A 231173-nucleotide genomic window follows, 5' to 3' on the forward strand; every position below is an offset into this window, starting at 1 on the left:
CTGGGTGCAGCGTGGCGAGTAGGAGTCTAGGAGCCCCGCCTGGGCTCCCTCCCACCTCAGGCTCCAAGCCCGGTCTCCAGAGGACTTAGGGCTGAGCACAGGCTTGCCCCCCATCTGCTCCTCTGCCTCCCATCTTTCCTATTTGAGGGGAGACAGAGCTGCCCAAATCCTGCAGGAGTCCCCCTACCCTCTCCGCTGAGACCTAGCCTACCTCGGTCTCTCCTCCAGAAATCTGCCCCCATGCCCTTATCTCCCCTGGTCCCACCCAACACCCACATCCAGACGACTCCCTCTTGGCCAGGACTTCCTCTCTCAGGACCCAAGATGAGGAGCTGCCCTCTGAGGCTCTGCCTCCGTCCTCCTGCAGGAGGCTGGGGCAAGGCCAGCTGTTTTCCATGGATAGCCAGCTGTTTTGCCCATCAGGAAGCAGTGCTGGCTCCTCTGCTAAAACCGTTGCTGTGGCTGGGCTGCAGCGTGGCAGCCGGGCTGAGCCAGGGCCTGGGAGCTGTTAACTCCTCTGGGCCCAGGCAGCCCCCTCCCTGCACCCCTGCCGCCCATCCCTTCTGCCTCCCCCTGAGCCCCGCAGGGGTGCCTCCTCACAAGACTTCTAGAGACCCCAAGAAGACCAAGCATTGCTATTCCCACCCACATGGACAACTGCTACCTCTCTCCCCTCCCCACAACAGAGCCTTGTCCTCAGGTGACCCCAGGTGAGAGGAAGGGTCAAAGGGATAACCGTTACCACATTTGGAACAATAACAACAGCTGTCACCAAATGACTGCTGTGTGCCAGGCACCCTGCCGAGGTGTATGATGTGACTTAATTTTCACAACCCTGGGAAGTAGGGAATATTTTCTTTTCTTTTCTTCTCACCCAAGGACATTTTTTCATTGTTTTTAGAGAGAGAGAGAGGGAGGGGAAGGGGAAGGGAGACAGAGACAGAGAGAGAAACATCCATTGATTGCTTTCTTGTACGCACCCTGACCAGGGATCCAACCCACACCCTGGGTGTGTGTGCTGACTGGGAATTGAACCCGCGAACTTTTAGTCTATGGGACGACGCTCCAACCAACGGAGCCACACTGGCCAGGGCAGTAGGAGGTATTTTCATTTCACAGATAAGGATACTGAGGTGTGGGAATCTAAGTCAGTTAGCCAAGCTCACAAAGAGTTGGGGTTTGAAACTGGACTTCCTGCCTCTCTCTGGCCGGCCCTGGTGGCTCCAGAATCACTGTTGGTGTTGCTATTTAACTTTCCTTGAGCTCCTCACCCCAGGCTTTCTTTCCCTGGTCTGGGCCTCAGTAGCACCATCCAGGGAATGGGAAACTGAGGGGTGCAATTGTCTCCGCCACCAGCTCCTGCAGGCCGAGTTGGGAGCTGTGCCAGGCTCGAGTTCCACACCTTCCAAGTATTTATTAGCAGATTATTCCTCTTGGTGGCGGCAGTCAGCCTGGGCTCAGATCCCGGCTCTGCTGCTTCCTGGCAGCCTGACTTTGGGCACAGACTTTACGTTGCAGAGTCTTGGTGTCCAAAGCTGGAAAACAGATATAAGAATGTACCTGCTGCGTCCTCAGTTTTGTTGGGAAAAGGACGAGATAACGCAGGTAAAGTGGTTAGCACAGTATCCAATGCGGAGAAAGCAGGAGGGAATGTGACCCCTTCCTATTATGATCATTCACCACAACCTGGAAGGATCGGCATGGCCCACCACGCTGCACCCTGGCGCCCAGCACGGAGCTGGCACATAGGAGGGCTCGGTAGTTACTTTGTGAATGTATGAATCCTGATACAGTGGTACCTGCATGGGGACAGCAGGCTGCTCAAGAGCACAGTTACCAGGTGGAGCTATGGGGACCCCAAGGCACCCCGTTGTTAACTCCTGCATCCCTACAGCCTTCCTTCCTGAGGCTGGACCCTGGTCTGGTGGAAGGAGAGGAGGGACAAGGGAGTGGGGACAATCCCAGGGCTGAGACAGCCCAGAAGGTGACTGGGCCATGGCTGGGTGGTGTCCCAGGGTCTGGGAACGACCCCTCAGGATGCAGTGACCCGTGCTCTCCCCCTTTGTCCCCTCCCCCTGCCCACCATGGGTCAGCTCCCGGGTCCCAGCCTAGACATCTGGAACTGGGGCAGACAAAGGGCTGCAAGGAGGGACAATAACCTTCTGTCCATTTTCAGATGCCGGGCCGGGCCTGGCCAGGGCTGGGGGCCGGAGCCCCGGCGAGGCGGTGCCAGGCCCCCCGTGGGCAGCGGACAATGTTGGCAGTGATGGAGAGGAGGCATTTCAAAGCGTTTTGTTCCCACTGACCCCCTCCCCACCACATCTCGACCCAGCTCGGGCGAGGCCCCAGCCCCACCCCCAGCCACCCAGGCCCCTGCTCCAGGCGGCTTGGGGACTGGCCACATTCTTGACCTCAGGGGAAAAGTTTAGACTCTTCGCGCCCTGGGCAACAATAACAGTGTCACAGAACTGATTTAGGAGCAGCACTTACCATCACAAAGCGGCAGACAAAGAGCCAGGGCTGAGAGTGTGCAGGGGCTCCAGCCTGCGGCTCCGAGCTCTGCTCACTTCTCTCCCGGGCTCTGCCTGGGGGACTGGGTGCCAGGCCCTGACCTTGGGCATGCCGGAGGAGGACTGGAGGTGGGGAAGGGGTGAGGGAGAAGAGAGAGATCCCAATGGGAATGGGGGGGTGGGGCCAAGGGGCTGAGAACCGCTTCCTGCTCCACCACCAATTTGCCATGTGACCCTAACAAGACCCCCCACTCTGGGCCTCAGTGTCCCCATCTGTAATAAGGAGGCTAAACTGTAAGGCCAGAGACCGCAGGCTCAGACCTTGCAGGCAGAAGTGTGTCCACCACGATGATGACAGTGATAAGGATTTGCTGTTGTGATCTGAACACGTGGGGGCCAGGCTCTGTAACCACTAACCCTGTTCTGGCCTTCAACCATTTTTAACTATGATGGAGAGCCCTCGAGGCCCCTTCTCCCTCTCCCTCTCCCAAAGGAAGAGAGGAACGAAGGACTGATTATCAGTGCAAATGACAGCTGCAGAAGCAGCGCCAGAGCCCGCTTCGCACTCCAGGGAGGACGCTGCTCCTCATGGTTTCCAGCGCTCTGTACACTCAGAGAAACTTCTCCGGGAACAAGCTGTCCAGGAACGATCCCTGGAAGTATGGGCTTTTCAACCTTTTACCGTTCACTCCGCATCGACCTCACAAAGCAGGCGTATCATTAACCCCCGTTTACAGCTGATGCCTGAAGCTCAGAGAGGTGGGGTCACTTGTCCAGGCCACACAGCAGGGAGGTGGTGGGGCCAAGACAGAGCAAGGCTGGCTCACCTCGGATAGACTGCACTGCCCTGGGAAGGAGAGAGAGGCCGGAGGCAGCTGGACTCGGGTGAGTTCTGGGTGGGAGGGCCTCTTCTCCCAGCCAGAAGGCTATGAATAAATAAATGTCTGATTACCCCCAGGGGGAATTCCACCCTTGGAGCAGGTGCCTTTAGAAACGAGATTGATTCTTGCCTGTGAGCAGAGGTTGGCCGGGGCAGACACCCAGATGCTGGGGATGGGACACAATGACCCCTAGCGGGGACCTCTCAGGAATCAGAGGCAGGAAAAGGAATAGCTAAGGACTCAAGGCTCGGGAGGCAGGCTATGGGTTTGAAAGCCAGCTAGATTTTCCCTGGTCGCGCATCTATGGACAGGTTACCTCAACGTTCTCTGCCCGAGTTTTCCAATCTGTACACCTGAACCCACCTTATAGGAGTGCGGGGACCGTTCGGTGAGGTGCAGGGAAGGCCCTGGAAGAGCCTCTGACTCAGTGAGTGCTGCCTGTCTTTATTCAGCAAGGTCCTCCCAGCCAGGTCCCTTGGCCAGGACACCTCAAGGTGCGCACTGCGGGGACACTGTGGCATACAGTCAGCTGTGGACCTTTGCTTTCCAGGGAGTGGCTGGGCTTTGATTACAGCATGAGGGGCCACGGTTAGACACTAAGAGCACAGAGGGAACTGTTCTTTGGGATCTGTAAGGCAAAGGCCAACCACGGCTTCCCAGACACAGTGAAAGGAACTGGTGGCTCCTCTGGTGCCTGAGCAGGGCAGCCAGCCCTGGATGTGGTGCCTGGAGAGAGGACAGAAGGAGAGGGGACCCTGGGAGGGGCTGTCCAGAGTCTGCCCCCAGCCCTTCAATTCCGAGGGCCCAAACTGTGTGTGGAGGGGAAGGACAGGTGGCCAAGCGAGGCGTCGGTGGCACAAACAGTGATGCCCACTCGCTGTGCCACCCAGGGTGAGCTGCTGACCCTCCCGCACTCGTTCCAAAAGTCTATCAGAACCCGAGTGCTTAAGGAGGGCCGCCACAGGCAGAGCCAGGGTTCCCCTGGTCTCATCCAAATGCTGGCTGGAACCCAGAGGTCCTGCTCCCCACACTCCAGCCCCTTCTGCCTCCCCTCATCTGGCTTTGCCTCCAGTTTCTCAAACCATCCCTTTGACTTCCTCAACCAAACCGCCAGTATCACATTCATCCCAGACAGAGGGCAAGACAGTCCAGTGGAAAATGTCACAGATTCTCAGGGACTCGCAGCAGCTGTGGGGGCGCTGGGAGTGCCAGTGAAGAAGCTCCCTCCCTGCCTGCCTGTGGGGACAGAGTAGCACTCACCTGGGCAGAGCACTTTTGGGTCCCCCTCGGCCCAGCCCGGGAAGGTGGATGGCACTGCTGGGCCCGTCTGTGGTGCAAGCTGACTTCCCCACCCAGTTCCTGCTGCTAAGAAGGGCTCGTCAGGCAGGCCCGCAGGTGCCAGCCAGCCCTTCCTGGGCACAGACTTTCCTGGCATCTGCTGGGCAAGAAGGCTAGGGGTGGGGCAGGGGGGACAGGAAATGATTCCTGGGAAAGGGTGAGGGTATTTCTTACAGAATTTGTCCCCATCCCTTAAACCCATTCCCCTTCTGGACACTGTGGGGCAAAAGCCCAGGAAGCCATGGGCCCTCAGGGGCCAGAAGAGAGTTGATAGAGGGAGGCTGAGGTGAGCCCAGGCCCCTGCCCCATCCTGTCCCCGCCACCCCCACCCCCACCCCCGCCCCAACAGGCCAGCGTGGCCCAGGCCGCTGTGTTTGCTTTTCCCGGCTCTATACACTGACTCCATTCAGAGCGGCCTTTCTCCACCCCCAGCCAGCGCAGGGGAGCCAGGGCACCAGGGAGAGAGATCCCCACTCATCCCGCCCTCCTTCACAGCCCCTCCCGCCACCTTCACTTTGGGGACAGCTAGCGTTATGGGCTTCCTGGGTTTGTTTTTTGGGGGGTGGGGAACCACAGGAGGAGGAGGACTGGGGCAGAGGGGGCCCACCCCAGAAGAGAAGAGGGAAAGAGAGACACCGAAGGGAGGGAAAGAGGAGCACCCAGTGAGGTGGGGAAATTGAGGAGAACAGGGAGTAGAAGGGATGGTGAAGAGCAGGGCTCTAATTGGAGGGTCCAGGCAGAGGTGGGCTGGGGAGATGGGGCACAGAGCAGGGAGCCACAGGGCAGAGGCTGGCACCAGAGGCAGGGAGGCACCCTTTTGGGCCAACCCAGAGCCCCTCCTACCACCACCTGGCTCTGTGCCATCGAAGCAGGCAGGGCCTGAGGTGGACCCTGAGGTTGCGGCTCCTGGCTCCCACCTGAAGACCAGCCTCCTCCTCACCCCTGGGACAGGGGCCAGGACAGGCCATGACCTGGTCTGGGGTCGAGGGAGGAAGAGGGTGAAAAGTCCCCTGAGTCAGAAGGCTGTGGGGGAGGCGCCATGGGGGATGCACCTCGGGGCCCCTGCTCTTTGCTCTCTCTGACTGTCACTTGGTACATAAAGGGGTAGAAAGGTCAGATGCGGTCTTTCAGGCCCGTGGGAAAAACTCTGCCCATTTCCCTAATCCATATTTATTGGTGTGAGACACAGGGGTGGGAGGGAGCCCCGCCCCCACCCATCGTCCCAGCCAGGCCAGGTTAGCAGTAAGAACAGGCTCCATGTCACCCAAACCCTACTCTTTGTCTCCAGATTGGCTCCAGAGTCCTCTCCCTCCCCTCCTCCCCTGGCTCCCCCCACCCCGCTTTGGTGTTGCCAAGCAACTGTGGAAGGGTAGCTGAAATATTTTCTTTATTACAAGCAAAAGCAAGACAGCATCATGGCCCCTGGAGGGAAGCGGGGTGGGGGCTGGGGGAGAGGGCATCTTGTGCTCTAGGGGAACCTGGATACTTCAGTGTGCCTCCGCACGGGCAGCGGGGAGGCAGGGCCTCGGGGCCCAAAGGAAGGTGGAGGTGGAACACAGAGGGGACTGGGTGGGCACACAGACACTGGCCTGGTCTCCATAACGCTAAAAGGGGGAGCAGCACCAGGAGAGCCAGGCCTCGGCCCCTCATCTGTCACCCAGCAGCATGCATTCCGGGCCCAGTCACTTCCTTTCTCTCGGCCTAAGCTTCCTCCTTCATAAAATGGGGATAATGGCATGTATTATCTCATTTAATGCTCACATGACCCCCCACGAGACATTTACTGTTCCTTCTTACTGGTTGGAAAGCGGAGTCTGAGAGACGTGAAGGGATGTGCCTAGCAGGTTAGAGGCAGAGGTGAGGCTCCTGAGCCCAAACTTTCTTTAGTAACAGCTGTATTGAGAAGTACTTCACATTCCATGCAGTTTGCCCCGTTAACTCGGACAATTTAATGGGTTTTCATGTGCTCACAGAGTCGTACAACCATCACCACAATCAATTTTTGAACATTCCCGTCACCCCTCAAAGAAACTCTACTCATCAGCCTTCACTCATTCTCCCCAACTTCCCTGCCTCCGGCCCTGGCCAACCACTCATCTGCTTTCTGTCTCTATAGATTTTCCTATTCTGGATTTTCTTTTCTTTTTTTTTTTTTTTAAGAGAGAAGGGGAGGGGAGGGAAGGGAAGGGGAGGGAAGAGAAGGGGAGGGAAGGGCAGGGAAGGGGAGGGAGAGATGCGTTAGAGATATATCGATCCATTGCCTCTCACATACCCCCAACTGGAGACCTGACCCACAACCCAGGCACGTGCCCTGACTGGGAATTGAACTTGTGACAGTTCGGTTTGTGGGCTGGCATTCAATCCACTGAGCGACACCAACCAGGGCTCTATTCTGGATATTTTTATACGTGGACTCAGACGATACGTCTGAGTCCCAACCCTTAACTTCCAATGGCTTCAACCTCCCTTGGGTAATAGAGTGCGGTATCAGCTGGTGGCACGGTTAGGGACGCGGGTTTTGCTGTCTAAAACCTGGCTCTGTCACTCAGTAGCTCTGTACCTGGGGGAAGCTGCTTCCTTTCTCTGAGCCTCAGGTCCCCAGTGTACAAAATCAGGAGGGTAATGACATTTCTCACAAAGCGGTACTGATCCACCAAAGTGCCAGCCCAGGGCCCAGTACTTAACATACGGCATTGACAACTGGGTTTCAGTGATCCACGCACCTGCCTTTTTATCCGGTCACCCAGACACTTGGTAAGTCAGCACTGCCCTGGCTGGTGTGGCTCAATGGATTGAGCGCCGACCTGTGAACCAAAGGGTCACAGGTCCAATTCCCAATCAGGGCACATGCCTGGGTTACAGGTCAGGTCCCCAGAAGGGGGTGTGTGAGAGGCAACCACACAGTGATGTTTCTCTCCCTTTCTGTCTCTCTCCCCCTCTCTTTAAAAATAAGTAAATAAAAAGAAGTCAGAACCTTCTAAGGATCAGGCATGTTCTAGGTGCTGCAGATATAGCAATGAACAGAACAGGATCCCTGCCCACATAGGGCTGGCATTCTGGAGGAGAGGCAAGTGAGGCAGCCAGGCAATCAGAGGCTTCCAGTGAGGAATGCGTACAGTGAAGACGACAGCGCGGCATCATGGGATAAAGTTGCCCAGTGGGTGGAGGTGGCTGCTTCGGTTCGAAAGGCTGACTGCCCTGCCCTCTCCTATCTCAGGGAGAGGGACATCTGTTATAAACGCAAACATGTTGTGCAGGGCAGAGGGCTCTTAGGGTCTTTTCCGAGTGAAGGCAGTGGCTTGGCTTTGTCATCATCTGACACTGGGGACATGTCAGATTGTCAATCCATTTATTTAAAAAAAATTTTTTTTTATTTATTTAGTTTTAGAGAAGGGGGAGGGAGGAAGAGAAGGGGAAAAACATCAATGTGAGAGAAAAACATCAATCGGTTACCTCTTACACATGCCCGACCAGGGACCGAACCTGCAACTAACAGGAAAATGAACACCCAACCCGCTGAGCTACACTGGTCAGGGGTCGGTCCGCTTCTGAAGGCAGACCACTCGCTGGTCACCGTGTAGGAGCACTGGCTACTCCTGGAGAACTCTCATAGTACAAGTGGGGCAACTGCAGCCCAGAGCAGGCACAGCCTGACTGCGGGCACACTGAGTAGTGGAAGAGGGTAGGGCTCTTTCCTCTAACACAAGCTGCGAGGCCAGGCTTCGGGGAGGGGGGGAATGTGGATGGATGGGAACATTTTGGGACAGGGTTGGAAATGTCTGGCACATAGGTGCAGCCTGCCTGACCTGTCACCACGGCTGCTCCCTAGGCACCTGTCTGCCGCGCTCTGGGCCTTGGGCCTGCCTCTGAAGCACAGAACTGAAACCACAGCATGAAGGAAGCCCCCTTCAAGGACCCCCCCCCCCCCCCCCACCACACAGCAAGGCCTCCAGTTCCACACCTAGAACCTCACTGGGCTGGCTGAGTGCCTGCACCCAGTCAATTCTTTATTCATTCATCTTTCGCTCAAGTGTCTCAACATCTGTCTTTTCATTCAATTATCTGTCTGTCCGTCTACCCATTCATTTAGTTGTTACACCAATAAGGCATTCATTCATTCATTCATTCAACAGACGTTTACCGAGCAGTCCTTTGTGCTGGGCGTGGGCATATTTGGTCAAAGGCCAGTTCTGGGAGGAAGGACATGCTTACCTGGCTGTGTGGACAACCCTGCTACCTTCTTCTCTCTGAGAGTCAGTGTCGGAGAGGGGGAGCGGAGAGAGCAGAGGCTAGGAGCGGTTGAACGCACGCCCAAACCCACACATGCGTCCTCTGTGTGTGCGTGTGCGCAGATTATGGTACAGCTTTACTGCTGGCAAATGCAGCGTGTGTTTGGGCCCTCTAGCACCACGGCTACCTCTCCGGAGGCAGGACCGGCCCAATGGGCCCACTTCACGGAGGTGGCGACTACCAGTCAGGCTATTGGCATTCACTGATCCTGGAAGCCCAAGGCAATGCTGCCTCTTCCAGAAGTGTACCCACAGCCTCCCTGTCGGAATGCATGGCTGGTCTCCTGTAATCCCAGAGAACGATGCTCACACGCCAGTGGCAGCGTTGGCCTGTGGCTCTGCTTCTGTCGTTGGGACTGGCTGGGAATCTGCGTGTCTGCCTGTCCACGGGGTGGGTTCTTCTAGGGAGGCAATATCAGGCTCTGTTTGTCTTTATCTTGCCCTCCTCTTAGCCTCAGGTGCTCACTGAAGGTCAGTCATTGCCAAGTGACCTGGCTGAGGCCAGAGGCACGGTCAAGAACACAGTCTGGAACCCTGCTCTGCCGGCACCTACGCCCAGGCCACCATCAGTTCTCACCTGCAAACCAGCAGCGGCTGAAGTGCTCTCCTCTGGTCCCCCTGGCCCCGATTCCCCTCCCCCATCTCCCTCTCCTCGTTCTCTGCACACCAGCCCTAGCTAATCTTTGAAAATGTAAATCTGAACTTGACAGACCTTTTAGGATCCCTGCTGCGGTTAGGATAAAATCACAAAGCCTCCTGGTGTCCTACAGAGTGGAGCAGGGTCACCCCAGGTTTATCTCAAACTTCCTCTTTCTTTCTGTGCCCCAGCCATGCCAGATTTTTCTTTCCCAGCACTCGCCATGTTCCTCTGCTTGCTAGCTTTGCAGCATGCTGCGGTTTCCTTTGCCCGGGACAGGGTCAGCACCCACACCCCACCCACCTCCACCTACCTCCCCACTGCCCAGGGCGGCTCCCCCCGCACCTTGCCCCCCCCCCCCCCGCCCGCCCTGCGCTTCACCTGCTCCCCTGTGCATCTCCACTGGGGACTTGTGCCCACTGCTCAGTCCCCCACTGGCGCACAGTAGGCACTCTACACACATCTGCTCAGTGAGAAGCAGCAGTTTCCCTGAGGGTGAGTGAGGCAAATCGGCCCTTTCCTGCCAGGGACTGCGGGGCTTTAAAGAGCCCAGACACTCCGCTGAGGCTGCGAGCGAGCCCCCTCCCGGAACGTAGCTGCCTGGCGAGCCCAAGAACTCTGCCGTCCCTCAGAGACCACCCTGGCCACTCCCTCGAGGCCCTGTTCCCGCCAGGCCAGGGTGGGGCCAGGACTCGATTCTAATTTATAAGGAGACACTGGGTGTTCTCCTGGGTTTGGAGATTCCCCCTCCCTTTTTTTCTGTTTTTTTTTCTGGGCGGGGGAGGGGGTGAGTCTGGAGTTTTCAGTGCGCACTCATATCAGTCCCCTTCTCATCTGTGGAGTAAAGGCTGGGAAACTAGTGTGCAGCGGGCTCCACCGCCTTGGGCTCCAGCTGCTGCTCCACCCCCTGCCAGTTGGGGACGAAGCACTAACCTGCCACCGATCTCAGTTTCTTCCTCTGCAAAGTCGGACTGGTAACAGTACCTACTCCCCAGAGCTGCTGGGAGCAGTGAGCAAGCTACCACTCACTACCTTTAGAGCGCACAGCGCTCGGCACACGAGGCGCCTGTGGACATTGTCACTGTCACCCGGTGGAGAGTTCCCAGGAGCGAGGACCCAGTTAGTCGGCAGGGCTCCCTCTCTATAAAAACGTCACTCCAGGAATTACTCCCCAGAAGCCACGTTTCTTGAACTTTTGTAAGGAATCCCTAGAAGTTTATGTGGAGTTGTCGGTGGACATTTGAGGGTTGACCAGAGGGAGCCACACTAGGCCCTGGAGGCGCGAAGGTCAGTGGCGCCCACTTCCTGCCCCAGTGAGAGCAGACCCACCAATACGATAATTCCATAGGGGCACGAGGCAAGGTGGCCCCCAGCCGTGAGGAGGGGATGAGGGGAGGACACCTGGGGTCGATGGAGGGCAGGAGGTATGGGAAGAATGGCCACAGACTCCCCTTGGGGTGTGAGGTTCAGTGGGGAGGCTGGGCTGAGGTCTGCGGGAAGAAACTGGGCATGGATTGCCCCAGTAGACTGAGAACCTCCTCCTGGCAGAGGTGGGGGTGGGGAGCACCTCTGAGGGAGACAGAGCCCCTGCCCCCTGGACTGGTGGGCTGTCCAGTGGTAGAGACAAGACAGCATCACTAGATTCCATGCCCCTCTACCACCCTGCTCCCCACCCCCGACCCCCTGCCAGAGCTGAGGTATCTAGGAGCCTGCAGGAGGTGTCCTGGGAATCAAGTCCTTATCCTTGGTCCCTGCAGCCTGCAGATTCTTGGGGAGGGGCTGGGGATGTGGTCACTGGAGATGACATCTTCAGACTGGGGGTCAGGACTGCATCCCCTCCCTTAAGCTTCAGCAGAGCCTCTTAACGGGGTGACCCTCTGACCTCCAAACTGTTCCCCCACACCCCCTAGCTAGAAGCCCCCCGGGGCAGGAGCTTAAGGAAGGAGGGCTCCAGAGGCCTCAGCTTAAACGCAGAGAGGAAGCCAGGAGTCCCCGGGGCAGGCGAGGGAAGCTCAGCCAAGGCCAGGAGCCTAAGTCAGGTCCACAGGAGTGCAGGGCCGAGACGCGGGTGCCTGGCCCAGGAGAAGGGAGGGGGCTATGGGCAAAGGGGTCGGCGGAGGGAGCAGGCGGGACACTGGGAGTCTAGGATGCAGGGTGGGGCTAGGAGGGCGAGGGGTCCGGCCAGTGCAGGGGGGGCGCCCCCGGGGAGGGGCACGCTATGTCTTTAAGAGCAGCCTGAGCGCAGGTTGCAGCTGCCTGGCCAGCCCGAGAGACAGCGGAGATTCATTACCCGCCGACACAATGACCATTGATGGCCCCGTGGCGTTATTCAAATCCAGTACCAATTGCAGCCGAGCCCCTTTCTCCGCGCCAGGCCCGTATTGTTGGAGCGGCCCACTAAAAGCCCGCCCCGGCCCCGAGCCGCCAGAGGCGCCCGCTGGGGTTCAGCCCTGCGCCTCGCCAGCCCGCCGGCTCCTAGCCCGGCTCACCGGGCACGGCAGGTGACCCGGCGGTGCATTCCAGCGCTCCCTGCCGCGCCCCGGCCACCGCCACCACTACTACAGGCACCCGGGCCAAGATTCAGCCACAGGGAAGCGGAGAGCACCGGAGCCGGTGCGTGCGCGGGGACAGCGGGGGCGGGGACCCACGAGTCCAGCAGTCCGGACCCGGGCTCAGAAACACCACCTGGCCTCGGGCCCCTGCTTTCTGAATTCCTGGCGAGCCTGGGAAGCCCAGGCTGGGGGTGGGGAGAGGGGAGTCGGGGTTCCCCGGGCATGACTGAGGAGATTCCCCCAACCTCGGGCCACGCAGAGCGCCAACGCGGGCTACTTTAGGGACCCCGGGCCGCGACTGAAGGAGATACACGCCAGGGGCGATGGGGATTCCCTAAGCAGGGTCGGGATCGGCGTGTTTGCCCCTCCACCTTACCGAGGGATGGGCCGCAACCGCTGAGCCAGGCAGTCGGACGCGCAGCTCCGGAGGTCTCCTGGTCCCCTGCTTTTAAGGAGTGAAGGCGAACCCCGCAGGAGACTGGGGCCCTGAACTCAGGGGCTTCGCCACTGATTGTCCAAACGCAATTCTTGTACGAGTCTGCGGCCAACCGAGAATTGTGGCTGGACATCTGTGGCTGAGCTCCGGGTGCAACAGGGGTGGGAGCCACAGGGACCCAGCTCACGAAGGCGAGACCCCTCGCCCGGAGCAGCAGCTGGCCAGCCCCAGCGCCAGGATCGCGGCGGCCCGGCCCGCAAACGAGAGACGCCGGTCCGCGCCGCCAGCGTCGCCATCCTCATCCTTGTCGTCGTCCTTCTTCTCTGCGGGTGACCAGTCCTGGCCGAGGGTGACCTCCAGTCAATCGCGTCGTTTCCCTTTTTTCAAATTTCGGCTGAAACGAAGCTGGCATGCAGCAGCAGGGCCCGAAAGTGGTCCCAGGAGCCCGCCCTCGGGCCAGCCGCAGGAAGTCGGGAGAGAAAGAAGATGCCGGCAGAAAGCGCTAACTCATTTTGAATTGGTTCTCACCTACCCCCCCCAAAAGGGTTATCACCAATAACCCCGAAAGATAAAGCCTAAACCGACCCCTAAATTCCCAATAAACCGACCCCTTCGGCCAGGCCCTCTAGAGGGACTGACGGGCAGAGCCTCCTGCAGCCGCTGCCGGAGTTGGAGCAGCGTGGGGAATGATGCGATCCAGCCGGGCAACTGCCTTGGCTTTGGAGACCGAACTTGGATAAACGAATCCTTTTCATTAAAGACAAATCTCCGGAGATGGTGGGACTTATTCATTTATTTCCTCACAAGCTGGGGTCAGGAGTTGCCTGGGGAGAAGGGGCAGTTGGGCATTGCTGGCACTGAGGTCAGGTCACCTGTCCCTGACCCCTCTCAGACTCCGGGCTGAAAATGACCCAAAATGCTGTGGACCGTGGCTTGGCACTGTCGCCAGCATCCCTTGCTGCCTTGGAGAATGTGGTTTTCCCAGCGCGTCCTTCTGCCCTACTGCTCAGTGTTCACTGGGGTGCAGTGGAGGGAGGGGTATCCCATCTCTAACCCCTGGCCCCAGTGCAGGTGAGAAAGAAATCCGCTGGCCCAGATCCCAGGACTTGGAATCCCGGGAGGGACAATGAGCCACTTCAGTGGGATTGGAGGCAGGGAGAGACGTCCAGGTTACAGGGAGGAGAGGACAGGCTGCAGGGGGGCTGTTTCAAGCCCTTTGCTCTGTTCCCTAACTTGGAAACCCTGACCTTGGCACCTCGTGTGGGCTGGTCCAACAGCCTCTCTAGACAGCGTTCTGGGCCCCAACAGTGGCCTTAATTTGCACCCAGACCGCCTCCTACCAATAACCCCAGCACAGCTGCCTCCCCCCACACAGGTAACCAGAGGGCCTCCACCCGCAGAGTGCTGGAGAGGAGCTTACCAGCCAGGGTGTGGTTGGTCCCTTAGGCCTGGAGAATGCTGGGTGCGCACAACCCCCACACCTCCAGCACAGTGCTGGGGCAACCAGACCAGCACCTCGTTCCCACACAGTGAGAGAAATCCCATCTCAAATGGCTGATATTTAGTGACAAGCAATGTTTTGGGCAAGATAATGTTAATGCCCTATTTTTTTTTTTTTTTTTTGAGGTCTCCCTCCAGCAAAGAAAGCTTTTCTCCAGGTCATGGGAAGGAGGGGCTCGGCAGTCTTATCTATGTCACTCCCGTTGTGGGTTCTGGGGCTGCTGGCCGCAGCCGGTGGGACAAAGCCTGGCCTCAGACAGACATGTGAGAAGTGTGTGTCCTGGGACCCAGACTGGGCTGGGCCACCCCCTTCTCCAGACAGCCCTGTCAGGTCGCCCCCTCGCAGTCAAGCAAGGGTTTCGACCCCTGCCCTTTTCTGGGTGAAGGGCAGCTCTGAAATCCCTGGGTGGAGGCGAAGAAAGTGGACCAGAGACCATGGCTGAGGGGATGTGGGGTGCCTCTGGTTTCTAGGGATAAAGCTCCAGGCAAGGCTAGTAAACAACCTCGTCTTTTATTTGCCCAAGGCCAGCTGTTGCAGACCCTGAGGCCCCAAGACTTCCAGAAGGGATGGAGGAGGAGGGGTGAGCCGCCCCGCCCACCCAGGTGCTGCTTGCCCCAATCCTGCTTCCTGCAGGAGGTAGGAAGGGAGAGAGGGCCTAATTTGTAACATCAGTATCACCCCCATTTTCAGACATTGTAATTTATCAGTTGTTGCCGAGGAGGAAACTGAGGCACACTGACCCTTCCAGGCCTCTGACAGTCCAAGGTTAAGCCCACTCCTTCCTCTCCATTATGGGCTGCAGGCAGCCTTTTGCTGGGAGAAGGTCTCAGGAGCCCATCTGGTGGCCTGTGTGTGGGGGGGGGGAGTGGAGGAAGGCCAGCCAGGGTCAAGGGCTGGGGATGGGGGGAGCAGGAGGAGGGGTGTGATTGGAAGAGCAGCTGCTGGGTGGTGGGCAGGGGGTCAGCACTGAATAGGGGACCCCAGCTGGGGCTCCATAATGACATCAGTGGGGGACAGGCAGAGCCCTCTACTGTCCAGATGGGGAAACTGAGGCAGGGACACCTCCAGTGTTTGAGAAGGGAGGGGGCATCCCATCAGCTGTTGAGGACCATTCATCTTTCCCACGAAGACACTATGACCTGGAGCTGGAGCACCTTGTCAGCGGTCACTCAGGGTTTAGACTGAGACATACGAATGGAAGGCAGCTAGGTCACCTGGCCCTGCGCCCCCACACCTCTCAACAAACCAGAGGGGCACCCTCCCCCACCTCAGCTGCTGGGAGAGGGAGGGCTGGGCTCGGGCACTTGCCTGCCCCTGCTCACGTGCCTGCGAAAGGCTCGGTTTCGCACCTGGCCTCTTTTCCCTGCCTGAGGGGGCTCAGGGGACAGAGCAGGGGAGAAAGCAGCCGAGGGGGACAGGGGGAGGTCTGGTTGCTCTCCCCACCCCAAGGGGGGCCCAGGTGCAGAAAGGGGAGCTCAGCCACCGTGCAGCGTGGACACGAAGAGGACGCTGTCCCGGTCCTGAAGCTGGTAGTCCAGCTCGCCCTGGTCCAGGAGAGAGATGAGGGGGGCCGTCAGGGCCATTTTTCCAGTTTCACCCCAAGTGTCAGGGGCAGGGGTGCGCCTGGCTGCTTTGGGAGAGAAAGACTCTACCAGAGAACCAGGTACCCTGTACTTTAACTTGCAGATGTCCAGGATGGAGGACAGCTCACCCCTTCCCCCAGCTACCCCTTTTCTTCCTGGGATGGGAGGCTGAACAGCCTCAGCACGGAGGCTAGGGTGGGACAGAGGGTTCTGCGCCCTGTCCAGGCCTCATGGAAAGCCTTTCTGACTAGAGCAGCAAGGGGAGGGTTGGGGAAGGGTGTCCCCGAGGTACTGACCAGCAGTTCCCAGTCGGCATCATTAATCAGCACCAGAATTCCTGGCCGCCTGTGGGAAAGACGGTGGTGAGTAGCAGGAAGTGAAGGGCAGGGGGCAGTTAGTTGCAAGGGTGGCGAGGCTTAGACCTTTGGGCTGCAGGAGAATGTGATGGGAGCCTTCCCTCCTGATGTTCCAGTAACAGATGTCCCAGGAAGTGGAGGTGACAGTCTAAATCTAAAGGAAACCTGGTGTGGCAGTCATGGCCGTGGGGCCAGGTGCAAATTCCAGCACCCCTACCCTCCGGACCTCAGGCAGGTCATTTTGTTTCTCTGAGTGTTGGCGACCCAGGTGGACACAGGCAAATGACAGGGCCTCCCCACAAGGCCTGCTCGAGGGTGAGCTGGGATGGTGGGCGAGGGGCTTGCTTGCCTGAGTCGTCGGGGGCACCTGCAGGTAGCAGCATGTCTTCCCAAGGGTCCACCTCGGCATTGCCACACCAGGGGTGGCCGACAGGGGCTCTGAGCAGCTGAAAGCCCAAGAGCAGCCCTGCCTGGTGTGAGGCAGGTGAGGCTGACTTTCAGACTGGTTCCTCAGCCTGGCTCCTGCTGCCAGTGGCCCACAGCTTTGCTGTCCTCGGGGGGTGGCCTCCATGACTGCTGGACCATGACCTGAGCCCCGGGGCTGGATGGCAGCCTTAGCCCCCAGGATCTCCTGGTGACCTCTGCTTCAGGGAAGATGGACAGGTCCCACAAGTGCCCTGCCCACCGCCTGTAGGCACTCGTCTGGCCTTGTTGTAGTAAAGGGACTTCTTGCACATGGAGCCTGACTCCTTGCTGAGGGGGCTGAGCTGGGCCAGGGCAGGTGAAGAAGCTGTGGGCGAGGGTAGGGGTGTCTCCAGTGAACACAAACATGTGTGTATGCGTGTGTGTGCACAGTGATTCCCTGGAATCCTAGACCTCTGCTGTCCCCAACCCCTGGGTCCTGGACAGGTACTGGTCAGAGGCCAGTTAGGAACCAGGCTGCACAACAGGAGGTGAGCGGCAAGCTGGCTAGATGGCCTGAGCTCTCCTTCCTGTCCCTCCGCACCCACCCTGACCATGGAAAAACTGCCTCACGAAACCAGTCCCTGGTGCCAAAAAGGATGGGGACCGCTGCTATATGGTATCTATTAGCCATGTTTCAATTTAAATTACCATGAAGTGAGACTGAGTATTTGGTTCCTCATTCACACTAGCCGCATTCCCAGGGCTCAGTAGCCTCACGTACCCAGCGTCCAATTACCATATTGGACAGCACAGATATAGAACACTTCCATTATTGCAGAAAGTCCCAGATTGTCAAGGAATGAAGGGGACCTTGGGTAGCATCTTGTCCTCAGTACTTTTGAACAGAGAAGAGTAGCTGAGGCCCAGAGAAGTAAAGTAACTTGCCTAAGGTTCCACAGCAAGTTGTGGCAAGCAGAAGGAGGAATCCGAGTTTCTTGAGAAATGTACCAGTTCCCTGACCTGGGTGTTTAAAAAATTCCCAACCACCAAGCATGGCAACAAGAAAACCAAAAGCTCTTTCCTTGGAGCCTGGGGGACGGCAAGGGGACAAGAAGACCCGGAGAAGGCTTTGGCCCAACATGGAGACAGGCTCAGCGCCTCCCTGCTGCCCACCCTCCTCGGGGAAGAGAAGAGGGGACTCACACGCTGTCTCCCTGGATAAACAGTTCTGGCCGCTCTTTGAGCAAATTCTTCTTGATCCAGACAAGGAGGTTCCGGATGTCCCCTGGAGAGGAGGGCACAGAACACACTGCTGTGAACCCCGGTTACTTCCGACCCCCCGAGCCCTGCCTGTACCACAAGGAAGAGCATATGGGGCTCAGGGGCCTCCTTTAGACCGAGCTGCCATGGCCCCTGGTCTTGCGGACTCCCAAGGTGAGGAAGTAGGTTAGCAGGGGCCAGTGGTTTGCCAGAAAGGTCCTCAGAGAAAGTGTCACCTAGACTACTGAAGGCTTGGAAAGGCAATGGGGACTCAAGGCAGATAGCAGGAGGCACTGTCACATCTGGAGGGGCTGGACGACAGCCCCCACCCCCAAGTCCTGGAAGACGGTCTGAAACTGCCGCAGATAGGCTTCTGAGAGGCTCCTGAAGGTAGAGTTCACCTTCACCTCTCTGGCCAGGCCCAGAGCGGATTCTGCTCGGCTCTGGGGGGGGGGGGGGGCAGGGGGGCGGGTCTGCATACATTTCCCTTTGTGAGGGAAGAAAAACAATTGCTGAGCTGATAACATCAGTTAATTTCCTCCAGCAGAGGGAAAGCGGGGTCCTTCACCAGCCAGAGAGCTGACCAGTCACTGCCCCAGGCCTCCCTTCACAGAGTCCTCCCCCACCCTGGGGCTGTGGGGAACCACCCTGAGGAGGCAAGAGGTTCAGGGTCAAAAGGGCCTCTCTCGCTCCCCTGCACTGATATCTGCCACTTTGTGGTTGTGGGACCGCCACCAAGCTCTTTGCACATCATGTGGAGGCTCAGGGCCACCTGTCCCCAGGGTCACCTCTCTTTTCCTAGGAGCAGGGTCCCAGGGCACAGCACACTGAAACCCGGCTCGGGAAACTCCTCGAAAGCTACGGCTCTCAGCTACTGCTCTTCGAACTGACCGTCTCCTCTGGCTGTGGGAGTCCCTTCTTTCCCTCCGGTGATGGGAGGACTGAAGGCCCTGGGGAGACAGCTAGTCTCTGAGAAGCCAGCGGGGGACTAGCCACGCCCACCCCCAGTGAATGTCTCAGGCTGAGCTGGAAAAGGGCCCTCCATGCCTTGGTTTCTCCACCCAGAGTCAGAGTCCTGGCATGTGGCGGAGAGAAGGGCTGCCTGGGTGGAGGAGAGAGCATCCGTCCTTCTCGGTCCGGGCCCCCCAGCGGTGTGTCGCACACACAGGGCCAGCCTTGGACAGGGCTGTAAGCTGCCCTCCGTGGCCTGGGCACCAACACCGCAAGGCAGGTCAGCTGCACCCTGGACAGAACTGCTCCCTCTGCTCCAGGCCAACTTCCCCAAGTGGCCAGCAGAGCACAGGGCTATGGGCAAAGTGTCTGTGGACTGAGACGTCACCTTTCAATTTTAATTCCTACTTTTACACAGAGCAGGTCGGGGTCTTCACGGTCCCTGCAGCGCAGGGCACGGGAGTGTTGCCTCCAATGGGCTACAGTCTGTGTGGACTCTGGGCCGTGGTCCTCTCGAGGCCTGGGTTTCAGAGGTTTCCCTGTGGCCTCCATCGCGGCACTGTCTGGTGGGCTGCCAGCCCATACATCTTGGGGCCGCTCGATAGAGCTGCCGGAGTCTGGCACATCCATCAGCCTGCCCGGGCGGGCCAGGCTCTGCCTGTGTGTGCAGAGGCGCTAAGAGGGACTGGGCAGTGCCTGGCCTGAGGGCCACCAACTGCACCTGCACAGCCCTGGCCATCCCGTACAGAACCAGACCCAGCTGTTAGAAGAAGGGCTTCTCTTCCACTCTGGACAGGCTGGGGGTGGGGTGGCTGGTGGTCATACTGGGGTCACCCAAGCAATGGCAGCATCACAGAGCCCCGGAGGGGCGGGCTGGGGGTGAGTCTGCTGCCGGTGCTGGCGCTGGCTCATTTATCACGATGCTGCTCTTTGCTGAGGTCATTCCCTCCCTCCTCTGCACCCCCCGGGCCTGCCCACATTCTTGATAACCTGTTACCATGGTGAGGCCACCACATCACCATCCTCATTGTTCCCCCATGCCTGGATTTGGGGGTGGGAGAGAGGGTACTCACGGCAGGCTGCGAGGGCTCCTAGGCCTGGCCTGAAACACCCCCCAGGGACATCTTGCTGGGCTTGCTGAGGCCCAGACAATATGCAAATGGCCTCCAAGCCAGATGGTCGGCTTCCAAAGGCACCCAGGGGAGGAGGAAGGGTTAAGCAGAGTCAGGGGCTGGTGGCTTGAGGGCGGCTCTGGGGAGTCTCACTTTCCCTTCGCCCCAGTGTCCCCCTGCCTTCCCACTGCCTCAGAGGGTGGCTTTCCTCCTGGGACCCCACACAATCATTTGTAAGATAAATATTTACTGAGCAACTACTATATGCCAGGTGCCAGGGAAATGGCAGTGAACAAGAGAGACACAGAACCCACCCTCACGGAGCTGACATTACATATTTTATTAGGTGTGACAGACGTTATTTCCTTTGCGTAGGGTTGGAAAAAGCTTTTCTGACGATATTAACGTTGAAGCTGAGGCCTGAAGGATGCGCAGGGCAGGCCGGGGGAAGGCAGAAGGAAGAACATATGGGAAGACCTGAGGCAGAAGGAATTGGCAGGTTCAAGGTAACAGAACAGGGAAGGCCAGAGGACTGGCTTGAGCAGCAGCCAGCACCCAGATCCCACAGGGCAAGTGTGGGCCTTGAGCAGGGGCCTGCTCTGGGAGAGACGCCCCACCCCCACCCCCCACCCCGTGAACCCCAGGGGCATCGTTCGCCCACACTGCCAGGGCCGCGCTCCATGTCCCTCTGCCTTGATGCGTGTGCCAAGAGCAGCGCAAACACACAGCGTCACCAGCACTGGATTGCGCTCAGAGGACCCGCACTGGCCACGGTGCACGGCAGAGAGGCCCAGGGGCAGCACCTCAGCTCCCCCGCTTTCCAGTGACAGGACCTTGGGTAAGGCATTCCGCGAGCCCCAGCCTCCTCCTTTGCAAAATGGAAGTGGTAAGAATGTCTCGTGGGGCGGCTGTGAGGATGGAATACGATGATTCATGTAAAGCTCCTGGTGCTGTGCCTGGCGTATCAATGCTGTAATTCTATGATTCAGAAGAAGAACCTGCACCTTCTGCCCTCTCTCGATGCCCTGAGCTTCCACACTCTGCCTGGGGGCTGGCGCCCTGGGAGTGTGCTCAGACTGCTTTGGAGAGTGAGGTAGTCAGCCAACCATTAATCAGACAGTGCTGGGACTGGCTGGGGTTGTTTGTGGGATTCACTACCTTTCCATCAGAAGCTGCAGGGGGATTGGGAGAGTGGTGAGGGGGCCCCAGACACTGGGGCTTCCCTCCACTTTATTTATTTATTGGATTTGTATGTTTATTTTTAAAAATTTATTTTATTAAAGATTTTATTTATTTGTCTTCACAGAGGGGAAGGGAGGGAGAAAGAGAGGGAAACATCAATGTGTGGTTGCCTCTCACACACCCCCTTCTGGGGATCTGGCCTGCAACCCAGGCATGTGCCCAGACTGGGAATTGAACAGGTGACCCTTTAGTTTGTAGGCTAGCCGCTCAATCCACTGAGCCACACCTGCCAGAGCTGTGTAAGAGTTTATTTGAGCTGAACTGATGATATATGTCAGAGCGCAAAATCTCAAACCTTCCTCTTCTCTCCATTTTAAATGTTTAGAACTTTAAGATGTGGCCAGGACAACCCAGCTGCAAGGAATCACATTCTGAGGCTGTGGCTGCTACAGGCCAGAGTGCCCCTGGGCACGCAGCCCCAAAGGAGGGAGAGGAGTGCCCTAACACAAGGTGTCCAGGGCAGGAAGCTGTGTGACCTGCCCCGCCCATCTGGGGAAAAGCAAGTGATGGGCGCTGCTTGCCACCCTGGGCAGAGTGGTTAAGGGCTTGGTGTCTGGAGGCGGGAACTGGTGCTAGATGGCCTTGGGCAGGAAGTCACTTTACCTCCCTAAGTCTCAGGGTCACCCTCTGACAAATGGGGTAAAAGTCCAACCACCCAAGAGCTGCCGTGAGGATTCGGGCATGAAGCCAGCAGCGGGCCCACCCCGCACAGCACTATTTGGGACAAAAAACGACCAGTGACTTAGGGCTCCTTATCCTCTGGGCTGCCAGAGCCTAAAGCTGCGCGCAACTGGGCACCCCGCACGCCCCTTAGAGAGAACCTGAAAGGCTCACGGGACTCTGTCACCCCAGCGGGCTTGTCCTGGTCTGAGAACACTGGCCACCCACTGTGGCAGGGCCCCCGACAGTGTCAGTCTTGGTTTCTCAGCTCAAGGAACAATCTCAAGGTCTTATCTGATATCGAATCCTTGCTGTGACAGACCCTTGTCCAGCCTCTCTTTGAACGCTTCAGGGAGAGCTTTTCTCTCAGCCAGAAATCTATCTTCCTGCCATTCCCACCGAGCCTGGTTATTCCACGGGGACCAGGCCAACAAATGTGTCCCCTCTTCCTGCGCCTGCCCTGCAGATTTGGGAGAGGCAGATCCCAGGTCCCCTGAGTCTTCTCTTCCATAGGTTAGACCACTCCAGTCCCCACCAAGTCTACTGGGCTCTAAGACAGGGCTCTTCTGGGAGCCCACCCCAGGCCTTAGTTGAAAGGGAGAAGAAAGAGCTGGGATAGGGGGAGTAAAAGAGAAGAGAGGGTAGAGGGAACATCAGAGAGTCCATTTACAAGTGAATGGGGGTAAGAATGGAGCAGTTTGTGGGCTAAACTGGCCTCAGAAGGAGGTTTACAGATGTGCGAAGGGACGCTCCTCATTGTTTAATTAAGCAGAAAGTGGATCTTTTCAAAAGCAATTTTGCACAGGGACTGGGAGGGATGGGGGGATTGGAGGGCCATGGGGAGGGGATCAGCAAACAGGCCCCAGAGCAAAGAAAGGAACAGCTGGCCCCGGAGAGGCTGTGAAATGCATGCTAAGCAGTTTAAAGCTCGGGAGCTCCCTCCAGCTCCTGCCCTCCCTTGTCGGCCACCCTTTGACACAATGGCAGGGCGGAGGAAGAGGGGCAGGGAGAGGGGAGGCAGACACGGCTCCTCCTGGGGGCCAGGGCAGGTAATGCCCATGCTGGGGCAGCCTGTCCCCTGAAGTTCTGGGTTTGTTCCAGGCCGCTGACCAGGTCTGGGCTGGACCCCTGGAAATGAAGGGATCCTTGAAGCACAAGCATAAACGCCAGCCGCCTGGCGGCCACAATGCTCAAAGCGGGTGGGTGCCTACCAGCCCCGGTCAGCACAATCAAGGACCGGGCCTGCTCCATGGAGACGGCTATGAAGGTGTCCCCTACAGACACGACTGCTGCCTAGGTCAGCATGCCCTGCTTCCTGGAACTGTATGCTTGACTTGACAGGAACATTTCGGAACTACAGATGTGAAACAGATAACCAGCTCAACGAGATGAAATCTAGCCCAACCCTCCCATTTTACAGATGGGAAAATGGAGGCCCGCAAAAAGAAGTGACTTGCTATCGGGCATGGCCAGGACTCCTCTCTTGTGATCTCACCCCCACCCCCACCCCCGCCTTGGCCTTGCCCGTCCTCTTTTCCCAAATTGGCTGGGTTAGGAGCCCTCCCCTGGCCCAAGACCCAGAACCCCGGAGTTCCCTTGTTTGTCGGACTTGTCACAATCCATAATCTTATGGCTGCTGTTTTCTCTGCTGGAGCCTCCAGGACCTACTTGGCCACGGGCAGCCCCTGGGCTGGGAAGGCTGCCAGACAACCGATCTGGGCACGGGCTTGGGGGAAGAGTAAGACTCTCCTAGTGGCAACTGCTGGGCTCCCGTGTGCCAGGGTAAAGCCTGGCAGCTGCCAGCCAGCCATGCGGCTGTGATGTGACCCAAGCCTCTGGCCACAGCAGGACAAAAACAGGGACCAGAGGTAGTCACAGCCAAGGGCCCAAAGACAGAGCAAAAAGGCCCGTTCAGCTCCCCTCCTCCTTCCCTTTCTTGCATCCTGGAGAGGAAAGGTAGGCCCCCGGCCACCCTGTAAGCAGCGGATGGAGGCTGAGGGACCACAAACCTGGTTAGCCCACCCCCGCTACCTGAGTCACTCAGGGCAGGTCACTCCCTTCTCTCTCTCTCTCTCAGGTGTGGTTTCCTTGATGATGGATATATGTACTGTGGTCATTATGAAAATAGAAGTAAGTGGCTGTTGAAAGCATGACTATAAATGAACAAAAGTGTAAAAACCAGGAAGTACACTGCAAGTGTGAGATGGCACGTGGCCCTGGGAGCCTCTTGGGATAAATGGTGATGGGTTAGCAGTACCATGCAAGGACTGTGGAGTCCCTAGAGTCTGGTTCTGAACCTCAGTTCCACCATTTAAATAAGCACGTGGCTCGGAGGAAGGTCCTCGACGCCTGTGTTTGGATTTCCACTTTTCAAAATGCAATGACAGCTACTGCCTAGGAATTTGTGACAATTATTTGCGCACCCAACTGGGGCTTTGCCTACCATGCCGAACTCAGCCGCTGCCCCTGATGACACTGGACTTCTTCCAGTCCCTGGGCCACGAGGGCCAGCTCCTTTGCCTGGAGCAGGCCTCAGGCACCTCTGTTGTCTCCCCCGTTTTACTGCGCTGGCTCCTTTTCATCCTTCAAACTTAATTCCAGGTCACCTCTTTAAAGAGGCCTTCCCTGACTCCGGCGTCTAGTTCCAAGCACCCTTTGCTCTCCTGCCGGTGACACCACTTGCAGTTACGCTCCTCCTCACCGCCTGGCTCCACTTCCATTACACCATGAGCCCCATGAGGGCAAGAACAGCGTCTGCTTCACTCAGCACCAAACACCCAGCAACTGGCACAGTGCCTGGCACAAAGGAGGCACTCAAAGATGTTCCAACTGCAAGAAAGAATGAAGTACTGACTTCCATACCTGGCACTTGGTAAGCATTTAGCCAAAGAATGAATGAAAAGGGCTGCAATTATTAAACCCGAGGATGTTCGTGCTACACAAATACAGGGGGAAATAAATCATAATTGTGATATTTTAATCACTTCCCAGGCAGGTCTTCAAGGCTGAAACTTTTTTTTAAAGATTTTATTTATTTTTAGACAGAGGGAAAGGAAGAGAGAAAGAGAGGGAGATAAACATCAATGTGTGGTTGCCTTTCATGTGCCCCGCACTGGGGATCCAGCCCACAACCCAGGCATGTGCCCTGACTGGGAATTGAACTGGCGACCCTTGCAGCTCACAGGCTGGCGCTCAATCCACTGAGCCACACCAGCCAGGGCTTTTTCTTTTAATCCTCACTCAAGGACATTTTGTTTCATTGCTTTTAGAGAGGGAGGGAGGGAGGGAGAGAAACATCGATGTGAGACATCACTGGGTTGCCTCCCATCTGCACCTGGACCAGGCGTGGCACACAGCTCTGTCCAGACCAGAGCATCAAACCCTCAACCTTTTGGCTACAAGAGAACACTCCAACCAACTGAACGACACTGGTCAGGGCAAGGCTGAATCTCTGAGACTCCTTCTGAGGGCCCCTGCTCCCTCCCAAGGCTGCACAGCCATCTGTCGAACTGAGAAACAGTCACCTCTGTCACCCCCGCTCTTCCCCCACCAAGGACACACAATCCCATGGTCCTGACATTTAAACATTTAACCTCCACCTCATGCCCACCACCAGCCGATGGGGAGCAGTGCCCTGTGTGCCCCTGAATGTGGCACACAGACCTACCCTGTGCCGCTGCTCTCTGACTGGAGGGAGGGGGAGACAGCCCTGGCAGCCAGTGAGTTGGGGCAGTAATCGTGTGATTCCTGGCAGATGCTCATCTAGTTGCAGAAGAATCCTGTCTAACCTCACCATTTCTACGGCCCGCCCCCAGGAACCTCACTCCCCCGCCACCTCATGACCGACCGACTGCTCTCCAGAGCGCCTCGGCCCGAGGTGAGCCAGGCTCTCAGGCCCGAGCGTCCGGAGCACTCGTCTCTGACCAGCGTCCGCTGCGAGGCATGCGGTGTGCCCCACAGCTGCGATGCCAGCCCGCTTCCACACTGTACGGGTGTTTGCCCAGCTGGACCTTTGCAAACCCCTGCTTTGAAGGCAGGGACTGGCTCTCATTCATGGCTGTCTCCCCAGTGCCTGGTACAAGGTCTGCCACCCAGGAAGGGCTCAGTATAAGTTTGTTAAACAAAGATGAGCAAGTATTTGAATGGACAAATAAAAAAAGTCCACTGTCTCCCTTAGTCAACCTCCCTCCTCCAACCTCCTTTTTGGCTGGAAGTGTTCTTCTCATCTAAATACTCTTACCATAATGTGAGTCCATTCCCATTGTCCCATTCTCGGAGAAGGTTACCCCCTTCACGAGAACATCTGTCTGCCGCGATCTTAATAACAGACATGCTCTTTGTAGCAACCCCGAGAGAGGGATCCCCACGCCCGCTTCACAGATGAGAACGCTAACACTAAGAGGTGAGGTTACTGGCCTAAGGTTGTAAGAGGATTCACATTTAAGTCTGTCTGTATACAGAGCCCACATTCATAAAGACTGAAGTTCACTACCACCCTCCTGCCGAGCTAGATGGTCCCAGAGTGGATTGGGGAAGGGTACTATGGTGATTTCTCTTCCTCTCGCCTGCCCTCCTGCCACGGAAATCCCAACCATTCCCACTTGAATGGGGCTGAGCGGCCCTGCAGACTCCTGGTCAGTGTACCCCAGGAGGGAGTCAGACGGCCTATACTCACAGGGCTTCTCCTGTCCAGGCAAGGTGATCTGATGTTTCTTTACACCGTCGAACAGGAGCTCCGCGCCACCTCTGCAAAGGAGGGCCAGAGAAAGACAGCCGGGTAAGCTTCTGCAAATACCTAGCTGAGACTGAAAACCAAGATTTAGGAACACCTCGGGTACCAGCGACTGATTCTCAAATGTGACTTCCTGATGTAGTAAAGTAGGATATAAATCATTTTTCCCAATAACCAAGTATCCAAATTCACAGCCTTTTGTTTTTACTCCCTTGCTTTCTCAAGAGGCAGCTAAGCATACAGGTTCAGGTATGGTGCTGTCAACCTCAAGATAGAGACCAGCCTCCACCTCTGCCTGACCCCTGGACCTTAGGCATGTGGCTCCATGGTCTTGAATGTCTTTCCATGACCAAAATGTCGAGAAGCCACCATGAAGCATGCTGGGGAGCCTGTGTGTTGAGGGGTTTCCTCTGGCCAGGTGAGGGTTTGAAATGTCCCTGCTTGTGCCAACCACTACTGGTCTGCTGGGCACACCACAGTGCGGGAGGGTGAGAGACTCCACCTGCTTAGCAATTTACAAGACAATTCTTCATCTCATTTCATCCTCAGGATGTCCCGGGGAAGGTGGAAGGGAAGCAGACATTATTAACTAGGCTTTGAATTCTGACTGGTTTCCGCTCAGCCCCAGGAGCCTTGGCAGAAAAGAAACCAAGACTCCTCAAGGTCAGAAAGCCGCTTGAGGGTATAGTGTGGTTCCCTTGTGTGTGCCAGCACCTGGACAAGGGGAGGCTGGTTCAGCGGAGATGCTCGGAGCCAAGGCCAGAGGCCAGGGCTTATGATGTGGACACCAGGACTATTCAGTGCCCTGCACTGCTTCTCCCTCTTGGTCTCCTGACTCCATCCCAGACCTCACGTGGATCTTAACTGAGAAGGCCTTAACAGACTTTGGATGGGTGTGAGGCCTCCCATTCTACCACCCTTTCCCAACGTCAGAGAACAGAGATGTCCTGAGACAGTCCACTGGGAGGCACAGGCAAGGCAAGCATTGTCATGGGGGAAACATGGGGCGACTGTCATCCAAACAAGGTCATGCTTTGTTGATGCAGAAATGTGGAGGGGGAGAGGAGGCCCATCTGTGGCTGTGTGCAGGGCCATTTCAGCTGTGAGCCTGCACAGAGCCTCCATTTATCCCCTTCCAAGAGCCTCCTTCTCTCCTGGGTGGGGGTTGGCACATGCAGCAGCTGGGGTGGGGGAGGGCCACAGGCAAGGGGCTCAAGAGTTGGGGTTCAGGGAAAAGGGGTGGGAGCTGGAGGCATGGGGACCCAGGCCAAACCTGGTGGTACCAGGCTCGGAGGCTGAGGCTATTTTTCCCTTTACAATCTGATGAAGGACCAGGGGATGACATGCCTCAGAGAGTGACCTGTCACCACTGGGTTCGCTAGCCCCCCAGGAGAGGGGTTTCTGCTGTCAGCACACCTGGAGAGGAGTAAGGTGTACACCCAGCCTCTGGAGTGATGCAGGAAGGCAGGTACGGGGCTTGTTTTGACCCCAGAAGAGAACCAAAGCTAAACCCTTTTATGCCTCACAGGGTTTGCTCTTCAGAGTCAACTCAAGAATTCCATCTTAAGACTCCTCATCTTCCCTCCACTCCCCAGTTCTTGGTGGGAGTGTTTCTTGGTACCAGTGAATGATATAGACATTCCCAAAATGGCCTTCACTTACAGTTTATCATGTTCTTACCTTATATTTTTCAATTTTTGTTTATTTCCTCTCTACCTGTTGGAATGTAAGCTCTGCCTGAAACAGGACCCAGCACACAGCAGGCACTCAATTTGCCACGAGTGAAAATGCCCCTTTCTCCCACTTCTTCTCTAACTTCAGTGGCACTCCCTCCTCTTGCCAACACCTCCCAGACTCAGGAAGGAAGAAAAGGGAAAAGGAGGAGGGAACCTCACATCTGCACCGTAGGCACAAAACACATCTGGACCACACACTTTGAATCCCGTGTGACCTGAGGAAATGTTCTGCCGAGGACAGTTCAGGAGGCAAGATGGAGGAGGGCAGAACTGGTCACCGGTACGAGTAAGAAAGGTATGAGTGGTCTTCTGAAGAACCTGCCCAAGCGGGTGGGGCTGGGAGGACATCTGCTCCGGGGAAAGAGGCCAGGTCCTCACCCAGACCCTTGAAGGGCCAGGGGACCAAAGGCAGAAAATAACGGGCAAAGCAGCTTCTTTGCAAACCTGTTCAGGTCCAGAGTGAAGGGTGAAGGGAGTCTGCTAAGAGACGTAGGGAGTGGAAGAAAGGCCAGGGGCAAAAACGTGTGTCGAGTCAAGGACAAAGACAGAAGGAGTGTGGGTTCACCATGTGTCTTGGGCATCCTTGCTTCCTGAGAAGCTGTGACTCCCATGAGACGCCGCGGCAGGGGTGGAGGCGGGTAAATGGGCGGAGGGAGGCTGTCCGGCCCTGGAGCTCACTGTTGCTCTGAGGAGTAAGGGAGGCTGAGGCTCAAGATGGTCAGGGTCAAAAAGGGGTACTTAAGCTGGCCTGTAGCTCTGGAGTACGAGGACCCTCTCCTCCTCATATTAATTCCTTACAGCTGCCTCCGGAGAGGAGGCATTTCTGATGAACAAAATACCACGTCTGACGCGGTGAGATTGAAAAGTTGGCTGTTGATAAACCTTAACACTGGCAGTCTGCAGCTTTTCCCTTTTCAGCTCTGCTGAGGCCTGTCAAAGCACTGGGGGTCCTCCTAGAACCTCCCAGCTACGAGGGCCATGGCTGGGCCAAGGGTCAGTGAAGCAAAGTAGTCAGGAGGCCAAACCAGTATGGTTCTAATTAAAATCAATTAAAATGCACTTAATATTCATGAGACTATCCCACTTCTAAGGGACAGAAACGCTGAACACTGGGGAACATGGACAGAGTTCTATTTATCTTTGTATCCTCAGTGCCTGGCTCACTGCCTGGCACATGGTAGGCACTTAATAAATGGCTGGTGAATAAACTACCCAATGAAGGGAAAGCATGAAAGAAACTGGGGGCATCCCATGGAAGAAAAGGCATTTAGGGACAGAGGTTTTAGAGTTCCCATTCCAGGCTTTTCCTTTCACATAAGCCTTGGCTTGTTTATCCTCATGCACACAGACCCAGCTTACATCTCACTCTGGAAATTACACCACCCATCTCTTAGGGTCTTAGTTTCTTTTCCTTCTAAACTCTGCGGTTTCTCTTGGCTCCAAAATCATATGTAGAAGAAGAAAATAGCGGCTGGAGGAGACATTCTCCCTGCTCTGTGTTTCTTCAGTTATTGGTGTGTGCGCCCCATTTCCTGCACTTTGCACCTGTGCGCACTGTACTGTCAGGGGTGGTCTCCTTCACTGTGCTATCTTACCCCCGCATCTCCACGGCTGCGGAGGGCATTCAGCAAATTTACTCATGTCCTAAAAAGGGCTCCGATCTGTTTAACACCCCCGAATCCTGAGAAAGGGAAGAAAGGAGTCTCGTCTTGGCCACACATCCCACGAGAAACAAAGCTTCAAGAACCCTGTAGGTAGACTTGCTGCCAAAAGGAAGGAATGAAGGAGTTGAAGGGTGGTCCTTCTCGGTTCTAGGAGCTCAGGTGCCAGACTCACCAGCCTGGTCCAAAACGGGATGGGCAAAGAAGGTAGAGAGGCCGCCTGCTAATAATCGCGCCTTTTGAGTCCGGCAGGGCGCAGGGCACCGAGGAGTGCCCAGCCCGCACTTCCACACCCGGGCGTGCGCCTCTATTCCCGGACATACGGCCTCGTCGCCAAAGGAGACCGAGCATCTCAGGCCCTCCGAGGCGATGGCGTAGCTCAAAGAAGGAGCCGGAAACCTCGGATATTCGGACGTCACAGACCCCAAGGCACAGGGAGAGGAGTTCCGGGGCCCAAGACTTCAATTCATTCCCACGGCGCCCGCAACTCTCTGACTCACCCGAACTCCACTTCCACTGATAAGGGCGCTGCCATGTTGAGGAAGCCGAGCTCGCAGGAAGCACCCCTCAACTTCCGGCGCGTCACCCACTTCCGGTCGCCGCGAGCGGAAGAGGCGGAGCCGTCCTCAGCTATTGGAGACAGTCTTGTAGTGGGTATCGGAAAAGGTTCACGGGCGCTGTGTGGGGGGGGGGGCGTGCTTTGGGGGACATTTGGACTTGGTCCCCCCTCTGTCTTTTAGAGACGGGGCTCAGACCACCAGAACGAGCAGTAACCTGTTCGAGCCCCAGCTAGGCGGAGGAGAGTCCGCGGCATGTTTGGCAGTGAGTGCGAGCCACTTGACTGTTTATCTTGGATTAGTTACAAACTTTTCATCGGCACACCGCTTGGGCGAGACCGTGCACCCCTCTGAATAAATGACCCCTAAATCTTTATTTCGAACTCAGAAATCTCTCTCCTGAGCTATTGACTCGCTATCCACCCACTCCCTTCGCCGTCGACTTAGATTTAACTCATTCCACAGATATTTATTGCACGTCCTCCGTGGGCCAGGCATCTTGGTGGGTGCCGTGGGCGCAGTGGTGAACGGAGTGGACAAGGTTCCTGCCTTAGCGCACTCACAGTCCAGTGGGGGAAACTAACTCTGATCAAATAAACATACCAGCCTTACTATTAAATGTAAAATCTCAAGCGGAAAGAAGGGACCCAGAGTTATGGGAACTTAAAAAGAAAGCAGACTGGACTGGACTTGAGCTCTGAAGCCTGAGTAGAATTAACTAGGCTGATGTCAAGGAAGAGAAACTTCTGGGAGAATTCCAGTGTGGAGAACAGAAGGTGCAAAGGCTGTGGGTGGGAAAATATGCTGGATCACCGAGACAGGAAGGTGCAAATTGGGGTACAGAGGACCTGGTAAGAGATGAGGCTGGAAAGGTGGGCAGGGACCAAATCATGCCTTGTGAGCCAGGTAAGAATTTCAGTCTTGGCCCCGGTTGGTGTGACTCTGGATTGAGCACCTGTCCGTGAACCGAAGGGTAGTGGGTTGGATTCCAGGTCAGGGCAGATGCCTGGGTTGCAGGCTGGGTCCCCAGTAGGGGGTGTGCAAGAGGCAACCACACATTGATATTTCTCTCCCTCTCTCCCTCCCTTCCTCTCTCTCTCAAAATAAATAAATAAATCTTAAAAAATTTAAATGTTAAAAAAATAATAATTTCAGTCTTGGCCCTTACTGGATAGCTCAGTTGGTTAGAGGATCCTACCGATATGCCAAGGTTGTAGGTTTGATTCCTGGTCAGGGTACATACAAAAATCAACCAATGAATGCATAAATAAATGGAACGACAAATTGATGTCTGTCTCTCAAGTCAATAATAATAATAAAAAAAAATCCTTTCTGGCCACAGTGTAGAGAATGGTTTGGAGGGGAACAAGGAAGAAGACAGGGAGACCACCGGAGCCTGTTACAAAAGCCCAGGGCACAAAAGGAGTGGAGTGGATGACCCAGGGTATCTGAACCCCAACATTTTTAAAACTGAACTCCGTGTTGGTAGAGTATGGTGGTGTAGCCCGGTGGTAAGGGCAGAATGATGTAATGGTTAAAAAGTGGGAGCTCAGCTGCCAGCTTCATAATCAGTCCCCACCACTGCCTAGCTATGTCTTTGGGCAAGTCCCGTAACATCTCTGTGCCTCAGTTTCCTTATCTGTAAATAGCCCCTACTTCAGAGGGCTGTCACGAGGTCTAAATGATCTTGTGGCACAGTACCTCTCTCCCTCAAGTGTACCACTGCCACCCACTGAAACACCCGAGCAAGAAGCCTTGGACGTTGTTCTTAATCTTTTCCTACATCCAAACAGTCACTGAAGTTGGATTCGTCTCCCTTCTAAGCTGATATTGCCACCCCACGTTTTTCCACTGCTGCCCATCACCTCTCACCTGCACCTGCTTTTTCCCTGAAGGCCTGTCTCCTACCTCCTGCTCTGTGGCCTGGGCTTCATTACATGTTCAACTGCATTGACAGCCCTGAGCACGCTCTAGGCACCAGGCACTGTTCCAGTGCACTGGCAAAAGGAGAACAAATAAGACACAGCCCTGCTCCTCAAACAGTGCAAAGGAATCCTGTGGTAAAGGGAGAGGCCCCACATTCACCATGCTGGGTAGGTCACTGCCCCAAGAACGTTTGGGACCAAACGATCTCTTAAGGTCCTTTCAGTAAAACTAGTCTAAGATTCTGCCACTGGACCCAACTCCCCCACAGCAGCAGCCTTGCCTGATTTGTCTGTGATTCCCTAGCTCATACTGTACATTGTAGGGGTTTGGTCAGTGCTTGCTTGCTAATGAATGAATGAATGAACACACATCACTCCACTGCTCGAAATCATTTGATGGTGTCTTTTTGTTAACGAGACAAGGGCCTTCCTAGAGCCCTTCAGAGCCCTTAGAGCCTCTGCTCCCAGCCCCCCTTTGTGTTGAATATCCTCTGGCCCTGGGAACTGCTGCCTCCCAGCGCTGGAACCGGAGAGCTGGGGAGCATTTGCAGAGCTTCATCCGTTTGGCAAACGTTCACTGAGCACCTATTCAGTGCCAGGCCCAGAGCTGGTGCTGGGAACACAACGATGAACAAAATGCATGGGGTCTCCGCTCTCCGGGGGCTGATGTTATAGGACAGGGGTCCCAACCCTCGGGCTGTGGACCTGTACCAGTCCGCGGCCTGTAAGGAACCCGGCTGCACAGCAGGAGGTGAGCAGCAGGCTAGTGAAGTTTCCGCTCACGTTACCACCCCAGCTCCATCTTCTGTCCCCCGTCCCCCCTCCCCCCATCCCCTTCTTGGAGAAATTGTCTTCCATAAAGCTGGTCCCTGGTGCCAAACAGGTTGGAGACCGCTGTTCTAGGAGACACAGATGGAAAAATGTAAAAAAAACGGACCACACAGTGTAATCAGTATTATGAAGGGGAACATGGCAGGGGGGGGGACGGTGGGCAGCTCAGGGGTAGCCTGTGGAAGCCGGAGGAGGCCCCTAAGCCAGCCCTGGAAGTCGCCTCTAAACCCAAACCCAAAGGAATTGTGGGAGGTGGAGGTGGGAAGGGAGAGGGCACAGGGGAAGGCCAGAGGCATTCCCTCTCCCAAATAAGTGGGAATCCTTCCCAATCCCCACAGGCAGGGGTTCTCCGGTATCTCCCTGCATAGCCCCAGAGACTGAGCTACCTTCTGGGTAAACCAGCCCACCCTGTGAGTGCCTGGGTCTCATCTGCTCCTGAGCCTACCGCACTCAACCTTTTAATTAGTAACAATAACAGTGTATCATTCTATTCCTTCAAGGACTACATATTGAACGCCCACTTCGCACCTGCCAGGTGCTTTACATGCATTACCTGATTGACTCTTCACAGGGGTTATTATCCCCATTTTTCAAATGAGAAAACTGAGGCTCTGAACCAGTAGCTCACCGGTAGGACCCCTTAATGTCAGGCCTGACGCCCGGCTGCGTTGCCTTCAGGATCTCTGCCTCCTGTTGCCCCCGCTCACTCTAGTGCCTTCCGCTGGGATCCACGCAGAAGAGGGGCTTGGGCCCCACTACCCTGTCCCCTCCAGCAGGCTGGCCAGCCCGGGCGTCGGCCACCATCCCCTCAGAAGCTGCTAGGGAGACAATGGTGGGGTCGGCGGGGGGAGGGAGGGCGCGGGTGCCCCCCTGCCCGCTGCCCTTTGTCTTCCCGCCTGCTCCCCTCGTGCGCCCCGGGAGGCTGGGAGGCGCCTCTCACAGGCTTCCTCCTCCCTTTCTTGTGCTAATTGGGTGTCAAGCTGAGATCAGTGAGAAAGAAATCCTCCCCGGCTCGGGTTAAACTGCCGCCAAAGACCAGGGCTGAGCCCAGAATATCATTAGGAGGGGAGGAAGCAGGGCCCCCTCCTCGGCGGGGAGGGGCCAGCCGCTCATTCAGGCCCCTTTGAAAGTCATTGGGTTGCCCCCCTCCCTTGCCGCCGTCGCTTCAATGGGCCTCTCGGAGGTATTTAACCTTCTTCCCAGGAATTGAAAGCGATACGCCAAGCACTAGCCTGGGCGGCCACTTGCCTGTCCCGAGGGCGGTAGGACCTCCCGGGACGCTCGGGGCAGGCCTCTTGCAGCCTCCGTGGCGCAGGTTGCGGATGGGAATACTGAGGCTCCGGGAGAGACTTTGCGTCTCCGAGCCTCGGATTCCTTATCTGTAGAATGGAGGTCAAAATAGTAGCTGCGTTGTGTCACGGGCTTAACGAAACAATGCACATAAAACACTCCACACAGCGCCTGGCACGCAGGAAGGGCCCCCCCGCCCCCCCACGGTGGCCGTTACAAGTCTAAGGAAGCGGCTGGGCTTCACTCAAGGGTCTCCTAGCAGGACTCCCAAGTCTCTGGAGGTGTGCAAGTGCCCACACGGCTCTCGCCTTTCACATCTAGTTCAACTCTCCACCCCACCCCCTCACCCCCAGCGGCCTCACTGCACTTCTGTAATCTGCCCCGCTGGCGGTTCACCTCCAGGCCTTTACACTTTGCTGCTCCTTCGGACTGGGACACACTTCCCCTCCGATTATCAGAGCTCTTCTTTGAAAAGTCTCTCTGACCAGGAAACACGACCCCTTCAACCCCATTCTTACACCTCGTGCACTGGCTAGGACGCCAGGTGCAGTGCAGCTGCGAAAACAACCTTTGCTTCTTTACTGCTAGGCCCCTCGCCCAGCCCCCAGGACATAGATCTAGGGCCTGAGTCTCTAGCTTGCTCCCCACGGACCCCCTCACCTCCTACCCCACCCCGCTGCACAAATGCCTTTAGTCTGCTCCACAGATGAAATTACTAGGTGCTCTGTAAATAGTGAAGCACTATATAAATGTCAGGAAGTGCCCAATGAACAGTACCCATTGTTAACTTCACAAGCACGTTTTGAGCACCTACTGCGTGCATGGAGACAACTCACACAGCCATGGCTCGGATGAGGCCCAGAGGCCCACCAGTCCCACCCCTTCACTGAGGGCCTGATGGGGACGTGGGGAACTTAGGCCTCGTCTGGGGTCTCCCTTTTAAACTAGCATATACTGAGCAGATATCAACACCAGACCCTGGGCGAAGAGATTTCCTGGGTCTTATTGCACACCCGCAAGATTGCAACGTAGAACGTCCTGCAGGAGAGGAAACTGAGGCTGAACCTAATGGGCTTGAACGCACGCATGTCAGATTCCTGAGCTGGAGCTTCCACCACTCCATACTGCTTTTGATGACTGTGTTTAACCTGGAGAGCACACACTGCTGAGAGTTAAAGATACAAGACTGTGCTGTCAGCCAAACCCAGCCCCTCGGAAGCCCTCAAAAGCCCAAGGTAAGGTCCTCGGGTCTGAGCCGGTGGGATTATGCAAGCTCCGCCCGCCCCCTGCTGGCCACTTTGAGGCACTGCAGCCATGCCTACCACCCCTCCCCCAAACCCACTTAGCATCTTTGCGGGAGGGGCCGACTACCACCCCTCCCACACATACCCCCAGGAGAAGGCCCACACTCCTCTCCCAAAGGTCATTTCCCCAGGAGGCAACCCAGGTTTCTTATGCTGGCCACCCTCCACCTGAATTGTTGGCTGCTGGCCCAGGGTGGGGCCCACAGGCATGTGTGGAATGAAAGGTCTTCCGGCTTTCCTACAGTCCTCTGCCCCAGAAGGTGGGTGGGACAGCGGGAAGGGCTGAGGGCTGGGGTTTGCATTCCAGCTCCCACTACTGCTGTGTGACCTCAGCCAAGTGACACAGACAATGGTGAGAGTTAGTGAAGACAAAAACCAGGGGCACAGCGCCTAATGCCTTTGGTTGAGGCTGACCCCTTTCCCATCAGGCCAGCAGCTCCAGCCTGGGTGTGACCCCAGCATGGGGCGAAGGGCACTGCTAGCTCCACAGCCCCAGCCAGATGGTTCCAGGGCGCTTTCCTGAGCTCTGCCAGGGCTGCTGGGGCAGCCCTGCTCTGCCTCCTCACAGCCTGCCACCCCCTGGGGAAATGCGCCCCAGGCAACGAGAAGAGCCAGGGTCTGGAAGGGGGACCCTGCCCTGGGGCCAGGGTTCTCTCTCCAAGGCTCTGAGCAGGCCTTTCCTCATAAAGGCTACCTTCAGCTCTCTGAATCCTCCTGATGATTCCCATTTCACTAAGACTAAGTCACTTGCCCAAGACCACAAGCTCATAAGTGACACATCTACTTTGGACTTTCGAGCTAAACACCTTGAGAGACGGGGGGCGGGGGGGACGGACTGAAACGTGGGGTGTGGCTTCTTACCGCCCTAAGTCACATGTGTGAACAGATGGGTGAGTGAGTAAAGGGACCAGAGGGTCAGGAGGTAGGTGGGGCCTGAGGTTGGGCGAGCTCAGGTGGCAGGCACACAGGCTGGGGGGGGTCAAGGCAGTTTATTGACCTCTGAGTGCCCCCCACCTGTCCTCCTCTCAAAGCCAGGTCAGGACTGAGATGGAGAAGGTGACACAGACAGACCCATAAAGACAGAAAGGCCCTGCCTGAGGGACAGACAGGCAGCCCTGTGGGGAGATGATAGGAGAGAGGGAGGCCGCCCCGTCTGGGCAGCCTGCTATAGGTGGAGGCCTTTTCTCCATCCTCCTGGAGGCCGGGCAGAGCTGCGCCCCGCTAGAGCAGCTCTGGAGCCAGGAACCTCTTCGACTAGCTGGCGGATGGCCACCCCTGCTCCTGCCCACTGTGCTGGCTGCCTGAGTCTGGGGGCGTCTGCCCCAGCCCTGTCTACAAACTCCCTGCTCTAGGGAGTGCTTGGTGACCCTCCACCTCCCCCCGACCTAACCCAAGACATCATCCTGAGGGACCCAGTCAGTCTCAGCCGGGGGACCTGCCTGACATTGAAGACAAACGTGGACACGAGGCTTTCACAGAAAGCCGCTGGGGGAGGGGGGCAGTGGCAGTGAGTCACTTGGCAGTTTGAAGAGGGAGGGGAGTCAGCGCCTCGCTGTTGAGGTGCCGGGCCCTGCTTGCTTTGGTCTGGCATTGCCCAGGACCCCTCCAGGGTGGGAGCTGGGGCTCTGAATCCAGCATCCGCTGGCCCTGAGAGGGATCAGGGCGAATCACAGCTTCTCCTCGCCAGCCTGGATCCGGGTGTAGGCCTCTTGGTCCAGCGGGACGTAGCGGCCCTTCCGGGCGTCCATGTAGAACAGCGGGTCTTTCACGAACGCAGGGTCAAAGCCCTCCTTCCGCAGCTCTGTCTTCTGTAACTTGAATGTCCCTGAGGGAGCAGAAGATGGGGAAGGAGAGTCAGAGGGTGCAGGGCAGGGGCTGAGCTCCGGGAACCCACCCAGCAGAGCTGAAGATGGGCAGTGGAGGGCCTGGGAGACCAGGAAAGGGCTCATGTGGGAGGGCAGATCCCTTTGCAGTTTGCAAAGGCTCCATCCATTTCATTATTAACCGCTTCTCAGAGTAGCCCTGGTGCGAGGTGGGGGCGGTCTGCATTACCCACCCCCCCTTTACAAATGGGGGAACTGAGACCCGAAGAAGGGCAGCTATTTGCCCGAGGCTACACAGACAGCAGAGTGAGGAGCAGAACGTGGGGCTCTGGGAAGGCTCCTTGTGAGCGAGCCCCTCCCAGGGGCAGGTGTGGTGGTGTTCAAGCTGCTCATCAACCCCAAAGGGTTCGGCGTGTTCTATGGACACTGAGGCTCACATGTTTTCAGATTTAACATCTCTGAAAACATCTCTAATTAGCAGTGGTTTTTCTCTTCATTGTATCAAGGCAGGGCTGACACAATGACCACGTGGGCTGAGAAGTGGGGCGAGCCAGGGTAGGGCAGCAAGGACCGAGGAGAGCGGGGTGGGTGGTCTGGGCATGAGCTTCCTGCCCACCGGACAGCTCCCGAGCATCATCAATGGACCAAGAGACAGAAGAATGGTGCCACCCTGCCGAATGAGGGCAGACCCACCACTCACGTGCCCCCTGGAAGACCGCCAGCCACGCACTCACTTCCCCACTCCCCGTCCCAGGCTGCCTGCAGCCCTCTCCCACTCTGCGCCCGCAGCAGCCAGAGGGCTTTGCTGAACACAGCTCTGACCGGGCTGCTGCTCCATGCAAAAGCCTCTGCGGCTCCCTGCTTTCCTCAGCCCAGCGCAGCCCAGAAGGCTCCGGGCGCCTGGCGCCTGCAGCGCGCCCCCCATCTCATGCTGCTGCCCAGCCCTCTCCCTGGCGCCAATGCCGGGGGTGGGGGGGGTGGGGTGGGGTGGGGTGGGGGGGCTCCTCTCTCTCCTCTGGTGTCCCAGGGCCTTCCTGTCTCAGGACTTCACACTTGCTCTTCCCATCAAGACCGCCCCGTCACTCAGGCTGCAGCTGAAATGTCCCCTCCTCAGGGAAGCTTCGGAAACCCTCTTCGCTCACTTTTCTGTCCGTTTGATCTCAGAACTCAGTACCTGTACCCCCAAGGCCTAACGCAGAGCCCGGCACATAGTAGGTACTCAATTAGTGTTTGTTCCATCAACAAACCGATGAACCTTCTGTCTCTGAAAGCTTAACCTGCTCACTTGTACACAGGGAGGTCAGCTTGCCCACTACCTGGCTAGGCTATGGGTGAAGGTCAAGTGACAGCCACCCAGGTCTCTCCAGAAGAAACCCGGAAGGGGCCAAGGCACCTGCAAGCTGGAGCCAGGGAGGGGACAGACCTGTTTTGTGAAGCTCAGGCAGGAAGCGCAGGAAGATGGGGCGGGCATACAGGGGCAGCTCCTTCTCCAGGAGCTGGGCAAAGCGCTCCAGGTCACAGTTGCCAGAAGGGTTGGCCACAGCAGCCATCCCAGCTCGGCCCTCGGTTCCTGGGGGCAGATGAGTGGACAGTGAGCAGCCCGCGGTGCCCCCTGGTGGCACCTCCCACCCCCCCACACAAAGGTACCTGGCACCTCCACGCCGTACACCGCCACGTCGGCCATGTCCAGCAGGCGGCTAAGCGTGCCCTCCACCTCCGTGGTGGACACGTTCTCGCCCTTCCAGCGGAACGTGTCCCCCGTGCGGTCTCGGAAATACAGGTAGCCCAGCTCATCCATCACCAGCACGTCACCTAGGAAGGGGTTAGGGGAGGTAGAGCTTAAGCCAGCCTAGCTCAGGGCCAGCGTGGGGCCAAGCAGTCCTTGCTGGACCCCTAGGATCTGCTTAACTCTAGGGGAAGGGACTGGGGGAATCCTGGAGAGGTGATCTCTGAAGGTGGGGGAAGGCCCCTTCGTGCCTCTTTACCACCCTCTCTCTATGGGGCTGGGAAGGGCTGGGGAGAGGTGCCCACCCACCGGTGAGGTAGGCCTGGTCCCCCTTGCTGAAGACATCCTTGGCAATCTTCTTATTGTTGGCGCCCTGGTTGAGGTAGCCATCGAAGCGCCGCAGGGGGTCCTGCTGGATGATGCGGCCCACCAGCTGGCCCGGCTCACCTGGGGGCAGGGAAGGCGGCGCCAGATTTGCCCTGGGTGGTCTCTCCCACTGGTTCCCCGGCGCCCAAATGTAGCCTGCAGTGTGACCGGTCTGACTTCTGGTCACTCTGCTTCTCACAGAAAGGCTCGTTTCACCTCCTGGCCCAGAGCACCCCCCAGGGCAGGCAGCTCCTCTTGGCAGGTCTGACACATGTAGGCACTTGGTGACGTCTGGTCAACCGAGCGGATGAAAAGAGGAACAAGTAGATGGAAGGGGGGCCGGGCCCTACAGGGACGGTCTGGCCAGAGCCAGTGCTCCCCGGGCGTCTGGCTCAGCACCAAGACCTTCCTGTTTCGCCCCACACGACCCTCAGGGCCCTGCCACGAGGCCGTGCTGCCACCAGCCCTGCTGCAGACGCGGGGACTCAGGCACAGGGCTAACGGGCTGAGCCAGGGTCACTCCAAGAGGCCTGGACCCAGGGCCTTCGGCACAGGAGTAAATGAACAGACTGAAGGCTGGCTGGCTGGGACGGTGAGAGAATGGATGGATGACCGGATGGCTGCAGGAACGAGTGACCTGTAGCCCTAAGAGAACAACTGGCTGATGGCCACTGGTCGAAACGGGGTTACCACCCACCCAGCCCTGTCCTCTCTCTCTCCTGGGCCAACCTGCCGACCCCCCCACTCCCAATTCCCACCCCAGGGCCGACCTGGCTGGCAGGGAAGGCAGACGCCGTCGGGCCCCCGGATCAGCTCCATGGTGTCCTCGTTGACACGCACCAGCCGGATCGGGTACACAAAGGACAGGATGCGGCTGTTGAAGCCACAGGCTCCTACCTGTAAAGGCCAAGACTTGGGCCTGGGCTCTCCACTGAGGCTCCAGAACTGGACGGCATGTGCAGGGGCACACTGCAGCACCCACATCCCCTCGCTGGAGCTCTGCCTGCCCCCCTGCTACCAGTGCCACCCGCGCCCCGCCCACATCGCACCTGGCTGTCGAAGTTGCCCAGGCTGCAGTTGCACTCAGTGGCCCCGTAGAACTCAGCCACCTGGGGGATGTTGAAGCGACCAGAAAACTCGGTCCAGATGGACTGCCGGAGGCCGTTGCCCAGCGCCATGCGCACGCGGTGCCGGCGTTCCGCCTCCCGCGGTGGCTGGTTCAGGAGGTAGCGGCACAGCTCACCGATGTACTGTACGATCTGGGGGCGGGCCTGGTGTGAGTGTGGGTCCCCGAGGCCGCTCTCACTGCCCCCCACCCGCCCAGGGGCGATCCTTTTCCTCGCTGGGCCTCCATCTCCCCAGCTGAACAATAAACAACTGTCTGCCTCAGCTGTAAACAGATGTCCCCCGCCCCCGGCCGTCCCTCTCACTCACAGTGCAGTTGTACTTGATACAGTCATCCCAGAAGCGGGAGGCTGAGAACTTCTTCCGGATGACAACCGTCAGGCCATGGAGCAGGCACTGCCCGATTCCCACGATGTTTCCTGAAGGCAGAGTGGGCCCTGGAGGTCACGGACCTGGTACACCCTCCCCTCTGGTCCCCCTCTTTCCTGTCCTCTCTCTCCAACACTAATGACCCTGCCTCTCCCCAAGTGAGACGCTGTCCACGGCTCCCCAGTGCCCACGGGATGAAGTGCACATGCCCCCAGAGCCTGCCGTGCTGGCCCCACATGACTGCTCTGATACCCATAATGCTGCTATTCAGCTGGGGGACCAAGCTAGCCTGCATGGCTTCTGCACCTCACATCTGCCTGTCTTGGGGGCACCTCTTCCAGGAAGCCTTCCCAGCCATCCCTAGGCTCTTCCCTTGAGTGGAGCTCCTGTTCCCTGGCCCTCCCACACTCACCACGCTATTTCTTGCACCATGTGAGGTAGGTTCCCATCACTTATCCTGCCCCAAACTCACACCCAACTCTAAGCACCTTGAGGGTAGGGACTATGTTAATTCATTCTGTCTTCCCTTAAGGCCCTAAGACCAAGCAGCAAGACTGTGCACATCTGTGGAAACGAGCTGTGAACACTCAGACCAGCCACGCATGCCACCACACTGGTGTGCCTATGCTCATTCGCAGCCCCAGTCAATGGCCACGGCTGGATCTGAACCCCGATTTGACTCCAAAGCTCATGTGTTTCTACTGCAACACACTGCCCACCAAGAACAGTGGGGGCTCCTGAGACCCCAGGGGGTCTGGAGACAGAGGGGCGGCCCAGGTTACCTGCGGAGTGGTAGAGCGGGAGGCAGTCATAAACAATGTCGTCGGGCCCCATGCGAAATCCGTAGTACACCAGGGCGGCCATGCGGTAATACCTGGGAGGGGAGAGGGCTCAGTGGGCCCCTGGGAGGCAGGAGGGGAGGCTCCTGGGCCCTGCCGCAGCCCCACCGCTCTCCCCCAGACACCTGCCCCTTACCTGCTGTGCACCACGATGGCGGCTTTGGGCAGCCCTGTGGTGCCCGATGTGTAGATGTAGAAGAGCTTATCTGAAAAAACAGACACACAGGTGGCTGTGAGAGGCGGCAGCACAGGGCTGGGCACGGGGTTGGACAGATGCTGGTGTGGGCGTCATTCAGCGCCCACTGACGTCCCGCCTCCTCCAGAATCCCGCCTCCTCCAGAAAGCCCCCTCCGATGAGTCCGGACACCGTTGTCTGCTCTCATGTCTGCACCCGTTCCATCAACAAGCGTGTTCTGGGCCCCCACTCTGTGCCAAGCCCAGGGAGATGTCAGTGATCAGTTACTGAGCCCTTCCTATCACACCCTAGTTCCCATGCATCGTTTTCAATCCTCAAAAATCACTTTCCGTCACCATCCCCCATTTCATGGTGGTAGGAGCCAGGGCTCAGACGGCAGCGCAGGTGTCTGGGGTCAGACGATGGAAGCGGCAGAACTGGGATGTGAACTCAGTCCAGGCTCTGGGACACCAGGAGATACAGTGAGCTCTGGGCTCCACACGCAGAGGCAGGCAGGCAAGAGGGCCCGAGGGGCTGCCTGGAGGTGGGGAGGGGACGGCAGGCAGCCCAGTGCAGGGAGAGGTCACAGCCCAATAGGGGCCAGCAGTGAACAGGGGCTGGGTGAATATTGAAGGGTCCTGCCCCTGGCCCAAACCCGCCCCAACTTCAAAACCAGCAGGTCCCTGGGCTGCACATGGCCCTGCACATGTTGGGCCTCCACAAAGGCTCGTTCGGCGTCAGAACTGGATTTTGTGAACTCCAATGCACCCGGCACCGTGCCTGGCACGTTCACACACATCAGCTCGTTTAACCTGCACGGTGGCCCCAGGGCTACTGTCCCCATTTTCCCAGATGGAAAAGGGAGGTGACGTGACTCATTCCAGGTCACTCAGCAGGTGTGCAGAGGAACCCAGGCGTCTGGCCCCGGGAACAGTGATCTCTCCTTGACCACCTCAGATCCCCTCTGTGGGGGTGGGGAGCTCACCTGTGAAGCCCTTGTCAGGGCGACTGGGCAGGTTCTTGGGGGATTCCTCTAGCAAGGGGTCCAGGTGCTCCGTGTTGGCAGGCACCGAGCTGGGCTCCCACGGTCCAGAGCAGAAGAGGCTGAGTGCAGGATCCAGGCTGGCATGGATCTCACAGACAGCTGCAGGGGAGACAGGGTGGATCAGCAGGCAGGCCAGGAGACCCAGTGTTCCCAGGAGCGCTGCTCACGTCAGGGCCGGCCATGCTGTCAGGGAGGCTGGCTGGGTAGGGGGCCTCTACATTATAAGGAACAACAGCTCCCATTAGCCGCTGGCCGACTACACGGTGGACTCTTTATGTGCATCCTCCTGCCCACACAGCCTAGGACATAGGCACCAATGTCTGCCCATTTCACAGATAAGGAAATCGAGGCTCTGAAATGAGAGGGACTTGTTCACAGCCAGGCGGTGCTGAAGCTGGGAACCGAAGCCTGCTCTATCTCACACCAAGATCTGCAGTCTCACCCACTGGCTTAGCCTAGTCTGTGGGGGTCTGGTTGGAAGGGAGGAGTGGGGCTCAGAGGCTAGCTGCTCCCCAGGCTCTTCAGACAGGGGAAACCTTCTCAGGCTCCCCCATGCACTATACACGTCCCGATGGTCCCCCGCCCTGGGCACGGGCCAGTCCCGGCCCACCTGGCTCCTTTTCCTCGGGCTTCCTTTTGATTTGCCCAAACACCTCCCTTCTCCCTGCTGAATCCTTCCTCCTCCCTTTTCAGCCTCTTAATAACCTTCCCCATCCATTACCCCACACCCCACAGTAGTGTGGGAGGAAAGAACAGGGGCACTGAGGCCAAACCCAGGGCAACTCTGGGTTCCGCCACTTACAGACGTGTGACTGTGGGTGAGCTGCTCACATCCCTATGAACCTCAGGGTCCTCATCTGTAAAGCTGGTGACAGTCCCCCCACACCAGGCTTTGTGAAGATGAGAGCTGCTCTCGCAGAGCACCGTGCTCAGCACTTGGCCAGCGCCCAGTGTGGCCGCACGTGGAACAAGCTCTGCAGGACAGCAGAGAGTGGGTTCTTGTTCCCACTTTACAGACGAAGACATGAGGCCTAATTAGTCACAATAACGGTCACCACTAAATCGGGGCTCACCTAGCACCAGCTGCTTCGTTAGTGCCTCAGGTGAAGGATCATCCTGAAAACGGCAGGATGGGGCAGGGGGAGGGGGGCACCACAGTGAGGAAACTGGGGCACAGAGAACTCCAGTCCCTTACCTCGGATCACCAGCTCACCAGAAGTGGCAGAGCCCAGGCCGTGTGACTCCAGGGCTCCTGCCCTTAACCCCTGAGCTACACAGTCTCCTCCAAGGCTGGAGGGGGGCTGTGGTCTGTGCAAAGTCCCAAGGGACTCCCTGCCGGTCCCCTACCCCTTGGGGGCTAACCTGGGGCCATCTCGCTGCCAAAGATGAGGGCCCGGGCCCGGGAGGTGGTCAGGCAGTGGCGCAGGGCATCCCGCCGGAGGTTGGTGTTGATCAGTGCCGCCTCCACACCGACCTTGGCCATGCCCAGCCACAGGCCCACCACCTCGTTGCGGTTCTCCATGAAGAGGGCTGCCACATCGCCAGAGGCCAGGCCCCGGGCCTGCAGGAAGTTGGCCACACTGTTCGAGTAGTTGTCCAGCTGGCGGAAGGTCCAGTGGGTGTCTGTGCCCTCAAAGATCAGGGCGGTCTTGTCGGGGTGGCGCTGCACCGTCGAGGCAAACAAAACGGGCACCGTCCGCCGCTGTCGCAGGTAGCGCCGGACCTTCGCCTTCACCGTCAGGAGCACCAGGCCACCGCTGTGCAGGAGCCAGAGAGGGAGTTGTGACTGCTAGGGTTGGGAGTGGGATCCCGATGTCCTGGCCCGGGGCGCTGCCCCACGGGCCTGAGGTTCCTGGCCCCAGTCACCTGTAACACTCTCCTTGTCCAGCACCCGCTTGCTGATGTCACACAGGGGCCAGGCAGGCAATTATTCCCTCCCCTGTACAGAGGGGGAAACTGAGGCTCTGCTGGCAGATGGCTTGTCCTGGCTTCATGGGGGGAATGTGGTCGAACTAAGATTTGAAGCCCAGTCCTCTGTGGCACCAGACTTCATTCCTACTACCATCTGTGTCTGTGCTGAGTCAGCTGCTCTGTCAGAGCCTTCTGGGACCCCACAGCCCAAGTCAAGGTCCAAACTCCTCTTCCAGGGCCTCCCACCCCACCACATTCCATCTCCCCCCGCATCACCATGGTAAGTAAAGGGTAAGTTTGCGAACTCTCCAGCCTCCATCTCTGTGAGCCCAGCAGGGGCAGCAGGGGGAGGGCTCCATCCTATTTACCACCTTCTCCCCTGCCCCGCTCAGCGCCGGGCAGAGATGTTCAGCAAGTGTTCGTGGAATCACTGGCCACAGCCCCCTTTCCTGCCCTTCCCCTGCCACCTCTGATCCTGAACTCCCTCAGCTTCCCAGCCTCTAGGCCTTTGCTGATGCTACACTCTCTGGCTGGAATCCCTTGCTCCCACCACCTTTCGGTGTCTCTCAAGAACAACTACCTCGCCTCCAGGAGGCCTCCTCTGGTCCCCTATGGCCCTGGCCCATCATCATTCCTCCCTGTCCACGCTCCCACATCTTGGCTGCTACCACCCTTCTTGCAGTGGCCACTCGATACTTCCTTCTGCAATCAAATCAGTCTGACAAATGACGAACTTCCTGTTCCTGGTGCGGGTCACTGTTTTGGGTGCTGGAACACTTCTGTGAGCAAGACTGCCAGTCTCTACCCACATGGCACTGTCGTTTAGGGATTCGCTGTGTCCCCTAATTATCTCTCTGGCCGGTCTAAGCTTGTCCCGGGTCTGGGTCTGTCTTGCTCCCCTATGGGCCCCAGAGCCTGGCGCCTGGCACAGAGAGGGTGGCAGCAAGTGTTTCTGTACAGGATATGGACCAGAAACTCCTGCGGGGCACACCTGACATACTCTGGGGAAAAGATTCTCCCAGACATCTGATGCGGAGCCCTGCTCTTGAACTCAGGCCAACCCAAGGGCAGGACCTCTCTCACAGGTTCCTGTCACCCTCTCACAAGCTACAGCATGTCCTCGGGACCCTTTCAGATGTCTCCTCAACACAGCTGGTGTTCCCTGTTTGGTCCCAGGCCCCCAAGTCTGCCCCAGGCTAAGAAGCATCAGGTTAGGGAGATTCCCCAAGAGGGGACTGTGACCTTGGAGACGGGATCCAGGTACTGGTGCCAGGGGAAGGGTGTGGAGCAGAGGCTGCCCCTTTGGGGCCCAGGTACCCTGGGCTGGTAGAGGCCATGGGTCTGGTCTAGGGAAATTTGGGGGGCCAGGAGCCCAGAGAGGAGTGGGAGACTCCAGGAGGGGCTACACCAGGTACTCACAAGACATCGCGCCTGATGGTCTTGATGAAGATCCGGATAAAGCGCCAGCCCCCAGACCCCAGGTAGAGAAGCAGCAGAGAAAATCCCACTTGGGTCCACGGCAGTTTCAGCACCAGCTTGGAGAACAGCAACACTCCCAGGAGAGACGCCCCGAGCAGCATTGTGACCTGTGGAAACAGGGTAGTCAGTGGACTCAAATGTCTACATTTCCCACGTCCTGGCCCAGGCAACCAGGCCACTAGGGTCCCAAGGGGTCCACGTGAAGTGAGACGTAGGAATACTGAGTGCGCTGGAGACAGGGTCCCTTTCCAGGGCCGTCTGGAAGGGGCAGGCTAGAGGCATGGGACTTGAGGTGAGGAGTTCCAGCGATGACAGGCAGGAGGCTGGGTTCTAGCCCGCTTGTCCCATCTCTGCCCATGACTCTCCAAGGGACCTTGGGCAAGGCCCTTTCTCACTTCAGGACTTAATCTCCCCCTCTGTGCAATGGGCGTAGTGAGATTTGCTCTCATAAGCCCTCCAGCCAAAATAGGACATCCTGTTCCCCTGACATCCAGGGTCCCTAACCAAGGGCTTGAACAGAGGTACTAACTCAAGCGCCTCTGGCGCGACTCTGTACCCAAAGACCTAGGGAGGTTCTATGGATGACCAGGCCAAGCCCCAATACTCAGAGGGTCAGCTTCCTGGGAAGGGGGCCTGCCTGCTCAGTCCCTGCCCAGAGGCTCGGGCGGCGCCTTGCCTCTGCTGGTCCATAGAGGGCGACAGAGCAAAGGAGGTAGAGGCCGGAGGTACCTGAGAGGTGACCGCCCAGAGAGGAAAGGTGATTGAGAGGAAAACGGCCTTGAAGGCACCCCTACAAACACCCTCAGCAAGCCACTCAGATGAATATTTGGGGATTGGGCTCGAGGGAGGAGAAAACCTAGCTAGGCTGAGATTAGGACACTTGGGTTCTATTCCTGGCGTTTTAAGGATCTGCTCAAGAGGGCAGCAGATGGGACTGAGCTTTACTTCGGGTCCTCCTGTACCTGCGGAGGGGGTGAAGGTCAAGGCTGTAATGCAGCCTAAGAGCCACCAAGCCAGAATGAAGACATGGCCTGGACCACAGGGAGCCCTTACAAACCATCTCCCTTTCCTTCAAGTGAAAAGGAAAAGCTGGGAAGAGAATGAACCAGCGACCACAACTCCAAAGCCATGATCTCCCAGGTTCTCAGACCGCAGGCCTCCCAGAGCCCGCCAGGGATGGCGTGTGGAGAGAAGGGAATACCTAGTTCCTGCGGGCTCCTGTCCCAGGTCACTGCGGAGAGCCCTGGCCCCTAAGTAGTCAGGGTAGCAAAGCGCGTCTGACAAGGAGACAGAGCAGTAGGGCGCGCCTCCCACTCCAGGCCGGCACCGTCACCTCCCGGCGATGGGGCCGGGCACATTCTCCCGCTCCGGGACCCACTTCCCTGGCTTATGCTCACCCGGAGTCGGCCCCGCCGTGCGGCGCCCCGTCAAGATGCGGCCCGGCAGCGGCAGCGGAGTGGGGAGCGCGGGGGGCATCAGCCGCCCCTGGGCGCGCAGAGCCGGGTCTCAGCAGCCCTTCGCTAGCTCTGCGCCCTGCATGGTCCGGCCAGCCCCGCCCGCCGCCCGGCACCGCCCGCCCGGCCGTGGCGCTCCTCCCCCGTCCGCCTCCAGCAGCCCAAACCGGCTGCGCCGGCCGGCAACACCGCCTTCCGCGCCTTCCCCAGGGCAAGCGAGCCGCAGAGCCGGCGGCACAGCGAAGCCCTGGCTCACCAGACGCCGCCTGGCCCAGTCCGCCCTGCGCGCGCGACGGCCGCAGGCGACGCCCGGCTTGGCATTCTGGGAGTTGTAGTCCGTGCCGCAGAGACCCCACACCCCCTTTCTTCCCCAGGATCAGTAAGAGGCAGGTGTACGCTGCCTAGGTTCTGAACTCCCAAACCCCGGGCAGCCGGGCGTGGGTAAGAGCACCCCCTCCCCGCTACGTTGGCGGACCCCGTGTTTAGACCCGAGTAGGGTTCGGCAAAGACCCAGCGCCACACCTACAAGAGAGCTAAAAAGTTGGTTTCGGAGCGAGAGTTTAGCAAGGATTAACTCCAGTCACCGGCTCTGTTGCACAATGGCTAGCGCCCTGGACCTCTACTGGAATTTGGGATGGTCACTTAAAGTTTGTGAGATCGAGTCCCACCGGAGTCCAGCTCCTCCCTCCATTCCATTCAGGTGTTTCATGACCACAGGACCTGTAGAAGATTCAGAAAGACTGCAGCCCTGAGTGCCTCTCACCTCTGTTTCTGGGACAACAATAACCTTGGTGTCTGGATGACTGAGTAGGAACACTTCCCTGTCCATGGTATCTCGTAAGCAACCAGGCCCACCTGGTGGTACAAAGGGCACAGGTCTGGAGACCTGCAGCTACTGCAACTTTGGCCTCTGATCACTCTGAACCCAATGGCCCATCAACCTCCAAATCAAAGACCATATTTGCCTTGCACTTGCTGAGATCTGGGCTATCGGCCAACTTGCCAACCCTGGGTGTCTCTGGGCCTCTGGAGGCTTGGTTTCTTCATAATGAAAACGTTGGGCATCCACAGCTGCCATTGTCTTTGAACAGATCCCCTAATCCCTTAGTCCAATAGAAGTCTTTGAAAGGTGTCTATTCACAGGGATTAAAGATTAAAATTTGGTCTGGTAAGTACTAGTATTTGGACCTATTTCTTCCAGAGTGTAGGGAGCATCTTTTGGGGGACCTAGGTAAGTTAAAGCACCACCTCCCATAGGGTATGGGTGTTACAATCAGGAGGCGGTGTTGCACAGGGGTTATGGGTGTGGGTGTGCAACAGACTTGAGCCAACTTCTCAGTTGAAAATTCAAAGTCCCCATTTGTTCTCACTGTAAAAATGAAGACGTACTAACAGTGACAACCTCACAGGGCTTGTGTGCAGTGTCATGGGGAGCACCTGAATTAGCACTTGACGTCACTTGTTATTGTAGCTTACAGGCTCGCTGGTCACAAACCACCTACAAAATCTGGACATGAAGACTGTGTCTGATCTGTAGGGCTCAGCAAAGAACAGAAACTTGATAAATGTTTGTTGAATGAATGACAGTGGATCGGAAGCACTGACCTTATCCACACCAGGATTCAGGAGTATAAATATGATTATTTCCGCATCAACTGCTGAGGTCACATGCAGAGAAGGCAAGTGAGAATTTGGAGGTCGGTTGGTGACCAGTCTTGTACCCTGCCCGCCCGTTCTCCCTCATTCAGGTTGGTCGCATCAGTGAAGCCGGAGCAGTAAACCCAACAGACACTGGGCCAGGCCTGAGCGTGGGGGCAAGAGGACCCAGAGGAAACAAGGCAGTGTGCCTTTATGTTGCTTACAGTCTACTTGGACACACACAGAGAGGGCTGGCGGAGATTAGATCCCTGGGTTGTCCCTCGCCAAGTGCCGTCTTTGCCGGTAGTCAGACACATCTGGGCCGCTCTGCCAGCCCCGCCTGTAAGGCATGGGGCAGATCACCTCTCCCCGTGGAGCCCGGGTGCCCTCGTTTGTAGAGTGGAAATTCCTACCTCCTGGGGCTGGGTGTTGAGTCAGTGAGGACATGCATGTCATGCTGTCCACACGGGGCTGGCGCTGGCAAGGCTTCAGATGCCATAAAGTCGCTCAGCTCCAAGAGGGCGGGGACCAGCTGTCTGGATCACTGAGAAGCCCCAGCAATCAGCAAACAGAAGATATTTGTGAAATGATGGAAGACTAGGGGGCTTGTGCATCTGAATCCACGGGCAGGGGAAGGCCATGTGGTGGGGTGTGGTGGGAAAGGACTTTGTGTGCCAGGCCGAGTTGACCCTGGTGCAGTGAAGAGGCACTGGAGGTTCTCAGGAAGGGCAGGGGCTGGGTGCTGGCACTTGTGGAACGGGCTGTGCTTAGGCTGACCTCACAGTGGGCTCCTTTCCACTGACATGACCCCCATCTGCCCTGCATGAGGGAACTAACATCAGCCTTAAACCTCCAGACTTCTGAGACTGACATTTGGACTCACCTGAATTGAACCTCCAGAGGACTGAAGTGGTTTGGCCCCTGGCACACAGTAGGTGCTTACCCCATAGCTATTCAGTGGTGTTTGGCTTTAGTGATCTCTGAGCTGTATAAGTCCTCCCACTCTGGGCGTGTGCAAAATACATACCTCTGGCTTACTGTGTACATGGTGACTTCAGAGGCCTCAAGGGGCCTTCATGGCAAATGACAGCTCCCATTTCCTCAGTGCTTACTGCGTGCTAAAGCAGTACTCAGGCACATGGCCCTGTTGCGAGACAGGCACACTTCCTGTTTCACAGAGCAGAAAACAGAGGCTCCAGGGGGTGCAGTGGCTACCGCCAGGGTGCAGCGCTGGTCAGTGGTGAGCAGGTCTGCCTGCCTGTAGCGCCTGTGCCCCCAAACACTGCTCTGGGATCAGCTACAGTCCTGCCACCAGAGTTTTTCTCCAGCTGGTGACAAAATGGTCACCCTCTGCTCTGAACCCATGACTCCACCCCAGCTAATCCTATACTTTTTTTATCAGGCAGAACAGGAGCTTCCCCTTGGCTATTGGGAGAGGGCTCAAAACCTGTGCAACCCTAGGACACTCCCTGAACCTGAGACTCTGAAGCGAGGCTGCATTGCTGTGAGGACTGAGTAAGACCTCGTGTGCGGAATGCCTGGCACAGAGCTCACCATGCACCCCTTCTGCGACAAAGCAGTGAGCCCCGCTGTGTGTGTGCAAGCCTGTTCCCAGCAGCGAAGGGAAAGAACAAAGTCCCTGTCTCGTGGAGCAGACACAATCCTGTAAATAAACAGTTTCAGAGTGGTCAGCAAGAAAACAGGGTGATGTGATGGAGGGAGGGGGGCTGCTCAGAGGGCGTGGTCAGGGATGGCCCCTCTTAAGGTGACATCTGAGCACAGATGTGGACGACAAGCTCTGTAATGACCAGAGGACAAAGGCAGGAAAAAGGTCCACATGGTTTATTTAGATGAGTGTAAGTTTCCAGGCAGTTGACAGGGCCTCGAGGGCTGTGTAGGAACTCAGTAAGTGGCACCTACTGCCAGCATAGTTTTTCTCCAGCTGGTGACAAAATGGTCACCCTATGCTCTGAACACAGGACTCCACCCCAGCTAATCCTGACAGCCAGCGCCCACCTCCTGAGTGCTGCAAGGGCCCAGGGTTACATGGGCACCACGTGGCTGGAGCAGGTGGGCTACTGGGCTGGGCAAAGGCTATCTGAGTCTGACCTTTCTTCTGGAGAAAGGGGACAGGGGTCTCTGAGACCCTGGGAAGCCATGGAAACAACTGGCAGCTCTGGAAAGGTGGCCACACTGCGAAGATCGATGAGGTATAAGGAGCACACACCACCCCCTCCTCTTCTGCAGAAATTCAGTGCTCAGGAAAAGGCTGCCCTTTTGGAAAAGGCCTCGGTTCCAAGGTCAGTCTCCACCCGCCCTCCCCCCCCCCCCCCAGGGAGCTGCCCTGGACATGGGGTATGCATGAGGAAGGCTGAGGCCCTGGTCCAGGCCTAGCTCTGCTCCTATTGTCTCATTAGTGACATGCAATAGCACCACCTCCCTCGATTGCTGGTGTCAATGGGATGATGTACTGAAGTGCTTGACACTGCCTAGCACAAAGTACAGCTCTAAATACCCTGTAGCTGTTATTACCCATAGGGAAACTGAGGCACCGGAAAAGCAAGCAGGAGGCCTTGCAACCTGTGTTCCAGTTACTCCAGGGAACTCCTTGCCCATCTCTGGGCATTTGTTGCTTTATCCACCCAAACTACAGGCTCTGCCATTCTGGCCGTGTATCCTGTACTAAGTTTATAGACAGGGCCACCCACTCTTCTACAATCCTTCACCGTCTGTCCCCACTCCTTGTCTCTGGTCCAAGGAAAATGCCTGGCAGCTGCCTCTTCCACCTGTGAACACAGAAACGCAATCGCTCCTGCCTCTTGGGTAAGCCCTTCTACTAAGCATCACCCCATGAAACCGCCACAATGACCATTGGAGGCGGATGCTGTTTTCCTTCCCCTCTTGCTGATGAAATGGGCTGAGAGGGGAGGGGACTTGCCCTAGGTCCTTCTGCTGGAAAGCCATAGAGTTGGGAGCATGAATCTGTTTGCCCAACTTCAGACCAGACATGGGGTGAGCAACTAAAGGTCAGGCTGGTGAGGGTGTCTCCTCTTGGGGCTGGCAGGCCCAAGGCTGCCTGTCAGCCGGCACTGGGCAGAGGCAGGGGAAGCAGGCTCGTGGCCCAATGGGAGCCTTCATTCGGACAGTGGAGACTTCTCCTCCCCTGCCCCACCTGTTCTCGGCCTCTGGAATTAGGTATAGTCCTCCCCTGGGAGGACACCCAGCCATGCTGGCTGGCAGGGGGTCTAGGACCCGGCTGTGGACCAGACATCCCTGAATGAGACAGGAGGGCTGGTTCCTGTGCACGTGTGGTTCTCTTCGGGGGGCTCCAGGTGCCCTGGCGCCGCCCCCCCCCCCCACACTGCCTGCTCCCTCCTGGGCTGGCCCCCAAAGCCACTCGGCAGTGGTTATGACAAATTCTGGTAAATGATGTCCAAGGGTTGGTGTTCAAAGACAAGGACCAAAGGTGTGGCAAGGAGCCCTCTGCCTCCAGGGGAAGTGGGTGGGGAGCCAGGCCGGGCCCTCCTGGCTCAGCAGCTCAGGGCCTAAGCCAGGCCCTTGATGCGCCCGGGGGGCCCTGTGATGCCCAGCTCCTCCCGCAGGGCCGTCAGGGGCTGCTCCCAGCGCCGCTCATAGTACAGGTTGAGGATACACGGGGCTCGGCGCCCATTCTGAACTGCCCACGGGATCAGCTCCGAGACCAGCACTTGCAGGTGCCTGCGGGCAGCAGAGGGAGGACAGAGAAGATGCTGAGGGCCGGGCACACTGCGTGCCCTGCAGTGATGCACATTTCTCTGGGAATCTTCACACAGACCCAGGAGGAAGGTAGTTATTGTCACTGATTTTTTAGTGAGGAAGCAGAAGCTCAGTGTGGTCAGAATCCTGCACCCAAAGACACTCGTCCATCTGCTGCCAGAAATTAGTGCTAGATCGCCCCCCAGCCGCAACTGCATCATTCTGGCCTGGCACTGAGGCCCGGCCCAAGAGACCCCAGGGTCCCAGGAAATGTCCAGGCTGCCTCTGCTGCCCAGGAAACCCCATGCCAGGTCACTTTCACCTCTCTGCCCCATTCTTTCCACCCGGCTTGCTGGGGGACCATGGAGGCTGCTGAGGAAGGCTGCATGCTCCTCTGTCTCCTGGAGCCCTGGCCCCTGAGGTCTCCCTCGATCCCTGGGTCCCCTGCCACTGGAGAACTTACTGGGCACGGAGGCGGACTGGTCCGAAGAGCGCACCCAGGATGCACATGGGCAGGCCGGTCTGGACAGCCTCAAACCACTTTACTGTGATCTCCCCTGGGGGCAGGGCAGGGGATGGGAGGGGGTGAGCAGGGGCCAGGAAGCGAAGCCAGAGGCACTAGTCTCGCCAAGCAAGGAGGTGCCTGCTTCCCTCTAAGGGGCCTCTTCTCCCCGGGGGTGGGGGTGGGGGGGGGGCGTGGTGGCCCAGCCACACCCAGTCTGCTCTGCACTGTGCCCTGGGGTGCTCAGCTTGGAGTGGGGGAGACGGTCCAAGAATCAGAGGGAGTAAGGGCTTAATAGGAAGCTTGGGGTCAGAATGCAGAGAGCTGTACAGCTAGGATAGGTCCTACAGGCCTTAGGGAGTTTCTGAGGGTGTCGGAAGAGGGAGCCCTGATGCTCGGGTGTGCGAGAGGTGGGGGGATGACACAGAAGCTGGCCATCACGTTCGGGTAAAGCGGAAAATGAGGCACTGAGCTGGGTTAACTGGCCAGGGACAGAGGCAGGTGCGCCCCACCCTGGCCCTGCTCACAGACCCTGGGGGACAAGCTTGTTGACGTGCCTTCTCCCCAACCCACCCCCACCCTCCAGGCAGCTGGCAAGGTGGCACTCACCCAGAATGTTGGTGGGCATCCCCAGCAGGGTGTGGAGCATGTCGTGTACCTCCCGGTACCGCTGGTTCACGTAGGCCAGCTCCTCATCATCCACGAATCGAGTGGGCGCTCGGGTATCTGGGGAGACCCTCTGACAACCATGAGCCTCCCTTAGACCCCTCCCCACAGTTCCCAAGGCCCAACTGTCAACCACCCCCACCAAGGTGAACCCCCCAAACTCCCCAGGGACTTTGCTTCTGCCTGCACCTGCCGACGGGAGTCCTCGGGCAGGGGATGCGGTGGCACTGACGACCCCTCCACCTGTGCCAACTCACACAGTGTCTGTGCCTGTTGGACTCCACGGGAAAGGAGCCTCCGAAAGGAGGGGGAAGCAGTTGTTTCGTGGGCACAGAGCTTCAGTTTTACAAGATGGAAAAGCTCTGGATGTTGGCCTCACAACAGTGAGAGGGTACTCAATACTTAGCTGTCCATTTAGAAGTGGATGAGAAATTTTATGGGGTTTTTTGTTTTGTTGTAACACAATTAGAAACTGAGTAAAAAGATCCATAGCACAAGCTAAGGACCCTAGGGTGCCTTGGGAAGGTCCCAGGGTGCTCTCTCCCACCACCCTCATCTTCACCTTGAGAATTCCTGCTCATCCTTCATGAGATGGCTTAAGCACACCCTCACGGGAGACCGTTCCTGCTTTCAGACTGATCAGGCCCACGTTACGGCCCCTGCCGTGGCCCTCAACATGCTCGTGTGGCGACGTTTGATGCACGTGCTAGTTGATGTCCCTCTCCCAGACCTGGGCTGTCCAGTGCAGCGCCACTTGCCACATGTGGTCACTGGGCCTTGAAATGTGACACGTTCCAACTGAAATGTGCCGTACATGAAAAATACTGGATTTCAAGGACTCAGCATGAGAAAAATGTCAACTCTCAATAATTGAGAGTACTGACTACATGTTGTAACGATATTTTAGATACATTGGGTTAAACATTATTAAACTGAATTCCACTTGTTTCTTCTTGCTTCATTAAAGTAGCTAGGAGCAGAGTTTAAACGTCCTGCGTGGCTTGCATTCATTTTCCAGGAACAGGGCTGCAGCAGCCTGTCAGCCACACGGGATGGGGCGGGCTGTTTTGCTCGCTGCTTTATCCTCAGGGTCTGCATGACGAAACATCTCTTGAATGTGTGGGTAAAAGGCCAGTCCCAGGCACTTTTCTGACCCCAGGCAGGAATGTTAACTGCCATTTTACCCACCCCCTGCCTCTCTGTCCTCAGCAGCCCGCAGCGGACAGAGTGGGAACAGCCCGGTGTTCCTGTTCCTGAAGCACGGCCTCCGCCTGTCCAGAGGCTGAGAGCTGTGATGTCTTCACTGCTTCGGGGCTGCTGGCTCAGTGTCAAGGTCTGTCTGTGGCCTCACTGGGTCCTGGGTCCTAATGGGGTGTGCATCGTTGTACTTGCTGTGTGAAGCTATGTGAGCATAGTAATAGCAGCTGCACTTACAGAGTCCCTACTATGTGCCTGCACGGTAAGATGCCCTTTACACAAATTATACTTCACCCTCCTGATCATCTAGGGGGCAGGTACTGGTATGAGCCTCAGATACATATAAATGAGGCTCAGAGAGATAAAGTAACTTGGCCAGAATCACATAGCTAATCCAATGGCTGAGCTAGAGTTTGAAACAGTTTGCAGGATTCCAAAGCCAGCAGCTTTAACATCCATTATTGATAAGGCACATCAGTGCCCTGGAAGATAAACATCAGGTCCCTTCTCCTCAGAAACAGAGCCTGAGCCTCACAGAGGCCAGATGACTCGCCCAGGGCCATCTCGCTGAGAAGCAGCAGGATTCGAAGTGAAGCTACTTTCACTCTCTCTTTTTCCTTATTCACCTCAAGCTACGCTTAACACCAAAGCTCATTCCTGTAATCTTTTTTTTTTTTTTAATTTTATTTATTTCTTTTTAGAGAGAGAGGAAGGGAGGGAGAAAGAGATGGAGAGGAACATCAGTGTATAGTTGCCTCTCGCGCACCCCCTACTGGGGACCTGGCCCGCAACCCAGGAATGTGCCCTGATTGGGAATCGAACTGGCAACCTTTCTGTGAGCAGGCCGGCACTCATCCACTGAGCCACACCAGCAGGGGTATCATGCCTCTCATCTTGAGGCCACGAGGATGAACATATTCCCTACCAATGCCCACCTTAGGGAGGGTGGCCTCATGTTGAACCTTGATCTACATCTCTGCCAGCACAAAGGTGCCCCGCCCCGTGGGTTTGTGTCCTCTGGCAGCGTCACCTCCTCTGGGGCTGCTGCCACAGCGAGGGCTGTGACTGGCAGAGTGCCCAGGGAGGCCCTGGCAGTGCCATCCCCTCCACAGGAACAGCACAAAAGGCTCTAGGTGAACTTCAGAGGAAGGTTGTCCCTCCTGAGGTGACACCTGGGGCAGGTCACCCTGGTGGGTTTCCCGCTGATGAAATAATCTGCATGCTGGGAATTCTGAGGAAGACGCAGGAAATGGGGCCAGGGCAGGTTATTTTTTCAGGGAGAGTAACCTTCCAGGGCAGTGGTTCTTAGCTGGGGACATTTGTGGGTGTTAGAACTGGGGGGAGGGGGTGCTACTGTTATCTGGTGGGTAGAGGCCTGGGATGCTGCTAAACATCTGACCAGGCACAGGACAGCCCCCCACAGGAAAGAATTACACGGCCCAAAAAGTCAACAGTGCCAAGGATGAGAAACCCAGGGTCAAAGGGACCTTCCTCACTCCTTCCCCTCCTCCAGCCTGCTGGGCAGGCCCCACTTCAGGGTCCTTTGCTAGGACGTGTGTGTGTCGGCAGGTGGGGAAGGGCACAATGAAGGTATCTGGCTGTATTCTAAGGTCCTTTTATGAATCAGGTGTTACTCTCCTGCTTGAAATCCTCAGCGGCTTTCTACTGTTCCTATTGCAAAATATAGACTCCCTCCCATGGTTGGCCGGGCCCACTGGCCGCCTCCCGGACTCTCTCCTCTGCTGCCACATCGGTCGGTTTCTCTCTCCTTAGACACTCAGGGCCTTGAACTCTGGCCAGTCGCTCTGCACGGCCCGTCCCTCCCATCTCCCCTCAGGGCTGGCTCTTCCTCCCCCCTCTACGTCTCCTCGGAGGGGCCGCCATGGCCTCCACCTTATCAAAAGTGGCACCCACCGCCATCACCCTTGTCTTCCCTCATGGGGACGCCTGTCCTCGCAGCACGGTCTTCTAGAACGGGAGCTCACGAGACAGGCCCTCTGCTGGTTTTGTTCACCGCGTCCTAACTGCTGTGAACAGTGTCTGGCAAGTTCTAATTGCTCAATAAATATCTGAGTTTTTATATGGCAGTTTCTTCCTTTTACAGCATCAGCTACCTGCCCAACCGTAATATTAGCTTCCTCAGGGCAGGGACCTTGTCTGCCTAGTTCACCATTGTGTCCCCAGGACCTGGAACAATGGACAGCATGCCAGATGCTAAACAAATGAACGAGTTCCTCAGTAATTGGGACCCTCCTCTCCCCTTGGAGCTGGACAGTGCCACAATTTGTCCCACTCTAGGGCAAGCATGGTCTCTGGCACAGGGGACACGGTGCGGCAGTTAACAGCATGACCCGGGTTTGCACACTGCTGCCATTAATGGGCTGTGTGAAGTCGGCGAGGCGCTTACTCCTCTGGGCCTCACCTCCACCTATTAAAGGGGATAATAGTAAGACACTCTGACAGGCTTATTGGGAAGATTCAGCAAGACCGTGTATGAGCCTGGCATCTGGGATGCAGCAAGAAGTTAGTAAGTGCAGGCCAGAATGATCACCTAAGTGATGTTATCATCCCATCTACCTACCCTACAGAAAATGACAAAGCCTTGGCACAAGAGACTAAAAAAACACTCCTGCCCACGGTGGCAGCTCAGGGCTCTGCCTTCCTGGGGACGTCACTCCCATGCCACTCATCTGCCCTTCCAATGATGGCCACACGAACAGAACCTAGGAACTCACATTCACATCCAGGAAACGAAGATACTCGCGGCCGAGGGAGCCCTCGGGCAGGCTCTGCAGCTTGCCCAGGTCAAGGGTGGACAGAGAGATCCGGGGACGCTCCCTGCAAGGCACAAGGCAGGACTTAGGTACTGGGAGGGTCCAGCAAAGGTAGGTAAAAGGTTCAGTTAGAACAAGGTTGTAACAGGTGAAGGGGCAGAGCAGCAACTGGGTCACGGGTCCTGATGGAGCATCTTCTAGGTGGTGGGGACTGAGGAGTCCACCACAAGCTAAGGTCGTGGTTCCTGCCCACCAGGGCACGGTCTGGGCGGGCAGGCCTCAGGTGTGATCAGGGTACTCACAAAGGGCACTGCAGAAAGGGGTGGGGGTGCAGCCAGCACAGTATGGGTGCTCAGGGAAGGTACAGAGCCCTGTGGCTGGAACTGGGCTGAGGCCACCACACAGCACTACCTACAGGTCATCGTAGTGTCTACATGAATGGCATCCCTGGAGCTGGGCAGTGCCCAGTCCGTGCAGCTGCCCCTGGAGGAATGGGACTGACACAACGTGACTCCAGAGAGAGCAGGATTCCCACAGAATGCTCCCACCCCCGAGCCAGAGCTGGGACCTACTGCAGGATCTGGGCGCCCTCTGAGTCCCTCTTCATCCGGTCCCTGAGGACCTTCAGGGCGCGGCGCCCTGTGGTCTCCCCTAGAACTGCGACCATGTCTGAAAGGAAAGAAATTGGGACAAATGTAGGCTGGGCTCTTTGGCCAGTTACTTGCCCTGGTCTGAGTCTTAACTTCCAAATGAGAAGACAGGGATAAGATCTACCTCTAGTTGTGAGGATTCGTGTTAAACACTTAGCAAATCATTCTGCACGCAGTTTGGGCTCAGTATAGCTATAGTTACAACGTCAAAGTCATTAATCTACTGGGATGAGGTGGCTCTGGTGAGCACAGTGTCTCGAGAGGTTTCAGATCACCTTCCCGTCCATTATCACAGCACCATGTGATGGCCCGATTGACAGGTATGACCTCTGTTATCAGAGTTCTGGGTTGGAGCCCAGGTGCGGTCACTGTCTAGGTGACCTTGTGCACACTGCCTCACGTTTCCAACCTTCAGTGTCTTAGTTTGCGAGGTGCAGATAACACCTTTCTAACAGTTAATGTGAGAAGTCAAAAACATCACGCATATAGAACACGTAGCACAGTGAGCAGCCAGAACGTGCTCAGTGAGCAGCCAGCGTTATTGTTTGTATCAGTAGGAGTAATGGTGTTCCTCAAACTTAAGAAGCCTGGGAGGGATGAGAAAGGCATCATAGACCCTTAGGATGTTCTGGTCCTACACCCGCCAAACAGTTATTGAGCATTTATTACCGGCAAGGCACTATCCAAAGTTCTGCCGGCACAGAGGATCAGCACCGTCATCATGGTCCCTGACTTTATAAAGTTTAATTTCTAGCAGGATGTTACCATTCGATGCGTGCTTATAAATCATCTATTTAGTCCAGAGGTTCTCATGGTGGCTGGATGACAGAATACCCTGGGAAGTGGTTTCAAAAGGCAGAAGCTCAGATTCCAGGCCCCTTCCACCCGCCCCTCTCCACACCTGACAGATAAAGGCCGAGTTTAGGGTGGGACCCGGGCATCTGCATTCCTATGAATGTCCCGGGTGATTATGAGGTACAGCCAGGTTTGGGTACGCTGACCTAGTCTATTCTCCAGTTACCCATAGGAAACGGAAGCCCAGACAGAGTTCAAGACCTTCCCAGGCTTCCAAGGCAAGGGTCTCCACGGGAGCGCGGGGCGCGGGCTGCCTTACCGTGGCGATACGGGTTGTAGAGGGCCATTCCGGCAGAGCCCACGGCCAACAGCGCCTTCTGCAGCGGCGAGGTGGGGATGTGTTCGGGGTAGAGCAAGCCGGTGCCATGGCTCGCGGCTCGGAAGGGCCCAGCTGCCGGGCAAGAAAGAGGCCGTGGTCAAAAGTGTGTGTACGGGAGCCGGGGCGTCGGCCTCCTTCCCGCCTCCGCCACTTGCCTGCAGCAGGCCCAGCGAGACCCTGGAGCAAGCGGAGGGGTCGCGGGGCTCCCCTCAGCAACGTCGCCATGACAGCAGGCACGTCCCTACGGCCGCGGGAGGACGCGCGGGGAAGGGCGGATGCTCCAAATTTCCTTGGCGACGGAGCGCGGGAGAGGTCAAGTCAAATGACTTCGACCCCTATTGCTCTGAGTCGTGCCTTTTGGGGGGTGGGGGTGGGGGCGGGGAGGGAAATCTTAGCACGGGCAGGAAAGGGCCCTATCGCCAAGTATGAGAAAGAAAATCCGGGCGATCTGTCTGCTACCTATCCTACCGATGTAAAACTCTCCCCATTTCACTTCACCCCCAGAAAGGGTCTCCAAGTAAGCCCGGCCAGCATTGGGCTTCAGAGCCGGACCGTACTTCCTCTGCCCCCGCACCTTCCCCCCGAGGATAATAAGAAGAGAACCATTTCCGGCTGCGACACAGGACGGCGCTCACGGGAAGGACTCTGTTTGGGTGAGGGACTATATGGCACTTCCGTCCGCCCAGCTCTGCAGCCAGCCCGGGCCGCCGGCGGCGGGCATGGGGTCCGCGGGCTTGGCGCGGCTGCACGGGATCTTCGCGGCCTACAAGCCCCCGGGGCTGCACTGGAAGCACCTGCGGGACACCGTGGAGATGCAGCTTCTAAAGGGTGAGTGTCCGTAGCCAGACCCACGAGCGCGCTCCCGTCCTCCCGGGAGTCCGTTTCCGCCTCTGATCCCCGAGCTGAATAAAGTCATGTGACCTAGTCGCCTGGGCACGGCGTTTTCCTAATCAGGTATTCTGTACTCTATGAGCCCTCACTTTCCTTTGTCTTTCCTTTGTGTTTCCTTTGCGTTCGATTGGGTAAACAGACTCAGTAATTGTCTGTTGTCATAAGCAGTTAATAAGGAGTAGAGTCAGAATTTGAGCTCAAGTTTTTTTCCTACTTGCTATTCTGTTCGCTGCACTGCGGGCCCTCTTCTGTCTCCTGCATCTCCATCCTTCCCTGCCCCTCCTCCCCCAGGTGATCGGACAGAATTGACAAGATGTCCTTTACCTGTGTATGCTTAGGTCTCAATGCTGGGAAGCCTCCTGCCCCTGAACAGCGGGTTCGCTTCCTGCTAGGCCCTGTGGAAGGCAGCGAAGAGAAGGAGCTGACCCTCACGGCCGCCAGTGTGCCCACCCTCACCAACCATCCACTGGGTAAGGCACATTGATGGTGTCACTTCTCAGGAAATCTCTGCCCAGAGTCAGTGTCTCCATCAGTGCTCAAACTCCTGTCCCAGACCTTTGAAGGGCCACACCGTGGAGAGGAAGTATTTGACAAGGAATATGCCAGGGAGTAAAAAAAAGGGAGAAAATTTCCCAGGGAGTAAATACTAGGCTTTGCAGGCTCAGTTCTGCCATCGTAGTGCAAAGCAGCTGTAGGCAATATGTAAAAGCAATGAGCCTAGCTGTATTTCAGTAAAACTTTACTTGTGGACACTGAGATTTGAATAAAATTTTTTGAATTTCATTTAATTGTCATATATCACAAACTAGTATTTACTTGATTTTTTTTTTAAATCACTGGAAAATGGAAAAAGAAATTTAACTTATGGGCCATTATAACAGGCTTGAGGACTTTGCCTGTGGACTGGGTAGTTTGCTGATCCCTTTACTATTCTGGGACTCCGGGCAGCAATTGAAGCCCTTAGGTAGAAGTCCTAAGGAGGTAAGAGTGGGGAGGCTATAGGAGGACCAAGGGGCTTGACCAAAAACCTCTAAATGCCTTAAACAGCGACATTCAGCGACTCTACAGTATGACAAGTACGACGTATTAAGGATCTACTTCGTATTAGATACTGTGTTAAGCTTCTTCCAAATACCATCTCATTGAACCTTCCCCACAGTCCTGTGAAGTGAATCCGATTCTCATTTCCCAGATGGGGGAACTGAGGCTGTGTGTTGACATTAACACAGCCTGGGTCCAGTCGGCTCTTCACCACCCCGTCCCCTCTCCCAAGATTCCTCTTGAACTACAGACGTGTAAATGTTTCCGGTGTATTCCAGCATTCACTCCATTTTTTTAGCAGCTTTTTTGATGAACAAAATTGACACACAAAAAAACTACACATATTTCCATGTGTATATTTGGATGGCTCCTTCATTTTTCAGTAGTTATGTTCTGAGCAGCTAGTAGTTCTGGGTTCTGGGGGTCGAGCTGTGAACAGACCGACCCAGGCCCTGCCTTAAGGAGCTCACAGCCTCCTATTTCCTCGCCGGGAGTGTGGCCAGGACTCGCCTGCAGGTGCTGAGCAGGGAGCCCTACAATTCCCATTGTTGCGCCCAGTCCCCTGAGGGCATGGTGATAGGCAGAGTCCCCAGGCATCTTAGGTTGCCCTTTCTCTGGGCCCAGGGAGCTGAAGAAGTGGTTCTAGGCCCCAGATTCCATGGAGGGGAGGTCTGAAAGTCCAACCTGGTCCTGGTCTGGTCTCCGTGAGGCTCCACTCCAGGGATGAGGTCATCACACAGCCCAGAGCCCTTCGCCTTTGTTGAGGAAAAGGACCTCATTTGCTTCTTCCTAGTACGCGGACCAGCGTTCACCAGCCTGAAGGTTGGCGTGGGACACCGGCTGGATGTCCAGGCCTCTGGGGTGCTTGGTAGGTGCTGTGGTGAGCCTGGGGGTGCAGTGACACAGGCTTGGGGGGGGGATTGGGGAAATACTGGGACCCAGCCCACTTCCAACTTGTCAGCCATTTCCCACCACTGCTCTCCCTTGGTTCCTGCCCCAAGTCTGATCAGCTGGTGGAAGGGTAGGAGTGACTGTCACCCACCTTTATCAACTGATCCTTGCATGTGACATGTGGTACAAAGCCACCTGTGCAGATGCGTTCACCATGGTAACCTTACTAGGTCGATACTGCACGATTTTATGGATGAAGTAAGCAAGCTTCCACAAGCTTAGCTGACTTGTCCTGGGTCACGTGACTAGTGAACATCACTGGTCCAGAGAGGGAAACCATCCTTACTCACATGGGGTAGCCAAGCGTGTGATTGTGGCCCCACTAGCCAGGGTCTGGGTGTCACTGGAGCTGGACACACAGAGCCCTGAGTCATGAGCCATCTGTGTGCCAGGGTCAGGCGGTGTCCACATCCTCCAGACTCGACAGTCACAGTCCCTGTGTCTTGCTTCCTGGAGCACTGGCTGGCAGACGTGATCTCATGCCCCCTCCCTCTTTGGGAGTGAATGGAAGGCCGTTCTCTCCTTCAGTCAGAGGGACAAACAGAGCCAGGGGAAGGCAGGGAGCGGCCACAATGCCCCAGTTTACAGGGCCCTTCCTTCGTGCTGGCTGCTGCTTGCGCATTGCCTCCTCAGTCTTCACAACACTACAGCGATCGGACGATGTTTTAATCCCCAGTCCCCAAGGAGGCTGAGGGATATGCTTAGAGCCACCCCCAAGTGAAGTACAGGTCTGGGTGACTGGACCAGTGGTCTCTTTCTTTTGAATGCATCAGAAGTCCCTGGGGAACTCATGGAGCATCTGTGGCCCCCTCCCTATCATGAGTCAGTCAGTGCATTTGGGTGGGGCCCAGAAATCTGCATTTTCATATATACACAGAGGAGCTCACTTGCTCCCTGTAGAAGCTTTCCTTGCCCCCTTGCTGGCTTCCGTATTGTTGGAGGGGGGAATATTCTGGCGGCAGGTGTGGGAGTTGGGGGTCCCAGGGAAATGGCAGTGGGGGAGCCAGACGTGAGATGACCCTGGATGCCTTTCAGTGCTCGGCGTGGGACGTGGATGCAGCCTTCTCACCGACATGTACAACGCTCACCTCACCAAGGTATGGGGGGTGCAGGGCTGGGGACAGCTGGCTTGTCCTCTGGTTCTTTCCCTGGGGGTCATTGGCAGGGTTCTGAAGCAGAGAGAATGCCCTTGGGCCCACCCAGGCCGTCAGTGAGCATCATTTTGTGGTCCATGTAGCAACGATACAATGGTGACTGCTGGCATTGCATGCTGCCTGCTCTATGCCCAGGACTGTGCGTGGACCCCCTCGTGGACGCCTCACCACTTCCTTGCAAAGTGGGGTCTGTGGTTAACCCATTTCACAGGCGAGAGATTTCAGAGGTGGTCGCTTGCCCAGGGTCGTGTAGCCTGAAAGGGACAGAGCTGGGATTTGAACCTGGATCTTTCCGACACTGAGCCTGACCGTGAAACCCCTTCATTCTCTCCCCAAGACTCAGGGGGGCATGTCATTGTCCAGGCTGGGGCTAGGGGGTCACGTTAGAGGGCCTGTGTTTCTAATGGTTAAGAACACAAATTCCGGAGCCAAAACCGGCTTCTTCCTCTGCCGGCTGTGGGTCCTCAGTGGATTACTTGACATGTGTGTGCCTCCGTCTCCTCGGCTCCTAAACGGGAGTGATGATGGCGCCGCCTCTGTATGGGCTCGCTTTGCAGATGGAGTTAGTGCTACACGGAACACAGCACCTTCATTGGCGCGTGGTAAATGCTCCATCACCGTCACCGTTGTCTTCATCTCTCATCATCTGATCTGTGTCAGAGGCATAGATCACACTTAGAGGGGTGGAGGGAAGCCAACGGCATGCTCTGAGGGGCCCGCCGTGATAAATTGTCAGGTTAGCCTGGCATGGAGAGGCGTGGAGGCGGGGGTGGTTGCAGTACACCCATCAGTGCCCTTTGCGGGCTGCTCGTCCTGTCAGAGGAAGGTCCAGTGCCCTTCCCCAGGGGGCAGTGGGACAGCCGGGTGGGGGCCGAGCACCTGAGCTCCCTGAGAGAAGACCAGAGGATCCCCCACCCTAGCCTCAGTCTGGCACCTCCTCCCTCAGTGCTGAGGCTTGGAGCGGGGACACAGCTAGATCTTCCCGTCCCTGTCCTGGCAGGATTACACAGTTCGCGGCCTCCTGGGCAAAGCCACAGATGACTTCTGTGAGGATGGGCGGCTGGTGGAGAAGACAACGTATGGTGAGAACCTGTGGGAGCCCCCAAATTTGCCTTCCATTGACTCCTCCCCCACCCCCACAGTTACTCTTAGACACACCAAGCTTGGGCTGGCTACTGGAGGGCTTTGGACACATTGTTCTGTCTTCCAGGAATGCTCTGTGCTCCCTGTGCCTCCTCATGTGGCTTAAATGTCACCTCCCCAGGGAAGCTTCTCCAGCCCCTAGCCAGACCGGAAGGACTCTTCAGAATAGTGATCAGCCAACCCTTAGCGATTATCTAACACCCACCTCCTGACCAGCCGCACCCATGAGAGCAGAGACTGTGTAATTTCATGCTCGTGATCACACATGCATATCTCAGGGCCTGGGGCGTGGGAGGTTGTGTCAGATAGGGGTGGGCTTGGGAGGGGGGGAGCTGGGGATGGACCGGGACTAGGTGGGGGTAATGTGGGTGAATGAATGGATGGATGGGGGATGAGTGGGTGGCGGATGGGTGACTGAATGGCTGGATGGCCCATTCTTCACTCCTCATTCTCCCCATGTTCTAACACTTCCCATACAATTTATTGCATTTATTTGGCACGTGTTTTTGAGTACCAGTCATGTCCCAGGCACTGGGAAGACATATGGTAAATCAGTGGGGGTCCCCAATCTCAATGAACTCAGAGTGTCGAAAGGGGAGAGACACACCTCTACATCTTGTGGAGGAGACTAAAAGCACACAAGGCAACACGGTAGACTTGTGGGTGCAGGTGTGTGTCAGCACCCAAAACTGTGTAAAGACAACCACCAAGTTGGCACTTCTGAGAGGGAGGAAGCCAGAATCTGGAGAAGGGGAGATGCTTGTTGGTGCTGATCTGAATTTCTTAAAGAACATTAACATGTCAGTTACATAATCAAAAAATAGGGTAAAAACCAGAGAAAACTAAATGGTGGGAAAGAGACCCAGGTGCAGAGTGGCAGAAGCCAGGAAGAGCAGCATGCTGCAGGAGGGGCTTCCTGGAGGAGGCAGCATTTGAGCTGGCAATAAATGAGGGGAGAAGGTAGTGGCAGGTGCACCGCAGGTAAGGCAACAGCATGAACGAAACCAGGCAGAAGGGATGAGAGGCCTAGGCCCATCCAAGCTGGCAAGGCTTCAGCCCTCAAAACCTGCCCTTTGGAGCCATGAGTTGGCACCTGCCCCAGCTAGACCGCACGATCAGCCTGCTTGCAGAGTGTGTGTGTCCCCAGGCTTTGCTGCTGCTTGCCCCACAGTCACGCGGTGGCACCAGCAGGCAGAGCTGCTCCTACTTTGCCACCTGTGTCTGCATTCTGACAGATGGTATCCGCCCTCTCAGGGTTCCTGGCACGAAAAACCCTAGACTGAGGCTCAGGAGGCATGACTCGGAATATTAGGCAAAAGTCACATTATATCTTTGAGCTTCATTTTAAGATGAAAATGTTTTTACCCTGGAGTCTGTGAGCCCATTGAAAATGTCCTTAAAGTGCTGAATTCATGAAAAGGGGCCTGAATTTTCATAAGACTCTCAAAGGCCTCTCAACCCCCAAATGGGACCCCTGGGACCTTCAGATTCCAAGGATGGGCTGGTCTGGGAGGGGCTTGTCAGTCTGCTGTCAGTCGGGCCTCAGTGGGCACCTGTGCACTCATCGCCCTCTGACTTTCAGACCACGTAACCAGGGAGAAGCTGGACCGCATCCTGGCCCTGATCCAAGGCTCCCATCAGAAGGCCCTGGTGCTGTAAGTGGGGCCCTCCAGGAGGAGCTGGAAAACAGCGATAGGTGCCCACAGGGCTGCCATAGGCTCCGCCCACCTGGGGGCAGATTCCTGGGGTCTTTTCAGAGCCTGAAAGCAGGCATGACCCTTCATTCCTTCTACAGTGAGCAGAAATGCCTCTGTGTCAGGTCTGGGGCCAGCCCATGGGGAAACCGAGGGGAATGCAACACCAGCTGCCTTCCTGGGGTGTGTATGGAGAGGAAAGCCAGGGACCCGCAATGTTATGGCACAGCCCGGGGGAAGCAGTCAGCACGTGTGGCTGTGGACGCCAGGGAGAGCATGCAGAGGTGGCAGACTGCGTTTGCGGACCTGCAGGGACAGAGGAAATGGCTGCTGAAAAGGCCCCGGAAGGGCAGGGGAGGTTGAGGGTGGATGAAGAGCTTCAGGAAAGGCATCTTTCAGGAGTGGGCAGGGCCAGGGGTCAGCAGTTGGCTCAGCTGCCTGCCTTCTGATCCCCAGGCACTCCAACCTTGACCTGCAGACCCAGGAGGCTTATGAGATGGCCGTGAGAGGCTTGATCCGGCCCATGAACAAGTCCCCGATGCTGATAGCCGGCATCCGATGCCTCCACTTCGCGCCTCCAGAATTCCTCCTAGGTAAGTTGCCCTGGGAAGTTGGGACAAGGAGATGGGACTCCTGGGGCTGGGGGGTCACGGCAGAATACCCTCCCAAAGGCCAGCGCAGGCCAGCCCGGATTTCCGCTGGCTGAGGCAGCAGGGACCAACTTCCTTCCCAGCCCTGGGCTGGACTTGGCTGGTCACAGACACGTAGAACAAATGCTGCCCTCGCTCCTGCCAGGTCACCCTCTGAAGCCAGAACTTAACAAGCAAAGGTTCTATGTAGTGGCTCGCTTCCAGAGCTGCCAGTCCGTCAAGGTGATGTGGGCATCAGACAGCATCCTCACACCAGACGCCCCCCCCCCAGGCCCAGCCCTGCCCCTCCCCGCCTCCTTTCACTGCCGCCTTCTCCGTTGGTCGCATGATCAGACCCCCTTTCTTAGGCACTGACCGGACTCTCCCCATGCTAAGGACCTTACAGTATAAGCCGTCCGTTAGACCCTCAGCCACTCATTTTACAGATGAGCAAACCAGTCAGTGCAATGATTTGACCCTAACCCACCCACACATCACCTGGGGTCTTCCTGCAAGGCTGATTCGGACTCAGCAGGTCTGGGGAGGGCCTGGGGGGCTGTAGATCTAGCAGGCTTTCCCATAGCACCTACAGGGTGGCCTTTAGGCTACGCTTTGAACAGCAAAGCCCTAGAGAACTAAGGTGTCTTGCTAAGGTTATTTCACAGTCTGGAGGTGCCAAGGGGTGTGGATCTAGGTCAGCAGGCACCAGAGGCTGTGTTCCTGACCACCGTGTCTGTCATTGTGTGTCCCTGGCAGAGGTGCAGTGCATGCATGAGACGCAGAAGCACCTGCGGAGGCTGGTGCACGAAATCGGCCTGGAGCTCAAGACCACTGCTGTCTGCACCCAAGTGCGGCGCACGCGCGATGGCTTCTTCACCCTGGACGACGCCCTCCTGAGGACCCAGTGGGACCTACACAGCATCCAGGATGCCATCCGGGCCTCAGCCCCCCGGGTGGGAGCAGAGCTGGAGAAGAGCTTGAGGCTGGGGCCGGGCACCCAGCAGCTCCCTGGTCCAGGCTGGCAGTGGGACAGCGAGGAGCCGAGCTCTGCCTTGAAAGCCTGGACAGCTGGTGGGGCGGCGGGTGGATGAAGATAAGAGTTGTTCCCAGCCAGCACAGATGACTGTGCAGAAAGTAGGGGAAGCTCCACTGTATGTGACATGAAACCCTGAAGCTGTAAGAGAAGAGACCTGACTCAACTGAAAAGGAAAGACTTCTTTATGGAGTAAAAGAGGTACAAATACTGGCAGTATGTTTAAAGAAGAAGTAATATCCATAATATGTAAAGAGCTCTTAGAAAACAAGGTGACAGGAAATTGGGCAAATGACACCAATTGTTCGTAAAAATATAAAAAGAAATCCAAGTGGCCAGTGAGCCAGAAATGATGCTCAACGTTTCTAGTAACAAAAGACCTCCAGATGAACAGAAGATCACTTTTCTTTAACTAGAAGCTGGCTACAAGCCTAAGACCCCTAAGAAACACAAGATAACCAACCATTGAGCTTATTCAAGGGCTCAAAGAAGGACTGAAACCAGACCAGGGTATACCTGCAGGGAGAACATAATGACCATTCATCAGCACGCCGTAGTCATAGAAACACCTAAACGGAAGAGCCTACTCCTACCCTCTGACCCCCGGAGAAAGCCTGAGCATTCACTAGAAGGTGTGACTCTGGTTCTGATCCCCCAAGTTTCTGCCCTCTGTAGGGCTGAGTAAATCCCATGCTCGTTACCAGTGTCCCTGAACTGAATTCTTCAGGAGACAACCCACATCGGTTCTGGGTTCAGCTCGGTAGTAGCAGGAGTACACAACTGTAAGCTATCGGTAGTATGTATCAAAGTTCAAACTACTGCGTATGACTCAGCAGTTACAGTTTCAGGAATCTAGCTTAGGTTGCAGACAGTTACAGATTCATATGTTTTTGTAGCTGTGTTGTAATAGTTATAGGTGGCAATGTAGTTACCATCCGTTAGTTAGGGACTGCTTAAATAACCAGCATTTATAGGTCCAAAAGGATCTATTCTCATGTCTTCAAGAAAGCCAACCTGGCCCTGGCTGGTATGGCTCATTGAGCACCAGCCTGCGAAACGAAGGGTCACAGGTTCGATTCCCAGTCGGCATATGCCTGAGTTGCAGGCCAGGTTCCCAGTTGGGGGTACAAAGAGGCAACCACACATTGATGTTTCTCTCCCTCTCTCTCTCTGGAATAAATAAAATCTTAAAAAAAAAATTAAAAAAAACCCCTGGCTGCAATGGCTTAGTGGATTGAGTGTGTACTTTTTTTTTTTTTTTTTTTTTTTTTTGGCTTGGTTGGTTTAACCTGTAGACACGTGGGTGTTTCCCACTCAGACTAGAAGGAACAAGCTGGCCTCTGGTTTGGGCCCTAAGGGAAAGCGCTGCCTGTCCCTTGCCCCGGCTGTCATCTTGGGGGAGAAGGCCGCGCGCAGTCACCAGGGCTCTGCACCTTCCCTCCCGGGCAGCCCCAGCTCAGAGCAGAGCTGAGCCAGTGTGTGCTCCTGGCCGCAGGGCTGCAGTAGCTTAGCTCCTGCATCCGTAACGTGGGGATAATGACTTCACCCACACCCCCCACCTCATGGGGTGGTTGTGGGGACAGATCAAAGTCATGGTCAGGTGCTTGTCATGGTGCCTCGGTCTGCTTCCTGTGGCTGCCCTTCTGAACAGTGACCTTAGAGGGTTGTCACAGGGAGGGCCAGAGGCCTTTTCTGCCTTGCATCTCCTTTCTCCCGCATAAAAATCAGTTGGGAACTGGACAAACGCGACCTTAGCCAGTTGCTCAAGGTCAACATCAACAGTGATACGTCATGTTGCTAGTGCGTATCCTTGATATGTGACAAAACCTGTGCCTCTGAGGGCTTCCTCCCAATAACCCACAGCCCCCGTCTTAACCATGAGAAGCACACTGTATTCCGGGGTGGGGCGTCCTGCAAAATACCTCACTGGTCCTGGAAACTGTTGTGGTTGTCAAAGGCGGTGAAGTCTGAGGAACTGCCATGGCCAAGGGGAGCCTAGGGGCTGAGTTTGGGAGTTCCGCGTACTATCATCTCAGGGTTTTCTCCAGACAACTGTTATTAAAAAAAGAAAAGTCCATTTAAAAAAACACACACTTGGAGAGATCTCTGAGAATGCAGCTTCTAACCCTAACTCTTGGATTCTGACTCAGCAGCTCAGGAGTGGGGCCCTGAGACCTGAATGATGGGGTTCAGAGAGCTTCTGGGTTGGTGTCACACTGGGTGCTGGGAGGGTGGTGTGTGTGGAGAGCGTGTGGAAGCTCCGCGCCCCTCCCTCCTCCCTGGCCCTGTGCCTCCCTTCCGTTTGCCTGTCCCGGGGCTGTGTCCTCCGTAATAAAATGGTCAACGTAAGTAAGTGTTTCTCGGGATCTGTGAGCTGTACTAGCAAATTATCAAACCTGACAGAGTTGTGGGAACTCTCAATTTATAGCCAGTCGGTCAGCAGGGTCAGCAATAGAGGTGACAACCTGGGCCTCATGATTACGTCTGAACCTTCATCTGTGGAATCTGTGCTAACCCCAGGCAGTGTCAGACTTGAGTTGAAATGTAGGACACCCAGTCTGGGTCCCCTGAGAACCACAGAATTGCTTGGTGTGGAAAACACCACGTTAGGTGTCAGAAATGCTGTGTGCAAAGAGGAAGCCATTTTTCCCCCATCTGTTTATGTGTTCAGTATGCGTGTGTTGAATGAACCCAAATGGTTAATATTTTTTAACAAAGTGGAATTATACACAGAGAACATACATCTGCGTCTCCACAGGACCTGCCCCCTCCATGATTTCTAAGCAAGTAGCTGCTCAAGACGTCACCTTTACTGGCATGCCTCCAGCTCCTCTGCCCCAGAGGTGAGTTCTGACCCATCTTCCCCACTCTGGGCGGCTAGGAGGAGACTCGAGTGGGTACCTGCTCCGCCTGTGCTGACTCAAGCCACATTCACTGCCTACCACCCCCTCTTACACCACCCCTCCCTCACACCAGCATTCCCGGGGAATTTAATCACATTTTAGAGGTGGGGAAACTGAGGCACTAAGAAGGTAACACTTGCCTGGTCCTCACAGCCAGTCAAGGGTGGATTTGAATTTGGTAATTTGGCTCTAGAGCCCATGCTCTTAATCTCTCTTACCCATGACCTCCCTATTGACCTCAGTGGAACCTAGGCCCAGCCCAGCTGTGTCCTGGTGTGTCCCCAGTGAGATTTTCCCATTGAGACCTTGGGGCCAGGGGACATGTGCATGACCAAATCCCATCGAAGTGTCATGGCCTTGTTAGATAGGAAACATGTGGAAATACGTATTTGCACAGGCAGACAATTCGGAACACAATCAGGCACTACTGGGACTAGTGGGATACAATCCACAGGGGAGGACACCTGGCTGGGGCGGAGGGGGTTTGCAAACCTCAACTGGAAAAATTAGGGACCTGGAATGTGGGGTACATGGGCAGTCACATTGCCTCATCTAGAGTCCTTATTGACACAGATCATAAAAGAGGGGTCAGAGTGGCCTATCATGATCTCAGGATTGTGGGGCCTGGGGGCCCCTGAGTCGGGGCCAAAATATTCGGCCAATATGCAGCGTCAGTCTGCTGGGAAAACCACCTCAAACCCCTTGGGGTGGTAAAATGTTTTCCTTAGTAGGCGTCTTTAACCTTGAAAGGGTTGGAAATAAACAATAATCGCTAAATTGTGCCAATGTGTAAGCAACATGGGGTTTGTAAGTTGAGCTTTAAAATTTACTAAACTGATTATTTCAAGAAAGACTTTTTTTAAAGCCAAAGAAGGTGCAACTAATTCTGTGCACCAAGCGCGCTCTCAAGAACACCAGCAACTTCATCGACAAAGCCCCAGGTTTCCACGTAGGCCAGTTGCCTGCACTTGGCTGCGCAGGGAGCTGGGCTCTGGTGGCGGAAGGGCCTGAGCGCAAACCCTGATTGGCCTGGGTGATTCAACCTCTGTGAGACCTGTTAGCCTACAAATAAATGCCGAAGTAAAAGACAACCAGGGTTTATTCAGGAAAGCAGAAACCCAAATGGTGTTCTGATTAGAAGGCAAGGGGGAAAAATTAAAAAAGGAGAGGGGCATTTGACAAAGGGAAGGGGAACAATTACATCTATAGTAGGAAGGCATTTCTATACGTGCAGATAAGCCAACATATGGATGTTAATTCTAAGGAGTGGGTTTTTGTTTCTTTTTTAAGTCCAGTAGTCCTGATACCTGCTTTCAAGGTTATCTTGGTGAACAGTTGTTTTTTGACATAATGTTTCCCCAGGCCCGGTCCAAAGGTTAATCTGCCCAGTTTAACATCCAGAGGTTTGAGGGGTGAGACCTGCAAGGCGGTATCTCTGGAATGGCAGCTCTGGCTCCACTTTTGGCTAATGTCTTTTGTTCTTATTTTTTTAATATTTTATTTATTTTTAGAGAAAGGGAGGGAGAAAGAGAGGGGAACATCAACATGTGGTTGCTTCCCATGCGCCCCCAACTGGGGGATATGGCCTGCATCCCAGGCATGTGCCCTGAGTGGGAATCGAACTAGCAACCCTTTGGTTCACAGGTTGACGCTCAATCCACTGAGCCACACCAGTAGGGTACCTGACTCCATTTTTAAGTGGCTCCACTTATATTAATTTTTACAGAATGGGGATTAAAATGACACTCAGTCATCTCCTAATTCAGCCCTCCCCCAAGTAGTCATCACGTACCTCGGGGGCCAACCGCTGCTCTGTTGCTGGGAACTTGATGTTGAGATGTCCAAACCCATAGAGGATTTTATAAGAATTTATCTGGGCCAAAACTGAGGACATATGCTGGGGAGCAAAACCTCAAGTGCTCCAGACAGTAAGAGTTTTTGCAGTTTTTTTTTAAATGTATTTGTATTTAAGGAGGGAACATAAGGAAGATTAAATGAAGGTTGGAGAAGGAAAGAGGGGATTGGATTACAGGAGAGTTAAGATTAGTTGCTTTCTTCAGGGTGGTTACCTTTTTAGAAGGAGGGGACTGAAAAGAGGCCTTTCAAAGGTGTGTTAACCTCCATAGCAAAAGCAATGGATAGGGTTTGATTAGGCAAAGATAAGACTTTTACTAAAGAAGTTACAACAGTGCATAATCTTCGGAGACTGGCTTTTTGCGCACCAGGCATTTGAGATTCATCCATGTGGGATGGATCAGGAGTTCATTCCTTTTTATTGCTGCATAGTAATCCACAGCGTGGACATACGACTGTTTGTTCACCAGTCTGGCAGTTTTTAGTGATTAGGAATAAAGATACAGAGTTCTTCTTCCTTTGACATACATTGTTGACTCCCATTTCACTGAGAAGTCAGAAACAATCGCAAGAGGACTTACAAGAGTTCCCTGCACCACTTCCTCTCCTCCCTGCATCCACACCCATAAGCTCTCTTTCCTCCTCTAACTAATAAACTTTTGGGGCTGCTACCCACAGCCAGTCCTCTACTTGTACCCGAGATCCCACCTTCTTTCCTGACCCAAGGCCTCACCTGGCAATTCTCCCCTCTTTTTTGCTTCATCAATTTCCTCCTTTTTACCTGATGACTTTCATCAGCATACAAACAGGCTCTTAAATGTATCTTAAAAGCAAATAAACAGGAAACACCACAGCAGGTCCTTCGTCAAAAATTAGACTTCGGATGACCGTGTGATGCAGCAAGTCCACTTCTGGTATATATCCGAAAGGACACGTGCACGCTCACATGCACAGCAGCGTTAGCTAAAAGGGGCACACAATGCAAGCGCTCACCAGCAGATGAATGGATGAGCGCAGGGTGGTCTATCCACACGATGGAATATTACTCAAGCATTAAAAAGGAAGAAACTTTTGACAGACACTGCAACATGGATGAGCCTTGAAGACGTCACGCTAAGTGAAAGAAACCAGCCACGGGAAAACAAATACTGTGCGATACCGTTGACCGGAGGGCCCCAGAGTGGTCAAATTCACAGAGACAGAAGGAGGATGGTGGGGCAGGGGGCTGGGGTGGGCAGTTAGTTTTTAATGGGGGCAGAGTTTCAGTTTCGCGAGAGAAAAAGAGCCACAGAGACTGACGGTGGTGATGGTCGCATTACAGTGTGAATGTCGTTAACCTCGCTGAACTGTGCTCTTAAAAATGGTTCGGCCTCCAATGGTGTAGCTCAGTGGGCTGGGCGTCATCCCACAAACCAGAAGGTCCTCAGCTCAATTCCAGGGCTGGACTCACGATTGGCCCGCAGACCTGGTCCCTGGTGGGGGGCGCTCCAGGGGCACCTCAGTGATGTTTATCTCCCTCTCTTTACCCTTCTCTTGCCCTCTAAAAATAAACAAATAAATAAATAAAATCTTTAAAAAAATAAAATGGTTAAAGCAGTGCCCTGACTTACCTGGTTCAGTTGGCTGACCAGCATCATCCCGCAAAGTGAAAGGGCACTTGCTTGATTCCTAGTGGGGCACGTGCCTGGGTTTCGGGCCAGGCTCCCGGTTGGGACTTGTGTGAGAGACGCCCGATCAATGTTCCTCTCCCTCTCTTCCTCCCTCCTTCCCTCTCTCCAGAAATAAGTAAAATCTTTAAAAAATAGTTAAAGCAGTCAATTTTATGTATATTTTACCTCCCAAGAGCCCCAAGCAGAAAAACAAATGTAAACTCTTGACCTCACATCTCTCTCCGGTGCCAACATAAGAAAGGGCCAAACCTGTAAGAACTGTTAGGAGCTTATCTGAGCCAAAATGATAGCAATTGCCTAGAAGCAAAACCTCTTGAGAAAATGCTCCAGAAAATTTTATACATTACAATCAAAAGAAGAAGCATGCCCTGGCTGGCGTGGCTCAGTGGCTTGTGCGCCAGCCTGCAAACCAAAGGGTTGCTGGTTCAATTCCCAGTTAGGGCACATGCCTGGGTTGTGGGGCAGGTCACGTTGATGTTTTTCTCCCTCTTTCTCCCTCCCTTCCCCTCTCTCTAAAAATAAATAAGATCTTTAAAAAAATAAATAAAATTATTAAAAGAAGTGTAAGGCAAGATGGATTAGAGGGGTGGGAGAAAGCCAAGGAGGGAGGAAGCATTGGGATTGGATAAGGAGGTGAAATGATAGACACGCACTTCTTTCCCGCGGTAAAAGGCGGGTAGTCACCCAGCAGCAGTTAACACGACACGAGGGGCTCTGTGGTCGGTGGGGCTCAGCTCTGGTGAGGTGGTTGTGCCCGAGGGGTTTGGCAAAACGGAAGTGACCTTGACAGTCCAAGGGTGTGTTATCAAAGATGCAAATGACAAGAGACAGGCTCAGTTAAGGTAAAGACTGACTTTCGTCAGGGAAGATTCTGGCCTAGGACGTGACTATCCATCATAAACTGCTTTTTGTTCAAAAGCTGTCACTTCGGACCATCCTGCGTGGTCACCTGGGTCGCTGAGTCTGTGAGGCCGCCATGCAGGGTTCCCCCGAGCTTGTCAGGGTTTGTATGCGGCCCTTTTTTGTCCACACCGGTTTCTGTGTCTCTCTGCCTCCATCAAGAGCAAAACTCTGCCCTGGCCGGGTAGTTCAGCTGGTTAGAACATCATCTGGGTACACCAAGGTTGTGGGCCTCCTTCCCGGTCAGGCACCTACAAGAAGCAACTGAGGCAGGACAGCTGGAAAAACCCCTTGGCCAGTGGAATGGGGAAACTGAGACAGCTGAACAAACTGGCCAAGCTGTTTACAGCCAGACACAGCGCCTCCTTAGAGACAACATCCAGGCCTGTGTTTCAGCTCCAGGCCCGGAAAAGCCAGCAAAACCAGGTGGGCGACAACAACCCCTGCCCTGGCACTGACCAATCAGTAGAGGCCACGACCCTGAAGGAGCATATTTGGAGAACTGATGAATATTCTGCTGAAGCCCTCCCCTGAGACCTCCCCTAAAATTCCCACCTGCAAGGGAGAGATAAGAGAGAGATAAAAACCCTCCGATAAAGGACTAAGCAGACTAGGCTTCTCCCTCTGGGTGGCACGCCCCAGTGCCTCCCCCTCCACCCTCTTTGTCCCTGACAGGCATGCACGTCCTAAACTCTAAGGGTCCCTATGAGACTTACAACCAGGGGGGCAGTGGGCAGCGGCAGCTCGTCCCAGGCTAACCCCTGAGCCTGTCTCCAGGGCCCCTTTTCTCTGACTTCCCAGGGAGCTAAGGCAGCCCAGCCTTGGCCCTCCTGTTGCTGCTTCTGTACCAAGTCGTTCTTTGTTTCACTGTCCCCAGCTTTGATAAACACATCCTCAAAGTCACCTGGACTCATGTTGTGAAACCAAACCTACATACCAGCAGCTGGCCTCAGGCAGGCCCGCTCAGAGCCAGGCCCTCTGTCCCGTAACACCACCAACGAACGCAAAAATAAGTGGAACGACACACCTACGTCTCTCTCAGATCAATTAGAAGGAAGAAAAGAAAATCGCAAGGCTGTCAGTGCGGCTGGTATGCGACGTTGCCGGCGCTCAGGTTTACACTCTGACCTAACCCGCTAACTCCATCTCCAAACATCTGTCGCTTAACATTTCCACTTCCTTGTTGACAGGGCATCTCAAACCTAACAGAACCCAGGCCTAAGCCCTCACTTCCCCTCCACCCTGCTTTTCCCACACACTTCTTGGCTCCAGTAAATCCCAGCTCTACCCTTCCAGTCGCTCAGGCCAAAATCCTAGCAGGCTTGAGGCAGGAGATAGTCAGGAGGGAGTGAACTCCAGAGGTGCCCCAGGGCTAAGATAAAGGACAGCAGTACAGGACAGAGACCCTGTTCTAAGACGGGTTGTTCCTGTTTTCTGGAAAAGCACTGAATCATGGTGAATCATGAATGCACCTGCCCAGAAGACGCTACATGACCCCTGCTTTATTATAATATCATTATAATAAATTAGCATTGTGTGATGCCTCCTCCCACCCCCGTCCCCATCTCTGGTGGCCAATCAAGGAAAATCGTGGGAGACCACATGCGCAGTAGCTTTAAAGTAACACAACTACTTGCACATGTGCAATAAAAGCCTGCCAAAACTAGCCAGGATGGATCTGCCCTACAAGAATCGAATCCCTCCAGCCCCGGAGGTCAATCTCTGCTCAGAGCTGGTCTGTTCTGTGGGGTGTACTATCGCTTAATAAATCTGCTCTCTCTCTCTCTGCTATAAACTCTCTGTGCGTTCGGTTCAATTCTTTGTCCGAGATCACCAAGAAGGTGGTTAACTATGCGCACCTGTGACAGGCCTCTTTGCATCAACAAATTCTACTGGCTTTATCTTCAAATGCTGTTGTTTCCAGAATCTGACCACTTCTCACTATTCACCTAAGTCCACCCTCATGCCCCTTCCACCTGGTGGACAGAGGGATTTTGTAAAAATGCGAGGCAGGTCTCGTTACTTTTCTGCTGAAAGCCCTTCCCTGTCTCCTAGAATAGGAGCCAAAGTCCTTACAGTGGCTCAAAAGGCCCCCAAATCTGCCCCATTTCCTGTCTTCTTTAAAAAAGATTTTATTTATTTTTAGAGAGAGGGGAACGGAGAGAAAAAGAGGGGGAGAGAAACATCGATGTGCAAGAGATACATCACTTGGTTGCCTCTCTCATGCTCCCAGCTGGGGACCTGGCCCGCAACCCAGGCATGTACCCTGTCTGGGAATTGAACCAGTGACCTTTCGGTTCACAGGCTGGCACTCAATCCCCTGAGCCACACCAGCCAGGGCCCAGCGCCTGTCTTTTCCACTGCTTTCCTCCTTGATCGCTGCTGCACTCACATTGGCTTCTACACTGTTCCTCAAACACTCCAGCCCCTCCTGCTAGTCCCCCCAGGTATCCATGGGTTCCCTCCCTCCCCTCCGGTGGACACATGAATGAATATCAGTGCCCCGACATCCAGCTTTCAAGCTAAGAGTTTTCTCTTCCTACACTCCTAGCCCAGTCCCCTTGCCCCCTTCTCCTAGGCGCCCTCTCTCTTACTCCTTCCCAGCCCTCCTCTCCCCATCCCTTCCCAGACCCTGCTGCCCCCAGAATGTTGGCTCATTACGGTCCCACTTTATTTTTATTTATTTAAAAAGACTTTATATATTTATTCTTAGAGAGATGGGAAGGGAAGGAGAAAGAGAGAGAAACACTGACATGTGAGATACAGCCATCGATTGCCTCTCACACGCCCCCATCTGGGGACCTAGCACCCAACCCAGGCATGTGCCCTGACTGGGAATCGAACTGGTGACCTTTTGTTCCACAGGCCAGCACTCAACCCACTGAGCCACACCAGCCAGGGCTAAGGTCCCACTTTAAGCCAAAAGGACCTTGCACTCCTTGGGAACCAGGAATATACTTAGAACACACAAGTGTATCATCATAATAATGAGCTGACATTTGCCTCTATCTTTACCATCATCAGACCAGCCCGTATATCTATCATCACTAGTGAAGTGGCCGCAGAGGGTATTAGTGTACCCACTGTATAGATGCAGAAACTGAGGCCTGGTAAGGTGGAGCCCCCAGCCCAGCCTCCTGCCTCTGTCTGTACGTGGCACACCCTACGGAGCTTTCCCTGTGGGGTCGCAGGGTGAAAAACAAACGCAACACCAGGCCCACCACCGATGATCAATATCTCACTTCCCCTGCCATATCCTGTCGTGCCTCCTTTGAGCACCTCAGCAGGAGGCGTGGGACTCTTTTGGAGATGGGCTGGATAACAGGAGGGACCCAGGTTAGTCACACAAAGAAGTTCCTGTCTGGGTGAGACTGGGCTCTGCCTGCTGCTGGGGGTGGTGGGAGTTGATTAAGAGACAAGCATCAGGTGGGCGGCTCAGGTGTGATTGGCGGCGTGGTGGGGCTGTCCTGGGGCCTTCCGGCCCACTTAGGGTCAGCAAAGAAGCCTGTGTTCAAAGTGGCACCTCGCCAGAAACCCCCCCCCCCCCCCGCCCCGCCCAGAACCATGTGGTCCCCACCCCAACCCCTACAGGCACTATCTGAGCCCCTAATAAGCCAGGTCCTAGAAGAGCCCTAAGATGGCAAGCAGGACAAGCTCCTCCCAGGCAAACCAGCTGGACAGGTCTGCGGGTGCCAGGGTGGAGGGTGGGGCAGCAGGTCAGTTGCCAGTCCAGGAACGGAGCTGACAAACGCCGGAGCCTGGGAGAGGCTCTGGGGAGATGCCGGAGGAAATCCACCTGGGTTTGACCTAGAGCTGGCTCTGAGGGCCGGTTGGTCTGGAAATGGGTTTAAAGGTGACTGATTTGGAGGAAGGATGTGATCGGACGTTATTACTGGTGTTTAAAAGCAATTTTGTCAATTATTAAGAAACACTGACCAGAGAGGCTAGGTCCCAAGAAGACTTGGGTTGCTCATTAAAAAAAATAGGCCTGCCCCAGGCCTGTAAAATCAGGATCCCTCCAGAGAGGTTAGGGACCCAAATCTTTACTTTTATAATCCCTCTCACATAATTGTGATACCCAGAGGTTTAGAAACTAATTCCAGGTCTTTAAAGAGCATGTCCAGCCCTGGCTGGTGTGGCTCAGTGGATTGAGCGTTGCCCTGAGAACCATTTCGATTCCCAGTCAGGGCATGTGCCTGGGTTGCAGGCCAGGTCCGCCCTTGGGGGCGTGCGAGAGGCAACCAATCGATGTTTCTCTCCTTTTTCTCCCTCCCTTCCCTTCTCTCTCTGAAAATAAATAAATAAAATCTTTATTAAACAAATAAAGAGCATGTCCTGGGAAACCTTCAATCTCTGAGTCTGCTGCTCAAGCTGTGTTTCTTTGGGAAAGTGACTTAACCTCTCCGAGTTTCATTTCCTTCATTTGGAAAGTGGGGATCACTATATGCCTCTCAGGGCTGCCGTTAGGGATCCACGCAATAGTCGCACAGAGCCCGAGGCTCAGGGCCTGGCACAGAGCGTGTGCTCAGCATGTTAGCTGCTAGGATTTCTCTCGCAGCTGAGATCCTTTGGGATTCTGGGATGAACATAAACCGATGGGGCTAAAGGTCAGGAGAGGATCTGACCTTCCTTCAGAGTTCCTGACTCAGTGAGAAGAGAGCAAAACTTCCTCCTGGAAGAAATTAGGAGACAGGGGCCAAGGCCAAGCCCAAGGCCAAAGCTGAGGCTGTTCATTTCTGGCCACTGGCCTGGCTGTAGGTCAGGGCCTTGGGCAGATACAACTGAGAATAAGAACGGCAGAGATTTGTGGTTTAAGACCTTGGGCTTAAAGGCTCAGGGAGTTCTGGGTTCAAGTTCTGATTCCTTTTATTATTGCATGCCCCGGGGTGAGAGACCAGAGAGAGAATAAGCCCCTGCTAGGGAGGCAGGACAACGCACCAGCAGCCAGGCTCAGGAATTTGGACCTGTGACTGTGAGCAGGTCACTCCACTTCTCCGAACTTTAGTTTGGGGACACTGAACTGGGATGGATGAGAATTCCTCACCTAGCCATGCTGACCCATGAGGGTTTGTCACTGTTGGCTATCACTACCATTAAACCCTTCTCTGAGAGTCTTTGCTTGTAACTGGGTCCCTTGCCTGGACTTCCTCCCTTCTCTCCCTCCCTGAGGTGTCCCCTTTTCCTGAACAAAGCACAAGTGGGGTGCTATCAGGGGACTCTACCTTGGTGAGGTCTGGCTGCCCAGAAATGACCGCTTCCACTTCCCAGGGATGAGTATGCAGGCTGTATCGCCTTAGTGTTTTGAACTTCTCTATGTGCCAGGTGACAAATACCTTCAAGTCACATTTACACTGGATGTGGTCAAACGAACTGCCCACTGGCAATGCCGGAGCTGCCCAGGGCAGCACCATCTGGCAGGCCCCGAGAAATGTCACTAATGCGTCACACAATCGGTTGGATACTTACTGACCTGGGTGGGTGGGGGCCAGTTTCCAGAGAAAACCCTCTCTCTTCTATGGGGCGCTGGGAGAATCTAGTCTGTGGCTAGTGGCTTGGCAGGACATTCCCAGGGTAGCTTCCTGGAGGTTAGGCTCATCTCTGTGCAGACACTGCCCCCTTGAGGTCATCTGCGCCATGACATGTGGGAGAGGGGTCCTTGTACAAGAAGGAAATGCACCCAGATGATGCTCTCCTTCCAAACGTCCTATTTAGTGCCTTAAAATTGGCCCCAGGTGCAAGTCTTGGGACCACCCGCAGCACATTCATTAACTTGAGAATCTGGAATCTCCCCTAGTGCCATTTGTGGCAACTCAGGGCGCCCCCAAAGCACACAGCCATAGGTGGTCTTGGGACTCTCAGTTACCTGTAATTTGTAAAGAGGTAAAGGGTGGAGGGAACAAGGGACAAGTGTGCTTGGTTTCTAGTAATGTGCGGAATTAGGGTTGAGGATGATGCTAGAGTTAAGCAGAATAATTAGCGCAGAGTTGAGGGAAAGATACTTTGCTATAAATTTTGATATTAGATACCAAAAAGGGGGTGGGAAGAATAAAGAAAATACAAGAAAGCATTAGTTACAGCAAGGTCAGGATTAACTAGCTGGATTGGAACTCGGAGAGTTAAGAGGCGCTGCCGGAGGTGCGGCGACGTGGGGCCCACCGCTGCTGCGTTGCCAACGGAGTAACAACACTGAGTGCTCCATAGAGATGGGGGAAAAAGAAACTGTCACCGATTCTGCCGCCTGAAATAGCATTACTATTGCTTTGGTCCACTCCCTTCGGGTTTTTCCCCTACATGTCTGCCTTTCACGTCTTTATTGGATTTTTTAAATCAAAAGAGTTAAAGCATTAAACATGTGAGTTGTAGGAAATAAAAACGGCACCCACCTTCCTCCCCCCTAAAAGAATGGTCTGAAATGCAGAGCTGGGGTACGGCGGCAGGTGAGGGGTGCTCCTTGCCTAACCAGTCTCCAACTGGACTGAGTCCCTTGGCGTGGGGGCCTTTGCAAATGCTACGTGCCCGCCTGGAGGACTGTCCCACGCGCTTGTCTGGCTGACCCCTTCTACTGCGTGGACATCGATGTCTTGTCTCCCAGCAGGTTTCCCCAACGTCCCAGGTCGCTTAGGTGCCACTCAAATGTGCTCTTATAACCCCACGACAGCCTTTTATCAAACTGCATTGTCACCACTTCGTAGTTCCCTGACTTCCTGCTGGCAGGTGAGCAGAGATGCAGGGCCCGTGGCTCCCCAACTCCTGGCGTTGGCTTTTTGTGTGAACAGAGGCAAGCCAAGCCGACTGTCCATGTGGAGAAAATGGGGTGAGGTGGGGGAAACCCAAGGGAGGGAGTCGTGTCTCCTGGGGTACCCTGCCTTCCAAGTTGGACTGTTACCTGCTCTCTTCTCCCTCCATTGTAAAATGATGTTACCTGGGCAGTTGAGAGGGGAGTGGGTCAGAACAGGCGACAGCTGTGTGGGGCCTAAGCAGTGTGAGAATCTCAGGAGCCCACTCCAGTACTGGCTCCATCTCTAGTTAACTCTCACCTAAGACCTAATGGGACAGGACTGGCGCCACTTTCAATCGGGCAAGTACCGAGTACATGCTGGGTGCAGGTGGGAAGGGCAGTGTTCGAGATGGGCTGAGTCTTGTCCTCAGCGGGCACTTGGTCTGGTAAGAGTCCAGTGCAAGGCCGCATGGTGTGGGGTCCAGGTTAGAAGCCTGAGGTCAGGAGCCAGAGGGGCCTGGGCTATTGTCCAGGCTCTGCCACTGTGTGATTTCGACAAGTTGCTTCCACTCTCTGAACCTCAGTTTCCTCATCTGCAAATGGGGACAATAGAATGTATCTCATAAGGTGGTTGTAAAAACCTGGTGACATTATGATGTGGAAGTTTAAGAAATGGCCAGCACTGATCGGTGTGGCTTAGTTGGCTGGGTGTCATCCTGCAATGTGAAAGGTCACCGGTTCGATTCCTGGTCAGGGCACATGCCTGGGGTATGGGCCAGGTCCCTGGTTAGGGGCATGTGAGAGGCAACAGATCGATGTTTCTTTTTCTCCCCCCATTCTTCTCTCTCCAAAAATAAATTAAAAAAAGAAAAAGAAATGGCCAGCAAAGCCCCCCAATGAGAATGCATGCAGGCTTCCCTGGTGAACCTGGGAGGGCATACAGATGCAGCCAGTGACTGCAGTCTGGAGCGGGGCCAGAGCGCTGAGCAGGAAGGGCTGCTGTCCAGCCCGAAAGGCAGCTAGGCCCGCCCACTGTTCCTAGGCGCTGGGTCCTGTGCAGTTGCTCACCAAGCCCTTGAGGTGCCCTCTGAGGGTAGCTACTCTTGGCTGAGATAGCAACCAGTGCCCATCAAATACCCATGGGCTCACTCCCATTTCCCAGCCTCCCTCAGCCAGTTTGGGCCACGTGACTGGTTCTGGACATTTATATGTGAGCACAAGTGACATCTGCTGATTTGGGGTCAGTTCAGGGTGGCTGTGTCTTCTCCACCTTTTCTCCTGCTCTGTGTTCTGGTGTTGAAGCTCTGAAAGGTGAGGGCGACCAGACCCTCATTAGACTTCGTGAGACAAAGAAACCTTTATTGGGGTCAGCCATGAGAATTCGGGGCTGTTTGTTGAGGCAGCTAATGTTAACTGATGCATACAGTGCTACTGTTATTTCCACTTAAAGAGGCCAAGTCAGATGGCCATGGCCACACAGCTTGTACGTGGGCAGACCTGCAGCTCACACTCAGGCCGGACTCGTATGGCCGGTTTTTAGAAACTATACTTACTTCACCTTACCACAGTCTGTCCCCAAGGCCTCTGTTACATTTGAAATCTTATGAGAATGTCCAGCAGGACAGGGCCAGAGGGGCAGCTGGAATAGTCAGAACACTGAGCAAGTCTGCTGTGATGGAGGGACTGAGCAAAAAGGAAAAGGACTCATGGACATGGAGAACAGCGTGGTGATTGCTCGAGGGAGGGGGGTAAAGGGGACTGAATGGCAATGGGAGAAAACTACAATTTAGCCTGGTGTGAACCCTGCCATTCTGGATTGCACTGACGGTTGCAACATCCCAGTTTCACCCCCGCCAGTGATGGTTGGCAGCGATAAGCAACACCCAATGAAGAAGTGACAGCTCACCCTTGCTTGGCAGAGGTTTCAACTGGGGACTGGAACCCACTCTCTGTAGATCAATTTACAAGGAAAGAACTCATGTTGCTCATGTCGCCCCCATGTTGCTCTTTCACTCTCAGGTCTGACCCCCTTGTCCCCCAACCCAGAAGGGCAACACTGCAAACCATCAGCTTCGGAGTTAGACGCGGGTTCAAATCCCTGCTCTGCTACTCACTGGCTGTGTGACCTTGGGCAAGTCACTTTGCCTCTCTGAACCCCACTTTCCTCACCTGAAAAATGGGGAGAGCAAAACTAAAACCCCACAGGAGGCAATTTAGCATTAGAGACAACGGATGTGAAGTGCGTAGCACGGTGCCTGGCCCACGTGAGACTGCTGAAACAGAGGAAGGCTCTGTCCCGGGAGAGACGGGGGCTGCCAGAGGAGAGGGAATCAGTGCACAGATTCCCATCAAGATCCTTCAGCCCTGGCTGGTGTGGCTCAGTGGATTGAGTGCTGGCCTGCAAACTGAAAGGTTGCCAGTTCGCTTCCCAGTCAGAGCACACGCCTGGGTTGTGGGCCAGGTCCGGGGGCATGCAAGAGGCAACCAATTGATGTATCTCTTGCATATCAATGTTTCTCTCCCTTTCTCCCTCCCTCCCCCTCTCTCTAATAAATAAGATCTAAAAAATATAAATAAAAAAGAAAACCATTCACATGTTTACTCACAAATAGGGAGCATATACACATACACGGGTGTCACCGGGACATCTCAGGAGTCTGGAGCTGGGCACACACCTTCCTCCCCTGACTCGGCACGGGCTCCCCACAAAAGGGCTCCTGTCTGGCCGGAAAGCCTGCGGGTGCACTATGTGGGTTCTCACAGCTTCTCCTGTCCACGTCCGGCTGCCCCAGCCCCAGCGGGCCACGGACGAGGGGCTGTGAGCCTCTGCTCAGTCACTCATGTCCAGGCCGAATTCTGGATACAACTCTTTGGTGGTGACACCTCGGATCACAGCTGAAAGGAAGGAGGACCAGCCAGTGGCAGGAGCGGAAGGGAGAAGGGCCACATCCCTGGCCACCCAGGTCCCCTCCTGCACCTTCTTCCTGCTTCCCTAGTTGCCAAGATAACCCTCCTGTGACTCCTGCCTGGCCCCCCCAACGAGACTCACTGAACCCTCACCCAGCTTTGCGGAGGAGTCAAACGCAGCTCCCCGCACATCTCTTCTCCACAGAGCAGCTAGAGCCGCCTGCTGAAGACGGACGTGTACACTTACGTGGCGTCCCACGCCTACTGAAAGCCCAGACCCCTTCGCCTGGCTCAGGTGCCATGCCCTGGCAGTTTGGTGACACTGTTCCTCCTGCTCAAAGGCTCCCGTTTCCTCCCAAGGGAAGGGCTCTCTTCAGAGGTCTCCCCCGTCCACCTCCCCTCACCCCCAGCGGCCACCCTGTCCCGACCTCAGTGTTCTCCATCTCTGCCCTTAGATTCCTTCACAGCACCTGACACGTTCTATAACTCGTTCGTTCGTGCTCTGCAGTGACTGTTCCCCTCCCCCATCCCAGCACGGAGACAGAAGTCACACGTAACAGAGCCCTTCAAGTGTCTGGTGCTCCAAAGTGTCCCCACGCCTCGTAGCACAGCACAGGGTAGGTGCTCAGTAAATATTCACTGGAAGAGCGAAAGTGGGTAGGCCGCCCACTCGAGCCCATACCCTGGGGTCACGCCCTGACCGCCAGGCTTCAGGCACCTCACACTCCTTCCTTCCTGGGCCCTGCTCGGCCCCCTCTCTTCGACCGTCTCTGTCTCCCTCCTCCTGTTTCCCCTCCCCACCTTTGGGACCTGTCGCTCACTGAACCACAGAGAAGCCCTCCCTGCCTCAGACCCTGGATGCCCACAGACAGTTCTGCAGCAAGTGATGAAGTCCACGCAACAAGTGGACAGACAGTCCCAGCTCTGAACACTGTCACCAGTGGTCACTAGCTGCTGACCGTCCATGCCCACTGATCCGAGCCAGGTGATGCAGCTGAAGCCATCGACACAACTCCTTACCTGCCAGGTGGGTGGCCCGAGCCAGCCCAGGCACACAGGGGTCTGTGCTGGGGCTCAGGCCTCTGCAGAGTGAGAGTGGGTTCAAGGAGGAACAAAATACCCCTTCAGGCCACACAGAGTCACCCTTGCACTTTCTGCCTCTGTAGCAAGTCAGCCCCTTGAGGCAAGGATGGTGTCTCAATCAGTCTGAATAGGCCCCGGAAGACAGGGAACCCTAGTTTTCGGTCCAGCAGGTGGGTGAGCCCATGGTCAAACCTGCCTGCAGCCTCAAAGCAGGGTCCATCCACAGCGGGGACAAAACCCCTAAAAACCCTCGACTTGGGTAAGAGCTGTACAGCTGCTTTGCTAGGTGACAGGAAAGGTAGGGGCGTTCAGGGAGCGGGACAGCTGAGAAGTGTGGGAGGGTTGGCAAGTTAGAAGGCTCAGGGGCAAAACCCAACCACCCCTGGGAGATAGGGGCTCCTTCTGAGCCCTGCTTGCTCCTCTGGAGTCCTGCTGCTCACCTAGTTTGCCCAGCAGCATCTGGCCTACATCCTTGATGTCATTATACTCGTGGAGCTGGGAGATATGGTCCTCCAGTTCATCCACGCTGTAGCCTCTGGGGTGAGGGATGGAGAGAAAGAGAGAAAGCTGATGAGGACCCAAGGTTCAGAGAGTAAGAAGGCAGCACTAAGGGCCTACTAGGTGCTCAGTACTGGGGACTAGAGATGGTAAGACAGACCCTGTCCACTAAAGCTTATAGTAGCAGGGATCAGCCCCTGGAAAATGCCCCCCGTACGCTTAGGGAGGGGTCCCAACCATACTAGTACTATGTGACCCTGGCCACAGCTGAGGGATTCACAGATGGACACATGAGTGGCCAATCAGATCCCCTCAAGCATGAAATGCACATTTAGAAGTTGCTCAGTCTTGCTCTGGCTGGTGTGGTTCAGTGGTTTGGGCGCTGGGCTGCAAATCAAAGGGTTGCCAGTTCATTTCCCAGCCAGGGCACATGCCTGGGTTGCAGACCAGGTCCCCAGTTGGGCCACATTTGAGAGGCAACCGACTGATGTTTCTCTCCCTCTCTTTCTCCCTCCCTTCCCCTCTCTCCAAAAATAAATAAATAAAATCTTAAAAAAAAAAAAAAAAAAAGTTGCTCAGTCTGGCTGGTGTGGCTCAGTGGACTGAGTGTCGGTCTATGAACCAAAAGGTCTCTGGTTCGATTCCCAGTCAAGGCACATGCCTGGGTTGCAGGCCAGGTCCCTGGTTGGGGGCGTGCGAGAGGCAAAATGATTGATGTGTCTCTCACACATTGATGTTCCTCTCCTTCTCTTTCTCTTTCCCTTCCCCTTTCTATAAAAGTAAATGAATAAAAATTTTTAAAAAGTTGCTTGGACTGTGTTGTGTGGCTGGAGCATGGGGCACAGGAACACCCAGGAGTTGAAGAACTGCTTCCCCCAGGCACTGAAAACCCTACCCTGGGAGAGAAACAGAATCTAGTTGCAGGCAGAAGCAGAGGCAGAGGATGTGGGCCCCAGGGAGCAATAACCTCCATTCCTGATAGCCTTCCGGTTCCTGTCTCCTGGTGCTCCCAAGCCTGAGCACACCCTCCGCAAGAGAGGCTGCTGGGACACCCTGACTCCAGTGGTGCTCAGCTAGGATGACTGGGTTGCAGTGACTGGGCACTAGTTGTCTTAAGTACACTGAGGAGCACAACAAGACTTACTCAGATATTAACTGGGATATCTCCTTGTCCAGCAGGTCCCGCTTTTCCTTCAGCTTCTGAATGTCAAGGTGCGGAGAATCCTCGCTGGCCCCATCGGCCTGGCCGGACTTGGAAGATGGCCGCTGAGTGGCACAAAAAGTCATTAGCTAGACCGACCGACCAGTTATCCACAATTCAGAACCTGCAAGTTGTCCCCCAAAAGCCACTCCCTGCTTCTGCTCGGTGACACAAATAGATACCACCCAACCCCAAATAAGACTACCCATATTTTGCCGTGTATAATGCATACTTTTTTGCCCGAATTTTTGAGGGAAAGATAAGGGTGTGCATTATACATGAGTAGTACCTGAAATACCTCGTATCTGTTCTTGTGTTTTACAATTATCTGTTACACAAAATTTTGTGTACCACACGTTCAAAAATAAATGCTAAAATTCCTTTATAATACAAAAACTAGTATCTAAATATAAATAAATAAATTAATTAATTAAACAGTTAAGAGATTTTTTTCCTGAAAGTTTGGACCAAAAACTTGGGTGGGCATTATACACCGCAAAATACGGCACATTTCTCGGCTTCCCCTGGAATCTGATGTGGCCCTTATAACTACGTGCCAGAAACAGTGCATGCTCCGTCTGGGAACTGTCCTTCCAGGGAGACAGCAGGCCTTTCTCTGGCCTTCCTCCTTCCTGCCAGCCACAATGTGGATGATGAGGCAGAAGCCACATTGAAGATGTGGTGGAACAAGACTGAGGCCTGGGTCCCCGTTTAGGCCACCATCATTGGGGTTTTCTTTCACTCCCAGCCAAAGCCAATCCTAACTACAGGGCCTCTCCCGGCCCCCAATCTGACCCCGGAGAGTCCGTCTCAGATCTACATGGATCCTCTTCTCAAGTCTGTGATGTTGCTGGGTTTATAGTCCCATTGGATAAGAAAGTCTTTTCCTGGGGCTACAGTTCATCCTTGCCCTTTCCGCTGCAAAGGCCAGCGCCTGGTACACTGCTAATCTTCAGGAAATGTGCTGGATCAACTCTCTACACGTGATGCAAGAAGGGACCAAGGAAGACGTGGTCCCTGTTCTTTGCACGGGGCGTCTAACCAGTCAGTCACCAAAAAGTGAGCAGTCACCATCTGCCAGGCACTGGCAAAGGCTCCCGGGGTTCAGCAACAGAGCAGACGGCAAGCCTGGTCCTTTGCCTTCATGGAACAGGCGCCTCGTCCCAAATAGAAAACACCCAACAATCGTGACCTTCCTCCAGGGACCTTCACTTAAAGCTCTGCTCACAGGTCACCCTTCCTCAGAAAGGCCTCCTCTGACCATCCTATTTAAATGGCCACTCCTCCACCACTCACTGTCACTTTATCCTGATGTTTTATGACGTCTACCACCACTGGACATGTCATACCTTCCATTGACAATATTATCATCACTGTTGGCCTTATACCGCTGGAGTGTAAGCTCGACGAGGGCAGGGACTTTGTTATACTTACTGCCGATGACACTGTGTCTACTACAGTGCCTGGCACGTAGTAGGCACTCAACAACATTGGTCAAATGAATGAGTGATTGGCAAATTAGTAATTAACAAACTACAAGTCTGAGAAGTGCTCTAAAGTGGAAGTACAGTGTGCTAAGGGAGCGCCTAGTAGGGTCACTGGACTGAGTCAGAGTGAGGGTTCAGCTTCTCTGAGGAAGCTCGGTTCTACAGGACAGTGCCCTGGCTGGTGTGGCTCAGTGGATTAAGTGCCAGACTGGGAACAAAAGGGTCACTGGTTCAATTCCTGGGTTGTGGGCCAGGTCCCCAGTAGGAGACTCGAAAGAAGCAACCACACATTGATGTTTCTTTCCCTCTCTTTCTCCTTTCCTTCCCCTTTTTCTAAAAGTAAATAAAATCTTTAAAAATGCTCGTCCAAGCTGATGGGGATTCCTGATTGATTAGGGCAGTATCTCCACATGCCCAAAGGCAGGAGACAGCACAGGTGTTTGAGGGAACCAAAGTGGTCTCTGCGTGGGTGGGATGGGTGGGGGAGGGGACAGTGGAGCTTCCAGGAAGGAGAGGCAGCCCGCGTGTGGTACCACGGACGAGGGCAGGCCACTGCTTCTCCTCGGGAGCTTGGCGGGCCTGGAGTGTCTAGTGTCTCAGCAGAATAGGGGTGGGGTTGGCTGGGGGAAGAGGTTATGGGGGGCGGGGTCAGCTGCGGTGGAGGTGGGGAGGCGGGCTGGAAGCAGCAGTGACAGGGCAACAGTTGGGGGTACACAGGCATACTCACAGGGGATCGGAAGGCCCCGCGGCAACTTTTGGAAAGTCCTGGTTGAGTCCTGGAGAGGCATCCAAGGGAAAAATGGCTGAGTGGAGCTAGAGTGCCCTCCCGAAGAAGCGGGTATCGTGGGGTGTGGGAGGAGGAGTTGGGAAGTAGGTGCGCCGGGGACTGGATCCAGTCGGGAAGGGGCAGACATGCTCCTGGGATCAGGGTAGAGATCCTCGAGGAAGGGGAGATACTGATAGGATGGACTGTGTGGAAGAAGGGATCGAGGTCTGTAGAAGGAAACTCTAGGACGTGAAAGTCTGGGGCAGAGCTATGGGGAGTCAGGAAAGGGACTGTGCAGGGATGCGCTTTCCCTTTGTTGTTCGCTCCTAGCCCACCTCCTGAGCCCTGGGGTCCGGGGCCCCCGTATCGGGGGGGTCTTCAGTGCAGGAGGATCCAGGGTGGGGACAGAAGAGCGGCCTCTCAGGTCCACCAAATAATCAGGATCCTGTGAAGGAGACCAGGAACAGCCAGTCACACAGCGAGCTGCGCGCGCACCCGCGAGGTCGGGTTCCTGGGGGCGGAGACAGCTATCAGTGCCGGTGGCTCCGCCTGTTCCTCCTGGTCGCGTCACACGGCCACGCCCTTTCTCCCTTTCATCTTTCTTAAAGACCAATGGGGTTGAAGGATTAAAACTACGCCCATAGCACTGCTGCCTATAATCGCCCTGGACCCTCCTTTTCTGGCTTAGTCGCAAAGATGCGTGGTGGCTGCCGGAAGCAATTCCGAGGTGGTTTCCGGGATCGCGGTGATGTGGCCCCCCTGCACCCCTCCCCTTCCCGAGATGTCGGAAGAAGTCCGACAGAAAAAATTGGCCGAGGCCAGGAAAAAGGTAAAACGTGCCGAGTCGCGGCTCCCTGACTTAGCCCAAGGCCCCTCGACGGCCGGACGGTGGCCAGAGTCTGTGCTGCCTTTGAGGCACACGGGGCGAGCCCCTCGGCGCCCCCCTCCCCAAAGTCGTCTCACCAGCCCCGCCCCCCCAAGTCCGCTGGCAGCCCAGCCCCCGCCCTCACTCGTAGCTCCCGGGTGACTTTGGGCCCCAAGGTTCCCGGCTCCAGGCTTGGCCCTCGCCTTCTGCCTCCCAGAACCGGACCTCCTGGGCTCCCTGGGTACCTTGGGCTTCCTCTCCAAGGACTTGGGTCCGGGCCCTGCGCTCCCTACCCCCACCGCGGAGCGGCGACTCGGGCGTCGGTTGGGAGGAGTGGAATATAGTTGTGTCACAATCCCCCTCGAAACTGTCATTACCCAGAGTTCGATCTTACGACCCAGTCCCCTAATGTTTTCATCCGCTTTCCGGTTCTCTGGTCACTGCACAAATTTCCAGCTTAAAGGGGACTCGGGACTGTAGGACTTAGGTCGGAGAGGTTTCAGGCTTCCTTACTCTGGACTCTACCCCACCCATAGACAAAGATAGCGTAAAAAGCCCGCATTTCACTAGTGATCTCGACACAGTGACCACATCTGTGGGTGTTGGTGGGGAGAATGTGTTTTGTTTAGGTTGGTTTTCTCCCAGGTTGCTGCTCTCCAGAGACTGAAATTTGCCATCCGAATTCTCCAACTCACGTTCTAATTCTCTGTGGCTCTGGGAGCGGGTTGGCCTGCAGTCGGTGCTCTTTGGAGTGAGGTCTGCTTGTCCTCCGTGGAGCAGATCCCAGGAAACTGCACTTCACAGCTGGCAACCATCCCAAAATCACCACCCCAGCACGGGTTGCTCCGAGTGCCACAGGATAAATATGGGACTGAAGCATCAGTTTTGCTGGATTCTCCTGGGAGAGAAAATGCCTTTTGTATTAATGTACTTAAGGGTGACATTTACATAGACTTGTAGGAGTATAATAGGCTTCTCTCTGAAATGGTAGCTTGGTTGTCTTTTTTTCTCTTAACCATCCTGGTTCACAAGGGGTGAGCCTCCACTGCCATGAGGCTCCACTGATGTAAAAGTTTGCGTAGTCGTGGTGTGCGTCTCTAACGGATAAGGACGGACCTTGATGTCTGATCGCTTAGGTGTTTACCGCCTCTGGCAGCTACCGATTTATGGCGTGACCCCCAGAACTCAGAGACAGAAGACTGAGTTGCAGTTGCATTATTGCCTTCTCTAAAAAAGAGCTATGATATCAGTCCACTTCTGCAGTGTTTAAGTAAGAATTACAACACTTGTAAGGTTGTCGTGGTGTTTAATGAGATGGCGGACGTGAGTGTCTTGTGAACTGTGTAAGCAGGGTGTGAATACAGGGGTTGCTAGTGGTCGTGAGTGAGTCTCACTGCTTTTCTCCTTTGCAGCTGAGAGAATTCCAACAGCAGCGAGGCATTGGTGTTCCTGCAGGAGCTAAGAAGAAAAAGAAGATTAAAAATGGCAGTAGCCCTGAGACAGCCACTTCTGAGGGTTGCCACTCGCCTGAGGATGTGAGTCTGGGCCAGCCAGGCTTCTGGGGACGGGGGTGCTGAGCGGGCAGTAGAGGGTATTGGTTAAGAGTGTGGAAGAGGCGTCAAGTGCTGGTTTAGCTCCTTCTCCCTCTGCTAGAGATAGGGATTGGGGCAAATTGTTTAAGCCATTTGGGTCTCTGTTTCCATATCAGTAAAATCAGGGTAATATTGTCTTGCATTTAGGAAGTTTAAAAGACGTTGTTTTTATATTAGTCCCCAAGTACAGGGCGTGGTGTGGAGTAAACATCCAATAAAGGGCAGTTGCTATTGCACTTACTGCTCGGGGGGCTTTTCCTCATCTCCAGCCTCCAGGGACAGCCAGGCTGTGAGAACAGCCAGCCGCTTGCCAGCAGGCTGTCCCTTGAGGAAGCACCCACAGAGGCCCAGGGCGTGGGGAGGAGAGCCCCAGGCACTGGATTAGGAGTTTTGAGTCCATCTGTGGGCAACCTCAGGAAAATCACTTCCTCCTGGGGGGCCTCAGTTTCCTCATCTGTAAGATGATATTGTTAGATCACATGAGTGTCTGTCAAACTTATTTTTAGCTGTAACCCCTTTCATTCAAGCAGACCTTTACTCAGAAGTCTGGTTTTTAAAATGGAGGTGGGGGTCTGGAGCCCTGCCAGATGCATCCCTGGCATCCTGGGCCCGAGGAGAAGGTCTGAGGAGCGTGTGCAGAGCTGCACCGCTCAGGGGGCTGCCCCTTCTGTTTATCTGCACTCAGTGCTGCCTGTGGCAAGGCAGCAAGTGGCTGCTGGGAAAGATGGCCCAGGCCGTGGTATCGGGCCCCTTCTCTCTTCTCTGGCATTGAATTTCCCTGAACCCATCTCTTCTCCCTTCTTTGACCCTCTTGCCTCTCTCTAAGCCACTTCTCTCTTTCTCCCCCTGCCCTTGTTTTTCCCTTTCGCTTCCTGTAGATTCAGGACATTCTGAAGGTGCTGGTGTCCGACCTTAACCATTCCAATGGGGTAGCGCTCTCCCCATTGGACAATTGGAAGGTGAGGCAGTGCCGAGACCCCTCTCTGGCTTGTTCTCTCCCAGCTGTGCATGTCCCGAGGCTTCTCCGGTTTGGGGGGTACTTGGCCTCTGGCTTATTTTATGTTGCTGTCATTGACCCTCGTCCTGCTCATGTCTGCTTTTTCACCTGCTTGGTTGATTGGGTTTATTTTTCTTCCCCTACATCTTCTATCATCTTGGAGAAGGTGAGATGTACCTTGAAGGTTAAAGGTAATTTGGGAATAGCTTCTAGAGCAGGTGTGTTGGGTTTGGGCTTTTTGACCCCCCCAGTTTGAATGTCCAGTGGTGCTCTCAGACTGGGAGAGATTAATTAAAACAAACCCTTCGGGCTGCCCTGTGGGCCTCAGTCCCCAAAAGACCAATGAATCACAGAGCAGTTTGTGATTTTTTAAGTTGATTAATTAATTTTGATTTAGGAGTCAGTTACCTAGGGTTAAGAGAAAGAGAATAAAAATCAAATATAGACACTTCACCATATTCAGTGGGCCTCTGATATCAGAGGCACTTGGCTGGGACCCAGAGAAAATAGGGGAACCATGTAGAATGCCCCCTGAGGGAGGCAGGCTCCACTGGAACAGGCAAGATAGAGTGTGGCAACATTCCACGTGCTCACCTGAGGGGGAAGTCGGTTTTAAATGTATTTAAGGCTGGAGGGGGTGGCGTTCGAGACCAGTTGGAAGATCAGAGGTGGGCAACATCCATCCAACTGAAGAGAGGGGAAAATGGGAGTTCCAGGCCGAGGGCACTGCACAGCTAACAGCCAGGATTGTGAGCACATTCTGGAAAGGCAGGGGAGCCTGGCATACACCAGGCCAGGAGGGGACATCCTCCGGACGTGATGTTGGCAATTCCTCCTTAATTGACTTCCTTGGGGGACATGTGCCAGGCCAGAGGAATAGGGCTGAGATGGGCCCAGATGGGCACGGGGAGGGGCTGGGACAGGGCGCTGCTGGCTGGTGTTCGAGAGTATTTTGGCCATCAGGACTGCTCACAGCCAGTTGGTCAGGTCCCTCCAGCTGTGACTCACCTCCTCAGCTTCAGCTTGAGTGGCACGGGGGAGGGCAGCAGAGCCCTGCCGCTGAGCATTTACACTAATGATCTGTGCCTGTGTCCCTCTGTTCTTGTGCAAATGAACTCGCAGGTTCCCACAGTCCCTACTTGTTGTTTTTAAGTCCTCTTTTTATAGGTGTCTGTTTCCCACTTAAGTTTTCTACTCCGGTAACCCAGGCCCGTGATTGCCATATCCTGGGTGGAAATAGAGCATCTCCAGAAATGGGGAATAATGGAGAAATAAAAAACTTTTTAATGGAATGGGGCATTTGAGGGGAGTGGACAATGTTTTTTAAAAACCCCATACTTAGCTATAAGACTTAAACTGATGAAATAATTTGTTTGCTCACAAAAGTCTTGTTATATGTACGTTCTTAGAAAAATACTTTTTTCCCCTTTTGAGCTTCTTTTGTGCCCAATGCTAGGGATCATTGGGAATCCAAGATGCCAGGAGACACTTAGAGCTTGCTGGTGCCTTGGCTAGGAGGGTGCCCACCTCCCCCCAAAGTGTCTTGCCCAGCCAGCTCAGAACCCCTGCTCTTACCTATTAGACTGCTGTGCAGGTTGGCAAGGCGACACCAGGCTCTGGGGCCAAAGGTCATAGCGTGAGCAGTAATGCAAATAACTTGATCCAGCCGCAGCTCCCCCAGGCTCTGCAGTACTTGCTCTAAGGAGGAGGGCGGACTGGGATTTTCAGAGGCCAGAGCTGAGGGTTCCAGAGAGCAGGCAGCCCCTCTCTCCCCGGCAGTGAGGTGCAGCCTCTCCTTCTGGGCCTCAGCTTCTCTGGACAGGCCATGGCTCCCTGGTACTTTCCCTTGTCGAGCTCAGCTTGTTACCTGTCTTCCCTATCTCTTTGCCCATCTGGCTTGTTGGACATTAGTTCTCTAGAGCCAGAGGCTTGGATTAAGTGTCAGGCCTGAGCCTGGAGAGAGGCTGGGTGGGGCTCTGGTCCAGCAAGCAGGTCCAGCTGGGGAAGAGAGAGCAGCTTCCCCTGGCTCCTGGGCCTCCGTCTGATGCTTCTTCAGGAAGCCCACAGTCAGAGGGCGGATGTCTTACCTCCGGTTTCTCAGGTGCTTTCTTGGCTGGGTAGTAGTTGTTTTGGAGCCAGGAGGTTGGGGTGGGGTTACTTTTTACCTCCAGGAACTGGGAGAGGCTTCTGGTTGGGCAACTTCTTTCCCAGAAATGACCTGAGTGGGCAGACGCAGCCAGTGTTTGGAGGGAGGACAGAAGAGAGGAGAGGGAGAGGAAAGAGGCAGAGCTGTGGTGAACACGTCTGCTTCTCTGTCACCGCACCCTCTGCCCAGCAGGGGCCTGTGGTGGGGGTCACTCTGAGGCACAGACAGGCCTTTTGGAAGAACAGAGCCTTCCCCTGCTGATTTGGCACCCCTTTTCCCACCTGCTGTGGCTGTCACAGGCCAGATCCTGCTGCTGTCTTTTGCTGAGCTCCAGGGAGAACAGGGCCCCGTGTCCATGGCGGAGGTCTTGCGGCCCTGCTTTGAGCTCTGGCTGGAGGCTGCAGCGCGGCCGAGCCCTGGGCGAGCCATAGCCACACCCCAGAGTGGCTCCCAGCATGTATGGCTGTCACTCTGGCTGCAGCAACACCTGTCCTACCTGCTCCGCACCCCGGAATCCATGGTAGTGAGGTGCCCTTCCCACAGGCTTCCCTAACCCCCGCTCTTTTCTGTGACAGGCGCCCAAAGACCATGCCGCTCCTGCAGCACTGTCTTCTGATGACACCATGTCACCTGACGGTGTCCTTTCCCCCAGTGCTGCTTCATCAGCTCAGGTTTGTGTCTCTTCCCCTTTTGCCCGCTGCCCCACTCAATGCTCACCCCTCTTCCTTCCCTGAGGACTAGCCCACTGTGGACTCTTCCCTGCTTTCTTCGGGTGGCTCAGGCCTTCCTGAGGACTAGGGTGGGAGAGGCCAGAACCTGGTTGCTCCTTAAGTTTTGGGGGGATGCAGTGTTGCCAGACTGACCTGGGCTCACCTCGCCCCCGGCCTGTTCTCACCTCATGTGTTTCTTCCCAAACAGAACTATGACCCTGAAAGCGGCCCTTTCGTTCTGTCGGAAAGCACGTGAGTGTCTCCTGCAGGCGCAGCAGTCCCGAGGCTGAGGGGTTCGGGCAGGCGCTGCCCTCGACCCCTTCCTTCCCATCGAGCCTCCTGCAGCCCTAACTGCTGTGTTCACCTGCAGGTTCTCATCTACCGAGAGCCTGCGTCAGCTCTCCCAGCAGCTCAATGGTCTCGTCTGTGAGGTACCGCAGGAACTGGAGCCCAGAGCGGGTGGGAAGGCGGGAGGAAAATATGACAGAGACTGAGACAGAGGTTCCCAAGAGGAAGGGAAGATGCTGGGAGGGGCCGGCCCAGCTGGCTAATGCTTAGCTAGTCATTCCTTCCCCGAGTCTTCGCTTTGAAGCTGTGCAAATGAAGGAGTTGAACCATGAGATCGGTTGCATTTCATCCTGCTGCAGAGGGCACAGGATGAGGGCTGCTGGGGTGGTGGGGGGAGGTGCAAGGGGGAGGTAGGAACCAGGAGAGGTTGGCAGAAAAGGAGGAGGGGGCCAACTTCGGCAGAAAAGAAGATTTCGCTAGTTGGTGGGGAAGACAGGAAGTTGGTGGGCTTAGGCCTGGAGAGGGACACAGAGCATCTCCATGTGGGCTCTTTCATCTCTCCTAGTCTGCATCCTTCGTCAATGGGGAGGGACTGGCATCCTCTGCTAACATAAAGGCTCTGGAGGTGAGTGGCCCTGGACTGTGACCCAGAGACCCTGCAGGCCAGCCCCCCCAACCCCAGCAGAGGGGGCTGGGTGCCCTGCTGCCAGTTGAGACAGCCCGGATACCCCTAGCCCTAATGTTTGCTCTCTCTACCTCTCTCCCTGTCCCTCTTCCAACCCCTCCTCTCTGCATGCGCCTCAGAGCCGGTACCAAGAGCTCTCTCTAGCCCTGGATTCCAGCAATCTAACAAACAAACAACTCGGTAGCGAGATAGAGGAATTGGTAAGAGTCCGGCGGGTGGGGGTCCCTGATTCTATGCTGCTAATCTGGGGCTCTGCAAAAAGGAGCTGGGGCCCCTGGGGCCAGGGGAGAACGGGGTGCAGGGGGTCCTAGATCTCAGGAGGGACCCCAGAGTGCGGAGCATGTGGCATGGCTCTTCCTGTGGCTGCCCTCTTTGCCTGCCCTGTGTCCCTAGACTCCCCTGCTTGCTGAGTCCTCTCCACACTTGCCCTGCAGCGGCGCTGTTGCCTCTAGGCCCTAGGGGGACCACTAGCTTGACTGCTGTGTTCTGGCCCTGGCGCTGCCTCTAATTTGCTGTCTTTGACCTTGAGCAAGTCACTTCTCTCTGGACTTCAGTTTCCTGAGGAGGTAGAATTAGAGGGTGTCCAAGGTCCCTTTTAGCTCAAAAAGTCAAAGATTTAAAGGTCCTTTTCATTCCTACATGTCTGCTGCCCTGTGGCGTGTGCTCAATAAATACCCGCTGAATGAATGAACGCTTCCAAATCACGAGCTGGCGGAAGGGCCGTCTTTCCCTTCTCAAACCCCATTTCTAGAGGCTTATGTCATTGTCCTCTCAGGGGAATTCGGATTGAGACACGCGCTTCTGTAGCTGGGAGCAAAACCACCCTACTCCCGAAGTCTGTTTGCTTGGGAGCTTTGAACCTTTCCCTTTAAAACCCATTCTTGCGGGGCAGGGGTGGGGGAGTAAATGGTGAAATGGTAATGGAAACAAATTAAATAAATATATAAATAAATGACTGGTATGTTGCCATTAAAAAACCCCAAAACACCCATTCCTGGTCCCCATTTGTCCCTCCTCTTTGGTCTGGGGAGCATAGTGCAGGGGGTAACCCCAGCCACCTGCCTTTGATTCCACAGAAGCGACAGAACCAGGAAATTGCGGATCAGCTAGAAAAAGTAATGTGATTTCTTTGTCTGCTCATACATGGCTGAGGGTTCGGGGGAGGACTCAGACCGGAAGGCCCATTCTTGGCTTGCCTGCTCCCAGCTGGGAAAAATAAAGGCCCCTCCCCCTCCCTGATCCTCCCTTCCCCCAACTGGCCCCCTGGCCCCTACCCCCACCACCAACCTGGTCTCATTGATGGCCTCTCCTGGGCCATTGGTGGCATTCGGGGGCATGTCTTTTGCTGTTTCATTTCTTCCTCCTCCCAGTAAGAGATTTTCCTTCTCTCTCCCTGCAGGAGAAGCAGGAATATAAGCAAAAGCTTGCGAAGGAGCAGGGAGCTCTGAGAGAGCAGTTACAGGTAAGGGGACTGCAGGGTGCTCCCTGGGGTTCCCTCGATGTTTCTTTTCCTTGTTCTCAGCCCTTGTTTGGCCTTTCTCCCAAAGGTTCATATCCAGACCATAGGGATTCTAGTGTCTGAGAAGACGGAATTACAGACAGCTCTGGCCCACACTCAGCAAGCAGCCCGGCAAAAAACAGGTGGGAACGCAGGCGCCCTGTCATCCTCTGGCCAGGCACGTGGCAGGCCTTCGGCGGCATCCCTCCTTTGGACCTCACTTCTGTCATTCCAGGGGAGGCGGAGGATCTCGCTGGCCTCCTGCAGTCTTCGCAGCAGCGCGTGGGCGACCTGGAGCGGACACTGTGTGCCGTCTCCACGCAGCAGAAGCAGGCGGACAGGGTGAGCGCAGCTGCCCCAGGGGCAAGTGAGCCTCCAGGTCCCTTCTTTAGGATGGAGTGTCTGCTGCCCCCAGGGCAGTGAGGGCCGTTTCTCACTGCTTTAAAGTTGTGTGGTTGTGAGAAGCAGCCTGGGAACGAGTTGGGGGCCGTGGGCATTGGGATGTGCTGTCTGGAGCCAGCACTGGACGTAGAGCCCAGAGCCTACGTGCCAGCCCTGCCCTTGACTGGCCATGGGCCTCAGCCAAGTCCTGGGGGTTTGGGGGGCCAAGGTACAGAACAGTATTGTTAACATGTTATCCCATGTGTAGAAGGGGGAGAAGTGAGAGAGAGAGCGAGAGCGAGTGAGGCCATGTCTGAAAGGATTCATAAAAACCCAGGGTTGAGGGACAGGGTGGCTGGGAGACATGTCACTTCTGTGCCTTCTGAGTTTGGGGCCATGTCCGTGTATCATCCATTCAAAAAATGAATGAAAAATTACGATAAAAATTTAACTCCTCCCCTCATACTGTGCCCCCACCCCAGGAAGAAAAGGTGGTTAAAGAATCAGAGAGCCCTGAGTGTTCAGTCACCGCTCTGAGTGATTTTAGGCAAGCAGCGCACCCTCTCACGCTCCCTGCCGTGCCACGCCGCTTGCCTGTGAGATGAGAAAACCATAGTAACCGCTCCCTGTGGTGATTGTAAGGGCTCAAAGGGGTAGCGTGGCACCTGGTAAAGCGCGAAGTAAAGGTTCACAAGTGACGGGGATGCCCGGCCGGTGGCTCATGTGGTTGGAGCGCTGTTACTAACAGAAAGGTCATGAGTTTGATTCCCAGCCAGGGCACATCCCTAGGTTGTGGTTTGACCCCCAGTCAAGGAGCGTGCAGCCCCCGGTCTAGGTGCGTACGGGAGGCAACTGGTTGATGCTTCTCTCTGGTACCAATGTTTTTCTCTCCCTTCCTCTCTCTCTAAAAACCAATGAAAAATTGTCCTCAGGTGAGGCTAAAATTTAATTTTAGTTTTAGACAGAGGGGAAGGGAGGGAGAAAGAGATGGAAAGAAACATTAATGTGTGGTTGCCTCTCATATGCCCCCCACTGGGTACTTGTCCCACAACCCAGGCATGTGCCCTGACCAGAAATTGAACTGGTGACCCTTTGGTCTGCAGACCAACACTCAAGCCACTGAGCCACACCAGCCAGGGCATATAAAAAAAATTCTTTTAAGCGATGATGATAATAGTAGTAAAAATAGCAAAGCATCTGCTCTCCTGGGTCTCTGGCAGCCAGCTATGGGTTAGATCTCTCGACCTGCCTCTTCCACCCTTACTGGTTGAGTTCTTATTAAAAGCAAGTGAGAATGCAGGCTTGGAAGTGCTTTGGGAAAATGTAGAATGTGACTCTGGGTGACAAAGTGTTGCTGTTACTATTATTGCTGTTAGTCTGCCAGCTCACCTGCTGCCTGCCTGGTTCTGACCTCACCTTTCTGTATTTGCAGCACAACAAAGAACTAGTCAAGAATCGTGACGCCCTAAAGCTGGAGTTATACAAGAGCAAGTAGGATGGGGGTGGGCGAGGGCTGGGTGATGTGCTGGGAGGTGGGAGGCACGCAAGCAGCATGGGGAGGAGGTCGTCCAGGTTTGGACATGTGCGGAGCATGCTCTAGTCCCTGATGTGCCAACTTGAGCTTGGCCCTCATGCAGCTCATGTCCTCTCTTTGGCCTGTCACTTGTGACTCGATCCTGGGGTCCCTTCTAGTGCCAGTAGTCTGTGGTTTTATGGTGAGGGCGGTGGGTTGACCACCAAAGCGATCCTTCCTGTTCTTTATTCATGCCTTTCTCCACTGCCTCCGGCCACAGCAAAACTAATGAAGACCTGAAGCAGGAGAACTCGGAGCTGCAGGAGAAGCTTCGGGTCCTGGTGACGGACAAGGAGGCCGTGCAGCTGAGCCTGGAAGAGCTGCAGAAGAAGCTGGAGATGTCAGAGCTCCTGCTACAGCAGGTGGGGGGCTGAGGCCCTGGGGCCAGGTTTTCTGGGGTCACTGTGGGTGGCCCCCAGCCAAGAGCTGGAAAATCTGGCTCTGTGTTCTGGTTCTGCCCATGGAGTCCTCTAGATTTGGATAAAAATCTACAACTTTGGAAGCAGAATCTCAGGGAGAGGGCTTTCTTGGTTTTGTTTTTAACAGCATCCCGGTTGAGAGCCACTGTTTTATAGATGACATTTATCAGGCTAGCCCCTGAATTTTATTTTCTTCCCCTGAGGGCGCCAAGCCACCAGCTGGTCAGGGTGCCTGGGCCAGAGGGCTCCTCCGCTTCAGTTTTTCTTCACGCCGAGCAGCTCTCTGCCCTCGTGGACCTAGCTTCCTTCCGCGGGGGTCTTTCTTCCCTCCAGAAGACCACGGAACAGTCTCAACTCTCCCAGGACAGACCTTTACTTACTCTGACAGGGGGTGTGTGAGGCCCCTGTCCTTCCTAAGGTCTTTTCTGAGCAGATAGCCCCAGCTCCGCCCAGCGTGTCTCCTGTGGTCACCCTCTTAATTGCGCTCTCCTGGATGTGACCTGCTTGTCAGGGGTGCTCTGTGACCAGGACCCCAGAGTGAAACGCCAGGCTCCACATTTGCTCTGGCTTGGGCAGCAAACGGATCCAAGAGCTCCGCTCACACCCCCCACCCATCAGGGCACTCTGCGCCTGTTCCCGAAATGGGTGGCCTAACCGATCTGAGAAGTTAGAGCTGAGGGGCGCTCTGAAGTTCAGATAGCTGCTCGTACTTCTGACCCAACCACTGTGTTTGGGGACCAGCACCAGTGTGTCGTCTTATTACGGCCATCAGCAGGGGTGTGGTGGAAGGATGCTGTATTCATATACAATATTGGACTGCTTTGCAACCATCACAAACATTAAATGGCTCTCGTATGCTGCAAAGTAAAAATAAGTTGCAGAGCGCTATATGGCCGAACCCTAAGCCTGCACAGCACGACTGTGTGTATGAGCTAAACATGTTTGCATACGTATAGAAAGGGCCTGGGAGGACGCACACTAGATTGGTAGGACTGGGGGGCTAGCGGAAACGTTGGGAGGACTTTGAACACTCGTTGGAATAGTTCACAATGAGTACTTAGTAAATATAAACGCTGTGGACATGGTACCAACATCATCAGGACGGAGTCCTTTACTGACCCAGAGCTGTATGTTGATCCCAGTTCAGAACCCTGTGGGGAGCATTGCATGGCTTCCCCAGGTCTAATCTCACCTCTCACCATCCAGTTTTCTAGTCAGTCTGAAACCCCTGACAGCAGGGAGCAGTTCCAGCAGGCCCTGGAGGAGCGGGCCCAGCTGGAGACACGTGTGGAGCAGGTGAGGCTTTGCAGAGGGTGGTGGGTGAGAGGAGGGCGGCCCTGGGTGACCAGGAGCGGGTGAGGCCCAGTGCCAGCCCCTGCTCACTTCTGCACCCACTCTGCAGTTGAAGGATTTGCTGAAGCAGCTGCAGGTGGAGAGAGACCAGTATGCAGAGAATCTGAAAGAAGAGAATGCCATTTGGCAACAGAAGATGCAGCAGATGTCAGAGCAGGTGAGATGTGACCTTCGAGCCCCCCACCTTCGAGGTCACTCGATCTTTCTGGTCATCCGTAAGTGGGAATCACATCACTTGCCGTGTGCAGCCAGAGGTGGATGTGTATGTTTGTAGGTGGGGGTGGAGAGGGAGACGGTCGCTTGGCCATTCCTCCATCCCCGCCGCTCTGTCCATGCTTTGGCCAGATGTTCAAGCTGAGGGAGGAGAAGGAACACAGCCTGAGTCAGGTGCAGGAGCTGGAGACCAGCTTGGTGGAACTGCGGAGCCAGCTAGGTGAGCAGAGGCTGGGGTGATCTGGCAGCAGGGCTCGTGTCGGGGAGCTGGTGAGCGCGGCTAGAACGCCCCCCAAGGAGGCAGGTGGGTGGATGGGCATTGTGGCAAAGGGAAAGAGGTCTGTACCAGGAGTTGGCAAGCCTTGCAATCTCTCTGAGCCTCAGTGTCCCCATCTGCAAAAAAGAGGTGGACTGCACATTGTCAGTGACCCAGAGTTGTCTTGAGCATAAAAATGTAAAGAACTCTATTTGGAAGCATCTTGAAAGATTGAACCTCGTGCGAGTATGAGGAATTATTATCCAGGATGCCAAGATTTGGGGCTAGGAGGCCGAGTTAGGAGCTATGGACCAAGAAGAGCATTTTTTGAGACTACAGAGGCAAGAGGCCCTCATTGTGTGCGTCCTTTCTCAGCTGTCCCCCCACCCCAGGAGCCCCCAGCGGGGCCCTCGGAGGCGGAACAGCGGCTACAAGCCAAAGCGGAGCAGCTACAGCAGGAACTGGAGACCCTGACAGGGCAGCTGCGGGCCCAAATTCAGGACAATGAAAGTCTGAGCCGCCTGAATCAGGAGCAGGGGCAGCGACTGCTGGAGCTAGAGCAGGAGGCCGAGCGCTGGGGGGAGCAGGCGGAGATGCGCAAGCAGATCCTGGAGGACATGCAGAGCGACCGCACCACCATCAGCCGGGCACTCTCTCAGAACCGCGAGCTCAAGGAGCAACTGGCTGAGCTGCAGGATGGCTTCGTCAGGCTGGTGCGCAGCCCTGCCCGCCCGGCTCCCTTGCCACGTCCTTTGGTGCAGGGCAAGACCCTTCAAATCTCTGGGCCTTGTTTTTCCACCTTTAAAATGGGGTGGTACGGTGCTTACGTGAAGTGGAGCCTATGAAGGCATCCAGTGACCCAGAGAGCCCACGCTGGTGAATGAGGGGGGCAGGGGGCATTTTTCTACCTACCTCTACCCTTCCCTGAGCTGCGATCTGGTGTCTCCAGCTGCCTTGGGGGGCCACTGATTGCTTCTCTCCGTCCAGACCAATGAGAATGTGGAGCTCACCAGCACACTTCAGACAGAGCAGTATGTCAAGAAGGAGCTGGCCAAGAAGCTGGGCCAGTTACAGGAGAAGCTGGGGGAGCTGAAGGAGACGGTAACCCTGCCCCCACTGGGAAGGGCTCAGAGCGTGGCACTGGCCTCTGGGGAGGGAGGAATTTGGGCAAGGCTGAGCTGGGTGCCAGGGCCAGGACAGAGGCAGTTCCAGCCTAGAGACAGGGGACCTCAGAGTTCCTCAGAGCCTGTGACTGCTTGTTGCCCCCTGCCCCTGACCTTTATTTTTATTTTTTAAAAGGTTTTATTTACTTTTAGAGAGAGGGAGAGGGAGAAAGAGAGGGAGAGAAACATCAATATGTGGTTGCTTCTCATGTGGCCCCCACTGGGGACCTGGCCTTCAACCCAGGCCTGTGCCCTGACTGGGAATCGAACTGGTGACCCTTTGGTTCACAGCCTGTGCTCAATCCACTGAGCTACACCAGCCAGAGTGTATTTATTTATTTTTAAAAAAGATTTATTTTTTAGAGAGGGGGAAGGGAGGGAGAGAAACATCGATATGTGAGAGAAACATCGATCCGTTGCCTCTCACACGCCCCCAACTGGGGACCTTGTCTGCAACCCGGGCATGTGTCCTGACTGGGAATCAACTGGCGACTTTTCAGTTAGTTCATAGGCCGGCACTCAACCCACTGAGCCACACCAGCCAGGGCTGCCCTCTGACCTTTAGAGGTGGGTAGCCCTGTGCTGTAGGTCATAGCCAGTTGAGGCACTGAACTCCATTCGAGGGGAAGAAGTGTGGATGGTGTATGAAGGACGGCTCACTGCGGTCAGCTCTGTCAGCCTCAGCGCCGCTAGTCACTATTGACGTTGCATCTGTAAGCCTCAGCTTCCTTAACTTAAAAGGGAGAACAGCATTTTCCTCATAGAGGTACTGAGGATTAAATGAGAATCACGCATGCAAAGTGCCAGGCATTTAGCATGCGCTTAGCAGATGTTGGTTGGCACTTAGCTTTTTCATGAGTCTGTGGCCTAAAGTTGACATAGAAAGCAGGTTGTTACGAGGTACGAGGCTGGGTGAAGGTGGCGTGTGTCTCTGGATCAGGGAGGGCAGTTGCTGAGGCCCTGGGGAGGAAGCCAGGGGTGTGGGCAGGCGGCTGAGCCCCTTAGTGTGTGCCTTGTGCCTTTTTTTTTTTTAAATAAGCTTAAAAGTTTTTTAAAGTATATGGATTTGAAAGAGAGAGAGAAACATCAATTTGTTGTTCTACTTATATGTGCGCTGACCAGGGATCAAACTCGCAACCTTGATGTACTGGGATGATGCTCTACCCAAATGAGCTACCCGGCCAGAGCTCAGTGGCTGCATTAGGCACAGGGGTCATTGCCAGATCTCAGGCTATGGGCTCAGAATCTGCAAGCAAGCCACCACTTGCCCTCACTCCCGGGGCCTTCCTGCAGGTGGAGCTGAAGAGCCAAGAGGCTCAGAGCCTGCAGCAGGAGCGGGATCAGAACCTGAACTACCTGCAGCAGTACGTGGCCGCCTATCAGCAGCTGCTCTTTGACAAAGATGTACTGCAGAAGCAGGTCCTGCTGCACTCCCAGCTCATGGAGCAGCAGCAGCAAGAGGAAGCTCAGAGCAAGGAGGAGGCCAACATGGCCCGCCAGGAGTTGCAGGAGACCCAGGTGAGTTGGAATGCTGGGCCCCTAAAGCCCTGCCTGGGAAGGCCTGCAACCTGTGTCCCTTCTCATGCTCTTTCCTGGCCCCTTAGGGGCTCCTGGAAGCTGTCAATCAACAGAACCAGCAGCTACAGGCCCAGCTGAGCCTCATGGCTCTGCCTGGGGAAGGTAATTGGAACTACCCAGGGGGAGAGGACAGAGCCCAAGGAGGAGGGGGACTTTTAGCAGCGTAGAACTGAGCTAGAAGAGACCTTGAGGACAGCAAATCCTTTGCTTCTGGGGACTGGGTTGCACAGCGAGGCCAGGCAGAGCTGGGCCCCTTGCTGTCTTCCTGGGCTGCTCCGCCTCCCTTGTGGGGTTGTCTGAGGACCCTTCTGCTGCCCCCAGCAGGAGATGAACTGGATGGGGAGGAGAAGGATGAGGAGGCTCCCAGGCCAAAGCTGAGTGTGCCAGAGGACCTCGACAGCCGAGAGGCCGTGGTGAGCTGACTCCCTGCCCTCCCCGCCCACCTTACCACCTCCCTCTGAGGTCCTTGCTGGGCACCCTGCTTACCACTCTTGGTTTCTACCCGCTAATTCTCTTTATCCCCAGTCTACCCTGGGGGCTGATGGTCAGACACCACACCATCCTTGAACCACAGATGTGTCCACAGAGGCCCCGTGAGGGGGAGCTCCTCTCTGCCTTCGTGCCTCGCACGTGTCCTGAGCATTCCCCCACAAAAGCACACCCAAACCTCTCGCTCATAGGTGGCATTTTTCGACACGGCCTTAGCCAGTGCTGAAGAGGAACAGGCACGGCTGCGCAGGGAGCTGAAGAAGCAAAAGCTACGCTGCCAGCACCTGGCTCACCTAGCAGCCCCACCCCAGCACGAGCTGGAGGAAGGGACCCCAGCCACGGCCACCAGGGGGGACAGCTTGCCTGTGGAGAACCACCAGGCCCTCCAGGTGGCCATGGACAAGCTGCAGGTGAGTGAGTGTCCCCTGACATGGGCCAGGAAGGATGCAGATGGGCAGGGCAGGTGGCTACTGACTCTGCTTTTCGGCCTAAGAGCCGCTTTACAGCGGTCATGCAAGAGAACGTGGACCTGAAGGAGCGGGTTGAGGAGCTGGAGCACCGCTGCATTCAGTTGTCCGGAGAGACGGATACTATCGGTGAGGGGGAGGCCAGGGAAGGGGGCGCTGTGTGGTGGCAGGAGAGCCCCGGCAGCTGAGCTCCGCCCACCGCTTGCCCTCCCCCCTCCTTGCAGGAGACTACATCACCCTTTACCAGAATCAGAGGGCAGTACTGAAGGAGCGCCACCGGGAAAAGGAGGAGTACATTAGCCGACTGGCTAAGGACAAGGAGGATATGAAGGTAGGGGTCCTGACCATCTGCGGGTTGAGCCAGGGGTCGGGGTATGGCTGCTGAGCGCCTCTCTCTCCAGGTGAAGCTCCTGGAGTTGCAGGAGCTGGTGATGCGCCTGGTGGGCGAGCGTAATGAATTGTATGGCAAGTTCCTGGGGGCTGCCCAGAACCCTGCTGGAGAGCCCACAACAGCGCCCTCAGCCCCTCAGGCACCTGGAGCTGCTCACAGCCAGGGTGGTGAGTAGAGCCCTCGGGGAGGACAGGTGGGCCGGGGGGAGGGCAGGTGGGCCGGTGGGTGGGCAGAGCTCGCGTGTCACTCAGGGCCCTGCCTCTCCCTCTCCGAAGATCTTCTCGAGGTGAGCCTGGCCGACAACGTGGAGCTGGGCCCGGCTGCACTTGAGAACTCCACCGCACAGCAAATCATGCAGCTGCTGTGCGAGATGCAGAGCTGCCAGGAGCACCCGGGCTTGAGCAAGAACCCCTGCGTCCCATTCTTCTACCGCGCTGACGACAACGCCGGGGTGAAGATCATGGTGATCTGATAACGTGACACTACTGGGGCTTGGAGGGGGCTCTGCCCCCACCCGGTCCCCCTGCCACCCCATCCCTGTCTTTCCTATTATTATTATAATACAAGAGTAAACTTATTTATTGATAACATAGGACAGAGTAAGGAGGTGGGGACGGGGTTGATTCGACTCTATTTGTTTTATTTCAGAATAAATGGATTTAGCCATACCGTGTGGTCGCCTGTGCTCCTGTCCCGTCACTGGGTCCTGGCCCTGTGCTGTGGGCACTGAGCAGGAAGTGGGTCCTGCCAGCAGAGGGCAGCCTCTGCATTGTGCGCAGCTCAGTGTGTCTCAGTGCGTTGGGTAGGGCTGTTAGAGATCTGGGGCTGTCTCCTGTAGCCTGCTTGGTAAAGCCTGGGGAACTCCAAAGGGTTGGCCACAGGACTTTAAGGGTCAGTCCTGCCCTAATAGTTGGCAGACTCGGAAGCCTGATTTAATCCTGGGCGGGAAAGCAGGGTGCCAGCACCCAAGAGAGCTGATCTCCAGGCCAGGTGGTTTCCATTCCAGGACCCTGCCCTCTGGTGGCCTGTTTGTTCCGTCCACAGCGCCTGCCCACACCCCACATCCACTCTCCAGGCTGAGATGGTGCTCCTGCCCCCTAGTGGTCAGAGCAGGAGCCACAGAATGAACTAACCTCCAGGTGCTTTCCCAGGAGGCCTTGGAAAGGACCGGGCCTTGTTTCACGTTCCTTACAGGAACCTAGCAATGGCTGAGCCCTTCGCCCACCCCTGCACCCCAGTGTTTGAACCTTCATCTCTCCCCGAGTGGCGCAGAGAACACAAGCCAGCAGAGCACACCCTGTTCCCCATCGTCCAGAAATGGGTTTTATTCTCAGCCAAGAGACAGCAAGACTGGTAGCAGTCAGAGAACCACGCAGCTGCCAGCACAGCACCCCCACGCACAAGAGGGGGAAAGATGGGAAGGGGGAGAAAGGAGGTGGCTGTCCGCAGGCCGGCATGACAGGGAAGCTCATCAGAGGTGGCACGCTTTGGAGGAGGATGGCAGGGTGACAGTGTTTCCTTGCAGGTGGGCCACAAGACTCCTCAAAGACAAGCACGGTAATTCCCGGCACAAGGGGTGAGGCTGTGGCAGCCGTATATACTTGTGTGTGTGTGTGTGTGTGTGTATATATATATGTATATATATATAAGTATTTATAGATATTTATAGAACAGGGCAGGAGAAATACCACGGAGGGGCACAAGTTTCACCAACGTCACGCTGGGTGTGTCAGCTCACCACTACAATAGACTAAGTCACGGACGAGAGGGGAGGCCTTGGGAGCCATGTCAAGTCACAGAACAGCCGTCCAGGCAGGCTTGGAAAGGGAAGTCTCCGAGGAATAGAAGGGATCTGGTTAGAGGTCGAAGGGGGGCCTGGGGCTCTCAGGACGGGATGGACTTGCCTGACCCGATCGGCTGGCAGTTGGAGAGGAAGCAGAGAGAGAACAGGAGAGAGGAGGAGAGAGCTGGTAAGGCAAGGGCAGCCGAGTCTAGCTGGGACATGAGGGGAGGGCTGGGGAAGAAGATGCAGGTGGAGGTGTGGGCAAGGGTTCTGGAAGAGAGGAGAGAGACAAGGCGAAGGTGAGAGGGAGGAGCTGGAGGTGGGCAGGGGCCGGAGCTTCGTGGAGGTCTGGGGTGGGATCTGGGCTGGAGGCCGGGGTGGCTCTCCCCCTGCCACACACGCTGGTCTCTCACACACCACCAGGCAGTGCACCCACAGCTCCAGACACATGATCAGCCCCCTCTGGCTTCCCTTTTCTATGGCGCCCCTATCTTTCAACCCACTGGCCCAGGCCACTGCTAGCCTTGGGGAGAATGGGGCTGTGAGCCCCAAGCAAGGGCCACCAGACCTGATGGAGAAGACAGGAGAAAGAACACTGAACCAGGAGGGCAGAGCTAAAAGGACGGCTGGAGGGAGCACTGGAGGCCCCTCTGTGTGGGCAGAAGGCCCAGGAGTCCTCTGAAGGGACCCTGGGGAGGCAGGGAGGACAGGCAGCTGGATGCCAGTGGCCACAGGCTTATAAGTCTAAGAGGGGAGCCTCAGCTGGTCGGGGGACCGCAGGTCGCGTAGGTGAGGCAGGGCCCTTCCTGCTGGGGAAAAGCAGAAGAACGAGAGTCAGTGGCAGGGGTAGAGCGGCAGGTGGGTTCACTGGGCGAGTTCTGTGGCCCAGCTGGGATGCAGCTCAGAGAACTTGACTTGCCCAGGTCAGCAGACACTGTCACCCCCTTAGCTGAAACGTGTAGGCCACCTCCAGGAGCAACAGGCCCAGGTCTATGAGCCCAGAGGCTGGCTGTAGTGCTTCACCTGGGGCTCAGTACACTGCCTTCTGTGGTGCACTAGCGGGCGTGACGACACCAAGGAGATCCGGGAAGGGGCTGTAGGACCCTGCCTCGCCTGTGAGGTGTGTTCTGGGCTGATGGTGTGGCTGGGACCCTCAGGCTTTCAGAAATTATCGAACAACGAGAACCTTTGCCCCAGATTGCTGCTCAGTAGAGGTGGGACTCTGACCTCCTCTGCCCTACGGTGGATTCGGTTCCTAGAGCTCCCAGGCTGTAAGCTGCCTGTCCTGCCCAGGGAGCACGGCTCAGATTGAGAAATGAGTATGGCACCCCCAGGGTGAAGTTCCAAGTCCTCTGGCTGCCTGAGTCCAGTGCCATACAACCACCTCCAAGCTCCCTGGCCCTACACCATAAACCACGGGCCCTCTGCCCTCCGACAGCTCTGCGAGCACCCATGTCTACCAGCTTGGGTGCGGAGCCTGTCCCAAGAGCTCCCCAGGCTCAGCCATGGAGATCTTGAGCAGCGGCACTGAGTCCCGAGGCTCGCTGAGAAGGGAGGTGACAGAGCCAGCTGGCAGCAAGGACAGAAAGAGGAAAGAATAAATCTGGAGCTATAGAAGGGAGCGGGAGGAGAGCCTGGCTCTGAGGTCCTAGGTGTGCCCCCCAGTGTGGAGCTGGTGCAGCAGGGGGCAGACACACCTTTCATGCAGCAGGCGGAGAGGCAAGTACCTACCGTGGCTGACGCTCCTCAGGGGTCACTGATAGTGATTCTGAAAGACAGCACGAAATCAACATGGCAGTTCACACACACGGACAGGGCAGGCCTGGGGGGTGGGGGCGGGGACACGCACACACACACACGTCCGGGCGTGCACACACATGCTGTGAGGGCCCATGGCCCCGCATGCTCACACTGACACACATGCCCGCAAACAACACACGTACACCTCCCCCACCTCCCACTGCCCAGCACCCCCGCTGGCTGGCGCGTGCAGCACGGACCAGGGGCATGCAGCCACTAGGCACACTGAAGCACACGCGTGGCCTGAATCACAACACAGAAGCTTGCCCGCATACAGGAGGCATTTGCACCAGCTCCCTGCACACTCATGCCTGGCGTGCTCAGAGGGCCACCTGCAAATCTCCATAGGAAACAGGTTTTGCTTTCTTAGGGTCCAGCTGTCATTTCTCTGCCCAGGAGCCTTCCATGGCTCCCTACTGTGTATGACATTGAGTCCCAGTAAGTCCAACTTTTATGTGGACTTTGAGGGCTCCCCAACCTGTGCCACTGTACCTAGGGCAACCTCAGCTTATTCTTCCTCATTCTACCTGCACTCTGCTCTGGCCAGCGGCTCTCCTTAATGCCTCCCACACCGAACCTTCACCCACACTGCTGCTCCCTGCCCCAGTGCCTCCTGACGCCTCACCAGCTGAGCCTCCTCGCAGTCAGCTTCCAGACTCGCTGAGCCCAGCTGCCCCCCGCCTGCTCTTCCCTCAGGCAGGGCCATGATTCCCCCAGGGTTTCCTGTGTGTTAGCAAAACTGGAGTAGCAGGTGCCAAATCTTGAAGTTCCCACATGTCAGACCTCAGCACAGACCTGGGCGTGTCCAAGACCCTTAAGAATCTGAACTCACATTGGAAGTTAGCCAAGGGCTCCCGGAGCCACATTTGCAGTTAATGTGGCACTCCTCTAGCCACTGTCTCCCTTGATCCCCACACCAGCCCTGGGAGAAAGGCAGAATGTGAATCATCATTCGGTAGATGGGAAACTGAGGCCCTGGGAGGGAAAGTGACTTGCCCACAGGGCAGGATGAACCCGACGCTCTGAACCCCGGTCCAGTGCTCTTGATCAACACCGTGCTGCCTGCCTTACCCCATCTGCTTTGGCCGTCAGATCGCCATACAGCAAGCCCCATCTCTGCTTCATTTTGGGCCGTGGAGGCTAGACCCATGGCCCTACCCTGCAGCCACCTGGAAACATGAATAGATGCTACTGGTCTGATGTGTCCTTCCTCAGAGAACATGTCCAGTAGGCACAGGGCAGACTGTTAGGTATCAGAGTGAGCTTCCTTAAAAGAGAGTCATGGATCAAGAAGGCAAAGCCAAGGGATGAAGTAGAATCCTTTTCCCTGGAAAGCTCTGGGAAAGGGGCAGCCTTCAACCCCTCCTGCCCCACACCCTCCATGCCGGCCCAGTACAGGTAGGGCCAGAGACAGGGGAAAGGAAGAAAGCCACCAGATTGCCTCATGGCTCCCAGACCCTTGCCCAGCTGCTCCATGCCCTACCCCTGCCTGGGCGCCATTCTTACACTCTCACACCTGTGTGCACGCCCACACACACATCACACACCTTGCTGGTCACAGTCACCTCCTGGCCTCTGTCCTGTGGGTCAGAGGCGGGACACTCTCCTGGGACAGCTCAAAAGAGTCGGGCCTGGGAAGTGGGGGCATCAGGGTAGCCCTGAGTGTAAGTGAGCAAAATCTACACATCCAAAGAGAATCTGGGTTCAGATCCTCTGACCTAAGGGAGGCTCCCTAGGGACTGGGTGAGAGAAGCGAGAGGACAAATGGAGAAGGGGAAAGAAGGGGGAATGCAATGTGTGGGAAGACTGAAAAAGGAGGAAAGCGCCATGCAAGTGCTTGAAAGAGAGGGACCGATGGAATAAACCCCACAGCCCCCTCCCCAGAAACGACCACCTCCGGGACTCAGCGCTCCCTCGGGAGCAGGCTCCGCCAGCCCTCGGCCACACCTCCCCTGGTTCTGGCACCCACGAGTGCCTTGAATGAAGAGGGCTGGTTCTGGTGGCGATGGCCGATGCTGCAGAATCCGGCCCCGTCTCCCTCCCGGTCACGCCCGCCCGGCAGTCTCTTCCGCTGCTTTCAGCATCTACTCACCTGGGGACCCCAGGCGGGGCACGGTTGGGGCGCGAGGGCACCTGAGGGGGAGGGCCGAAGGGGTCAGGGGAAGCCCCCGGCCTGGAGGGCACGGGGGGCGCCGCCCCCAGGGCGGACCCAGCAGGCGGAGGCCCAGGAGCAGGGCCCCGCGACCCGGGCCGGGCTGGGGGCACGGCGGGGGCTCGGCGCTGCGGCGTTGGGCTGGACGTGGGTGACCTGCGGGAGACGAGGGAGCGGAGGACAAGGCAAGAAGAGAGATGAGTGGACCCGCCCCACTCCGAAGCCCCGCCCATCCAAGCGCAGGCCACACCCACGAGCGCAAAGCCCCGCCCCAGGTGATCTCCGGAGCTTAAGCCACGCCCCCAGTGGCTCCAACGTTCCAGCTCCACCAAGCTCTGCAGCCAGCGCTCCATGGCAAGCCCCGCCCAGCGACAAGCCCCGCCCTCTCTAAGACCCGACCCTCGCTCCAAGTGGGAGCTGTCCCGGTGACGCGGGCGCGCCACTGCCCGGTCCCGGCCCTCCTCCCACGGGCCCCGGACTTGGGGGCTTTGGGGCCGTGGGGGCCGGCCCTGGTACCTGCGTCCAGCCGGTACACTCTGCACCTGCAGCCAGGAGTCGTCCACGGGAGGGGGCATGGGCGTGCTGACAGTGGTCGTGTTGATGTCGCCAATGATACTGAGAGCCTCCTTCAGCGCGTGGTACATGCGCAGCATCTCGTCCCGCCGCTGCGCTTGCTCGGCTGACTCCTCCATCAGTGTGTTCTGGTCCCCGCACGAATACAGGTTGGCCAGCAGCTCCGAGAAGATGAATTCCTTGGTCTGCGTGACAGCAGGTGAAGAGAGGAGAGGGCTGGGACCTGACGCCTGTCTGCCTGCTCCACCCGCGGGGTCCTGCTGGGACCGTGAGCTGGACTGGAAGCTTTGGGGTAGGGAGGGGTCTGTCTAAACCCGGAGATCTCCCCTGCCCCTTGCCCTTTTCTTGGATGGTCCTGGGAGGAAAAGTGACCTGTTCAAGGTCACAGCTCTGCGGTATGCTCAGGGACTACCGCACATCTAGGACACCCCCTTCCTCAGCTTTTTTTCAGCCTCAGTTTCCTCACTGTAAAATGTGTTAGTTAAACCCTTTCCAAGGACCTTCATGCTCCACTGGACCAAAATAAGGAAGACAGTTTAAAATTTTCTGAGCCCTCGAGTAACAGGTTGTGACTATGTGCCTGGACTGGGGTAGATGTGAGTCTCGGTGTGTAGGGAAGGGGGGGCGGTTACCTGGCGTAGGCTCTGGGACATTCATGGAGAGATGCTGAGGGTTTTTTTTTTTTTATGCCATAGGCTTATATTCTATATTCATTATCCAAATATATGTTGAGCACCTCCTATGTGCCAGGCAGTGTGTTGCTATGCACTTTATATTCATTTGTTCCTCAACTCTATTATTATCCATATTTTACATACAAGGAAACAGGCTCAGAGAGGGTAGTTTGCTTGCTTAAAGTCACACAGGGAATCTGAGGCAAAGCCAGGATTCGAACAGTGGTAACGGTTCTGAGGAGAGTGCATTTCAACATGTGATCTGGGTGTCCCCGTAAAACACAGATTCCTAGCCCTTTTGTAAAACTTTCGAGCATGTCTGAAACAATTTGAGTACGTGAACCCACAAAACAATATATGAAACCCCCATTATACGTTTTTCTACTAGATGGTTCTGGTGTGGACCCAGGCCTCCCTCCTTAGACCTGGTCCCACTGGCCTGACCCATGGGACCAACCTGGCTGCCCACCGCTGCAGTCCCACAGGAGCACCCGCCCACCCCGCCCGCGGGGGTGCACCCACGTTGTTAATCATCAGATGCATGATGGTCTTAGGCATAAGGTCCCGCACAGTCTTGTTGACGATGGCCATGTACGAGTCTACCAGGTTCCGGATGGTCTCCACCTGCCGCTCCAGCTGTGGGTCCATGGAGTGCATGAAGCTGTCCGAGCCATTCTCCTCGGTCTCGCTGGCCTGCCGTCAGGAACAGAGGGCATCAGGGTGGCTGGGCCCCTGAAGCCAGGTTCCGGGCATCAGCCCCTCCCCTCCAAGGGTACCTGGGACACTGAGGCACAGAGAGAAGCAACTGGCCACCAGCTGGGCACATGGACACCAGCTCTCCCACACACTCTGGGTCTCCGGGCTCTGCCCATCCCAGGGCCTATCAGGATCTCAGACCCTTGTTTAATCTTCCCTCATCTCTGATTCCAGGGCCTAGAATTTCCCTGTTTCCCACTCCATAAATTAGGAAAGGACATCTCTAAGGTCCCCTCTTGATTCTATGGACCTGGCCAGAGGTGGTGCCAGACTGAAGGTGCATGGCAGAGGGCGCGGGAGGGGCACACTCACTTTCTCCTTGTCCTGGGAGGCCCATACCCCAAGGTCATAGAGGTCACCACACCAGCATTGCCACCGTGGCCGGCACCAGCAGGCAGAGCCGAAGCAGATACACAGAGGAAAAGGGGGGGGGGAATTGTGTGAAACTGGGGCACTGTACCCCAACTTGGGCAACTCCAGACACCACCACAGTGGAAGAGGAGCAAAAAGAGGAGGCAGTCATAAGAAACCACCATCTTATGACAGGGATGCAGGAAATGCCATCTGTGGCAGAGAAGTGGACACAAAACTGCTATTGGAGGATGGGAGGAAGGCTTAACGCTGACCCCGCCCCAGCACGGAGGGGGAGGAGGTCTGTTACTTTTTGTTCAGTGAGGGCTTGGAAACATGGCATTATTTGGCGTCACTGAGGATGGGACCCCAGACCCCTATTATAAGCAGCTTGCCCCTCCCCTCCCTGGCCTGCCACTCACCCCAACACGCTCAGGGTACACTCCAGCCCTCAGGAAAGAGGCCTTCCAGCTATCCACCTCCTCCTGTGTCTCGCAGGCCAGTTCCAGCTGCCGATAATCCTTGTAGACGTTCCTGCAAGAGGGGGCAGGCGGTGAGGGGAGATGGGTGGAAGCCCATTGACCTTGGTGGTTAAGGGCATGCATGGCCTGGGGTCATCACGCCTGGTGTCCAGTACTGGCTTTCTCGTTTCCCAGCTGGGTGACCCTGGGCAAGTCCCTTCCTCTCTCCAAGCCTCCGTTTCCTCATCTGGAAGGTGGTTTAACAATAATAATCCTGCCTCCTAGGGTCCTTGTGAGGATTCAGTGAAATGAGCAGTACAGTGCTCAGTTGGAAAGGGACTGAGCCCTCATACGAGGACATCTGGGACAGGGCAGCCCCTAGCGAGGGACTGGCTCCCTCCCTGGCTCTCTGGGGACTCCTCCGATGGCAGCTATCCCGAACTCTCACCTCTGAGTAGGAGAAAGCCCACTAGAATCAGCCCTGGGTTGGGGGTGAGATGCCTGGTCCTGCCACTGGCCTGCCTGGACTCTTACCAACATGAGAAGGGGACTGGGCCTGACTGGGGCTCTTTTTTGTCCCCAGTGCCTGGCAGAGTGTCTTACGCAGAGCAGGCACTAGCCAAGTGACTGTGAAAAGACGGGGGCGAGGGGTGGGGGTGGGGAGGAGGCAGGAAGGAAGGAGGAGAGGGAGGGAGGGAGCGTGGGTGTGAGGGAAGGTCTTGACATGATGCTGAGCGCACAGTAGGGGTTCCGTAAATATTTGCCAAATGGATGACTCGCTGTGGGGCTTGGGCAGGGCCCTCTCCTTTCTGAATCTGTGTACCCCATTTCTCCTCAGTGGGGGAGGTTTGGGGCCCCACAGCCCCAGTGCGAGGGGAGGGCAGGCACCTCTGCTCCGTGTTAAACAGGGCGAAGATATGCTTGCTCGACATGAAGCCCTTCTCTACATCCCGCAGCTTCAGGTTGTCCACGGACAGCATGTATTTCTTCTCTTTCTCCTGCGGTAGAGCCATGGGTGAGGTTGCGCTGTTTTCTGCTATGCCTCACGCCCTAAGAGCGCCCTACACTGGGGGGCCTGGGGCTGTGGGTCCTCACAGTAAGCCTGGGCTTCTGGCACCAGCCCCCTTGCCCTGCTGGGCACAGGACCTGCTGGGCACCTCTGCATACCTGCCAGAACCCTAGGGCTCAGGGGGGCAAGGCTGAGGGTGGCTCCCACATCCTGCCTCAAGAAAGGCCTGGAGGCAAGCCAGCCCAGACCCAGCCCAGGGACCCACCCCCACCCCCTCAACTCCCCGCCCTGGAGCCTCTCTCGCCCCTGGCCTGGCCGCTGGGCCTGCTTTGGATAAGCCTCTGACTTCATTTCCTGACTAGAGACAGGAAGGGGGGCCACCAGCTCCTCGCTTCAAAGGGCTGGCTCAGCCCACTCCCCCCAGACGCCCATGTGTTAGCAATCAGCACATAGCACAGGCCTGGAGATGGTGAGTCTGTGTGCAGATGTGTGTGTTTGTGTGTGTGCAAACACATACAAGCCCAAACACATATCCTGTCGCCATTGCGTGCGTGTGCCCATGAGTCTTTGTTGCACAGATGTGTGAGTGTGAACTTGTGTGTCTGAGGAGGCACCCAGCACAGCAGGTGTCCACGTGAGCACGTCTGTGTGCCCACGAGGATGCGTGCACACTTTTGTAGATGTGTGTGACCACTGTAAACATCTCTGTGTCTGCGTGCACGTGCCTGAGGCACACGGACTGCGGGTTCGCATGTTCATGTGCACACAGTTTTGGTGATGGGCTGGGTGTGTTTAGTTTATCTGCAGCGGTCTGGGAGGAGCTATGTGTGTCTGGGGGTGGGCATGTGGGTGCCAGGCCTGTGTGCACACGTGTGCAAGCCTGGTACGGGCCCACATGTCCATAGGCTGCTGTGTCAAGGGGAGGGGCTCAGAGATTTCGGGAGGGAGGACCCCAGGATGGGGCTCTGGGAGCAGGAGAGAGGTTTCTGCTGTGTGTGATTCACTTGCCCACCCAGTGCCACAGGGCCCATGCAGGGGAGGGGGCAGGGGTGCTCTGTGTGGGTCTTGGGGACTCAGGACTTGGGCAGGAGCCTCACCCATATCTCAGGTGGGAGGGCTGGGTTTAGGGGGACCCTGCTCCCTATCCCGGTGTCATCCTGCCCACCTCCCTCTGCCCCCTACACCCGCCTGGACTGTCCAGTCACATAAAGCCCTCTTTATGCCAGGCGAGTGGCCGGGTGGCCGGGAGCCCCAGAGGGCGGCTGGGGGAGGAGAGGAGGAAGTTGCACATGAGGCCAGGGAACATCTGGAAGCGTTCGAGGGAGGCCCTGCTGCCGCCGCCCTGCGCGCTGGGGTTGGACACTAAGCAGGAGTGGCCTCCTCCCCCCACCCCTCCCTGCCTGCTGGCCAGCCCCCTCCCCAGGCCCCTCCCTCCCCGCACAGCTCCTGCTCACCCCTGCCACGTCAAAGGAGGCAGAAGGGGAGCCGGGAGCAGAGAGGGGACCTGGGGCTGGCTGGGCTGGGGCTGGGGGCCTTGGATCTCCAGGAAGACTGGGCCGAAACTCCCACCAGACAACAGACACTGCCGTCCGGACGGACCGAAGGACACGTCCACTCCGTCTACCCAGTGTTTAGACTATCTGTTCAGGACTCCCAATTGTACAGTAGTCTGCACATTGGTTAGGCTGGCTGGGTTAGACCCTCGGCGCCGCTGGAGAGCTGAACCGACATCCGCCGCCCCAGAGCTGGAGCCTGGAGCTGGGGCAGGGGGCGTGGGGGACACAGGGTGGGCTGGGAGGAGGTACAGAGGGATGGGGGTGCCACCCTGCTGGGATACAGGGTGGGGGTGCCGATGGGTGGTGAGAGAAGACGGAAAAGATGGGGGCAGTTAATGAGGACTGGGGATGTGGGTGGCTGTCTGTCCCGAGGGTTGCCCCAATCCCAAAGACCAGAGGGCTGGTGGCTGGGGACCCCGGGGACAGGTCACCCTCCCCCTCGGCCAGGACCACCTCCATGTCCCCAGATGTCCTAGCACAAAATTCCATTCACATCCAACACACACGCACACCACCTCACCTCGACACACGCGCACCCCACAACTCAGGCACACACATCCCCAAACCCGCACTTTAAATCACACATCCATGCCCCAAGCACACACGCAAGTGCACACACGAGTGTGCACACCCCCACGCGAGTGAGCACACCCACACACCCTCCCATCGTACACCCTAAATACACACATATTCTCAAATACTGCACACACACACACCTTCCTTCCTCAGCCCGCTTGCCCCTCCCCCCCTACACCGACACACAGAACGGCACACACGTCCAGTCACACTTCAGGCACACGCAGCCTGCCCCCAAGTGCACACGAGAGCTTCCCACATGGAACGTACCTAGACGTTATACCCCGAACTCTCTCCTACAAAACACCCCCACACAACAGCCGCAAGGCCTCATACCTCCCCACCTCCCAGCACTCGTTCCCACACCCACGCCCACTCCCCACATACACTCAGGGCCTGCTCCCACACGGCTAAATTCCAATGTACACACAAAGCTCAGAAACGACCCCCCAGGCATGAGGTGAGGGGCCCCCCCAATACACTCCCCCCACCCGAGGTGTAGTCAGCCAGTCCCAGGTCACACTGTACGTTATAGGGCCCAGAGTGGGCACCCCCCAGCCCATGGCGGGTGTCTAGGGAGCCGGCCTGAGTGACAGAGCAGGAAGCAACGCCCCTCACCCGCCTGCCACGCTACCTCACACTCCGTCCCTTGCGGGGGCCCCTGTGCTCAGGGAGAGGCCAGGGTTGAGGTAATGAAGTCCAGATGGCTGGGAGCCCCTGCCAGTGACGACAGGGGGCCCCGCCCAAGGTGGGGATGGGGAGCTTGCCCAGGGTGACTTGGAGGGGGCAGAGATTGGGGGAGTGCAGGGGGACCAAAGTCACCGGGCCCCACCTTGAGCCTCGCCTCCCCATCGAGAGGCGAGAGCGCCCTCTCCCCCAGGAGCGCCCTTGGGAAGAAGAGGGTCCCTTCCCCCATACTGTGGCCAGCTGGAGTTCATTACCACAAGCCCCCCCAGCCCTCCCCGCGCTCTCTGGTCACCTCTGGAATCCAGATGTAGAAGCCAAATAGACTCATTCTTAAAGGAGACCAGCAGGCAGGGAGGGAAGGAGCGGGGCGGGGTGGGGGTCTAAGTGCCCCACTGGGCAGGGAGGGGTTTTGAGTGACGCCTCTCTGGGACCCCATCACTTCTGGCCCCTCAGCCTGGAGGCTCTCTGAACATCTCCCTTGGGCGGGGGGCTTGGGGGACTAGGGTGCGGGGTTAACAGGGTATCTGGCAGTTGGACCCTGTGTGTCACGGGCCTGTGGGGGCCGCAGAAGAGGCGGCACGCCCTGGAGCAGGAAAACAGGAAGGCTGCAGGGCTGGGGCGCCCAGCACCCTCGCCCACCCTCTCCATGGTGTGCAGCCCCAAGCTCCCCAGTCCGGCCAAGCCATCTTCTCTGTCCAGCTTGGAGGAGCCCCCAGGACTGCCTGCCCCCGATCCTTGCAGCCCACCTTCACCCAAGGCCCTTTGACGGTTTTGTTTTTTTTTTTAAACCCTGCTGGGTGGTCCAGTCCACACCAAGCCTGGGGTAGGGCCTGAGCCTGACACTGGCCACCAGCCAAACTCCTGATGCCCGGTGGTGGCCCTTTACTCACCTCGTCATCCTTGTACCAGGACAGATTCTCGGCGGTTAGCACAAACCAGTACTCCTTGGAGCCTCCCTTCATAATGCCAATGTTGTTGATGGTCAGCCAGCCCTTCCGGATGACCTGGAAGGCGAGGGGGCAGGCGCTCAGTGGGCAGAGACCAGGCTTTCCCGTGGAGCAGAGGGTAGGCAAAGAGAGGCACTGGAAAGCCCACTCCTCTCCCTGCTCTTGGAGGCCTGGCTGGTGAGGGAGGGTGGGGGCCAGACCTGCCCTGCTTTGAACCACAAGTGAACAGGTTGGAAGACAGAGGAAGGCAGAAATCAGCTCAGGACCAAGAGCCTTCTGACACCAGAGCCGTCTGAGTAGGGGACTGGTGGCCTTGGTAGAGGATGAGTCCCTCACCACTCAGAGTATGCAAGGAGAGCTTAGGCGGCCAACTGGGCAAGACCACTCTGAGCGTCTTTTCAGCTTCAGATCTGGTTTATTCTAAGTCTTGTCTCTGACCTCAGGGACTTTGCACGTGCTGCTGTTGCCTCTGCCTAGAAAGCACTTCCCCTCCTGTTTGCCTGGCAAATTCCTACTCACCCTCTGGGTCTTGGCTCAGAAGTCACTTCTCAGGCGGCCCCTCCTCGCCCCCCAGTAAAAGTCGGGACCTCCACTATAATCTTTTATCACTCTCTTAAGTCTTCTGTGACAATGACGGGTATTTTGAATTGTGTGTGTGTGTGTGTGTATCTGTTCACGTCAGCCTGTCTTGCTAAATTGTGGACTCTCTCGCTCATTGGATCCCAGCACCTGGCAGAGTGTTCGACAGACAGGAGGGCACCAGTAACCATATATGGCATGAATAGGCATTGCGACAATACTAGGGTTTGAAGAATCTTTGGCACCAGGCCCCGGACACACGGATAGGGTGGCAGGGAGTCGGGGCAGGGGGAAACCTCCGAGTAACAGGAAAAGGTCCCTTTTCTCAGCAGGAAGATGCTGTCCCCAGGACTGTCCTGAGCCAGTGCTACAGACCGGGGCCCTCGGACTGTGCTCCAAGGGCAGAGCCACGGCCCAGACCTGGCGATGGGCCGGATGAAGAGGATGAGGGAGCTGCATCTTCCCCACGCCCTTGGCCCTGGCCTCCCCGGTCTTCTCTTCTCAGCACCCAGAGAAGACCCGAGGAGCCTGGGGCCAGGCCTGCTTCTGAGACCCTCGAAGCCCTCCTTAACCCTCTCTGGCTTCCCCAGGAACCCAAGTCACATGGTGGACCAGTAGCTAGCCATTAACAGGGACACGACAGCCTGGAGCCCTGTGGGCTCCTCTCCCCCCCTGTCCCAGTCCAGTGACGATTCCTTCAGTTTCTGGCCACTGTCTTTGGAAACAAGTCCGAACGCCACACCCTGATACTCCATATCTCAGCGCCTGACCAGCAGGCCTCGCCACCCTGCCGCTTGCCCTGATCTGCAGCCTTTGTCCTCCCTTAGCCACCCCCAGCCCTGCCCTCCACCCTGCTCACCCCAAACCCCTCCAGAGTCCCTCCCACTCCCCGACTCCCACTCTGCTTGGGCCATGACTGTAGGCCTAGGTCTCCATGATGCAGGGCCAGGGTCTGACTCCTGTCCAGCGCCAGCACAGTGTAGGTGCCAGTGAGCGCTTGCTGAACCATACTGCCCAGGGTTACTCCGATCACGGATTACTTTATTCTACTGAGCACCTACTGTGTGCCAGGCAAGCTTAAAAACATGCTTCTTTCCCATCCATCCAGCCAGCCAGCCAGCCACCCATCCAACAGATGTTTAAGGAGCACCTACTCAGTACCAGGCCCCTGCCAGGCATTTTCACCCACCCCGGCCCACATGGTCTGCCTCTGGCTGAGGCAGTGCTTAGCTCATGCACACTGACGGACAGGTTGATGGGGCTCTGCCTGCGGCCAGGCCTTGCCTCTGGCCTGAGAGCGCGTGTGCACAACCCGAGGCTGGTGTGTGCAAGCAGCTCAAGCCGAAGGGCACCCGCTTGCCCATCCCCACTACAGTGAGCCCCTTCCTCCCCCTCACTACACAAGCAAGAGCCCCAGTCCTGGTACTCACCAGAATCTCATCCTGTAAAGAGGTAACCATAGCAACCACGAGAAGCATTGGGAGAGAGGAGAGAGGGTTACTGAGGCAGAGTGGGAGGCTTGTGGCTGGCAGCTGGCAGGTTCCCTGGCCCCCGTGGGACCCTTCCCCTCGGGGGAGGGGGCTCTCAGAGCTTGGCATCCATCCGGCACCCTTCATCCCTCGGGCTGGGGCACTGGGGCTCACTCACCTGGTTGCCTGAAGTCTTCTTCTTGTTCATCTGGTTGCTCCTCTGCTGAGCACTGCAGGGGAGAGAGGGGACAGTCTCAGAAATTCTCCTTTCAAGAGGCCCAGCTCCATTGCCACTGCTCAGTGGGCACCAAACCCAGAGGGTCAACCCTGGCCTGGGCACCCCCCCCCCACCTCCATGCACGCACACACGTGGTGTCACCTTTTCCACCCAGGGAGCACTCACTTGGCAAAGCCGATGAAGTCCTCGTGGTTGGTATTCATGTACGCCAGCTCAATATCAATGAGAAGCATGACCTTCAAGGACACAGAGGTCAGGAGGCCAGTGGAAAACACACCAGAGTTTTAAAATGCATGAAATACTTACAGCACATATAGGGTCCATAACAAAATTAATCCACAATCTATAATAAATGAATACATACGTACATATATACATACGAGTATCTGTAATAATTAAAGAGTTCCTACCCAAGAAACGCAAATCAGAATAGTCAAAGAACAACCATGGGTTCATGGAAGAGATGCATGTAACCAGTAGGGTATGTGCCTCACCCTCACTAACAAAGAAATGTAAGTTAAAACCATGCGGCCCTTTTAAATCTATCGACTTAGAACTAAATATTGATAATGACCAGTGTGGGCATACCTGTGAGAAGATGAGTTCTCCCATGTACTATTAATATCATATAGTGTCACGGTATGCAAATCAATATCAAATTCTTGGAGGGCGGCTCGGTAACGTTTAACAACATGAAAACCCACACTCCCACGGCTAGAACCCTATCGCACAAACTCATCAAGTGAGCGAAGGTATAGGTACCACGGTGCCCAGTGTGCTGTGGTTTGTCCTGGAGAAAAGTGGGGAACGAGCCAATGGCCGTTGAAAGGTGAAAGAGATGATGGTGTCCTCTACACCATAAAGCTGCTCAAGGAACAGGGACAGTGTCTGGGTTCTGGCCTGGGAAGACCCGCCTTGCAAATGACTGAGAGTCGCGATGAGAGTGACATCCCAGACGCAGCCGGCAGGCTTCAGACCCAGGGCCTGGGGCCTGTCCTCACCGAGCCTGAGGTTCCACAAAGGAATTGTTCCTGCCTCACCGCCGCGGGGGAGACTCAGGGAGAGGGGCAGGCGACATGTCTGAGGTGTAATAAGTGCTGAGCCGATTGATGTAAGCGCCCATAGTTATCTTCAGAGGAGAAAGGCATGACACCACTGTGGCAGGAACGTGGCTCTCTAAGACTAAGACGCAATCTGGAATCTGTGTGTGAAGGAAAAATGCCTGGAAGGGGAAGCTGGGGGCAGGCGGGCGTGATGGAGGGACACGTACTTGTACTTTAATCACGTCTATACTGACTGATATTTTATTGAGTATTTATTACTTTCGTAATTAAAAAGAGATCGATAAGAATTTTTTGAGATTTTAGTTATTTATTTTTAGGGGAGGGAGGGAGAAAGAGAGGGAGAAAATTGAACTGGTGACTTTTTGCATTGTGGGACCACACCCAACCAACTGGGTCACACCAGTCAGGGTGAGATCCATGGGAATTCACAAACAACACCAAAAACAAAAATGGGAGTGATTGGGGACAATGAATTGTGGCAAGGGGATGTGTAAGGGCAGAAATGGGGAAACGGTAGCCAGGGGTGGGCTTGGACAGAAGGAGGAGAGATGGGCAAGGAAAGGGGACTGGTCTGCGAGCTTCGTGTGGGCGGTGAGGAGGGCCCGCTCGCCTCTGCCCCTCCCAGCACGGACACAGCACCGGCAGCATGTTTGTGATGGAGTGAATGAGTGAGTGAATTTTTGATTAATGACTACGTAAAAGGAAGAGGAGTGGCTCTGACAGGTATAGGTGACTCAGAGAAACAGCAAATAGAGAGAGAGGCCCAAAGAGAGGTGACCAGAGGATAGACTGCTAGGAAGCTGAGGGACAATGGTGGAGATGTAAAATGGAGCAGCTGTCTTGGAAATCAGTGTGGTGGTTATTCAAAAAATGAACATACAGCCCTGGCCAGCGTGGCTCAGGTGGTTGGAGCATTGTCCTGTAGACTGAAAGGTCATGGGTTTGATTCCGGGTCAGGAGGGCACATGCCTGGGTTTCAAGTTCAGTCACTGGTTGGGGCGTGTGCGACAGGCAACCGATCAATGTGTATCTCTCACATCGATGTTTCTCTCTCCCTCCCTCTCATTCCAGAATCAATTTTAAAAACTTAACATGCACAGAATTACATAGAATTACCACAGGATCCAGCAATTGCATTTCTAGGTATAGACCCACAAGAATTGAAAGCAGGGTCTCAAAGGTGATACTTGTACACCTGTGTCCATAGGAGGATTATTTGCAATAGCCAAAAGGCGGAAAGAACCCAAATGGACAAACAAAACGTGGTACAGGCGCGCACCGGAATATCATTCAGCCTTAAAAAGGAAATGCTGACACGTGCTGAGACACGGGAGAGCTTGAGAACATCACGCTAAGTGAAATCAGCCAGACACAAAAGGACACATGTTGTATGCTATCACTTACATGAGGTCCCTAGAGTTGTCACATGCATAGAAACAGGAAGGAGAATGGTGGGCCCCAGGGGCTAGGGGACAGGGGAATGGGGAATTAGTATTTAATGGGGACAGAAGTTCATTTTGGGAAGATGAAGAGTTCTGGAAACGGATGGTGGTGGTGATTGCACAACTGTGTGAGTGATTTAATGCCACAGAACTGCACAGTGAAGTTTATGGTGTGTGTGTGTGTGTGTATATATATAAATGAATTTTCCCACGGTAAAGAGAGAGAGCAGCAGAGATCTGGTATGAGGACAAAGTACGGGGAGGCTGACACAGAAGAAACAAAATGGGAAGAAGGAAGAGAGCCCAGGGACAGACGAAAGGCTCGGGAACAGGGGCTGTAGGCTCACCTGCTCCTTGGTGCGACCCTCGCGCTCCCGGATGTGGGTGGTCACGATCCGTTCCATCTCCTCTCGCAGTCGGGGGTACTGCTGGAGCTGGGGGAGGGCGGGAGGGGAGAGAGCCACGTACACAGGGGGCATGGGCAGGAAACACCCCAACCCCACCAGAGCCCAGGGGTCCAGGCCGCACAGAATGCCTGAGGGGTGGGGGACAGAGAGATCTGGGGTCCCAGGAAGCTGATGGCACCCAGCCATGGCCACCCCTTTCCTCCAAGAGTGGGTCCCAAATGGCAACTCAAGGGTCTCCTGGTTCCAGGCCTTCTTCACTGTCCTATCTAGGCAACCAAGGGTGGGAGGGTGGTCCCACAGGCAGAAATGCCAGGGGAATCCGCTTGCTCCTTGGCACCGTCTTGGTGGCAGCCATCTTGGAAACAGACATCCCATTGAGGCCTTGGCTTGGTGGCCTGTTAGCTCCCAAAGCTCTCCCTGACCCTCAGGGCTCCCCCTTGCCCAAAGGCTTGGAGGGACAGTCAGGTGGGAAGTCAGGCAGGCATTCCTATCCAGGAAGAATCTGGGGAGGGCAGGGCCCAAGGTGCCAATTGGCCTCCTGAATCAGGCTGGGGACAGGCAATGCTCCTTGTCAGAGCTGCAAGGCAGGGGAAGCCAGCAGTCACACAAAGGACATGCAGGAGCCACAGACGTGGGCATGCGAGGGCACGGGAGTAGGGGGGCATGCAAAACGGGGTGCCAGCAGCATGAGCAGTACCCCGCGGGGGCCTGGCTGGGCCCCTGGCCCTCTCGGTAGAACCCACCCGGTCTGCCCCTCTTTGCAGCCTCAGGACTGGCACCCTCATCTCCAGCCACGTCTGTCTGGCTCCGAGCTGGCCAGCCAACCTGTCTCCACCCCACTCCTCTGGGGTCAGGAGCTCAGCAGCACCCACTTCCTCCCAGTTTTTATCAACTGAGGCTGAAGGGAAAGTCGCTCCAAGCCTTCCCGCTCTGCCTGTGGACTCTGCCCTCAGCTCAGCTGGACTGTGGACAAAGCCCAGGTTGACTCCTCTTCCTTCAAGTCGCTGCTGGATGTCACCTCCATCCAAAAGCCTGCCCTGACCACCCAAGAGCTGGATTGGGGGCCTCCCTGTCACCTTCCCTCATCAAACTGCATTCTAATTGCCCTGAAGGCGGGGGCAGGGCCAGGTGCATCACCTGTGCTCAGAGAGGGTGCCGAAGGGATGAGGGAATGAATGGAGGATGGATGTCTTTGCCCTCCTTGCCAAGGAGGCTCCTGTGCCCTCTGACTCATGAGCTAGCAACCCCTCAGGGAAGGAGACTGGCTGAGCTGCTGAGGGTGGGAGCCCACCCACAGGGAACGTCCAGTCCTGTTGGCCCGCACTCCCCCCTCGGTGGCCGCGTGGGACCCAAATGGGGCAAAGCTAGAACTGCTGTTTGTCCCTGGGCCAGGCCACTCAGGTGGATCCCCCTGGGTGGGAAGAGAGCCGCAGGTTAGCACGACTAGGTCACAGGTGCTGATTCTGAGGGCAAGATGGACGCCAAGGAGATGAAGTGGGGACACTGGGAGAAGAAGGAGGATGGGGAGGAAGCAGCGCCCTGGGTGCCAGCCCAGGGAGGCAGACGTGAGAGACGTCGCATCCTCCCACCCCACCTGCCCAGTGCCTGACGTGGCCAAGGCCAGGGGGGCCGGGGGGAGGGGCAGCCTGAGACCAGGGACCTAGAAACAAACCCGTGGGGAGGCCCATTGGACCCCGCTGCCCCACGAGGCTCGAGGAGTGGTTCCCATCCTTCTCAAAGGAAGTCTCCAAGTTGGAGCGGAGATTCGGGACTGAGTCACCACCTCCAGAAGGTCTGCTCTGAGGTGGTCCCGAGTGTTCCCTCGCAGGGTGGGGCTGCAGGGGAAGGAGAGGGTGGGCAAGGAGGGAGGAGGAGGGAGCAATTTGCCAAAGAGCACGACCAGCTCTCCCACTAACCGCCTGGTCGTTACATTGGTCAAGTTCTCCACGCGTCACGTCACACACACACGGGGCAGCCCCAGCCCCTCTGAGAAGCCCTCTATTCCTCCCGAGCATCTTTTTCCATTCTGACGGCCTCTGAGCATTCTCACAACTTTTAGCCAGTTTCTAAAATGGAACTTTTCTCTCTCAGACCTTGGCTGAGATGGGCGGTGAGCTGGAGCCCACCAGTAAGTGGTCAGGCACAGGCCCTGGAGTCACACGGCTCTGGTTCAAAGCCAGCGCCTGCCCTGCTGACACTCCTTAGAACAGCGGCCCTCTCTGAGCCTCTGCTTCTCCCTGTGGAAAGTGCAGCGGTAATGGTGCCTTCCCTCTCGGGGTCGTTGCGAGGACTGAGTGGCAGGCCACACGCCTGACTCCAGATTCTGTCCAGAGGGGAAAATGGATCCCAGCAGGCCTAGGAATAATTACAGTTGACTATTTTTCAAACCTCTGGCTGGCGTTGGACACTTGGAACATTTGGGGAGGGCAAAAAATAAAATAAAATAAAATAAAATAAAATAAAATAAAATAAAATAAAATAAAATAAAATAAAGGACAAAGATAGGTGAATTTTGCCACGTAAAGCAAAAATAATTTGTATGCATGAAATAAACCAAAAGGTGGAATTATTTTTAAAAATAATTTCAAAGATTTCCTTTTGAAATTTTTTGATCATTTTTTTCTGTTCACAAAAATCATACAGACTCACCATAAAAAATTTGAAAGTGATTAAAACTTGTGCAATAAAATGGAAAAATTCCTATGTTCTTGCTCTCTCTTAAAGTGATAGTTAGCATTTTGGTGGAGATGTCTTTGGGACTTTATCCTTCATATACATTTCCCCCCTAAGTAGGACACATTCTTTTCTGAAACCTGTTTCCCCCCACACACAGTATGTTGTGGAGGGAGATGTGAAAGGAAATGCATGTGCCTGGCCCTTTAAGCAGCTGTAGGCACACCTTGTTTTATTGCCTTTTGCAGATGTTGCACTTTTTACAAATTGAAGGTAAGACCCTCCACCAGCAAAAAGATTGTGACTCACTGAAGTCTCAGATGATGGTCAGCATTTTTTAGCAATAAAGTATTTTTAAGTCAAGGTATGTACGTTGCTTTTTTTAGGCAAAACACTTGTACACTTAACAGACTGCAGTACAGGGTAAATATAACTTCTATGCACTGGAGAACCAAAAACAATTGTGCGACTTGCTTTATTGCAATTCCTTTCACTGCAGAGGTCTGGAATCAAACCCATGACACCTCCAAGGTATGACTGTGTAGTGTTCAGTTGTCTGTGTAATGCTTTATATAATCAGTCTCCTCGTGATGGACATTCGGGCTGTTTCCAAAATTTTACGATTTACAGTAAATTATATAAATGTCTAAGCACTATGCTGTACATCTGAAATGAATATAAAATAATATTGAATGCCAACTGTAATTAACAAACAAAGAAAAACCGAAACCCATGTTTTGAAAAGAAAAAGCAGGATGAGCCCTGGCTGGTGTAGCTCAGTGGACTGAGTGCTGGCCTGAGAACCAGAGGGTCACTGGTTTGATTCCCGGTCAGGGCACATGCCTGGGTTGCGGGCCAGGTCCCCGGTTGGGGGCGTGCGAGAGGCAACCACACATTGTTTCTCTCCCTCCTTTTTCCCCTCCCCTCTCTAAAAAATAAATAAATAAAATCTCTTAAAAATGATTTTTAAAAAGCAGGATGGTAATACATTCATAGTGTGACTATATAACAAAACTAACAAATCTATGTATAGAGAAAAAGATTTGGACAAATCTAAACTGGTGAAGACTTTTCCCGAGGCAATCTTGCCTAGGATCCGCAGTGCAGTGGGAGCACGACCCAGGGGTCACGACTCAGGGGTCACAAAACTGGGGAATGGGGGGTCCAGCCCGGCCTTTATTCCACTCAGAATGGGCACCGAGTGGATGCTAATTTGCTCAGTCTATCCCCGTTTGGCACACAAGCAGGCAAAAGGGAGACAGGATTGCGAAAGGGGTGCATGTGACCGACTGTGTATGAATGAGCCACGGACACTAATACTTTGGAAGTTAAGGCAGGTGTGCCCACACCTCTCCAGTGTAGGGGTTTTTTTTTTTCAAGTACAGGTGAGGCTGGGCTCACCCCCAGAGATTCTGGTTCCTCCTGCTGGGACTGGGCGGGGCGGCAGGGGCAGCCTTTGAAGTCTGGAAAGGATCCCTCAGGCAACTGATGCCCCTGTACTCCCCTGGGAAGAACTGCTTCAGACAATCTGGCTAAAAATCTTCAAAATGCCCAAAAGCCGACAAGTGGGAAAAAGACATCTAAAAGGTCACAGATGACTCAAAAAGAGGCTGACCCTGCCCTGGATTAATGTCAAATGAGCAGTCCAATATGCTTTTAGGCAAATTGGTTCTGCGGGACTGGGACAGCTCCCCCACCCCAGGAGACCCTGATCCCAGATGTCTTCCCTCAGCCTCCCTAATCTAAAATCCACTCTGCTTTTCCTCCCTGAGACTCAGTTTTGTCATCTGTAAAATGGGGGTAATACCACCACTTCTTAACGTTGTTAAGTCAGATCACAAGGGCAAGCACTCAGCCTAGTGCTTGGCATGTAGGAGCAGCCTGCCCCTCATCATCCCTGTTGTCACTGTTACTGTTACTGGTGGAAGGGGCCACGGCACTGAGGATGCTTAGGTTGGAGCAAAGCCTTCCGGCAGAGATGGAGGCCGGGGGTGGATTGCGAGTGTAAGTAGACCCAGGGTTATACATTGGCATGGAAGTTCAGGGCCGGGAATCACCTGGCCAGCATGGGTGTCCACGTGGGGGGCCGAGAGGCTGCCAGGCCTGCTCAGCAGACAGCTCTGCCCACGGGAGGCCATGGCCATGCGGGAGGGTCGGCCAGGCCCAGCCCCACCCAGGTGGCCGCCATACCTTTTCACTACACTTTCTGATGGTAGACGTGAGCTCACTGACTACCATATCCACACACTTGATACTGGGCTCTTTGAGCTTCTGCACCTGCTTTTTCACTGTGGCTTCAAAAGCGAGGTCAGGTGTGAAGAGGCCCGTCCTGCACCCAGGGAGGAGGAGGGGACAAGAAGAGGAGCAGCCACAGGTGGGCGGGTGGGTGGGGACAAGAAGGGGAGTGAAAGCCAAGCAGGGCCAGGGTCGGGGTGGAGGATGGCACAGGCATGGGGGAAGAGAGAGAGACACCGACACAGAGAAAGAGAGAGAACAGAAGACAATGTGAGCATGGGACCTGGCCCTCCCTACCACCACCCAGGGCTGGTGCCTCCCGGGTGCTGCCAAGCACCCCCCAGGTTCTGTGGGTGTGGGGGAGGGTGCTGCTGAAGGACCAAACACCCTGCTCCGTACAAGGCCCCTTACTGAGTTCAGATCTTCTCGCCAGGGCTTGGCCCCTCACTCCTCAGCTACACTGAGCCTGCCCTCTCTCTTTTTTCCGATGCCATCTTTGTCACAGCCTTGCTCCTCCTAAGGGGCTGTCCCAGGCCAGAACACCACCCACCCACTCTGGTCAATTCTAGGTTTCCCAGCACCTCTTGCCTTCACTTCACCCTGACTCTAGAGCCCAGCGCAATTCCCTACTTCCACCAGGGTGGCTGCACCCAGCTGCCCGGCGGTGCACCGCACAACTGCAGGGGGCTCCACATGCCTAGACCGCAGTGCAGATGGTGCCTCCTGCAGCTGCAGAGTAGCTGCCTGACCTCCGCTCTCCAGCACCCTGCTCTTCTCCTGCCCTTCGCTTTCTCCTCAAGGGGCATCCTTTGCCTTTCCTCCAAAGAGGTCTGGAGGCACTCAGTTGGAAAGACAGAAGAGAGAGAAGAGGAAAGACAGAAAGAGTGGAGGTGGTGATAGAGAGGGACCAGGGCCGCAGTGGGGATAGGAAAGGAAGGGAGGCTGGGGGGCGGAATCAAATGAGCACTGGACTTGGAGTCCAAAGCCTTGGCTTCCAGTAACATCTTTGCCACCTCCTAGCTACCACGACCTTGGAGAAGTCACTTGATCTCCTGAGCCTCGGTTTTCCTGCTGTGCAATGGGCACCATCCTCCCTGCCCTGCCCTGCCCTGCCCTCCTTGGGTGGTTCTGTGAGGCTCAGATGGCATAGCAGACAAAAGAGGGCTGTATCTCTGGAAGGAGGTGTGGATGAAAGGGAAGGGGACGGCCCCGAGTGGGGGTCCTTGGTGAGGGCAGCATGAGAATGGGGAGGATGAAGGACAGTGGGGGGTCAGGGTACCTGCTAGACCTGGGTCCCCTGCACCTCTCTGGCCGTCCAGGCCCCTAGAGCGGCACCCAAGAAGGTCCTGTCCCTTACCTGTCTCCAGGGCCAAGGCTTCCCCAAGACCTCTCCCTGGAGCCCCCCAAAATGATCCATCTCTGAGGGCAGAGAGGGGGCTCAGGGCCCCCTCAAGCCCTACTATCCCTGAGCTGGGGGAGCTCTTGGTGGGCTCTCCGGGTAAATAGCCACCATCATCCCTGTCCTACCAGCATCTAGTCCCTTCGTGTCCTGGGCCTGGGTACCACGGGGGTGGGTGAGGCCCCCTCAGAGAGTCCCCCTGCCCTGGTCTGTGGTGGCCTGCCTCTCCCACCCCGCTGAGGTCTGTACATGCTACCGGGGAGACAGTGGAGGGCGTGGGGAAGGGGCGCCTGTCAGCAGTGCAGGAGGCGGGCAGAGGTGCGGGCTGGCAGGCCGCTGGATTACCTTCTTGGTGCACTGTCTAACGGTGCTGATTAGCTCCGAGATAACCATGTCCACACACTTGAGACACGGTTCTCGGATCTTCTTCACCTGCTTTTTCACAATGGTCTCAAAGGCCATGTCTGGGGTAAAGAGCCCCGTTCTGAACGCCCGGAGCGGGAGAAGGGCGGTGTCACAGGCCAGTGCCTACCAGGAGTTTCAGGCCAGGGCCTGCCCCGCGCCCCTGAGCTCTGCCCTCGGGGTCATCCCACTACCCCTCTGTGGGCTTCAGGGTCCCCATCTATAAAATGGGCAGGGCCGCTAAGGATAAGGAAGGACTTTCAATCATCGCTCTTGGGGACAAGACAAGGTCTGCTCATATCTGCTTTCATGTCTTACTTCCTTTTAAGACCCTGTTCATACTAAAGGTTCTATGGCCAGAAATGGTTTGAAAACTGTTGAACTGGGATCTCTTTAAGAGCCTTTCCAGGAATAAAACATTTTATTTTAAGACTAGGAGAGGTTTTTTTTCTCCCTGTGCCTTGGCCAACGCAGTGATCGGTCTATAAATTCCGTGCCAGACCTTGGAATTGAACCTGCCTGAAAACATGGGCATTGCAGTCTGGCTCACTGCCTGGCATACAGCAGGTGCTTTACGTTTTCTTGCTGAAAGAACACAGGGCATAGATCTGGGTCCCTGAAGCGGGTCTAAGCTTTTAAGGAACAGTCTAGTTCTCAGTCCCCCTTCCTGCTGCACAGGCCTTGGGGCTGGCTAGGAGGAGAAGAGCGCGGTGGAATGGGCCCACTTAGGAACCCTGGGACTGTGGAGGGCCTGGGGGGCCTGGAGGGTCGAGAGGTCCCATCCCATCATAAAAGGACACAGACTGATACCTGGATACTCTGCCCCAGGCCCTACCCAGTGGCTGGGACAGTTTTGTGCAGCCACCTGGGTAGAACTGGGGGAGCTGTCTCACCCTAGAGATGGGCAGGGAGCCCAGGCCCAGAGGGCGCTACCTGGCCACCTGTGTCCTGGGCTCTGCCCAGCTCGTCCAGCCTCCAGGCCCTGGTCCCAGGACCACAAAGGAGGGCAGCAGGCTGCAGGGAGGGGTGTGACTTGGACCTCCTATCCACCTTCCCCAGTAGGAGCCTGTGTGAACTGGGAGCCAGAAAGTCGGGGTTCAGGGGACTGGGGACCAGGGCTCTTGGTCTTTCCTGAGGGAGGCTCACTTCTTCACTCCCTGTGCCTCTGCACTAGACCCCCTGCCTTCTGTGGTTGGGCCCCCTCCCCGGTCCCAATACATGCCTGATGCCATGGATATTCTTGATGGCATAGCTGATCTCCCTTCGGAGTTCCTTCTCGTCAAACTCCATCTGTGTAGGGGAGTGAGAGGTCAGGGCCAGTCAGGGCCTGTCCCACTCTCTGGGAGATCATGATGGGGCCCACCCCACTCCCAGGGCTGGGCGCAGGGGCCAAGGGACGCATGGGAGAGTCCTGGGGGGCACGGGTGGGTAGTCCTGAGCCCTCCTACCCCCAGGAGCCTCTCCTACCTTGACCAGCTCAAAGGGGAAGCGCTCATGGAAGATGCGGTTGATGCGGGCTCCCCCCGACAGTTCATAGGTGTCAATCTGGTCCCCTGAGCCCTCAATGCGCTTCTCAAAGTCCACGGCGAACTGCTGGACCATCCTGGGGGGAGAGGGGTGTGGCCTGAAGGGCTGCGGCAGCCCAGTGGATGGGACCTGGGAGAGCCCTGTACCGAGAGGCCTGGGGGAGGCCCAGCTCAGGGATGGGGAGTCGAGAGTTGGGGGGACCCTCACTGCAGCAGGGCCTTGGTCTTGCGTGCCGGGTCGTCAGGACGGAAGTTCTTGTACTCCTCCACCTCCTTCTCAATGGACAGTAGCTGGCTCTGCAGCTTGTTCCGCAGCCCCGGCAGTGTGTCCCGGATGTGGTTCGTCAGTTGCTGGGGGTGGGGCCAGACAAGGGTTAAGTCCATGGTCGCAAGTCCCAAACCCCGACTGCCCACAGGGCCAGGCAGGGACCAGGATGCCAGGGAGGCTGTGGACGTGGCGAGGGGAGAGCTAAAGAGGGCGGCTGCAGCCCTGCCCATGGCTGCCCTGCCCCCCAGAACAAAAGCTGCCTGAGGGCAGGGCCTGGCACACAGTAGGTCCTCAGACAGGTGTATGAATTGAATTAACGAGTGAATAACTCCATTTTCAAAGAGGCCGGAAATCTTGATTTTTTTTAATCACCTGACTTTTGATTAGTATTTTTAGACACCACAAGGGTGGCACAAAGCACATCAGAGGCAGGGATGACGGGCAGGCTGCCCCTTCTCAAGTCCTGAGCTCACTCTGGCCGGGTCCTCCCACACAGAATCTCCCCGAGCCTGCACAACGACCCGATGAAACGGGGTCTTATCACCATTATCACTATTTTCCAGGTTCGGAGACAGAGGCTCCGAGAGCTGGACACTGTCTCAGCGGCTGAGGGACAAAGTTGGGATTGGAAACCTGGTCTGTGGCCTTAAGACTCCCAAACCCTGTTCCATGCCACACTGCGTTCCCTGTTGTCTTCCTTCTGTCATCTTACGCACACGCCTCAATTTCTGAAGCCCCAGTCCACATGGAGAAACATCCTAGGGGAGCTTCTGGGACCACCATCCGCCCTTCCAACCAGCCTCTCCCCACTTCAGGAGGAAGCAAGGTCTTCAGCTGAAACAGGCCGGTCCTGGCCTCCAAACCCAAGCCCCTGCTCTTCTCTTCACCCAGGAATTCCAGGGCTCCGCCCCCCCAGGCCCCAGACAGGGAATGGTTCACGATGCTAATCGCTGCTGGTCACCCTCACAAACCCGCCTCCATGATTCTGTTCTCATGCTGGTTTTCCCAGGCCTCATTTGGACAGACCCCTACCTGGTTGAGGACCTTCTGCAGGTAGGGCGTGCCCATGCGGTCAGCCAAGTGTCGGTAGGATGGGTGGGACAGGAAGAACTTGCGTTCGGCGGCCAGGGCAGCCGTGATGTCCTTTTTGCCATCGATGTCCTTCTGGCTCCGGTTCACCACCCCGATGTAGCCTGTGGATGGGGTCAAGGTCAGGGTCAATCCCTTGCAGGGGGCGGTGTAAAGGGAAAGGGCACTGCAGCCAATTGCAGGAGTGGCCTGACTACCTCTGCGCAGGGGGAGCAGCTTGTTCTCCAGCACGTCGCGGGCATCCGTGCCCTCGTCCATCAGGTCCAGCTTGGTGATGACACCGATAGTGCGCTGACCTGGAGGGCGGCAATGAGGGAGGTGGCCCAGCGCACTGGTACTGCCATCCTGCCGCCCCCATCTCCCCGCTCACTCTATCACCAGCTGCCTGCCTGCCCCATTCGTTCTCCACACAGTGGCCCAAATGATATTTTAACATTTTTCTCTGAAAGATTTTATTTATTTATTCTTAGAGAGAGGGGAAGGAGGGGAGAAAGAGAGAATCATGGACGTGTGAGAGACACATCGGATGGGTTGCTTCTTGCACATGCCCCAACAGGGGACTGGCCCCACACCCGGGCATGTGCCCTGGCTGGAATCCAACCGGCCACCTTTAGCTTTGCCGGATGACGCTCAACCAACTGAGCCATCCCGGATGGGGCCAGTTTGATTTTTAAAGGCATAAATGGGATCCTACCCTTCAGTGACTCTCCCTTACACTGTGAATAAAAGATCCCCGGAGCCTTGTGCTGTCGCTGCCTTTGAGTAGGAACTTACCCTGGGGGTCCACCTCCTTGGCGATCTTGAGGGCATCGGAGTTGGCCAGGTCGGAATTGGCCGGGGACACGGCCAGGATGAGGCAGTTCTCCTTGGTGACGAACTGCATAAGCATGTCCCGGATTTGAAACTCGATGTCGGGAGGTTGGTCTCCCACCGGGACCTTGGTCATTCCAGGCAAGTCCACCAGGGTCAGGTTCAGCACTGGACAGGGCGGATAGAGGGTGGGCTCAAGGTGAGTGGCTGGGCCGCAGGCGGGTGGATTCAGAAGCAAGGTTTACAGAGAACCCCCAAGGGAGCGTGGCCACAGGTGGGCGGGGTTAGGAAGGGCGCTGGTCTCAAGTTGGGCCCTTTGAAGGCGTGGCCAGGGGTGGGCGGAGTCACGGCGGGGTGGGGCTTGGGATAGAATGCTCTGAGGGGGTTGCTGTGGGGGCGGATTGGGCTGGAGGGCCGAGCCAGAAAAGGGGTGGGGCCAAGAAATGGTCCTAAGGGGCGGGGCTAAGCAAGGGAGCCCAAAGGCCCGGAAGGCCCGCAGGTTTTCTCACCATGCGGCGAGTAGACACGGAGGTTGATGGGCACCGGCGAGATGCCTTTGTTGGTGCCTGTGACCCTGTCGGTCTCAGCCTCGATCTCCAGACGCACCTCCTCGAAGTCGGTGAATTTCTTCCCCTTGCAGTGCAGGAACTCGGCATATTCTGCTCCAAAAGCGTGGGGTGAAGGTGTTGGAGAGGAGGAGGGGGAGTAAGCATCATAGCCCGGAACCCACCTGGGTCCCATCTGCCACGGGGAATAGGGCCCCAGCCCAAACACTGCCTTTTTCTCCCTCCCCACAACAATGCCACCTCTCCGTTATGCATTTTTATCCTCACTGTCCAGATGGGGAATGAGGCCCAAAGAGGGGAAAGCCCCCCCAAGTCACACAGCAACTAGTTCAGCTGCTATGCTGGATCTCTCCTTGAGGATGGGGTTGGGGGCTGGAGAGACCAGCCTGGCTGAGGAGGGCACCTACCTGTGGTAGCATTGACCAGCTGCAGGACCAGGGGGCGTCTGGTGACAATGCCAGATCCTCGGGGCAGGAAGTCCCTGCAGTGAATTGGAGGTGAGAGGAGGGTCAAGGACGGAGGAGGCTCCCTCAGTCCCAGGGGCACCTGTCCTGCCACTAGGAGCTCCAAACCTCCCCCAAAGTGCCCCACCACACCTTAGCCCAAAGGCTTCAGGTCACTAAGGGCAGACTGCAGCTGAGAAAGGTGGAAAGGAGCTCCTCCACGTTCCCCGGGTCACAGAATTTATGCATCTGAGCTGGCAGGAGACAAGACCAAGTCCCCAGGCCTGTCTCAGGTCTGCCTTATGTTGGTTCTGAGCCAATAGGAAGTCCCTGCCCCAACCCAGAAGAAACTGAGGCACAGGGTGCCCCCCATGCACAAGTGTCCAGCGGCCACAGAGTGGATCCCAAGGAAACGGAGCCGCACCTCCTCCCCTCCCTTCCGTTGTGGGCAAGGGCAGCATCTCACTTCCCCTTCCCGGAGCCATCTGGCTGGGGTTGGGGATGAGGGGGGTGGAGGGAGGAAGGAGGCAAGGAAAAGAACTCCTGCTTCTTAAGTGCCTACTGCACGCCAGGCTTTTTGTGGGCATTACCCCATGGATAACACACAAGAGCCCCATGAGGCAGGCGCTGTTATTGTCCTTATTCACAGGTGAGGAAACTGAGGCCCAGAGATGCTCAGATCTTCAGGTTGCACGGCCAGTGTCTGACAGAGCAGACCCAGCTCTGTGTGACTCTGCAGTGACAGTGCCTGGCCTTCAGCCCCATGTAAACCCAGGCCCTGTAAGAACTGAACTGAGGGGTCCCCCAATCACCCCCTGCCCCCAGACATCTGCCTGCGCTGACATCGACCTCAGCAGTCTTTGGACTAACTCTCGGGGGTGCAAATTCACTCTGTCCTGTCAGCTCTTCTCCTCCCCACCCCTTCCACCCCATGGCCCCACCCAGGCTGGCACAAGCACCAGGGTGGAGGCCTCTCCGGGATCAAGCTGTTGGAACCCACAGTCATGGGATCCCCAGGGCCCCGGAAAGGGGGGAGCAGGCTGGAGCCTGAGGGGCTGTGAAGAGCTGCTCAGCCACCTCATTCATGGAGAGGTACATGGAGGCCCAGGAAGGGGAAAGACACACTCGAGGTCACACAGGGCTGGGACAGAGCCAGAGCAGGAATCCCAGTCTCCTGTCCCACCAGCTCAGAGCCTGACCTGGACGCACACAGCTTCCTGCACGCCAGGGTTGGGGACAGAGAGTCGTGGGTTCCTGGGGTCAAGGTCTCCTTTTGGAGCCCTGGGGAGGCCTCCTCTACCTCCTGTCCTCACCCTGCCCCTCCTCTAGGGAGATGAGTTGGCTCCTTCAATGGGGAAGGAGAAGGATGAGAAATCCTGTGTTTATTCATCATTCTAGATACAAGGCATGTACTTTTCACTTTTGCAAGACTGTGAGCTTCAGAGGGCAGGGCCTGCACGCTGCTATCTACCACTGTACCCCAGTGCCCAGCGGAAGGCTTAGCACACAAGAGGTCCTTAATAAATGCTGACTGAGTCCCTGAGTCCTTGAAACAGGGCTCTGGCATGGAAATCATCATTTCACAATAAGGTGGCTGAGGCTTGGAGAGGTGGAGTGACTTATCCAAGGTCCCCCAGTTAGGGATGGCAGGGCTAGGATTCACACCCACGTGTCCGTGGGACCCTACGGCCCGAGAACTTCCCCATCAAACCCTGCTGCTCACTAAACTCGAGAAGCCAGACGTGGCTTTTATGTAATTCAATTAAATTCTGTCTAGGACATATTTGGGAGCAGCTGCTCTGCGCCAGGCCCTGTGCTGGGCCCTGGCGATGGGAGATGATGAGTCAGACAGTTCCCACTCGGTGGAGCTCACGGTGCGGTGGGAGAGACAGACAAATAAACAGATAATGCAATGCAGTGTGACATGTGCTGGAGAGGAGATACACCAGGCAGCACAGAGAAGGAGGTGATTAACTGGGGAGGGGGGCGGATGGGGGCGCTTCCTGTCTCTATCTCTCCCAGCCCTTACTGACTCCTTTGGGAGGGCAACTCCCTAGTATTTGGGATCTCCCAGCACTGTGGAGATAGGACATCTGTTTTTACAGAGCTTAGGGTGAGTATGGGGGCCTGGGGTCCACCCCCTTCCCCATTAGCTCTGCACCCAGCGATACCATGGCAACAGTGGTTGCCAAGGGAACTTTAGGAGGGGCTGGGAAGGATGGGACTCCCCACAGAGAACCCCCACACAGAGACATGGACTTTCCCTGGAGCTCTTCCCTGAGAGGCCTCCCCGCACCCCACAGACGGGCCACTCAGCCCTGGCAGGCAGGGAGAGGTCTGAGAAAAGCCACACAGAGGGTGTATGGAGCCCAGGACCAGGCCAAAGGGGATGCTCAGGGGTCTGGGCCAGCCCGCCCCAGGTCACTGGCTCTCCAGGGCTACTTAAAGGACAAGCAGCTTATAGGAAGCAGGAGATTAGAGGGCAGGGCTATGTGTGGGAGCCGAGCCCCTTCGCAGACCAGCAGGGCCAGGGTGGGGATGGGGGCGCCTGGGTGGGGAGGGGCCCCATCTCTGCTACAGCCGAGGTTCTCTAAGGGAATCAGAATTACCTGGGCAGCTTGCTAAAACGCACATTCCTCAGACATGCGGGGTTCAAATTTTGTGGGGTGGGGTGCAGGGGAGGGGAGGAGGGAATCTGGATGTTACACACAATCCCCATATGATTTTCATGTTCCCTTTCAAGTTCAAGGATCACTGGCTTAGTGGTGATGACCCAGTGCAAGGCAGAGGCTCAAGGGAATTCCACCTTGGCCATTCCCAGCTTGGTGCCCCTGGGCAAGTTGCTCTGGGTCTCAAGTCCTCAGCTGTGAACCAGCATCATCTAAACCGGGTGTAATGTACTACCTCGTGTGGCTGCGGGAGGATTCACGGAGCCTTTCCATGGAAAGAGCTCAGCTGGTGCTGGGTACCCAGCAGGTGCTCAGCAGCTCGAGGGGCCTGCCGAGACAGCCTCCTGTTCGCAGCCTCCTCCCTAGGAGGATTATCATCAGCAAGGGATCCAATACCCTGGAGAACCCTCTGCCTTGCCTCCTCTGGGCACTGAATCAGAGCTCAGGATACTGACCGCGAAGTGGTGGATGGAAACAATGGACATTGAGGAGGAGGAGCTTTCAGAGAATGTCTCATTTCCCTGTCACTGTCCAGAGGGTAGGACAGACTCCCAGAGAGGGGCCGGGAGCTGTGAGGGAGTGATGGGAGAGGCGGCTGAGACAGGGCCTGAGGTCCATTTCTCAGCCCCCGCCGGACAGTCAGAAAGGAGCAACTGCTGGTTCCTGTGTCCAGACTGGGATTGCCTTTCTCCTGGCCAGATTCCTGCACCGGGCCCAGGCTCAGCACATAGTAGGTGCTCAGGCAACACTCAAAGGAGGCAGCACAGCTCAGGCCTGGCAGTTCATCAGCTCCGGCCTTTCACCTGGACACGCTGTCCGCCAGCGCTCTAAATGTCCCCTGTCGCCTCCCCACTGGGGACTCGGGGCTGATCCAGCCTCCAGCCAGCGCTGCCCCTGCACCGCCCACCCAACTTCTGGTTAGCCTGAGGGAGGACAGAACAGGTGCTCAGCGATAAGTGTGTTGGGCCCACCAGCCTTGGTGGCCGTGTGGGCGGGACGGATGGTGGCATGCCAGCTCTCCCCACTCATTCTGGGCAGATGGTGGTTTCCCAGGGAGGCTGTGCCTTGCCATATGCAGGGGCACCTTTAAGCCTGATGCACAGAGAGGAGGAAATAAACACCTCTCAGGACCTCCTAACACCACACACTCCCTGTCTGAATTGTTACTGTCACTCCCAGACAGGTTTGGGGAAGTATACCAAAGGTACCCCTGCTCTGGTGCCTGAGATCCAAGCCCAGAGCTCAGGGACCCTGGTTCTCAGATTCTGTTGAATGCAAACTATGTCAGAGAGCTTCATGCCTGGTTCAGTGTGTATCAGCGGCGCTCATCCTTATTAGTCTCCTATTCCCCAGGCTCTGATGTCAGACTGGCCTGGCATTGAATGTCAGAGCTGCCACTTAGGAGCTGTGTGGCTTAAATGACCATACCTCTCTGAACCTCAGTTTCCACATCAGTAGAATGGGTTGCTGGGGGCTTGTGTAAGTTAAGGCCTGGTAAATGGTAGCTGTTAGGGTTATAAATTATGATCGCTTGACCTTGTCAAGCAAGCTGAGAACACAGGCCAGGCTCCCACAGCCACGTCACCAAACGGTACAGCAGGGAGGGAGCTAGGAGGTGGGTGTCCCAGGGGCTGGCCAGAAGGGTGGGCGGTGGGCCAGGGTATTTCCAGCCAAATCTTGCCCCTGGAAGTGGGAGGCAAGGGGCCCGGCGGGCCCTGAGGAGCTCTCTAAAGCAGGGAGCTAGGGCGGAGGCGAGCATGTAGGTGGGCCAAGAAATACAGTTGGGAGGAGGTGAGGCTCCTCCAGGCAACAAGCCCCTCTCTGTTCCTGCTGCCCGGGAGGCCCCAGGCGCGCCCACATCACACGGCCCATGGATTTCCAGCGGAGGTTTGGACATTTCAGGGCAGTCCTGGCTTTGGCTCTCCCTGAGGGTCTGCTGTCCTGAGCAGGGACTGGGCTGGTCCTGTTTACCACCATAACCCCAGCACACAGCACAGATCTGGCACGCACTGGGCACTCCCGGCACCCCTGCTGGCTGAGAGAATGATTTGAAGTCGAGCTCCTCCAGTTTTCCCACCATCGCCTTCATTGTCCAGATGTGGAAAGTGAGGCACGAAAAGGGAAGAGTGGTACCCAGGGCTCTGGATGCCAAGTGTGGGGTTCTGCCCACAACAACTATTTTCTTTATTAAAGGAAATGTATGATCTTCCTTTCTACTGTATCATTCCATCCTTCCTACCTATCTTCTTTGCCTTTCTTTCCTCCTTCCTGCCCTCCTTGCTTCCTTCTGAGTGTTGACAACTTTATATTTTCAAAATGGAAATCAATTTCTCTTTTGCCCCTTACTTTGAAAAATCTTAGGGCTTCCGGTGGCAGGGTCTGCAGAAGGTATGGACAGGAAGCCCCTGAAGCCGTCCAAGAAGCAGGCCAAGGAGATGGACGAGATAAGGCATTCAAGCAGGAGCAGAAAGCGGAGCAGAAGAAAATTGAGGAGCTAAAAGCGAAGGCCGAGGGGAAGGGCCTCCTGGCCACGGGGGGAATGAAGAAATCTGGCAAAAAGTGAGCTATCCCTTGTGCCTGGGGCAGTAACCGTGACCCTCAGTTCCATTTTTGTTTGAACACCTGGGTTCCTGGTCACGTCACCTTTCGCCACCTGTAGCTAGAATGAACTCGAATGAAGTGTTGTCTTGGAGCCCGTTGTACATTTAAAAATACACTTTCATAAAAAGTTAAAAAAAAACCTTATGTTCTCCCTTTAAAAAATATTCAAAAGGGGAACAAGTGGTGATGGAAAGGAACTTGCCTTGGGGTGGTGAACACACTATGCAACAGACAGAGGATGTAGTATAGAATCGTAGCCCTGAAATCTATGTAAGTGTATTAACCAGTGTCGCCCCAATAAATTCAATAAAAAATATTCAGAAAACACATAAAATGTTCCAAAAATACCAAGCGGCCATCACCCCCACACCTGGGGTCTCCACCGCAAACGCCTGGTCCTTGGGAATAATGGTCACGGCAAATGCTGGCCAGGGAGGCCCCCGGGGGCTGTCAAATCCGCTTCATCAAGAGGTTTCTTTTGGGGCGACAGAAGTGTCCTAAAATTAGATTGTGATGATGGTTGCACAACTCTGTAAGCACACTCCAAACCCTTGTGCTGTCACTACCACAGGTGCGTTCTCTGGCGTGTAAATTCTACCTCAATACAGCTGTACTGAGGACTGTATTTAGGACTGATGTTTGCAGGGCTGTGTGAGGCCGGTGTGCCGGTCTCCCCATCTTAAAGGGGAAGAAACTGAGGCTCAGAGAGACAGGGTCAGGTGCCCCTCATCTGCCTGCACGCACTGGGCTCCCCTCCACGCTTAGGTGGCCGCTCTACCTGCCGGATGGCGCATCATGGACATGTCCCACCGTTCAATCCGGAGCTACGTCTGGGTATTTCTTATCACCAGAAGCTTGGTGCGCAGGGCTCTCAGCTCCACCACTCAATTATCTCCCTGCTGCAAACCTCAGTTTCCCCATCAGTGAAATGGGACACAGTCCATGGAGCAAGGGGTCCCCAGGGGCCAAGGCAGGTGCCCGGCGGGGGCCTCTGCACCCCTCCCAGGCCTCCTTTGGGCTGTCCTCACTGCTGGGAGGCAGGCCCGGGGCCAATGTGGGGGTCCTTTCTGGGGTCCTGGGTGGAGCTGGGATGTAAGGGCTGGGGTGTCCACATATGAGCCCTGGAGCTCCCTGTGGTACCGGATGGAGTGGGAAGAGACAGGGCAGCCTCCACACCCTGTCACAGAACTCCAAGAAGCCTGAAATTCTGACTTCCAAACGAGCTTTTCCCTTCTTGCAAGATGGCAGATGAAAAAACTGAGAAGCTGGATACTAAGGAGAGGAAACCTGAAGCCTAGAAGGCTGATGCCGGTGGCAAGGTTAAGAGGGGTCACCACAAGGCCAAGACACCTAAGAAGGGGGAGCTCCACCGCAGCGAAACCCTGGCCTGGCCCGAGGAATTGGCAGATAGCCTCGGTCAGCTGTGCGTTCCCGAAAGGCCACGCACAAGGGGACGTCCGTAGCTAAATCCAGGATTGGAAAGAAAAAGAAGGAAGTTCTCGCTACTGTCACGAAGCCAACTGGTGGTGACAAGAATGGTGGCACTTGAGTAGTTAAACTTCGCAAATGCCTAGACATTATTCTATGGGAGATGTGCCTCGAAAGACGTTGAGCCGTGGCCAGAAACACTTCTGTTGGCGGGCCATTCTGATCGTCCTCACTGAGGCAACAGGGTGGTTTTCCCGAAGCAGCTGAGCAGTGGCCTGCCACTTGTGACTGGACCTCTGTCCTTAATCAAGTTCCTCTGCATAGAACACACCAGAAGTTTGTCATTGCCACCTCCACCAAAATTGATACCAGGGGTGTGAAAATCCCCAAATATCTATCTCCCTGCTGCTGCAGAAGAAGCTGCACATGCCCCGACGCCAGGAGGGTGAGATCTTTCACGGAAAGGCGAGATTACAGAGCAGCACACGGGGGATCGGAGAGCCGTGGGCTCGCGAACTTGGCGAAAAGTCATAGCTGCCCCTCAGCTCCGGGGCTCCCTCGCCTCTGTGCTTGCTCTCTCCAACGGCCTTTGGCCTCACACGCTGCTGTTCTAAATTTCTTACGAAGAATCTAATTAAATAACTGATCTGTTAAAGAAAAAACATTCAGCCCTGGCTGGTGTGGCTCAGTGGATTGAGCGCCAGACTAGGAACCAAAGGGTTGTCAGTTCGATTCCCAGTTGGGGCACATGCCTGAGTTGAGGGCCAGGTCCCAGTCTCGGGCGCTCGAGAGGCAACCACACGTGGATGTTTCTCTCCCTCGCTTTCTCCCTCCCTTCCCCTCTCTAAAAAAATCTTAAAAAAAAAAATTCCAAACCAGCCTGCCAGGTTGTTATGAAGGTGTATGTGTCAAGATGGTAGAATGTCTTGTGCACAATTCCTTAGCTTGGTTTATAACTGGAATACTTAGACATATGGCAGGTGCGCCTCCGTTTCTGTTCTTGTTCCACACCTGAGGATACTGCCTGTGGCTGGCTTCCTCCACTCCCTGCTCCTGCTCTGCCCCTCTGTGTGGGCTGGCCTGCATCCTGACCCCTGGGGCTCTGACCCTCTGACCCCAGCCAAGGCCTGGGAGTTCTCCTGGCGCCAGGATCAGATGCAAAAGCTGATCTGTCGTCTGCCAGAGTCACCTTTCATGTCCAGCTCTGCTGGAGGGGGCGGGGGTTTGGGGAAGATGTGCCCTGGCTGAGGCTGGGCGAGGCTGGGCACACGAGTCCAGCTACAGGCTTGGCTCAGCATATGGCAGGGGCATGCTCTGAGCATGCAGGGTGTCCTGCAGGGCCACAAGCACCTCCCCGACCTTCCTGGTCCCACTTCGTTCTCTGCTCCTTGGGCCTTTGCTCAGGTGCGACCTGCACCCGGAGTGCGGTAGCTCTGTTGCCTAACCAAGTCCTATTTTTGCTCAGGGCCAGACGTCAACGCTCAGATGCCTCCTCTGGACCCCTGGTGACCCTCTCCCTTCAATACCAGGCTCCTCCTGCCCTTCTTCAAACACTCAGCAGAGCTCTTTGTGTGATTTAGTGTCTGCCTGTCCTGCTTGGCTGTGAGCACCCGAGAGCAGGGATGGGTCCGGCCTGTGCAGAGCTGTGTCCTCGGGCCTGCCGTGCTGCAAGTGCCGAGGAGACGGCAGTTCCCGCTGCCCTCTCTGGTCGGTGACTGTCTACCCACAATGCTTCAGTTATCCCCCATTTCTCTTTGGCCTCAGTGTTTGAGTGTGAGAAATGGGACCACTAAGGTGTGTGTCAAAATGTTCAGGGGGAAAGACAGAGCTTAGTAGTGGGGATGAGCTGCCCCCCATGGGAAGGGCCGGAGCTAACCCAGAGGGGCTCTCAGAAGCCAGAGACCAGAGGCCAGTGCCAGTCTGTGCTGGGGTGAAAATGGGGATGAAGGGGCAGGGGGATTGGTAGGAGGCATGGAGCCTGAGCAGGGTTAAGCAAAGACACTAGGAAACCCCAAAACTTGCCTCCCAGGCTGCCATACCCCGGGTTGAGAAGATCCCCACCCCATCCCCACTCTGGCCACACCTCCCAGCCAGCACCTATGCCCAGGCAGGAACAGAACAGGCACCTTCTCTATCTATGCCAGGGCTCCTCCGGAGCTCTTCGTGGGCATTGTCCGAATACTCACCACAACTCCAGAGGGAGGTGCTCTTATTACCCCCATTTTACAGATGAGGAAATAGCTGAGTGGGCCCCAAGTGGCAGAGCTGAGCTACAAATCCTGGCCTGATTCTGGAGCCGGAGCTCTCAGCACCCGCCACACTCTCACCTGCCTGGGGACCAGAGTGAGAGCAGCCAGGGCGCCGGAGCCTGGCAGCCTGTCCCAGCACACCCCACTCTTGGCTCTGGATGGGCACAGTGGGGAGCGGACAGGCAGCTGGGGTCAGACAAAGTGGAGCCTAGGGCCCCAGGCATCTGTTCGTGAAATGCCGGGGTGTCGGGGGCCCACGCACACTCCTCTGTCTGCACACATCGAGGATGATCTCATCTACTCTACAAGAACGGCTTCCAAATTTACATTCCCGGCCCGCCGTCCCCCTGAGGCCTCGACGTGCATTCTCACACTGCCCACCCCACGCCTCAGACTCCACATGCTCAAGCCCAAGCCCCAGACCTTACCCCGTCCCCCCAAACCTGCTCCCCGTACTCCGTGAATGGTGCCCACACCCAGCTAGGGTCAACAGCGCTGAAGTCGTCCTCAATTCCTTTTTCCTCGCCCTCCACACCCCACCCACAGGCAAGTCTTGTGGGAGCTTCCTCAAAATACATCCCGAAGCCCACCATTCCCTCTCCACTGCTAAACTCTGGTCTGGGACCCGTTCCCTCTTGCCCACCACAGCAGCCTCCTGCTCTGTCTCCTGCCCCCTCTCTTTCCCCCTCCCCAAGTCACCCCGCTACTGAAAAGCTTCTGGTAATAGTGAAAACAAGCCCAACTCCTCACCACAGTGTAAGGGCCTCGTGGTCTGGGCCCTGCCTGCCTCTCTGATGCCGTGTCCTCTCTGCTCACCAAACACCAGCCACAGCGGCTCCCCTCTGTTCTTCAGACACAGCAAATGTGTTACTGGCTCGGGGCCTTTGCATTTGCCATCCCCGCGGCATAGAATGCTTCTCCCGGGTTAGTCACATGGCTTCTCATCCCTTAGTTCTCATCTCGGACGCTGTCCCTTTCTCTGACCTCCCTGCGGACAGCAGCCCTTCTCTCCTCCCGAGCATCTCCAGCGTTCCTCATGTACGCACTTTCGAGTCCGAGATTTCAGTTTCCTCTCTGGAATGCAGAGCCTTTGTCTTTTCTACCTTAGAACCCCCAGCACGGACACGTTCTGGACACTCCGTGAATGTCAGCTGAGTGACTGAACGAGTCGTCCTCAGCATGGGCCTGGACAAGTCCTAGCAGGGTCCCGGGCAGCTGCTGGGCCAGCCCCATTACAGAGCCAACAACAGGGTCCTCCCAGGTGCCTGGGAGCCGCTGCTTCCTCTGATGCATTTTCCACTCCCTCTCCCTGGGGGCGTTGACCCCTGGGAAGCCCCAGTAGGCAGAGCTGCTGTTACCATGCAGATGGGCCTGGGGACCCAGCCCTAGATGGAGAGGTAAGGGAGCGCCTGAGGGAGCAGGCAGGACCAGCTGGGGCTCCACTGAACCTCGGTTCTCCACCTGCTCGATCCTGGGCCTGCGTCTGAACATCTGGCGCGTCCTCCTGCAGGGCCAGCCTCGGAGGGCACTGGGGAGCGAGAGGGCCCACCACTCCACAAGCAGAAGAGCTGTGGCCAGGCCGGCCTGTTGTGCTGCCAAATGCTGCCACCTCCCTCTGCTGGATGGTGAACTCCATGAGGGCAGTGGTCGGGTCTTCCCCAACACATGGACCCCAAACCTAACTGATGACCATCTCCTCCTTCCCTGTGTTTGCAAAAGGGCTTTTATACCCATGGACTCATTGAAGCCCCCCGGCCCGTCTCAGGAAGGCAGGGCAGCAGCTGTCAGCATTGTCCCTATCCTGCAGACCTGCACGTCCACCCCCATGCCCAGTGCGGGGCTTGGCTCTCAGAGGCTGTGCGGGTCAACACGAGGAACCTGGGCTCTGTAGGCTTTCCTGGCTGTGTGACCTTGGGCAAGGCACCTAACCTCAGCGTCTCTGTTTCTTCCACTGCGGGGTGGGCACCATGGTACCTGCCTCGTGGGGCTGTTGAGGGCCATCCTGTGGAGCCTGGTGTGGGCACATGGGAAGGGCTCAGTAGACGGTAGCTGAGGTGGCCTTCCCCTCCAAAACCCCTGCCCAGAGCACCCAGCCTGGCACAGAGCAGGCGCCCAGCAGACATTCGAGGGTGAGAGGCAGGGATGTGGTCTGTATGTTGTGCAGGGCTGGGTGTCCATGAGGGCCATTCAAGGGACTAAGGCCTCAGGGCTTTGTCGTTTCCAGGGTTCCCCTCACCCCCTCACTCTGACTGCTGGGCCATGGGGAAGGGGCCCATCTGTGTATCTCGTGCCCGTGTCTCTGCAGCTTTGGGGGTCACGTGAGCAGGAGGAGGGCTCTCTGGAAGCCGATCCCCAAGAGACAGACGGCCTCCCCTCTGCTGACCAGATGGACTGGCCGCCCCCACAGTGGCTTTCCAACATCCCACGGACACATTGCTCTAGTCAGGACCCTTCTCTCCCACCCACCCTCCCAGAGTTGGCATTGGGCTTCCCAGGTCATTAAAGAGGCAGAAACAACCATCCAGTCCAACTGTCCATTTTAGAGGTGGGAAACCGAGCCTCAGAGAGGGCAAGTGACTGGCCTGAGGCTTCCCAGCCGAACCTGCTTTGGACCCAGGATGTCTCTCCCCAGAACTGCTGCCCTCAGAGGGAAGGGCCTCTGCCTCCCTCTCCCACATGCCAGTCTCTTCCTTAGCCCTGAAGGTCATTGGAAGGAAAGCAGGGTTTCTAGAGGTGAGGGAGGGAAATGACAGGGCGGGGAGGGAGGTCAACATCAACCTGCCCCTCCCTCAGACTGCCCAGCCCCGTGCAGCTCCCCAGCACTGGGAGAACGTCATTCCCTCTCTCTCCTCAGCACCCCCAAAGCCATCTCTGCCTCCTCTTTCTTGGGGGAGGATGGGGGTCACGACCCTGCTGTTCCCCAAACCCGGGACCTTTTTTGTCTTGGCGGTTGCTCCCCACTCCCTGCCACCTGGCCCTCCCAGCGCCTGTGGGATCAGAAGCAGGAGGGGGATTAGGTTCTGCAAATGGCTCCCCCCTCCCCGCCATCCTGCCTCCCTGTCTTAGTCATCTTTGCCCTCCGCAGCCTTCACCCTCCATTACAATCCCTCTGTCAGGCCCCGGGGAGAACGACATTGACAGGCGCCCTCCACCCAGGGGCGGCGGCGGAGCAAAGGGCCGGCTCGTCAGAAAAGGCTCGGAAGCGGCGTTCCCCCAACCCCCTTCCCTTCCTCATCCTGCAGCCTGCGCCTCCCCCTAACCGCTGCGCTGCGCACGGATGGCGGCGGAGCCGCAGAGGTGTGTGTGAGGGAGGGAGGCTGCGCCTAGTCCTCGAGGCCCACGGGCTCTGTCCTCTCCCTGGGGCTGTGGGGGGTGTCCCCTGCCGCCGTCCAGGAATTCTCATGGCGGGAGGGAGCTGTCCTCCGTAGAGCACTGCCCCGGGGGTGCTGCCCCTCCAAGGGATTCCCGGAGTGGAAGGCAGGCGCTGAGTAATGCAGGCCCCTCGGTGCCCATGTGGGGGGTGGGAGGTAGGCAACCCCGTGCAAGGGTCTCCTGGCAGAGAGCTGTCTTCCTTAAAGAACGGGGTGGAGGAGGGGGGCGTGATACCACGGCCGGTGGCCTGACGCCGTTTTCGGATAAACTGGGGACGCTGCGCCCCTGAGGGGCTCTCGTGAAGGAGGAGGGCCGCCTTCCTCTGGCTGGAGGCGGGGTGGGGGGCCGCGGTCCGCGGGTGCAGCGCTAAGGGCTGCGAGGTCGCAGCGCCGTCGGGGCCGGGGGCAGGGGCCCAGGGGACTCAGGTGGGGAAGTCCGCGCTCCGGGGCGCACTGCTCCTACCTGCCTACGAAATTCTCCAGCACCGAGCTCTTGCCCGCGCTCTGGCCGCCCACCACGGCTATCTGAGGCAGGTCGAGGTCAGCGTTCTGGCCGATGGCGGAGAAGGCGTCCTGTAGCCGGTTGACCAGCGGGATGAGATCTTCCATTCCGCGGTTGCCCATGGCTGCGGCGGGCCCCGCGGGCTGCGATCCGGCCGCGGCTTCGGCTCCCGGCTCAGGCTCCGCCGCTGCAGCCGCGCGCTCCGACTGCCTGCGCCGCGGGCCCCCCGCCCCTCCGGGATCGGAGCGAAACGCTGCAGCTGTCAGCCGCCAGAGGGCGCCCGCGGCACTGCAGGACTGCCTCCGGGCGCAGGCGCTGTCAGCCACACCATGGGGATTGTAGTTTTTTCCTTCTGCGGGTTTCGGGGAGCTTGAGCAGTGTCTGTGGGGCGCGGGTGCTGCACCAAAGATATAATTTCTGGGAATGGATGAGGATCTCACGCCTAGTACCGGGACTTTCGGACAGTGGTTATGGCTGCTTCACTCCATCTTGCAGATAGGGAAACTGAGGCTTGGAGCGTAGAGGGGCCTTGTCCAAGGCCACAGTTTCCTGAGCACCTCCCAGAAGCAGGGCCTGTCCTAGGCACTGGAGATACAACTGTGAGCAAGACCGATGAGGTCTCCATCCTCACTGATCTTACATCCAGGTGGCAGATACAGGCAGTAAATGACCAAACAGATAAATGAAAGAGTAAAAGCTAGAATAGTTTATACCAAGAGCCATGGAGGAAATAAACAGAGGGTGTGAAAAGAGGTACCTGTGTGGGCACAAAAAAAAGTCCACGTTAGCCTGGGAGGAGTGGCGGGGGGGCCGCGTCCCGAGGAGGCTACTTTTGAGAAGAGACCGAGATGATGAGAAGAAACCAGTTATAGGCTGATCCGGGGGCGTGGGCAGGTGTCGGGGGAGCATGCCAGGCCGAACAAACAGCAAATGCAGAGGCTCTGACACTTACAAGGCCATTTTTGGAAGAGTTGGGACTTTCTGGCCTAGAGAGTAGTAGTCTTAGCCGCAACGCATCCGCGTGGTGGTAAGACAGGGGAATTCCAATCCGGGACTCCTGCAACCATTCCCTGTTGATGATCCCTGTCACACAGAGAGCCCAGGGAGACCCAGGCCTGGCCATCCACCTCTGCGTTTAAGGAACCTAATTCGGGCCCCCTACGAGGAGGCTAGGAAAGGGAGGCCAGCTTCCCCTGTGCTGTTGGGGGTCAGTGGGTCATTTTCTGTGCATGGAGAGCAGTGGCCTGTGAACCGGAAACTGTCATTTATTCACCCATTTCATACACATTTATTGAGCCAGGTGCTGTGCTAGTCCCCGGAGATAAAGCAGTGAACAAAATGGATGAGAAGTCCTTACCCACATGTGCCTGCCTTCCTGACTGGTGGAAAAAGAGAAACAACGCACAAATAAGCTAATGAACATGACTTTGTCACGTGGTGATGAGTGCCTTGGGAAGCAAGAAAGCTGGGTGAGGTTGGGAGCAGGGGGAGTGTTGCTCTTGTGTGGTCGCACTGGTGAGAGGAGGGGCTGGTGAGGAAAACCTTTGGGCAGAGACCTGAAGGAAGTGAGAGTGACACATGGGGACGTGTAGCGGAGGAATCTTCCAGGCAGGCAGAGGGGAATAGACAGGCGCTATCCCAGGGGACTGGCCTGAGCCTTAGACAAGCTGTGTGATCCAGGTCCCTCCAGGTCACTAAGCCTCAGTTATCTAATCTGGGAAATGGGAATAATGATCAGTCTGAAAGCCTGTGAAGGGCACAGCCCTGGCCTGGTGCACAGGAGACTCTCATTGAACCGCTGCTTTGAGGATGACAAAGATGACAGCCCTCCTGACAGCTGGGACATCAGCGACATGCAACACACGTCCTGAGCAGCTGCTCCAAGCCAGCCCGTGACTATGCTTTGAGAACCAGGGAGAGCAGAGGTGAAGCCTGGAGTGGAGCCATTCATTTAGGGAGAGGTGCAGTTTGCACGTGTCTGCGTAGAGGGTGCCATCGTGGCTGGGTTCTTTTTCCTAATTAGGATAGTGAAACATATTGTAAAAATCAGACTTTACACAACACTTGAAAGCTTCTGGTCGTCCTCCCACCCAGAGATAACCATTAGTTACAGCTTAGTGTTTATGCTCTGGCTTTTCCATATATATTCGTTTTGTTTCCCGTTGTTTTTACAGAAGTGGAATCATACTGTACCTCCTGTACCGCCATATCACCAGTGCCAGACCAGCGGCCTGGGCATCACCTGGAGTTTGTCAGAAGTGCAGAATCTCAGGCCCTTCCCATGGCCTGCAGGATCATACTTGGATTGAATAAGAACCAGGTGCTCCAGAAGGTTCCTGTGTGCACCAAACTCAGAGAAGCTCTGGCATATCTTACTGTGTGCAACTTTTAGTATCAGGACGTCTTGGGCATTTTCAGTGTAAGAACAGATAGGATGGCCATGTTCCTTGTGCATGGCTGCAGAGTCTCCCACTGTCTGGCGGTGCCCTGTTTTTTGTTCCCTCGTCTGCTCAGAATGCTTGGGTTGAACTTGAAGCATGGATGAATGAAATGCCACTGTGGGCTTTAGAGTGGGTTGATTCCAGCATAAGCAAAGGTCTGGAATCAGAAAGGAAGTGAACCTGAAATCTACCCTGGCCTCAGTTTCCCTCAGATTTTGGTGAGGGCCAAAGAATTGCAAATGGTTCTCTCCAAGCGCCGAGGAGCTGGGAGCCCCGAGGGCCAGTGGGTTAGCTGAGAGCCTTAGAGATGGCTTTGACTGTCCACGTTGAGCACCCAAGAAGGAGCATTATCTCTGGAGTTGCTGCACCGTTCACCACCAACTGTGCCGGGCAGATTAACAACAGGAAATTCGCTGGGCATTTCGTCCCTGCCGGGTTACCGTGCTGAGAGATTCTGCCCTCAGGAGGGAGAAGTTTTGACTTAGCTTCTTTTGATAGATGAGGAAACTGAGGCACAAAGAGGTCAATGAGGAAGAGTCTATATTCACAAAGCCAGGAAGTGATGGAATGAAGATGAGAACAGAGCAGGTAAGAGTCCAGCTTCCAGTTTCTACCCTACATGACACCAGCTCTTGTAACTTGTATATTTTTAATGCACATGAAACACCAGCCCACCCTGGCTGGTGTAGCTCAGTGGATTGAGTACGGGCTGTGAAGCCAAGGGTCGCTGGTTCAATTCCCAGTCAGGGGACATGCCTGTGTTGCTGGCCAGGTCCCCAGTGGCGGGTTCGTGAGAGGCAACCACACATTGATGTTTCTCTCTCTCTCCTTCCCTTCCCCCTCTCTAAAAAAAAAAAAAAAAAAAAGAATAAATAAAATCTTTAAAACACACACACACACACACACACCTGCCTTTCTGGTAGGGTTTCTGTTGTACATACAGTAGGTGCTCATTACATGCTGGTTGTATGGTTGTATTGAATTAAACAGCAGCCTTATTGTACAGCTCCTGGGTCAAGCCATTGTATTTAGTTAGTAAGTCTGATGAGGGTCTGGGCCCCTTGGGTTCGTTTGTGCCTTTATTCTTCAACAGGTATTGATCAGTGGCTAGCTACTTCATGCTGGACCTCCAGCAAGACCTAGGGGGAGGAAGAGGTTAATAAGATGTGGGACATGTCCTGCTGGAATGTGGATTCACTGGGGAAAGACGAGCTAAGCAGAGAACAATGCACCTGTCCAGGTCTGGGGCAAGGTCACTGCTGAGCAAGCAGCCACGCCAGGCTGGGGCACACCCAGTGTCCTCCTCTGCATGGCTGCAGGCTGAGCACTGAGGTTTCCCCTGGGCTGCTGGTCCCTGGTTGTCCAGGCGTCTGTGCTTGCACTGCCCTGTCTTACAGTGAGGAGCTTCCCATGGGCCCAGAACATGGCAGGTGCCCTTGTGTGCTGATGGTTAGGTGCATGTGGGTCAAGAGCGCAGCACAGAAGCTGGGCTGCCCCGTGTTCAAATCCCACCTCTGCCACTTTCTAAACCAATAACCTTGGGCAAGTCACGTTCTGAATGAGTTTTATAATCGGGAAGTAGGTGATGCTGCTGCACCCCTCCCTAGTGCTATCTGCCCTTCAGAAATAAAGCCCAACTCCTCAGGTCAACCTTCAAAGCCACCATTATCTATGTTGCCCTTTCAGCTAAAGGGGTGACCTTCCCCTGACCCCGGATTGTCCGACACTCCGGCCTGACTGAGCCACTTTCGCACCTCTAAGCCCAGGCGGAGTTAGGCACCTGTGCTGTCCCCGCCCCTAACCATCCCCAACCTCTGTGGGGTTGCAGTAGAGCGGGTCCTGAGGCTTAGGGCAGCACCTGTCACATGACTGCAGATGGCTCCACACCCGAGTCTCCGCTACCTGAACGCTCTGGGTCGGCTTCGGGTTTGCGCGTCCCTAGCGCCATCGTGCGCCCCGCCCGCACACAGCCGGCGCTTATTGTAAAGGGAGCGAATTGCCCAGAACTGTTAACAGTTACAGACTGAGCAACAGCAAAGGGAACAGGGATTGCTATTTGGCAACCACGTACTGTTTGGCTCAGTGACCCGGTGTAGGGACGGAAGGGAGGGGCGTCGGGATGCAGGACAAAGTCATAATTACACGGACTTTCCAAGCAGGACCGGTTCAGGGTCCGGATGAATGTCGTTTTTTTTATCATTGAACTCAGACCTTTTCACCCGCTGCTGAATCAAGTCGGCAACAAAACACTTTCAAATGGACCTCCCCACTTTTTTCTGGAGCACATTCTTTTGCCAGGTTGTGCGGGTCGCGTCTCGCCGGGTCTCGGTTCCCGAATGTCCAGCGGTCGACTGCACGCCCCCTCCCACCTCAGCCCCACGCGAGCCTCCCCGTATCTCGGGACAGTGGTGGCCGCGGGGAGGTCGGTTGGGGACGGTCCTCCTCGAAGTTGCCCGCGATGTCCTTCCCAGACGACAGATCCCTCCCGGCGACAGACGGATCTTGAGTCCAGAGCCGCCCCTTCCTGATGCAGAGGACCGGGATCGGAGGGTGTGCTCTGCCAAGGGCACCCTCTCAGCCCGGAGTCGCGCCCGCAGGCGCCGCGGCTCCAGGTGAGCCGGTACCGCCCCGGCAGCGTGACGTGTGCGCGGAGACGGATCTCGCCGCGCGGTCTGAGGCACCGGAACCTCCGGTCCTCCAGAGGGCGCTGCCCAGCCCGGCCTGCAGACTCGCCTGCTGAGCGGCAGGCCCAGGTGGAGCCTCGGGAGCCCGGAGCCCCGGATCCCTGGGTCCCCGGAGCGCGGAGCCGGAGCAGCACGGCTCGCACGCGGCCCGCTCTGCCCCTGGGGGCGACGCGACGGCGGAAGGTGTGCGGGGAGGAGGCTGTGCAGTTCCCGCGGCCGAAGCCGCTCTGGGAGGCGAGGTGCGCGGGCCGAGGACGCCTGCGGGGACGGAAGGCTTAGGGAACGCTAGAATGGAGGCTGCGGGCTTCGCCGACAGTGGGGTTACTGGAGATGTTGTGCAACACTGCTGTATCTGCCTAGGGAGGGTAGCTGAATGGCCGGGTGGGGTGGGGGGCGGGGCCGAGCGGGGAGCCTACCTTCGACTTTGTTCATAGGCGAGAGTGGAAGGCTGACGGCTGGGGTGGGGGTGCTGCTGTTATTGACACCAAGTAGGCACAGGGGAGAGGGTGGGAGTATCAAAGGGTGCTGTGAGTGGGGAGGGCTGGAAATCGGTAGCACAGAGAAAGGCTGCAGGGGCAGGTGTATTGGGGTCGGATGTTCCCCTTGGAAGGATGGAACCCTGAGAGCTGGAGAGGCGGAGGGCGGGGTTGGTTGGGCCTTAGAAGGCAGGACGGTCGGCAGGGTTTGGGGGAAATTGGGCGGAGGGTGGTTGACCCCTCTTGCTGCTGTCAGACTTGGGGGCGTAATGATGGGGCGGGGAGCAAATGCGGCATGCTCTGGGTAGGATGGGGGAGCGTAAAGCTCAGCTAGCAGTATTTGAGGCCCTGGGTTTGGGGCGGGAGACCGGGGACTGGAGGAGAGTGGCCGGTGCCGTGGTGGGGAGCCTAGTCTTATTCCCCTTCCTTCCCAGCCACCATGTTCAACCAGCTCCAGCAGCAGCAGCTCCAACAGCACCTGCAACAGCAGCAGCAGCTGCTGCAGCTCCAGCAGTTGCTCCAGCAGTCCCCACCGCAGGCCTCACTGCCCATGGCCATCAGCAGGTGAGTTCCCCGCACCCCTTCATGCGCGGGGTTGGCCGATTCCAGCCCTGCCACTGAGATCCATGCCTTGGAAACCCCCTTCCCAGCCCTTATTCCCAGGGGCATGCCCCAAGGGGGGGGCAGGGAATGGAAATGAGGGGTCTCAAGAAAGAGGGCAGGTCTGACTCTCCCAGTAACCCTCTGACAACCACTCTCAACACACAGGGGGCTCCCCCAGCAGCAGCCACAGCAGCAGCTTCTGAATCTCCAGGGCACCAACTCAGCCTCCCTCCTCAATGGCTGTGTGCTTCAGAGAGCTTTGCTTCTGCAGCAGTTGCAAGGTATGGCTACAGGACCTTCTCATTCCGTCTTAGTGGCAGCTTCCCAGCAGCCCCGTCACACTGAGAATCCCAGCAGATCCACACAGTAACCCTGAGAGGGAGCCACTGTCAGCGTCCTAGTTCACAGAGGAGGACACCGAGGCTCCAGGAGGTGCACGTCCCTAAGTCACTCAGTGGCCTGCAGGTCTGTCTGATCCCAGACGTGTGCCCATGGCCATGGTGCTGGCTCCGTGCACAGCACTCGGTACACTTCAATGACATTCAGATTAGATGAGGCACTGGATGGAAAGATCTGTTTTGACCATCCTCCTGCCTGTCCCATTGGGCAGATGAGGAAGCTGAGGTCCAGAGAAGGAAAGTCATTTACCCTGAGTCACACAGCACCAGCAGTGGCTGAACTAGACCAAAGCCTGGGCCTCCTGGCCCCCTGGATCTCTGAGGGGATGTTTCTAGCCCTGAGCTTTAAGCCTGTGCCCTTGCCTCAGTTTCCCCTTGTGGAGAACAGTTTCTCAGCTCTTCCTTCCAAGATGCTGCGCCTGATATTTTCCAAGATACCCCACCCCCTGTGGGAGTAATCCAGGGGCCAGCTCATGTTTGGCCCCAGCCTCTCCCATAGGGTAGGGGTGACTTGCTGGGCTGGGCACTGTGCTGAGGCCTTACAAACCCAAGTCCTTGACTCTGCTGACAACCCTAAAGGAAGGTACACTCATGATCCCATTTTACAGATGAAGAAACTGAGGCCCAAAGAGGGGTCACATGCCCAAAGTCACACAGCAAGTGGGTGTTGATTGGAGAGAGAGTTAGAGCCCAGATCTTACTACGGATGTGACAGTTGTCGCCCTCAGCCCTGCCAGGGCCGAGTGGCTGTGAATGGCCCTGGGAGCTGACTTAGAAACGACAGATAAAATTGTGCACCTGAAACCTATGTGATTTTAGTAACCAATGTCACCCCAATAAATTCAGTGAAAAATCAACAGCAATAAAAGAAATGGCAGATAGATGGGTAGAGAGATAAAAGTCCACACAGGGACCCCCAATCTATACATACATATCCCCGCCCTCTTCCCCCCCCCATTTTAAAAGTTACACTCTTCAAAGACAGGTGAACAGAATATTTTAGAGGATAAGAAAGCCCAAAATAATTGTAGGTAGATTCACTCACCTCCTGAAGAGAAGTCACACCTGCCAAGGCTTCGGTGTATTGCCTCCCATGTTTTTCTGGCCACCAACTCGGGGGTTTGCATTTGATTGTGGTTCTTGCTGTAAGTGAAAGGCTGTATCTTATTCCTTTTTCACTGGATAGAAGGGCATGATCATTATCATATAATTTGACAGTCTCTATAAGGATTATTCTTTAGCAGCTGTTTAATGTGCCACTGGAGGGAATGTGCCCTTGTTTACCTAAACCTTCTCAGGGTTTTTTTTTTTTTTTTTTTTTTCTGTTTTAAATAACACCGGGGTGACTATCACATTTGCGACTATTTTCTTAGAATGAATTCCAAGAGTAGGATGGCTGGGTCGGGGTGGGGGGCGGCTGTTTCTCAGCCCTTGGTAAGTATTGCCGAATTGCTTTTCCAAAGGACTGGACCAGTTTGCAATGTCAGCAGCTACGTATGACAGTACCGGTCTCAGCGTGCCCACAGCAACATTGGGTATTACGTGCTTTTTTATATATATGTATACACGTACATATGCATATAACTTACTAATGTGGTTGGCCAAAAAGCTATATCCTCCATGTTTCGGTTCACTTTCTTGGAGCGCTAGTGCAGCTTAACATTTTATAATGGTCTGTTAAGCATTTGTATTTCTTTTTGTGACTTGCCCATGTCCTTCGTCAGTTTTCTTTTGGAGTGTGCCATCTTTCTTTCACCTCATTGTAAGAGCTGGTCGGCATTCTCTCTCTGCACGTGTTTGTCATAAGTTCCTGTGAATCGAACACTTACTGTGTACAAGGCACGCTTGCATACCTCGTGCAGTCCTCGTGAAACCCTGCGCGTCGGACACTGCATCCCCCACCCCCCCCCCGTGTTACAGATGAGGGACCTGAGCCTAAGAAGGGGGGGCTGACCTGCTCAGGTCCAGAGCTTGTACTGTGGGGTCTGGATTTGAGCCAGCTCTCACAGCACATCCGACCCCTACCCCGAACCCCTGTGCTTCTCGTCCCAGCCTTGGTGCAAGAATTCGAGCTGGCTTTTATGGTTCAAACACTTTGCAAGCACTGGGCTCCCGAGTCTGATGAGGTGCCCGGCCCCAAGGAGTTTCCCCCGGGTGCTGGGCAGTGGGAAGTAGGTAAAGCGATTGTGCAGGTGGTCAGCCCCACCTGGGAAGTGCTTACAAGTGCCTGGTTCCCAGGGTAGCTGGAGGGGGTGGAAGAGGGTCTTATTGTTCCAGGGACCAGTCATTTTGCTGGTTCTCCCTGTGGGTCCTGTGCTGGGCGTTTCACATACTGGAAGGCGCACCCCAGAGCATGCCTGCGGGTGGGCAGTGTCGCTGGGGCACCGACCAGGGAGGCATCTGGAGAGAAAAGGCAGTGTCCTGCGCCTTGCCCGCTAGAGCAGGAAACCAGCCCCAAAGCCCCTCCCCACCGATGCCCAAAGTGGGACTGGGCTCTCAGCCGTCATCTCTCCCAATTGGCTGACCTGGGGTGGGAAGAGTCCCTGTTGAAATTATCTGTGATGTTCCCGTTGTGCTTTGGGGGCCTGACCCCTGACCCTAGCCTCTATCACCCAACCCCAGTTATAATCCCTCTTCTCCCATCTTCTTGCCCACAGGTAACCTTCGCAGCTACAACCTGGCAACCCCGAACCTGACAGCCCCCAGCCTCACACCCCCACAGCTGGCCACCCCAAATCTACAGCAGTTCTTTCCTCAGGCCACTCAGCAGTCCCTGCTGGGCCCCCCTCCTGTCAGGGTCCCCATAAACCCCTCCAAGATCGTGCTTTCAGGGCGGACGCCCCCGAAACGGGCCCGGACACCCCCCTCGACGCCCCCCTCCACCACCCCCGATCACAAGGTGAGTGGTAGCTGAGTTGGAGCAGGTGGGGATGGGAGAGGACTGGCCTGGGTACCAACCCAGCTCCCCACTCTGGCTCACACTGGGCCTTTGGGCAGGTTACACCTCTCTTTGTGCCTCAGTTTCTTCATCTGTGAAAAGAGCAGGAGGTGGATTGGGCCTGTGTAGTGTTTCCCAAACTTCAAATATTCCCTAACCCCTGATGCGATCTTTGCTGTGTCCAAATACTACCAGTGTTACAATTTACCTAAAATTTCTCTTTTTGAAAAATTTGAGATATAATTGACATATAACACTGTATCAGTTTTAGGTGTACTCTGAGTACTCTGACAGTTCTTAAAATCAGCACTCCCAGCCCTGCCTGGTGTGGTTCATTTGGTCGGAACATCATCCCGTATACCAAGAGGTTGAGGTTCGATTCCCAGTCAGGACACATGCCTGCCTGGGTTGCAGGTTCAGTCCCTGGTTGGGGCCTGTACAAGGGGCAGCACATCGATGTTTATCGATGTTTCTCTCCCTCTCTCCCTCCCTTGCCCTCTCTCTCTTCTTTTGTTAAAGATTTTATTTATTTATTTTTAGAGAGGGGAAGGGAGGGAGAGAGGGAGAGAAAAACATCAATGTGTGGTTGCCTCTCAACATGCCCGCGACTGGGGACCTGGTCTACAACCCAGGCATGTGCCCTGACTGGGAATCGAACCAGCAACCCTTTGGTTTACAGCCTGCACTCAATCCACTGAGCCACACCAGCCAGGGCTCTTGCCTTCTCTCTAAAATCCATAAGCGTGTCCTCAGGAAACAACAACAACAACAAAGCGGACTGTCCAGTGGAAGTAAAATGCAATCGTATATGCAATTTAATTTTTCTAGTAATCACATTAACCAAATGAAATGAAACAGGTGGAATTAATTTTATTCATATATTTTATTTAGCCTAACAAATTAAAAATTGTCACTCCAATATTTAATCAATATAAAAAATGAATGGGGCATTTTACTCCTTTTTCTGTGTATGTACTAAGCCTTTAATATCTGATGTGTATTTTATATTGAAATCTTGGCTCGGTTTGCCACATTTCAAATGCTCAAAAGCCACCCACGCGTGGCTGATGACTTCTGTGGGGCTAGCTTTAAGCTAATCAGCCTCTTCTCAGTTATATAAAAAGGAAACGTATCACTACCTAAAACTTTAAAACCAGAGTAAAAACAGGTCCCTGGGGTGAAACAATGGTAAGTCCCGAACTTGGCAGTGTTGAGCTCTGACGTTCTGAGCCCCCAGCCCTGGCCCCTCCAGGGTTCGACAGCTGGTGAAAGCATCAGACGGGAGGCCCCCCAGAGGTTCCCAGGCCCCTTCATGTCTTGGGGGCTGTGGCAGCCGCTCTCGGGCAGGAGCGTGTTCACAAGAGCGGGTGGTGGAGGGCAGGAACACTTTCTGAAAGGAAGCAGGATTCTTCTTCTCAGACAATGCCTGTGGAAGACAAGGCAGACCCCCCAGAGGGGTCTGAGGAAGCCGCAGAGCCCCAAGTGGACACACCAGGTGAGGGAGGCTGCTGGTCCTTCAGAGGGGCTGTGGGGTGGGGCCGGTGGGTGTGGGGTTGGTAATGGAGACAGATCTGGCAGGCAGGGATCTTGGTGGGGGGTGAGCCCAGGCTCTATCTCCCTGAGATTGTGCCTAACCTGTCCCTGGCAGTCCCTCATCTGCCCTTCATTCGAGACCAAGCCTCTCCTCCCTGCCCAGATGACTTTGCTAAGGAGAAACGCACTTTAGAGCCTGAGCCAGAGTCCTGTGAGGCGACTGAGCCTCCAGCTAAAAGGTCAAAGAGGTAATTGATGCTGGACCCCTGCTGGGGCTCGGGAGCCCTGCATTCTCATTTCTGCAAAGGCGGGAGTGGGTGTAGGTGGGGGCAGGACCATTCAGGGGAGCTGAAGCCAGGGAAAGGCCTTGGCCTCTGGCTCGGAGGAAGGTCGAACCTAATTCTGCAGCTCACTGGAGAAGGTCCCAGGCCAGACAGACTCTGGAGTCTTCGCTGTGACTGAGCCACCTGGAGGCAGACGAGGTGGCCAGGTTGGAGGGGTGAAGATACGTGGATGTGCACCAGGGACCTCAGGGTGGGCAGAGAGTGGGTAGCCTCGGATTTATAGTAGCAAGTTGTGGTGGGGGGGAGCAAGGGATCCTGCCAATTTATTTAGGGGCAACCGGGGTCCTGAGAGCCAAGGGGGCCTTGCCCAAACACCCAGCTGGGACGTGGTAGAGTGAGGATCAGAACCTGGTTCTTGGCCTTTCTTGGGATCCCTATAGGGCCGTCTGGAAGACATGAGTTTGATCTCCTTTTGGTCCTTCCTAGCTCAGAGGAGCCCACAGAGAAGGGACCCTCAGGGCAGCTGCAGGCGAAGGTCCAGCCACAGGCCCGGATGACAGCACCGAAACAGACGCAGACACCAGAGCTGCTGCCCGAGCCACTGGAGGCCCGAGTCCTGCCGCGGTTCCAGCCACGGGTTCTGCAGACGCAGGCCCAGGTGCAGCCACTGACTCAGCCACAGGCCCCACCAGCAGATACCCAGGTGCAGCCAAAGCTGCAGAAGCAGGCACAGACACAGACCTCTCCAGAGCACTTAGTGTCACAGCAGGTGCCGCCAAAGCTGCAGGAGGAGGCTGAGCCACTGAAGCAGGTGCCACCGCAGGTGCAGCTGCAGGTGCAGCCGCAGGCACAATTTCAGCCCCCGTGGCAGGCACAGCCTCAGCTGCAGAAGCAGGCACAGACACAGACGTATCCCCAGTCCCAGGCAGGAACACAGGCAAAGGTCCAGCCACTGGAGGAGCCACCACAGCAACCTCCAGTGCAGTTGCCAGTGCCGCCCTCGGACCAGGCCCAGGGGCAGGCTCAGACCCAGCCACAGGTGCCGGCATTGGAGCAAGCACCCGTGCTGGAGACACCGCCCAGTACGGTAGAAGCTGGAGCGAGTAAGTGAGCGCTGGTTCCCAGCTGGCCCGGTGATGGGACAGCTCTGCCCAGCCCCCTCTTTCCTCCCCTGGCACCGTCCTGCCCTGACTGAGTGCTGCCTGGGACCAAGGGGTAGACCTAGAACTGGGCTTGGGAACGTTCACACCAGAGGCTTCAAGGCCTTGACTGTGAGCACAGCAGGTGGCCCTTTGGCCCGGGTCCCTCTGGGTCAGGTGGGAGGCGGGCCCTGGGAAACAGCACGTCTGTCATTCCAGGCCTGGAGGAGGCCTCCCCGGAGCCAGTGGGCGCCCAGGTCAGCATGGAGGAGAGCCAGGAGGAGCTGACTAGTGGCCTGGATGTGGGAGAATGTGAAAAAAGAGCAAGAGAGATGCTCAGGGTGGGTAGAGATGCCATTGTGACAGTGTGAGGGCCACAGTGCCCAGTGGTCAGAGGGCCTCTTTCTGCCCCAGCCCTGCTCGGGGACCCCTTGTGTTCCCCCCTGGGGCATGTGACCACAGCACTCCCCCTGGGCTGTGGGCAGCACAGAGTGGGGTTGACGGTGTTCCGCCAAACTCTCCTGCTGCTGTATTGCCCTCACGTGCCTTTGCTCTGAAGATCTGGGGGCACTTGCACTTGGGTGACGAGGGTCCCTTCCAGCCTGCTCCTCCCAAATAGAGCCTCTAGTGCCCTCACCTGGGTGATGTGTTCTCTGCAGAGAAGGGCGGCAGCCCCTGCTGGGGTTTGGGTCCCGGCTCCCCTCCGCAGTGGATTGTGGCCACACCCACTCCCTTCTTTCTGTCTGTTTTTCCATCTGTCATGTGTGGGTGGGCGGGCTTTAGATTTAGGTGGGCCTGGGTTTGAACCCTGACTGTAGTACCTTTTACCTGTGTGAGCTTGGGCAATCATCTAAGAGCTCAGAGCCTCAGTTTCTCCATCTGTAAAGTGGGCTGTCAGGCCCGAGGAGACGATGCTCATAGGTATTTGGTACAGGGGCTGGCTCACCATAAGCACCCAGCTGGTGGTAGCTCTGCTCCTGCTCCTGGTGCAGGTGTGGGGTGCCGGGGGCTCCCTGAAGGTCACCATCCTGCAGAGCAGTGACAGCCGGGCCTTTAGCACTGTATCCGTCGCACCCGGGCCACGTTCCAGTGACTCAACCTCCGCCACCCCCACTGCCGCCAGCACGCCCTCCGAGCAGGCTCTCCAGTTCTTCTGCTACATCTGCAGGGCCAGCTGCCGCAGCCAGCAGGTGCTGCTCCCGGGCCGGGGGCGGTGGGTAGGCTCTGTGGGGGGTCTGTGTGGGACGCCCAGGTCCATGACAGCCTGCGTGGCCACGTGGAGCCCCATGGGCACGCCCCTGCTGGCGGCCATGCATTTGCTCAGAAACATTCTGTGACCTGCGATGAAGGCAGGGCTCCCAGTCAGGCAGAGCCGGTTTGAATCGGCCCTGACCAGCTGTGTAGACCTCAGAAGGCGAATTCACCCCTTGTGCCTTGGTTTCCTCATGGGTCAGACGAGGAAACATTTAGAACCCAGTATATCAGGTGGTTTTGAGGGTTCAGCAACTTGACATTGAAGTCATGGCCCAGGCCCAGCCTGGGGTGCACATGGCATTAGTAACAGTGTTACACCCGTATTATTACTCCTGGCGCTGTTGGTGCCCCTGTCACTCTGGACCTTGTCAGCGCAGAGCCAGGGGACCTTGTCTTTGAGGCACTCACACAGGCTCCAGAAGGAGCAGGGGCCCTGGCTGGTGTGTGCTCACTCTGTGCCTCAGTTTACCATCCTCCTCTGGCACCCACAGGGTTGCTGTAAGAGAAATGGCCTCACAGCAGTGCTGGGGCGGCCACAGGGCCGAGGTGGGAGGCCTCCTAGGCCCCAGTGCTGACTGCGTGCAGGGGCCCAGTCCTCACTCCCATCCCTGACTCCCTCCTGTTGCAGGAGTTCCAGGACCACATGTCGGGGGCCCAGCACCAGCAGCAGCTCGGGGAGATGCAGCACACGAGCCAGGCCTGCCTCCTGTCCCTGCTGCCTGTGCCCCGGGATGTCCTGGACAGAGAGGACGAGTGAGTGTGGGGTCTCAGAGGCTCAGTACTGGGGGGTGGGCAGTCTGGCAGGCCAGGCAAAGCTGAGAGGGGCCCCGTACAGCCATCTGCAAGGTCTGCCTTTGTGTCAGGCATTGCCCTCCCCAGAGGCCTCTTCACACCAGGAACTGTGTGACCTTGGACCCCAGTTTTCCTTGTCTGTAGAACGGCCTGCCATGGGGTGTGATGGAGGAATTTGTGAACCAGACAGTTTCTTAAGGTTCCATCCAGGCAGGAACACTGTGCCCACCCATGCAAGAAGGCAGAGTGGGTGGTGGCACAGGGGCTGCTCCCCTGGCATTTGTGCGGACCCTCCCACAGGGCCGTGATTTTGAGGGCCAGGTCACCCTGGGGCTTGAGGTTAGGGCTACCTTGGGTCTCCCCTTTGTGGTCATGGGTGCTTGCTCAGGCAGAAATGTCAGCCCTGCTGGAGTCGGAGACGGGCTCTTGGGGTGGGAAGGTAGAAGCTGGAGGACCTTCTGTGACCCTGTGGCAGTCACCGAGGCCTGCAGGGGCCAGGAGGCGCCATCCTTGAGGGAAGCAGGTCTGTGTTGGCTCAGGTCACCCTGGGGGACCTGGGTTCTGTTCTCACGGGACGGCTGCCCCTCAGCTTCAGGTCTCCTGGTGTTCCAGGAAAATCCAGAAACCCAGGTTTGTATGTGAAATCTCCCAACTTCAAAAGAGCTAGTTCAGAACTGAAACAAAACAGACCCTGTGGAGGCCACAAGACACCCTTTTGCCACCAGGCAGGCCCTGAGGCAGGGGTCAGGGATGTGGCCCTGAGCCTTCACAGAGGGTCCCGGCTTGAAGTCCCCTCTGCGGGTGAGGGCACAGGAGCCCTGAGCGACAGGGAGCACCCTCTCCGAAGGCAGCTGCGCCTCTGTTCGAGGGTGTCACTTTGAGAAGAGCTTCCCTGCGTGGCTTTGCAGTGCGTTCTCGAGCTTGACACCTCCCCCTGCCCCCTGCCCTATGAGTCACACTCAGGCGAATTAATCATCAGCACAGGCGAAAGGTGACTCACAAGGATGTTTCTTGCAAAGTTAATGTAATGCCGAAACAATGTAACTGGAAATGGTCTAGGATACCCAAAACCAGTGGATCGGTTAGGTCGGTTCAGGCTCGTCCACATGGCGGAACAACTGACTAGTGGGCCGGCGGTGGGAATGCACGATAAGGCAGAGCAGGCACACGACGCAGTGCCCGGTCAGAACAGGTTCCAGGCTGCATTTGCAGAGTGAACTTGATGCTGTCAAAGCAGCCTCACGACACAGGGACACTGGGCGGATGCAGCCCAGACTCTTAACAAGCTTCGGGTGGAGGGGATGCCTGGCGTTGTCTCCTGTGGACAGCCCCCCTGAATCCCGACCCGGCCCCCCGAGGCCCGGCAGACCGGGCAGTGCTTCAGACCAGCTGCCTGTCCTTCCCTCACCTGACACTCAGGATGGGGCCAGGCCTCGGGGATTCTGGGTGGAGTCCTGGGTCCCCCAGAGCTCCCCACAGCCCAGGGCAGGTGGAGGAGGGATTCGGCCCTGACAGTTCACCGTGAACAACGCCGTGGCAATGGCACTTTGGGGCCTCAGATGGGGGCCCGGCTTCCTTGGATGGGGACAGGTCCAGGAATGGGGCGAGGGGCAAGAACAGCTCTGGGAAGCATGGGGCATTTAGACTGGAGGGTAAAGAGGAGTTTTTAAGGCCAGAGACTCTAGTGTCACTCACTGTCCTGGCGAGCCTCTGGCATCCCAGATGCTTGTAACTCTCATTTCTCCCCCAAGTCTCCTTGGTTATTCTTTTTTTTTTTTTAAAGATTTTATTTTAATTTATTTTTAGACAGAGGGGAAGGGAGAGAGAAAGAGAGGGAGAGAAACATCAATGTGTGGCTGCTTCTTGTGCGCCCCCTACTGGGGACCTGGCCTGCAACCCAGGCATGTGCCCTGACCCAGAATCGAACCAGCGACCCTTTGGTTCGCAGGCCAGTGCTCAACCCTCTGAGCCACACCAGCCGGGGCCCCTTGGTTATTCTTATGTAAGTATTCTTCCAGATGAAGCTCAGAACCATTTTATTAAGTTTCCTAAAAAGATCCTGTTGGAATCGTGCTCCACTCTCCGAGCAGCCGGGAGAGCCACTGTCTCTCCGAGAACACGGTGTCACATCGCGCTGGGCTTGTTTTGTCTGTTGTCATTCAGAGACCCTCCTCTGAGGCGCTGGTGCAACACCTGCCAGGTCTACTACATGGGGGACCTGATCCAGCATCGCAGGACGCAGGACCACAAGGTACAAGGCCCGAGTGCCTCAAGGGCACCCACGTGGGCTGTCTCCGAGCTGAGGGCTGGGAAGGGCGAGCCCAGGGTGGGAGCGCAAAGTCAGCGTCAGCCTTGGTGTCCGCAAGTGCGGCTTCTCCGTGAGTCAGCCGTGCTTCCTCTTTGGGCTTCCATCTCCCCATCTGTCCGGCGTGGGCAAGGCACCATCTGCCCTGCCACTCAGCCACTGGGGCTCTCGGGGCTCCCCATGGCGGTTGTCCTCTCTCCCTGTCTTGTCCCTGTTGCCATCTGCCATCCCATCTCAGAGCCAGTGGCACAGGGAGGGGCCGTGTTTGCCCATGTTCTGGTACGGAAGCGGAGGTGCAGCCAGCTGATCACAGATGTGGTGGCCTGCAGGTGGCAGGCGAGGCCTCACTGGGTACTGCCTGGCTGCACCTGGGGACACTGCCCGCCACCCATTTGGCCTGCCCTCCTTTCCCCAGATCGCCAAACAGTCGCTGCGACCTTTCTGCACCGTTTGCAGCCGCTACTTCAAGACCCCCCGCAAGTTTGTGGAGCACGTGAAGTCCCAGGGGCACAAGGACAAAGCCAAGGAGGTAACTGCAGCTCCCTCAGAGGACCCGGGCCCAGCGGTCCAGAGACGTGTCCAAGGCCACACCGCAGGTTGAGATGTGTCCCAGCCCTAACGCACAGCAGGAATTGGGACTCCCAGGGGTGTGGGGTGGATGACGTGTGGCACCTCAAGTGCCCAGAGCTGACCTGAGCCCAGGCCTGCTCCCCTGGGCAGCTGAAGATGTTCGAGAAGGAGGTAACCGGCCAAGATGAGGATCACTTCATCACAGTGGATGCTGTGGGCTGCTTTGAGGACGATGAAGATGAGGAAGATGATGATAATGAAGAAGAAGAAGAGGGGATTGAGGCTGAGGAGTTCTGCAAGCAGGTACTTGGGGGGAGGAGGGAATGTGGGAGACAGGGTGGAGGCTGGACCCCGAGCCCAGGAGGGACCTCGCCCCACCTCCCAGGGGCCAGGAGGCACTGTGCTGGCATTTTTAGGCACTAACGCTTGCTCCGACTTAGCAATAACAGTAACTCTATTCTACGTGACTATGTAACTACATATCACCATGACTATAGGGTGGCAGTGAAACAAGCGAGGGCCTCTACGCTGGCTGAAATTCTGACCTGCGTCAAGGGAGGGAAAGGGCGTCCTAGGCCGAGGGAACAGCATCAGTAAAGGCACGGGTGGGGGAACCATGCGGGGCGCACAGGAAACATCAGCGTGAGATGCTGCTGAGGATGCTAGCTAGCTAGAGCGTCATGGCTTCTGAGCACCAACTCCACACCAGGCGTGTACCAAGCACTTTCCTGGCAGAGTCTCACGGACTTGGATGCCAGGCTGTGCTTGGAACACCTCTGCTACTCTGTTTCCCGTGAGCAAGGAGCTGGAGAAACGGGGATTCTTTTCAGTTTAACAAATGTTTCCGGAGCCCCTGTTCCAGGCCAGGCTGTGGTGCTGGACACCAGGGATACGTGGGGACCGAGGCCTGGCCCCTGCCCTCACAGACCTCACCCATTAAGACAGGGCAGCAGAAGGGGGCACAGAGGGACTGTGGATGGAGGGTTGCCAGGGTGGCTTCTAGCCCCACGCAGGTAGGGGTGTGGCTGGCTTTGCCACTCAGTGTCAGCCGCAACTCCCAGGTGAGCCCCTGCCATCTCTGAACACGTTGCCTCTGCTCAGAAGCAATAGTCCCAACTCAGGCTGTGAGGAAGGCTCACAGCCAGGGTGGCAAACGGGAGTGGTTGTCACTCCTAGAAGCCATGTTTATTTGCCCGGTATGTGATGGAAGGCACTGCCAGGCATGGTGATGCTGGCGTGGCTGGAGCCAGGTGGCCTCATCTGGAAGGGGCTTATGTCCAGCAGGTGAGACGAGGGGTCCTAGATCACCTGACACCATCCCCCAGCACTGAGGTCACTGCAGCATCAGGTAGGAACTCAGGGAGCTGGCAGGGGCCCCACGGTTAAGAGCGAAAGCAGGATTTGGGGCCCACCGGGGTTTACTACCTTGCTCCTTCCTGAACCAGCTGCATAGCACCAGGCTTGAGAGTTAACGTGCCTGGGCCTCAGCTTCCTCTTATGGAAAAGTCGTGAATCGTAGACGGCTGTGAGGATTCAAGATGACATATGTGATGTGTTTGGCACGCCTGAAATGGATTATGGCCATTGTGGGAGCAGGAGGGCTTCCTGGAGGAATGGACTGAGTGAGCTGAGCCTACAAAGTATAGATTGGGAAGGGTGCCCTGAGAGGCAGGTTCAGCACGTGCAAAGGCTCAGAGAATGCCACCCACAACCTTCCTAAAGTCAGGGGATGGTTCAAGAGCATGGGTGGGTTCCAGGGCCCCCCATCCACATTCAGGAGTGGGACGTCTGGGGGAAGCCAGATCCGAGGCCTCGCTTGCATGTCTCCAGGTGAGGTCCAAAGGTGTATCCAGAGATGAGTGGAAAGACTCAGAGACCTACAGCCCCAACACTGCGTATGGTAAGACCCCAGAGCTCTGGTCCCAGCCTCAGGTGACCCCCCAGATCCCAGCCACAGCATCCTGGCCAGATAGCCTATCTACTAGCAAAAAAGGCCGATCCATTGTTGTTTGAGGTAACTCCATACTGCCTTCCACGGTGGCTGCACCAGTCTGCATTCCCACCAACGGTGCAAAAGGGTTCCTCTTTATGTCCTCACCAGCCCTTGCTTTTTGTTGATTTGCGGACGATAGCCACGCTGATAGGGCTGAGATGATAACTCGTTGTGGGGGAATAAAAGGGCCCTAAAGAGGGAGGCGCATGCAGCTGGCGTGGGGGAAGGTGAGCACGCAGACCCTGCTGTCCCACAGGCGTGGACTTCATGGTGCCCGTCATGGGCTACGTCTGCCGCATCTGCCACAAGTTCTACCATAGCAACTCGGAGGCAAAGATCTCCCATTGCAAGTCCTTGGCCCACTTCGAGAACCTGCAGGTGAGCTGGGCCTCCCGCCCCACCCCGCCCTGCCCTGCCCAGGACTCCGCCTCTATCCAAATTAACGGGAGTGACGGCCAGTGGCCACTTCCCCCCTGTGCTGGACATCAGTCCTCGGGCACACCCCACTGCCCTCAAAGGGAGTAAGAAAATCAGGGTGGGGCTGGACTTCTCTGTTCTTTCTCCAGGGGGTGCGGGGATGGTGCTGAGGGGCCAGGCTGTCAGCTACAGAGGTGCAGCACTCAGGGTCACACGGCATGTCCAGTGCTGTCTTAGCAGGGTCGGGGGAACAGCTGCTGGCCAGGGTGCATCAGGGAGGGGGGAAGCCCTGCCTCACCTGCGCCCTCTGTATCCAGAAATACAGGAAGACCAAGAACATCAGCCCCGCCACCAGGCCCGTGAGCCGCCGGTGCGCCATCACTGCCCGGAATGCCCTGACAGCTCTGTTCACCTCCAGCGGCCGCTCACACTCCCAGCCCGGCCTCCAGGACACAGCCAAGGGCCCCAGCAAGGTGACGGCCCAGTCTTCCCAGCCCCCACCATTTCGGCGCTCAGCCCGGCTCAAAACCTGATAGAAGCTCCCCATACCCACCTGGCCTGGGTTCAGATGGATGCTGTTGAGAGTCTGCGTGGAAACTTTGGCATGGCATTTTTACTCAGAACCCAATAAAAGAAGGTAGTTTGGCTGCCTAGTCCCACCAGCACGTCTGTCTGGGCGGGCAGGGGGAGGGGAGCACCCCAGCCAGCCTTAGCCTGCGCCCAGCCTCACCAGGCACCCGGATAGCCAGACAGGTTCCCCAACCAGGGACTCTGGGATTACAAGGCCCTTCCCCGCTCTGAGCCTCAGTTTCCCTCTTAATAATGTATCAGGGCTAGGAAAGTACCTTCAAGTAAGATCTCATTTAATCTTCACAGCAACTCTAGGGGGAGGTCTTGGTACCCCCAGATTCCAGATGAAGAAACTGAGGCCTAGCCAGATAAAGTGACTTGCTGAAGGTCATGTGTCTGGTGAACGGCCAGGATTTGATCCCGGCCTGAGCTCTGGACCCTTGTGCTAGCCTCTCCAGCTGGATCCTGCGGAAGGTGAAGTGCAGGGAGGGCCCTGGCTGCTCCTCTGCTCGTGAACTCAGGTTCATGGGGCTCCAGCAGGCACTCTGCCCTTCCTGTCAGGTGACCCAGGAGGAATCAGCAGTGGGCGGAGCCTCATCTGAGTTGGATCTTTAGTCCTGTCGCTTCCCCATTTAGGAAGAGCCTTACAGATCGACAGTCAGACTGCCTGGGGAGACTGAGGCCAAGAGCAGGAGGGCGGTGCCCAAGGTGGCACAGAACGTCTTGGTGAAAGGCCCTGGTTCCCAGAGAAGCTAAGCGTGTCACACAGGGTCACACAGCACTCCTGATGCTGTCTCAGCCTGGCTGGGGAAGCGGCTGCTGGCCGGGAGTGTACCGGGTGGGGAGGAAGTCCCGACCTCACCTGTACCCTCTGTGTCCAGAAATAAAGGCACGAACCCCATCCCCACCTGCAGGCCCGTGAGCCACGCCTGGAATGCCCTGACTGCTCGGCTCACCTCTGTCGGCCACTGGGGTGCCCGTCCCAGGACACAAAGGCGCAGCTGTATTGGAGACCAGTTTAATATGGACATTCAAGGCCCGGGCAGAGGGGAGAGTGCCCAGGAGTTGGGCAGGCAGGCAAGGGGTGGCAGGCCCACGCCTGGCCCCAGGAGGGGAGGCTGGGGGTCGGCCCAGATATACCGAGGGAAGTCCCTGAAGAGTGGCTCAGGCAGGCAGGGCCACCAGGGGACCTGTAGGCCAGCCCTTGAGAAGGTATCTAAGTCAGGTGGTGAGCGCCCAGGCTAGAGCATAGCCCAGGGAGGCAGGGTTGGGGCTTGGTTTGGGGCTCCTGGAGCCTAAGGGCTGGCATCGCTGGGGGCCTCCCCCAGCTGCTGCTGGAACTCCAGGCGTGTCTGGCGGTTGGACTCAAGCAGCTCCTGGAGGCGGGCGTGGAGGTGGTCGTTCTTCTCTTCCAGGTGGTCCAGACAGGAGTTGATTTGATCCAACATGGAGTTGATGGCAGCATATTCTGGAAGGAAGGGGAAAGACAGCTAAGATCCCGGGTCTCCCCAGGGCTCACAGACACCCCTCACCCCCAACCATTACCCCCCAGCCTTCTACTCCTTCCTGAGCCTCAGTGTCACCATCTGGAAAATGGGCGGATATCAAAAGAGGACAGGCTTTGGAGAAATAATACCTTAGCTTCCCATCCCATTTTCCAGGGTTAGAGAGGTCAGGGGGAGGTGAGCCAGGGTCCTGCTTGGGAAGTCCTGCCAATCTTCTTTCCATGTCCTTCATTTGTGCACAGGCCAGAGCCCACATTCCTGAGTCAGGCCACTCAGGCCTCTGTTCCCAGGCCCACCCATCTTTCTGGCTCTTCCATGGCCTTTGCCCTTAGGATCAAGCACCCAGAGGACTCCAAGACCCCACTCCCCTCTCCAGTCCCCCCTCCCATGCCTTTCCCTTTCCTCTCTCACATCTGCCTCTGCCCACCTCAGGCCCCTTGAACATGCTGTTGCCTTTGCCTGGAATGCGCCGTGTCCTCCTCCTCCTGTCTTTCCTCCTCCTCTCCTGGATGAGTCCTATTCCTCAAGTCTCAACATGGATGTCACGCAGGGAGCCCTCCCGACGCCCCAGACTGGATCAGGCCCCTATGCCTGATCCCCCTCCTCACACCTCCAAGGCCCCACCTCCAGCTCGACTGATGCGGTTAGCTGTGTGCTGGTCTGTCCTCCCTACCAGACTACAGAGCTCCACGAGCGGTGGAATGGCTTTGTGTTCACTGCTGTTTCCCCAAGGCCCTCACTGTCACACAGTAAGCATTTGTTGAGTAAATGAATGAATGAATGAATGAATGAGTGAATGAAGCCTCTAACTTTTCTGCCTTTTTGCCTTTGCTCAACTGTCCCTGCCACCCAAAATGCCTCAACTGCAACAGCCCTTTAAAGACCAACCCAAAACACCTCTTCTGAGAAGCCTTCCCTGGTCTCCACCAGAAACCATCACTCCCTCCTCCACAGCCACTTCTGACCTGCCTCTCTCAGCAACACAGTGTCCCTTAGGACCCAAGGGCTGAGCCCATGCCCACTGCGGGAGTCAGTTCTGAGCCAGTCCATGACTCAGATATACTCTGTTGCCAGCTTGGGACAAAGGGGAAGTAGCTGGCAGTGTTTGGAAAAGCCTAGGGCTGGAGGATGTCTGGGATATGGATGCAAATGTGTCAGCATTCTGGAGGAAGAGCACCCATCACACCTTGCAGAGACCAGGGTCTGGGGTAGTGTCTGCTGGGTTTTACAGTCCAACACTTTGTGGTACAGATGGGGAAACTGAGGCTCAGGAAGGAAGGGACTTGCCCAGGTCCCTCCAGCTGGTTGGTGGCAGAGCCAAGGTTCAGACTTGGGAAGCAGGGCACTTGAGCGTCAGCCCCAGCTCTGTTCCATCCCAAGAAGTTACTGCACCTTTTTGGAAAAGGGAATAACTGGGTGGCTGAGGACTCAAAGATATGAAGAACTCAGATAGGGCCCGGCGGCAGCAAGTATGCGGTCCATGTTATCGACACCTTGCAATCTGTGTCATGAGACACAGCCAGGAGGAGGATGGGGCCTCGGCGTCTCCACACCACTGGGGCCAGGCGTTTTCTGTGTCAAGGGCACTTCCCAGATTCAAGCCTTTGCCTCCCTCCTCCCACTGTGCTAAGTCCTGTGAATCTGCCAGGGGCCACTCGATGTGACTCCGGGAGGGCCCTTCCTGGTGCTGCTTTGCACCCATCTGGCCGCTGTTGACCAGCAGTGTCCAGGGCAAAGCGACCAGCCCACCACTTTCCCCCTGTGGGAGGTCTTCTACCTCTATTCAGTGCAGCCCCTGGTTGATGTGAAGTGTTCTAAAACTATTGTGGTGATTAGTGCACACTCTGGATATTCTGAAACCCACTGAATTGTACAGTTTAAATGCATGAGTTGCTAGTATGTGAATTATAGCTCAATAAAGCTGTTACCAAAACTCAACGCTAAGCTCTATACCCCATATTTACTAAGTCCTGCGCTCTAAGTCAATAAAACAATCTTTATTACACGGAAGGGAATAATGATAACCACCTACTGAACACTTGCATCTTGGGACCTACTAAATATTTTCTATTCATTTTCCCATTTAATCCTGACACATCTCAATGAACAAGGCATTACTCATTATTATTTTACAGACGGGGAAACAGGCTCCAGAGGGTGAGAAGGGAGTTGACAGTTCTCTCTCCACGCCTCACTTCCCACCCACTGCAGTGCTGGGCACGCAACAGGCTGCTCTATAAGCAAGTCGCATTTGCCAGGGCTCCAGGCCCCACCAGAAGAGGTGGCTGAGGATGCTGACTCAGCAAGGGCTCGTGCGCGCGCCCACCTGGGCAGCCCTTTCTGCTGAGCCAAGAAGGTCCACCGGCCCCGCCCCCTCAGGAGCCTACGTCCCTATAGGGGCCCAACGAAGTGGTTGGAGCCAATCCCAAAAGGGCGAGTGTCCCTGAAGCGGCCTCAGTTTCCCCATCTATAAACCAGGGCCGGATGCTCAGTTCTCAAATGTTGCAGTTTCCAGGGACCCACTCCGCAGGTGCTCGTCCTGAATTCCGAGACGGCGCCTGCAGCTGCAACCCACCCAGGGGCGAGGGGTAGGAGGGCTCCTTCCTTCCAAACCCTTGTCCCGGCCCCGATCCCCCTTCCCAGGAAGGTACCCCTGAGAAAGCAAAGGTCGCTTCTGCCCTCCCCCCGAGTCACCTGCTTCCCCGAAGCCGTCATCCTCGCCTTCCGCGTCCGCCTCCACCGGCATGCCCAGGTCCCCGTTGGGGCCCGACATTGCAGGCTCGGGCTCCGCAGGGGCCACAAGACGCGGAAACCAGGCGACCGTCACGCCAATAGCCGGTGAGGGGCGTAAGGTGGAGGCGGTGGATGGAACGTAGGACCGGAAGTGTGGAACCGCGCGGACTAACGCAACCCGTGGCTGAGCACCCGGGCCCCGCCCCCAAGGCAAAAGCCTCCCGTCCCGAGCTCCGCCCCAGCATCGTCCGGCCCACAATCAGAACCCCGCCTCCTCCCTCCGTCAGACCCCGCCCCCACGCCCCAAGTCCCGCCCTCACAGTCAGGCTCCGTTCTCTCTCGTCGCGCTTGGCTGTCCCCCGGCTGCCCGCTGAGGATCCTAGGTGATGGAGGCCCCCGGGAGCGAGCTAAGCAGAGGGGCAGAGGCAGCCTGTGACACCCCCTAGTCTCTACCCCCATTCTGTCCCCGTTTTGCCCAATCCTGCCGCTGGAGACCTGCGGGTGGGCCAGCTCGCTCCTCTGCGTGAGCGAAATCTGAGACTCAGGGTTTCTAAAGACCCTATATGGCTCCCGGACCGTTTTTCGTTCACAGCCTCCTTGAGAGTCACGGTCTGTACGGCAGAGGGCTGCGTGTGCCTGTCGGTCTAGGAAAGCTGCAGGATTAGGTCGGCCCAGCTGCCCTCATCCCCCACCCCTTTTACTAGCTGGGAAAAGGAGGCCTGCCCAAAGTCACCCAGCTGGCAAGTGTCGCTCCTGAGCTGGGCCCAGAGGCGTGATCTTTTCCAGGGCTCCAGCTGAGAGTGAGGTGCATGTCCCACGGGAGAGGGGCTCACGTGCTGGGAGTCTGTGGCTGTGGCCGCCAGCAGGCCCCAGGGCAGCGGCAGCCTAACCCTGCCCTCACGCTGGTCGTTAAGGCCGACCTCAGGGGAGCGGTTAGGCCCAGTTATTCTTCTTGACTATGACAGCCGGGAGGGATCTTCTCTGTCCCAGAAGCTGTCCCACTATTTCACCTGAGGAAGCGGGGGTCCACAGCCTGTAATCAGGACCACCACTGACTTGCATATCCACCCTCTCTCGGAACCACGTTGAGTGCAGGTGATGCCTCGGCTGAACCAGTGCCTGAAGAATTTTTGTGACTGGTCCCTCACTCAAGTCAGCTGACCCCCTGATTATAAGGTGTGGGCATCCTCCCTCCAGTCCTCCAATCAGCTGCCCTCCAGCCAAGCCATGCATGTGAGCAGTGCCCCTCACAGCATGTGCCCCTCTTCGCCTCCCCCAGCCCTGCCCCTGATGGTCCAAGAGGTCAATATAGAGGTGTGGGTGAGGGACAGTGCTCTGAATGGGGTCAGGATGGACAGTGCCAGCCATCAGCAGGGGCAGGAGGGTGAGCACTGGGACCACAAGAGGCTGGGAAAGGGGCAGGGCCTACCCCTGGTGACCCTCTCTGCCTGGCACAGCCTCATGTTGGGCATTCCCCTGCCTTACCCACTGTGCACCCCTCCTGACCTGGTGGCCATCTTCCAGCATCCACATGGGTCCTAGTGAGTTGGGGGTGACGGCAGCTGAGCCTCCTCTGCCCCCTCCAGCTGCCCGGCTCTGGCTGAGCCTTGGCTCTAGGACCTGTTGCAGGTGGCCAAGTGTAGGCATGAGGTGCGGGCCCGTCAGTGTTTCCATTGGCCTGGACACCCCTCAAAGTCCAGGACATGGCCTGGTGGTAGACCCAGGATTGGGAGCTAGGAAGTGTTCAGTCAAGGATGGCCTCAAGTTCTGTGGCCTCTGTCCCTCACTGAGAACCCCAAGGGAGGTCTGGGAGTGACATTGAGAGACCACCTTTGCCCCTTCTCCTCCCAGATAGCCCACGGGGCAAGGAGCACAGACTAGGGGACTGGGAGCATGGGTTTATTTAGCAGCCAGGGAGTGATTCCATCAGCAGGGTGGCTTAGGGAGCGGCTTGGTGGGCCGAACTGTGAGAAGGGTCTCCTGGCTCTCTCACTGGTGTCCAGGCTGGTGGGGGCAGCTGGGCGGCATCTTGAGCAGAGGCTGACGTGAGGGCAATGGGGAAGGAGAGAGATGGGGGGCACCTGAGAGGGACGCAGGGGAGTCACGTTGGCAGCAGTGTTGGGTAGGGGTGCCGCAGGCTGCTGCGCTTTGGCTCCCGTCAGCCCAGTCCCCAGCCATACTCACCACCTGCTCACTGGTCATCGATGCACTTGTCTGCGGGGGAGACAGTCCGTCACAAATGGGCAGGGTATGCGTGCGACCCCTGCCCACCAGGACCCCTGCACTGCCCCTGGGCTGCCCCAGGCCCCAGCCCAGCCCAGCCCATCAGCAGCAGATTTAGGGGTTCCCTTCAGGGCTGGGGCAGCAGAGGGGCAGATAAGGGGGGAAGGGAATCTGGAGAAAGGCCTGGGAAGACCTGGCAGGGTGGGGGAGGCTGGTCACCCATTCTCCAGGGGAGGCAGATGAGGCCCAGCCACCTGATTGGGCACTCATGTCTCCTGCCCATTAACCTTGTGAGCCCTGGCAACCCCTCAGCTTTGGAGAGGCTGGCGGCTCTTTGAGTAGCCTGCCAGATTGCCTGCAGACAAAGGCACCTTCCAAGTCAGTGGTGAGCAAGTCCGGGGGGCGGAGGGAGTGGGTAGCCCAGAACAGCAGAACCTGGGGTGTAGGGAGAGACGGCCCAGGACAAAGGGGGCCTGGGAGTGTGAGGAGGAAATGGCCTGGGATAGCAGGATCTGGGGTAGAGGGAGAGGTGGCCCCAGGCAATGAGACGGGAAACTTGGCCTTGGGCCTGAAATACTCATCTGGGTTAGGCTCAAACTGTCTATCAGGGAAGAGAGCGCTTGGGCCCCTGATCCCTGGGGTGAAGTGTAGTCTTCCTGAACCCAAAGCGGCTCCCAGGGGGCCCCAGTGACTAGAGGTGGAGACTGAGTCCCTCCTCTCCCCTTTCCCTGGTGGGACAACATCAGACCTGGACAGTCCCCATGCCCCTTTCTCTTCTGCGCAACTGGCCATTACCGATGGGGACAGGGAAGAGGATGTGGTCACTGGTGAGGCCCAGGGAGTTGGCGAAGCGGGTGAAATTCTCCTTCAGTTCAGGGGTTAGTTCCTTGGTCCTCCCTGTGGTCAAGATGGCCAGTGAGCGGCCAGCAGACACACCGTTAATATTGTTGAGTGGAAGAATGAGCCTCAGACCGCTTTCTCATGTAGAGCCTTCAGGAGGCTCTCTGCCCCTGGCCTCCTTGGGGCTAGGGGCAGCGATGGCACTGGAGGAGACCTTGGGAGCTGGGTGGGGACGGGCCACTCCCCTCCCTGGAAAGTGAGCAGGAGCTGGGTCCCACTGGGGGACGGGGCGGGGGGGTGAAGACCCACCGTAGAGGGTGGTCTTGAAGTACTCCCGGTTTGAGGAGACCTTCTTGAAGAACACCATGGCAAACTGGTTGTAGTTGGTGGCCGCCACTCGCACGGTGTAGCTCTGCAGTTCAGGGTAAGCTATGGGATGGGCAGCGAGGGGTCAGCCCTGGCTGGTTGGACAGAGCAGCTCATTTCTCCCCAGCCCCGCACAGGACAGCATCGGTGTGGAGCACAGGGAGGGCTGTTCCCGCTCTGGGAGGACCCTGCGCCTGGGACCCCACCCCCAGGGCCCACATGGCTCAGGACTCACTCTTAATGTTGCCCAGGGTGAACTGTCCAGGCTGGGAACTTGGGACAAAAGTTCTGGTAAAGTGGTCACAGCGCTGGCCCCTAGGGGAGAGAGATGTGTGGATGAGGGCAGGGAGACACACAGGCTTGGACCCCCTGGGCTGGATGAATTGGGGGCCAGGGCTGCAGCTAGAGGGGCCAGAATTCTGGTGCCCTGGGTCCAGCCCAGCCCACCTCCACCACAGCAGGAGGCCTGGGTCTCTCCCTACCCGCCCCCCACAGTCCTGTCCGAGCCTATCCCTGGCTGTTCCTCTGTGGGCTGCCCTGGGCCTCTTGACTCTCCAGCACCCACCATCCTTCCCTCTTCTGGGCTGTCTTCCCTTGGTGGCCTTCCCTGCACACTGTCCTCCCCACCCTGGGCATTAGTCCCCTACTCTTGTCTCGCTGTTCCCCTCTCTGTAACCTCTTCCGGGGAACTGACCTGCCAAGGTTCTGGTCTGCTCAATATCCCAAGGACTGCCCTGGCCCTTGGGCCAGCCTTGGCCTCTCACTGTGTCCTTGGCTCCCAAACCCGTCCCTGTTCCTCCCCTACTGCACAACTGCTCCAGCCCCTCCCCCTCAGGTGCCAGAACCAGAAACCCACAGGAGCTGGGTGAGCCCTGGAACCCCACCATTCCTCTCTCCACTGCAGCCAGATGGGCCCTGTGCTCCTCATCAGATTTTTTGGGTGCCAGGGTCTGAGGCCCTGGCAGTGTGACCCCTCAGTTCTCCCACTGCCTCCAGGCTGCTCACGAGCTTGTGCCAGGGGCAGCCACGCCCCAGCTTGTGGCTGCCTGAACCCCCCACACCTCCTTCCAAGGCAGGATGGCTTCTTCAAGGCCCAGCCCAGAGGCACCTCCCTGGAAGCCCCCAGTGAACTCCTGAGTGGGGCTCCAGGCTGGGCCCAGTGACCCTCCTCCCACTGCAGGACACCCCTGCTCCCTCTGTCTTGTTTCCTGAGGGCTCTCTGTCCATCCCTGCTACTGTCTACACAGAAGTGACCAATACATTCTGATGTAATGAATGAAGAAAGGAAGGAGCAAATATATGAATCTAGTACTGAACAATAGGATAAATGACTGTCAGCTTCGGTCATCCCCTGGCCATGACGTCAGAACCTACCCCCCCATGCAGCCCCCGTGTCCCCCATGCTCCCCCAGGAGATGGTGGCTTTCACCTGAGCAGGGTGGAGGTGACATTATAGCTGCGGTCTTCTTTCAGCTCATAGGTGGTGGTGTACATCTTAAACTGGCCTTGTTCTTCTTTTGAAAATGCATTCCCCGCCAGGCCCACGACATACCACTTCCCCTGGAACTGCAGGGGGCTGGTGATAAGCAGTGTGGGCCCCAGAGGTCCCCTACTGCTCTGTCCCTGCATGCACCTCTGGGCAGCCTGGCCCAGAACCAGGAGCCCACACCTCTACCAGGGCCGCAGGCCTCCTGACTGGGCACTCAGGCCTGGGCTGGGCCTGCACTGACGAAGCCGGCAGCTGCTGGAGGCCGGCAGGCCAGGAAGGAGCCTGGAGTCTGGTGGGGATGGAGTGACCTTCGGCAGTGGCCAGCTAGTCCCCCTGTGCCTCAGTTTCCTCATCATGCAGAGGGACTGAGCATGTTCCCACCTTGTGTGGACTGTGGAGATGATGGGAGAGAGTGTGAAGCCGGGCAGATCAGCAAGGCCGGGGTGGGGATGGGGGCATGGGGCATGGCTTCCATCAGGGGACCCAAGGGCAGGCCGAGCTGAAGCCCGGGCCCATCCTGTCCTACCATGCTCCCTAAGACTCTGCCCCTCCTCCCTCTGCTCCCACTGTTCCTGGGGACCTCCCCTCAACTGCCCTGCCAGGCCCCTTACCTGGTCATCTTGGAAATTCGGCTGCAGCGGGACCCTGGACAGAGGTGGGGCTGGGATCAGGTTTTTGGTGGAGCCCTGGGCCTGGGTCTGCAGGGCACCCAGCAGGGTGAGGCCCAGCCACAGGAGACCTAAGGGCATGGTTTCAGGGTTGAGGCAGCTGGGCAGCTGCTGAGCCTGGCAGGTGGTGGAGGAGTGGGAGGTGAGTGAGAAGGCTGGCCTGGGGGGGCCCTATTTATGGCCCACCTGCTCACCGACTCACCCCAGGGTGGAGTGATTTGCCCTTTGGCAAATTCAGGAAGGGTGAGGTAACTTCCAGCAACTCCTGCTGGAACATTTGGTAAGATTTCTGCCCCTTTTCTCCATGGCAGGATTGTGCAAGATGGAAGGCCAGGGGAGGCAAGAGGGGACTTCCCCCAGAGTGCCACACCTCTGCAGGGACAAGGCCTCCCCACACACTCTCTGTGTCCTTTCTCTCCACTCGGGGTGGCCCTGTTTGTGTTCAGTAGTCCCGATTTGGACTGTCATCTCAGACCTCCAGGAGCCGCTGCTCGGCCCAAGTCCAGGGTGGGGTACTGTGGTGAGACTCCCCTCCCTGGCACCTGATGAATGCCGAGAATGCTTCGCCCTAACAGATCATGCCCTGTTTCCTGGTTCTCAGAGGGGACAGGGAGGGGTGGGGCAGCTAAGAGTAGAAGGAACATAGTGTATTTCCTGAGGTCTGGAAGCCCAGCTCCTGGCCCTCCCAGGGGCCCCAGGCCAACCCTGGCACAGGGGGAGAACCCTCCTCAGAGGCCGATCTGCAAGGGCCCCCGCCTAGAGTGGCCCCTCCCCTCCTCCATGCCCCATCTGCAGCAGTGCACCTGGACCACAGCTGAGCCCTGCGGACTTGGCCCAGTGGGCAGAGACCCTGAGCTGGGCGCTCCAGCCACACATGCAGTTGCTCAGCAGCGCAGTGTGGAGGCTGCAGTCCCAGCTGCATCCCGATGGGGGGAAATGAGGGGTGCGCACCTGCGCTGGGTGAGGCGGCTGGGGCCTGAAGGCTGGCTCTCCACCCTACTGCTCTGGACACCAAGTGCTTTGGGTCACAGGGAGCGCAAAGACGTGGCCTTGTCCTTGAGAGGTCTCTGAGACCGTCCACCATCTCTGGCTGCAGCCTGGGTCTGTGGAGTCCCATGGCCCAGACCTGCGTCCCTGTATGTGTTCCTGCCGTGGCTGATCCCAACTTTGTCCTGGAGAGCAGTTTCCTCCCTGGGAGGTTGGCTGTCCCTGGAGGGTAGTGATGGGTCCCAGGCACTGGGCAGTATCTCCCAGATGTCACCATGTGGGCGGAGGCTGTCTGGACGCCTGACCTGAGGCTGAACTGAGGGTTTGCTGGCCTCAGGAAACTCAGGGACCTCATTGGCTCTACCCACCTGCCGCTCAGAAGCCAGCACCCCCAGCCTGGGCTCTGGGGCAGTGGTGCCGAGGAGGGGCTTTGGATGGGGTTCTGAGCTGGGGGCAGGATGCAGCCTTGGCCATCCTGAGGCAGAGAGGCCCCCTCAGGCCCTGCCCTGCCTGCCTGTCCGGTGATGAAGGCAGGAAATGGAGATGAGCAAAGTTTCGAGGATGTTGCTGCCACCAAAGCTTGCTGCCTTCCAGGACCCGGTGGCCGCCCCCTGCCCCTCTCATCTGCACAAGCAGGCCCAGGGGCCCCACCCCTGCTACTCTCTTTAACCTTAAAAGGTGTCTTCGAGCCTTCAGTGACTGTCAGATGTGGGAAAGACTGGCAGTGGAGCCCCAGAGAATTTTAACTAGGAGAGGGGCAGTGCCTTGGATCAGCAAGGAGTTGCTGGGTGGAATATTCTAGACTCTTAAAGTCAGGGAGTAGAGTGGCCCGTGCTCCCTGGTATGAGCTGGGGAGGCGGGTAGCAAGGGGTGTGCAGCATGAGAAAGCCAGGCCAGGTGCAGGGGTAGCGGTGGCCCAGCTCAGGGGCGCCTGCTGGAATCCTGGCTCCTCCAGGTACCTGCTAACTGCTGCCCACCCCTACGCCCTGCTGGTGCCCTGCTCCATCAAGACGGGCGCACTGCAGATTCTGAAGGCCGTGCACACATGGCTGGTGCACACACGGGCCATCTCCACACAAGGTTATCTCTGTTTCTGGCCAAATCCATGCAGGGCCCACCCATCTCGGTGCTGGCTCCAGGCGTGACAGGACCCTGGCTGCCCCATTCTTCACCCACCCCCTTCCCACTGGGCCTGGGCACCTACCCGGCCCAGCAGGGGACTCTCAGCTTCACCCTACCCAGGGCTGGGGGCAACCCCTGGGCCCCAGGTCTCTCAGAAAGGTCAGCACTGCACGTGTGGCAGCGTGTGGGGCGCGCCAGGCACTTGCCTACTTCCCCGTGGCCCCTTTCTTGGTTCCCACAGTGGTTTCTACAGGACCACCCTCAAGAGCTTTCCCCACTCTCTCAGAGCTGCAAATGTCCTCAGTGAGGCCACGGCAAGCCACACAGAAGCTTTGGGGCCAAGCCCCTCCTGGGAATGCTGGGCCTTTCAAGTCCTGCTCTAGGTCCTTTTAGCAATGGCAGGGACGTAAACACCATCCACACGTGAGGTTCTGAGGAGGCGGGTCTGGTGGACCTTCCACAGAAGGGGCTGCCTGGGTGGGCGCGCCTGCCCTGCTAAGTCAGCCACCTTTTCTGGTGTGTTCTGGAGCCCTGGAGAATGTGACTTGCTTACAAAGCAGCCTGTCCCGTGCACAGCACCGCGGGGGTGAGGGTAACTAAGGGTCGAGGTGTGGAGTATGAAAAGAACCATCCCTTTTCACCTTCTGCAGCCTGTTTCCTCTTCTATGAAATAAAAATAGTATCTCCTGCACTACGACAGGTCAGGAGTGAGAAAATTAATGGGGAGAAGCTGGAGGTTAGTGAGGTCCTTGTCTTAGAGGCCCCTATTTTTTTCCCACCTGGCGGCCGCTCCAGCTTTGCCAAGTAATAGCAGGAACCAGTGACAAGCCGGTCCACCAAAGATGCTTGGCAAAGTTCTCCCTTTGCCCCCTGGCCAAGATTGGGCAGGACGTTGGGGCAGGCCCATGCCTCTTGGCTTGCCCACCAGGGGTCACTGCCCTACACTGCCCCTTCTTTAATAAGCATTCTAGTCAGGCCTGGAGCCTGTGGCCAGCATTGAGCGCAGCCCTGCTTAATGCCCAGGGGACCTCAGGGCTGAGGAACCAGCTGTGGCTGAGCAAATTCAGGGATGGCTGTGCTCTTCCCTCTTGCTGTGGGACATCAGGGGACAGATGGCTCAGGCCCAGGGTTGTCAGCACAGAGGAGAGAAGGATCCTCTGTCCAGGCATATCTGGCCAGCCCGTGAGCTCTGTCCCAGGCTACCACTTCTGTCACCTGCCCTCAGTATCTGGTGGCTAGTCTCCTCCTGGGTCTGGGTACACATGGCCTTCTGTGGCTCTATGACAACCCCCCTCTCCCCGATCTCTCCTTGTTTTTCTTGTATCTTTGAAAAAACAAAGCTGAGTAAATTTAAATATCAAATTGGTTTTGATCGGCCATTCATGAATTAGGCAGCATCCCATCTAGCAAGTACAAAATGGGAGACTTTTCCAGGCAGAAGGGTGCAGGGACAGAAAAGGTTGTTACCTCATTACTGCTGACCGGGAAATGCCAGACTGACTCAGTTAAGATTACATTCCTGGGGAAGGTTGCAATCGAAATGAGGTTAGGTATTAGATCTTAGTTTGGGGAGGTGTGCTTAGCCCAAGTGACTCCATTTTGGACCTTTTGTCTTTTTAAACTGACCCCTCTGAACATGCTTCTCTGTCTCCATCCTCTCTTCTGCAGCCCTGCCTCTTAACCCTCAGGTTCCTCAGGATTTAGTCTTGACCCTTCTAGGCCATATGCTCACAACGTCAGCCACCTTTCCCCTCCCCTGGTTTCTGTTACCATCTTTGTCATGGGTACCCAGCCTGTGGTTGCAGGTCAGCCCTATTCTGACTCCAGGCCTGAGTTTGCTACTGCTTCTGAGACAGTGGGATGCCCACCAGGTAACCCACCTCAATCCTGGCACAACCACCCAACCGGCTCTCCCCCACTAACCAGTTTCTCCTCCGTCAGCAAGGGGGACCCCAGGAGTCCTGTGAGCCTCTTCACCCTCCCTGACTGCGCAGCCCCCACTTTGCCACTCCTCTTGACCCTGGTACCCCAGGGGGTTCTACCCAAGCGCCTCAGTGCCCCTTCATCTCATTCAGAATCTACTGAAGAGATGAATCTCAAAATAATTAAGCTGAGTGAAAGAGGCCAGACAGTAAAGATTATATACTATTTGGCTCTATTTGTATAAAACTAGAAAATGCAAACAAACGGTGACAGAAAGCAGATTGGTGTTTGCCTGCGGGTGGGGTAGGGGTGTATGGTGGAGAGGAGGGAAGGGGCATGAGGAATCTTGGGGGTGATGGATATGTGCTCTGTCTTGGCTGTGGTCGGGGTTTCGTGGGCCTCTATATATGTCAACACTCACCAGATTGCTCAAAAACCACAATGAAAGAGGTATGCCAAAAGGACACAGGATTGAAACCCAAAGTATAAAATAAATATCCATGAGCCCATTCTGATACAAATAAGTGATTGAATTAACAAATTGGGAGAAGAGAAATCTCCCATGCAGAAGAATTCCAAATAACTTATGTAGACACCCTGCCCTCCCACTCCATAGCTTTGGGCTGTGCAGAGCGACTTCCTCCCCAAGAGGACAGTGTGCAAAGGGGGAAGAAGAGTCACCTTACGGTGGAGACACCTCAGCCTGGGGATCAAGGTCAACGTCAGCAGTGATCAGCCCCATGGATGGCACGTGCCCCTGATAACATGTGATGCAAATGGCCCTTTACCTCTACGGTTTTCCTCCTAAAACACATGGGCCCAGGCTAGTCCTGACCAGTCCCAGTAGGTGGACATTCTCTACAAAATGCGTGACCAGCGCTCCTCAAACCTGCCAAGGTCATCAGAACCAAGTCAAGTCTGAGCAACTGTCTCGGCCAAGAAGAGCCTATGGAAATGTGACGACCAAGTGTAGCACGGGGTCCTGGATGGGACCCTGGCACAGGAAAAGCACACTGTGCAAGCCAAGGAAATCTGAAGAAAGTATGGGCTTTAGTTAAAAATAATGTATCAGTAGTGGTTCATTAACTGTAACGTGTCGTTATTGATAGAAGATGTTACTAATACGGAAAATGAGGCAGGGTATATGGAGGCTCTGCAAACTATTTTAACAATTTTTCTACAAATCTGAAATGTAAAAGTTTATTTTTAAACACTCGTCTAATTGTGCGCTTTGAATATGTAGTCCATGGTGCGTGGCTGGTGTTCCGTGTGGGAAGATTTGTTAACAACGTGCCCATTTCCGTGGCGGTTCTAGGGCCGCTCTGACTTTCTTTGACTTCTTGAATCCATAAATTATAGTATGCCGGGAAATGTCCCATTTCATTACCTATAGCATTCTCTTACCCTTTAATGTCTATGGAATCTATATAGTTCCAGCCTTTTTAAAATTTCTACTTCTGTTTTCTCGTGTCTTACATCTTTCTGTGTTAAGAATTTTTTCCAAATTTCTACCTAGACTTTTCCAAGAGCCAGCTTTTGACTTTGATATTCCTATTGTATCTCTTGTGTTAATTTCTGCTCTTTGTTTACTACTATTTTCTTTGGATTTATTCCATGGTTTCTTTTCTGAAGTTTTACTTTGGACACTTTGCTCGTGACTTTGCTCTCAGACAGTGTTCTCCTTTAACCCCACCCCCTGGGCTGGGCACTCTCCCAGTGTGTCCTGGGCTCTCAGGGTACGAAGACAGAAACAGCCTGTCGTGAGTCACACCCCCCTCCTCACACAAGCTACCTTGATGGTATCCAATAGACACCCAGCCGTGGGACCGGGGAGCACGGGGCATGGGGGTGACCTAGGAGCATTACCCGCCACCAGCTGGATGCCTGGAGCCCACTGCAGACCCTGCTCGGCGCAGGGACATGAAGTCCCCGTCCTGTGGTCCTCATGGGTCCTCTCGCCCAGAGGGACAGGCAGGAGCACCTATCTAAGGGGCGTGCTTGGGCCAGGCACCCGAGCACCAGAACCAGACCTCGTGACCTGGGCCCAGACTACAGCCCGATGAGCAGTGGACCCCGGCAGAGGGAGGGGTCCATAACAGGCTGGGCGTATAACAGGCTGTGTGGGAGTGGCCGCCTTTCTGAGCTTTTCAATAAGCAGGATCCCCTCCAGGGAGAAGGGGCAGGAGCCAAGAAAAGCTCAAGTGAGCCCTGGTGAGCCTGGGCATGAGAGATGGGCCATAGGGGCTGGAAAGCTGCTTCTGGAAACTGGTGAATCAAGCCAAGGCCCTAGGGGTCAGGCCTTTCCCTTCCTGGGTGTTTGGTCCTGCAACAGCCAAGGAGGGCCTATCTGTGGACACCAAAAGTTCCTGCTACTGTGACCGGCCTCCTGGGGCATCTGCTGGAAAGCTTTTGGGCTCTGCCCCGGGCTCCCAGAAGCCTAGTGCCCCCTGCCTGGGGACCTCTCGCCCAGCCCTTCAGGAAAGTCAGAGGGTATTGCTGTTCCGCCAACCATTCATCATTCATGGCTGGGCTGAACCCCGCGCACAAGCTCCCGGAAACCAGTGCACGGGGTCAGACTGGACTCCTCGGGTGCAATTAGCACAGAGAACACTTTGCTGCTTTCCTGAGGGGATTAGACAAGGCGTGGGGTCCGGGGCCATTTGTGGGAGAACAGGCCCCTGTGGTTTCTGGGAGCCTCGCCTCTTGGGCATGTGGGGAGGGGAGAGCAACCTGCCAGACACAGGCGGGGGGGAGGGGCAGGTCTGGAACAGCCAGATTTCTCCTGGCTTGGGGAAATGGGGATGGGAAGGCCCCGCGGTCCCTTCCAAACCCCTAACCTGGCCCCGATTCCCCTGCCCAGGAGAAAGCAAAAGTCCCTTCAGCAGTCTCTGAGTCACCTGCTTGCCCGAAGCCGTCGTCCTAGCCTTTTGCGCCCGCCTCTCTCGGCACACTCAGGTTCCCGTACGGGCCCGATGTGGCGCGCTCGGGCTCCGAAAGGACCGCGCGATGAGGGAACGCGGCGACCCTCGCGCGGACAGCGGGCCACGGGGGAAAGCTGCAGGCCTCGGCCGGAAGGCGAGACCAGAAGAATGGAACCACGCGGCGTAAGGCGGAGGGGAGTTCGGACCCCTGCCCCAAAGGCCAGAATCTACAGGACCGAGAGCCGCCTCGCACCGAGACCCCGCCCCCTCGGCCCGAGCCCCACCCCTGTCCGGAGCCCCGCACCAGCAGCAGCCGGAATCTCGCGCCTAGGCGGCGAGCAGAGCTCCGCGCCCGCCCCGCCGCCAGACCCCACTCCTCCTGACCCAAGGCCTGTCTAGCCTTCAGGTCTCCGCCCACTCCCAGAGCTCCGCCCCCCTCCCGGCCGCTGGGCGGGGCCACCCCGGGGCTGCCCGCCGAGAAGCCTAGGTGGTGGAGGCTCCGGCCCTCCGCCAGGGCTCGCCAGCCCGGCACAAGACGAGGGCTGGAACCCCCATTCTTCCCCCATGCTGCCCAATCCTGCTTCTGGGAACTTGCGGGTGCGAGAGCCGGCGCCTGCGCGTGGGCAAATTCTTAGACACAAGGTTTCTTTAGGTCCCCAACGTGTAGGGAAGTCTTTATGGTTCGGGTCACAGGAGAAATAGTGCAGTGTTGCGGGAGGGCAGAAAAAACCCAAGTCTCTGGCTCCCACCGTCTGGCAGGTGTGAAGTGTGGCTGCTTCCGCGGCCTTTAAGGACCCGAAGCCGTGACTCCTTGACACTCCGAAGGGATTAGTCTCTTTCGGTTGGGTAAATGAAATAGAAATTACTACACATTACAGACGACGCTGGGGCCCAGAGGCCACACCGGGAGCTACGTGGCCGGGTCGAGGCTAGTGTCCGGGTATTCCCTGCCTTTGGCGCGGGTCACCACCAAGTTCCGTTCCATCCACATGTTCAGGAGCTGGGGAATTTAGCGACTCCCAGACATCCCCGGGTGTGTTTCGCGGCTCTGCGGAGTGTATGAAAGCTAGACGCCGGGCAAACACGGCCCAGTCCGCTAGGGCTATCCTTCCCCACTCGGCGTCACCGTCACCCCGGCAACCAGTTAGGCGCCCGAGGCCCGGCCCTTTAAGGGAAGCCTAAACCGGGACGTCTTGGTTTCGCGCTCCCGCCCGCGGCGCCGGCCGAGTGAACATGGCCCAGGCTGCACGGGTGCTGTGGCCGGGCGGGCGCGCTCTGGCCTGGAGGTTGTGCGGTGTCCCGGCGCCCGGACTACCGGTGCAGAACCGGGCTGGCGTTGCAGGGGCGGCGGGAGGCCGGAGCCCTGCCGCCATCTCCCCCAAGGGGAGCCGCGGGCTTCTGGGGGCGGCGGCTCTGGCCCTGGGGGGCGCCATGGGGCTGTATTACACCGCACGTTGTCACCTGCGCTCCCAGGATCTCCGCGCCGAGCGCTCAGCCGCGCAGGTAAGCCCGGGCTGGACCAAGCCGCGCACAGGTAGGGACGCTGGGGTCAGCGTCGAACTTCGGGACTTCTGGGAAGCGGCAGGGTCAGGAGTCGCCCCCGCTGACCCATCGTGACCTTGGGCGAGGGGGCGATTCATCCTCCTGAGCTGTGAGAAGGTACTGGGCCCATGTTGACTTGGTTTTGACACCGAGCCCTCAGCGTCTTCATCTGTGAAATGGGGCCGCTGCTGATGCCTGCTAACTAAGATTGTTGTCTTTGTGTTCAGGTCGTTTTTCTAACTTATTTAAAGACTTTTTAAGGGGAAGATTTTGAGGTCACAGGAGAAGAAAGCCTCTTTCACTTTACCCCATTCCAAATCCTAAGGTTGTGTATTTATTTATTAGTATTATTATTAGCATTTTTATGGAACCGATGACCCTTAGACCCCAGCTGCCCTCGAAATGCTTTGTACACGGCAGGGGCACAGTCCTTATTCTGCTGGGCCCCACCACCCGCCCTCAGGTGCTTTTTCCTGGACGCAGGGTAACAGGGCTGGGTGGGAGGGGAGTAGAGGTCTCTGTATCTCCCTGCTCATCTCCATGGTCCAGCCTCAATTTCCGATCTGAATATCGAGGGCAGTGGACAGGAGCTCACCTAAGCCTTTCCTGCTGGACGTGCAGCATCCAGGATCCAGGCCCAAGGCCCTGGTACAGCGCTTCTCCCTTGGAGGTTTGGGGTAGAACCCACTCTGGCTAACGCTGGGCCACTGGCTGGCTGTGGCCCTGCGCTGCCCCCTCACCCAGAGGTCCCTGGGGTGGGGGGAGTAGGGCTGTGCACTCTGAGTTGAGACATCGCTCTGCATCTGGAAGGGCACTCCTGTGGGTGTTTGCTGTCCCCTTGGGACAAGAAGAAGAGGATGTGTGTCTTTCCAGTGTAGGACAGAGACCAGAAGGTTCCTCTGCACAGACTAGACGTCCTGCCTGGACGGCACCCTGGATTGGGGCTGAGCTGGGCTGTCCACTGCACGAGACTGCCCCCCACCTCCCTGTACCCCCTTTTTCCCTGCCCGCCCCCGCCCATTCCTCCTGATGTTCTCAGGGGCATCTTAGAAGACTCACCTAGGAAACAAGTTTGCTTGGGGGCAGGCCTGGGGACCACACCTCAGAAGCCCCTCTCCCTCTGCTCCCCACCCAGCTCTCCCTGTCCGACCGCCTGCAACTGACTCTGTACCAGTACAAAACGTGTCCCTTCTGCAGCAAGGTCCGTGCCTTCCTCGACTTCCACGCCCTGCCCTACCAGGTGGTGGAGGTGAACCCTGTGCGTAGGGCCGAGATCAAGTTCTCCTCCTACAGGAAGGTGCCCATCCTGCTGGCCCAGGAAGGAGAGAGCTTGGTGAGCTCTGGGAGCCCCCTACCATCTCCTGGGCTCTCCTGGAATACCCCTGAGTCAGGCCCTGCTTTGCAGCCCTGGAAGGAACTTGGGCTCTTGGCCATAGCTGAGAATTAGAGGGGAAGGTAGCTGGTATACATTAGATGCTCAGTAAGTGTAGGCTGCCGTCCTTCCCCACCAACACTAAACAGCAGCTGGGTCTGAGGGATGCAGACAGAGCACCAATGAGCTTAACAGGGCAGGGTCTGGAATCAGCAGGGTTTGGGTTCAAGGTACAGCTCTGCCTCTCACTGGCTTTGTGACTTGGGGCTAGTCACTTAGCCTCTCTGGGCTCGAATCTTTGTCAATCAACAGACCATACCGACCAGGTTGTAGGGAATGCCCGCCCAGTGCTTGGCTGCTAGTATGTAGCTTCTGCAGTCCACCCTGCCCCTCAGCGCCCTGGAGGCCAGGCAGGTGGGGCAGGCAGGGCCCAGAGTCCTCCCCAAACCCCCCTCTCCATTAGCCATACTTGGAACTCCCTGAGGGCTTAGGATGGGCTTCCCTGAGAGTGTGTCCTAGGGAAAGGGGAGAGCTCAGTGGGCATGGGTTTTAGGGGTGAACCCCCACGGGGGGACCAACAGTGCCCTGGTTCCACCTGAGCAGTTTCCCCAGAATGCCTGGGCGGCGGTGGTGTTTAGAGCCGCCCATCCCCACCCACGACCTAAACGACCTCTTCTCCTTCAGCAACAACTGAACGACTCCTCTGTTATCATCAGTGCCCTCAAGACCTACCTGGTGTCCGGGTAAGGGGCCCCTTGGAGGCCCAGCAGGCCACCTTTTATCCCTTCTGTCTCCAGGGAGGCCTCACCCGCATCCTGCATGGGAGCAGGGGGGGGCTGCTGCTTACATTTCTGGAATGGGCCATGACTGTCCTACTCTGAGCCTCCCCCCCCCCCACCCCACCCCTGCACATCTCCTCTGTCAGGGAAGGGTTCCTGGTGTCTGCCCCAAATCCCTCTTGCTGTAGGACCTCCTGTGTCACCCCCAAGAGGGTGGGAAACGTTTGCGGGTTGGTCCTGGCTCCACCTAGGGGCTGGGTTAGGCTGGGGTGCATAGTCACCTCAGGAGGTGAGGGCTCAGTCTCCTGGAGGAGAAAGGAGCCGGGGTGAGACTCTGGATGTGTCCCGAAGGCAGCCCCTGGAAGTCATCATCACCTACTATCCACCCATGAAGGCCTTGAATGACCAGGGCAAGGAGGTGACCGAATTCAGCAACAAGTACTGGCTAATGCTAGACGAGAAGGAGGCCCAGCAAATGTATGGTGGGAAGGAGGCCAGGACGTGAGTGGGGCTGTGGCTGCCACGGAGAGGGTTGGGGGATCTTACCCAGAGGGGCCAGGCTGAGCAAGACGCTGTGTGTGGGGGGAGCGGCGTGGGAGACCACGAGGGCTGGGGCTGAGTGTCCCTAAGGACCTTCTGCTTAGACCTCTGCTTCCCATGCATACTCTGGAGGGTCTAGATAGTGGATCTGCTCTGCTCCCCGCCTCCAAGGCCCACCTGGCCCGCCCTGTCCCCTGCTTGCCCGCAGGGAGGAGATGAAGTGGCGGCAGTGGGCGGATGACTGGCTGGTGCACTTGATCTCCCCCAACGTGTACCGCACGCCTGCCGAGGCCCTGGCCTCCTTTGACTACATTGTCCGGGAGGGCAAGTTCGGGACTGTGGAGGGCGCCGTGGCCAAGTACCTGGGCGCAGCTGCCATGTACCTCATCAGCAAGCGGCTCAAGAGCAGGTGATGGTGCGCTTGTGTGCACGCGTGTGTGTGCTGGCCTTCCTGCCGACCTCACCTGGGCCTGGGTAGGAGCCCTCTGATGGACTTCCCCATTCCTGCCCAGGCATCACCTCCAGGATGACGTGCGCGAGGATCTGTATGAGGCTGCCAACAAGTGGGTGGCGGCCGTGGGCAAAGACCGGCCCTTCATGGGGGGCCAGAAGCCGAACCTGGCTGATCTGGTGAGTGTGGTGGTGGCAGGGGTGTGCCCAGGTTGAGGGACCTGCCTCTGGGTCAGGGAAGCCCAGGCAGGGAGAGCCCAGATGTAGGCAATACCTACATTTCCCAGCTCCCCCGCCTCAGAGGCAGCTGGTTCCATCTATCATCAGGGGCTTAATAAGGGAAACCAACTGCAAGGAACTGTCTTGGTTCCCATAACTGGCATGTTTAATGGAGGGATTGACTTCAGGCTTGGCTAGATCCGGGGGCCCAGGTGGTATTACCAGGCTCAGGATGCGCCAATGCATCTCAATTCCTTGGCCCAAGGCCAGCCTTTGTCCAGTGCCCCAGCCTCCCTCCCAGTAAAAGTCCTGCTTCCTGTCCATGGGGAAGCGTTCCTGCAGCCAGGCTGACTGGCAGGCCCAGGTCTCTGGGTGGTGGGGGAGGTCTCAGGGCACGGGAGCGAGGGAAGGCATTTTCCCAAAGGAAACTCTGGGCGGGGGAAAGGGGGGCTGCTCAAAAAGGAGATGTGGGTGTGGGGCAGTTAGAACCTAGTTATCCCTCATACTTCATTCAAAGCCCCACAACTAAAGTTAGCCCTTCAGTGGGTCATGAAGCTCTGGGACAGGGGAGGTGACAGGCCCCAGGGCACACAGCTGTCAGATGATGGGGCAGGTCTGGATGCCCCACTGTCCCGCCCCTTCTGTCCCCCACCCCTCCAGGCGGTGTATGGTGTGCTGCGTGTGATGGAGGGCCTGGAGGCCTTCGATGACCTGATGCGTCACACCCGCATCCAGCCCTGGTACCTGCGGGTGGAGAAGGCCATCGCGGAGGCCCCCCAGTGACCGGAGCAGCCCACCGGGAGGAACCGGAAGACTGCAGAAGACTCTGGCTTCCCGGGACCGGGGCCATGGGACCAGCACCGGGTGATGCTGTGCAGGGGTGACAGGGTCATTCTACCTCTTGTCCACCCCCGTCCCCGCAGCATCTGTTTCTAACACTGGACATCTGCGGGGGACGGCCCCCCGAGGGGCACAGAATGGCTACCTCCCCCCACCTCCCTTTCGGGGCTCTTAGTGGCTGCCCTGTCTAACCCTGTGGGTGGGAATTGGGGTGGAATCCTGCTCTGGACAAGGCAAGCAGGGACGCCCTGGGTTAGGGGAGAACCCTGTCCTTGGCTCCTCGTGGCTCCTGTTCTTCTCAAGCACCCCCAGACTCTGTCTTGTTTGAAATAAAGATAAAAATTGCTGCCCCTTCTTGGTGGTGCTGCAGTGAGGTTTGTGGACAGGGTGAGAGGGTGGCTTTGGGTGGGGCATTGGCGGAGCTGTTTTCCTATGACCACCAGAGGGCGGTAGAGGATGCGACGCTCTGTAGGAGATGAAAACAAGGTCTGGTGCTGCCACCTTTTGGCCAACTCCAGGATTGTGTCTTCTCTGGGCAGTCATTGCAGGGACTCTATGTGCCCATCTGTAAAATGGGTTTAGCATGCACGGGTATGAAGGTAGGCAGGTAGGAAAAGCCACACCTCCCAGGGGAAAAGGCCTCAAGCTAGGAGCCCCTGCCCCATCTTGGTCATGCTCAGGTCTCCTGTGGCCTTGATGGTAGCAGAAGGCCTGAGGTGGGAATACTGCCACCCCTCACAGTGACCTTGGGCTAGCCCTTGGAGGCCAGTTAACTTCCATGGGGTTGGTGCCATCAGAGTCGATGCACCCGGCAGGCAACGCGAGGGGCATGTTTATGCAGCCGGTGGGTGGGTCTGCGGTCTGTTCTCAGAACACACTCCCTGCTGTTCCCGTCCAGGTTCCCAGAGCTCAAGGTCGGGAGCTCCAGGGAGTGAGGGGACAAGAGCGGTGAGCATGGCGGATCCCTCCTCCCTGGGAGTCGGGGGCAGGGGGTGAGCCACAGCCTAGGTCTCAACGATTGGGAGGATTCAGGTTCACTTTTGTTTGTTAGAGTGTTACATTTCACCTTGATTACTCAAATAACGTTTATTGCACATAAATAGAACTGGCAGGTACACAGAAAGATGATACCAACTAGTACCGTCCCACCACCCGAGACACCCACTTCAATTTTGGGGGAGTACAGCCTTCTATTTATTTTTTACATAGTTTATATGTCGTGCACGTACGTATTTGTTTTATATGTAATAAATATATATATTTATATATGTCTGATAGTTAAGTGGGGCCTATTGGTGGCAAGTCTTACAGCATCCCTATGAAGTAGGTACATTTCACAGGCGAGGAGACCGAGGCACTGGAAAGGTTAAGTGAACTCCCCGGTGTCACACAACTAATATGTGGCAGAGGCAGGATGTGAGCCAGACCCCCTGGCTCTGGAGTCTGATCTTCATCACAGGGTCGCATGGCTCCTCTCTCTAGATGAGGTTTTATTTTAAATAAAAATGTAGGTCACACACAGAAGGCGCTCAATTCCAGGTGAGACACTGTTCTCCCTCATCCTGCCTGATGATCGTCTAGCACCCCACGGCACACAGCGTTCCCTCGGACGACTGATCCCTGGTTTATTTGCCCAGGCGAGTGGGAAGGACTTTGTCAGGCAGAAGTGGCTAACAGGGAACAGGAGGTATAATGTGCTGAGTAATGGCCCCCAAATATATCCAGGTCCTAACCCCTGGAAGGTGTGAAAGTTACCTGATGTGGTAAAGGGACTTTGTAGATGGGATTCAATTCATGATTTTGAGGTGGAGAGTTTTCTGAATTACCTGGGTGGGTCCTAAATGTAACCATAAGCATCTTTCGAAAAGGGAGACTCGACCCCAGAAGCAAGAGGCTAGAGTCATGAGGAAGCCGTCCCAAGCCGAGGCACGCAGGCGGCCTCCGGAAGCCAGGAGGGGCAAGGAATTGGGTTCTCTGGGAGGGGAACTGGGGCTCCAGAAGGAACCAGCCCTGAGGACACTCGATTTCAGCCCAGTGAAACTAATTTTGGACTTCTGGCCTCTAGAACTGTAAGAGAATACACTTGTGCTGTTTTAAGACACACTTTTTAACAGCAGCCATAGATACTAATGCAAATGGTACTGGCCTGTGCAGTTAGGGAAGAGAGGGCTACAGCTGTGCCCCGTCTGTAAAATGAGGGGGTGGGGCTTAGGCTCTGGCTGGTGTGGGCGGGGCCAACGCTCTTGCTCCAGCCCCCACAACTGCTGTGGGGAGATCAACGTTCCTCCTGGGTACCCGGGGCTGGGCGGGTGAGGACAGCAAAAGCCTGAAAGATCACTCCTTTGTGGCCCGGCCGGGAAGCTGAGAGCAGGAGGCCTGGGTTTCTCTTGTTCACTCCTGGGCCTGGGACGAGCCCCTGGTTCTGCCTGGCCTCAGTTCTCTCATTCTCCCTTACTCCCTGCCTTACTCCACCCTATCCTCCCGCCGGCCCTTCCCATCCAGCTCTGGCTGGCCTTTCCAGCCACTGTGACCCGCCGAGCTGGTCTGCTCCAGCTTCCCCGCCTGCCCTGGAGACCAGGGACCAAGGTCCACACCCGGGCCGCTGTGCCCAGCACACGGTTGCTCGTGGTCTCACCCTTACCCTACATTCCAACCCGATCAGACAAGCAAGATCGGGGCAGCCCAGCCAGCAGCGGAGGCCAGGAACATGGCCTCAGAGTTGGCCAAGCTGGTTTGAATCTCAGCTCAGCGTTCACCCTGTGTGAACCCAGATGAGTCCCTCCTCTCTGAGCTGTGAGAAGGTACTGGGCCCATGTTGCTCATGAGGCAACTGAGGCTCAGAGAGGCATGAGATTTGCCCAAGATCCCACTGCCAAGGTGCCGGGATTGATTAAGCACAGACCTGCCCCACTGGTTCTCTGTGGCCTCCTGGCCTGGGAGAGTGGAGGGCCACAGACCTCCTGGACCAGGGACCAGGTAGGTACTCCTCGGTGAAGGTCCCCAGAGGTGGGTCATGGCACTGTTCCAGCCCTGGGGCAGCCCACCGTCTTTACCCCCAGGCAGGAAGCACACTGGGGGTCCGCTGGCCTGCATAGAGGGCCTTGCTCATGGCGAGGTCCTAGGCACGTCCCTTATGCTCCTGGAGCCTCGGTTTCCCCATCTGTAGAACGGGGCTGTAGTGGCAAATTACCTCCTACAACTGCTGAGGGTTAAGTGGGGTCCTGGTTGGCAGCGCCCCAGCTGGTGCTCCATAAATGGCGCCCCCAGGATTGAGAGCCGACCTCTCATCTCTAGCTTCAGGAAGGAGGTTGAAGAGCACCCCCATACACACACAGCACAAGTGGCTTCCCCACCCCCACCCTGCTCTCAGGGTAGATTTCCCCTCAGATGCCAGAGATCTCAGAGATGCATGAAGCTCCTCACTGGGAGGCTGGAATGGAAAGCATTTCAGTGGAAATTACTCTGTGTGTTTGGAATCCTGGGAGGGGAGGGGACCCGGGAGACGAAACTGCTTATTAAGGACCAGACGATTCCAAAGCCTTCTGGACTCTTTCCAACAGCCTTTCCAGGCGAATCTGGAGGCAGACTCTGAAATGAGGCTCACTGGGCTCAGATCCGGGGTTGGCAGGGCTGCGTTCCTTCCGGAGGCTCCAGGGTTGACTCTGTTCCTGCCTTTTCCAGCTTCGAGAGGCACCTGTATTCCTGAACTTGTGGCCCCTTCCTCTGTCTTCAAAGCCAGTGACCTCGGGCAGATTCCTTGCACCACCTCTCTGGGCTCTCTCCCCACCTCCCTCACCCAGGCAGAGGAAGATCTGGGGATTTTCTGGGGCCACACAGGTCACCCAGGCTCAGCTCCCTATTTTAAGGTCAGCTGATTAGCAACCTTAATTCCATCTGCAGCCTTCACCCCCTCGGCCCCGGTCACCTAATCCACAGGTTCTTGGGGACCAGGATGCGGATGCCCTCGGGAGGGGGCGTAATTCTGCCTACCACACTATCACTTGGGTGGGTTTCCTTCAACTGGGAAGTATTCATTAAGCACCCAGTGGATGCCCGGCACCTGCTGGAAACAGCAGTGAAGACAGCCAACACATACCCAGCCCTCACGGGGGAAACAGAAAAACCAAGGAATGAGAGGGAGCAGTAGAGTGGATGGTGAAGTGTGCTCCCAAGAAAATGAAGGGCTGGCTTGGGTGGGGGGCAGGCAAGGCCTCGGTAAGAAGGGGACAGGACAGACGGGGGGCGGTGAGGGGAATGAAGGGGCAGAAGAGAGGATGGTAGGAGGGCTGGCTGGGAGGGCTCAGAACGTGAGCCTCCTCGAGGCACCTCCGAGGGTTAATTTGGTGCTGGAGACGCCCCTCTCCTGGCTGGATGGAACTGAGCATCTGGGAGGAACCCAGGCCACCACCCCAACGGGGAGATTGGACAGGATGGGACAGGTTGGAGGGGGCACCCCAGTTTGCCAAGACCCTATGGTCGGGAAATGATCTGTGCCCGTGGCCTTGACCACAAACTACGGAGGCAAATCACATATTAGCTTCCCATGGCTGACAAGTCACCACAGACTCAGAGGGCCTAAACCAACAGGAAGTCCTTCTGTCCTGGTTCCAGAGACCTGAAGTCTGAAAACTCAGAGGTCGGCGGTTTGGTTCCTCCTGGAGGGTCTGAGGAAGGCGCTGTTCTTGCCTCTCCTCTCCATTCAGGGGGCTGCCAGCATGTAATCTGTGGCAGTTCTGGCAGACATGGCACTACAGCCTCGGGCTGCCATCGCGCGGTGTTCTCCACGTCTGTGCTGCTGGGTCACTGCCCTCTTCTATGACACCAGCCATTGGATTTAACGAAATCTGGTATGACCTCATCTTAACTGGACTACATCTGCAAAACCCTATTTCCAAATAAAGCAACATTCTGGGGTCCCCAGTGGACACAAATCTGGGGGGAGCACATTGTTCAACCCAGTACTGACAGTTTCACCGGCGGGCACACTTCCATGCCTCCCTAAAGCCTCTGAATGCCAGAGCTGCGGGCAGGTCCCCCAAGCTGCTTCACAGTCCCCGACCTGTGGCACCCAGAGCTACCAGGGGACTGGAGTGTTGACTGTTATCTACGAACATCTTACTGAGTTCTTTGGGCATCGGGCACTATGTTAGGGCTGCAAACACAGCCTGGGGTGACAGGCAGAAAGCAAATAAAGCCAGGTAGGGGCTCCAACATCCCGTAGAAAGAGGGACAGGAACCACTGGGAGGCTGGGGAGGGGCAGCCAGCGAGGTGAAGCTGGGTGGCGGCTGCAGCCACTCCAAGCAGGAGGGAGTGACCAGCTCTGGCTGAGGCTGAATCAGAGGGGAGCTGGGGGCACCACCCAACTCATCAATCAGAGGGCACAGTGGCCTGTGGAGAGCACCCCAAACCCAACGAACACACATGCAACAGACAGAGTGTCTCCGAGAAACCCAGATGGGGTGGCTCTCTTGTTTTCTATGATGAGAAAACTGGGTTCATTTTCCATGTGAACACTCCACACCACCAAAGTCCAGATCAGAAAAATCACAGATCCGTCATCAGCTTTGAAACAACTTTATTAGAAGGCTGTTTTAAATGACAACTTCCAATTCGTTCTTAATTTGCTTTTCCACCAATTCCGGTTATAAGTCTATTTATATAGAACAGTGAATTTTGCATTGACCTTTGCATCCCATTTCAGTTGTCCGCGCCAGCCGCTCTGGTGGAATGACGCGCGCGGCTGCGAGGCTGCAGGCTGGCCGCTTTACCGGGCAGGGCAGCGCAACAGGGGGCTGAGCCGGGAGGGAGGAGCCCACCTCTGGGCGGGGTGGGCGGCTGGCCACCCTCTCCTCTGACCCCCATCTCAAACTCACAGTGATAGGCACCTCGCTGCCCTGACATTCAGAAATGGGGAAACATGGAAATCCTTCTGGTCTGAAAAGGGGTTTGGACTTCCATCTTCCATGGAACTGAGACTTCGCCCACGCCTCCCAACCCCAATCCAACCCTCAGATCCTAAGGCTTCCTGGGTGCACGACCCGCCCCAGCCTGCCCTTCTCTCGTGTGGGCAGTGGCTGAAGGTCGCTCCTTTCTCTCTTCGCCCCACTTCTCGGGTGTTGGAAAGGTACAATCAACCATGAACATAAATATGAATAAAAAATGAACTTGAAAATGACAGGCTATTAATTAAACAAATCTATAAAAATAGTTAGGACATAACTCTGTTCAAATAAATACGAAATAAATAGGCCCCACGCAGGGTGATAGGTGCATCAGTGGAATGTGAGGCTGGTCCCACTCCACCCCATTTGGGACCGGACGTGCATCCCCCGGGGCGTCAGAAACAGACTTTAATGCAGTCAACCAAGCTATCTACTTGCTGTCTTCCCTCTGGAAGCACAGAACTTGCGCATCTGTCCAGCTGGTCTTTCTGAACAGAACCTCCTTCTCAACAACGCATAACGAAGGCCACCCACCCCTTTTCCTTCTCAGCAGGGCACACGGACACAGGGCAGAGACTGGCCTTCCTGCTACGCCACTAAGCCCCACCACCTTCATGCCGCCGCAGGGACAGAGAGCTGCTTCTGAGCTAGTGCCAGTCCTGTGAGTGTCCGGGGCCAGCTCAGAGCACCAGGGGACCCCAAGCAGCATGAGGCAGAAGCTTCCAGGTTTCAAGACCAGCACACGCCTCCAAGGAAGCCATGCACCCGGGCACGAGGCAGCCAATGGTGGGGCTGGGCCTTGCCCCTGCATGCACACACGCACGGTGCCCAGGTGAGGGTGAGCACACAGCCAGACTCCTCCCTCTTCCCTGCACAACCTGGGCACAGGCGATGCTCTCAGGGTGACGTCAGGTGGAAGCACCTGTCCCCTTTCATGGACTGAGGGGAGAGGAGTGAGGCGGGTCGCGGGAGTGGGCTGGTAGCCCTCCTCCTCCCATATGAAAACAGCAGTGAGGAAGAAGCAAAGTGGGCATGGCGAAGATGCCCGGCGGGCCAGAAGGCAAGAGCCCACGGCCGAGGGTCTGGGTGGGAGGAAACGGTGGAGGAGCTAAGCTGGCCTCCAAGCCCTGCTGTTTGGCAGGTGCTGCAGGAAATGTCCTGTCCCTACTGCGCATAAGCCTGTGTCCTGCTGACCCCTGGGCCCAAGGAGTACCCTTGGCTCTCCCCTGGGCCAGACACGAGGGTCGGCCACGGTCAGCAGGACAAACCCAGGGGGCCTGCCAGCACCCCCCACCCTTGTGGGCGCGTCCCAGGGTTCTCACAGCTTGGCTTAAGTCAGCTTAGTGTCGGCGCATTCACAGAATGAGATGGCTCCACATCCTGGGCCGCAGGCCCAGCATCGAGAGTCCGTCGGGCGGGGCCAGCCTCCCTCCCGTCACCGAGACTGCACGCCCAGCGTGATCTTCAGGTTCTCGTACACCACGTAGCTGATGCTCACGGCTGGGATCACCTTCATGAAGTTGGGCGCCAGCCCCCGGTACAGGCCGAAGGCTCCCTCCGTCCGCAGGATCTGTCTAAAGAGGCTGCTCATGGTCACCTCCGGAGCGCCCTCGATGGAGGCTGCAGGGAGAGAGGCCGCTCGTCAGAGGCCTTTTGGCAGCTCCTCCCTGCATCCCCTCCTGCCCAGGGAGGTGGGCCCCTGGGGCTGGTCTAGGACCAGCCTTACCTTGGGCCTGCATCCGGGTCCTGACCAGAGCCAGTGGGTAGCTGGCCAGCTGGCCACAGGTGCTGGACATGGTGCCACAGGCCAGGAGCACGAACACCCCAGGGTCCGCGCTGCTCACTGCGTAGCGCTGCAGCCAGGCGTTCTTGAGTGTCTGAGAGGGGAGCGGTGCAGGGGTGAGCCAAAGTGCCTGTGAGTCCCGGGTGGGGCTGGGGGGCTGGGGGAGACCCAGTTATTGCATCCCCATAACATGGGATCCTGAAGCCACTGCAACCTGACTCTCTCCGCCTGGGCTGGCTGAGCTCCTGGCCCGCCCGCCCTTTGTTTCTGCTGTCACTAGGGACTCCCAGGTAGGACAGGAAATGGAGATGGGGCAGGGAGAGCACAGCACCCCCCCCCCCGCCCCCCCGCAGGGCATCCTGCTCTGGAGATCTGCATGCTAAGCCCCTAGGGGGCAGAACCTGGGGGCAGCCTGGGGCAGGAGACCCTTGTCATGAACGGATGAATCTGAAGGAGACATTCTTTGGTGTTGGTTCCTTATCCCAGCCATCGCCAGGGGTCTACAGGCAGGGAAGTGGTGGGGAGGGGGTTTCTGAATCTCTCCTAGCAGTTCAAGGGGCCTGAGCCCCCCAGGGCCTCACCTCGTAGACAGCTAGGTCGATCCCAGCGTAGGGGATGATCCCCAGCATGTTGGGAATGTAGCCTTTGTAGAAGGCGGCCATCCCCTCTCTGGCCAGGATCTTCCTGGCACAGTCCAGCATGCCTGAGTACTGGCCTGTCTTGCGTAGGGCCATCCGGGTCTTCAGAACCTGCAGAACCCAACGAAGCGACAGAAGCGTGAGCACAGCCCACCTCTCTCCCTCAAGCCCACGCACACTGCCCAGGATCACGGCGGCCCCTCACCTCCATCGGGTAGATGCTGCTCTGAGCGATGGCCCCCGCCAAGGACCCTGCCACAAGTCTCTCATGAATCCTCAGGGTCTCCTGGTCACTCCCGACAAGACGCTTGATCTACGACAGGAAGCAAACAGACTGATGCACCCTGGATACCCGCACCCCTGCCCCGCCCTTCCTCACACAGCCGGTCAGGTTTAGATGAGACACGGTGTCCCTGGCCCATCCGATGTTTTCCAGGAATGGAAGGAACTGACCCACAATGCAACCAGCGGGAGAACTGGGGTCAGACCCAGGCCTCCCACTTCCCACCTCGCCCCGCTGTCCCTTGGGTACAATGGTTGACTCCAGGTTCTGGGGCATCAGCGGGGCAGAGGCCTCAGCCCAGGGGAAGCTCAGCAGGTGGCTGCCAACCGACCACTCTCCCTGGGGAACGGGCTCCTCACCTGCTCATAGGCCATGAATTTGATAGCCGACTCGGGGGCAATTTTGAGGACATTGATGCCGTTGCCACGCCAGAGTGACTTGGCCCCTCCCTCTCGGATCATCTGGGTGAACCCACCCACGATGCACATGTTGTTGCTGCGGGAGGCATGGACCTGGGAAGGGAAGGACAAGGGTCAGAAAGAACTTGGTGGCCATGGGGCTGCCACCACCCGACAAAGAGCCTTTTCTCACTGGTCAACCCCCAAGGTTGACAGGCAGGTTCTTCCCTGAGACTCAAACACGGCTACTGCAGGTCCAGCTAGGTCTCGCCATGTACCTACTGTGTGCCAACATCGTGCTAAACACCTCCACAACAACTACTTTTTTAAATTAAAAAAAACTAGCTCTTTATCATGGAAACATTTCAAATATGCACAACAGTACAGAGAACTACACAAGGAGTGCCCATGAACCCGTGATCAGCTTCCACCCTCATGATACCAGAGCCAAGCGGCGTCCCACCCGCCGGGTTACTTTAAAGTATACGGCAGGGTGGCCCTGGCTGGTGTGGCTCAGTGGATTGAGTGCAGGCCTGTGAACTGAAAGGTCACGGGTTCGATTCCCACTCAGGACACGTGCCAGGGTTATGGGCCAGGTCCCCGGTCGGGGAGGGGGGGTGTTTTCTCTTCCTCCCTCCCTTCCCCTCTCTCTGAAAAGAAATAAAATCTTTAAAAAAAGTAAAGAAATAGAGTATATGGCAGGATTGTGTCATTTCACACAAGCAAAATGTGAAATATTTTTCACAACATCAATATCAACAGCATCCCTGGGAATTTGGTGACGAAAACAAACAGAGAAGGGAGGTGATGTGCTACCAGCCCTTTTGGCTCAGAGGAATGAATTTCTGGGGGTCAAGCGACCTGCCCAAGGTCACACAGCTGTGATGGCGGGGTGGGGTGGGGTCAGATTCCAGGCCGAGAGTTCTTTTCCTTGAACCACTCCACTTCCAAGAGGTGGTCACATTATCCTCAACAGGCTTCAGAACAAGGCAGGCCCAGGAGGGCAAAGGGGGAAGGGAAAGGATGACATCTTTTCTGAGCAGGAAAGTGCCAGAACAAACAAGGGGACAAGGGGCAACTGGCCACTGTTCAGAAGGTGCTGAAGTCCAATAGCGCATACTTGTGCGGCGTGATTTTGCAACCCTGCCCCTGACGTTGGTCTAGCTTATCTCTGCCCCGTGGACATGGAGTCAGACGTGTGGCCACGACAATGGTGCCTGGGCCAGGTGAGCATGGGCTCACACCTTGCCCCTGCATGAGGGAAGTGCCTACAGAACGGTTCCTGCCACACCCTGTTCTCACTGCTTCACCTGCCCACTGCATGGCCCTGTGATGTGACCCCTGACTTAAAGGCCTCAGATAAGACGAGATCAGCTATGTGCCCAGGTGTCCCAGGGTGACCCAAGCCTGGACCTCCCGTTGGCCTTGTCCAAGCAGTAATAGCAATCTCATTTATTGGGACGGGAAAATATGAGCCCAAAGCAGGACCTTAGACAAGGGCAGGAGACCAACCAACCATGGAGCCCCAGGGTGGAAACCAGGGGGTGTGGGGCCTGTTCTGCCACGTACCTGCATGAGCACTTTGAGTCGGTCCAGGGGCGCTGTGCAGGTTCTGGACACGGCCCCGGCCCCACCTCCGGCCACCAGGTGTCTCCACCACATTCCCGTCTGTCTCTCCTCCACTGTGAACTCATCGGGGACTGTCAGATTCTCACCCACATCAAAGATCTGTGAGGAAGACCAACCAGGATCAAACAAACAGGCCCTGGCGCCTGCGGCAAAGCTGGCGGTGGACAGCGAGGTCCATAATGTTCCACCGTCTAGAATGGCTGGCACCCCAGGGAGCCACCCAGATGGTGAGAATGCCAAGAACTATGGGTGGGACACTGATGCACCTCCCCCCGTCCCTCTGAAGGTGGCAAAGCTCTGTTCCCTGCCTGTGGCCCAGAGGCAGAGGCCCTTGCAGAGGCCCAGGCACGGAATGGGAGAGCGCAGCTGGAAGGAAGCAGCTTCAAAGCCCCGCAGACAGCCTGCCCGTGGCTGCCCGGGAGCTCCTGCAAAAACAGCTTGCACAGGCATTTCGGTGGAGGGGTGCCAGGCTGGCTGCACTGAACCCATCTAGCCGGGGGTAAAATCCTCCTGAAACCCGCCATGTAACCGGATCCTGCTGGCGGGACATTATGTAACGCCTCGGCTGTGTACTGCCCTCTCCTGAGTGGCACCCTGCCTGCTCAGACAGAGCCAGCTCTGCTCTGGCCTGCGGCTGCAGGCCAGACTCACGGGTCACTGGTCCACATACTTTCACCCTACAAAGGTGCCAGGTGTCCCCGGAGGGTGAGGATCTGGGCACTGCAGGACACACCAGAAGGATCCCTCGGTCTCCCCTGCTGGAGCTGACAGCCCAGGTGGATCCCACTAAAACCGAGGGGGTGTGCAGCAGAGACCAGCAGAGGGCCGCGCCCTGCATGAAGGGGGCTCAAGGGCAGGGGACAACACAGACCCCACCAGCGAGGGTGCCGATCTGCACTTCTCGGTGACAGCTCTGACGAGGTGAAGGGGCAGCATGTGTGGGATGCAGGGAACGTGTTCTTCTGCCGTGCAGAGAACCAGCACACAAAATGGGGTGGTCGGGGAGAACCCTAACAGCAACAATACCATTTGTTCCCTGGAGCGAGCCCCTCGCTCACTCACACTGGCTTTGGGAGCGGTGTCTGAAGTGAGCCTTGAAGAACAGGCAGCCCGTGGGGGTGGGCAGGCGCCTCTGGTGGAGGGACCATGTGTTTGGGGAGTGGTCAGGCCGTTCAGGTGGGTGGAGTATGGGAAACAGAGAGGGTGTGTGGAGGGCTCTATGGGGCTGGTAGAAGAGTGGACAGTCTCGCTGTTGAAGGGGAAGCAAGTTGGGACCCCTACCCCCCACCCCCGGGATGGGGACTGATGATGGGCGAAGGGAACCCCGTAAATGGACAAGGGAAAAACCGCCTTCAGGCTGTGGGAGCATGGGGCTCACCGTGGAATGCTTCCAGTACAAGATGATCTCGGGGATGTTTTCCACGGGGTGCAGAAGGTGGTAGTCCCTCCACTCATTCCAGTCGATGGTCATCGTGCCATTTTTGTCCATGCTGCAAGAGGGGCACACAGTTGCGCACGTGTGAACAGGCCCCACCTGTCAGCCGCACCGCCCTCCTCCAGGCGAGCCAAAGGCAGGCCAGTGGCCACCGAGGAGAAAAGGCAAGGCGGCTCCACACCTCACTTTGCACAAACATGGCATATAATGGCCCACAAGAACCCCATTCTCATCAGGCACAGAGGAGAGGGAGGGAGGCAGTCACCAGGGTGACGCGGATACTTACTAGGTGACAGGGCCCCAGAAGTGGCCCGTCCGTATTCTGACAGACGGACAAAGGAGAGTGCAGAGGAGAGAGGAGAAACAACACAGATAAGCTCAGAGCGGACATCAGTGAGGCAGCCACACAGCACAGCACGAGGACGCGCCCCCCAGCAGCTGGGAAGTGGCAACAGGGGCTGCGGGCCGGGACCAGCCAGCCTTGGGTTGCGGCGGTGTGGAGAGGCTCGGCCAGGAAAGGAAGCCGCTCTGGGGGCTGTTCTGTGCGGCTTCCCCGCATGGCAGCAGCCACGCCGCCCCCAGGACCACCGCTCCCCTTCGACCTGCCTTTCGGGGCAGCACACCTGACTACTGTGTTACATCTGCCTTAAGGGGAGGGCTGCCACGGGAGGGTGTTCCTTGCTCACCTTTCACCTACTCGAAACGTCCCCCCTCCCCACTACCCATTTCTCTTTCAGGGTCACTGGGGATCGGGCACACTTCCAGGTGACCAGTGGTTCTTCCAATAAGAGCTGACCTGGAACCTGGGGAGGGGTTACTTATTCATCCCTCCAACTACCAGAAGCCAAAGGTCAGAGAACAGGGTCAGTAATACAGAGAATGACACCAGAGTTAGTGCAAGGACGCTTCTTTTGTCACACTGTTTCGTTACACCAGTTACGGAGACGGGCTGAGCACTCACCTCTTGAGAATTTTCTCTGCCTGCTGTTCGGATATCTTGACCCCCAGGTCCCGCAGGGACTGCATGATCTCCTGAGCATCGATGCGCCCTGTGAGGACAGAGGCTGTGAGCCGGCAGCCAGGCCCAGGGGGCACCCGAGGCCGGGCCGGCCGGGGCTCCGGAGGCAGTGCTCACCGTCATTCTTTTTGTCCAAACTCTTGAACACCAGCCTCAGTTTCTTCTCGTGATCTTGGAGATAATGGACGAACTCTTCAAAGTCTAGCTGCCCATCGAGATCTTTATCGCCAGCTTGTACAATTTTCTATGAAACAAAATAAGGTCTTGTCCTTTAGCTCATGCACTAGCCTGTCCCTTGTGGGGCCCCGTTCCTAGGAAGCAATTGCGCTAACCCGTGAACAGAGCCCTAATGACCCAAGAGGCTTCCCCTGCTCTAGTCCCCACCACTCAGATCCCCAAAGGCTGGCCAGAACCCAAGCACGAGCCCACCTTTGCGTTCCTCACAAGCAAAGAGAAAAAGGTGCTCCCCGCCACAGTCCCCCGCTCCCCAGGAGTCCTTCAGGCAGAGGCCGGCGGTGGCAGGCCGGGTGAGCTTTTGTTCCAATAGTTCTCAAGACCAGCTCGTTGTTGCGCCAGAGTCAGCTGCTTGGCTCCCCTGCAGCGCTACTCCTGGCGCCGGGCCCCAGCCCACATGCTCTCTGCCTAAATGTGCAGAGAGCCCTGGAGCCCAGATTCCCCCAGGAACTCCACAGTTTGCTCTTTTTATCCTAACAAGTGGCGGTGTCCCAGACCAGTCGGGTGGCCAGGGAGAAGGTGTGGGGCAGAGCTGGCCCCTGCCAATGCCTGCTTGGCAAAAATACGGCTAGACAGAACTCGAGGCTGGAGAAGCAGTGAGAGCCACAGGGAGCTATTTCAGGGCATGTACTTGACGGCAGCGCTGGTCTCTGGTTGCGGGGGAGCCTGGAGAATTAACCAACCTCAGCTCCCTCAGCCAGGCACTGAGCAGCAGGGGAGCTCTGCAGGGGAGTTCAGTGCCCCAAGAGGCTGGAAGAGACCCTGCGGCTCTAGGTTCTAACCTGGGTCCTGCTAAGTGCATTCGGGCTAGCTACCCGCTGAATCCTCGCAATCAGCTCTAGGATGCAGGCACCATCACTTCCCCACTTTACAGAGCAGGAAACAGAAGCTCGGAGAGGTTAAGTCCTTTACCCCAGGTCACATAGCTAGGGAAGTGGTGGGCGGGATTCAAGCCAGGCTTGTTGGACTCCTAGGCCACCTCCCTAGAGATCCTGCTGCCATCCGAAAGGTTAACTTCAAGAAGGTGGGGGACATACATGAGTCACTCCAACCCAGCAACACCCAGAAAGTAGGAACAAAAATCTCCGAAGGAAGATGGTTATAATCTTCCCACGTCGACCAATTCTGTCAATGAGAATCCATTCACTATCTACACACCAATACGGACTCAAGTCTTTAGACCAGTGCGTTTGGAAACTGACACCACTACCGTCAGGCTCTCTGAACCACCTGACTGCTCTCTGATTGCTCAGCCACCAAGGGTGCAAGGAGGAGGCCTGGGCAGACACCCTGTCACCTAACTAGATCCCAGGAACAATGCAGCAGGTGTGGCTGGAATGCAGGACCAGAGCTGGTATTTCATTTACTATCTGAAGTCATGTTAACTTCCTGAGTCTCTTGCGCTCTAGATTTGTGGCAGGAGCGGAAACAGACTCTCCAGCTGTTTAGGGAGGAGGTGAATGGCAGGAACAAAGCTCTTTGGTATCGGCTGCCCCTCCACCAACGCAAACCATACGCCTGATGGGGTGGGTGTGCTGTGACACAGGCGTTCTCAGGACGGCTGATTTCCAAATCATCTCCCACTCCTTGCTTCTACTTCAGAACGAATGGGCCTATGTCTGCCTCCTCCCCAGGATACGCAAACCAGCACCCCCTGCACACCACCTGACCTCTGCCACCATGAATGCTCGGGGAGGCATGGAACCGGATTAACAGAGAAGCTGGGGTAGCCCTTTAGGAGGCAAGCAACCTCCACAGCCTGTAGCTCTCTCCCCATCTTTAAAACGGTAATGATTTCTGCTGCCTCCCTGCGCCAAAGGGGCGTCTGGGAGGCTCCCTGCACCTTGCGCGCTGGTTTGTTTCACCCAGGGCACAGCTGGGCCAGCTCCAGCCTCTGCAGCTCTGGTCCCAACTCCTGGGCCTCCAATGAGAAGTCTCTCCCCTGCTGTGTCCTCATGGCCTCCTCCCTCCAGCTCGAGAAACACCCCACAGCAGCTGGATTGTACTCCCTTCTCAGGAAACTCCTCCCGCCCCCAACAAGAGAATTCCTTTCCATCTGTCCTACAAGTGGCTTCCCTATAATTCAAGACTTGGAAGTCACATGAAAGCCAGTCATTCCTGTGAAGTAGCCCTTTCACCAGCTACGGCTACATGACAACTGGGGAAAAACGCTCCCATATCACAGGTGACCCCCTACCAGCACTCATCCATTCACTTAACCATCACTGATGAAATGCCCGCTGCCCTTCTGGGTCCAGCCTGGCCGGCCCGGCCCCTATACACACCTGCTTCCACTGGCGGAAGGTGGAGAACTCCTGGGAGGGGATAAAGACACTTAGTTTGAAGATGGACTTCAGCTCGGAGGGAAGGCCCTTGGACTCGAAGTACTGGAACTCGGTCTGGGCCTCCCCGATGAGCGGCACGTACAGGCACAGGCAGAGCATGCTGGCGGGGAGAGCCGGTGCTCAGCGGCTGCCGCGGAAGCGGTTCTGGCAGCGTGGAGAATGGGGAATGCTGCCGGCAAACTGCGCAAGATATGCCGGGGCACAGCTGTCATTGGCTGCTCAGGCCCCGCCCTTCTACTTAATTGAAAAAACTCGGCCACTCTAAGTCCTGCCAACAGCCAATGAGCACAAAGCCCTAGATTGCTCAAGAGAGAGACGTAAAGGCTGCCGTCACGCTTGCTGCTCCCTGCTCCCTCCGGGAGTTAACTCTTCCAAGACAGGCAGAGCTCGCTGCCTGCCCCACCTAAGTACCCTGTCCAAACAAACCTTCACCCTCGCGCTGCCAACCGCGCCAAATGAACAAATAGATATTTTCCACAAGGTCCCCAAACACGTCACATAATACGGCGACTTTCTCCCCTTCTTTCATCCAACAGAAAAAGAAGTGGATGCAGAGGCCGAATCAATGCTCCCTGACAACGGCCCAGCTTGGCAGTAAGGGCAGAAGGGGGGAGTGGGGCGGGGCGGGGAGCCAGGTCCCCAGCCACCCGTGAAGTGGCCACACCGCAGCCTCATCATTCACAGTAGCTGGCCAAGTCCTGGATCCAGGCTGCCGTGGCTCCACGGCCTTCTCGGCACAGCTCTGACTAGCTCCAGTGACCCCTTCCAGGCCACTCCACGTGTGAGCACCTCAGAAGCCACCCATTCCCCTGCAGGTGTCCCTGGGGGATCCCGCAGCACTGAGGAGCTGACATGTTGGGGCCAGGGTGAGGACACATTGGGCTAAAAGGTCGCTGTGCTGAGGGACATCCCGGCAGCACCAACGTGGGGCCAGCCAGGGCCTCACTGCGACCCACCACCCACCGAGGTAGCCTTCAGGGGCGGGTCCCCTAAGCACAGCTGGTGGTGCCGTGTGCCTGCAGCTTTCCAGCCTGCAACCGAGCTGTTCCACGTGGACATGTGACACTTCACATCAATTGAAATGAAAAGTTCAGTTCCTTGGTGGCATAGCCACAGCCCAGGTGCTCCACAGCTGCAGGCACTCAGCACAGCCACCATCACAGAAAGCTCTAGAACGCCCCGTTGAGGTGAGGGTGAGAGGAAACCTCGGGTCCCGCAAAGCCAGGATCTGATCTTCATTTCAGGGTGATCCCCTGGGAGGAGCCTGCGATCTCTACCTCACCCCCTCCGCACAGAAAGTGTCAGAGACTCTTGCTGCGGAGGAAGAGACAGTCACGGGGCAGGGAAGGAAGGCGGTGGGGCCTGTTCCCGCGGCAGCGCACCGCTTCCTAATATAGAGCGACTGGCACCAGCGGGAGGGACGGCAGCGGATGGCCATCCTGCGGGGGCCAACCAAAGTAAGAGGAATTTCTCATGACGCTAAAAAGCTCTTCGTGAAGAACTTGAAAAAAGGATTTTAAAAATAACATGAGGCAGGTTTTATGAACTCCTGGGACATTCATGCCTTTCTCAAAGGAGTCTGGCGATGAGTCTCTGTAACAGACCCTGGGCTTCACGAGGGTGGGGCCAGAGGCAGCTCAGGCAGATTCCCACTTAAACCCCAATGCCACTAAGCTGTCTCTTAAGCTGTCTGATCCAGAATGTTTTGTTGGGGGGCTATTTTTATCTCTACAGCTGGGATTCTTGAAGGCAGGAGGCTACTGTTTCAAGCGTTGGTACCTCCTGGTGCGGAAGGAGCCCTTGCCTTGACCATGGAAGGTGCTGGATATAAACAGCTTCTGAATGAATGAATTGGGCCTGGCAGGCCTCTGAGACCCCAATTTCATCCACCTCAACAAGATAATGTATTTTTCTTCTTTTAAAGGAGGTTCACATTTATAAACAAAAGCTGAAGTTTAAAATGCTGCTGTTCCTTTGTTAAATTATTCACATCTGCTTCTGAAACAAAAATAAATTGCCGAGACTGTTGAAGTATCTCATTTAAGAGATGGCTGCAGTCATTCCAAACAGCAAATATTTAGACCAAACAAACAGTCAAATGGAGCTGTTCATTTCCTAATACACTGTATTTTTCAATAGTTTTGGTTACTGTACCCCTGAGTTTCTTCCTTTTTGTACCATTGAGTTTTATGATGTATTTACAAGACAAATCTGAGAACAGGTTTGAAAGTGATACCAAATAAAAGGGAAACCTGCATTCTATGTATAAGGAAAAATTATTAAAACACTAATCCAATAAGAAGAGCCATTATTTTCTAGAAAAAATAGAATGGAGTTTCCTTGATTATAACAAAGCTCATTACTTTACAGACCAACGGTCTCAGGAAATGTCCTCTGAAAAATTCTGCGTGTGCTTGCCAAGGCGTTATTTTTCAATGCCAACACTAACCCTATTCCGGCGTTAGTTTTTAAACGGGGTTATAACTTATTGGTATGATGCAGCTGTGATCAAGTCCAACAGAACGTCGTCCCGGGACAAACTCAAACTGGCGTTTAACGGCCCACCCTCCTGAGTTCCAGTCACCCCACAACTCCATTTTCACGGAGACGGGGATTCTTCCTTCCAAGGTAAGCCAATCTCCAGGTGCCCAGTGTCCAAACTAAGTGCTTTCTCCCTGGAATTATCCAGGGCCTGGCTCTCGTTACAGCAGCCACTTAAAACAGCACCCAAACCCGACACCGCCAAAAGGAGATTCCAGAATTAGCTTCCAAGGAGCTGCTGTCAGGTGACACGGAGAACTGAGGTGGGCAGCACCCCAAACTGGAAGGTGACAGGTGTGTGGGAGAGGTGGAACCTGAGCAAGCTGAAGCTTAGCCTCAGCTAAAAAACAACCACCAACAACTGTATCTGTGTCGCTGCTTCTGGACGCTTACAAGGAAAACAAGCCAGGAAGGCTACCGCAGGGCTGGTGTTCCTTCTGCCGTTTCACACCAGCGCAGGCCCTTTAAGATCCCATGGACCTCGCTGTCTCCCCCCTCCTCTCATCTACCCTTCTTCTCTGCTCTCTAATTCTAATTTTGTGACCCAGATCTATTTTTGTTTCCTCTCTGTAACAATTAGCATTTGGGAACAATGACGGCAACTCCAGATCCCTCTGAATTTTGTGGTATCAGGTTTCATCGACTCCATACCGGTCCTCCCAGAGCATCTTCTCATCCTCAAATTGACCAATGGCACCACAAGCTTTCCTGGTTCTACCACTCTGCTGCATGCCCGCAAAACAGGAGCTTCTGGTAGGCGCCAGAACACCCCGAGTAAGGCCAGGGCAGGTAGACTACCTTAGGGAGTGTGGCATTAGGTCATAAAGTACTCCCCCTTCCTCTGCAGTGACTCAGGGCAAGCCAAAATATTAGTATGAGATTGAGCCTGGCCAGCATCAGGTAGCTCTAGCCCCACCCACCCGCACAGCTCTCGAGAACCTCATTTGCTGCTGGGGCCACAGTGTCATTTGACCGTCAGGTTGCCATGACAGCGCAGGATAGCTGGTTTCCAGTGAAACCTGCCTACCCTAGGCAATCAGACAAACAATAAACAAAATTCTCTGGGCTTCCGAGAAGACAGCCCCTCAGGATCTGCACGCCTGGATGACGCTGAGGGCACCTCCCACTCCAGACTAAGGGCTTTCTTCTCCGACAGCAGATTACCGTCAGATGAAGGGGAAACTGGAACAGTTCCTAGAAAAAAAGCTCGCAGCCACCTGACTCACTAGCAGACATATTTAGACAGAGGAAGTGAGAGCCAAACAAAGTTGTGCAGCTGGGAAACTGAAGCCTGAGAACCAACATGACCTTCTCTCTGAGGCCCCCCTAATGTTTGGGGAGCCTCTTCCTGAGAGAACGGATGAGGGCAGGCCCCAGTGGCCAGTGGTCACAAACCCCGAAGCCCACCTTCAACAGTAGCTGCGCTGGGAAAGGGCACGGGCTGCAGGAACGTCCCCGCTGCTCCAATACTCCCTCCATCTGCTTTTCACGAGTCCACACTACCCAGGCGCGCTTGCTTTCTCGCTTCAAACCAGACCAACCGATCCATCTCCCTCTTGGGACTCCCCCCACCCAGCCAGCCGACCCATCTCCCTTCTCAGTCAGTGAGAGGTGTGGGTCTCAGGTTCAGCCCCCCTCAATCTTGATTCTAAGGAACAGCAGGCCAGGAACTAAGCTGCTCTGAACAGGAAGTTCTGATGCGAGGCCACCCTGGGGAAGGGCTGGCAAGAGGTGCCAGTGTGAGTCTGGAAAACGGAGCAGTTAATTATCCAAGTCATAAGTAGGTGACTTTAGAAGGGAGCCAGCCAACCCCTTAACTCCTTGGCCACAAGGCGAGCTAATCTGTAGACAGAAGTTCCGCACAAGAGATTGTGCCACCACCGTTTTTGAGCTCATCTAAAATAACGAAAAGGCAGAAAGCGACACCCCTCGGAGCACATCTCAAGCATAATATAGACTCGGAGACCCCTACCGACCAGGACGAGCTCATTACAGACTCAGGATTCCCCTCAGTGCTCAACTTAAAAGACGGCAAAAGTTGTATCAGAGGTCCCTCCCACTTAGCCAAGGAAAAATGAACATTTATCTCTGAAAGGTAGCAATTCAACTCTACGGGCATTTTTTAGGTACCTACAACTAGACACGAGGTGGAATCTCCTTCTCTAGTTGATGTTTATCCTGAGAAAGAAGCAGCGATTCAAAATAACCAAAGCTCAGGAAGTGAACAAGGTCACTCCTACTGCAGGCCGGGTAAATCTCAGCCCAACAGCCTTCCTGTTCTAATCCTGGGAACTCGACTGGTCCCAATAAAGACTGCTTTCTTGAGGGAAAGCGAAGCAACACAGGGAGCAGTCCCAGACAGACTAGGGTGAAATCCCACCGCCACCCCCACCCTAGCTGTTTAACCCGGGGCAAAGTACTTACCCTGTCCGTGCCTCAGCTTCCTCACCTATGAAATGGAGGTGCCACCACTTACCCCAGCTCTTGTGTAGATCAGACAATAACCCACTCAGGACACGAGATGGGTGGGAGGCCCTGGCACTCAGCAGACCCAAGAGAGGCAAGGGCCTCTGCACCCCGAAACTCCAGCCTCTCCTCTGATCACCCCCTTCCTTCCAGACCCAAAGGCCCTCTGCCCCCCAAGGCGAGGGGTCGCATTGCCCAGCTCCAGGCTGTTGGCCTCAACTTTGAAAATCTATTCCGTTGCCCGCTTAGCTCGGCCCTCCCTGAATTAATCGGATACGCTAAGGCCTAAGACAGATTGTAATTGTTTGTCCCTTACTTTCCAGTGGCTTTCTGGGGCCAAACTGACAAATCGAAGGCAAATCTTCCATTGCTTTCAACCTTCCTTCCCCAACGGCCACACTGAAGTGGTTGTAATAGGGTAGTAGAGCTTTTACAGGAGCCACAGGAAGATTCTGGGCTGAAGATTTCCATTTCCTTACTGTCTAACTCTTCTTCCCAGCCCCCAACGCAAACTGACTGATCTACAACTCCACTCTTCCTCCCCACACTCCAGTTTTTTTTCCAGGAAAATGTTCCTAGACGGGTCCCTCAACTCCGAGGCCCTCTTGAGGTTGCCATTACCTTAGGAAACTGCTCTGCAGGTCCGACCACCAGCAAAATGGTGGGTCTCTTTTCTGTGGCCTCAGCCCTGCCGTCCTGTTTCCCCAAAAAGCCCGACATCTGGTCTCCCCGAGCAGGAGGAGCGGGGGTGCCTCTGACTTCGTTACCGTTCCCCTCTCTGGAGCCTTGGCACCCAGCCCTAGGGAAAAAGCTAGACAGAAAATGCCACAGCATCTGCAGCATCACGGCTTCCTCCCAACGTCGCTGACGGTGACTGGTCACTTTGGAGGAGGAATGTGACCACAATACCAAGGGTCGCTGGCTACACAGCCGCTGGGAGGACTAGCCTGGGGAGCTGGAGGGCCGGAAGCTCGGCATGCAGTGGCTGTCTCCTGCTCTTTCAGATTTGCTAGCTCTGCCGTCGTGCCTGGCCTGAGAAACAGCTCCCTCTCCGAGAGCCCCGCCGGCTTGCTGGCAGCGAGCAGGGAGCAGCTGGAGCTTCTTCAATAAAAACTCACTTCTGGAGGTGGACGGTTAACAAATGTTTGGCTTTTTTAAAAAAAGGAAAAAGCAGTCGCCCAACAGACCTCTCCCGGAGGCAGAAGCAACTTCGAGCTCCCAATTATTCAACTGTCCTCGCTGAACTAATGATCATCACAGGAGCGAGGACCCGAGCATCCAGCCTGCATTCTCACTGCAGCAGGGCGCGGCCAATCACCTCTGCCGACACTACCAAGTTCATTATCCCAAGCAGCAACATCCCTCCAATCACAGACAGCCGATTCCCTGCCAGCAGCCCGGCACTTCTGCAGGGAGGTGCCCATGGCAACCTCCAGATGAGCTTCCAGGCTCGCTGAACGCAGTCCGCGCTCGCTCGTTCGAGGAGCCCAACTTTCTCCTCTCCACCTGGGTTGTTTCTGGGGTGGCATTCACCATCGAGTTTTACATGATCAAGAGTCCCTGGCAACGTTTCTTAAGACGCCTAGCAACATTTCCCCTTGCTCCACGATCCCATTCTCTCCCACCATGTGTAACACAACGCACGCCGTATCAGAGCTACTTCTCCCTTCTCCCCATATGCGGTGAGCTGCTTGGGGACTGGGACCAAGTGACAGATTTTTCTACCTCCGGCACCCAGCGCCAGGCACAGACTAAGTCTGCAGACTAAAGTGAGTAAATGACTATGAATACAAGGGAATTGCTCAATTGTTTCTTATTTTACTAGCAGACACCTTTGCTAGTGGGACCAACAACTGCCATTCCTCACAGAGGTGACCTTTGGATGCAGTGTTCATAACCATTATTTTAAAAACACAAATGTGAAAAAAAGTTTGACAAACTGTGTTGGAAGAATATGCTTCTTCCATATGCTGCTAAGACCGTGCACACCAGTACAACCTCTCTGAAGAGCAATTTAGTCACAGCCTCCAACATTTTAAAAGCACCAACCCACCCTCACCGGTGTGGCTCAGTGGATGGAGCGCCAGCCTGAGAACAGAAAGGTCCCCAGTTCGATCCCCAGTCAGGGCACATGCCTGGGTTGTGGGCCAGGTCCCCAGCTGGAGGCTTGCAGGAGGCAACTGATGGATGTATCCCTCACACATTGAGGTTTCTCTCCCTCTTCCTCCCTCCCTTCCCATCTCTCTAAAAATAAACAAAACCTTAAAAAGAAAAGCACAAACCCTTTGACAGAGCAGTTCCACTGTAAGGAATTTATCCCATAGACACATTTGCACGTGTGAGAAGTTATATATACACATATCCGATATATGTGTGATACAGACATGTGATCAAATATAAGGACATTTTTGCAGCCTTGTTGATAACAGCCCAAGTTTGGAAACAATGTAGAGTGCTCTAACAGGGCAGTGGGGACATAAATTATGGCACACCCACACAATGGAACCCTACGCAGCCGTTCAAAAGAATGAGGCAGCTCTGTACCTACTTTGTGAAAAATAATATAAATGCAGCCACTTCATAATGGAGGCAGAGCTGCCACCCCAGGGGACTATCTTGCAGGTCTCCTCAAACCCTTAGACTTGTTACATCTGGGCAAATCAACCTTTGGACTGGGCCTAAAGCAACACGGTATTGCAAACAACTACTTGTTATGATTACCTGACCGAAAATTAAAGACATCTTTAGAATTAGCGTGTAAGCTTATCTGCAGGTGTAGAAATTCCTTCCTGGGCTTATTAGCACCGATAGAAATGCCTTCCTTCTATTCATGTAATCATACTCCTTCCCTTTCTCATAAATATCCTTTGTTTTTTACCTCCTAATCGGATCACTGTTTGGGTTTCTGCCTGAATTAGAGCTTCCGAATAGCTGTTCTTTTGGATCTCAAATAAACGCTTGGCGCCTCTCACTTTTATTTTTAAGTTACCACTCTAAGGGAATGATTTGGAAATACCTTGCTGAATGGAAAAAGCAAGGTGCAGAAGAAAGGGGCAGTATGCTGCCATTTATTTCTAGGCTTGTACACATGAAGGGCATCTCTGGAAAGACACGCTAAAACTGAAGAGAGGGTTTGGGGCAGGGAGGGGACTCGGGGGTCTGAGGGGAGAAAGGCAGATGGCAGGTTTACTTTCACTGAAGATCCTCACATCAAGAGAAACGGAATCAAGCATGTATGACCAGGCGCGCGCGCACACACACAGCGATTATTAGACGCACACACACAACGGCACAGCAAAATGGCCAAGCCGAGAATGACCGTACCCAAAAGCAGTTGTGGCCCTGGCTGGTTTAGCTCAGGGGGTTGAGTGCTAAAAGGTTGCCATTTCGATTCCCCGTTCCCCGTCAGGGCACACGCCTGGGTTGCGGGCCAGATCCCCAGTTGGAGGTGTGAGAGAGGCAATCAATTGATGTCTCTCTCTCGCTCCCCCCTCCCCCTCTCTAAAAAGAAATAAAATCTAAAAATAATTAAATAAATAAAATAAAAAGCAGTTTTGTATGCTGATTAAATGCATAGTCTTTGGAGCCAGACCCCAGGTTCAGGTTCAAGTCCTGGCCGTGACTTACTTACTAGCTGTGTGATCTTGGTCAAGTAACTTTACCTTTTGGTGCAAAATGGAAATAGTGGCAGAACCATACTGTGACTTCATAGAGTTGGTTAAAGACTAAATTAAATAATACGTAAAGCTCTTAGAACAGTAATATAGACCATTCAATAACCAAACAAAAAAGGGGCTCGGGAATAAACCTGACGATCTCAGTGACCAAACATAACCACACCAACAGTCTGAACGCAAAAATTCCTAACCGGGGCACGCCAGGGCGGGTAGTCACGGCCAGACCTATAGCTTCCCGAGCAAGATCGGTCTTAAGCTTAAGCGAGCTCTGTCCCTTGTTCTTATACATCCGGGATAACACGCCGTTGAAATGTCAGAGTAATTTTCTTTTCCAGACCCCCTGGCGGCAACCGCTGGCACCGGAGCGCAGACCACAGAGCCCCTCGTTGTTATCTGTGCCCGCACAGCGTCCCTGTGTGCTGTAACTGTGAATTATTAACTACCCTGCCCCACCGGTGTAAAAGAAGCGTGTGTTTCTCCATTTGGCTTTCTATCCAACCCTAGAGATTTCCCGCCTCCTTAATCTACCCGCAGTGTTTCTCGTGGGACCCCCTCTAGGTCTTTGTCTTTGGCTCCAGGGTATAAAATAAGCCGCAAAGCTGCAATTCTTGGAGCATTTTCTCGATCCATTTAACACTTGCTTCTGGGCATGTCCTCAAAAATTTGTAAACTCTTATGAAACTTTTCTACAGGTTTCAGACATTCTTTCATAACTATTAGCTACTTTATTATCATTATCTAGAAAATGACTGTGAGTTCACGCAACTAATTAGTTTATTGTTTTGTTTCCTTTGTTTTTAAATTGGGCACTGCCCCCCAATTATCTTTTATTTGTAGCCTGCCCTGAATCTGGTAACATTTTCAGTTTCTTTTTTCTTCAATTTGTGAGTATCTCTTCATACCCAGGTCACTGGCTCCTTTAAGAAAGGAAACCCAGAGGGATCAGAAAGCATAATTGGCAAGAAGGGGGCTGCTTTCCAAATAAGGAGTTTTAATACCGTTAAAGAGAAAAATCACAGGTCCCAAACAGTGTCACTCATGCTAAAAGTCCATGATACCAAACCTAGATTTAACGCCTGATCTAATTGCTCTTTAAACCTCTCTTCGTCACCCAGTCTGGAATTTTCTGGTCAAGCACCAGTAGGGTATTTTGTCACCTGGAACCGCTCCATGGTGGCCCCTATAGGAAGAAGAGGCTGGAGACAATCTGCATGATAAAACCCTTGCCATCCACCCCTCAAAGAAGACATCCTGGTCTAAAAATTATCCTTTCTTTTCCTTTGTTAATAGTTCCCTCGCCTCCCACCCTTCTTCCTTTAAAAACCTTCCATTTTGGCCCTGGCTGGTGTGGCTCAGTGGACTGAGTGCCGACCTGTGAACCAAAGGGACACGGGTTCAATTCCCACTCAGGGCACAAGCCTGGGCTGCAGGCCAGGTCCCCAGTAGAGGGTGTGCGAGAGGCAACCACAGGGAGAGAAATTGATGTTTCTCTCCCTCTCCCACCCTTCCCCTCTCTAAAAATAAACAAATATAAAATCTTAAAAACACACACACCAAACTTTAAAAACTTTCCATTTTGTACAACCCCTTGGAAAGCCCTTCTAGTTGCTAGATGGGACACTAAATTGCTTAATAAAGCTAAGCTAATTAGATCTCCAAACTTACTCAGTAGAATTTTCGTTTTTTAACAATACTAAGAAGGGCCTGTCCAGAGCCAAAAACCCGAACTAAACAAGTAACCCTTTCAAGCAGACGAATCTTGTTTTTATGCACTGAAAGTCTGGCAGAATGGAGGAGTCAGGGATGTCTTGGGCCGCCGTCTACAAACATGAGAGAAATCTCATGTTTAGCTGGTTAGTGGCTTTTAATGGACTCGTACACGCCACAGAACTGAGTTATGAATTCAGGGGGTTCCAGCCAAAATGGCGTTACGGGGACTGATTCACCTTCCTGCCAATGACAACTAAACGTCCCCACCAAATACATGAAATGATGGTTTTCTAGACACTGGATGACTCCAGGTGACGAAGGACAGTGACTCGTGGGAGAGGTGTACAAATGAGCTGAGCCCACAACTGCCCTTCCAGGCTCCAGGAGAGAGGCGGGCACCCAGGCAGAGCCCAGCAGCTCCCCCGTGTTGAAGAGGTGGGGGTGGGGGCAGGGGGAGCTCGAGTTTCCAGGACCCAGTACTGAGCAGGAGGGAGCTGCACAGAGTGTGCAAGTTCTGTAGACCTGCTCAGGCCCCCTAGAGCCACTGCACAGGCGTGTAAGCGAACAGCCTGAGGGCGGGAAAAGAACCAGGCACCCCGACACAAAGGACAGTTGCTATTCCCACCACCAGCCAGAGTGGAAACCCCTTAATAGAGGAAGGTTCAGAAAGGGCACTCAGAAGGTTTGGCCTCAGCAGTGAGACAAAACTAGCCCCACACTAAATGCTGCTCTTGCCTAACAAAACTTTTTAAAAAGCCCTAAAAGGCTCAAACTATTCCCAAATAAATGCATGCTAGAATAAAGCTCAAGAATATTTACAGGAACACAAAAATACCCAGGAACCAAAAAGATAATATCCAATAAAACAATGAACAGGACTGCACCTTGGCCGGTGTGGCTCACTTGGTGGGAGCATCTTCCTGTAAACCAAAGGGTCTCGGGTTCGATTCCCGGTCAGGCACATACAGTACTTAGGTTGTGGGTCTGGTTCCAGTTGGGGCGCATACGAGAGGCAACCAGTTGATGTTTCTATCTCATTCACATTGATGTTTCTCTTCCCTCTGCCCAGTGGGAACCCATTCCAACTTACCCTGAGGAGCTGCCCAGGTATAAGTGCCCAGAGCACCACAGGGCATCTTGTAAAACAGGGAAGAAGGCTCTCCCACGACTCCCTCCAGGGCAACACTCAGCATCTCATATCTACCAGTTGAACTACTTACTCCCTACCCATCTTAGAATTATTTTCACAAGGCATGTTGTCAGAGGGACGACTATCTTTTTTTTTTTTAATTGAGAAATGAAGCCAGATTTTATTTGACAGAGAGCAAGACTGACTTGAAAGTGGAGGCCGGCTGGGCCAATTCGGTTACACGGAGGACATTTTCCATAAATTGAATGAGTCAAATCTGCAAACTAAGCTTTTGAGCAAAACTAACACCAGAACCAAAACTGACAAAAACATCCAAAGCAGATGTACCATCTGCCAGTAATTATATCTCCGCAGCTCTTAAACTTATGACACAAATTTGCGGATGCCAACTTGAATATGTTCAAGAAGGTACCTGTTTCCTAGATTCTTTTAGGGCAGTACGGGGACAAGAGTCTGAAGGATCTCTTATAATTGATACATGGCAGCGATTTACTATTTCAGAGGCACAACCGCAGCAGGTGACTATCCCCCACCTCTGGCGTGAATCATCGGATGCTATGTGCCGCCCCACGCAGCCCTACGGCAGCCGGGTTTCAGGGTGTAAGGCAGGACTCTGGAACACCCTTCCGCCCGTGACTCGGCCCGATTATACAAGGAAGAGGAGCCAAGCACTTACCTCATCTGGCACCTGTGAAACCAAGGCATCAAAGATAACTGCCATGATAAGAAAAGGTGAAATCCCCTTAATCCTTTTAATCTTTTGGTTTGTTTCCTCCCCCCCCCCATCCATCCATTTATTAGAGAGAGAGAGAGGAAGGGAGAGAGAAAGAGAGAGAAGTTGCCCCACTTATCCACGTACCCACTGGTGTACTCAAACATGTGCCCCGAGGCAAAAGGAGGGAGAAAAAGATGCCCTGTGATGCAGGATTGAACCTGCAATGTGGGCACATCGGGATGACACCCCCTGGACAGGCCCTGAAATCCCCTTCATCTGTTTCTGTTTTAGTAATTAAACCAGAAATTAAAGCTTTGGCAAGAACTCCCTGAAGAAAACTCTTGTGAACGTGGCAGAGAAAGAGCAGTGTGCTACAGAGAAAGCAGTCCCTTGGAAGGCTTCTGTTTACTCCTGGCGAAAAGCCAGTCCCATCACGGTCTGAAGTTCAAGGTCAATGTCTACTAACAAAGATGTCCTTTTCTTTTATCTAAAAGAAACTAGAAGTGTACAAAATTAACCTAGCTTTAGCTGGGTTAGGTGCAGGATTTTGAGTCATAACATGTGAAGTTCTGTAGGAGCAAGAGACCACATAGAAACACAGCATAATCTCTCCTTTTCCTGCTGTTATAAGAGCATGATCCTCCCTCAGGTCACACATGTGCCACGTATGAGGGGCAGGGGAAGAATATGGTGTTCAGGCTGGCATGTAAAACCCAGTCACCCAAAATGATCAGAAAAATTTCAAACGGTCTGGCTGGTATAGCTCAGTAGATTGAGTGCGGGCTGCAAACCAAAAGGTTGCTGGTTCAATTCCCAGTCAGGGCACATGCCTGGGTTGTGGGCCAGGTCCCCAGTGGGGGCCACATGAGAAGCAACCACACACTGATACTTCTCTCCCTCTCTTTCTCCCTCCCTTCCCTTCTCTCTAAAAATAAATAAATAAAACCAAAAAAACCCCACACAAAACTTAAAAAAATTTTCATACAATCCAAAATTGACCAGTGGGAGCCACACCACCGGCCCATGTTCAGCCTACTTAGGGCAGCTGCTTTGTCTTATCCACGCCTTCCCTTCTCCTATGGGAAAAGGCAAACCAGCAGACTTATTAAAGCAACACTAAATGTTTTCAGTTTCTTACAAGTGATTTCAGAATCATGCGCTAAAACTGAGATGGCCCCAAATCAGTGCAAACACAGCTCTTGGCAGGTGCTAGCTCTGCACTCAGGGAGGACGTAGAGACAAGGGTGGGACAGGGGTATGGGGCCCACCCTGCAGCTGCCTTCAGGGTGTGGAGGGCAGTCAGGAGCTGTAGGTGTACGGAACAACTGGTTTAAACCAAGCCAGCTCTTAGAAACAATTCAGAGAAGGCTTTCTTTAGCTATAAAACTATTTATCAGATACTATCTTTACTTTTTCTATAGGTTAAAGAGACTCTGGCACAAAGAATACACTCAAGATGTGAATAAAGGAGGGAAAAAAAGGAAGCCCCGGCTGGCGTGGCTCAGTGGATTGAGTACCAGCCTGTGAACCAAAGAGTCACCAGTTCGATTCCCAGTCAGGGCCCATGCCTGGGCCGCGGCCGGGTCCCCGGTAGAGGGTGTGCTAGAGGCAACCTCACACTGATGTTTCCCTCCCTCTCTCCCTCCCTTCCCCTCTGTCTAAAATAAATAAATAAAATCTTTTAAAACAAGGAAAAAATGTTTACTGTGTCTACAAATGCATCACCAAGGGGTGCAACAGTGATGTAATTTAATCTTGGGCAGTAAAACATGGGGACTAGATGCACACCTTGCAAACCTTTCCAGTTGTAACATCTCGAATATTCAAGCTCAGTCCTAAGGCATTAACCAGAGACGACAGCAGTGTTTTACGTGTGAGGTGGGGAAAGGCCACCAGGTTAATGAAGGTGGACACCGGAGCGGGCTGGCTTTGACCTGTAGGTCAATTGTGTCAGACCTACGGACAAAGACATAACAGTTTGTGCTTATTCTTGGTGATCTAAACCATCTTCTCTCTGTCCACTTCCCATGCCACCGCCCAACCACCTCTGGTGTTTCTGAGCTCTGAGAGCTTTCTCACACAGTGTAAGTGGTTGGTCCTCTGTGTGTTTTAGAGCCGCCCATCAGACCCCAGCAGGGGCGGGGCGGGGGCGGACTGCGGGGCAGGAAAGGAGGCCTGGGGGGTGGGGGGCGGTGACAGCAGGAGGAAAACTTCCACAGAAACAGGAACAGCCACCAGCTCAGGTTTCCCCTCTGACCCGGGTAATTCCAGCTTCCAGGGAAGCCTTGCCCAGGGGTTGAAAGCAGATAAGCTTCTTCTGTCCTACCTTTGTTATTCATTTATTTACTTCAGAACAAAGCCTTTCTTTTAGGTATTGTTTTGCATATTTTAGACCCCACACTTAGGCAGAGTGTACCTGCCTTTTCAGTGCCCCCACCCTAGGGCCATCAGGGGGTCTTAGGGCCAGGGCAGGGAGCGCAGAATTAAAACCCTGGCTTCTGCTACTGGCTTTGCCTCCAACCGACCTGGCCCTAAGCCTCGGCCCCACTTCTCCAAAATAATGCAGTTAGTGAGATGACCTTCAAGGATTTTAACTAAGTTCTGCTAGAAGCTTCCATTTTCACAACTTCCAAGTGAACTCTGTATTTGGGAAAAGACCACCCACGGCCCATTTCCATTCAGTGAAACGTTTGGGCCGAAGACACTCTTACGTATAGAGTGACTCTACCACTTCCACGGCTTTTAAGAAACCTCCTGCCACGGGGAGGTTTTTCTTTCTTTTTTTGACAGACTCTGCCTCAGGTTTTTTTCTACAAACAGCACAGGAGGACACCAACCCCCGCGCAGGCAGCAGCCCAGGGGTCACACAGACAGAGGCCTCTGCTGTGGAGCCTTCAGGTGGCCAGGGCAACCTTGGGAGCCTGAGCAGGAGCTGCAGCCTGGCGCTTGGTTCGAGCCTTGGCCTTGGCCTTTGGCGGCGGAACCTGAGACCCTTGGCTATGCTGGCAGAGCACATTTCCCAGGCTTGGGGTGAGGGGTGTAAGCAAGTCAGTTGAGCTTGTGGCGGCTGCCCTTTGGGATCCTGGGCTTGACCCCCTGGGGCTTACGAGCACCTTGACAGCCTGGGCACAGGCACTCATGGCCTTGGCGTCGTTGACCTGCGATGCTTCAGGCCCTTCTTGGGCTTCTTGGCAAAGTGCGTGTTCCTCAGGAACTTGGAGAAATTTGCGTCTTTGTGAGCGGGGTTTCTTGATGCCGTTTCTGTGCCATTTTTGGGAACTGGTTGTGCGTGGTGTGGTTTTTGGACCTGGCCATATCTGGACCAAAGCCTGTGGTTCCCAAAGCCTCTTTGAAATCTTCCTAATGTCTACAGGGCCCAGGGCCTCCGCAACCTACATCCCTCCTCCCCAAACTGCTGAAGGCGCTCAGCTGCCAGGAGCCTGCTCCACCTGGGTACAACAGAGCCTTCACTGCTGACATCCCCGGACTTTCTACTTCCATCTGTTCCGCTTTTCACCTGAGCAACCCAGGAAAAATGTTGGTGACCACGACCAATTCTGGGCTTATTTTCGAAGACTCAATGGAGGAAAAAGTCATTTCGTGTTGAACACCTAAGTGTCAGACGCTGCACCAGGCTCTTCATTTATGTCACCTAATTTAATCCCCACCACAAACCGATGAAACACCATACTTCTGACAAGGAAACAGACTTGGAGAGGTCAAGTAACTTGCTCAAGGTCACATGGCTTGCAAGTTCGAGCCCCGGTTTATGCCACAGAGCCTGTATTGTATGTACTGTTTTTAAAAAAAGTTTTGGGGGTGACATCAGCAATGTGGCGGGGTGAGAAGACTTCATTGTTTCTCCTCTTAAATTTACAAGTCAGACGATTAGAACTCAGCGAGGACCCCCTGCTCCACACAGAAACACGCCTGAGAGATCCATGCATGGGGACATGTGAAGGTAGGTGTGCTGGGGTGAGCAGGGGAGGCAGGCTGGGGGGAAGCACAGGGACAATGGCTGGAGCCCACTGTGACTCCAGCGAGCACAGTAGTGGGGGAGAGTCAGGCCACGGCCCTCACAATACGGCCCCGAGCAGCAGAGGGGCGGAAGCGGATTCCCTCCCGCGATGTGAGCAACCATCGCTGGTCAACTTCAGAACATCCTCAGAACCTCAAAAAGAAACCCCAAACCCTCACCTTCCTAGCTCTCCATTCCCCTCCCTTCCCAGGCCGAGGCAACCACTGATCTAGTTTGTATCTCTAGCTTTCCGTCTCCTGGAATTTCATGTAAGTGGATCATATAATACAAGGCTTTTGGTGACTGGCTTCTTTCACTTAGTGTAATGTTTCCAAGGAAGGTCTGTTCTCTTAATTAACTCCCTCGATACACTGCCTCAGATGAGAGAATATAAAAGGTATGGCCAGCTTATCTTGTGAGACGTGCATGATAAAACCCAGTATTTTTAAATTTTATTTATTTATTTGTAGAACGAGGCAAAAGGAGGGAGAAAGAGAGGGAGAGAACCATCAATGTGCAATAGATACACTGATCTGTTGCCTCTCACATGCCCCTGATTGGGGATCTGGCCTGCAACCCAAGCATATGCTCCGACCGGGAATCAAACCAGAGACCTTCCGGTTCTCAGACCGGTGCTCAGTCCACTGAGCCACACTAGCCAGGGCAATCCACTGTTTTTATAACAGCAGCCTACAGGGAGAGAAGATAGTTTTCAGATACTTAAAGGGCCCTTAGATCACTTTTGGGCTCAGGGCAAACGGGAAGCAGATACAAGCAGACAGACTTCAATCTGACATGAGAAAGTACTCACAGTGACCGCGACTAAGTCCACAGTGGAACGGGCTGGCTGGCCATCTGCGAAGGATGCCCCAGGGAGAATGCTCCCCACACCGGGTAGGAGGCTGGCCAGGGACCCCTCCAACCAAACTGTTTGGTTCTGCCAAATTCACATCAGCATTGTTCACTGAATTCAACCTGCGGATGTACTCAGCTGGACTAGAAATCAATACCAGAAAAATATTTGTTTTTCTTATTCCCCTGTGGTTTCTGTGAGACTTCAACAATTAGTGACTACTCAACATCAAAGGACTGAAACCTACTCAGGCTATATTCTTTTTTACCTCATCCTAGGATCAAGGGACTTGACCCCACCTTTCCAAATACCAACTAATTTTTTTTAATCTTCCTTTAAAAAAAATCATACCTTTCTTTTTAAAGATTTTATTTATTTATTTTCAGAGAGAGGGGAAGGGAGGGAGAAAGAGGGGGAGTGAAACATCCATTGGTTGCCTCTCACACGCCCCCCCCTGGGGACCCTGCCCACAACCCAGGTATGCACACTGATGGGGAATCGAACCCACAACCTTTTGGTTCACAGGCTGGCACTCAAATCCACTGAGCCACACCAGGCAGGGAAAAAAAAAAAAAAAAAAGTCCTATCGTGATGATAATTACTTCGAGGTAGGAACCAATATCGCAACAGTATAACTCCATCAGTTTAGTATGCAAACTCAATCCAAGCTGCAAATAGCATTTTTTTTTTCTCATGGGTCATTATATTATATCAAATGATATCTATCCCTTTTCTATAAAAAAAGAGTCTTTTTTCTGTAGCCTGTCCTATCTACGTCCAGCTTCCCCCCAGATGGCCACACACTGAAAAGGTGCAGAGTTTAACAGTGCTGTCTGATTAAGCAACACCAAGTTGACCTTGCTGATCTTCCATTCAATTATTTCAAGTCAGCGGAGTTGCCTCACCGGCACTGCTCAGGTCAAGGAGAAATCAGGGCATGGTGGATTCTCATTCTTTGATGGGATAATCTCTGGATAATCTTGAAACCTATTTCGGGGGGAAAAACACACGCGGTTCTATAAACTGATTTCTCCTCATCTTTCTCTAGTTCTCCCAAAAGCCCAGGCACGAATGCTCATCATGTCCGGTAGAAACGATGGGATAGGTAAAGCGGAGTGGAACCCAAATCAGAAGTTGGTTCCAGTCCTTCCTCTGGTCTAATTCCTTACTGATCAAATGAGTTTTGAGGTTGCTTTAGAGTCTTTTTGAACCTCTGTTCCTTCCTCTGTAAAATGGGGTGAAGTCCCTGTCTTGCCTATTTCACAAAGTTATTGTGAGGCTTAAACTGGCTGGGGCACGCGCAAGTCTCTAAGTCAGCAAACCCCACCATCTTCTAGAATCCTTGCCTGCGCCAAACCCTAGCCCCTTAGAAGAGCCCCACAAGCCTCGGCCAAAGGGACAGCTGCTGACCTCCGACCCAGCTTGCATTCTTCTGCTAATTGGCTGCCTGAATTATAACCTTTATTTTAAATTTGTTTTAAGACAAAGATTTTGTTTGGTCACATGAAAATGCCTTAAATAGGAATGCTATAATTAGCTCCAGCTGAAGCCTCACTTCCCAAAGTCACTACTGCTGTCGTCATCTTTTTTCTTTCTTTAATAAACCCTTCCCTTCTTTTGTCCCAGGAAGGGTTTCTTACTCACGAGTCCTTTACAAGGAAAATTTCCCTGGCTGGCTGCCATCGTTTTTTCTGCCCACTTCCGCTTTAAGTAATTTTTCCTCGACTGTCCCAATTTCTTTTGGGAGGAGGAAAACATAAAAAGGCAGGTGCCAAAAAACTGCTAGTTCGTTTCTAAAGAACACTTGACCCAACCTGTGGTAAGCTAGCAAGAGGTTTTGATAGCCTCACATGGCTCGGGTTCACCCATCACCCACTGACAAGCCCTCCAAGCTGATTCCTGAGCAAACGCTAGCATTTCAGACTGGTGGGTCCTAAGGGTCACATGAAGCAGCTGCCAAAGTTTAATGATGTATTTTTCAACGCCTATTCCCATGGCAGATGACCCACTTCTAGAGTAAAGGGCCCCCCAATTCTCTTTTGGCTTTGCTAGTTCTGCAAAACTGTAGCACCACACTTTCAACAGGAAGTGGTATGGGGGGGTTCGTGAGGCAGGGTGCCTTCCTGTTGCCCGGTTATTTACAACAAAGCAGATTCTCTCTCTCTCTCTCTTTTTTTTTTTAAATTATTTTATTGTTGTTCAGTTACAGTTGTCTGCATTGTCTCCCCACCCCTCCCCTCCCCAGACTCTCTCTCTTAATACAATATTTAAACCATTCGCCAGAAGACTAACTTGTACTCCTCTATAGGTAACAAACGAGTAACATGGATCATTCCCATTCTCAAAGCAGTATAATAATTTAACCTATTCAAGAGCGGTAAGAGTTGTAGAAATACAGTCCATATTAAATGCACACACCAAAGGAATAAAAAAGAATTGTTTCATAGCACAGATCTTAGATGAGTCTCGGAGTCAACAAATTGCAGAGACAGTGTGACCAAGGGGCTAGGCAGCTTTTGGTTAATCAAAAAGCCTTCTTTCAACACTGGAAAGGAGAACGAGAGCTTTCTCCTTATTTGCCCTTAGAAATCTGCTGCCAAAAGAAATGGATTAGGACCGATATCAGATGTGCCGGGAATCACGGGGACAGCGACTCCAGCTGAGCACTGAGCATGGCATGAACACTGCAGGCACTCCCACAGCCAGATGCCCTCGATGTGCCTGGCAGCGTACGCAAAGTGGGTCGGTTCCTAGAAGCGGAAAGGTAAGCCTGGGCCCACACCTCCCTGAGCCCATAAGGCATAACAGACTCTCTGACTTAAGCCATGCGGTCTTTCCAAGTGATTTATTCATCAGGTGTATGTGGGAAAATATTGTGCTCCCACTGCCATTTTGTGTAAAACTTAAATTTTTTTAAACTCGTCTCTAAACCTCTTAGATGTAACCCGATGGCTCTATTTTGCATAGGGTTACCCTTGGTCTTCTTCCTAAGCAGATCTTAAGTAGGTTAAATACCTTGCATGTTAATCCAAGACACCTTGGACACGAGTTAAAAACACCTTATGTGCACCTGCCAGACCAAAAAATTGGTTTACAGTAACTCTCTGGCATTTTACTAGATTTTTTCCACACTTGGCTGCGAGATTCTCTAATTGTTGTGTGTACAAAGGGACCAGACTTAGAAGAGAAACAGGTTACTAGGTAAAGTCCTCAGCAGTCCCCTCCAGGCTGTAAATCAGGCTAAGCCACAAGTAAATGAAACACTCAGGAAGGGGAAGCTACAGCTACCAAGTCAGATGGAAAAACATACCACGAGAGAAGGGGAAGAAACAGCCTCTGTTTGAGATTCTTATAAAGAACGGACAGCACTTCTCTTTCTGGCAGGCCTGGAGATGGCCTTCCTCCGTCCCCCACGTCCCCCTCAGAGCCCACTCCTGGACAAGAGTAAGAGCCCCTCCTACGTGTAGAACACTTTCACTTTGAGGAAGTATTTTCCCCTAGATTCTTTATGACCTGCAACCCTGCAAGGGACCATAACCCCATCTTCTGGGTAGACATGTCAATAGGGATGAGCCTACACCACGAGAGCTGTCAGTCCTCACCACCCACACCTGTCACAGATATGCCAAAGACCCCAGTTCCCATTTTTCCAACTCCCACATGCTTCTGACAGGAACCAGATCAGGGCCCACAGGCTGGCATGGAAACCAGAGGGGAAGGGAGGGGGGTCGCTGGGAGAGGATGGATGAACCCATCAGTGGTGGGTAGAGGGTGCGTCATGCTTAGCCCTCAGGTCGGAGGTGAGGAAAGGCAGACTTCTGATACCTGACCTTCTACCTTGGGGAAAGCCGGAGCAGGAAGGGGCTTTTCGTTCATCAGAAGGCTCGGAGGCTGCCCACCTGTGCCCACGAAGAGCCTTTTCCCCTGACCAAGCGCCCACAGAGGTCAAGAAGGAGCTCTCCACTCCCACCAGCGCTTAAATAGGGTACTCATCTGTTACTTGGGGGTCCTCCCCAGCCCAAGAGGCCGTCCAGCAGACCTGCCACGCTCCAGGGCACAGCCCAAGAATCCAGGCCGTTCAGACCTGTCATCTTGCGGCCCAGAACTGTCACCCGAACCTCCCTGTAGTCGGGGACGCGAAGGGGGACACCTCCCCACCCGCGCGGACTGTGCGCGCCGCCTACCCGGAGCTCGCCCTCGGTGCGGTGCAGTCCCAGGCGTCGTAGTCCCACAGCCAGGTCGTTGACACACAAGCCGCCGTCGCGGTTGACATCGAGCGTCTGGAAGAGGCTCCACAAGCGCAGCCGGTGGTCCGGGCCCCCGCAGACGGCGCCGCCGCACGGGTCTACGGACGCGGGTGATGAGGCGGGCGAGGCGGCGGCGGCGGCGTCCGGCGGCGAGGAAGCCACGCAGCGGCACAACACACTGCTCACCATCGGGCGCGAGGCAGGGGCGCCGGGCGGCGAGGAGAACGCGGAAGACACGCGAGTGTCCTCGGACGGCCAGCTCGGGTTCCGACTTGCCGGCAAACTGGCGGGAGGGGCCGTTTCCGGAAGCCCCGCCCCACCGCCCCGCCTTTTCTGGCCACGCCCCTAGGCTCGCTGCTGGCCAGTCACAGACCCGGGCCACCACCCGGAGGGGCGGAACCTCCTCAAGGACTGCCCATATCTTCCCGGACTACA

General features: G+C 55.7%; 12 protein-coding genes and 1 pseudogene across 53 annotated transcripts; 4 read left to right on the plus strand and 9 right to left on the minus strand.

The window, feature by feature from the left end:
• Positions 1–2976: 2976 nt before the first annotated feature.
• On the minus strand, positions 2977–3179 carry LOC112306643 (small nucleolar RNA U3; annotated as a pseudogene).
• An 11456-nt stretch (positions 3180–14635) lies between these two features.
• On the minus strand, positions 14636–30432 carry URM1 (ubiquitin related modifier 1). Its single transcript, XM_024562376.4, has 5 exons — positions 30343–30432; positions 26389–26459; positions 17692–17773; positions 16024–16072; positions 14636–15688 (listed from the first exon to the last, which is right to left on the minus strand). Exons 1-5 carry the CDS (start codon positions 30375–30377, stop codon positions 15620–15622), a joined length of 306 nt encoding a protein of 101 aa, XP_024418144.1. The 5' UTR covers positions 30378–30432; the 3' UTR covers positions 14636–15619.
• Positions 30433–36561: 6129 nt separating this feature from the next.
• Positions 36562–48332, minus strand: SLC27A4 (solute carrier family 27 member 4). Its single transcript, XM_024562462.4, has 13 exons — positions 48005–48332; positions 46548–46714; positions 44580–44974; positions 43158–43316; positions 42134–42203; positions 41941–42032; positions 41099–41208; positions 40714–40923; positions 40435–40561; positions 39608–39745; positions 39220–39384; positions 38996–39142; positions 36562–37574 (listed from the first exon to the last, which is right to left on the minus strand). Exons 2-13 carry the CDS (start codon positions 46706–46708, stop codon positions 37417–37419), a joined length of 1932 nt encoding a protein of 643 aa, XP_024418230.1. The 5' UTR covers positions 46709–46714; positions 48005–48332; the 3' UTR covers positions 36562–37416.
• A 3194-nt stretch (positions 48333–51526) lies between these two features.
• On the minus strand, positions 51527–61103 carry COQ4 (coenzyme Q4). The gene is made up of 8 exons (XM_024562250.4): positions 61001–61103; positions 60553–60751; positions 60338–60469; positions 59146–59242; positions 58535–58637; positions 54546–54675; positions 53898–53991; positions 51527–53416 (listed from the first exon to the last, which is right to left on the minus strand). The coding sequence occupies exons 2-8, from the start codon at positions 60620–60622 to the stop codon at positions 53245–53247; spliced, it is 798 nt and encodes a 265-aa protein (XP_024418018.2). The 5' UTR covers positions 60623–60751; positions 61001–61103; the 3' UTR covers positions 51527–53244.
• Positions 61063–70155, plus strand: TRUB2 (TruB pseudouridine synthase family member 2). The gene is made up of 8 exons (XM_024562072.4): positions 61063–61225; positions 61627–61758; positions 63123–63197; positions 64316–64377; positions 65435–65516; positions 67160–67232; positions 67728–67864; positions 68657–70155. Exons 1-8 carry the CDS (start codon positions 61063–61065, stop codon positions 68989–68991), a joined length of 1059 nt encoding a protein of 352 aa, XP_024417840.2. The 3' UTR covers positions 68992–70155.
• SWI5 (SWI5 homologous recombination repair protein) lies at positions 63191–92464 on the minus strand. Of its 4 annotated transcripts, XR_006655720.3 has the most exons (7): positions 92031–92463; positions 91256–91365; positions 90882–90930; positions 88611–88732; positions 87409–87503; positions 70856–70985; positions 63191–65085 (listed from the first exon to the last, which is right to left on the minus strand). XR_006655720.3 is itself a non-coding variant. In XM_045196819.3 (6 exons), the coding sequence occupies exons 1-6, from the start codon at positions 92157–92159 to the stop codon at positions 65024–65026; spliced, it is 567 nt and encodes a 188-aa protein (XP_045052754.2). In that variant the 5' UTR covers positions 92160–92464; the 3' UTR covers positions 63191–65023. The 4 variants fall into 4 exon arrangements, 3 of the variants coding, with proteins under 3 accessions (XP_045052754.2, XP_045052755.2, XP_045052753.2); XM_045196819.3 differs by lacking the exon at positions 70856–70985 and having other exon boundaries at positions 92031–92464; XM_045196820.3 differs by lacking the exon at positions 63191–65085 and having other exon boundaries at positions 70238–70985.
• GOLGA2 (golgin A2) lies at positions 91609–108652 on the plus strand. 7 transcript variants are annotated; one of them, XM_024562069.3, is made up of 27 exons: positions 91609–91749; positions 93198–93320; positions 94256–94336; positions 97096–97191; positions 97439–97482; positions 97601–97661; positions 98084–98143; positions 98323–98403; positions 99280–99318; positions 99603–99665; positions 99751–99844; positions 99937–100043; positions 101515–101573; positions 101876–102017; positions 103281–103370; positions 103477–103584; positions 103773–103860; positions 104272–104609; positions 104884–104997; positions 106353–106577; positions 106664–106739; positions 106959–107050; positions 107318–107536; positions 107620–107722; positions 107818–107924; positions 107995–108151; positions 108260–108652. In XM_024562069.3, exons 1-27 carry the CDS (start codon positions 91669–91671, stop codon positions 108454–108456), a joined length of 3045 nt encoding a protein of 1014 aa, XP_024417837.2. In that variant the 5' UTR covers positions 91609–91668; the 3' UTR covers positions 108457–108652. The 7 variants fall into 7 exon arrangements, with proteins under 7 accessions (XP_024417837.2, XP_024417839.2, XP_053776049.1 ...); XM_024562071.3 differs by having other exon boundaries at positions 106962–107050; XM_053920074.1 differs by lacking the exon at positions 99280–99318.
• A 644-nt stretch (positions 108653–109296) lies between these two features.
• Positions 109297–150964, minus strand: DNM1 (dynamin 1). Of its 15 annotated transcripts, none has more exons than XM_071221000.1 (23): positions 150701–150964; positions 137884–137957; positions 137420–137569; positions 136875–137078; positions 136298–136396; positions 136044–136204; positions 134952–135094; positions 134685–134820; positions 134440–134507; positions 131372–131510; positions 126449–126535; positions 123761–123831; positions 123536–123587; positions 123319–123330; positions 121253–121366; positions 117423–117532; positions 116496–116607; positions 116035–116046; positions 115489–115659; positions 114236–114477; positions 113660–113875; positions 111499–111535; positions 109297–110573 (listed from the first exon to the last, which is right to left on the minus strand). In XM_071221000.1, exons 1-22 carry the CDS (start codon positions 150859–150861, stop codon positions 111514–111516), a joined length of 2556 nt encoding a protein of 851 aa, XP_071077101.1. In that variant the 5' UTR covers positions 150862–150964; the 3' UTR covers positions 109297–110573; positions 111499–111513. The 15 variants fall into 15 exon arrangements, 11 of the variants coding, with proteins under 11 accessions (XP_071077101.1, XP_053776139.1, XP_053776146.1 ...); XM_053920164.2 differs by having other exon boundaries at positions 109297–110576; XM_053920171.2 differs by lacking the exon at positions 131372–131510 and adding an exon at positions 133161–133299.
• Positions 150965–155888: 4924 nt separating this feature from the next.
• On the plus strand, positions 155889–171213 carry CIZ1 (CDKN1A interacting zinc finger protein 1). Of its 11 annotated transcripts, none has more exons than XM_045196836.3 (17): positions 155889–156103; positions 156775–156904; positions 157109–157224; positions 158805–158876; positions 159999–160240; positions 161684–161774; positions 161928–162060; positions 162583–163199; positions 163455–163576; positions 164228–164425; positions 165118–165242; positions 167445–167532; positions 168002–168115; positions 168289–168459; positions 169987–170056; positions 170406–170527; positions 170884–171213. In XM_045196836.3, exons 2-17 carry the CDS (start codon positions 156780–156782, stop codon positions 171097–171099), a joined length of 2622 nt encoding a protein of 873 aa, XP_045052771.2. In that variant the 5' UTR covers positions 155889–156103; positions 156775–156779; the 3' UTR covers positions 171100–171213. The 11 variants fall into 11 exon arrangements, with proteins under 11 accessions (XP_045052771.2, XP_045052773.2, XP_045052774.2 ...); XM_045196838.3 differs by having other exon boundaries at positions 168307–168459; XM_045196839.3 differs by having other exon boundaries at positions 161976–162060.
• Positions 171214–172139: 926 nt separating this feature from the next.
• On the minus strand, positions 172140–175595 carry BBLN (bublin coiled coil protein). The gene is made up of 2 exons (XM_024562307.4): positions 175336–175595; positions 172140–172604 (listed from the first exon to the last, which is right to left on the minus strand). Exons 1-2 carry the CDS (start codon positions 175412–175414, stop codon positions 172432–172434), a joined length of 252 nt encoding a protein of 83 aa, XP_024418075.1. The 5' UTR covers positions 175415–175595; the 3' UTR covers positions 172140–172431.
• A 1647-nt stretch (positions 175596–177242) lies between these two features.
• On the minus strand, positions 177243–181254 carry LCN2 (lipocalin 2). Of its 2 annotated transcripts, none has more exons than XM_024562358.4 (7): positions 180904–181254; positions 180233–180369; positions 179039–179118; positions 178747–178866; positions 178393–178494; positions 177559–177588; positions 177243–177414 (listed from the first exon to the last, which is right to left on the minus strand). In XM_024562358.4, exons 1-6 carry the CDS (start codon positions 181039–181041, stop codon positions 177566–177568), a joined length of 600 nt encoding a protein of 199 aa, XP_024418126.2. In that variant the 5' UTR covers positions 181042–181254; the 3' UTR covers positions 177243–177414; positions 177559–177565. The 2 variants fall into 2 exon arrangements, with proteins under 2 accessions (XP_024418126.2, XP_024418127.2); XM_024562359.4 differs by having other exon boundaries at positions 177243–177455; positions 180904–181253.
• A 7620-nt stretch (positions 181255–188874) lies between these two features.
• On the plus strand, positions 188875–194009 carry PTGES2 (prostaglandin E synthase 2). 2 transcript variants are annotated; one of them, XM_045197036.2, is made up of 7 exons: positions 188875–189416; positions 190696–190788; positions 191512–191570; positions 191958–192107; positions 192355–192555; positions 192659–192776; positions 193476–194009. In XM_045197036.2, exons 1-7 carry the CDS (start codon positions 189147–189149, stop codon positions 193596–193598), a joined length of 1014 nt encoding a protein of 337 aa, XP_045052971.1. In that variant the 5' UTR covers positions 188875–189146; the 3' UTR covers positions 193599–194009. The 2 variants fall into 2 exon arrangements, with proteins under 2 accessions (XP_045052971.1, XP_024417963.2); XM_024562195.4 differs by having other exon boundaries at positions 189062–189416; positions 190591–190788.
• Positions 194010–199214: 5205 nt separating this feature from the next.
• Positions 199215–231033, minus strand: SLC25A25 (solute carrier family 25 member 25). 7 transcript variants are annotated; one of them, XM_053920261.1, is made up of 11 exons: positions 230676–231033; positions 206900–207026; positions 206726–206813; positions 206051–206086; positions 205708–205819; positions 204270–204428; positions 202662–202814; positions 202225–202332; positions 201963–202130; positions 201325–201475; positions 199215–201218 (listed from the first exon to the last, which is right to left on the minus strand). In XM_053920261.1, exons 1-11 carry the CDS (start codon positions 230925–230927, stop codon positions 201034–201036), a joined length of 1539 nt encoding a protein of 512 aa, XP_053776236.1. In that variant the 5' UTR covers positions 230928–231033; the 3' UTR covers positions 199215–201033. The 7 variants fall into 7 exon arrangements, with proteins under 7 accessions (XP_053776236.1, XP_053776243.1, XP_053776260.1 ...); XM_053920268.1 differs by lacking the exon at positions 230676–231033 and adding an exon at positions 214990–215621; XM_053920285.1 differs by lacking the exon at positions 230676–231033 and adding an exon at positions 209302–209536.
• Positions 231034–231173: the final 140 nt, after the last annotated feature.

This window comes from Desmodus rotundus, chromosome 1 (assembly GCF_022682495.2).
Source record: "Desmodus rotundus isolate HL8 chromosome 1, HLdesRot8A.1, whole genome shotgun sequence".
Classification (NCBI taxonomy): domain Eukaryota; kingdom Metazoa; phylum Chordata; class Mammalia; order Chiroptera; family Phyllostomidae; genus Desmodus; species Desmodus rotundus.

Excerpts from the sequence above, each read along its gene's own strand:
- PTGES2 (XM_024562195.4), top strand. The coding sequence starts at position 189,147 with ATGGCCCAGGCTGCACGGGTGCTGTGGCCGGGCGGGCGCGCTCTGGCC. Across the intron at positions 192,108-192,354 it reads GGTGGGAAGGAGGCCAGGAC|GGAGGAGATGAAGTGGCGGC; the intron begins GTGAGTGGGGCT and ends GCTTGCCCGCAG. Across the intron at positions 192,556-192,658 it reads AGCAAGCGGCTCAAGAGCAG|GCATCACCTCCAGGATGACG; the intron begins GTGATGGTGCGC and ends ATTCCTGCCCAG.
- LCN2 (XM_024562358.4), bottom strand. The coding sequence starts at position 181,041 with ATGCCCTTAGGTCTCCTGTGGCTGGGCCTCACCCTGCTGGGTGCCCTG. Across the intron at positions 180,370-180,903 it reads CGAATTTCCAAGATGACCAG|TTCCAGGGGAAGTGGTATGT; the intron begins GTAAGGGGCCTG and ends AGCCCCCTGCAG. Across the intron at positions 178,867-179,038 it reads CACCCTGGGCAACATTAAGA|CTTACCCTGAACTGCAGAGC; the intron begins GTGAGTCCTGAG and ends CCCATCCCATAG.
- GOLGA2 (XM_024562069.3), top strand. The coding sequence starts at position 91,669 with ATGTGGCCCCCCTGCACCCCTCCCCTTCCCGAGATGTCGGAAGAAGTC. Across the intron at positions 98,404-99,279 it reads GTAGCGAGATAGAGGAATTG|AAGCGACAGAACCAGGAAAT; the intron begins GTAAGAGTCCGG and ends TTGATTCCACAG. Across the intron at positions 102,018-103,280 it reads CAGAGCTCCTGCTACAGCAG|TTTTCTAGTCAGTCTGAAAC; the intron begins GTGGGGGGCTGA and ends CTCACCATCCAG.
- SLC27A4 (XM_024562462.4), bottom strand. The coding sequence starts at position 46,708 with ATGCTGCTCGGGGCGTCTCTCCTGGGAGTGTTGCTGTTCTCCAAGCTG. Across the intron at positions 42,033-42,133 it reads GCCATCGTGGTGCACAGCAG|GTATTACCGCATGGCCGCCC; the intron begins GTAAGGGGCAGG and ends CTCCCCTCCCAG. Across the intron at positions 40,924-41,098 it reads GTATCAAGTACAACTGCACT|ATCGTACAGTACATCGGTGA; the intron begins GTGAGTGAGAGG and ends GCCCGCCCCCAG.
- SLC25A25 (XM_053920261.1), bottom strand. The coding sequence starts at position 230,927 with ATGGTGAGCAGTGTGTTGTGCCGCTGCGTGGCTTCCTCGCCGCCGGAC. Across the intron at positions 207,027-230,675 it reads GCACCGAGGGCGAGCTCCGG|AAAATTGTACAAGCTGGCGA; the intron begins GTAGGCGGCGCG and ends TTTGTTTCATAG. Across the intron at positions 206,814-206,899 it reads TTTGGACAAAAAGAATGACG|GGCGCATCGATGCTCAGGAG; the intron begins GTGAGCACTGCC and ends CTGTCCTCACAG.
- CIZ1 (XM_045196836.3), top strand. The coding sequence starts at position 156,780 with ATGTTCAACCAGCTCCAGCAGCAGCAGCTCCAACAGCACCTGCAACAG. Across the intron at positions 161,775-161,927 it reads GCCCCAAGTGGACACACCAG|TCCCTCATCTGCCCTTCATT; the intron begins GTGAGGGAGGCT and ends TGTCCCTGGCAG. Across the intron at positions 165,243-167,444 it reads GTCCTGGACAGAGAGGACGA|AGACCCTCCTCTGAGGCGCT; the intron begins GTGAGTGTGGGG and ends GTTGTCATTCAG.
- BBLN (XM_024562307.4), bottom strand. The coding sequence starts at position 175,414 with ATGTCGGGCCCCAACGGGGACCTGGGCATGCCGGTGGAGGCGGACGCG. Across the intron at positions 172,605-175,335 it reads TGACGGCTTCGGGGAAGCAG|AATATGCTGCCATCAACTCC; the intron begins GTGACTCGGGGG and ends CCTTCCTTCCAG.
- TRUB2 (XM_024562072.4), top strand. The coding sequence starts at position 61,063 with ATGGCACTTCCGTCCGCCCAGCTCTGCAGCCAGCCCGGGCCGCCGGCG. Across the intron at positions 61,759-63,122 it reads CCTCACCAACCATCCACTGG|TACGCGGACCAGCGTTCACC; the intron begins GTAAGGCACATT and ends GCTTCTTCCTAG. Across the intron at positions 63,198-64,315 it reads CCAGGCCTCTGGGGTGCTTG|TGCTCGGCGTGGGACGTGGA; the intron begins GTAGGTGCTGTG and ends GATGCCTTTCAG.
- URM1 (XM_024562376.4), bottom strand. The coding sequence starts at position 30,377 with ATGGCAGCGCCCTTATCAGTGGAAGTGGAGTTCGG. Across the intron at positions 17,774-26,388 it reads GCCTGGACAGGAGAAGCCCT|GGGACATCCGGAACCTCCTT; the intron begins GTGAGTATAGGC and ends CCTCCTCTCCAG. Across the intron at positions 16,073-17,691 it reads TTTATCCAGGGAGACAGCGT|GCGGCCAGGAATTCTGGTGC; the intron begins GTGAGTCCCCTC and ends TCTTTCCCACAG.
- DNM1 (XM_053920137.2), bottom strand. The coding sequence starts at position 150,861 with ATGGGCAACCGCGGAATGGAAGATCTCATCCCGCTGGTCAACCGGCTA. Across the intron at positions 134,821-134,951 it reads AAGACCAAGGCCCTGCTGCA|GATGGTCCAGCAGTTCGCCG; the intron begins GTGAGGGTCCCC and ends CTCTCCCCCCAG. Across the intron at positions 117,533-121,252 it reads CCTGGTACAAGGATGACGAG|GAGAAAGAGAAGAAATACAT; the intron begins GTGAGTAAAGGG and ends GCTCTACCGCAG.
- COQ4 (XM_024562250.4), bottom strand. The coding sequence starts at position 60,622 with ATGGCGACGTTGCTGAGGGGAGCCCCGCGACCCCTCCGCTTGCTCCAG. Across the intron at positions 60,470-60,552 it reads TCTCGCTGGGCCTGCTGCAG|CTGGGCCCTTCCGAGCCGCG; the intron begins GCAAGTGGCGGA and ends CTTGCCCGGCAG. Across the intron at positions 53,417-53,897 it reads CCAGTCCGCCTCCGTGCCCA|GCACCTGCAAGTGCTGGTCT; the intron begins GTAAGTTCTCCA and ends TGCTGCCCGCAG.
- SWI5 (XM_045196818.3), bottom strand. The coding sequence starts at position 92,159 with ATGACAGTTTCGAGGGGGATTGTGACACAACTATATTCCACTCCTCCC. Across the intron at positions 87,504-88,610 it reads ATATCCCAGTTAATATCTGA|AGGCTACAGCGTGGATGAAC; the intron begins GTAAGTCTTGTT and ends CCCTCACCCCAG. Across the intron at positions 85,874-87,408 it reads GATGCTGCTGGGCAAACTAG|CTGTGATCCGAGGTGTCACC; the intron begins GTGAGCAGCAGG and ends CCTTCCTTTCAG.